This window comes from Muntiacus reevesi, chromosome 2 (assembly GCF_963930625.1).
Source record: "Muntiacus reevesi chromosome 2, mMunRee1.1, whole genome shotgun sequence".
NCBI lineage: Eukaryota > Metazoa > Chordata > Mammalia > Artiodactyla > Cervidae > Muntiacus > Muntiacus reevesi.
Window position 1 is genome coordinate 153284560 of NC_089250.1, and position 288358 is coordinate 153572917.

The following is a 288358-nucleotide window of genomic DNA, read 5'->3' on the forward strand; positions in this document are numbered from 1 at the left end:
CTTTTGATCAGGAAGCTTTGCTTTTACACAGTGACTCATAAAGCTAATTCAGAGCCTGACCAAGCCAGGAGGTGAGGATGAGCACCAAGTGCTGAGAACCTTTGTGAATCTGGATCAAGTTGGATTTATTGCACTGTTACAATAAACGTGCAAGACATTTTTTAAAGCCCTACAACAATAACAGATGAATAACACACAGGTTTTGCTCTCAACGAGGTGAAAGGCTAATGGGGAATAAGAGAGAGAGACTCAGATAAAATGCCAGGTAGAATGTGAGCAGTGTCTTTATAGGTGCAAAAAGCCCAAACTGTGAAGAATCAGGGGACTGGAAGATCATATCAAAACATACAGAACAGAGAGCAGTCCAAGTGGGTTCCAGTCGGTGGTGTGTGTGTATGTGTGAACTGGGAGTGGTGTGGAATGGAAAGTCTTCACGTCACAGCCAACGGGCCATGAACGCTGGGCTGAGGTGATGCTCCAAGCAGGTATCGGGGAGGTGGTGAAAAAGATTTTTGTTTTGTGTGTGTTACAAATGATTCCCCGGCAGGGTGACTGGCAGAAAGAGGTAAGCCAGGAGAAGGAGCTCGCTGGTAGGGGAGGATGCAATTTGGTTCCGAAGAGGCTATGGACACCCTTGAGGTGCTGCACATCAGATAATTGGAAAATCTGCCTGCAGATCCTAGCTGAGTCCTCTCCTAAGAGCACAGAGACAGCAGCAAAGTTCTGGTGGTTGTCTCAGGTAACAGGGAAGCTAGGCAGGATGTGAGGAAAAGATTAGCCAAAGAAAACCTAGATAGGAAGAAAAGATGCAGGAACAGTCACGGGGGGGTGGGGGGTGGGGTGGGGGTGGGGGCTGAAGTTTCAATAACGAAATTGTAGCCATGGTTGAAAACCTCAACCTTGGAGCCGGAAACGTGTGAGGTTGAATCCCAGGAACCCGAGCAGACACATTTAGCAAAGGGACTTCAAAGAGTTTTTGAGTCTGTTTTGTCATCTATGAAATGTGAGTGATTTCCACCTCAAAGGGTTGAGAGCATTCACTAATATTCTTAGCGTGGGGTTTGCACACAGTAGGAGCAAAAGAGTGAGCAGGGGCCAGCGGGAGAAGGAATGAGAGAAGTTAAGAGTATTCCCCTGAGGAGCATCGGGAAATGGAGGCCAGGACCCTCGGGAAGCCCAAAGCCTTTGCTTCAGCTGAGCTTGCTGACTGGCATGGAAGGAGGATGGGTGCCCGCAGCCTGAGGCCTTGCCCTTCCGTCCTCGCTTCCCTCCAGCCGGGCCTCCCAGCAGCACCCCCACCCCCCAACTCCCCGCCCCCCCTCACTCTCCCCGGCCACTCCCCCACCAGCCAGGCCCCAAAGCCTGATGCGCATGCGTCCTCCCGCGCCCTTGCCCAGCTTTCCACGTTTCACTTCCCTCCCTTTCCCTCCGCAGCGCCAGCTCCATCGCTACGATTGGCCAGAAGACCTCCTCGGATTGGCCAATAAACGGCGCCCTGTCGCCCCCGTGTTACTGGGTAGAACAAAACAAAAACAAACAGAGCGAGAGGGGCCAGAGAAGCTCGGAGGTAGCGACAGACGCTGAGGTGCGGGGTCCGGGTCGGCTGACCAGGGACCTGGGCGAGCAACAGCGGCGGCGACGGCGGCGGCCTGAGGGGTCAGTAGCGGCGGCCCGGCTCGCGCGCTCGGGAGGACTGCGCTGTCTCCCACAGCTCCTATCTCCTGAGAGGCAGCCGCTCGTTGGCGGCGGGGGGGCAGGGGGTCGTGGAGGCGGCGGCCGAGTCCTGGCCGGGCCGGCGGGGCCGGCGTCTGCCGCCTCCTCGGAGCTCGGCAGGCCCAGCCGCGTCCGCTCCAACGCCCTGGGCTGCGGAGAACCGGCCCCGGTGCCCTCCTTCTGGCCCTGGCCGGGAGCTTGGCGGCGCGGGCCCGCCCCCTCTTGGACCCCCCTCCAGGCTTAGCCGGGAGCGCTGCGCTCTCGCCGTCGAGGGACTCCTCGCCCCCCAGAAGGCCGACTTTTCATTTTCCTCTGGGGGTGGGCGTCGGGAGGCGGGTTTCTGGCCCGACTGAAATCCTGTGAGGAGGGTTTGCGCCCTCCCCGCCCCGCTGGCCTCCTTGGGGGCCCGCTCTGAAGATGCGGCCAGGCGTTCCCAGACCCGCCCGGCCCACCGGAGCCCGGGCCCAGCCGCCCGCCCGCGTCCAGCACCCTGCGGGGGTCGGCCTGGCCTGGGGGCTGCAGGAGCCCGGGCCTGCGCGGCGGGGAAGCGGGCCGGGCTGCGGCGGGATGGGCTGCTGGGAGGCGGCCACGTGCCCGCCGCCCCGGCCCTGCGAGAACTTCGCGGCGCATCAGGTTGGGTGTAGGGTCGCTTGTTTAGTTTAAATGAAATCTCCCCGAGAAAACAAAGCCAGGGAGGGAGCCCCTTTTCTGTGAAACGTGTGCTCTGTCTGCTGCGTTTGTCTATTTGATGCTGTGGTTTATGAGGGGAGTCTCTTTTGGTTTGTTTGCTTTCCAAGAGCTTCAGAACTGCCTTCGGAAGTCAAAATCGCCTGTCTCCCCTGGCCCTAGTGAGAACTGACTGCGTAGCCAGCAGTTGTGAGATACTGACAGAGGAGTAAAATGACTAAAAATGCACCTTCCTCTGGGGGAAAAAAATGTCACCGCCTGCTTTCCCCTACATTTTCACTGTTAAATTAGACTTTTGGCATTCTTGCTAACGTAAGGCTTTTTAGGAACCCACCACTCACTTTTTAAATTATCACTATAGATATGTTGTACATTTACTTATTGGTATTTATGCCTTTGAGCTTTCCTGGCGGCTCAGTGGTGAAGAATCCGCCTGCCAATGCAGGAGATGCTGGTTCGATTCCTGGCTCCGGAAGGTCCCTTGGAGAAGGAAATGGCAACCCACTCCAGTATTCTTGCCTGGGAAATCCTGTGGACAGAGGAGCCTGGCAGTCTACAGTTCATGGGGTTGTAAGAGTTGGACACAACTTAGCGACTAAACTGCCGCCACCATTTATGCCCTTAACTTTCCTTTTTTATAGGTTTATTAAGCTCCTTAATATCTTAGCATGCGTCTTTGAATTTTATTTTGATTGTTTTTTCTGTTGTAGTAATGAGAAAAGAAAAATAGTTGCTTAAGAGTGTAAAAATAAATGACATTTTGCTATTTTCCCTCATTTTTGCATCATTGTGGTTGAATGCTTTTAGCTGATTTTAAGTGGCTAGTTAGCAGTGGTTGTAGCCCTGGAGTGAATACAAGTACTTTTCTAGTTAACATATGGCCTAAACTTCAAAAAAATGTCGGAAGTGGTTCATGAGGTATATTTCAGGAAGTAGGTTTTTGAGGGGAGGTAGGATGGAAAAGTGAGGCTCTTTTTGGGAATGTCTTGGAAATTGATGCTTCTGCTTGTATGTTTCTGTGAAACACAATGGATAAATGAAAATAGTGTTTAATGCTACCCTTTAATTTTGTCTAACTTACAGTTTTATTGTAAATTTTGTAGTTTTGTGTGAAGAATGTGAAGTTTAGATTTTTTTTTGCTTTATATTTTTCTTAAGTTTGGGGCAAAAATCTTACGGATTGTTAAGTAACTGGAAGCTCATTACTTTGAAGACAGTAAAAACATGGGACTTATCTTTGTCCTTCTGTAAATTCTTCTAAAACATCTGTGTTGTTTTCAAGTGTCCCTGAGTTCTTGAATGTGTTAATCATTGCCAGAAGACCAAGACAGGGCTTTTTGTTGTTGTTGTTATAGTTATTTAATAAAAACAAACTTGATAAACTATGGTCATTACCTGATAATGTTCTTTGTCCAACTGAGTGTCTTTTGTGTAATAATTTAGATATTATTTTTAGTGTTAGAAAAGCAGTATTTAAAAATTTGATATGACAGCAGAAGTCTGTGTTTTAATAAGCTTCTTTCTGGTAACTCTAAAGAAGAATCTTCCTGTGGATTATTAAAATCTTGTATTGAGCTTGTGCACATGGAACTGGATTTAGAAGGTCAGGGGTTCTAATCCTGGTTCTTCCAATGAACACTTTCTCTGATTCTGTTAAGTTGTGTGAACAGTGGAGTTCCTACCTCAAGATTGTTTTCAGTGGTACATGAAATAATGCATGGAAAATTGTTTTTGAATTCTAAGGGGCTTTTAAAACATCAGTTATACTTTATTAGCTAAATTCTGCGGAAAGTGTCCTCTTGAAGATTATACTTGTATCAAGATTGAAGAAGATCTTTAAAATGTAACTCTAGTTTAAAAATCTCACAGGCATATCATGTGACATTTTCTCTTTGCAAAACATGTGATTCATCTACTGAAATGAAATAGATTTGGCATTTTCAGCCATGGAGGACACTAATGTTTAGGTTTACGAACTTTTTGTTCATTTATCTTTATGTGTGTATTTCTAAGGTTCATTTTTTTTCCCCTAAATCTGAAATTGGTAGGAGTTATGATACTGAAAGATATTTATTAGAATCCATATGCCTGTTTCTTCTGAATAGAATGAGAGTGATTTCACCATTTTCTTAACTTCTGAAACATTATGGTAGCATCTCAGTAGCCTAAGGATTATGCCACATTAAGAAACTTAAAATTTTAGCATAAGTATGTGTTCATTTTTGTTTCACAAAATAATACCCTTTTCTGAAGGAAAGGGCTGTAAAACTTACAAGATGTTAAAATGGTGTATGTTAAGAAATGTAAAAGTCAGTTTTTCCTTTGAGTTGCAGGAGGCGTATCATTTTTCTAAAATGACAACTAACAGTAGGTTATGTTACATGAAAACTAAGTGCTTTTTTGTAATTAGTTTATTAGTCATTTTCTTTAATTTGTGCATTTTGTATCTTTAAAAAGTCAGGACTTCCCTGGTGACCCAGATGGTAAAGAGTCTGCCTGCAATGTGGGAGACCTGGTTTGATCCCTGGGTCAGGAAGGAAGGAGAAGGATCCCTGGAGAAGGAAATGGCAACCCACTCCAGTATCCTTGCCTGGAAAATCCCATGGACAGAGGAGCCTGGTGGGCACCAATCTATGGGGTTGTAAACAGCTGGACACAACTGAGTGACTAACACACATATCTTTGAAAAAGGGCACACTGCTGGTGAAATGATTATAAATGACCTGAATGACATATCTAACTTACGTTACTTCTAAACAGATACTTAAGTACTCTAAATCATTATTGTAAAAATATTTCCAGAGAGATTCTAAAATTGTATTTGGTTACACCTTCTGGTGATAATTTTCATGAGAATTTATTTTGATAGTCTTTTTTCAAACAGTGGATTTTTATTGCTAAGTTAATTGTCTAAATAAAAGGTAACTGATTTCATTAACTAGGACCTTCCAGCATTAGTAATATTCAAACCATTTTGAAATAAAGATCTAAAATATTGAGGTGCTAACATCATTGTCGGAGAAGGCAGTGGCACCCCACTCCAGTACTCTTGCCTGGAAAATCCCATGGACGGAGGAGCCTGGTGGGCTGCAGTCCATGGGGTCGCAAAGAGTCAGATATGACTGAGTGACTTCACTTTCACTTTTCACTTTTATACATTGGAGAAGGAAATGGCAACCCACTCCAGTGTTCTTGCCTGGAAGAATCCCAGGGACGGGGTTGCACAGAGTCAGACACGACTGAAGTGACTTAGCAGTAATGTCATTGTACTTACTCTTTTCTTAAATAGGTAAGATTTTTAAAAAAAATGAGTTTTTCAGATTATAAAAATAATGCTCTCATTATAGAAAATACTAATTTAAAAAATTTCTTTGTAACAGTAATTATAGGTGCCTCGGTGATGAAATGGCAGATCTGCTTTCAGATATGTTTTAGTGTGAAAAATAAGATAATCCTGTCTTTTTTTTAAGCCAAAACTGTGTTATTTGCATTTTAAAGTATTAGTTCTTATAGTGAATTGGCAACAAACTTCAATATCTAGATGTAGCAGATTAATTATGAGTCCTGGTATTTTTAAAAAATTTGGAATGTGTATCTACTCTAACTTGAAATAAGCATGTTTAGCAAATATATCTTTTAATTCCGAGGTACAGTGGTGCTTTGCCACATCCAGAAATATGGACTTTTTTTTTCCTTTTTGGACACAGGTAAACTTATCAAGAAGATTGAAACCAAATGTTAATTAGGGGAAGTAAAGTGAACTCTTAAAAAAAAAAAAAGGAATTATGTGGTGCTTTTTTTTTTAAACAGTCTGAATAAGTAAATTAAACGGACCTTAATTATGTGAGTTTGGAAGATATTGAAGTTTTTCTTTTTTTTTTTTTTTCTTTTTAAAGAAATACATCCCAAAGGAAGAGTTCCATTTGGTAATTTAATCAGTGCAAGTGAAATTAAGGAACAATGGATGTAGAAAATGAGCAGATACTGAATGTAAACCCTATGGGTAAGTAATTATCTTGAATCTTGACTGTACTATGAGAAAGTTTTAGGCCATTCCGAATTTTATGAAAACATCTTTACTTTAAAAACCATCTTAACTCGTGCTATAAGAAATCAGGTCATATTATTTTAAAAATCAAGTTGGTGATTCTTATTTTTATGAAATTCATCATATGTATTTTTCTGTGTGTCTTTTCACATTTCATACATTATTCTCCAGTATTTATAATAAACTCTATGGTGTAGATGGAAGAAGAATAGTGAACCTGATCATTACTATTTTCATATGCGCTAGTTAGCAGTTTCTATAATATAAACTATTATTGGTATCATTGATATCTTTCCTAACTAATAATTTATTATAAATTAACTGTATTTTCCCCAATTTTCCGTGATGCTTCAGAAGCACGTTATTGTGTGTAAAAATGATTTTGTAGAATAGATGTCCAAAATAACTTTCGATCACTTAAAATGTGTCTATACCTTTCAGGATAATCTTTGTAGAGAGCTAATTAGGATTATGAAATATTCTCAATAGAGAACTTTTCATGTTGGTACATTTTAGGTAATTCTTTGCTTTATGATTAATACTGAAAAAAACTCCATGTAATTGAATGTTTAGCATATTTCATTTTTTAATATTACAGCTTCATTTTTCAATGATTTTGGTTCACTGTTGTATCCAGTTCTTTGATCTGAATTCACACTTTGAAGTTGAAGCTTCTTTGCTGTTTTAAGTGTACTAGAAAATTATTGTTGAAAAATATTACTACAATAATTAATGATTATTTTGATGCCACTATATACAATAGCTCTATGGATACTTGTTTTTTAGGATTATAAATGAGTCTTATGTCCCTTCTTCGTTCAGGTGGGAATGGTAATGATAAAATTTAAGAATATATTTCACAGGTGGATAATTGTTTCTTCTCTGTACTGTCTAGTATGATAGCCAGTAGCCACATATGATCACTCAACTCTTAAACTGTGTCTTATCAGAATTGAGATGTATTGTAGGTGCAAAACTTTTTCTATTGGTTACATGTTGAAATGATAAAATGGATCTATTACATTAAATAAAATATATTAAAATAAATTTCAATTGTTCCTTTTTTACTTTTTAATAGGAGTATTAGGAAATTTAAAATTACATCTTTGACTTGCATTATTTATTAGATAGCACAGCTCTAAGTTTTATACTGTTTTCTAATTGTAACAAGTTCTGTTTCTAACCTTGTTCTTGGTGTCTCTGCTCAGTTCATCCTTAAATACTTCACTGCTTGGATGAGCCTTAGACAGGCTTTTGCAGTCAATTTAACCTGTAACAGTCCATGTTAGACAGACTAGTGTATTAATTCCAGCTTCTGTTTTCACCAGCTATGTTACTTTGGGGAAGTAGGTTATGTGCTTTGATCTTCAGTTTCTTCATATGTAAAGCTGGAATTGTAAATAACCCACTTTAAAGGTTTATTATTGGGATTAAGTGAGATACTGTGCATTTGTGTCTTGCCCATAGCACGTATTATGTGTGTCACAAGTGAAAATGTGCTTATATTGTTAAATATAATAACATAATTCAGTGGACTAGTAATTGAAAGTGTGATTGTCTGGTACTGTGGTGTAATGTATGTTGGGTTGGTTATTGAGATGTTAGAGAATTCAGAAAGAAGGATTTAGTACACAGTAGAAAATGACTTTGAAGTCACCACATTCTGTACTTTGCTGCTTCTGCTGCTGCTGCTGCTGAGTCGCTTCAGTTGTGTCCAACTCTTTGCGACCCCATAGACAGCAGCCCACCAGGCTTCCCCGTCCCTGGGATTCTCCAGGCAAGAACAGTGGAGTGGGTTACCATTTCCTTCTCCAATTCTGTACTCACGTTTTTTTTTTTAATCTTTTAAACTTCGGTTTTCTTAAAGTCAGATCAGTAGTGGTTCAGTTCAGTCACTCAGTTGTGTCCTACTCTTTGTGACCCCATTTTAAAACCAGCTTGAACATCTGGAAGTTCACGATTCATGTACTGCTGAAGCCTGGCTTGGAGAATTTTGAGCATTACTTTACTAGCGTGTGAGATGAGTGCAATTGTGCAGTATTTTGAGCAGTCTTTGGCATTGCTTTTCTTTGGGATTGGAATGAAAACTGACATTTTCCAGTCCTGTGGCCACTGCTGAATTTTCCAAATTTGCTGGCATATTGAGTGTAGCACTTTTATAGCATCATCTTTTAGGATTTGAAATAGCTCAACTGGAATTCTATCACCTCCACTAGCTTTGTTTGTAGTGATGCTTTCTAAGGCCCATTTGACTTGACATTCCAGGATGTCTGGCTCTAGGTGAGTGATCACACCATTGTGATTATCTGGGTCATGAAGATCTTTTTTGTATAGTTCTTCTGTGTATTCTTGACACCTCTTCTTAATATCTTCTGCTTCTGTTAGGTCCATACCATTTCTGTCCTTTATTGAGCCCATCTTTGCATGAAATGTTCCCCTGGTATCTCTAATTTTCTTGAAGAGATCTCTAGTCTTTCCCATTCTATTGTTTTCCTCTATTTCTTTGCACTGATCGCTCAGGAAGGCTTTCTTATCTCTCCTTGCTTTTCTTTGTAACTCTGCATTCAAATAGGTGTATCTTTCCTTTTCTCTTTTGCTTTTTGCTTCTCTTCTTTTCATAGCTATTTGTAAGGCCTCCTCAGATGATCATTTTGCTTTTTTGCATTTCTTTTTCTTGGTTATGGAATCCCAAAATTTAGGTAAGTATATAGCAAAATATAAAAGAGCAATTGATATAAAAATGGGTTAAAATGATAATACCTAATATATAAAATATACCTAGATGTATCTACTGCTCAAGATACATAAATGTATATTTGAAAGGATATTAAAATAGTTGAAACTCGAGTGTAGGAAATAATGATTAAATTGAATAGTATTCTGAGGGACATTTTATTTTTATTTTTTAATTTTTCCATTTATTTTTATTAGTTGGAGGCTAATTACTTTACAATACTGTAGTGGTTTTTGCCATACATTGACATGAATCAGCCATGGATTTACATGTATTCCCCATCCTGATCCCCCCTCCCACCTCCCTCTCCACGCGATCCCTCTGGGTTTCCCAGTGTACCAGCCCCGAGCACTTGTCTCATGCATCCAACCTGGGCTTTTGATCTGTTTCACCCTTGATAGTATACATATTTCGATTCTTTTCCCTCTAAACATCCCACCCTCGCCTTCTCCCACAGAGTCCAAAAGTCTGTTCTGTATATCTGTGTCTCTTTTTCTGTTCTGCATATAGGGTTATCGTTACCATCTTTCTAAATTCTATATATATGCGTTAGTATACTGTATTGATCTTTGTCTTTCTGGCTTACTTTGTATAATGGGCTCCAGTTTCATTCATCTCATTAGAACTGATTCAAATGATTTCTTTTTAAATGGCCGAGTAATCTTCCATGGTGTATATGTACCACAGCTTCCTTATCCATTCGTCTGCTGATGGACATCTAGGTTGCTTCCATGTCCTGGCTGTTATAAACAGCGCTGCGATGAACATTGGGGTGCACCTGTCTCTTTCAGATCTGGTTTCCTCTGAGGGACATTTTAATGCATTGTTACACTTCTAAGAGACGCCTTTATTTTCTGGTTGAGTTTAGTGGCTTACCTTAATTGTTGAATAATGAAAGCAATACGTTAGAGATAGGTGTTTAATGTTTGCTTCCGTCATCCATTCTTATGTGAAATGCCATCTAGCTTGTCTGATTTCTGATCTTTCCTTCTCCTTCCTCTTACTCTTTTTTCTTCTTTGTATTCCCTCATTCCGTTTCTTTAGCTGTCACCACTTTGTTGCACTCTAGTTTTATATTTTCTATAGTTAACAGTCATCTAAGATTCAAATGTGAGTTTGAATCTTGTCCTCAGTCCTTTTCAGGTATGTAACTTTTCTATGAAACATCTTTCTGGAAAATGAGGATAAAAAGCTTCATTGTAGAACTTTGTTTGAATTATAGACCATGTACGTAACGTACTTGTGACCTGCTATGTAGTAGGTACAATACTGATGGTAATGATAGAAGTATACAACTACTATGGCTATTGCTACTTCTGCTACTAATAGTCTTAGTAGTTTAGGTCTGGTGGTTATGATGATGTCCCAAACTGACCCTCCTAGCACTGACTTCCTTTTCTAGTCTAAACTTTTGAAATACTTTTTTTTTGTTTGAAAGCCCTTTATTTTGTCTTTAAAAGTGTTAACCTTTTTATTTATCTCAGAGTTATTACCCTTGCTCTTTTCAGTTAGTTCGTGACTGAATACAGCAACATTTTCTTAGCTGGTCTCTCATTTGACACTTTCTATTTTTTCTAATATATTCAGTATTCTTCTGCAAACTAATTATGCCATGTCTACCTATGATATCAAATCTAAGCTCTGACCATTTGAATGTGGGAGTGGTCAGCAGCTATTCCAGTGATTGGGACAGGATCAAAAAGGATCTAACATTACAAGGTGTAATGAGTTTACACTTGATTTCGACCCACTAGGAATACCTTCAAAGGGTTATCAGTGGGAGAAGATCAGTCTCTATGCAGTTTGGAGAATGGTTGGAGGATTCAGGGCAGGAGACTATTTATGAGGCTGCTCAAGTAGTTTGGTGCTTCTTGATGTTTTTGTTTTGTGGTTACCACAGGGTTTGTGCCTGTTATACTTTTTTTCAAGAATTGTAAAGATTTTAACACACCTGTGGTTCTCTTTATATGTTGATTTTAAAAATGTTTAGTTTTTACATATTACCTTAGACATTTGAAAGCCCATCCATATAGATTTGATACATCTTAGTTACACTTGCGGAGAAGGCAATGGCACCCCACTCCGGTACTCTTGCCTGGAAAATCCCGTGGATGGAGGAGCCTGGTAGGCTGCGGTCCATGGGGTCGCTAAGAGTTGGACATGGCTGAGCGACTTCACTTTCACTCATTGGAGAAGGAAATGGCAACCCACTCCAGTGTTCTCGCCTGGAGAATCCCAGGGATGGGGGAGCCTTGTGGGCTGCCATCTGTGGGGTTGCACAGAGTTGGACACGACTGAAGTGACTTAGCAGTAGCAGTTATACTTGGGAATTTCCTAAGACATTTGAGCAAGCTTCCAGGAGTTGGTGATGGACAGGGAGGCCTGGCGTGCTGCAATCCATGGGGTCTCAAAAGAGTTGGATGCAACTGAACTGAAGACATTTGAAGGGCTTTCCAGGTGGCACTAGTGGTAAAGAACCTGCCTGTCAATACAGGAGACAGTGCAGGAGACGTAAGAGACACAGGCTCGATCCTTGGTTTGGGAAGATCTCATGGAGAAGGAAATGGCAACCCACTCCAGTATTCTTGCCTGGAGAATCCCATGGACAGAGGAGTCTGTCAGGCTACAGTCCCTAGGGTCACAAAGAGTTGGACATGACTGAGGCAACCTAGCACACACAAGCCCTTTGAAAAGGGATTCGGCTCTGAGTTGAGTTAGCCATAATGAGCAAAACTCAGGCCCAGGGGTAATTCACTAGCTTTCTGACCCTTGAAAAGGTTTCAGAGTGGAGCCAATTGTTTCCGTGTCATTTGATCCCCATTGACATTAGAGTAGATAGCATGAAGGATACTCTGCTAGGTGCTGCAGTTACAAAAACATACAGCATAGACATGGTTCCTCTTTTGAGCCTTATGACTTATTTGGAAAAGCACGACTGGTATATAAAAAGAAATAAAGTGATTTCGTGAGGTGGTATGTGAGCAGAGTGTTACTGTGCCTAAGTTGTTAGAAAAGTTTTCATGGAGGAAGTAAGACTTGTATATCCTAAAAGACTTTGGTAACTGGAAAAAGCAGAGAGGCTGGCATTTTGAACAGAAGACCATTGGGAGCTGCAAATGCATTGCTGTCTTTCAGGGGATAATGTGCAAATCTTATATAGGCTAGAAGATATTCAGAGAGTGGTAAGTAAATGTGAGTCAGGTTTGGAGAAATGAATTAGAACTTTGAGATAATGGCTTTGAAAGCAGTGATGAATCAGCAGTTTGGCTCAATAATCACAAATGGTCACTTATTTGCCTAATGCCTTTCAAGCTCTTCGGATTAGTAGCATTTTCTAAGTGTCCATAATTAATCATGAGATATTTGGCAAGTTATTTAAATACTCTTATCCTTTGTTTTCTTGTCTGTATAAATGATGCAATAAATAGCTCTCAAACTTGTGGTTAAATGACAAAATGTCCAGCCTAGTGCTTGGTAAATAATAGGCATTCTGTAAAAGTTTATCTACCTTCTCTCAAGATCCCTAGTCTTTTCTATCTCCAGCTGCTTGACTGTCTTAGCTCATAAAAGTTTCAAAGGTTTTATGTTTGTGTTTATATTAACACAGGTTTTATGATGTAAACATGCGAGATAATACACTTTCTGTAAACATTGTTCATTAACAGTCAATGCCTTAGTTTACTTTCCATGATCCTGTGAATAAAATCCTGGTTTAGTTCAGTTCAGCTCAGTCAGTCAGTTGTGTCCAGCTCTTTGCAGCCCCATGGACTGCAGCACGCCAGGCTTCCCTGTTCTTTACTATCTCCCAGATCTTTCTCAAACTCATGTCTGTTGAGTCGGTGATGCCATCTAACTATCTCGTCCTCTGTTGTCCCCTTCTCCTCCTGCCTTCAGTCTTTCCCAGCATCAGGGTCTTTTCCAGTGAGAAGGCTCTTCTCAGCAGGTGGTCAGAGTATTGGAGCTTCAGCTTCAGCATCTAGTCCTTCCAATGAATATTCAGGACTGATTTCCTTTAGGATTGACTGGTTTGACTTGCTTGCAGTTCAAGGGCTCTCAAGGGTCTTCTCCAACACCACAGTTTGAAAGCATCAATTCTCGGCACTCAGCCTTCTATATATCCAACTCACGTCTATACGTGACTACTGGAAAAGCCATAGCTTTGACTAGACAGACCTTTGTCAGCAAAGCAATGTCTGTGCTCTTTAATACACTGTCTAGGTTTGTCAAGAAGCTTTTGTTCAAAGGAGCAAACATCTTTTAATTTTTTGGCTATAGTCAGTGTCCACAGTGATTTTGGAGCCCAAGAAAATAAAGTCTGTCACTGTTTCCATTGTTTCCCCATTTGTTTGCCATGAAGTGATGAGACTGGATGCCATGAGATTAGTTTTTTTGAATGTTGAGTTTTAAGCCAGCTCTCTAGTTCCTCGTTGCCTTTTGCCATAAGGGTGGCATCATCTGCATATCTGAGGTTATTGATATTTCTCCTGGCAGTCTTGATTCCAGCTTGTGCCTGGCATTTCGCATGATGTTAAATAAGCAGGGTGATAATATACAACCTTGATGTACTCCTTCTCCAATTTTGAGCCAGTCCATTTTCATGTCCAGTTCTAACTGTTGGTTAGTTGTCATTTATTAGATTGAGCCTATGAAATTGCCAATATGTGATTGTTACATATAAAAATGATAATTTCATGTGATTAAACCTAATCTAACTTATGTCTATAGCTAGTATAGCAGTAGACAGTTAAAATGCATACTTAGATTTTTTTTTTTTTTCCCCTTTATTTTGTTTTTAAGATCCAGATAATTTAAGTGACTCTCTCTTTTCTGGTGATGAAGAAAATGCTGGGACTGAGGAAATAAAGAATGAGATAAATGGAAATTGGATTTCGGCATCTTCCATTAATGAAGCTAGGATTAATGCCAGGGCGAAAAGGCGGCTGCGGAAAAACTCATCCCGGGACTCCGGCAGAGGCGATTCCGTCAGTGATAATGGAAGTGAAGGCCTTAGATGTGGAGTAACTGCACCAACCAGTCCAAAGGGAAGGTTGCTGGATAGGCGATCCAGATCTGGGAAAGGACGGGGATTACCAAAGAAAGGTTGGTATATATCATATGCAAAGAAATAAAAGGAAGAGATGCTTTCTGATTCTTGTACAACAATTTCTTGTTCTAAGAATGAGAGGAATTTAAACAATGATGATGTAAGGCTTTATGGTTTGTATGCGTTTTTACATAGTAATAATCCAGTGATTACCCCAAAAAGTTGAGCCTTTTTGCTTGTTTGTTTAGGTTTAGCTTTCTTAAGCAGAACTTTCTCATATTTCCAGCAAAATACACACCAGTGTTTTTCACAGTTATGAATTATGCATGTATTCTCTAATTCTGCTTGAAAGAAGTAGGGTCAGAAATTCATCATACCTATTATCTAATGAATCTAATTAATTATGTCTGTTGTTAAGAATACATGATAAATACAATTTGAGTGGTAATATCAGGGTCAGAATTCTAATAATTTTATAGATCTGGTTCTAAGTTCTTTTTAAGTTCTATTTATTTTGGGTACTGATATTGTTTTACTGCTGTATCTCTAGGGCCTGGAGTAGTGACTCGCAAGGGTAGGTACTTACATAATTGTTGAATTGAGGGGTCTTGTTAGCCTCTGTGGTAGAATTTTGATGCAGTTTGGAGGTTTCACTAGCTTCTGAATGGTGGAAGCATCAAATTATGGCCTAGGATTATTGTAAAGTTTTTGTGCCTTGTCAAAAATTGTTATTCTTGTTGAATGACTCTGCAACCATTGGCTGGATCAGAATGAAACCTAACTACTAGATTTGTTTTTGCTCTGGTGGTAATAATTATACTCTGTACGTAAATACCCCAACCCCCTCAATGGGTGATAAAGTTCTTTTAAAATATTGCAATATATTGAGCCTTGTAAAAACATTTCAATAAGTTTATTTAGTAAAGCAGCTTTGAAAGTTGGAATTGTTAAACTTCTGCTGATCTGTTTGTTGGTAAAAATAGAAATGATCAGTTCGGTTAATGCTTAAATAGAAATCAGTTATTTGTAATATATTTCTGACTGTAAAGTATTTGTTTCTGGTGGGCTCAGGGTTGCAGTCAGACACGACTGAGCACACACATGCATATCTAAAGAGAATTTGACTTTAAAACATTTGATGGTGGTCACTAATACTTCTTTGTTGAATAATTTCTCCCTTGTTGAGTTTTCTATGCCATCTCTTAACTGAATCAGTGTATTTCTTTTTGTTGCTCCCAAGAAATGTCAGAATTTAGAGCCCAGTTGTTATCAGCTGCCTTGAGGTTACCATTACAGCTATTTTTTTTTTTTTTTTTTTATGGTTTGTTTTTTACTTTTAAAGTGTCTGCCTTTTTAGTTTTAACTTTGTGAGCTATTTCAACTTGGTTTTTGGAACTAGGTTATAAATATATCTAATCGTTACTGAAAAAGCAGTGATCTGAATAAAAAGTTTACTGTATAATTCTCAACTGGCCAAAAAAAATTAGCATAAAAATTAAAATAGTTTTTTAACTGCCACTTAATTAACACGTGAACATCTAGAACTATTTCAGATTTCAATTAAAATTTATGAACTGTGGACATTATGCTGTTTCCTTTCTCAATTCTAAACTTTTTCAGGTGGTGCCGGAGGCAAAGGTGTCTGGGGCACACCTGGACAAGTATATGATGTGGAGGAGGTAGATGTGAAAGATCCTAACTATGATGATGACCAGGTATAAATGTGATACTTTATGTGATACTTTTTGTGATATGTATTTAAAATACTTAAACTTTTTTGACCTCGTGTTTGTAGCATGCTCATATATTGATCAAATCATGTATTCTATATCTGTACTATTCATATATATATAATTTTATTTATAATATGTGATTATCTGCATGATTATATAATATGTATATAGTGTGTATATATGCATGTACACGTCATACCCATTTGTATATATATCTAAATCATATGTATATTCAGTACTTTCAGACTATTAGGTTAATTTTGGATTAGAAAATCAAGTTAACTGAGTAATGTATGTGTAATTTTTACTTAGTTTTTGAATTTAATATTTGGACAGGGAAATATTTCTAAGAGAACATGAAAAAAAATGTGTTAAAACCAGTACTATAAAATCTTTGCTAAATATTCTGATTTTAATGTATAAACTTGAAATTATTTGTTGTTAGATGAAGCCAGTCACATTTTGCAGGCAAACACTTCAGGACTGTTTTTGCAGAGGACAGGGATAGATTATTGGACTTCTTATTTGTTTTGAAATTTCAGTTGAATAGTGCTTTTTCTTAGAGATTTTCTGGAGTCATGAAGGCTTTTATTTTGTAGTACTAATCATAAAGGCTTTGGTTCCTGCTGGTTTTTTTTTTTAATGACATTTTAATGAAAATACTGGATATGATAGGAAGCCATCTTAAAGTTTTTTGGTCACTGAAGTATTATTGGTTTTGTGGGAGAGAAAAAATAAACAGAAACTATGGGGGATCAGGAGCAAGTCATATATTTGCTGTGGTTAGTGGTTCTGATCTATATTTTGATTTATTATATTCAGATTTTATAAAAGAATGGTGACATAGATTTCTATTTTTATATTATGTAAGTGATCAAAGCATGTAGCATGTTTCTTTCTTGTCCCAAATAGGTATTACTAAGCAGTTGTAGTACAGAATTATGAAACAATTTCAGTTTATATGAATATTTTGTTCTTTAATTTATAACACTCTGCCTCATCCCTTTCCAGGAGAACTGTGTTTATGAAACTGTAGTTTTGCCTTTGGATGAAATGGCATTTGAAAAGACTCTGACACCAATTATACAGGAATATTTTGAGCATGGAGATACTAATGAAGTTGCGGTAGGTTTAAAGTTGCAAGTGTAACTTTTTTAATACAGGAGAACAAACACAAAAAGCAAAACATCATATCCAGGATGATTTTGGATCACTGGAAAAGACTAAGCATTTTTTTATACATAAATGAAGTTTTAACTAAGATGGAATAAAATTTTATTTACCATTCTTAATGTATTTGGGATCTGATGAGGACTATGTGCCATTTCCTTCTCTGAAAAATGGTACAGCACAATATTTTAATAATTGTAATTGTAACATTTCCATAATTGATAGTATTTAAAGTATAACTTTAACAATTTCAAGGCATTTATGGACCTTCTAAAACCTCCTCAGGGATATCAGTTAAAATACTTCAGTTTCACTTTCTTTGATATTCATTTCAGTGCTTAGGATTAGAATAAAATTTATCCTTGTACTCTGTCCAAAAATGAACACAAATGTAAATAAAGATAGAAATCAAGGAACAAACGTGTTTTTGAAGCATAATTTGCATGAGGACATTTGCTGTGTTATGAATTGTTCATAAAGTAAATCTCGAAGGGTAACATAAAATTATTGCTCCTGTTTAGTAGTTTAGTATTATTGACTTAAAGTAATAAAATTGTATCTCTGTAGAAGACTTGTAATTTAGATTCTTTTAATTCAGACTGGGCTTTCTTAGTTTGTCTCATAATATGAGGTTTGATAGCTTTGCATTTTTGTAGGATTTAAATATAAAAACAAATATTTGATCAGTGGATACCATGTGGAGGTATTTATAATGGTGATTCCTGCCTTTTTGAAGCTCAGTCAAGTGAAGGAAATGATACATACATGGATTATTAAAATATATTATGAAACATTCTATTATAGAGGAAAAGTTTACCAAAGTCCCATGAGGGTAGGGACTTGAAATATTGTTACCTACCTAGCATGGGACCAGCAGTATACTCAGTTTATTAACTGAGTAGTACTGTGAGGTGAGTGTTGTGTAAGCATAAGATGGAGGCTGATAGATTATCCTGAACCATCTGAGGATGGTTAGTTGTTTGCCAGGCTAAGATGGTTGAAGCAGGTTTTCCAGGAAGGAGTAGTCCTAGAAGGAGTTTTCCAGGAAGGAGTATCATGTTTAAAGTCAATGAGTTGGTCAAGTGCAGACCAGGAAGATGAAATGGAGTGGGGAGAGACTATTAACAAGGACACTGGTTAGGTCACTTAGAGTAAGTATCAGTAACTAACTCTGAGTTACTAAGTATCAGTAACTAACTAACTCTGAGTAACCTAACTGGTGTCTTTCTAATTAGTCATCACTCTATGTAACTGAGTTACAACTTAGCTTCTTTGGTCATACTACCTATATTCTACTTCCTACTTGGTCACTCCTCTGGGAATCTTCAGCAAATACTTCATTTTTCTGTGCTTTGGAAATACCTCCCTCAAAAAAGAGTTGTTTTACATTAAGTAATGAAAACTTATTCCCCAAAATATGACTGCTTCTCTGATTATTTTGAAACAAGGAGAGAGGAAATATGGATAAAGTTTTGATTTTTTTTCCAAAATAAAATTAAACTATAGGCAGTGACATTTTTTTTTTTTTTTGAGTAGGAAATGCTAAGAGATTTAAATCTTGGAGAAATGAAAAGTGGAGTACCAGTGTTGGCAGTGTCCTTAGCGTTGGAGGGAAAAGCCAGTCACAGAGAAATGACATCTAAGCTTCTTTCTGATCTTTGTGGGACAGTAATGAGCACAAATGATGTAGAAAAATCATTTGATAAATTGTTGAAAGACCTACCTGAATTAGCACTGGATACTCCTAGAGCACCGCAGGTTTGTAAAATTCTTCTTTGTGTTCATTCTTCTTTTTGTTCATTCTCTGTCTGCTTTGCTTACAATTATAGAACTAATACCTGCTCCTAGGAAATTTTATTAGACGAAAGAGGGAAAAACTGGCCCATATTCCCTATCACACGATAGTGCTCTAATATTTTAGTGTAATTTTCCCTAGCTCTTTCCACTCCCCCAGTGTAGTTCTCATCACACTATAATTTTATATCCTACTTTCTCCACGATGGTCTCTGTAGTTTTTTGGTCATAGTTTTTAGATTGTTATAATTGAGGATTGAGTTTGCTTCACTAATGTTATGAAAATAATCATAAATAAGATTGTTCCCTTTTAGAGCTTTGTAGGGAGATAATTAGAAAATTCATGACTTATGTATGCTTTTGTTTAGATTCTGTCCTCAAAGCCTTTTACTTTTATTAGATTTAATACATGCTGACACTATAATATGACTTTCTGGTTTGAAATTGAAAATGTGTGAAATCGTTGCTATTTACCTGACCAAAGTTTTAAAGCAAGGTAGGAGCGCTTTACTTAAACATTAATTTAGGACTAGAGTATAGGTAGGTTAACCTAAATGCTGTTTCTGTTGTTTTTCCTGTGACTGACAGTAAGTCTGTGTTAGTATTGAACTGTGATTCAAACATGAACTTTTTTTTTTATACCAGTACCAATACTTAAAAAAAGAAACTGTACACAATAGTCATTATAGAAATTTTGAAAAATAAGGAGAAGCCAGAAGAAAGAAAGGCGAGCAAAAATAGCCACTGTTAACTGTTAGCATTTTGGTATTAAATCTTCCATTCTACTTTTTGTGTATATATGTCAATGTACAATATTTATATATTCTTACCTTTTTTGTTTTAATAAGAGGTGGAATCATGGTGTATATGCTACTTTGTAAACTTAATTTTTCTTAAACTCATAAAAATGTGGTAAACATATTTGTCCATATAGTGTACCCATCTTACATATATACCGTTTAACCACACGATTATTGTTAAACACTCAGTTTCCAGTGTTATTTCATAAATAATGCTGTGAACATACTTTCAGGTAAATATTTACATACTTTTACCCCCTCAGATAAACTCTTTTATTCAAACAGGTTTTTGAGAGACCAAGTGGTTTCTCTTGACTGTTAAGTCATTAACTTAGCAAATATTTTTGATCATGTATGCTATGCCTCAGGCAGTGTGCAAGTTTGGGGATTCAGTAGTGAGGAAAACAGATGTTTTGTGCCTCACAGCACTTAAATTGAAGGTTAAGATGTGGGGAGTGTATGCTAAGCATAATTAGGTGCTAAATGATGTTTTCTGACTATTCCAGCATGTCTTAGGTATTGACTGTGTAGTTCAACCAGTCTTCATCATTTATGTGTTTAGAAACTGTCCTATAAAGGTTTTATATTTTTTACATGACTCTTTTTTTTTTTCTTAATTATAGTTGGTGGGTCAGTTTATTGCTAGAGCTGTTGGAGATGGAATATTATGTAATACCTATATTGATAGTTACAAAGGAACTGTAGATTGTGTACAAGCTAGGTAAGTAAATTAACTTTTCTACTTAGAACTTTCAAAATAGGGGAAAATTCTGCAGGATTCTGTTGAAATGACACTTAAATTAATCAGACATTGTGGATATCTGTCATTTATGTGTAATTAAAATTGAGAGTTTCTTGCTACAGTAGAACAGAAAGAAGACAGTATTATAATGCAGAAGTTCTGCATTATATATTTCTGCAAATATATTATATGCAGAGTTTTAGCTAAACTATTACCTACCTTTATGTCAAGCCACTTTTCTTTCTGCCTCAATTTCCTTATTTATAAAATGAAAGGCTAGGACTTAGAATGTTCTTTAAGGTTCCTTCAGGTTTTAATATTCTGTAATTATTTAATCTTCTAATAAGATGGACAACATTAACAAGAGAGTGTATTTTCAATTTTATATTTACTTGCTATGGAAATCTTAGGAAATAATGTTTCTCACTTTTGTTCTTTAGCATAACTATAAGCTAAATGTGTTATTTGGGAATTATGCTCTATAATTTTTCATAACTTCCTAGAACTTAGATTTGGACTTAGCCATGTCTTAGGTTTTCATAGGTATAGATACTAATTTTCTGGAACTATTTCAGGTCACAGTGTAATAGTTGCCTTGGTGGGAAAGTATGAATATATACAAAAGTTCATTTTAGGTGAAATGTTTCTTCTCAGTGTAGATCAATTATTTTGTAATAACATGAGAGTTCTGTTGACTGGGAAATGGAAATAAGTGTGTGAGAGAATATTAATATGAGAAGCAACCTTTTTTCCCCCCAGCTTTTTATTTTGAAAAATAGTTTTTTAAGAGATTTCTTAACTTTAGGTTGCTTTTATGTTATAATGCAAAAGCTTTTAGTGTATATAGGCCTACCCCCTATTCCCTGGACTTTATCCGTAATTTGGTGAATCTCAAGCATATTCATATGTCAAAATTAACTGTTTTTTATTTGTTTTTGTAGAGCTGCTCTGGACAAGGCTACTGTGCTCCTAAGTATGTCTAAAGGTGGAAAGCGCAAAGACAGTGTTTGGGGCTCTGGAGGTGGGCAGCAGTCTGTTAATCACCTGGTTAAAGAGGTAACTATAGGGTATTGTCTTTAATTTATATGTATTCTTTAGGGAAATAAACATGCCCTCTAGCTAGTGTTTTGTGGACAAAAATTATGTTCAGTCTTGCAAGTGAAAAACTGAATAATCCTTATATATATGGCTTTATGCCCTTTTGCTATAAATTATACCATGATCATATAATCATTATTAAATTTTTACCATTTCCCTGACTTAAAAATAAGACTGCGTTAAGTTAAAATGACTTTCATGAAGAGAGCTATGAAGGAACCTTAGCAGAATACCTGAAGTCTTTTTTCTTGGTATTTAAAAACTTTCAAACTGTTGAAGTAAGAGTTTCTATATTGTAGTTAATCACTAAATGTCCATTTTTATAACTGCAGTTTGAAACTGGATGGTCTCAGATTATGTTATGCATTATGAACACTAGAGTAGATAAGAGTGGTAGAATTTTTGTAAGAAAGTTCACTACCTGTGAGAGTTGAACCATAAAGGTGGCTGAGCGCTGAAGAATTGATGCTTTTGAACTGTGATGTTGAAGAAGACTCTTGAGAGTCCCTTGGACTGCACAGAGATCAAACCAGTCAATCCTAAAGGAAGTCAACCCTGAATATTCATTGGAAGGACTGAAGCTGAGGCTCCAATACTTTGGTCATCTGATGTGAAGAGCTGACTCATTAAAAAAGACCCTGATGCTGGGAAAGATTGAAGGCAGGAGAAGAAAGGCATGAGAGAGGACAAGGTGGTTGGAAGGCATCACTAACTCAACGGACATGAGTTTGAGCAAGCTCTGGGAGATAGTGAAGGACAGGGAAGCCTGGCGTGCTGCAGTCCACGGAGTCGCAAAGAGTCAGACATGACTGAGTGACTGAATGGCAACAAATGCATATTTTAAAAGAAAAAGTAATTGATTTTTGCATTAATACCAGATTACTGTCTATGGATTTTTTTTCTGGCAGCAAAATGATATTCTATATTAAGAAACCAAAGATGTGTTTTACTCTTCTTTGAGGATTTTTAAGAAAATTAGAAGATTTATATAGTACATGTGCTTCTGATTTTTGAGTGTAGTCTTTTCATGTGAAAGAAGTAACCTATCTATATTCCCAGATGACATAATCTGTATACAGAAAATCCAAGTGAATCCTCAAAAAAAACAAAAATACCAAACTGTTATAAAAGAATTCACTGTGGTTGTAGGATATAAGATCTGCATACAGAATTTAACTGTAGATTTTCTGTATGCTAGCAATGAATGAATGATTTGAAATGAAATTAAACAATTGCATTTATAATAGCATAAAAATTAAATATAAAGGAATAAATTTAATAAAAGGAGTGCAAGTCTTCTGCACTAAAAATGATAAAACACTCTTGAAAGAAATAAGGCTTAAATAGAAAAATATACCATATTTATGAACTGAAAGACAACATTGCTAGGATGATAATGCTTGTCAAAGTTAGTATTTTCAGAAACTGCCAAACTATTTAATGGTATGTGAATTGTCTCAACAAAAATTAGTCAACATAAAAACTGAAATAAAACTACCAATATATGAGTTTGAGGTTGACAAAATTTGGATATTCATTTATTTTATATGGAGGGATGAGTTGGACAGAGAGGACTTTTAGAAATATATACATGTATTTATCATTCTCAAAAATGCATGGAACCAAATGGAAAACATTTAAATACTTTATATAATAAAGTTAAAAGTTCCATGCTTTAAATATTTATTTTCCTAGAGCATAATAGGAATTATTCATCAATCTGTATTCTGTTGATCAGATTTTATTTTTTATGGAAATATGTTGTAGAATTTGGAAGTAGAAGATATGTAAATAAGATTATTTTATTCAGTCAGCTAACATTCATTTGAGTGCCTGCTAGGTGCAAAGATGATTTTAACACCCATTGTATAGGGGAGAACATTCCTAGTTGATTTTCTTGTGCTGAAAAACTTTATTTTCTTTCTGTTTTTCTGGAGCTGTAGATATTCTTGTGTGACTTTAAACAGAGTCAGGACTTGTCCTCCTTAGCCGTAACTGGAAGCTGAATTGCTAACGAACGTTTTAAATAATGGGCCTCAAATTTTCAGTTTTAGAGGAAAGAGAACAGTATTTAGAGAATCTTTGCTGTGTCTAGTAAAGCCCTATTATCTCTCATTTTTTGGCTGCCATTGCAATATTAAGATCATCCTGGTGGAAATAAGTTTGTGCCACCTTAAAGTCATTTTGAGACTTCAGTTAGTGCCCTCTAGTGGTATTTAAAGTGACTTCTTTTTTTTACAGGGAGCATTGAAGCGTTATGTTCACAGCTCAGGCCATACACGTCTACTCATCAATCTCAGTGATTATAAAAGCACACCAGAACACTGCATTATTCCCTTTATGATTTGCTTTTCAGCTGTGAAAAAATTCTGTTATGTCAAGACTACTAGACAACTGTTGGTGACCTATTTATTTATCATGTAATATATTGAGAAAAAAATCAAGAACTAACACATCTCAATTCTTAAATCTGATAGATTGATATGCTGCTGAAAGAGTATTTACTCTCTGGAGACATGTCTGAAGCTGAACACTGCCTTAAGGAACTGGAAGTACCGCATTTTCACCATGAGCTTGTATATGAAGTAAGATTACTTTGACATTCCAAGGAGAATTGTTGTGTTCTTTTTTGTACCACAGAGACTTAATGCTTCTTTAATAATGCACATTTAAAAAAAACTACAATATTAAGGGAGAGTTTTATAATTTTTAATGATTATGGTTACATATTAGAGAAAAGAGATCTAACAGATTTTAGGAGCAGTTTCTTACAGAAAATGAGCAATAATTCAATCATTTATTCAATTTTTAGGCCATTGTAATGGTTTTAGAGTCAACTGGAGAAAGTACATTTAAGATGATTTTGGATTTATTAAAATCTCTTTGGAAATCTTCCACCATTACTCTAGACCAAATGAAAAGAGTAAGTATAACATTTTGAACCATGTTTAGGCTGGTATCTTAAATTTTGTATGCTTGAATACAGACTATGAAGTGTCAATGAAACTTTCTTTCTGGTTTCTTTAGTAATGTTATGCCTTTTTCCATATTTTTTAACGGTACTGTTTATGTTTGAACCTCTTACAGCCATTTCCTGGGAAGTAGTAAATATGTCACCCTTTTTTTAAATCTAAATTTTAAAAAATATGTGTGTGTGTATGTTCTTCCTCAAGAGTTCTAAGATATGGTCATTTGTTTATATCTAGAGAGAAACAAACTTTTAACAGAACTACTTGGTTTACTCCTATTTTATTGTATGCATTGTTATTAAAATGTTCGTGAGGTTCTTATTTGCCTTTTATTTTTTTTAAATGTAGTAAATGTATTATAGTAGATAGAGAAATATATCCAACGTCCACTGTCTGCCTGAAGCTCTTTTGAGAGAACAGTTTTAAATATTCTGTAACAAATGTACTTAACTCTTTGTACTTTTCAAGGTTCAGATTTGACTTCAGTCTAATATAAACACTTGGACTTAAATATAGCTTGATAACAGTGATGGGTTATATGCATTATATATTTTATATGAACTAACAATTCTGTATATAATTTCATTGTTCCAGGGTTATGAGAGAATTTACAATGAAATTCCGGACATTAACCTGGATGTCCCACATTCATACTCTGTGCTTGAGCGATTTGTAGAAGATTGTTTTCAGGCTGGAATAATTTCCAAACAACTCCGAGATCTTTGTCCTTCAAGGTACTTTATTACTTTCTCAACATCAAATATTGACTGAGGTGCTTGAGAAGGTTAAGCTAATTTTCTGTCATTCTGTCTGAAAAATAATAGTATCTTCCCTCTAGTCACCCATGAGTGGAAAATCATCTGAGTCTATGGAGAAGCAAGTGTGAAGCTTATTTTGTTCTCTTGTAAATTTGTACAGGATTGTCTTAATGAAGCCCCATTCACTGGAAAGAAGCTAATTTTGTGGAACAAAACGTGTGTCTTAGACTCTGTTCTGAGTAGTTTAAATATTATTTCAGAGTAGATATTACCAGTAAGATGAAAAAATTGAGGCTTATGACAGTGTAATGTACCTTTTCTAAGGTTATACATAGTAGAAGCCATGGATGGATCCAGACTTTTTCTGCCTTTAAAGGTCTATGCTCATTCCTATTCTGTATGTAGGTTCCTTTTGATCCTTCACAGAATGGAGAATTGGGGCTGATTGCATTTTATTTCTCTAGAAAGTGTGTGTGTGTGATTCTTTGGAGGTATATGTGCTACTAGGATCACACTCTTTAGGAGTTGATGGATTTTTTGTTATTGTTAAAGCTTAAGTTTATATTGTAGTAGACATAAGTTTAGTAACAGCTAAACTTCTTGTTTGGTTCCCAAGTGGTTCAGTGGTAAAGAATCTGCCTGCAGTGCAGGAGACGCGGGTTTGATCCTTGGTCGGAAACATCCCCTGGAGAAGGGAATGGCTACCCACTCCAGTATTCTTGCCTGGGATACCCCATAGACAGAGGAATCTGGGAGGGTACAGTCCATGGGGTTGCAAGAGTCGGACATAAAGCGACTAAAACAAAGAAAAAACTTCTTGTGTGTGTCTCCTTTATGTATATTTTAAATTTGTGTAATTTTTTTCTGAAGAAATTTCAAACTTTGCATACTTTTATGTAAGTGCCTTGTGAGAAATCTCAAAAAAATACTTGAGTGTCCTTTGCTTACAAAGTTCAGAAACAAGAGAGAAGGAAAAGATAATGGAGATACATTTTAACGGCTTTGATAAAAATGTCTGAAAATGTATATTTCTACTTGGTGATGACAGTATTTTTTTTTTTTTTTTTTTTTTGGTGATGACAGTATTTATGTATTATGTGCCAAGTGGTGTACCTCAGTATAAACTGTCAACTTTGGCAAGGCTTTTTGCTACTTGCTGCTTCATTTCCACCCTTGATCTCCTAATATTATAGTATGAAGCCTTTATGTTCAGGAAAATATAGCTGTAATACATACCCCTTTCATAAATATCCCTTAATATGAAAAGGAGTCAACACTTTGGCACTGTCCTTTGGTGGCTCAGACGGTAAAGTGTCTGCCTGCAATGCAGGAGACCCAGGTTTGATCCCTGGGTTGGGAAGATCCCCTGGAGAGGGACATGGTAACCCACTCCAGTACTGTTGCCTGGAAAATCCCATGGACAGAGCGTGGTAGGCTACAGTCCATGGGGTCACAAAGAGTTGGACACAACTGAGCGACTTCACTGTCACTTTTTTTAAAAGTTTTTCAGCCTCTATTCAAAAGTCTTAACTAATGATTTCTATTATGGCTTTACTTTCAAGGATCATTTGGAGAGATGTCTAAACTTTCTGTGAATTCCATACAACTTTAACTTTTTATCCTCTGCTTTTTTGCTTATTTGGGCAAAGTGCACATTTGTGTGTGACCTTGAATGCCTGTGCATATTGGTCTAGGGTCGGAAAAGAAATAAGAACCAATTCTGCCCAAGCTATGTTGAGCACTTACTGCTTTCAGCTGCTGTGACTGTTCCTTTTGAGCTTTTGTTACTACATTTAGCTAATTGTGTGATTACATGTTATAGAGGAAGGCGTCTTGAGTTTGAAATGGCAGAAAGTTCAAAATGGGGTATATATAGGAATTAAATGGACTCTGTTTTTCCACATTCAGGTTATGGCTTTTTTGTATCTGAGAAAAAATTAAAAACCATTTAAAAAACATAGATATTTTGATAGGTTCTGTAGCTGTAGTTTTCATAGTTCTCAATCATGTTAGTGTTTCGTTTGGTTCAATGTTTAGCTTTCAAATAATATTAATAACATGGTAGAAATAAATATAGGCATGTCTCATTTTATTGTGCTTTGGAGATACTGTTGTTTTTTTTAAAACGAAAGTTTGTGACAACCCTGCATCGACACGTCTGTTGGTGCCATTTTCCCAAACAGCATTTGCTCACTTTATGTCTGTGTGTCACAGTTCGGTAGTTCTCAAAGTATCTTAACCCTCAGCTTGCAAAAAGATTAGGCTTGTTAAAAGTTTGGTGATGGTTAGCATTTTCCCTCAATAAAGTATTTTTAAATTATTGTATGTACATTGGGTTTTTAGACATAATGATATTATACACTTAATAGGCCACAGTATTATATAAACATTATATGCAGTGGGAAACCAAAAAATTCATGTGATTCACTTTATTGTGGCAGTCTGGAACCAAACCCACAATAATTTTGATGTGTGTTTTTATTAAATTTCCAAACAGCAAAATGTTTGCCATATTTGTATTTTTTTCTTACATGACTTCATTTGGCCAATGAACTTATTTCAATAATTGAGCTTTTGTTTTTAAAGCTCAGATTAAGTAATTCATTTGGTATGTTCTAGGATATGTAACCGGTAAGGTCTTTTCAAAAGACTTGGGCATGCTGACATTTTAAAATTTCAATGACAAACTCCTCAAAAGTTAATGACAAAGATGCAGTTTTTAATTATTTTAATTGACTATAGTCAAAATTTGTATCTGTTTACATGTTTTTTTTCTTTTCATTACAGGGGTAGAAAACGTTTTGTAAGTGAAGGAGATGGAGGTCGTCTTAAACCAGAGAGCTACTGAATATGTGAACTCTTGCAGTCTTAGATGTTATAAAAATATATATATATCTGAATTGTAAGAGTTGTTAGCACAGGTTTTTTTTTTTTTAAGCACTTGTTTTGGGTACAAGGCATGTCTGAAATTTTGTAAACTTAACAACATTTAAGGGAAATTTTTAAAGGACGTGTTTTTTTCTTTTTCTTTCTTTTCTCTCTCTTTTTTTTTAAATTTGAGGGTGTAAAGGAGGGACAGAAAAGTAACCACTTCTTAAGTGGGATATTCTCATAAGCTACCTTTTGTAAGTGCCATGTTTATGACCTAATCATTCCAAGTTTTGCATTGATGTCTGACTGCCACTCCTTTCTTTCAAGGACAGTGTTTTTGTAGTAAAATCACTGGTTTATACAAAGCTTTATTTAGGGGGTCAAGTTAAGCTGCTAAAACCCCATGTTGGCTGCTGCTGTTGAAATACTGTGCTTTGGGAGTTAAAAAGAAAGAAAAGTTATTTCTTTGTTTTGAAGAATTTTTAAAAAATGAGCTAGTTGTGAGACTTATTCATCTTTCCAGGGAACATATTGCTTGGTCTTAAAGACTAGACAGTTAAGTAAATGGTGGCTGGAACATCTTATTTTTCTACAAAACTGGAAAAATGAACCCAGTTCTAGAAGAATGTATGACAAAATAAACATGTGAAGCAGTGTTGATTCTTTATTTGGAGTGCATTTATTTTAGATCTTTTAAAAAACTTATTTCCCACAGCAAATTTTAAATCATATAAAAGAGCATATTTGAACCTAGTTAATTTAAACTTTGCTCTTGGCAAACTTTTAAAACAAGAGTACAGTAGTAAATAAATAATTTTAATATTATACTTGGGAAATACTTGCACACTTCCTTGTTTTTGATCTTATCTAGAACTTAATGAAATTTCTAAACATATATACCTTTCATCATTAAGTTCTATTACCAAGTAATGCTTGTGTCATAAAAATTATTCTTCAAAGACTCAAAGTTTTACACTTAGTCAGTGTATGAGAAAATAGTAATTACTGATAACAGTTATCTAAAGGAAGATCACATTTCTAACCTCTTTTGCAGAGCCTAATTACTCAGCAAGGTCTCAAGGTCCATACTAATTTAAATTGTCTATTACCAACTGCAGCAAACCAACCAAGAATTATATTCAGAACTTACAAAGGTATTCCTAGGAACATACCCATTACAGGTCTAGCTACAGTCTTTTAGAAATAAAACTTCCAAATTTATATTCATTTTATTTCATGGGCTCTTTCAAGTCCTTATTAATTTCCATTTTTAGGGTTTTGATTATGTTTTGATACCTGGAAGACAAAGGTGGCAAGGTAAGTCTTTAAAGTCAGTATAATTAAAAAGCTTAGTTCAGTTTTTTAAACCATGTACAGGATGACTATAAAAGTTGCATTTACTTACTGTGCCTAACTAAGAATGTTATCTAGAAAACTGATAGGAATGGTAACAGCAATCTGTAGTTTGAAAAACTTGGGTTAAAAAATAAAACAAAATCTGGTCTCAGAGTTTTAAAATTGCTTATATTCAATACAAACCAGTGTTTAAATTCACAATCCAAATTTTAGTAATGAGTTTTTTTATAGGGATACTATCTGTTTTATTAATACATACTGTTTTCAGCATATAGATGCAGATTATTTTCAGCTCTTGTTAATAGGTGTAGAGTCTTCTGTAGAAGTGCTAGTTATCATTCAGTGAGTTACTTGCCATTGTTCAGTGAGTTATTTTCTGTTGTTCCTTTTCTGTCATTTCCTGTTGGCGAGTTGTATCCTGTGCTGCTTGCTGTATTTTCTCCAGTTTTGGCACAGTCATAAATCTTAATGGTAAAAGTACGGGTTTACATAGCACCATTGTGGGTATATCTTCTACATACAACTGCCCTAAGTAGAAAAAGAAATAAAAATTAGAGTGAGATAAATACAGCTGTTTGGTAGTTTGGATTTGCAGTTAAAAAATTTAATACATTGTCATTTAAAATCTCTTGTTCTTATAGTTATCCTTGTAACACATCTTTAATATAAAAATATAAAAGTATTATTTAATACTAGAAAGTTCATGAGAAAGGTTTTGAATTTTCTACCTAAAATTGTAAGTTGCCATGGGACATAACTTCTTGTGTCAGATGTTGAATTTCAAAACAAAAGAATTGATGGAAATACAATATACATAAAAATACTTCTAAGAGGGGGACAAGATGGCAGGGTAGAAGCCCACCAGAGTCACAACTGAATGCTGAACCACCATCAATAAAAAAGATGCAAACCTACCAAAAAAGATACTCTGTTCATACATCCAAAGGCATGAAGAAACCCAAGGAGATGGTAGGAAGGGCACACTCACAATATAATCAAATCCCATACCCCCCAGGTGGGTGACCCACAAACTGGAGAATAATTATATTGCAGAAGTTCTCCCATAGGACTGAGTCCCACATCAGGCTCCCCAGCCTGGGGGTCTGGCATCAGGAGGAAGAGTCTCCCCAGAGCACCTGGCCTTGTAGTCCAGCGGGGAGTGCCACAGGACTGGGGCAAACAGCAGCTCCACTCCTGGAGGACACACACACGGACTTGCATGCACTGGGACCCTGGTCAAAAGTGCAGTGACTTCATAGGATCCTGGGTCAGACCTGCTGGTCTTAAGAGGGTCTGCTGGGGAGGCGTGGGGTGACTGTGGCTCACTGTGCGGACAAGGAAACTGGTAGTGGAGACACTAGAGAACAGTCATTGGCATGAGCTCTCCTAGAGGCTGCCATTTGGCACCAAGACCTGATGCCACCCAAGAGCCCGTAGGCTCCAGTGCTGGAACCCCTGAGGCCAAACAACAAAGCAGGAACACCCCCTCCCCGCCATCAGACTTCGAAAGACCCTGAGCCCACAGCCACCTCTAGTCACACCCCTTAGTACGGCATGACCACTGTCCATCAGAGAACCAAGCCTGAGCTCTACCCAACAATGGGCAAGCACAGGCCCCTTCCACCTGCAAGCCTGTACAAGCCTCTGACCAGGCTCAACCACCAGGGGGTAGAATCCAGAAGCAAGAAAACTAGCATTCAGCAGCCTGGGAAGTGAATTCACAAACAGATCAGAACCTTCCCTGGGACTAGTTGGTCCCTGGACCGTTGGGTGAGAGTGTAAGGCTGGGAGACATACAGCATCCCCAACAGAGGGTCACTTCTCCAAGGTCAAGGAACACGTAATCTTCCATATACATAAAAATAGAAATTAAGAGAAAATGAGACAACAGAGGAATACATTTCCTAGAGTAATGGAAGTAACAAAAATACACAAATGGGACCTAGTTAACCTCAAAAGCTTTTGCACAGCAAAGGAAACCATAAAAAGACAACCTACAGAATGGGAAAAATGTTTACAAATGATGTGACGTTTTAACAAGTGATTAATTTTCAAAATATACAAATAGCTAATACAGCTCAATATAAAAACCCAATCAAAAAATGGGCAGAAGATCTAAATAGACATTTCTCTAAAAAAAGACAGATGGCCAAAAGACCCATGAAAAGAAGCTAATCCAAGAAACGCAAATCAAAACTACAATGAGGTATCACCTCACACCAATCAGAATGGCCATCATCAAAAAATCTACAAATAAAAGCTTGAGAGGGTGTGGAGAAAAGAGAACTCTCCTACACTGTTGAAAGTGAAAGTCGCTCAGTAGTGTTTACAATCCATGGAATTCTCCAGGCCAGAAGACGGAGTATGTAGCCTTTCCCTTTTCCAAGGGGATCTTTCCAATCCAGGGATGGAACCCAGGTCTCCCACATTGCAGGTGGATTCTTTACGAGCTGAGCCACCACAGAAGCAACTATACAAGTGTATATAGCATGTTTTATATACAAGTTATACATACCTTCCCACCTACACTGTTGGTGGGAATGCAATTTGTGCAGCCACTACAGAGGACAGTATGGAGGTTCCTTAAGGAACTAAAAATAGTTACCACGTGGTTCTGCAATCCCATTCCTGGGCATGTGTCTGAAGCAAACCACAATTTGAAAAAAGAAAGGCACCCCAGTGTTCACTGCAACAGTATTTACAATAGCTAACACATGGAGGCAACCTAAATGTCCACTTACAAATGGATAAAGAAGATTGTGTGTGTGTGTGGAAATATTAACATGAAGAAGACTGAAATAATGCATTTGCAGCAACATGGATGGACCTAGAGACTTTCATACTAAGAAGAGTAAAGTCAGATAAAGATATCGTTTATATGTGGAATCTAAAAATGAACATTTAAATATAGAACAGAAACAGACCGAAAAGACAGAAAACAAACTTACAGTTACCAAAAGGGAAAGGTGGAGAAGGGATAACTTAGGAGTTTGGGATCAACATACACACTACTATATATAGAACAGAGAGATAAAAAGGACCTATAGGAACCTACTAAATACCACCCAGAACTATACTCAATATTTTGTAATAACCTATAAGAGAAAAGAATCTGAAAAAAACAAGGCAATTAAGTATGTATGTATAACTTGTATATAAAACTTGCTATACACTTATATAGTTGTAAACCACTATATACTTCAATTAAAGAAACGGAAAATCAAGTACCTAGTAAGGTATGGTATTAACATGAATATTCAAATTACTGAATGTTTACCTTAAACCTTCAGCTTTTGTTACATTGTTTGATACAGGTTTCTTTCTCTCACTTTCAGACCTTAGTATTATGTGGTAAATTATGGTGCTATTTTTTTTTACTAAATTTCTTATTGTTATTGCCAATCTTGAGAATAATAGGATTTCTATATTAAAGAAACAAACCATCATCTTACATCCTTTTACTGGGGGCAAAAAAGCAATGGATTACTCTTTACAAACTACTCATGACAGAAGCACAGCAAAAGTGGAGAGTATCTGTGGTATATATAACACAAAATAGCTACAAGATGTCTAGCTATTGAGTCTGCTATATGACACTGTTATGTGTATAATATTGGGAAATGGCAACCCACTCTATTCTTGCTTGGAAAATCCCATGGACAGAGAAGCTTGGCAGGCTACAGGCCATGGGGTCGCAAGAGAGTCAGACAATTGAACGACTGAAGCAGCAAACAATAATATTCTATGACCAAAGTATTTGTGATTTAGATACCTTGTTTTGGAAGAACTTCCCGGAACATCGACTTCATTTCTGCCATATCTGAAGTGTTGGATACAGTCTCGTCCTTCAATGAGAAAACAAATATTATTCAAGAATGAATTCCCAAAGCATATTACTTGAGATATTTCCACTGTAGTTTAACAAGTAAAATCACAATGTGTATAGAAAATGAACCATTCTATCCTTGCATAATTTTTCTTTTAATTACCTGTGAGTCTTTCCATTGAAACAAGGTTGAGATAGTTCATGTAAGCATGCAGACCTTGTCAACTTTCGTTCATCAATAGTGGTGGTAACTAGAAGGCTGCATGTTCTAAATTTTTCCCCTCTTAGTGAAAATTGGTAGGGCTTAAGTTTTTCAGGCAAAGGTAATTGATTATCTAGTAGGTATCTGTGCAGCCAAGGGAAAACAAAAGGACTTATGTGCAGCTGATAGCATCTCCTGAGGGGTAGGTGATGTTAAAAGACAAGACCATTTGGGAGGTGGCCTATGCCAGGCTGTTAGGGAAAGGAGGTAGTACTATGCAAATACTGCCTAACATTCGTACTTCTTTCAATAGCTAACAAACAATTTCTGCTTTAATTCCTTTGCTTTAATGACAAAAAGCAACTTAAGGATCAGTTACTGGCTACACAGCTGCAATTTGTAAGGAAGCAACACAAGTGAAACTGGCTCCTGAATACCAGAAGTGAGGGGTGCTTTCAGTTTACTATTTTCCTCTAATACACATATATTAATACTATATGCTGAAGTGCCAGTGAATACCCTCACGTGAGTATTTTGTTATGCAGATCCCAGTGTATATGTCATCTCTGGCTAGTGACATGTTTCCAGTGTTACATCCCAGTTTATGCCATGCTATGTATTAGTATATTCAAGGTGTTCTGGACTGTAATTTTTAGCATGATCCCCTTCCAAATACAGAAACTTCTCTAGACAGTCCCACCCATTTTGTGATATTCTGCCACACTGATGCAACTTACTGTATATCTTTCACAACACCACCACAGAAGAAAGATTTATTATCTATAATGTGATGATGCTGGCTTGGTGCCTGCCTTTACCACCCACTGCAAATTAGTTATAATCAAGTGAAGCTGCTGCTGGTCTTATTCCCATTACCACTATTTTGACATTCCTTATAAAAGCTTCCTACTCTCCATCCACCAGGCCTTTTCCTCTTGTTCAAATTCCTATTCTGAAAGATCTAAAGTTCCTGAGGAAGCTCTATCTGCTTTCCAGAACTGTCATCAAAACTTACCCCTATTCTGCTCTGTCTGGGAAGGAAGATGAAGTAGGGAATGGACCAGGAATAAAGCGACGCATCACACTACCTAGAATCTGAGATAAATGCAATTTACTTAGAATGCACGGCTGCTTCTTCTGACACATTCTTTCCTTCTTGTTACTTAGGCCTGCCAGTGGTAACCAGTGATCATTTCTTTATCCAGATTATCTTGAAGGGTAATAACACTGCAGCTCTCTGACTAGCCTGAATATAAGAAACACTTTACCTCTCAAAGATAGCACAATGAAAATATTCTTTAAGCCTTTATTTGGTGCAAATGTGACACGATATGCTACCGAAAGGGAGGACAGACATTATAAATGTTGACAAATGTGAAGGAAGTACATAGCATCTAGAGTTTTTATATCACCTGTTTTTAAAATCACCAAAATGCTAAAATGGTGGATGAACAAATACTTAAATCTTAGCTGTTTTAGAATAGCAACTCTAGTTACTCATAATTTAATCACTATCTTTTGCTTTCTCTTCTCTGTACCTCTCACATCCAAAATCTAGCTTGAGGAAAACAATGAAGCTTGGTGCTCTATGAAACCGTAGTTCTCTGACTAAGCTGTCATTGTTACTGGAGAGGGTGTGGAGCCAAAGGCCCAGTAGGGAGTGGGTTGGACCTGGTGTGGGGAAGATCAGTGCCGTCACTTGCCTGGGTGGAGTGTCTACTTTGCTGGGGCTGATTCTTGTTCCGAGGTTCCCTCAGGCATTGGCAGGAGAGAAACAGGAAGGGAAGGGCTAAAATAAGCAAGGTGTTGGTTGGTTGGCTGGCACTGCCAAGCCTACACTGTCTTGATAATCAACTGCCCAGGTAGCCCAGAGTAGAAAAGAACATTTTTATCCTTCTCCAGGTGGCCTGCTAATAGCCAAACATGGGTGTTTTGCCTGGTGTAATGTACCCTATGGAGTGTGGCTACCCCAAGGGTGCTTTCTAACTGGTAAGGTAAGATGTGTGTAATACCAGGGACATATAGGCCCAAGAAGGAAACATACCAGCTATGGACGAAATTCATGTATATTATACAAGTGTCACGTCATTCAATTCAATAAATATGTGAGTGTCCGCCATGTGCCAGGAACCATTCATTAGTGAATAAAAGAGAAAAAAAACCTTTGCTCTTTTGGAGCTTACAGTCTAGTGTATAGAGAGAAAAACGAGTAACAATACTGTTAGAAGGCAGTGTTACAGAAACTAACATAGTTTTAAGGGGATTTAAGAGTGCTGGGGGTTGTAGTGGTTATACTTTAAATAGGAAAATCATTATGGCCTCATAAAGTGAAAATTATTGTGGTCTCATTTTGTGGTGTGTGTGTGTTATGTTTTTCGAGACTGCAAAAAAATCAAAATGCCTGAAGTATCCACAGTTAGGGAACATATAGGGAAATGGGCACTCCCTATTGGTGAGCAGGTTTGTCGGTACAGCATTTTTAGAGGGATAATTTGTAGTATGTTTAAATATTTTGTAATATCTACGAAAACTAAATATGTATATTTTCTTTGACCCAAACATTCTACTACTAGTAGTGATCCCTAAAGAAACAAAGCATGAGTGTGTAAAGATAAAAGAGTTAACTTCAGTTCAGCCGCTCAGTCGTGTCTGAATCTTTGCGACCCGGTGGACTACAGCACATCAGGCTTCCCTATCTATCACCAACTCCCAGAGCTTGCTCAAACTGATGTCCATTGAGTCAGTGATGCCATCCAACCATCTCATATTCTGTCGTCCCCTTCTTCTCCCGCCTTCAATCCTTCCCAGCATCAGGGTCTTTTCAAATGAGTCAGTTCTTCACATCAGGTGGCCAAGGACTGGAGCTTCAGCTTCAGCCTCAGTCCTTCCAATGAATATTCGGCACTGATTTCCTTTAGGATTGACTGGTTGGATCTCCTTGCTATCCAAGGGACTCTCAAGAGTCTTCTCCAACACCACAGTTCAAAAGCATCAATTCTTCGGCACTGCTTTCTTTATAGTCCAACTCTCACGTCCATACATGTCTACTGGACAAACCATAGCTTTGACTAGACGGACTTTATTGGCAAAGTAATGTCTCTGCTTTTTAATATGCTGTCTAGGTTGGTCGTAACTTTTCTTCCAAGGAGCAAGCGTCCTTTAATTTCATGGCGGTAGTCACCATCTGCAGTGATTTTGGAGCCCCCAAAATAAAGTCTGTCACTGTTTCCATTGTTTCCCCATCTATTTGCCATGAACTGATGGGACCAGATGCCATGATCTTAGTTTTCTGAATGTTGAGTTTTAAGCCAACTCTTTCACTCTCCCCTTTCACTTTCATTAAGAGGCTCTTTAGTTCTTTGCTTTCTGCCATAAGTGTCCTGTTATCTGCATATCTGAGGTTATTGATATTTCTCCCGGCAATCTTGATTCCAGCTTGTGCTTCATCCAGCCCAGCATTTCTCATGATGTACTCTGCATATAAGTTAAAGAAGCAGGGTGACAACATACAGCCTTGACATACTCCTTTCCCGATTTGGAACCAGTCTGTTGTTCCATGTCCAGTTCTAACTGTTGTTTCTTGACCTGTGTACACATTTCTCCGGAGGCAGATAAGGTGGTCTAGTATGCCCATCTCTTTCAGAATTTTCTGATCACAGTTTGCTGTGATCCACACAGTCAAAGGCTTTAGAATAGTCAAATAAAGCAGAAGTAAATATTTTTCTGGAACTCTAGGTTTTTCAATGATCCAGTGGATTTTGGCAATTTGATCTCTGGTTCTTCTGCCTTTTCTAAATCTAGCTTGAACATCTGGAAGTTCACGGTTCACGTATTGTTGATGCCTGACTTGGAGAATTTTGAGCATTACTTTGCTAGCGTGTGAGATGAGTGCAATTGTGCAGTAGTTTGAGCATTCTTTGGCACTGCCTTTCTTTGGGATTGGAATGAAAGCTGACCTTTCCAGTCCTATGGTCACTGCTGAGCTTTCCAAATTTGCTGGCATACTGAGTGCACCACTTTCACAGCATCATCTTTTAGGACTTGAAAGAGCTCAGCTGGAATTCCATCACCTACACTAGCTTTGTTCTAGTGATGCTTCCTAAGGCCCACCTGACTTTGAATTACAGGATGTCTGGCTCTAGGTGAGTGATCACACCATCATGATTATCTGGGTCATGAAGACCTTTTTTGTATAGTTCTTCTGTGTATTCTTGACACCTCTTCTTAATATCTTCTGCTTCTGTTAGGTCCATACCATTTCTGTCCTTTATTGTGCCCAACTTCACATGAAATGTTCCCTTGGTATCTCTAATTTTCTTAAAGAGATCTCTAGACTTTCCCATTCTATTGTTTTCCTCTATTTCTTTGTATAAAAGAGTAAGAATGTTCATTAGGACACTGCATTCAGGCATATGTCATAGGTAAAATAAATTATAGAAAAACCATACAATGGAGTACTCTGGCAAATTTTAAAATGATATAGACTGTCAAGGCATATTTTTTTAGACAAAACATTAAATTGCAAAAGTTAAAATTCCTACACTAATAGAACACAAATTTTTAATGCTGAGAGAATATAGTGTCAATCAATTTTTGAAGTTTTTGATCTGGGTAATTAGAAAATAATCTGTTGCTTCCTTCTCCCCCAGTTTCTTTACTTTGTAATTTCCCCCACAAATAGTGATTTTGATGGATAATGCATTTCAAATCATGATAAAAGAAGCAAACCTTTTGTAGCCATTTGAGCTAGATGGCTAAAATTAATGCAGAAGAACTCAGAGGGAAACCAAATTTTTGTCATGAAAAATTTAACTAAGTTGCTTTACTAAGTTGAGTGAAAATTGAAAGGCACTTAGGTCTAGGCAGGATTAGTTAAGTCAATCATACACATATTGATAGCGTAAATTAGTCATAAAACTTAGACAAGTTAAAAATCTTTAGGGTGATTTAGTCTGAGGGTCAACTTAGATTTACTATGACAACCAAACGAAATTATGGGAGGAGGACTGGACAAGAAGAGCACTAGAGTGTCCTTCTGAAACTTACGAATGTATATTAGTGGTCCTCAAATTTTACCCTTGCATAACCCCCAAACAGATTTTGAAAAACTAGGTACTCTTTTACACATTTCCAGATAGACATATAAACTGTTATCATAAGTTTAAACTTATGATAAGTTGCAAAGGACAAAATTTTCAGCATATTCACCCCTATGTCCAGGGCAGCACTATTCACAATAGCCAAGACATGGAAACAATCTAAATGGCCATCAACAGATGAATGGAGAAAGAAGTTGTGGTATGTATATACAATAGACTACTACTCAGTCATAGAAAAGAATGAAATAATGTCATCTGCAGCAACATGAACACAACTAGAAATGATTATACTAAGTGAAGTCAGAAAGAGAAAGACAAGTACCATATGATATCACTTATATGTGGAATTTAAAATACGACACAAATGAACTTATTTATGAAACGAACAGATACACACACAGAGAACATACTTGTGCTTGCCAAGGGGGAAGTGGGATGGGTGAAGGACAGACTGGGAGTTTGGGGTTACCAGATGCAAACTATTACATAAAGAATGAATAAACAACAAGGCCCTACTGTGTAGCACAGGGAACTATATTCAGTGTCCCGTGATAAACCAAAATGGAAAAGAATATGAAAAAGAAGGTATATACATATATAAGTGAGTCACTTTGCTGTACAGCAGAAATTCACACTGTAAATCAACTATACTTCAATAAAATAAATTTTAAAGAAGATTGGAGTAGGAAAGTATGCTCTATTTGGTGACAAGGAAATTATTCCTTCAGAGTGGAAAATAAATGTAAAATTAAGAAGAGAAGTTTGAGACACTATGTACTTAGCCTATCCAGATTTTTTTCTTTCAACAACATATTAATTGTCTATAATGTACCAATCACAGTTAAACATGAGAGATATAGTAGATAAGAACCTGTTCTCCTTGAGGAATCTGGGGGAGGTAAGATGGGGGAAGAGACCTGTAAATAAACAATTGCAATTCAATGCAACATACTTTAATAAAAGCATATCTATTGTGCCTTAAGAAACCAAAACCATGAATAACTTGGCTCTGGACAGGTCAAAGTGGTGATCTCTGAGGAATAATTATTACACATGACATTGGAACTAGTTCCAGGATGAATTTACTATCCAAAGAAGTGGCTGTGTAGCAAAGGGAGGGTATTCCAGATAAAGTGAACAATGTGCTCAAAGAAAGAAGTATTCGAAAAAAAACTTGGAGGAATGGCTAGATTAAAATGTACATACAGTGCACATATCATGGTAGGATCAACCAGGTGGAGGCCAGTTCATGTTCAGCCTTGAATGGCACGCCTTGGAGTCTGAACTTTATAGACAGGAGGGAGCTAACTAGATAGCTTTGAGTAGAAATATGACATATGATTTTTTTTTTTTTTTTGAGACACATATTCTAGACAAAAAGGAAAAACAGAAGAGACACTAGAGGCAAGGCGATGAGTAAGGAAGCTATTAATTGCTTAGGTAGGACGATGAGGATATAAACAAAATCAACAATACTGAACAGTAAGAGAAGATACTTGAGGTATTCAAAGATATAAGAAGTTGAGATATAAGTCTCCACCATTCCCCAATACCACTTTGGGTGATAAGAAAATGATCAAGGATGACTGAGATTTTAAGCTAACATGACTGAGTAGATGGTGCAGGTATGAATTCAAGTTGAGGACAGATGAAGGACAAGCTAGGAGGGAAGACCACGAATTAAGTTCTGACCCAATGAGTGTGGAAGGTAAAAAGGACTGGAGGCCTAGACAGGTGGCTGCACAGTAGTATAAGCTATGTGAGTGGATATAATGACCTAGCAAGGATATGGAAAGATGGTAAATAGTGGTAGGGTGGTGGTAAAAAGAGATGAGGACAGTGTAGCAGTTGAGAGAAGGGTCTGGAGTCAAATTAGTCATTTAAACAAATTATTTAATTTTCTAAACTTCGGTTTTATCTCTAAAATAAAGTTTATAATAGTACTGACTTTAGATGCTTTATTAAATGACAATTCATATAAAGCCATTAACCAGCCCTAGCACACAGGAAGAGCTCAATGTCTGAATGCTTACTGCAGGCTGTTGATGGGGGTGGGAGGAACGGTAGAAACAAAAATGAAAAAATTTGTCTTTTGTCTGATGCAAGACTTGTGTGGTTGACTGACAGATAAATTTTCAAACACATATTAGGTTTCTGAATGTAAACCAGCATGAGAAAAAGGTGAGAGGGAGCCCCCAAATAAGGTGCTTTTCAGCAGATACAAAGTAGTAATGCTCTCTCTCACTCAAGTGACTGACCACGTGCTAGCAGAGTGCTTAATTTGGATTGATAATGTTCAAGTGGAGATGCCAAATAACATTATATGTCATGGAGTTGGAAATTACAGCAGATTCTACTGTTTTGCTATCTGGCATCTGCTAGTAGAAAAATGTTGCAACATGTTCAGTTTGGCTAATTAACCCAGACTCATGTGAATAATACGTGCAGAGTCTAGCTTCTGGAACGTGCCTAGGCCTAAGAACAGGAACTACTCTTCATGAGTGAACTCGGATGATGCCATTGGTTCTGTTACTCTCCAGTAGCAGACACTACTGTTAAGTTAGTAGAAAATGACATGTCCTTCTCATGCAAAATGTCTTTTACTAATAATTTTTGCTTTTTCAAAATCCAGTACTAAAAGTGGTCCTAAAAACATTAGCTATTAACTCTTTAAAAAGGGTTAAGCCTTTTTAAAAAAAAAGTATCTTTTATATTCTCAGCATCAGAGATATGTAGCTACTTCAATAGTATGCAAAGAAAGGGAAATAAAGAATTGTTTGATACTTTACTCAGTGTTTCTGAAAGCCTGACCCTTGTATCACCTTATCAAAATCCCCTGGATGATTATTAACAATACAGATTTTTCTGGAGCCTTCACCAGATTCACTGAATTAGAATCTCTAATTTTTAAGTTGCCCACATTAAAGTTGGAGAACCATTGTCTTAGATACATTCATTCAATAAATAAATATTTAATGCCAACAATATACTCAGAGTGGACTGCTTTAGAAGTTATCAATAATAACAACCATACACTGACTATATACCATGTGCTACACAAAACGCTAATGCATTTTATGTGTGTTTGACTCATTCTGTTCAACAATCCTGAGGTTTTACACTTCTATATAATAGATGATAAACAGAATGAGTAAACTGTTCAAAGTCATCAGCTAATGAATATCCCTGTTCCTGAAACCCAAGTCTGATTCTAAAATCTGTGGTCTTAATTGGTATATTATTTAGCTTTACTTGAATCTAGAATAAACTTAAAACTGTTTCATAGTCCCACATGAGCAAATTTTCTCCTATACAAAAAAAGTGATTGATGGAGTGCATTACTTAACTTCCAATGCAAAGACTAAAAATATTCTGTATCAATCTAAGAGTTTCTGCCCTCTCAGTGAATTTTCTTCCTTCTGTTTATCTTTCATGATCAACTATAAGTCTAGGATAGGAGGAGTACATAAGCTTGGCCATCTTGGGAGTTCCTCTTGTGATCATGAAGTAAATTCTACAAACATCTGTATATCCACTGAACATAGAATGTTCTTCGTGTACTAAGTGCTAAGTATAATCTTGATTTTGCAATTTTTAATAGGCTCTGATGAATGCTACCAACAAGCCATCACAGAAACACCAGGACCAATTAAGACTTGCAGGAGAACTTCAGGGAGAAAAATAACACTGCCGAAATTGGAATGCAGCCACATGGCCAGTACTTGCCTCAGTATCTGCTTTGATAACATCAAGATTCATCTGTATTTGAATTGCACGGCCCAAACACCTTTCATCAACAGTCCTTGGGGTGCCAGGAGATGAAACTCATGAAACTATGCTGACATCAGTACACTCTGCTCTAGATGACATTGCATCAGCTCCAAGTGAAGGCAAAGTAGCAGCAACAATTTATTAAAAGGTAGTCTATGTTGCCAGTGCAGGGTACTAAGACACTCTACATTGGATGGCATCACTGACTCGATGGACATGAGTTTAAGCAAGCTCCAGGAGTTGGTGATGGACAGGGAAGCCTGGTGTGCTGCAGTCCACAGGGTTGCAGAGTTGTACACAACTGAGCGACTGAACTGAACTGAGACAGTCTATGTTGCCAGTGCACGGTACTAATAGTCTACATAGACAGGAGGATTAAATGCTAAACTCTTCTATGTAGGACATGATAGAAAGTGGTATGCTGAGAACTGTGATGGATTTAACGAGCAGTTCATGGTATGGGTAAGAGTAGCTGCATTTGGGAAGATTTATCATGATTGGAAAAGGATGAAAACTTTTAGTTTTCTTACTTTGAAGTAGTCTTGCAAAAAATGTTAAATTGAATGTAAACATACCTCCAGACCAACTTCTGATGTACAGGAAATAAGAAAAAGGGGACAGTCAAAAAGACCCTTGGCCTGAACTTTTCAAAATGACAATGTCACATGGCAAGAAAAAATGGGGGGACTGTTCTAGATTAAGGTTAAATAGTTATAATACCGAAATACAGTACATAAACCATGACTGGATCTTGAGTTTTGCTTTTTTGCGACAAGGAGAAGGTATAGAAGACATTTTTGGGTCAAATGGGAAAACATATGTACATACAGACTGGATTCTTGACTACACAATTATTAACTTCCTTAAATGTGATAATGATATTATGTTTTCAAGGAGAACTTTAGAGTTCTTAGGAAATACATGTTGGGAATTTTAGAGATGTCTGCTTAACAACAGGCATCTGCAACCGATTTCCAAATGTCTCAATGACAAAAAGTGTGCGAGAAGAAATGAAATAAATATGGCACAGTGTTAACAACTGTTGGATCTAGGTGATAGGTATATGAATGTTTGTGGCATTCTTTAAACTTTTAATGTATGAGTATTTCTTTGATAAAATATTGGGGGAAGAAATCATGTTGAGTAGCAGGAACTATCCTGAAATTCTGATAAACTGAAATTTCCTAAAACCGAAGTTGCTGGCAAGCATACTGGGCATCCAGGAAACACCCGATATTCAATCTTTCAGTATTTATCAAAATAATATCATGTGCAGGGTAAAAGAATAGGCTGATAAATCTTATACAAACCATTCTATTTGGGAGTAAATTGGGCTTTCCAGGTGGCACTGGTGGTCAAGAACCCGCCTGCCAATGCAGATATGAGTGTGATCCCTAGGTTGGGAAGATCCCCTGGAGGACGGCAATGGCAACCCACTCCAGTATTTTTGCCTGGACAGAAGAGCCTGGTCAGCTATAGTCCATACAGTTACAAAGAGTTGGACACAACTGAAACAACTTAGCATGCACGCAAGGCAGAGAAGCTAAGAAAACAAGCAGCTGTTATATAAAACAATGGTTGTCATAAAAGAGGTTCAGAAAAATGCTAGGTAAGCTCAGAGGAAATTACTTCCTGCTGGGGAAAATCTGGACACACATTTCCAGATTCTGTATCACATGGATACAGAATCACAAAAGGTTGGTGCTTCAGTGATTAATCTTGTTAGAAACAAGAATAGTCGATTTTGGCTGGAGAATGAGTACTAAGAATATAAAAAGAAATTCAGCAAAGAAGGTAGGTGTGCACCCTTGTTGACTAGCGAATATAAACAATTTTCAGTTTACCTGAAAGTTCTCCTGATCCTTTTCCCCCGCAGCTTTAGGTATCCAACCCGGTATTACGAAGATGACTGACAGGTGTTGACTCAAACCTACAGAAGGAACTACATGAGATAAATGTGAGACACTTCTGGTAAAGAGTCATGTAAAACTAACACGATACGAATATTCACAAACATTAAATTGTTTAATATACCGTAGACTTGCAGGATTAGGACAGTATACCCTCTTTCAGAATGGCAGTCAGTGCTTACAAACTCTCACCAGAGAAACAAAGGGAGAAAATTCAAAATATGAAGACAGGAAGTGGGGAAATAAGACTTAGAGGTGTTGCCGCGGTGGTGGGTAACTATCTTTTTCCTTTGTAGCTGGGAACGTAAAACGATTTCCTCAAGCTCCAGAATTCTCCATCCTCAAAGGTCAGGGGGTGAAAGTACTTAACAGAATTTGCGGGGGCGTGGTCAGGAGCTCCACTTTGTCAGGGTTAGGGGCTCCGCCCGGCGGCCCGCACCCAGGCCCCTCCCGTCTGGATTAGCTGCAGCTAGGCGAGCGGAGCCGGTTGAGCAGCCTCGCCCCAGAGGGAGCCTCAAAGGGGCGGAGGGAGGGCGGGCCGTCGCCTGGTCTGCCCGGAAAGAAAACCTTCTTCCAGCGGAAGCGACTCTGAGTCTTGCTCTCCTCCGGGACTCTCGGTCTCCGAGGGCCCTGGGGCCCGCTCGGATCTGACCCACGGTTCGGAACCGAGGGACACTCACCTCACTTCTCGACTCCTGTCAGCATGGGTACTCCCTGGGGCAAGGGGGACGCAAGCTATTCCTATCTTTCTGCCATGACCCCATTCAGAAGTGTCAAATGCAACTTCCGGGCAAGACAGGGATTTTCGGAGCCCTAAACTCCTGTCCACCTAGGTAAGTGACCAGACGTCCCAGCAAAATAAGGGCCGGGAAACCTACTCTCTCTAATCCCGCAACCGGGAAGGTAGTCCGGAAGAGGAATTAACTAGTTTTACATGGGATGTCTGGTCACCTTTGGTCCTTTTTTGGGCCTACTTACAGATGCTTCTCTTCCCTGAAGGCTCAATTGTTGCCCAGGGCAACTGTGGGTTTGGGCGAAGGGAAAACTACGTCACACAGGAGACGGGAGGCCAGGAAACTCCCGTTGCCATTATCAGTTATGGCTGCCCAAGCGTCGACAGTTAACTTCCGCTTGAGAGTTGTCACTCTACCCTGCTGGAGGCTCTCTCTGTGGCCCAGCTAGCCAGCGGCGCCCAGTGGGCGGGAGAGAGGGCGTCCAGGAGCAGAGGAAAGGAAAAGGGCGCAGAGAGGGAAGCTGGCGCCAATATGTCACTCTGATTGGGTAGCGTCGCTGGCGACAGTGCGTCTCTCTGATTGGGCAGCGTTGGCTGCTCTGGCCCCGCCTGTTTCTCTTCCCTGGCGACTGACGGGCCTGCACTCGAGAGGTGGGGCGGGGCGGTAGGAGCGAGAGTGTGTGGAGGGGCGGGCGGGGTGGGGCGGGGCGAGTGGGGGAGGGGCGGGCGGGGGGCGGCGGTTGGGCAGCGTCGCTTCCAAAGAGGAGGAGGAAGGAGGGCGAGCGAGGAGGATGGCGAAGTCCGGGCTCCTGACGGTAACCAGGGGCCGCCGAGGCGGGAGGGTGCCTGTTGGCTGGTTCTTCTTGCCTTCCTTCCTGTCCGTCGGGCGGTCGGTCGGTAGGGGGAGGCCCCGCGCGTCCTGACAGGCGCGAGCCGGCGGGGCCGGGGCCCTAGGAGGCGCCGCCGCCGCCGCCGTTTTCCTGGGTGCTGTCGCCGGGAGGCCCGGGCCCTGGGAGCTGACTCTCCTGCGGGGCCCGCAGCCGAGCACCGAGAGCGAGCCGGCCGGCTGACAGTGTCCGAGGGCCGGGCCTGCAGTGGCGGCGGGCGGCTGGCCGGCCGGGACAGCGCCCGGGCGAGGACTAACCGGCGCAAGAGCCGGGGCCGGGGGCGCCCGGAGGATAGTCTGGCTCCACTAGGCTCCTGGGGTCACCGGGCCCAGGCTGCGGGGCGCCCCGTGGGCGTGCGAGTCGTTGGCGGGGGCCTTGGCGCAGCGGTAGTGATACGGGGTGGAGTCTTTCCTCGCCCCTTCCCCAAAGCCCACCGCGCTCACCGGCTGCTCTCGGTTCCGTGAAGAGTGGTGAGTCGGCTTTGGGTGTGTTGCTTGGTGAAGCGACTTGTAGGCATCCAAGTAGTGCACTGTTGGACATGCCTAATGGCACCCTTTTTCCGCGGAGGCTTTTAGGGGTAGAGGAAAAGTACTCTTCTCCCCGCGTCCCCCCCTCTACCCCCCAAGTGCTAGAGGCTTCGGGACAAAACGATTTTCCCCCAGCCCCTCAGTATCCATTGTTTTGTACCACCTCCCTCCCCTCCTTTCCTAGGTAGAAGAAGAATGACTCCAAGCTATTAATTGCCTTCTTTTTTTTTCCCTCAAAAATCAGCAGAGGGTTTGTGTAACCGTGTTAGTGTGAATCTACAAACAGGTGGAATGAATACCGTTTTAATAGTTGGAAAGAAGATGCTTTTGTGTGTGTTTCAGCTTTCAGCACTTTCAGTTGGTGATTTGATTTTTCTTGTCTGTTGCTTTGTATCATAATGGGGGTGATGAGAATAAAAGAGGAAGCAATGTTTTGCAATCTACCCAAAAAATGTTTTCTAAGTCTCTAGGGATGCTGAAGCAAAATTGGGTTGCAGATGTGGACTGTATAGTATTTGCCTCCCTCATGATAAGTACCACCAGTCTATATCTAAGCTTACACCTGTGCAGTATTGTACACTTCTTCATACATGTCAGCACTTTCTTGTTACTCAGTACGCAAGAGTAATGGATAGTTGTATCTAAAACTATTTTTTAAGTTTTTCAGAATCTTAGAGTACACTTGTGTCACCGAGTATTTTTTACAGCATCAGTCCTGAAAGATTGTCTTTATGACCTCAGTTTATTAGTTACTAATCTCTACCCTCACCTTTACATGCTGTAGCCCTTGTAACTGTTTGTTACTATGTATTTGAGGAGATTTAGCTATTGTGTACAATTTGTGACATTCAGCAAGCTTACAGTTCATAGTTTGAATTTGTTAAGTGTTTATGTTTTCTGTGTGACAGTGACAAGAATTATTAGGAATAATTATGTAAATGACCGTTCCCTACCTACATAAGGATCTTAGACTGAATATGATAAATCTTTTAAATACTAATTTGGACCTCAGGTACATTGTAAAAGTTTTATTTAATTATGCATATGCATTTAAAATAGACCACAGAAAAATAAAGACTTTGTCTAAGGGTTTAAATATAACATAAAGCTGACACATAAAACTGTATTCTTGAAATGCCAGTTTGGAAATAACGGACATGGCCTATCTCTAGGGTTACTACTTTTTCCCAGCGTTTGTTCAGTTTTTGAAAAACGCGTTGATCACAGGTTGGCATTTGTTTTCTGATTTCTGATTGTTAATACAATTTTTCAGCTCTTTTAAGATTTTCTCTTTTATTATGAATGGTAATGGATTAAAGAGTGATGTTAAGAAATACATTAATAACTTGCAGCTGAGTTTTTTTTTTTTTTTTTTCAAGTTTTTAAGCTACCATATTCAGAAAGTTGATCAGAACTGTTTTGATAACAGTAACAAGTAAGACACAGCAACTTGTGAACTAGAAACCAGTCAGAAATTTGAAACATTTCACTTTTCAAAAGGAACACTAAAATCATAAATTCTTTTGTTATGCTTGCTGGAATTATACTTTTTGAATTTTTTTTGTTTCTCCAGTGACTTGGGAGAGGGCTTCTCTCATATTCAAGAGAGATAATAAACTGAAATTCTAGGTGGAATGCTCCCAAAGATGGCTTCTGATTAACTGCTGGTATATTTTTTTTGCCTTGCTTTACCTGTTATGGATTTTGAGGGCAAGCATGAAAATCGAAATTCCTTGTTATCCAGGCAGTTAAATTGCAGTCATATTTGTTTTAAAAATATGCTGGATTATCAATATTTGTTGTGTAATTTAGTATTTCTGTAAGACTTGTATTCTTTAAACAGTTTAAATAGTTTTTAGAGTTTAAATATCATATGAGAAAAGGATACCAGAATCTGTTGTGGTTTTTTTTTTTAGCTGAAAAATATACACTAACCTGGGCATACAGATATAAGGATGAATTTCTTTAGAGGTTGAAGATTAAATGAAAGACTGTGTCTTCATAGGATTCAGTTCACTATATCATTCGTGTATTTTTCATGAATGAAAAATCTTAGAATATATGCTTATGGTAATTTAAAAAATTCACAAGACCAAAACACTCTCAAAACAATAAAAAAACAACAACAGAAAAACAGCTGACTCCCAAGTCCTTCAGTGAGTTCTGAGGTCTATAACTAGGGCTTAGTGGAGGTGTTCTTGAACTGGATTATAAGATATCAGTTAGAGGAAACTTAGATATAAAACTTTGACATTTCCTAATAAGACCCATGGGGAATTAGTAAATACTATGTTATAGATGAATTAGAAATGGGCTGTAATTTAGCAGCAGAATGATAAAGTACTTCTATGTGATACTTGAAAAAGGAGTACTGCAAATAAATTTGTTGCTATTTTTGCTTATTATTTGACTTATATTTCCTGCATTACGTATTTCACATTAAGCATTAGGCATATTATAATTTAAGGCTAAATCTTTTACCGACTAAAGAGTATATATAGGTCAGGTTTGCTATTCCTGTCTTCTGAATTTTATGTTGTATCAAAGTTGTGTACTATATATCTTTCTGGAAATTTTTAACACAGAAGTTAAATTTTGTGTTTTACTAACTATCTACTCTGACTTTTAAAATATGAAAAATTTCTGTCACAAGTTGACCTATAGTGTGCTTCACGTATTGGAGTGCTCTGAAATGTAATGTCAACCAGCACAGGTAGAAAAGAACATGAGTAAGTCTAAGAAACTAATTTATGTTCTAAAATATGTAGTTGCATTATTTTAACATAATGTTTCTTCTGTCTTTGGCATTTTCTTCTGGTTCCCAGTTCTTTAGCACATCATCTTTAACTCAGCAAATCAAAGTTCTAATGTATGAAAAGCATATTCTAATTGCAGAGGGCTCTTCACCTTTTGAGATGTTGGTAACATATGTGCTTTTTGAGAAAATATGATGTTCCCATTATCAAGATTTAAAGAACTAATTAGATTATTTCACACTATGTATCTCATTCCAACTTTTGTAAAGATCATAACTGGTCACAGAAAGTAGTTCATGCTAGAAAAGGTTAAAGTTTCTTTTACTGGAAATAGTGAACATACTGCTTGAAGCTAAAACATTACAGGTGACCTTGAAAGAGGGTATGATTTGTCCCTATGTGAAATGAACCTGAAAGACTACTATGAAGTATTTTGGAATGTCTATCTTCTAATGTTCATAGCACTATGAACACACAATTTAAGCATCTTATCTGCCCTCAAACAGTTTTTAAATCCTGCAAGTTTAGTTATTTCACCATTGACAGATAAATCTTTTTTCTTTTAGTTTTTCTAATGCCTTGTAGGTAAAGTAGAAATGACGTGTTCTGACATGGGTAATGCCTAGAATTTGGAGCTAATTTCTTTTTTTTTTTTTTTAATTTTTATTTAAATATTGTTTATTTACAATGTTTCATGGAGCTAATTTCATCAGTTAAATTTGGGCTTTCTCTGTTTCCAGTTTTGTGTTGTACAACACTGCCTTCAGGACTTTCACAATTTTGCAGATAGTTTTTAAGTTAACCTTTAAATTTTGTTATGTAAGTGTTTCTTACCAACTCGTTTCGTACTCACTAATGTCATAGACCTTCTACTGAGTGCTGTGTGTGTCCCAGTCTGTGAAGTTACAGAGATAAATAAACTGTTTCCTACGTGCAGTAAGTTCATGGTTTGTTGCATGAAGGGGACAAACAGTAGTTAATTGTTTTGCAGTGTGACAAGTGCTTTGGTGGCAGCATACACTGAAGAACTCAGATGAATTAATTCAGACTGCATGTATAATCAGCCGTGCTTACTGAAGGATATAGCCTGAGCTAACTCTTGAGGAATAAGTTGGATGGAGGGTAGAAAAAGCATAGAAGTTAGAGATGTTAAGGTTCATTTGGAGAATTGCAGGGGATGATAATTTGGAGTACGTCTATGACCTAATGTTAATATTTTAAGTCATACAGTAGGCTTTCATTAAAGTTATTATTTTTGGAGATTGTATGCCTTTTGTGCCTCATTTAATCTGGGGCTTGAACTATGGATCTGCACTGATGTTAGGAGTCTGCTCCAAATTATTATTTAAAATTTTTAACTAAGTTTATTTTCATAGTTAAATAGAAGAACATATCAGCCTGACGTGAAATAATTCTGAAGCATGGAACTTGGATAATGATAAAATGTTTCAAAATCATATTTGAATATATTTTTCTCATATCATACTTAAATATATTTTTCTCAGCCTTTATGTGTCATGTTAAGAGTAACATTTATGAATTTCCTTCCTTAGAACTCATGGTGAGTTATTTTGCAGATATTTAAAATGTACTCTTCTGAGAACATTGAAAGTAGCCTCTTTCCATACTTCAGAGTGCCACTCTTTGCTTAAAAGTCAAACTATATGATCAGTAGTTATATACCGGTAGCCTGCTAGAAGTCTTTGTATGCCTTTGAAAGTTTTTTAAGATATAACTTGACTATTAAAAAGTAATTTTTAATGCAGTGTAATTTAATACTTACTTGAGGATGAAATGAAGGAACTTCAGCCCTCCCAGAGTGCCATAGTTTCCCATTTTAAAACATTCTCATATTTACCTTTTTTTAATCCCCCCTGTTGGGGCTTCCCAGATAGCAGCTGGTAAAGAATCTGCCTGCAATGCAGGAGACCCCGGTTCTATTCCTGGGTCGGGAAGATCCCCTGGAGAAAGGGATAGGCTACACACTCCAGTATTGTTGGGCCCCCTGGGGGCTCAGACAGTAAAGAATCTGCCTGCAATATGGGAGGCCTGTATTTGATCTCTCGGTTGGAAAGATCCTCTGGAGGAGGGCATGGCAACCCCACTCCAGAATTCTTACCTAGAGAATCCCCATGGACAGAAGAGAATGGCGGACTATCGTCGATGGGGTCACAAAGAGTCGGACACGACTGGGCAACTAAGCACAACAGTCCTTCCTGTTATTTTCATTATAGGAATCTGAGAAATTCCTTTTAAAATGTTTCACATTTTAGCAATTCCCATATAAATGTTATAATGTCTCACTTATCTCAAGGTTATTTTTTAGGAAACTAAAACTTTCTAGTGTCATCTCCTTGGTTACAACCCCATGCTCTCTTCATCTGGCTAACCTCCTAATTGCTGGTCAGGCCCCAATATCACATCCTTGGGGAAGCCTTTGATCTCTAGTTAGATTCTCCTGTTTTAAACGTCTCCCACCTGTTATTTCCTTTTTATAATACTAATCATTTTTGTAATGATGTGTTTAATGTCTTGTCTTTTTTGCATTACTGTAAGCTTCATGATGAGCATCGAGTATTTCTGTGCTCTTTACTACCATTTCTCCAGTACACAATGTCTTGACCTTGTAAGGCTTCTGATAGAAAATTTGTTTAGGGCCCCCAGACAAACAGGCCACTGAAAAGGACAAAGATATCATAGTGCTTTTGCTCTTAAATACATTTTCTGCTCTTAGAACCCCCTAGGCCTTAACTGAGGGATCTTTAAAATTTTATAATGTGCAATTATTTTAAAGTTTGGTAGCCAAATGTAGAAAGGACTAGGGTGCTTCTAGAGGCCATATGAAAGTTGAAAATAAGAGCAAGGGTAAAGTACTTAAAAAGCAGACGTAAGGCATTAAAAAATATAGCAGTTTAAGGCAAATTAATGTGATAAATACTTAAAATCTTTTAAGATGCTGTTTTATATGTAGAATAGTATCGCAGAAATGATAATGTAAGATCATGACAAAGATATTAATTGCTGTTGGTAAATTTTGATAATGACACAGGAGCAGGTATTATATTTCAGAAAGGTTTCCATTTAAAATGATAATGTTTTAATGTTAGCCTTTTGTTATTGGAAAGATTTGCTTAATGAGGTGAAATATAGTAGGTATTAATAATATTTATGAAGTAAAATTAAGTTGAAGAATATGATTAAAAGTCCTGATTTAGTGCAGTATATTATTACTGCCTTAAAAACGTTTGGATTTTATACCTACCATGTGTTTCTTTGTGTACTGAGGTACGAAATATGTAAAACTGAGTAACAACATGTTTATCAGTTTTGAATGAAAACATCCCTGTTGCAGTGATATGTCAAAGTGACATAAAACAACTTTTAAACTGTTAAAGAGAGTAGTGATTTAGTTGCTAAGTCGTGTCCGACTTTTGCGATCCGATGGACTGTAGCCCGCCAGGCCCCTCTGTCCATGGGATTCTCCAGGCAAGAAGACTGGAGTGGGTTGCCATTTCCTCCTCCAGAGGGTCTATCTGACCCAGGAATTGAACTTGGGTCTCCTGCATTGCAGGCAGGTTCTTTACCGACTGAGTTATGAGGGAAGTCCTTAAAGACAGTTTTATTGTTTATTTTTGGTAACCTAGACTGGAAAAATTAGATTGGAGGTCATAATTACTTGTTTTAGAAGTCTATAGAATGTAGCAGCTTGGATGACCTGAAATATATTATTTTTAATTCAACTTTGTTTTTTATGTCTTTTGGGATAAAGAATTTGATATTTCACTTAAAGGGCTTTAGTTCTGGTTCCCATAAATTTATTTTGTCTTAGTTTTGTAATCTATTGAGTTCTCTGACTATATAAGGATAGGTAAAAGAGCTAGTTATTTCTTATTTTGTTGCTAAAACAAATATTGGTTTATCTACCATGTGTTAATTACAGTTTTAAAATCATAGAAATGGGATACTTATATACCAGGCAGCTTAAAATAGTAAGGTTTTATGATTTAATCTTGAAAACATTTATTTCTGTACTTTGGAAGTAGGGATTTGAAATTCTTAATACTAGAAGTATGGCCTAGTTTCAGAACACCCACTAAGCAACTGTGGAAACTCAGCATGCTAAATGGCTTATAGTGCTGCAGTATTTTTTAATTTATCCCACCTCCTGTTATATAATAGCTTATAGTAGTACACACAGAACATGAGTATTTAGGACAAGAACAAAGTATATTGAAGGCCCAGAACGTGAGACTGTGTTGGCCTTTGGATTGGTCAGGAAAGACCTCAAGATGATCAAATAGAATGATGGTCAGTGGGTGAGTGAGTGACATAAATCAGTTGATGTTTTAGGTTGCAAATAAGACATGAAAAGCAAAAAATTTTTTGGGGCTTGAGAACAATGATTCTTTAAAATAGAGTCACAGTTTTTGAAACAAGCACTTAAAAATTCTATTAAAATTTATTAATATTTTTATTTAAAAAGTTTGACAACTCTTGTGAAATTTTTCGTCATGATGCTTGTATACAGGACTTAAGTATTTCAATGTAAATAATTTTATTCATTTCCCCCAGAATGTTGTGCAACCCTAATGTTGCAGCATTGTGTCAGACCATGAGAAACAGATAGTGAAACTGATTAGAAACTAACTGTAAAGTATGAGACTAGTTTATATCTGTTGTTCAGGACAGTATACTGTCAAGACATTTGTAAAACATACTTTTTACCAGCTTATTTTGTTAATTTAAAAAGGTACTGAGTTGATCTACACTAATTATTATTATCAGACAAATGGATTTTAGAGTTAAATGTTTCAGTTTAAAGATTTTGTGATATGAAAAAGCAAGGACTTAATAAATTTGCCTTTAAAGTCAGCTATGTAATTTTTATAGAGTTAGCTCTGTGAGTAATGCTTTAGTGCATAACTAGTTATCTACATGCAAAAATAAGCTTATCTGGCCTTTTTTCAACTGGAGCTCACTTATACCTGATATTTACACACACACACACACACACACACACACACACACACACACCCCCCACACACATTATGCTAATTGATACTTTTATAAACACACACACACACCCCCCACATTATGCTAATTGATACTTTTATACACACACACCCTCCCCCCCCTCACATTATGCTAATTGATACTTTTATAATGACCCTGTAGTAAGATCTTGAAGATTTTTGTTTTATTAAAGAAAGTTAAAATTAAGTTTCATATAATTGAAGTTGTAGCCTATCCCTTCTCCAGGGGATCTTCCCGACCCAAGATTTAAACCAGGGTCTCCTGCATTGCAGGCAGATTCTTTACTTGCTGAGCCACCAGGGAAGCCCTTTGCAAATGAATAATCCACAAAGGTAGATGATGTGTAAAAATAAAAATCTTTTTTCTGACCATACCATTATCCAGCTTTTATAACTAACAATTTGATATTTGAGTTGCTTTAAGTATGGCCAAATAATGTTGTTGTTTTTTTCTGGCATAATTTAAATAAATCAGTTGCTACCTGCAATTTACTAAATGATTTACATTTTTATGATGTAAGAATTTTTTACATTAAAGCTTCTGTAAACTAAGTGTGACTCATATTTTGCAGTTATAGTCTCACAGTAGTAGATAGTACATCTAACCAGTTGGGAACTGTTTAGATTTAATGTTAGATTACAAAAAAATTAAAAAATATATATGTATATTCAAATCTATAAGCATGGGCTGCCTTTCCATATTTAGAGTAGGTTCTGATGGGAGAAAGTCTTTGTTAACCTTAAGTTCAATTGGGCTTGACTATTCCATGTTTTTCTTTTGATCTTGTATGAGGAAGAGTTTTGCTTTGTGGTATTTTGTAAAATGTAATACAGAGATAATGAGATTATATTATTAAGGCCCCAAATGCAATGTAAATCCTGTTTTAACAGCTGTTAGGATGAGTAGATAAATAACTAACTGAGCATACTGGTCTTCATCTAAATAGTCTAAAAAGTGAACTATATGAATATGAGAAAAACTTTGTTTTCTAATAAAGGCAACTTATTAAATACTGACTCTAAATGTAATATACCTGCCTTGAGACCATGCTCCTCTAATCTTGATATGTGTAGTAAATTTATTTTTGTTTGTATTTTTTTCCTGACAGTTTCTGATAGTTTATAGAATGAGTAATGGACAGACTTTATGATCAGATAAGATCTAGTGAAGGAATGTGTGGGTTTACACATACAAAAAGCAATTTTTAAAAAATTGCTTTAAAAGTTTTTTTAATTAAAAGATTTATTTTTAGCTTAAAAGTACTGAAAATAAAATTCTAAGTTGAAAATACTTTTTAAATACTGTAGTCATCTTAGTGCATATAACCTAAGCTAGCAATTACATTTTATCTCGTTTGCTTTACGCTGATAATTAGGTAACCAGCTTTTTGACTTATTGCCAATTAGCCCATGTTAAATGAAGAGTAAAGTGTTCTTTGAGAATACTTAGGTTCTGTGTGACATGTTTTGAGTTCCTGGGAAAGAAAGGCTGTTAAAGCAAATATTCATAAATCTTTTTTTTCTTTTTTAGACTGGTGTACGGACTTTTCAGATTAAGTTTGATCGAGATATGACATTAATTATTATATCTTAGTTATATTAAGACATTTAAATTCCCCCTATCCCACCTCTTCCTTTTATTTTGCTGGAGAATCTTACAATAAGGTATATAGTGAAGTGTGTTGTACAAGAAAGCTGTAATCTCATTTATGGCTTGACTTTTAGGTTGAGTAAACAGATTTTCAGTTCTTTGCTCAAAACTTTTGTTTGCTCAGAATCAAAATTACATAATAAATCTTGTGCCTTCCCATAAGAAGGAATACCAAATTTCTTGAAAATCTCTCATGTATTTGTTGCTGTATAAAATTTAGTTTCCCTGTGTGTTAGTCCAAACTATTTCATTTTGCCTCTTTAGCAGAGGGGGGAAAATAAATTTAGAGATGCTGTGAGTTGTGCACTCTTGCCTTGATTCTAATTAACATGGACTAATATAGAACAGTTTATTTACAGCTATTTCTTTAGCCTACATGAAAATTAACTCTTGCATCATGTTCATTCATGCTGCTTAAGGCAGTGTTTTTCCATTTCTCTCTGAACAATAACGTTCCCTTGAACATGTTAATTTTGGGTACTTTCTCAATCTTTGGTCTTCCAGTTTTGAAGATTCCTTTTTTAACTTGAATTACAAAAATACATTGCTTTATGTGATTTGGAGGGGAGAGAAGTTTAGTTCTTTCAACTAGTAAAAGAATATAAGGAGCATTTCAGATCTGTATAAACAAAGAAAATAGTTGAAATCTTGCCATTTTAGTTACTCATTAAAAAATCTGAGTGATTTAATTTTAAGTAGAGTATAAGGAGTACATAGAGTATATGCAATGAGACAAGATTTTTGTCTTTGCTTATTGTTCAACTGGTTTCAGCAAGTGTTTACTACATGCTTATTGTGTGCTTAATAAAAAGTTCACAGTATCTTTGAAGTTGTAAAACACTTTAGAGTAATACTGTAGGAAGGCTGCTATTTACTATGGTAGATAAAGCCCAAGTTAACAAATACTTAATAATTCTTTCAATAAATTAACTGTTAGGTATTATTTTATAACTATTAGAATAAAACTGTGAAAAAGACAATAGGCTCCCTGTTTTCCCGCTGCTTTAAATGAGGGAGTGAAATAGCTAATCTGACAAGTATGATACAGTGTGAAAAATACTCTGATAGGGGAAGTTTTAAGTGGGAACACAGAGAGGTGAGACAGTATTCAGAAATGCTTTTGAGTAGTCAGGAAAGACTTTTCCTGATCTTTAAACTGAGATCTGAAGGGTGCAGGGAGCTAGCTCAGTGAAGAACTGTAAACCTGTTTCTATTGTTGATGTTCAGTTGCCCAGTCATGTCCAACTCTTTGCAGCCCCATGGGCTGTAGCATGCCAGGCTTCCCTGTCCTTTGCTATCTCCCTGAGTTTGCTCAACCTCATGTTCGTTGAGTCGATGATGCCATCCAACCGTCTCATCCTCTGTCACCCCCTTCTCCTGCCCTCAATCTTACCCAGCGTCAGGGTCTTTTCCAATGAGTCAGCTCTTCGAATCAGGTGGCCAAAGTATTGGAGCTTCAGCTTCAACATCAGTCCTTCCAATGAATGTTCAGGGTTGATTTCCTTTAGGATGGACTGATTTGGTCTCCTTGTTGTCCAAGGGACTCTTTAAGAGTCTTCTCCAACACCACAGTTTGAAAGCCTCAATTCTTCATCGCTCAACATTCTTTATGGTCCAACTCTCACATCTGTACATGACTGCTGGAGAAACCATAGCTTTGACTAGAAGGACTTTTGTCAGCAAAGTGATAAATATAAATATACTGATAAATATAAATATATAAAATATAAATATTTTATACTTTATAAATATACTGTCTAGTTTTATCATAGTTTTTCTTCCAAGGAGCAAGTGTCTTTAGTTTCTTGGCTGCTGCCACCATCCACAGTGATTTTGGAAACCAAGAAAATAAAGTCACTGTTTCCATTGTTTTCCCATCTATTTGCCATGAACTGATGGGACCAGATGCCATGCTCTTAGTTTTTTGAATGTTGAGCTGTAGGCCAGCCTTTTCACTCTCCTCTTTCGCTTTCATCAAGAGGCTCTTTAGTTCTTCTTTGTCTCCGGCCATAAGGGTGGTGTCATTTGCATATCCGAGGTTATTGTGATATTTCTTCCGGCAGTCTTGATTCCCAGTTGTGCTTCAGCCAGCCCAGCATTTCCCATGATGTACTCTGCATGTAAGTTAAATTAGCAGGGTGACAATATATAGTCCTGACATACTCCTTTCCCAATTTTGAACTAGTCAATTTTTCCATGTCTAATTCTGACTGTTGCTTTTTGACCTGCATACAGGTTTCACAAGAGGCAGATGAGGTGGTCTGGTATTCCCATCTCTTTCAGAATTTTCCACAATTTGTTGTGATCCACACAGTCAGAGGTTTTAGCATAGGCCATGGAGCAGAAGTAGATGTTTTTCTGGAATTCTTTTGCTTTTTCTATGATCCAGCAGATGTTGGCAGTTTGATCTCTGGTTCCTCTGCCTTTTCTAAACCTAGCTTGAACATCTGCAAAATTCTCTGTTCTTGTACTGTTAAAGCTTAGCTTGAAGGATTTTGAGCATGACCTTGCTAGTATGTGAGATGAGTGCAATTGTGAGGTAGTTTGAACATTCTTTGTCATTGCAGTGACCTTTTCCAGTCCTGTGACCACTGGTGAGTTTTCCAAATTTGCTAGCATGTTGAGTGCAGCACTTTAACAGCATCATTTTGTAGGATTTGAATTAGCTCAGCTGGAATTCCATCATTTCCACTAGCGTTGTTCATGGTAATGCCTCCTAAGGCCCCCTCCAAGATGTCTGGCTCTAGATGAGTGACCATACCATCGTGGTTATCTGGGTCATTAAGACCTTTTTTGTACAGTTCTGCCACCTCTTTGTAATATCTTCTGTTAGGTCCATACCGTTTCTGTCCTTTATTGTGCCCATCTCTGCATGAAATGTTCTCTTGGTATCTCTGATTTTCTTGATGAAATCTCTAGACTTCCCCACTCTGTTGTTTTCCTCTGTTTCTTTGCATACTTCACTTAAGAAGGCTTTCTTATTTCTTCTTGCTATTCTTTGGAACTCTGCATTCAGATGGGTATATCTTTCCTCTTCATTTGCCTTTCGGTTCTCTTCCTTTCTCAGCAATTTGTAAGGCCTCCTAAGTCAGCCATTTTGCCTTTTTGCATTTCTTCTTCTTAGGAATGGTTTTGATCACTGCCTCCTGTAGAGTGTCACAAACCTCCGTCTATAGTTCTTCAGGCATTCTGTCAAATCTAATCCCTTGAATCTATTTGTCACTTCCACTGTATAATCATAAGGGATTTGATTTACGTCATACTTGAATGGCCTAATGGTTTTCCTTACTTTCTTCAGTTTAAGCCTGTTTTTTGCAATAAGGAGTTCATGATCTGATCCACAGTCAACTCCTTGTCTTTTTTTGTGCTGACTATATGGAGCGTCTCCATCTTCAGCAGCAAAGAATATAATTCATCTGATTTTGGTATTGACCATCTGGTGATGTCCATATGTAGAGTTGTCTCTTGTGTTGTTGGAAGAGCGTGTTTGCTATGACCAGTGCATTCTCGTGGCAAAACTCTGTTATTCATTGCCCTGCTTCATTTTGTACTCCAAAGCCAAACTTGCCTGTTACTCCAGGTATCTCTTGACTTCCTACTTTTGCATTCCAGTCCCCATGATGAAAAGGACACTTTTTTTTTTTTTTGGTTTTAGTTCTGGAAGATCTTGTAAGTCTTCATAGAACCGTTCCAATTCATCTTCAGTATAGTGGTTGGGGCATAGACTTGGATTACTATGATATTGAATGGTTTGCCTTGGCAACGAACCGAAATCATTTTATGCTGGTTTCTGATCAAATGAAATAGCTCATGTAAAGTCTTAGGGACAAGAGCTAGCAGGACTTGGGGGATTGCAAAGAAGTGTATGTGACCAGAGGACAAGGTGGGGAATGTTGGAGTTGTGGCTGAAGTCAGGGGCCAGATCATGAAAAACTTGAGAATTATTGCTAAGAATTTTGGATTTTATCCTGAGGGCTATGTTTGTGGGACCACCCCCTCTCCCATCGAGGTGTTTTAATTTGGACAGTTGGTTGATTAGATTTGAGTATTTGAAAAGAAAGAAAGAAAGAAAGTGAAGTCGCTCAGTCGTGTCCAACTCTTTGCGACCCCATGGACTGTTGCCTGCCGGGTTCCTTCATCTATGGGATTTTCCAGGCAAGAATACTGGAGTGGGTTGCCGTTTCCTTCTCCAGTGAATCTTCCTGACCCAGGGATTGAACCTGGGTCTCCCACATTGCAGGCAGACTCTACCATCTGAACCACCAGGGAATCCCTGAGTATTTGAAAGATTACTCTAATTACAATGTAGTGATTAGATTAAGAATAAGGTGGGGAGTGGATGCTTGAGACCAGTTACAAAGCTATTACAGGAGAATGCTCAGTGTACCTGGCTCAGGGTAATGGCATTGAGAATAAAGAGATGTTGAAGAGTCATTTTTATGGGAAGTAATTTTATGGGAAGTACGAGTAGGATTTAGTGATTGTTAGGATATGAAAGATGAAGGAGAGAGAGGAGTCAGTATGACTTTAGGATTCCTGCCCCTCTCCCACTCTAGTTGATCTCTTCTTAGGTTTTGTCTCTTTAACAAGAAGCCTTTCCAAGGCTCATAAGTGCCTTTGTGCTTCAACAGCTCTTACCACGCTCTTTTTGCCTTTACACTTGTTTGTTAGTTTACAGGTAAGGATAATATGCTTTATTATGGTTGCATACTTGGCACCTTGTGCAGTTCATGGCATTTAGTATGTTTTAAATGTTGACTGAATGAAACTGTTATTTATGAAAATTGAAATATTCATAATTGGAGAAAAAGCTGGTTTCTGAACTGCCAGTATTCAAAAATTTGGTTTTGTAACTTCAGTATGAATCAGATCACTCCAGGCACTTTTGAATATCTCTTGTAAAAGCAGTGTACATTACAGTTCAAATCTGAAATATTGGCTATATTTGGTTCCTCATGAGCTATTGTGGACTAATTTAAATGGGTTTGATTATTATGTTGCCCTCCTCTGGTATCATATATTAGAGTTTTCTTTGTCAGTTTAAAGATAACCAAACTATCATTCTCTGTTTCAAAATGAACATAGCTTTTTCTCCCCCCCCCCCCTCACTGATTGTAAAAGGAGGAAATTCTTCTTGTATATATTTAAAAAAATGATACAAAGGTAAATAAAAGTGAAAGCCATTCTTATAACCAAGGATAAACATTGCTGTCATTTGATTAAGACTTCACAATTTATTTATATATGTATATATGAACAGTATCATTAAGTTAAGAAATTGAGACAGGAAATACTTTATATAATTACCTATATGTATGCGCACGCACGCACACACATATATATATCCTTCATAGGAAGAATTTTCATAACTAGTTACAGCCAAGTAACTCAGTAGTAGTGGAATGCTAAACTTAAATTCCTGCAACAGATCAGGCAGGTAACATAAGTGAGTGAACTCAGTAGGGATTATATATGAGATTGTTGGGTTGGAGAGCACTGTGTGGGCACAACTTCTGTTCACTAGTTTTTGTCATTAATAAATGTTGACCCAGTGGTGCCCAGATTTAAAACTTTTTTTTAAATGAGAAGTAGTAGTCTGAATTTGTATGTGAAACTTCCAATGATTGCTACTGCTGCTAGGTTGCTTCAGCTGTGTCCGACTCTGTGCGACCCCATAGACGGCAGCCCACCTGGCTCCTCTGTCCCTGGGATTCTCCAGGCAAGAATACTGGAGTGGGTTGCCATTTCCTTCTCCAATGATAAAATGTTGGCAAATTAAGAAAAATTAAAACCATGATGAGTATTACACATAATGTAGCTAAGGTCCATATTTTGCCTGAAAACCACAAACAGTGGAAGAATGGAAAGATTTCTTCACCGTCACTAATTTAAAAAAATATAGATTAGATAATATGTCATTTTTCATACATCATGTTGATAAAAATGAGAAAGAATAATGATTGTCGAGATTGAAAGAGTGTAGATTTATGCATTCTCTTTGGAAGAAGACGGTTTAGAACTACTTATACATGTTTTAGTGCTTCCCTGGTGGCTCAGCCAGTAGAGAATCTGCAACGCAGGAGACCAGGGTTCAGTTCTTGGATTGGGAAGATCCCCTGGAGAAGGGAATAGCAACAGACTCTAGTATTCTTGCTGAAAAATTCTATGGACAGAAGAGCCTGATGGACTACGGTCCAGAGGGTTGCAAAGAGTTGGACACGACTGAGCAACTGACACTAACATACATATTTCAAATGCACTTTAGTTTTGATCAAACAGTTCTGCTTTCAGGACTCTGCCTTATGGAAATACTGGTTCCTGTATATAAAGATTTATGTTCAATGAAGCATTATTTGTGCTCCCCACCCCCCCCAGAAGGCAAATAGAAATAACCTAAATGTCAGTTGATAAGAGAATGATTAAGTAAATTATGGTATAGTCATACCACAGATTATAACAATGAAAAGGAATGAAGGATGTCTGTATTCTTGTGTGGAAAGAGTCCATAGTTTGTTGTTGGTATTGTTCAGTTGCTAAGTTTTGTCTGACTTTTTCTGACCCCATGTGTCCTTCACTGTCCCCCAGAGTTTGCTCAAATTCATGTCTGTCTGAGTCAGTGATACTGTCTAACCATTTTGTCTCTGCTGCCCCTTTCTCCTTTTGCCTTGAGTCTTTCCCAGCTTCCAGATCTTTTGCAGTTGGCTCATTGCATCAGGTGGCCAAAGTATCGGAGCTCAGCAACAGGCCTTCCAGTGAATATTCAGGGTTGATTTCCTTTAGGATTGACTGGTTTGATCTTGCAGTCCAAGGAACTTTGAAGAGTCCATAATGTACTGTTTATCATTTATGTGCAAAATTGTAATTTTATACTTAAATTTATGTGTGTATGCTATCATTTTAAATGTCTGAATGATGCTGCATTGTGTGGCACCATAATTTATTAACACTGTTGATGTGCCTGTAAGTTATTTCTAATGTTTTGGTATTTATATGCACTTTACTTTGAACACTTTTTTGACATTTGTATTTGTAATGTTGTCTCCAAAGATAAATTCCTTTTGCATATTATACAGTAACATATTAAATATCTGAGCTTTCATAGATACTTTGAAGAAATACATTTGTCTCTAAGAGTTTCCTGTTTGTAACCTTTGATCTGAGTAAATGTACCTTAGGCATAGTGGTCAGAGAACTAGTAGAAAAAAATGGCACTGTGTTCAGTTATCTTAGATTCCTTAAGATTTTTAAGGGTAATTTAAGTACTGATTTCTGTCTGGTCAATATATGCTTATGATACAGAGTCCAAAAGATACAGACACATGCAGCAAATCTTTCTTCTACTCTGAGACTTCTGCCTAGTTTTCTTTTCTACAAAACCACTGTCAGTTTTGTGTGTACCTCTGTATTTTGTACATATAAGCATATATTTATATATATACATTTTCCCATAAATGGTAGTACAATATGCTGTTCTACAGCTGGGTTTTTCTCACTTATTTATAATTAATATTTTTGCAGTGCTTTGTATGTTCTAGGGCCTATTTTAACAAGCATTTTAATACTTATTACTAATCTTCATCACAATCTTCATACCACATCTTGAGAGGTATGTAGTATTATTTTATCCTCCTCTTACAGAGAAATTAGCTGAGGCATAGAAACTTTAAGTAAAATGCTAGGTAGTTGGGGAACTGGAAATTGAACTCCAGCAGTCTGTCTACAGAGTTCTAACTATTACCCAGAAAGCTTTACTGTCTGTTGCCCATTTAGGTTATTTGAATATATTATTGTTTACATATAGTTCTACAGTGAATATCCTTGTGCCAGTGTAATCCCTATGTTGTTTTGAACATACAGAGTCTGCTTGTATTTCATTTTCATCCTTTCACATTTGGGAAGGATGAGGGTGAATCTAGTATACACAGTTATATTTTATTTTGTGATCTAATATCAGACATTTTCCTTTAATGAGTGTGTTTCGTTCATCTATGTTTATTATAGCTCTGTGCTTATTTCCTCACCTTTTATAACTAAGAGATTAAGATACAGATCAAGCTATAACTGTTGAGATGTACTGAAAGGTATAAAGCAGCATAAAGTACTGTGAAAGGGAAAGTATTAGTCACTCAGTCGTGTTTGACTCTTTGTGACCCCATGAGCTGTAGCCCACCAAGCTCCTCTGTCTGTGGAATTCTCCAGGCAAGAATGCTAGAGGAGGTAGCCATTCCCTTCTCCAGGAGATGTTCCCAACCCAGGGATTGAACCTGGGTCTCCTGCAGTGCAGGTGATTCTTTACCATTTGAGCCACCAGGGAAGCTCTGATATTTGGTAATAGACATCTATGAAGCTGTCTGGTTCTGGACTTATGTTGGTTGAGAATGTTTCGATTACTGATTTGATATCATTCCTGATAATTAGTCTGTTCATGTTTTCTGTTTCTCCCTGATTCCGTTGTGAGAGATTGTACATTGCTAGGAATTTGTCCTTTTTTTCTATGTTGTCCATTTTATTACCATACGATTGTTCATATAGTAATCTCTTATGATCATTTGTTTTTGTGATGTTGGTTGTAACACCTTTTCCATTTTTTATTTTATTTATTTGGGCCCTCTCTGATGAGTCTGCCTAAAGGTTTAGCAATTTTGTTTATCTTTTCTAAGAACTCGCTTTTAGTTTCCATTGCTTTTTTTTTTTATTCTTTTGGGTCTCTGTTTCCTGTATTTTTGCTCTGATCTTTATGATTTCTTTGCTTATGCTGATATTAAGTAAATAAGTGTGTATTAGTTGCTCAGTTATGTCTGACTCTTTGCAACCCCATGGACTGTAGCCAGCCAGGCTTGTATGTCCTAGGGATTCTTGAGACAAGAATACTGGACTGGGTTGCCATTCCCTTCTCCAGGGGATCTTCCTGACCCAGGGATTTAACCTGGGTCTCCTGCATTGCAGGCAGATTCTTTGTCATCTGAGCCACCAGACAATGGGTTTTGTTATTTCTTCTTCTTCTAATTCTTTCAAGTGTAAGGTCAGGTTGTTTAAGGTTCTTAATGCTACCGGAGGTACACTTGTATCACTGTTTCCCTCTTAGAACTGCATTTGCTATGTCCCATAGATTTTGGCTCATTGTATTTTCATTTATCTGGGTTTTTTCTTTTTTTTTAAATTTTGCCTTGATTTCTTCAGTGATCCATTGCTTGTTTAGTAGCATATTTAGTGTGTTTAGCCTCCATGTGTTTGTGTTTTTTGCAGTTTTTTTCCCTTGCTGATTTCTTTTCTCACATCTTGTGATTGTAAAAGTTGCTTGATATAATTTTAGTCTTTTTAAATTTACTGACTTTTTTGTGGCCTAGCTATAGTCTATCCTGGAGAATGTTCCATATGTGCTTGAAAAGAACGCTTATTCTACTACTTATGGATGGAATGTTCTCTATATATTGGGTTGGCTAAAAAGTTCTTTTAGTTTTTAAGTAAATGATATATTTTTCATTTTCACCAAGAACTTTATAGAACAACGTATTCACCATTTTGTTCCCCTACCTTCTGCCTTTTTTCAGGCAGCTTCATATCCATCTTCCCGAAGCTTTTTATCTTTTTGAGCAAAGAACTATTCCAGGTGCCTTTTACAGTCTTCCAGGAAATTGAATTTTTTTCCATTAAGATAATTTTGTAAAGGCCGAAATTAATAGAAATCCAAAGGTGTAATGTCTGGTGACTATGGTGGATTAACCAGAACTTCCCAGCCAAACTGTAGCAGATGATATTTACTACTTTTGTCTTTTAATCTTCCTACAAGGTTTATCAGTCTATTATATATTTTCCTTTACCAATGAGACTTTTCCTTTGTAATTTTCATATTTCTAGTTGTGGCCTTTTCTTTAACATTTCTTACAAAACTGGTTGTGTGGTGTTGAACTCTTTTAGGTTTTGATGGTTTGTAAAACTTTTGCTCTTTCCTCCAAATCTGAATGAAAGCCTTGCTCAGGAGAGTATTCTTGATTGTAGATTTTTCTCTTTCATTTTTAAAAATATATCATGCCATTTTTTTCTCTTCTGGTCTGTGGAGTTTCTGCTGAAAAACAGCTGGTAGTTTTATGTATATAACTTGTTGCTTTCCCCTTGCTACTTTTAATATTCTCCCTTTATCTCTTACTTTTGCTGTTTTAATTACCATGTATCTTTGATGTGGTCCTCTTTTGTTTGATCCTGTTTGGAATTCTGTACTTTCTGGACCTGGGTGTCTTGTTTCCTTCCCTAGGTTAGGAAAATTTCCAACTGTTATGTCCTCAGATATGTTCTCTGTGTCCCTCCCATTCCCCCCACCCCATACACATTTCTGGGATCCCTGTATGTGAATGTTAGTATGCTGATGTTGTCCTAGGGGTTTCTTAGACTGTCCGTATTCTTTTTATTCTTTTTTCTTTTCAACTTTAGTGATTTCCGTTATTGATTTTAGCTCACTTGTTTATTCCTTTGCATCTAATCTGATGTTGTTTCCTTCTAATGTATTTATTTCATTTATGGTATTCTTCATCTCTGTTTGGTTGCCCTTCATATTTTCTAAACTCTTTTAAATCTCACTGTGTTTATTCTTTCTTCTCCCAAGTTCTGTGAGCATCTCTAAGATCATTACCTTGTACTCTTTATCGAGTAGATTCCTTATCTCCACTTAGTTCTTCTTTGTGGGTTTTAAATTGCTCCCCCTCATTTTGCCTGCTTTTGTGCTCAGTCGCCTCTGTCCATGGGATTGTCCTGGCAAGAATACTGGAGTGAGTTGCCATTTCCTTCTCCAGGGGATCTTCCTGACCGGGAGATCAAACCTGTTTCTCCCGCGTCTCTGTATTGCAGGCAGACTCTTAACCACTGAGCCACCAGGGAATCCCAGGTTCCTGCTTTTACTTCTGTTTATTCAATAGGTTGGTTACGTTTCCTGACCTTGGAATAGTGGCCTTATATAGAAAATGTCTTATAGGTCCCAGTAGCACACTCCCCGGTAGTCCCCAGAGATTTAAGGTCCAAAAATGTCCTCTGCGTGTGTTCTCTTGGCCTTTGTGGTGTGGTGGGCTGCCTTCTGTGGGTGGCCTGGTTGGTGGCCAGGCCCCGCCTTTTGTGGAGGCTGCTGGCAGCTGGCAGGTAAGGCTGGGTCCTGGCACATTTGGCTCCATGGACAGAGGAGCCCTGTGGTGGTGCTGGCCTGCTGGTGGGTGGGCTGAGTCTTAGATTGGCTGTGGGGCCACAGTAGTTCTGGACCTGATGTTGGCCCACTGGTGAGTGGGGCTTGTGCTGTCCGGTGGTGGGACAGCCTGAGACCTGATGTTGGTGTGCCTAACTGGTAGCTAGAGCTGGATCCTGGAGTCTCTGACTGTGGGGCCTCAGGGTCCCAGACTTGGTGTTAGTCCACTGGTGGGTGGCACTGAGGCCCAGGAGGTCGTAGTTTTTCTGTTTATCTTTTGGGTGTTTGAATTATATTAACTAGTGTTTTCTTCAAGAGCAATCATAGGAACAATATTCCTTCAGTTCTTACGTGTTTAACAGTATTTACCTGTTTTTATACTGAACTATATTGTTAGAACTCAGTATTCTTGGTCATATTTTTTTGTCCTTGAAGACTTTTTACAATTGATCTACTGTTTTTGCCCCTGAGTTCCTCCTCCTGTTTGTTTTTAGGTAGCAGTGAGTTTGTATAGAGTCTCAAAGAAATTCTCTGTGAATCCTTGAAGTACGATAGTTTCCCCCTTTGAAATCTATGTTTTTCAATAATACTTTGAACCAAATTCCTTTAGATCAGAAGTTAGCTAGCAGATACGTACAGTTAACATTAGAATGCAGGATAGAGACTGAGTCAGGTTATAAGGCGAGTCACATTTACTACAGCTAGAACTCCTCAGGTCTCTGGACATCCAGTTCCCCCCACTTATGTGAATAATTCTCTTTATCCTAGGCAAGAGAAAAATAGTTAAAAACTAAGCATGTTCTCTTTTTAAATTTTGTATTGGCGTGTAGTTGCTTTACAATTTCTATAAATTTCTGCTGTACAGCAAAGTGAATCAATTATATGTACACATATATTCACTCTTAAGATTCTATTCCCATATAGATCATTACAGAGTATTGAGTAGAGGTCCCTGTGCTACACAGTAGACTGTTTTTAGTTATCTGTTTTATATATGGTAGTGTGTATATGTCACTCCCAACCTCCCGATTTATCCCTCCCCCACTTCCCTCTTAGTAAAAATAAGTTTGTTATCTATATCTGTGACTCTGTTTGTTTTCTAAATAGGTTCATTTGTACATTTTTGTTTTAAGGTTCCACATATAGACAGTATCATATGCTGTTTGTCTTTGATTTACTTCATTCACTATGACAATCTCTGGTTCCATCCATGTCACTGCCAATGGCATTTTTCATTCTTTTCTATGACTAATATTCCATTGTGTAATATATATTACATCTTCTCTGTTGATGGACATTTAAATTGTTTTCATGACCTTACTAGGGTGAATAGTGCTGCAGTGAACATTGGGGTATGTGTATCTTTTTGAATTATGGTTTTCTCCTGATTCATGCCCAGGAGTGGGATTGCTGGATCTTATGACACTATTACTAGAAGGGACTAGTTAGTACTAGTTTTTAATAATTAGTGCATCGGCTACAGATGTATGCGTCAGGCATGTTTCTAAATTGAGCTGTGTTATCACTTTCTAGTGGTCAGTTATTGAAGCATTTATGTATTCTGTTAATGGAAAAGTGGAACTAATTGGTTGTAGAGTTAAACTGTAAGGTACTGAATTAAAATTAATTTATAAAATATTTTCTTTTTATCCTACTTTTCAGGAAGATACCACTCAGTAGAAACTAATTGAACTTGTTGAATTGAAAGTTATATGAATTATGCATTTAGGCTATAATAATACATTATTGCAAGAAATTTCTCATTTGAACATCAGATTTCTTAGCAAACTACTAGTGTGATCTATATGAAGGGAGAATAATTTTGTGAAGATACTTAGGTTTTCTATATTGGGTTTTTAAATTTAGCATTTCTTCAGACTATAGAAAGCAATCCTACCTTTTAAAATCTTGCTCCGTTAAAAATTTTCCTTGATTCCTGTGTCAATCCTGATTATTTACATGGTTATGTATAACCATTTAATATATTCTGAAATAGTATAGTGGTTAGGACATGGGTTTTGGAGTTGGAACTGTGTTCGCCTTGTGACTTAGTCAATTATGGTCTGTGTGATCTTTGACAAGTTGTTTGATTACTCTTGAGCCTTAGTTTCCTTATCTATAAATGGATGTTAATCTTCCTCTGAATTGTTGCAAGGACTTCATGAGATAAGAGCTAAAAGCATTTAGCACTGTGCCTGACAAGTAGTAAGTACTAAATAAACATTATCTGCTGCTACCTCTAGTGTTATTATTGTCAGACTCCCACCATACTGTTGGGCAGATAATTTAACTTCCATAAACCTTAGTTAACTCATCTGTTAATGAGAGTAACACTCCTGGGGTACCTGCTTAACAGAGGGTTACTTTGGAAATCAAATATAATCGTGTGATAGTAGTTTATAAATTTCTCAACCTATCTGAACGGAGGTAGCAAGTCTTGTACCACTAGGACTGGGCAGGTAAAAGCAGAGGAAATGGAGATCTGCTTTTTGGGAAAGGGTTTAACTGAAGACTTGATAACAGATTTGCTAGACTGAGACAGATGTAGATACCTAAGTTCCTTTCCTGATGAGTCAGGCTTAAAGTGCCTATCTGTTTCATCAGTGTTCTCCATGTGGTATGTGTAAGATCCTAGATGAAGAATTTGTGGCAGAGTCCAAACTCATTTAGCTCAGTATCCATGGCCCTTTATAATTTGGTCTCAACTTCAATCTCTTTACCTCATTCCCTGGCATTTCCTTTTCTTGTTTCTCTCTCTCATCACCCAGTATCTTTTTCTAGAGAGAGAGGTAAGCAGGTAAATGAACAGTTTGAGGGTGTATTCTTTTATTTTTTTTTCTGTCTTACACAGATTTGTAACTCTCACATTTATATTATTATTCAGACAAAAGCCAAATTAATCATATTATGAAGTCATATTTTCAGAAAGTCTTTACTGGATTGTATGCCCATCAGCAGTCTATGAGAGTGTAAGTTTCTCTGTGTCTTCACCAGCACAGTTCTTTTTTTATTTTTTAATCAGTTTGATAGGTATTATTTCTCATTGTTTGATAAAGAAATATTCTTCTAATAACTAGAAGAAGATGGCTTTCTAAATCTTTTCATACAGCCAGGAGAGGACTCAGAGTTCATTTGCCCATTTGCTTCAAAATGAAAACATAACTTTGGACTCTACTGAAATCCACTTGTCAAACATTGGGTTAGCGTTCTACTTACTTGTCTTTACAATTGCAACTTAAAAGCCACCTTGGAACCACAGCTTAGAAACCACTATCCTAAATTTGATGTTTCTCAATCCTTTGTGTGTCTAAATGTATGTATGTATGTGTTCACAAACCATGTATATTAATTTGTATGTGTTGAAACATTATACAGATGGAACCATTCTTTATCATTCTGCAGTTTACATGTTTTCTGTCTTTTTAAACTTTTTACTTTATATTGGAATATAGTGGGTGAAACTGTTTTGTTAGTTTCAGGTGTGCAGCAGATTGATTCAGTTATACGTGTATATATAGCTACTCTTTCCTGTTTAGGTTGTTCCATAATACTGAGCAGAGTAGATTCTTGTTGGTTATCCATTTTAAATATAATTGTGTGTACATGTAATTCCTAAACTCCCTAGCTGTCTCTTTCCACCATGCTTCCCTGGTAAACATAGGTTCTCTATGAGCCTATTTCTGTTTTGTAAAAAAGTTCATTTGTATCATTTTTTTTAAGATTCTGCGCAGAAGTGATATCATATTTCACTTTCTCCTTCTGACTTAATTCACTCAGTTTCTGAATCCATCCATGTTGCTGCTGCAAGTGGCATTATTTCACTCTTTATAATGGCTGAGTAATATTCCATTGTATTGTATATACCACATCTTCTTTATCCAGTCCTCCGTCGTTGAACACTTAGGTTTCTTCCATGTCTTGGCTATTGTAAGCAGTACTGAAATCGGGGTGCGTGTGTTCTTTTGGATTCTAATGCATGCCCAAGAGTGGGGTTGTAGGATCTTATGGTAGCCCTATTTTTAGTTTTTTAAGGAATCTTTATACTATTCTCTACAGTGGCTATACCAGTTTACATTCCCACCAACAGTGTAGGAGAGTTCCCTTCTCTCCTCACCCTCTCCAGCATTTATTGTTTGTGGATTTTTTGATGGTAACAATTCTGACTGATGTGAGGTGATATCTCAATGTAGTTTTGATTTGCAGTTCTCTAATAATTAGTGATGTTGAACATCTTTTCATGTGCCTCATGGCCATTTGCATATCTTCTTTGGAGAAATGTCTATTTAGGTCTTATACCCTTTTTTGATTGAGCTGTTTTGATGATATTGAGCCCCCTGAACTATTTGTAAATTTTGGAAACTAATCCCTTGTTGGTCACGTCATTTGCAAATATTTTCTCCAATTCTGTGGGTTGTCTTTTTGTTTTGTTTATGGTTTCCTTTGTTATGCAAAATATTTTACATTTAATTGGGTCCCATATGTTCATTTTTGTTTTTATTTCCATTACTCTTGGGGGATGGATCGAAGAAGATATTGCTGCGATTTATGTCAGAAAGTGTTCTTCCTGTGTGTTCCTGTAAGAGTTTTATAGTGTCTGGTCTCACATTTAGGTCTTTCATTCATTTTGTGCTGTATGTTAAAGAATGTTCTAATTTCATTTTTTTACATCTGTTGAATAGCTATCCACTTATATTTAAAGTAATCATCAATATGTATGTTCCTATTACCATTTTCTTACTTGTTTTGGGTTTGTTTTTAATAGGCCTTTTTTCTTACTTTCCTCTTTTGTTCTCTTCTCTTTCGTTTGATGACCATTTTTAATTTTTAGTGTGTTTGGACTGCTTTTTCTTTTTGGTCTGTTTATCATAGTTTTGGAATTTGTTGTTCCCATGAGGTTTTGATATAATAGTCTAATATATGTGCAAGGTTGTTTTAAGTTTGCTGGTCTGTTTCCCACCTAGAAAAGTTCCTTTATCGATGCAAAGCAGGTCTGGTGGTGCTGAATTCTGTTAGCTTTTGTTTGTCTGTAAAGCATTTGATGTCTCTGTCACATCTGATTGAGAGCCTTGATGGGTATAGTATTTTTTTTTTTTTTAATTTGTTTGGCTGTATCAGGTCTTAGTTGTAGGGTGCAGGATCTTTAGTTGTGACATGTGGGGTCTAGATCCTTGACCAGGGATCGAACCTGGGTCCCTGCACTGGGATTGCAGAGTCTTAGCCACTGGACCATCAGGGAACTCCTAGCATATTCTTGGTTGTAGGTTTTTCCCTTTCATCACTTTAAATACGTCATGCCATATTCACCTTGGGCCTGTACAGTTTTGCTGAGAAATCAGCTGATAACCTTATGGGAATTCACTTGTATGTTATTTATCATTTTTCACTTGTTGCTTTTATTTATTTTTTTTTTTTCCTTTAATTACTGTGTGTCTTGGTATATTCTTCCTTGGGTTTATTCTGCCTGAGACACTCTGAGCATCCTGGACTTGGGTGACTGCTTCCTTTCCCATGTTAGTGATGTTTTCAACTATTATGTCTTCAGATATTTTCTCAGGTTCATTCTCTCCCTATTCTCCTTCTGGAACCCCTATAATGTGAATGTTGGTGCATTTAATGTTGTCCCAGAGGTCTCTCAGTCTGTCTTCATTTCTTTTTTTTCTTATTTTTTCTTTTCCATGGCAGTGATTTCCACCATTCTGTCTTCCATGTCACTTATTCTGTTCTTCTACTTCAGTTATTCAGCTGTAGATTCCTTCTAGTGTATTTTTCATTTCAATTATTGTATTGTTTATCTCTGTTTGTTCTTTAGTTCTTCTTGTTCAGTCGCCAAGTAATGTCTAACTCTTTGCGACCCCATGGACTGCAGCCCTCCAGGCTTCCCTGTCCTTTACTAACCAGTCTGTCTTCTTTTATCCACTTTTCAGAATATTCTGCTAGTTGCTTCATGTGTTTTGTTAGGGTTTTAAGTTACAATTAATGTGAAAACCAGAGTATTTTTCTAACTTGTATGGAATTATTATTCTAACTTGTATGGAATCAAAAGCCTTTTATTGTAATTTAAGATTCAGTATTGTAAAGCTTTCACATATGCATTTAAGGTAAGACTAAGGAATATATTTCATATATATGGCTTATTGATGTGTTTTTCTGAGTAAATAATTATTAAATGTGGTGATCATCATTCTAGTCTTATACCAAGAATAGATCTTATTAGCCTAGTGTTGTCTTACTTCCATCTCCCCTTGTATTTTCAACCTTTGTGAGTCTTTTTGGTTAGTCATTTTTACCAGTGAACTTTGTCTATTTCTAAGAACCCTTTAATCCTTCTCACTTTTAACTGAAAAAGCTACCTTTTCAGTTCCTAGAATATAGGCTTCATGGAGAGTGCTCTGTTATTGTTTCTCAAAAGGGGTCCTTAGAGCCCCTTTTCTGATTTATTTGCTGTTTTCCATATGTATTTCAATCTTGTTTCTTTACTCCACTGCTCTCCATTCTCTCATTATTGCCTTTCAAGTCTTTCCTTTTGCTGAACCTATTTGTTAATTAGCTGCAGATACAGCAGTTTTACTGTAGTAGTTAGGCATATATAGGCAGTGTACCACCATTTTGGAATCTTAGTTCCATTACTTTACCAAGATCACAAAGCTGGTTATTTAAAGATATTTCTGTGCCTCAGTTGTCCCTGTGTGTAAGATAGGGGTAAGGATTTATCTCATAGGACTGATATAATGTGTGTAAATTCCTTGCAGTGGTGTTTGTTCGTAGAGAGCACTTAGAAAATTAGCTGCTGTGGTGATTTCTCCCATGTTTCATCACTTTAGAATTTTGCACTTTGATTACTTGTTCCTGTCTTACCTCTTCCTGTTAGACTGTAAATTCCTCAAAGTTAGAGCCTGTTTTATGAATTTTTATAGTTTTTTAATGGGTTTTGCAATGTAGAATGTGTTCAATAAATATTTACCGTTTCAAATCATAGGAAAATAGCAAAATTGTCACTAAAATTGTTTGCAGCACCAATTTACTTAATATAAATTATAACCTAAAGTAATTTAATACTCTCTCTGTATTATATTTCAGGAATTTTGATGAATCATTGATTGACCAGCACCATTTTACCAGTTGGAATGAGTTATCAGAAATGGGCATAGTGGATTTAGATCCAGCATGTAACAGATGGAGATTACTTCTTCAAGCCAACGCCTTTTTTGACTGTGTAGGATCTTTGTCTCTTCATCTTTGAATTTCTTTTGTTGGTAAATAAAAGGAGTTCATGTAGTTTTTGCCCTAGCTTGAGTCACCATGAGTAGTAGTTTAGGAAAAGAAAAAGACTCTAAAGAGAAAGATCCCAAAGCACCATCAGCCAAGGAAAGAGAAAAGGAGGCAAAAGCCTCTGGAGGTTTTGGGAAAGAGAGCAAAGAAAAAGAACCTAAGACCAAAGGGAGAGATGCCAAAGACGGAAAGAAGGACTCCAGTGCTGCCCCGCCAGGGGTGGCTTTTTCGGTTGATAATACGATCAAACGGCCAAATCCAGCACCTGGGACTAGAAAAAAATCTAGCAATGCAGAGGTGATTAAAGAGCTCAACAAATGCCGGGAAGAGAACTCAATGCGTTTGGACTTATCCAAGAGGTCTATACACATATTGCCATCATCAATCAAGGAGTTGACTCAATTAACAGAACTTTATTTATATAGCAACAAATTACAGTCCCTCCCAGCGGAAGTGGGTTGTCTAGTAAATCTCATGACACTGGCTCTAAGTGAAAATTCACTTACCAGTTTGCCTGACTCTCTTGATAACTTGAAGAAGCTGCGGATGCTTGATTTACGGCATAATAAACTGAGAGAAATTCCTTCAGTGGTGTATAGGCTAGATTCTCTCACCACTCTTTACCTTCGCTTTAATCGTATAACTACTGTGGAAAAAGACATCAAAAACCTGTCAAAACTCAGCATGCTTAGCATTCGAGAGAACAAAATCAAACAACTACCTGCTGAAATTGGTAAGAGGCCTTGCATTACTTTTATTATTTATAGTATTTATTATGCTAAATAGTTTTGTTGATTCTTTTCCATATCAGAAAGTGTCTGATAACTTGCCTTAAAGAAAAAACTAGTTAGTTTCTAGGTTCTGTCTTTAGCTTGCTTTAATCCGTTTTGTGATATTAATAGTCCACGGTTTGAGATCACTTTAGAGACCTTGAAAATGACTTAGAATGTAAATGCAATTGGGCCTTTTTCACACAAAACTAATCTACTTTCATTTTCATTGGGAAATAGTAAATTTGAAGCAGAAAAAAATTTTTGCCAAAGTTTTTAGTTGTTACCACCTGCTTTTAAAGTAATTACAGATAGCATTATGTAAAATGCTTTAAGGCTATATTTTCCCATTCTCTGACATTCTCTTTTTTCCCTGAAAATGTTTGTTTAAATTCACATCATTTTTCTACCTAATTTACCATAAAAGATTGGCATATAAGAGCCTTGTGAAGAAGCTGGGTGGTAAGCAAGTTGAAAAAATTTTTTCATTTTGAAAGTACTTACATGTTCACTTAAAAACAATCTGAGGATGCCGAAAAGTACAGAGGCAGCTATAGTTAATGTAACACTTAGTATTTTGATAGCTTTCATTCTTATTTTTACACCTAAAGCTATACGTACTAAAAAAAGGGGGAATGCTTTTAAAATAATGGATAGTAGGATAAAAATAGGAAATATACATGTGTAAACAAGTCAGTAAAACTTAGTTGTTTGATATTTTTAATTAAAAAAAAATTTTCAGCAACTTTTGTAATACAGTAAGCCGTTGATTTACCAGATTTGAGAAATTGATAAAGGTGTTGTCTTTGTAGGCCCTTTTTATGAGAGTTCAAAAAATTGACATAAAAATTGATTATGCAACTTTTAAAGATAAGTTTCTTTTTTGTGGATGAAAAATTTATTCTGAATAAAACAGGTTTTATTTATTTATTTTTTATTATTTTTTAATTTATTGTTTTAAATGTTGGTCTTATCATGAGTGATAAAAGAAACTTTGTTTTTAGGCTGTGCAGCTTTGTAGAGATATAATACTCTGTGGGCATTTAAAAAATTTTTGTTTAGCTTTGAAAAAAATGTAATTTATATTTTAGGTATGGTGTTCTATTATATTTAGCTCTAACCAGACACTTAAAATCTTAATTTAATTTTTGTTTAATTAAATATATTTAGAAATTCATGATCAATTTTCTCAAGCAGTGTACTTGTATTTATAAAGTGTGACACACTTATGAGATATTAAAAAACTCCTGAAAATTTGAGTGGAAATGCTTCTTTCCATGTTTTCAGATAGGAATGTGATTGTTGAATGACTTTTGATTCTGTACTCAATTCGATCCAAATTTGACCTGTTTATGTGATTCATTGTAGAATAGAATTATAAGTTTTTGGGGAAGGTAACGCTGAATTTTTAGGTAGAAATATAAAATGTTATTTGCTGTCTTTGTACTTACTGTTGTTTTGTGCATGTTACACTTCATTCTAAAATGTTGACTTTCATTCATATGAGAGATTTTCGTTAAGGACTTTCTGTAGAAATGTTACCAAATTACCTGGGAATTAAGAACATTCATTTCATAAACAGGAAGTTATTTCATAGGACTTTAAATTTACTTCACTTTGGTTTTAAGCATATGGATAAAACATTTTTACTATAAAGTAATGTATTTTTTTAAATTGGCAAATTTTATTTAATTAGAATGTTGATTTTTGTGGCTGCCTGCTCTTTGGACCTTTATTTCTAAATTTGCAATTTAAAAAATAACCACTGAATTTGTTTTTTAATGAGTACCCCCAACCATTAGTGACATTGAATTTTGCGTTTTTAAATTTCTGTGTCTATAAAAATAGTAACTTCATAAATGTCATTTATATTCCAGGAAGGGCATCAGATAGAAAGTAAACTGCTTTAAAAAATAAAATAATATTTTTGAAGGAATTAAAATTAATAAGGTTTAACTTAGATGCATGGATTTGGGACAAACCTTGTAGACGTCTGCATTATGTATTTCCTTATGGGAACAAGAAAATAAAGATCTAATAAAAATAAAATAATTGTAATAATAAGAATAGCTGTTGTTTGAGCACAGTATGTCGTATACACTATTTTTTACATGTAACTTTATATCTGTTATCTCATTAAATTCTAATAGTAATCCAATGAAATAAGTACTTTTCTCTTATTGTACTGAAAAAGGAACTGAAAATTTAGTGAGATTAGATAATTTACTAAAGGTCATATAGGTAAGAAGTTGGCAAAGTCACAGTTTGACTCTAGGTCTCACTATACTGCTTCCAGTGTCTAGAAGAGTGGATACCTGCTGAGTAGCTCAGTCGTGTCTGACTTTGCAACCTCATGGACTGCAGCACACCAGGCTTCCCTGTCCTTCACTCTCTCCTAGAGTTATGTCCATTGAGTTGGTGATGCCATACAACCACCTCATCCTCTGTTGTGCCCTTCTTCTCCTGCCCTCAGTCCCTCCCAGTATCAGGGTCTTTCCCAATTGAGTCAGCTCTTCACGTCAGGTGGCCAAAGCTTCAGCTTCAGCATCAGTCCTTCCAATGAATATTCAGGGTTGATTTCCTTTAGGATTGACTGGTTTGATCCTCTTGCAGTCCAACGGACTCAGGAATCTTCTCCAGCACCCCAGTTGGAAAGCATTAGTTCTTCAGTGCTTAGCCTTCTTTATGGTCCAGTGCTCACATCCATACATGACTACTGGAAAAATCATACCGTTGATTATATGGATCTTTGTCGGCAAAGTGATGTCTCTGCTTTTAATGTGCTGTCTAGCTTTGTCATAGTTTTCCTGCCAAGGAGCAAGCATCTTTTAATTTTGTGGCTGCAGTCACCATCTGCAGTGATTTTGTAGCCCAATAAAATCTGTCACTGCTTTCCACTTTTTCCCCTTCTATTTGCCATGAAGTGTTGGAACCAGATGCCATGATCTTAGTTTTCTGAATGTAGAGTTTTATTGAATGTTGAGTTTGAAGGCAGCCTTTTCACTCCTCTTTCACCCTCAAGAGGCTCTTTGGTAACTCTTTGCTTTCTGCCATTAGAGTGGTATCATCTGCATATTCTGAGGTGGTTGATATTTCTCCTGGCAGTCTTGATTCCAGCTTGGGATACATCCAAGCATTTCCCATGATATACTCATTGCATATAAGTTAAATAAGCAGAGTGACAATATACAGCCTTGACACACTCCTTTCCCAATTTGGACCAGTCCATAGTTCCATCTCTGGTTCTGTTGCTTCTTGACTTTCATATAGGTTTCTCAGGAGACATATATGGTGGTCTGGTATTCGCATGTCTTTAAGAATTTTTTATAGTTGTGATCCACACAGTGAAAGCTTAAGTCTGTGAAGCAGAAGTGGATGCTTTTCTGGAATTCCTTGTTTTTTCTGTGATCCAACGGATGTTGGCAATTTGATCTCTGGTTCCTCTGCCTTTTCTAAATCCTGCTTGTACATCTGGAAGTTCTCAGTTCATGTACTGCAGAAGCTTAGCTTGAAGGATTTTGAGCATAACCTTACTAGCATGTGAAATGAGTGCAATTGTATGGTGGTTTGAACATTCTTTGGCATTGCCCTTCTTTTGGATTGGAATGAAAGCTGACCTTCTCCAATCCTGTGGCCACTGCTGAGTTTTCCAAATTTGCTGACACGTTGACAGATTAATGACTTAATTCAGATATAATTCACATAGCATTAATACATTTGAAGAATACAATTCAGTGGTATTTTAGCATATTCACAAAGTTGTTCACTATCACAGACAATTATAAGACATTTTCATCACTCCAGAGAGAAACTCTGTACTCTTTGGCAATCACCCCACCCCAGCCCTGTTTTCTTCCAACCCCTTAGTCCTGTTCAAGCATTAATCTACTTTCTGTTTCTGTAGATTTGCCTGTTGTGGTGTGTGCATGCTAGTTGCTTCAGTCATGTCCAATTCTTTGTGATCCTGTGGACTGTAGCCTGCCAGGCTCCTCTGTCCATGGAATTCTTCAGTTCTAATAATTGGAATAATAAGATATATAGTCTTTGGTGAGTGGCTTCTTTCACATAGCAAAATATTTTCAAAATTCATCCAGATTGTAGCATCTATCAATATATTGTTCCTTTTTATTGCTGAATAATATTCCATTGTATATTATACCACATTTTATTAATCTACTCATCAGTTGTTGAACCTTTGAGTTGTTTTCACCTTTTGACTGTTAGAAATAAGATTACTATGAAAATTTGTGTACAAGTTTTTGTGTAGACATTTGTTTTCATTTCTCTTGGGTGTATACCTAGAAGAGGAATTACTGAGTCATATGGTAACTCTATGTTTAATCTTTTGAGGAAGTACTAGACTATTTTCTTAAGTTACTGCACCATCTTACATTTCCATCAGCAGTGTATGAGGGTTCCAATTCCTCTATATCCTCAACACTCTTGTGTTAGCTATTTTAATGTAGCCATTCCATGAGTGTGAAGTGTGGTATCTCGTGTTTTTTATTTATAGTTATATGATTATTGATTTGTTTTTAATTTTTGAAAGCTATCTTTTGTTATAAAGGAAAGACAGAAATGGTTGTTTTCTGTGATGCAGATCTTGCTTTACTGCTTTTTAAATTACAGCCCTCCCCAGCTCCCTGCAAATCCTGAGCTCTTTTAAGAATGCTTATAAAAAAGACTCATGCACCAAGATCAAATAAAATGGAATTTGACATTTTGAAGAGTTCTGCATCTTTAATGTAATTTGACTTACTGTTGAAACTCATAACAAGAGAATTTACAGTTCATTATATATACTAATTACCATTTGTTAAACTTCCATTTTTAGATGTTTAGATCTTCATTATTTTATATATATATGTATATGTATATATATGTATATATATATATGGTGCTTATTCTTCTCTGTTGTTTTTATGAGTATAAAAACCTTGAATCATACCATCCAGTTTGTTCAGTATATTTAATAAGTGTGAGAAATTTGAAATTTGTGAAACATAGCCTAGTGGTATTTAGTTTACATAGCATATTTGAAATTTAGCAGCTCTGTTGCATTTATAGGGAAATTATATTAAAAACTGAATACCTGTTTAAATATTAATGGTATCTTTGTTAATGCCATGTGATTTGATACCAATGATGCATATTCACATGGGTGAATACTGGTGTAAAACAGTGAAAGAATACTGAAAGACATATGAAGATCATAATATATTAGAAAGTAGCCAGGAAAACTCATTTGGTGATACTGAATTTACTTTTTTCCTTTTGTATGATAAGGCATGGACAGATAAAGTAAATGTACTAACTTCTTGTGTTAAATAGATAGATGGAAACCTTAGGCATTGCTTTCTCTTTTGGATCAGTATATCATTCTTCTGCCCACATCTCCTTTTCCCATTTTTTAATCTTGAAAAAGACTCCTCACTGAACACCAGGACACTCAAGAAGTCATCTTTTCAGAGGGAAAACAATAAATAACCACTCTCTTTCTCCGTCCTTTTCCTTGCATGGTTCCTTTGAGTTTCATGTTAGAGATGTGCTTTTGTAAATTTTTTTTTTTTTTGCCTCAGTAAATTAGAGTAAAGGTTATCAGGTTTTCATTTTGAATAATCAGTCACTTTAGTTCAGGAAATTCTGAACAATGAAGTTTTAAAGGGTTTTATTCTTCTAGAAAGGAAATGATTACTCTTTGAAACCAGAAATAAACTCCATCTTTGTCTCTTACTAATAATACTGTAGGACTTCCCTGATGGCTCAGTGGGTAAAGAATCTGCCTGCAATGCAGGAGACCTGGGTTGGATCCCTGGGTCGGGAATATCCCTTGGAGAAGGAAATGGCAACCCATTTCAGTATTCTTGTCTGAAAAATCCCATTGATAAGAGGAGCCTGGTGGGCCACAGTCCAAAGGGTCACAGAGAGTTGGATGTGACTAAGCATGCACTAGACATTCATTCAGTATTTCTAGAACTTTTCCTTCAGTGAATTAAAGGCTAGTTTTAAATTTTCTTCTCTTTAACGTTTCCTCCTGTTCATTATTCTTTATAAAATAGCTAAGTTAGAGGGAATCTTTTTTTTAAAAAAAACTATTCATCCTATATTTTCTGTTCAGTGAAGTGCTAGATCATTTATATTGTACACAATTTTGGATGGGTAAATTGTCTTAGAGAATCATCTGCTATGTTATACATGCTTTTTGAGAACCCAGATCATTTTTACCCATTTAAAAAACTCTCACAGCATTCAGATATATGAGAAATTAGGAATAGCAATTTTTTAACCCATATGACTCATTAACACTTAATGAAAACAAAGTCAGTTTTCTACTGTTTTTACTATAGTACTGCAGTTATATTTTATGTCAAGTAATATATAATAAATGTATATATGTGTATAATATATAAAAATTACTAAGAATCTGTTTTTTTTTTTTAATTGAAGAGACCTTAGAGATTTTATTTAATTCCCTCTTATGTAATTTTCTGTAAATTTTTGTAGATAATAAGCAGTAGGCTTTCAATAAATGTTGAAGGGCTTCCCTGGTGGCTCAGATGATAGTCTGCCTGCAATGCGGGAGACTCATTTTTGATCCCTGGGTTGGGAAGATACCCTGCAGAAGGGAATGGTTATCCCTTCCAGTATTCTTGCCTGGAGAATTTCATGGACAGAGGAACCTGGCGGGTTTCAGTCTGCAGGGTTGCAAAGAGTCGGACATGACTGAGCGACCAATACTGGAATAACTGTGGCTTGAGGTGAATTTAATGAAACCCACCACTATTGCCCAATTTTTAATATTAACTCAAATTGTAACCCTTAGTTCCTAAAATTCTTGAAATTCTCTCAGCACTGTCAGGGGTGCTGCAATTGCTTTCATGGTTAAGGTAACATTATTTAATGATCTCATTTGACTGTTTTGTACAAGTGCTAATGAGTAACTTAGTTTGTCAGGCAAGAGAAATCAGGAAAGGGAATTCATAGTTGTTAATAAATAACTTTTTTCATTGGAAATCAGCAAGAAACCTTACAGACCTAGAAATGAACTGTTAACTTAGTTGACTGTTGTCAAATTGTCAGGTGTTTCACTAAACAACAGAAACCTGGAAACGTTGTTATTATTGCTAAAGGAGGAAATAAGAGAACAGAGGGGAAAAAACAGCACTTGAACCATCTTAGAAGGATCTGATTGAGCCAGAGGATACATTTGACTTCCCACTCTGCTGTGGTGTAGGGAAGAGGGCAATCTTTGTGCTCTAATGATAGCATGCTAGCCATTCAAAGAATACAGACCGTGTTGTCTATGTTGCTTAGTTACAGAAGGACTTGCTTAGAAGAATTACTAAAGTTTTCTTTAGAGTGAAAGGGAGAATTAAGCCATAAGACAAATTTATACAAATAAAATAGTGTGTTTTCTGATGTAAGTCCCTAAATCTGTTCAAGCTTGTGTAATAAAAATTTCCAGCTCTTGTTAATTGTGTTGTTTTGCAAATGTATTTTAGTAAGATTTGATTTGATTTTTATTGCTCTGAATGCTTGAAAAATGACCTTGTAAGTTCAGGAACAAGAGTTAATTTAAAAATGTAAATGTCCTTCAGTTCAGTCGTGTCCTTAATATGAGTCAAATGATAATATAGGGTAAGCCACAACTTACGAAATAAACCTAAATTATTTATTTACCAACATTTGAGTGCCTGTTAGATACATTTTAATAGGGTCTTTTTGTATGTTGCTAGATTTAATTTACTAAGATTTTTGCATCTGTACTCCCCATGGATATTGATCTGTAATTTCCTTTTTTCCCTTTCTCTTTTTTGTAATGGTTTGCTATCAGGGCAACTCTGGCTTCATATTGTGGAATGAGTTGGAAGGAGTTACTCTTTTATGTTCTGGAGGAGTTTGTGTAGAATTAGTATTATGTTTTCAAATGATTCAGATGGTAAAGAATCCATCTGCAATGCAGGAGACCCAGGTTTAATCCTTGGGTTGGAAAGATCCCCTGGAGAAGGAAATGGCTACCCACTCCAGTATTCGTGCCTGGAGAATCCCATGGACAGAGGAACCTGGCAGGCTGTAGGCCATGGAGTTGCAAAGGGTCAGACATAACTGAGCGACTAACTTTTACTTCTTTGAAATGTTTAGAAGAATTTAAGAGTCTTACAATTTGGGACGGTTTTCTTTGTAGAAAGGTTTTAGATGGCAAGTTAATGGAAAGTTATTCGGGTTTTGTGTTTCTTCTTAGTTGAGTTTTGGTAGTTTTGAATGTGTCAGAGCATTTGTCTTTTGATTTGTTGAATTTTTTGGCATAAAGTTCATTTAGTTCCTTATTATATTTTTGAAGTTTGAAATATTTTGTCTCTCATTCATGCCTGATATTGCTTTTATTGGTCTTTGTTTTGTTTTCTACACTTAATTATCTTGTTTCCTATTACTGTAGCTTTAATATGTCCTTTGTCTTAAATTGTTAGATTGATTTCATTCCTTTCTTTCTTTCATTATATAAGTGTTGATAGCTGTGACCCTCCCCTCCAAGTACTGTTTTAGCAGCATCATGTAAATTTTGATATGTTGTATTTTCCTTATTATTTAGTTCAAAATATTTTCCAAATATCTCTTATTATTCTCTAACCCATGGATTATTTAGCAGTGCATTGTTCAGTTTTCAAGTATTTCAGAGACATTTCCATTTAAATTTCTGGCTATACCATGCAGCTTGTGGGATCTTAGTTCCCTGAACAGGGATCTAACTTGTGCCCTCAGCAATGAAAATATAGAGTCCTAACCACTAGGACCAGTGGGGACTTCCCTATTTTTTGTTATTGATTTATAAAATATAGTCTGTCTTGGTAAGTGTTCTGTGTGTAGTTGAAAAGAAGATGCATTTTGCTGTTATTTTGGAGCAGGGTTAGATGGATGATGTTATTCATTTCTTCCATAGCCTCATCAATATTCTGTCTACTTTTTTCTTCAATTAGTAAGAAATGAGTATTGAAATACCCAACTATATAATAGTAGAATTTTTTTCTCCCATTAGTGCTATTATTGTTTGCTTCTTGTACTTTGAAACTTTATTAGTTGTTTATATGCTATAGATTCTTTTTTCTAAAGAACAATTTATGCATTTTGAAACATTTTTCTTTATTGCTGGTAATATTTCTAGTAGTATCTCTTTTTCTGAATGCTGTTTTTATTTGATATTGATATAGCCATATCCCTTCCTGCCTTTTAACTTTTTGTCTTTATATATATTTAAAATGGTTTCTTGTAGGCAGCATATGGCTAGGTCTTTGTTCTATCCTGTCTCGCAGTTTTTGCCTTAATTGAAGAGTTTAGACCGTTGTGTTTAATATAATTATCAATCTAGTTGGTTTAAATCTGTCAGCTCGCTGGCTGTATTCTTTTTGTGCCATTCGTTACTTTTCCTTTCCCTCTCATTTCATGCCTTCTTAACTGGTCTAGCATTTACAGTACATATCCATAACTTGATACTGGATACATTTGAAGTATACAGCTGGGATACTTCATATAACTCATTTTTTGTTTGTATATTTTGTCATAACTAGTTTAAAGTTATGAGATTTTGGCAAGAATACCACAGAAGTGATTGTGTACCTTTCCCATTGAATCATATCAAGAAATACATGATGTTGATATGTCTCATTACTGGTAATTTTGACCTAGACCACTTGGTTATGGTGGTTTCTGCTATGCTGCTCCACTTTGAAGTTTAAATAATTTTTTCTTTTAAATTAATAACTACCTTGGGAAGTACCAATTTTAGACTATGCCAATATCTTGTTTCTCTTTCACCTTTTGTTTATAAATTTTAACTTTCACTGGTAGATCTTCCCTGAAGCAATTATTACTATATTCTGTAAACTCTGGGAGTTGGTGATGGACAGGGAGGCCTGGTGTGCTGCGGTTCATGGGGTTGCAAAGAGTCAGACATGAGTGAGTGACTGAATTGAACTGAACTGAATGATGATTTTAAAAAATTTCCCTTGTTTCTTTTGTATTTATTAATTGAAATTCTTCTATAAGGAAAAGCTGTCCTTTCTACCCCATTTATTTATTCAGTTAATTATATCAGTCTGGACTCATTTATTCTGTGGGTTTCAATCCAATATTATTCTTTACTGTTTTGTTGCTCAGATTATTCCAGCTTTGGTTATTGTGAACTCTATGTTAGTTGCTTCCTGTGCCTTTTGATGTGTCATCATCCTTTTTTGTTATCTTTTAAAGAGACTAAAAATGCCAAAAAAATTTGATACTTGGCCATGTATTTATTCCCTCTAGTATTTTTCATTTTTTTGTGTTAGATCTGAATCTCTATTTGGTATTTTTTTTTTTTTTTTCTTTTTGCCCAAAGAACTTCTTTTAATGTATACTGTAGCCCAGGTCTACTCAGATTGAATTTTTTATGCTTCTGTTTGTCTGAAAGCCTTTATTTTGTTTTCATTTTTAATGGTTATTTTTCCTGTTATAAAATTCTAGTTTGGCATCTTTTCTTTTTTATTCATTATTTTTAAGGTAGCTCTCCTTTCCCTATGTTTTTGTTTGTTAGATTTTTTTCTTGGCTTGCCTAGTTTCTGACAAGAGTTTTGCTGTTACAGCTATATTTTTGTGTTTGTAGAGTCTTTTTTTCTCTATAGTTTTAATATTTTTCTTTATTTTTGATTTCCAACAATTTGTATATGGGTTTTACCGTATGTAATTTGAGAATTACTTGTCTTACTGCATTTGTATTGCTTTTTCTGTCTCTTAATAGCTCTCCTAGTGGGAGATGGCCCTCCTGTTCATTCTACTACTATTGATTTGTGTAGGCCCTCATATTATTTCATGTGAGCTAGTTACAGTAGTTTCCTAATAGACTATGCTTCCTAATCTATCCATCCTTTCAAATCTATGAGTAAATAGTCTTTTTAGAATAGTATTCTGATTATCATGCATTATTCAGAAGCTTTAAATTTTGTTTTATTACCTGATCAAAAAGATCCAGATTCCTTAGTTTGGTATTGAAGGTTCCAGGTCTCCTTTCTCATCTTGACTTGTGTCTTCCGTTGGTCTTGAAGATCCAAAAGAAAGACTCTTTAATGTTGAAATTTCATAAACAGGACCATCTGTAGCCTTCCTCAAATCACATGTAGTCTCCTACTAATTTTTAATTTCATGAGAACAAGCATTTAGTGTATTGTAGTGTCTTTCTGCCTTTAGTGTCTAGTATTATGTCTGGTAAAGAGAGTGTGCACACAAGAATCTTATCTAATTGACTGACTTAATGCTCTTGTAGTAATAGTTTATTTTCTGTTGTGTTTTAGGCTTGTAGTGTATTCACGTATTTGTATAGTAATGTTTCTTTGTTGCTAAACTTCACAAATTTTAATTTTCTCAGTAATGCTCAGGAATTTCTCATTTAAGCATTTTGATTATCAATACTTGCAGTCTCGAGAAGGGCGGGAAAACCTTTTTCCTCCAAAAATTGCCTGTTTGATGAATATTTTAACTGTCTAAATTCTGGAAATGAGGGACCATGTGTCCCACTGCTTTCTGCCTCTGGGATACTGCTACTGGAGAAGAGTGGAGAAATAGCTCCAGAAAAAATGAAGAGGCTGAGCCAAAGTGAAAACAAAACCCAGTTGTGGATGTGGCTGGTGATGGAAGTAAAGTCCGATGCTGTAAAGAGCAATATTGCACAGGAACCTGGAATGTTAGGTCCATGAATCACGGTAAATTGGAAGTGGTCAAACAGGAGATGGCAAGAGTGAACACAGACATTTTAGGAATCAGTGAACTAAAATGGACTGGAATGGACGAATATAATTCACATCATTGTATTTACTACTGTGGGCAAGAATCCCTTACAAGAAGTGGAGTAGCTCTTACAGTCAGCAAGAATCCCAAATGCAGTACTTGGGTGCAGTCTCAAAGATGACAGAATGATCTCTGTTTGTTTCCAAGGCAAACCATTCAATATCATAGTAATCCAAGTCTGTGCCCCAACAACTATGCTGAAGAACGTGAATTTGAATGGTTCTGTGAAGACCTATAAGACCTTCTAGAACTGAAACCCAAAAAAAAGATGTCCTTTTCATCATTGGGGACTGGAATGCAAAAGTAGGAAGTCAGGAAGTCAAGAGATACCTGGAGTCACAGGCAAGTTTGGCTTTGGAGTACAAAATGAAGCAGGGCAAAGGCCAATAGAGTTTTGCAAAGAGAACACACTGGTCATAGCAAACATCCTTTACCAACAACACAAGAGATGACTCTACACATGGATATCACCAGATGGTCAATACCAAAATCAAATGGATTATATTCTTTGCTGCTGAAGATGGAGAAGCTCCATATAGTCAGCACGAAAAAGACCGGGAGCTGACTGTGGCTCAGACCATGAACTCCTTGCAAAAAACAGACTTAAACTGAAGAAAGTAGGGAGAACCACCAGGCCATTCAGGTATGACGTAAATCAAATCCCTTATGATTATACAGTGGAAGTGACAAATAGATTCAAGGGATTAGATTTGACAGAATGCTTGAAGAACTATGGACGGAGGTTTGTGACATAGTATAGGACGCAGTGATCAAAACCATACACGAGAAGAGGAAATGCAAAAAGGCAAAATGGTTGTCTGAGGAGGCCTTACAAATAGCTGAGAAAGGAAGAGAAGCAAAAGGCAAGTGAAGAGGAAGATATATATATATATATATATATATATATATATATATATATATATATATCCAAAGATATACCCATCTGAATGCAGAGTTCCGAAGAATAGCAAGGAAAGATAAGAAAGCCTTCTTAAGTGAACGGTGCAAAGAAATAGAGGAAAACAATAGAATGGGAAAGTCTAGAGATCTCATCAGGAAAAATCAGAGATACCAAGGGAACATTTCATGCAAAGATGGCACAATAAAGGAAAGAAACAGTATGGACCTAACAGAAGCAGAAGATATTAAGAGGTGGCAAGAATACACAGAAGAACTATACATAAAAGATCTTCATGACCCCAGTAACTGTAATTGTGTGATCACTCACCTAAAGCCTGGAGTGTGAAGTCAAGAGAGCCTTAGGAAGCATCACTATGAACAAAACTAGTGGAGGTGATTGACAGTTGAGCTATTTCAGATCCTGAAAGATGATGCTGTTAAAATGCTGCACTCAATATGCCAGCAAATGTGGAAAACTCAGCAGTGGCCACAGAACTGGAAAAGGAGTGTTTTCATTCCAATCCCAAAGAAAGGCAGTACCAAAGAATGCTCAAACTACCACACAGTTGCACTCCTCTCACACACTATAATGCTCAAAATTCTCCATGCTAGGCTTTAGCAGTAGGTAAACTGAGAACTTCCAGATATTCAAGCTGGGTTTAGAAAAGGAAGAGGAATCAGAGATCAAATTACCAACATCTCCTGGATCATAGAAAAAGCAAAAGAATTACAGAAAAACATCTACTTCTGCTTCATTGACTACACTAAAGTCTTTAACTATGTGGATCACAACAAACTGTGGAAAATTCTCAAAGAGATGGGAATACCAGACCACCTACCTGCCTTCTGAATAATGTGTATGCAGATCAAGAAGCAACAGTTAGAACTGGACATGGAACAATGGACTGGTTCCAAATTGGGAAAGGAGTACATCAAGGCTGTATATTGTCACCCTGCTTATTTAACTTATATGCAGAGTACATCATGTGAAATGCCAGGCTAGCTGGAATCAGGATTGCTGGGAGAAATATCAATAACCTCAGATATGCAGATGACACCACCCTTATGCCAGTAAGTGAAGAGAAACTAAAGAGCCTCTTGATGAAAGTGAAAGAGGAGAGTGTAGAAGCTGCCTTAAAACTCACCATTCAAAAAATTAAGATCATGGCAGCCGGTCCCATCACTTCATGGCAAATAGATAGGGAAACAATGGAAACAGTGAGACTTTATATTTTGGGGCTTCAAAATCACTGCAGATGGTGACTGCAGCCATGAAATTAAAAAAGACGCTTGCTTCTTGGAAGAAAAGCTATGACCAACCTAGACAGCGTGTTAAAAAGCAGAGACACTACCCAACAAAGGTCTGTATTTTCAACGCTATGGTTTTTCTAGTAGTCATGTACGGATGTGAGAGTTGGACCATATAGAAAGCTGAGTGCTGGAGAATTGATGGTTTTGAACTGTGGTGTTGGAGAAGACTCTTGAGAGTCCCTTGGACTGCACGGAGATCAAGCCAGTCAATCCTAAAGGAAATCAATCCTGAATATTCATTGGAAGGACTGATACTGAAGCTGAAGCTCCAATACTCTGGCCATCTGATGGAAGAACTGACTTACTGGAAAAGACCCTGATCCTGGGAAAGACTGAGGGCAGCAGCAGAAGGGGACAGCAGAGGATGAGATGGTTGGATGGCATCACTGACTCAATGGATATGAGTTTGAGCAAGCTCCGGGAGTTGGTGATGGACAGGGAAGCCTGGCGTGCTTCAGTCCATGGGGTCGCAAAGAGTCGGACACGACTGAACTGAGTCAAAACTATGGTTTTGCCAGTAGTCATGTATGAATGTGAGAGCTGGACCATAAAGAAGGCTGAGTACCGAAGAATCAATGCTTTCAAATTGTGATGCTGGAGAAGATTTTTGAGAGTCTCTTGGACTGCAAGATCAGCCTGTCAGTCTTAAAGGAAATCAACCCTGAATATTCATTGGAAGGACTGATGCTGAACTGAAGCTCCAATATTTTGACCATCTGATGTGATGAGCCAACTCATTGGTAAAAGCCCTGATGCTGGGAAAGATCGAGGACAGGAGCAGAAGCAGTGAGAGAGGATGAGATGGTTGAACGGCATCATGTACTCAATGGACAGTGTGAACAAACTCTGGGAGATAGTGAAGGACAGGGAAGCCTGCGTGCTCTAGTCCATGGGGTCACGAAGAGTCGGACACAACTGAGCGACTGAACAACAACAACAGAAACAGGTTTACAGTTCTTCACTGAGCTATCATATTGGTATATGTAGTTAGAGGTTATTAATTTTCACGACTGTATAATATTCCATAGGGTGGATATACCACAGTTTTATTTATTCTGTTGTTTTTGGCTGGACAATACCAAATACTTGTGCAAACTTCATTTATTACTGTTGAATACAGATTGGTACAGACACTTTGGACGACAGTGGCAGTTTCTTGCGAAGCTGAACACAGTCTTATCATACAGTCTGTCAGTCATGCTTCTCTTTACCCAAATGAGTTAACTTTTGTCCATGGAAAAAACTGTACACAAAATACTTTTAGCAGGTCTATTCATAATTGCTAAAAATTGGAAGTAACAAAGATATCCTTCAATAAATGAGTGAATAATAAAGTAGTATACCCATACAATGGAATATTGTTCAGTGGTAAAAAAAAGAAATGCATATTTCTAAATTAAAGAAATTAATCTGGAAAAGCTGTGTATTGTGTGATTCTAACTATACAACATTCTGGAAAAAGCAAAAATACAAGATCAGTGCTTGCTAGGGGCCCTAGTAGGAGAGTCAGATCAATGAGTAGTGAAGCACTGAAGATTTTTAGATCAGTAAAACTTATATATGATACTGTAATCATGGGTACATGCTATTATGCTATTATGCATTTACCAAAATCTACAGAACTGGACAACACAAAGAGTGGATGGATGTCAGTGTAAAACATGGACTTTTAGTTAATAATGATAATCTATAAATGTTCATCAACTGTAATGCACAATGTTGGATGTGGAAACTGTGGGGAGGGTGGTATATAAGACCTTTGTACTTAATTTGCAGTTTTTCTGTAAACCTGAAACTGCTCTAACAAACAAAACCCTATGTAGTACCCTCACCACTATTTCCTTAGTCAAAGTTGAAGCCCACAAGACTAAATAAATCTGACTCCGGGCTATTTCATCTGTCACTTTCTTCATTACTTATCATTCCAGCCACATTGGCTTCCTGTTGTGTTTTGAACTACTTTCTTGCCTCAGGGTCTTTGTATTTGCTGTTCACTCAGCTTCTCCCAGATATTTCCATTGTTTCTTTCCTCTTCCATCATTCAGGTGTGTATATTCAAATGCTACTCCATTGGGGTTATTTTCCTCTTCTGCTGCTGCTGCTGCTGCTAAGTCGCTTCAGTCGTGTCCGAATCTGCGACCCCATAGACGGCAGCCCACCAGGCTCCGCCGTCCCTGGGATTCCGCAGGCAAGAACACTGGAGTGGGTTGCCATTTCCTTCTCCAGTGCATGAAAGTGAAAAGTGAAAGTTAAGTCGCTCAGTCGTGTCCGACTTGTAGCGACCCCGTGGACTGCAGCCCACCAGGCTGCTCCGTCCATGGGATTCTCCAGGCAAGGCTACTGGAGTGGCTTGCCATTGCCTTCTCTGTTACCTTTTCTACTTATTATCAATATCTCTAATCTCTCCTTCCCACCATCACACTCTTTTACCTTGCTTTCTTTTCTTTTATAGCTTTTATACATCTCATTTCAGTTCAGTCACTCAGTCATGTCCGACTCTTTGCAACCCCATGAATTGTAGCACGCCAGGCCTCCCTGACCATTACCAGCTCCCGGAGTTTACTCAAACCCATGTCCATTGAGTTGGTGATGCCATCCAACCATCTCAACTTGTCGTCACCTTCTCCTCCTGCCCTCAACCTTTCCCAGCATCAGGGTCTTTTCAAATGAATCAGCTCTTCGCATCAGGTGGCCAAAGTGTTGGTGTTTCAGCTTCAACATCAGTCCTTCCAGTGAACACCCAGGACTAATCTTTAGGAAGGACTGGTTGGATCTCCTTGCAATCCAAGAGACTCTCAAGAGTCTTCTCCAACACCACAGTTCAAAAGATCAGTTCTTCGGTGCTCAGCTTTTTTATAATCCAACTCTCACATCCATACATGACCACTGGAAAAATCATAGCCTTGACTAGATGGACCTTTGTTGGCAAAGTAATGTCTCTGCTTTTTAATATGCTGTCTAGATTGGTCATAACTTCCAAAGAGTAAGTGTCTTTTCATTTCATGGCTGCAATCACCATCTGCAGTGATTTTAGAGCCCAGAAAAATAAAGTCAGCCACTGTTTCTACTGTTTCCCCATCTATTTGCCATGAAGTGATGGGACCAGATGCCATGATCTTAGTTTTCTGAATCTTGAGCTTTAAACCAACTTTTTCACTCTCCTCTTTCACTTTCATCAAGAGACTCTTTAGTTCTTCACTTTCTGCCATAAGGGTGGTGTCATCTGCATATCTGAGGTTATTGATATTTCTCCCAGCAATCTTGATTCCAGCTTGTGCTTCATCCAGTCCAGCATTTCTCATGATGTACTCTGCATATAAGTTAAATAAGCAGGGTGACAGTACACAGCCTTGATGTACTCGTTTTCCTATTTGGAACCAGTCTGTTGTTCCATGTCCAGTTCTAACTTGCTTCCTGACCTGCATACAGGTTTCTCAAGAGGCAGGTCAGGTGGTCTGGTATTCCCATCTCTTTCAGACTTTTCCACACTTTATTGTGATCCACATAGTCAAAGGCTTTGGCATAGTCAATAAAGCAGAAATAGATGTTTTTCTGGAACTCTCTTGCTTTTTCGATGATCCAGTGGATGTTGGCAATTTGATCTCTGATTCCTCTGCCTCTTCTAAAACCAGCTTGAACATCTGGAAGTTCACGGTTCACGTATTGCTGAAGCCTGGCTTGGAGAATTTTGAGCATTACTTTACTAGCATGTGAGATGAGTGCAATTGTGTGGTAGTTTGAGCATTCTTTGGGATTGCCTTTCTTTGGGACTGGAATGAAAACTGACCTTTTCCAGCCCTGTGGCCACTGCTGAGTTTTCCACATTTGCTGGCATTTTGAGTGCAGCACTTTCACAGCATCATCTTTCAGGATTTGAAATAGCCCTACTGGAATTCCATCACCTCCACTAGCTTTGTTCATAGTGGTGCCTTCTAAGGCCCACTTGACATCTCATTCCAGGATGTCTGGCTCTAGCTGAGTGTGAGTGATCCCACCATCCTGATTATCTGGGTTGTGAAGATCTTTTTTGTACCATTCTTTTGTGTATTCCTGCCACCTCTTCTTAATATCTTCTGCTTCTGTTAGGTCCATACTATTTCTGTTCTTTATTGAACCCATTTTTGCATGAAATGTCCCCTTGGTATCTCTAATTTTCTTGAAGAGATATCTAGTCTTTCCCATTCTATTGTTTTCCTCTATTTCTTTGCATTGATTGCTGAGGAATACTTTCTTATCTCTCCTTGCTATTCTTTGAAACTCTGCATTCATATGGGTATATCTTTCCTTTTCTCCTTAAAGTCTCACCTTGGTTATATATTGTTTATTTTTCCTTATTAAAGTACAAGTTCCCTGAGGGCAGCAAACTTTTTTCCTTCCTTGTCCCTCTTTTTCCTTATTGTATTTTCAATCCCTAGAATAGTGTCTAGCACACAGTAGGTGCTTAATAAACCTTTGTAGGATGGATCAATGAATTCTGTGTTCTCTCTGTAGGAAGTCAAACTTTAAAAAATTGCTTAGTAAGTATGGAATGTGAGTCATAAAATGCTTCCTATTAATGGCTGTGTCATCAATATGATAACATGGTGCATTCATTTTCACTAAAAGGTACGTCTGCTCCACATCCAGGAAACTTCTTTTTATTGGTTGAAAACTGCTCTTCATGTACAGTGTAGGAGAGACTGCTCATGTTTATTTATGTCTTGAATCTGTCCCCCCCCCCCCCCCGTTTTCCTCTTTAGATTAAAAAATGTACAAAAACATGGAAAAATCACAAAATACAAATATATAAAGTAGAAAAGAGAAACCACTCTTAAACCTAGCCAGAGACAAGTCACTGTTAAGACATTGATTATTGTTCTTTAGAACCGTATGAGATGAACTTATATTTTTAAAGTAATATTTGGATCATATATAGTGAGATAAATGTTTAAAAGTACTAGATAACTGGTCCAAGTATAGAAATAATAAAAAGTGTGAAAGTATTTTATGAACTCCTTCAATATTTAATATCCTGTCTTTTTTGAATTGTAACGCAGGCTCTTATCCTAGCACAAAATTTATCATATATTCAGAATTGTCAGATGTTTCTGACTATTTTGATTATGAAGAAAAAAACTTGAGCAGTTATGAGTGTTGCTAAAGAAGAGAGATCTTAAACTTCTTTTCTCTCCACATTAAAAAGGTTTTGTACATTTAATAGGACATTTTGGATTTGTTTTGAAAATATTTTAGATTTTCCTGGAAGCTATCTTTTATTAATTATAAATGTCCCTGAAGTTTTTTATATCTTTTTCATTGGACTGAAGAAAATTCAAAGTTCCTAAGAGAAAATGTTTGTCGTGTCTTTTAAAATGTATACATGGGTTTTGTGGAAAATCTAAAAATAAGTTTCAAATTTAACTCAGCAATATATATAATATACTCATGAGTTTATTGTAGTTCATGGACTAACAGATCAAACTTAAAAATCAGGTTATTTTTGTGTGCTGATGCTGTTAAGAAATTAAATCACATTTCCTGAGTTTTAAGCATTTTCAAAACCCTAATTACTAGATTGTGAGAAAGAAGCATTAGTCGATGACACTCTTCTTAATGTATCAGTGTTAACATGATTTCCTGATGTTGCAGAGTGTTGTATTGTTAGAGGATGATTTTCTGGAGAGAATACATGCTCAAAATAATTCAGTTATCATATGGATGGTGATTTACATAAAAGATTTAATTTGAATCAAAGTAATTTTGCATTTTAAAAACACTTATTTTTTAGTTTAATGTTAGGTAGTCATATGTAAGTTCCTGTCCTAAGATACTGTAATTCATCTGTTTCTGTGTTCATGGGTATCAAACTGGCATCCTGAACACTGAAAAAAATAAATAAGCCCACAGTTATGTTTGATAACACTTTAACCTAAAAATTAGTTGTTAGTATTTGAACACTAGATTTTATATCAAAATATAAATATCCAGGTTTTTTCCCCAAAAGTGTAAGGATTGGACAGTATTTGAGCTTTCTCATCCCAGCATTGCAGTGATAATCAGGGACAGTTTTGGCAATGTTAAACAACAAAGGACATTTGTTAATGTCTGGATGATTGTCATGACTTGGTGGGGAGTTGCTCTTGGCATCTTTTGGCTAAAAAGACCAGGGATGCTGCTTATGCATGGGACACCTTTCTACAGCAAAGAATTATCTGGTCTAAAATATTTCAGTATTGAGTTTTAGGAGTCCTGTAATATAGCAGTAATTGAGCTGAGTTGAATCATATCTGTTTCATATAGGCTATAGTTAGCCATAGTCTCCTCTCAACTTGCTTTATTTACATGCTGGGACTCTTATATACTTGAATTTATGCATCTTCCTTTAAAGTAGTGAGAGTTACTTTCATAGGAGTTGGAACAACTTTGAGTATTATTAGAAAAGTTGTGGCAAATACAGAAAACATTTGTTACTTCTGGCATGACGAGTATTAGCATCCAAATTTTATTTTCCCCAGTTATCATTTATTCTTTCAGTTAACATGGTGCTGTGTACTAGGTACTACACAATATGTGGAGGAGATAAACAGCTGCTTACACTTGAAGGCTTTTATTAGAGAATTGTTTGGTTTATCATTATGTAATGCTTTTTATATCTGTGATAATCTTCCTTGCTTTGAAGTTGGCTTTGTCTGAAATCTGTGTAAATATTTCAGCTTTCTTTTAATTAACATTAGCATTGTATTTCTCCATCCCTTTATTCTTAATCCACCTGTGTCTGTAAAATAGGTTTTTAAAAGACTGTACTCTTTGGGGCGGGGGGGCAGGGTCTTGTTTCTTAAGTCCACTCTGATAGTCTCTATCTTTTATTTGTTTCATTCACTTTCATATTTAAAGTGTTTATTGATTTAGTTGGATTGATATCAACCACATTTGGAACTGTTTTCTGTATCTTGTTCTCTATTTTTTTTTGTCTTTCATCATTTTTCTGCATTATCTGGGTTTATTTGAGCATTTTGTATTAGTTCATTGTCTCTCTCCTTAGCGTATCATTTATACTTGTATTACTTTTTTTTGTTTGTATGTATGTTTGTGATTGCCCTGGAGTTTGTGGCATAAATTTACAGCTAATATAAGTCCACCTTCAGATAACACTATAGCACTCAGTGTGGTGGCTTACAACAGAACATTCCCAGCTCTTCCCTCCTGTCCCTCACAACACTGCTGTCATTCATTTCATCCACCCTTAATCTATAGTTACCCAGTATATTGTTGCTCTTCATACTTTGAACAAACTGTTATCTGTTAGATCAATTAAGAGTAAGAAAATAAAAGATTTTATTTTATCTTATTCCTTCTCTATTGTTCCTTTCTTTTTGTAGAGCTAGGTTTCTGACTTACATCATTTTCCTTCTTTCTGAAGAACTTATTTTAATATTTCTTGAAAGACAGGTCTATTGGTGACAAATTCCCTCATTTCTGTTTATCTGAGAAGGTCTTTATTTCTCCTTTACTTTGAAGGATAATTTCATTGGATACAAACTTTCAGGTGGGTGATTTTTTTTCTTTCTCTCAACACTTGATAAGTATTCCATTCCATTCTCTTCTTGCCTGCGTTATTACTGAAGAGAAGTCCAATGTGTTTACCTTGTTCCTATATAGGTAAAGTTCTTCCCCCGCCTCAGTCTCCCTTCAGAATTTTATCTTTGATTTTCTGTATATGATTTTGAATATGATATGCCTAGGTGAGAATAGGAGGGGGCTTTTATCTTCACTCTGAGAACCTGCAGTGGGACTCCTGGAGGTAAAGCACAGGGATTCCAGTTTGTCCATATCCTTGCCAACATTTGTTTTGTTTTGTTGTTTGCTTTTGTTCACAGCCATCTTCAAGGGTATAAAGTAGTATCTTATCGAATTGATTTGCATTTTTTAATGATTAGTGATGTTGAGCATCTTTCATGTGTTTATTGTCCATTTGCATATCTTTGGAAAAATATTCAGGTTCTTTACCCACTTAAAAAATTTTTTTTTGGTTGCTGTTGAATTATGGAAGCTCTTTATACATTTGGGCTGTTAATCCCTTCCCAGATAGGTGGTTTGTCAATATTTCCCCTTATTCTGTGGGTTGCCTTTTCATTCTCTTGATAGGGTCTTTTATACACATAAGTTTTCAATTTTGAAATCCAGTTAATCTGTTTTCTCTTTGTTGCTTAGAATGTGACAGTAATATGCCCTACACCCATTTTTCAGTTTTATATGCACGTTATTTACTTCTCTTTCTTGCTTCCAACTTCTCCCTGCACCCTCCCCAAAAAAGGAAAAATCATGAGAGAGCCAATCTCGCTTTTATAAATAAGTTTTTGAAGACAGAAAAACACTTAAGAATAATCTAAATTGCCAATACAGTCCTTTCAAACAGAATGAGGAGAAATATACCTTATTTTGTATCCTTTTGGAGTAATATTAAATTGAGAAGCAGTTTTTGATTTATAACTCTCACTTTACATATTTGTATAACACCAGAACACATGCTTATTTGAAAGCATATATATTTTGAGGTCAGGTGACCCTCAAATTAAGATCTATCTGACATTATTGTGTTGAATTTGATTTAAAAATTAGTAAGCTCTTTTTGAAGTATAGAATGTACAAATGTAAATGTGGTTAAATTAGTTAATTAAAAATATATAATAATGGTTGATAATGATTTACAGTCAACATGTTAATATTATCAGATGTCCTTTTCTTTTTTTCTTTAGGTATAATTGACATAAAACCATATATTAGCTTCAGTTGTACAACATAGTTCAGTATTTGTAAGATGTCATTTTCAAATAAGAGTTTCAGATTTTGTTTAACTTTTACTTTGTGAGAAAAAGTATAGTTATGATATAAAATGTTTTATTTCTCAGAAATTCTTACATTTTTATGTTGATCAATTTACAGGTGAATTATGTAACCTCATTACGCTGGATGTAGCTCACAATCAACTTGAACACCTTCCAAAGGAGATTGGAAACTGCACTCAGATAACCAACCTTGACTTGCAGCACAATGAATTGTTAGACCTCCCAGATACTATTGGTATGAAAAGAGAAAGAAGATGCTGTTAATCATTTATAGCTACTTGGACATTAAAACCTATTTCAGTAATAAAGTTAAAAGATTAAAATTCAGCATTGTTGAAGTGGTAAAACTTCTGAAAGATAGTATTTTATTTTATTTTTATTTTTTTTTCATTTTTTTTATTAGTTGGAGACTTGAAAGATAGTATTTTAAAATCATTTTTTATTTCCATTTCTAGGAAAGGAAAATAAGTTTTAGGAAATGAGCTCAGTTAAATTGTAAAGAAGACAGAATACTGAGTAATGTGTATATGTTCTATAACTCTGTGCTTAAATTGCAGAATGGGTACATTTTTAGGTTTTGCTTATTTCAGAAATGTTGCATGCTCTTGTGTGGTCCCTTCTATGATAAAATAGACCACACTGAAAAATAAAATCATTGCTGTTTAGTTTTTAAAACATGGCAAGTACATTTTAAAGTTTGCTCATCTGTAATATCGAGGGATTAAAAGAAAAGATGTCTTAAAATGCATAATGTGTTTTGAAGACATAGTCAAACTACAGAAAGTTGATGTGTTCCATATTTATAAATTCTTGTTTATATTTCTGAATGCCCCCAAACTTATACAAACAGTAAAGGGAGTTTTAAAAATTTTGGATGCTTTTAGTTATTGCTGTGGTATGAGGAAACTCTTAGGTTTATTTAAAAAAAATTACCCTGTACTTAGTTTGTTATTTTAGTAATGAATATTTATAAGGTTCCATTACTAAATTGCATGAGGCCTATGATAATGTTTATCTTTCTCCAGAAGAATTTTTATTTGCTTCTCTAGGTACCTAGAGAGACCACTTTAATCCATCCGTGTTCTAAGGGTTGTGATTTTTCTGGTCCTCTCAAGTGATTCAGAGGCAAACTGCAGAGTAATTGGAGGACCGTTTTAATTCTGATTTCACCCCTCATACTAGGGTGCAGCCCTGTAGGGTCCTAGTTGATGCTGATTACTAGACTCCTCACCCTTGGCAGGCTGTAGATTTTGACTCTTGGCAAATCATGCCTTCGCCTTTCAGTTACATCTTCTATTTAAGAGAGCACTCTTAGGACAAAAATCTCCTGTGCTTTGCTTGTTTCTGGGTTCCCAGCTGGCTTCCAGCCTGGTTACTGCTAGTCATTATCATACTCGTTTTCTGATTTTTGTTTTAGAAGTGTTCTTAGTTTTCTGCAGTGGGGGGGGGGGTGGGGTGGGGTTTGCTTGAATTACCTTCTGCTTCATTACTTGAAGCAGAAGCAATTGTAACGGAATTTTTTTTAATGTTACAGTAGACTGTCTCTGGTTACATAACAACTATTCACAGAAAAGTTAAGCTGAGACTTTTTCAGGTTGTAATAGCTAGCCATTAGAACCTGTATCTTTCTGATTCTTGTCCCCTAGAGTCTAGAACAAAAAGACAGAAAAACACAAAATAAATGAAAAAAGTCATGGGAGACAGGACTAGAAGTTCTAGAAAGAGAATAGAGGTAAGACAATGAAGCTATAAAATATAATTTAATAATATTTCCCTAAACTTGACAAAAAACCCAGATAATAAGATTGAAATTTCTTACCAAGATGAAATAATGAAAAAAGATACATTCTGGTAGGAGTTTTAAAAGTTGTTTACTAATTTTTAATAAACAATATGGACTTCCCTGGTGGCTCAGCAGTAAAGAATCCACCTGCCAGTGCAGGAGACGCAAGTTTGATCCTTGGGTCGGGAAGATTCCCCTGGAGAAGAAAATGGCAACCCACTCCAGTATTCTTAAGTGGGAAGTCCAGTGGACAGGGAAGCCTGGAGAACTACAGTCCATGGGGTTGCAAAGAGTTGATCATGACTTAGCAACTAAACAACAATAATAATAAACAGTATATTCATATGTAATGTTATAAAACCTTTGTTTAGTTTCAGTTTCAAAGTAATGGACTATATATAGTAAGTTGGAAAGTTTTCCCTACTCTTCAATTTTTGGAAAAGTTTGTATAAAATTGTCATATTTCTTCCTTTAATATTTGATAAAGTTCATTGATGCAGCCACCTAGTCAGGATTTTTCTTTGTTGGAATGTTTTTTTAAAATAATTTCAATTCTTTTGATAGACATGGGGCAGTTTAGATTATTAGTTTCTTCTTGAGAAAACTTGATCATTTGTGTCTTTCATAGAATGTGTTCATTTCATTTAAGTTGTCACATTTAATGGGGATAAAATTGTTCATAACATTTGCTTATTAATAATTTCACTATCTATAGAATCTGTGGTAATGCCATTTCTCTCTTTTCTGATATTGGCAATTTATATCTTCTGTCTTTTCCCAATCAGTCTGGCTAAAGGTTTATTAATTTTATCAGTTTTATTGGTTGTCTCAAAGTATTGATTTTACTGTATTTTTCCCTTGATTTTTATTTCATTGATTTCCACTTTGACCTTTCTCATTCCTGTTTGTCTGCTTACTTTGATTTTATTTGTCCTTTTTCTAGTTTCTTATAGTGGAAGATTGAGGTTATTGATTTAAGACCTTTCTTCTCTTCTCATAGAGCCAGTTCAGTTCAGTTCAGTTGCTCAGTCATGTCCGACTCTTTGCGACACCATGGACTGCACCACGGCAGGCCTCCCTGTGCATCACCAACTCCCAGTTAACTCAAATTCATGTCCTTTGAGTCAGTGATGCCATCCGATCATCTCATCCTCTGTCATCCCCTTCTCCCGCCCTCAATCTTTCCCAGCCATTTAGTGCTATAAAATTCTCCCTTACATACCACTAACAACATCCCACAAATTGACATGTTCTGTTTTATGTTTTGTTTTGTCCAAAATGCTTTCTAGTTTGCCCTTTTGTTTTCTGTGATCTATGTGTTACTGAACAGTTTGTTATTTAGTTCCCAACATCTAACAGTTTTCCAGGGGTCTTTCTGTTACTGATTTCTAATTTCATTGTGGTTGAGAACATACTTTGTGTGACTTGAGTCATTTAAATATATCAAGACTTATTTTATGACTCAGTGTATGGTCTATCTTGGTAAGTATTCCATGTGCAATTGAATATGCATTTTATTTTTGTTGAGTAGAGTAATGTGTATAAGGCAATCAGTGAATTTATTCTACTACTAGCCCTTTTTGGCCATTTTTTTCTTCCCAGTTTTTATTAGTTATATTGTTAGGACATGCAACATTTATGGTATATCTTGTTAAGCCAGTCTCTAGTTTAGTCTTAATTGTTCACCAACAGTGCTGTTGCCATAGTTGTTCAAGTTATTTCTTGGTTGGCTAAAGTCAGTCTTAGAGTAGTTTTCTCAGAAATCGTTCATGAACAATGAAAGTGAAGTTGCTCAATCCTGTCCGACTCTTTGCAACCCCATGGACTGTAGCCTACCAGGCTCCTTCATCCATGGGATTTTCCAGGCAAGAGTACTGGAGTGGGTTGCCATTGCCTCCTCCAGGGAATCTTCCCGACCCAGTGATCAAACCAGGGTCTCCTGCATTGTAGGCCGATGCTTTACCATCTGAATCACCAGGAAAGACTTGTTAACTATAGTTTTCTAGTTTTTGTATGTTTGTAACCTTTATATTTAAAGAACTCTTTGATGAATATAAAAATCATTGGGTTCAACTTCTTTTCCTTGAGCATCTCAGGAGACCTAAAAGGTAGCTCTTTTAGTCTTCTACAATTGAATATGCAACAGTATGAGGCTGGTCTAATTGTTTTTTCTCATTATAATGACTTAATCTTTGTCCCTGGCCACCCAGAGGGTTATTTATTTCTAAAGTTCAAGAACTCTATTATATTTCTAAGTGTTAATCTTTCAGGTTCCCATTTCCTTGGAATACTCTGAACCAGTTCAGTAATAAAGGTTTAATTTTTACTTCAGTATAAATCACCTATTGACGTGTTTACTTTGTTGTATGTTCTTATGTTGAAATATGTAAGTTTGCTTATTTTAAACAAGAAACTGATTTTGATAGTAAAGGAGAAAAGAGAGAACAGTGCATTTTAACATGATCATTTTTCAGTGAATGACACATAAATGCACCTTAAAAAGAGGCTTCTTTTATAAAATTAAAGGCTTCTCAGTCTTAGAAAAGTAAAGGTTGTTTTACTCTGGCAAATCAGGGCAACTGAAATTAAAGATGCTTGAAATGTTATAAAGTTATGGCCTTATCCCTCTCATTGACACTAAATTGTGTATTTCCTAAGATACTCTAGATGCAGATATTTTACTGTTCCTTGAGCATATCAGGCAAGTTCTAGCCTCAAGGTCTTTGTACTTCTCAGTTTCTCTGCTTATAGCTTTTTTTCCTAAATATGCACATAAATTTCCTCTACTCTTTGAACTAATCAAATGGATATATCGAGTTCTACAAAGGGCATGGTTATCAATCAGTCCTGTTCTTCAGTTCAGTTCAGTCGCTCAGTCATGTCTGACTCTTTGCGACCCCATGGACTGCAGCATGCCAGACTTCCTTTTCCATCATCAACTCCCAAAACTTGCTCAAACTCATGTCCATTGAGTCGGTGATGCCATCGAACCATCTCATCCTCTGTCATCCCCTTCTCCTGCCTTCAGTCTTTCCCAGCATCAGGGTCTTTTCCACAGAGTCAGTTCTTCACATCAGATGGCCAGAGTATTGGGGTTTCAGCCTTCCAATGAATATTCAGGACTCATTTCCTTTAGGATGGACTGCTTTGATCTCCTTGCTGTCCAAGGGACTCTCAAGAGTCTTCTCCAACTTAGCATTTGTGAAACGACTCAGGAAATGTGCATCAGATACTATTATCTGGGTACTTCGGCAGAGGATTTGGGGGAGGGTCTGTTCCACAAAGGCCCTATAGGGTCCTGTTATTACCCTCAAATATTCTAACAGTATTTTGTTATTTAATATTTTATGCACGTGTTGGTTTCCCTATCTTGCTCAATAACAATCAAAGGGGAGGGGGGTGCAGTTAGAAAGTACTAAAATAAATAGTGTTGGCAAATAGAGAAAGCATAGGTTGTAGAGGATGATAAAATCATCCAATTAGTAAGACTCGGGTCCTTTGGATTCACTTCCTCTGACAGAGGATAGCTTCTCCATGTATTCTTTCTCCTGGCTTTCTTAATTTTGCATTTCTATTTTCTATCAGAAGTAATTCTTCTATATTTCAAGTGTGCTTGTTAATATGAAAACATTTGACTTCATTGTTAATCTTGAGTAATTGACATGTTAGAATAACACAAGTGCCTCACTTCTAACACACTCTACATGGGCAGGTTACAAATGTGTATTGGAAATCAATAAGAACCGAAACATTAATGATAATAAAAATTTATATGTCTCATTTATAAAATTTTATAATAAATATAAATTGGCTTTGATAGTTGTCAGCGAACTAAATACAGGTGTTATCCCAAGTAATAGCAAAGCGAGTTAAGTATTGCTTGTTGAAAATTTTTATAGTATTATAGTCATTTATCATATACCATGTTTATTAAGATAGTTCTTTGCCTTCCTCCATCCCTCTCACCCCCCATATTTTGATTGTATTGCAGAAAGTTGAGATTTGATGAGAAATCTGAATATGCAGGTCTTGATCTGTTACAAATCTCAACAGTCATAATTGACCTTTGAGATTCTCTCTCTCATCTATTGGAGAAGAGCAATTCACCCCAAACCATCAGTGACAAACTTAGCTGAAGTATAATTCTGACACTTTCCTTTCTCCTCCCCCCCCCCCCAGTTTACTACTTGAGAAGTATAACTTAAAATGAAAAACAAACAAAAAACCCAACACCTCTCTTGGAGAGTTGATGCTAGTCCCACAGGAGTTGCCCTGTTCTCTTTTCCCTGGACCAAAAAGAAACTTGCACTGAATTCCCAATTGAAAATCAAATCTTTTATCACCTTGCAGTCATGTTTCCAAAAATCACTTTAATTATTTGCCTCTTTTTTTTTTTCCCCTCGCAAGTAGATATTTTTAACTCTCTTTTTTGCTTAACATATAAATACTCCTTGAGTAGTTATCACTCTTTGGCAATAAGCAATGCCATTTACTTGCAAGCAGAGCAGTACCAAGATCACTGACAACTCAGGCTGTGGAGAAGAGGCAGAAGGAACTGGGGAGAGGGGCACAGCTGATTGTGGTTAAGTAGAGTGCTCAAAAACGTATTTAGAGTCTTAAAGCCTTCTGAGGTCTCTAGTGGTTTTATGAAATCAGGGAGAGGAGGGTCTGAAATAGGAAAAATTTTTTATTTTCTGTTTGTTTTCAGAGTGAGAGAAATATACAAGAAGACCTTGTCTTCAAGGCTAGAACACAGAATAATTCACAGAGGCCTTTTGTTACACTGGGCTCTGAAGAAATGTTACAGTAATTATGATTATATCAACAAATAGAGTTTTAGTGATTGATTTTAGGTAATTACAGTTCTACTTACATGTAGCAGCTTTACTAGTTTTCTTTTTAATGGTGGCATTCTTTTGAGTTTTTGACTTTTAAGAATGTTTTTTAATGTTTATTTTTAATTGGAGGATAATTGCTTTGCACTATTGTGTTGGCTTTTACCACATAACAACATGACTTAGCCGTAAATACGCATATATCCCTTCCCTCTTGAACTTCCACCCCATCCCACCCCTCTAGGTTGTCACAGAGTACAATGTTGTAACTCCCTGTTTGTTATACAACAACTTCCCATTAGTTATCTGTTTTACATATGGTAAGGTATATGTTTCAGTGCTACTCTCTCAGTTTGGCCCACCTTCTCCTTACACCGTTGTGTCCAAAGTCCGTTCTCTATGTCTGCGTCTCTATTCCCGCCCTACAAATATGTTTGTTGGTACTATTTTTCTAGATTCCATATATGTATATGTTAATATACAATAATTTGTTTTTCTCTTTCTGACTTACTTCACTCTGCATACTCTAGGTTCATCCACCTCACTAGAACTGACTTAAGTACTTGTCTTTTTATGTCTAAGTAGTAGTCCTTTTCATTTGTCATTTATCCATTCATTTGTCAGTGATATCTAGGTTGCTTCCACGTCCTAGTTATAAAATAGTGCTGCAGCGAACATTGAGATATATGTGTCTTTTTCAGTTATGATTTTCTCAGTGTATATGCCCAGTTGGAGTTTCTGGGTCATATGGTAGTTTTATTGCTAGTATTTTAAGAAATATCCACACTGTTCTCCATAGTGACTATATCAGTTTACATTCCCACCAACAGTGCAAGAGGGTTCCCTTTTCTCCACACCTTCTCCAGCATTTATTGTTTTTTTTTTAAATAGTTGGAGGCTAATTACTTTACAATATTGTAGTGGTTTTTGCCATACATTGACATGAATCAGCCATGGATTTACATGTGTTCCCCATCCCGATCTCCCTTCCCGCCTCCCTCTCCACTGTTTGTAGATTTTTTTGATGACCATTCTGACGAGTGTAAGGTAATACCTCATTTTAGTTTTGATTTGAATTTCTCTAATAATGAGCAGTGTAGAGCATCTTTTCTTGTGTTGGTTGGCCATCTGTATATCTTTGTTGGAGAAATGTGTGCTTAGGTCTTCTGCCTACTTTTTGATTGGGTTCTTTGCTTTTCTGGCATAGGGCTGCACAAACTGCTTGTATATTTTGGAGATTAATCCTTTGTTAGTTGTTTCATTTATTATTATTTTCTCCCATTCTGAGGGTTGTCTTTTCATCTTGGTTATACTTTCCTTTGTTATGCAAAAGCTTTTAAGGTTAACTAGGTCCCACTTGTTTTTGTTTTATTTCCATTTCTCTAAGAGGTGGTCAAAGAGGATATTACAGATATGTATATCAGAGTGTCTTGTCTATGTTTTCCTCTAAGGGTTTTAGAGATTCTGGCCTTACATTTTATGTAACTTTTAAGTTTATTTTCAATTTCTCAGTTTAATGATTCTGGAAAAAAATTGTACTTTTAACATCATTTCTTTGTTAGAACTTGTGTGCCTTTTCTACTGATTTTTTGCTACTTTGTTAAAATAAGGTAAAGACTGTTTGAGTTAAAGTCTTACTCAAAAGTTACACTAAATAACCTAAAAATGCTGATTTCCTTTGCTGAAATTGAAAGCATTAATTTTAATTCGTAGCCATTTAATGTTTCCATACTTTAAGAATCTGACAGCATAAGAAAGCAAGCTGTCAGATTCAGAACACAGAGCAACTTACTGTCAAAGTTAAGCACTTAGAAAGCTAAATGCCAGTGATTGACAGTGATCAGCCTCCATTTATCTGCAGAAGCTCAGCAACGTTGATTTTATTTCTTAGTCACAGTGGCTCAATATTAAGGCAAGCTATGACTTGATTTCTGGGTTGCAGTTTACTTTGTGGTTAAAACCACTTACTGAAAGAGGCTAGAGTTGAAACCACTGCAGGGGAAGAATCACAGTAAATGCCAGACTTCTGGTGTCAAGTTTTGTTTTGTTTTTTTCTGGCATAAGAGAGTGTTGATATTTCATCATTAATTTTTTTTTACCTTTTTTATTTTGCTGGGAGAAGTGGATTTTGGCAAAATGTGGATGACTCTGAGTATACCACCCTCTCAAGAAAGTGACAAGTTCTTTGCAGATGATAATTGCTTCATCAGAATAGCATATTCTCATAGAGTACAATTTTAAAGTTCATCCTCTTCAGTCCCACTGGACAAAAAATGTTTCGACATTTCATAGACCTTTTGGTGAATGCTTCAGCCATTTTATTACTGTGGAACAGCTTTACTGCATAGGGAAAGCAGTGGTTTGAAGGAGAGACAGGGGATGAGCTGCTTCTGCTTCTTTTTTAAGATTGAGTGCCTTTTTTATCTTCAACTTGGCATAGCAAATTAAAATTTTATCAGAAGATTCTTGAAATTCTTTGTATTCAGACATTATCACTGCTTATGGGGAAATTTCTTTCTCTTTACCAGTCTTGTTGTGGCCATGGGCATGGGATAGGGAAGGAATAAAATACTGATACCCTCCCTCCTTCCCCATTTTGAATGGATGTGAGTTAATGGGGACTCTCCTTCAGATTTGGTGGGAATGAAATTGATACTGCCTAATGGCACTGCCTGTTAAGATTTAAGATATCACTATCTTTCGATACATCTGAAATATTTTCACATGTACACACATATCTATTAGGATGTTCATTATAGAATTCCTTTTTAAATATTAGAAACAAATGCTCTCCACTGGGGGATGATTCAGTTCAGTTCAGTTCAGTCGCTCAGTCGTGTCTGACTCTTTGCCACCCTGTGAACTGCAGCATACCAGGCCTCCTTTGTCCATCACCAACTCCCAGAGTTCACCCAATGGTATGATTACACGTATCATAGAATACAATAGTTAAATAAAATGAAGTATATCTGTATTTACTCAACAGGAAAATATTTCTATGACCTGTTATTTAGGAGGAAAAGTGTGCAAAATGATCCCATTTATATAAAGACAAACACAGAAGCATTTTTAAAAATCCTGTATTTGTATATGTATAAGTAAAAACTTAGAGAAGGATCTCAATAGGTACATATTGGATTACACACCATGAGTTTTCTGGGGAATGAAGTAAGTTACACATTTTGTAATTAAAAATTTATTTGGTGGGCTAAGAGGAGTGCAATGGTTAGTTCATTCTCTGATATCTAAAAATGGGCTGCTTAGTCATTGGGTATCCCAGGAAAAATTAAAGTAAATATTTTTAGAAGAACTAATTTTTAGTCAGGTAGACCAGGCAAATCTGTTATGTGTTTTACAATCATGTCCAGTTAACATCTGTGTTTTGCAGACATGCTATTTTATAAGTTGAGAATGGATCAAAGAAAAAAGCTTTTAATGAGTGTCTCATATAATTTTGAGTTTCTGCATCTTGTTCCTAATGGAAAGGAGGACAAATCGTGAAATATTTTAGTGTCTTTAATTAATAAGAAAGCATGAATGAAAGCCTGGTGTGTGCTTTGCACTGAAATTCTGTGCAAATTTCAGTAGAAATGCATAGCAAGCTCCCTTACTTGAAGGATGGTCAGTCTGTTGGGGGAAGTAACTAATCCATGAAACAGTCGACAGCGTAGACGATAAGTAAAATGCCAGTGTATGATGAAAACAGCATGTGGTCATGTCCAGTTTATAAGGAGAGCAGTGAGACCTTGATAGAATGGCCAGAGAAAACTTCATGAACAAATATGCTGAACTTAGTGTGGAATAAAAATGCACTCCATGAGCCAAACAGCAAGGACAGTCAGACAGCATGGAGGCAAGAATGAACATGTCATGCTTCTGTGTCAGGAGGAAACAAGTTCACTGGATCAGGGTCGATAAAATTCACAAAAAACGATTACTTGATAAGGAGCCAATTGAGTTTGATTCTAGCTCTGCCATTAAGTCACTTCACATGTCTTATGCTAAAGTCAATGCTGAATACTCTCAGATGACTCTTATTGGTGTGCTTGGGTATCTTTTTTATCTCTTGTCTTTTTTGGGGGGGGATTGGCTATCTGAAACTTCAAACCACCATGCTCTGTTTTCCACAGCTTAGCTCATATCCTCACTGTATGGAGAAAATGAGCCTCACAGTGTAAAGTGTCCAAACATCTTACCTCTGTGTTAATATAAAGCTTCTCCATAATGTAAACTATTCATTCAATAATGATGGTACAAAGATATCAACAGTTTTTAAAATTAAAATGACTTCAGAATTATAGAGTTTTTCTTTATCAAAAGGACGTTTTAAAATTAAAAAATTATAGGAAATTAGGGAAATTCTAGACAAGTTCAAAGAAAAAAATTTAATCTGTATTTCTGTCATGTAGAGGTAACTTAAACTCTTGGCATGTGTATGTAATCATACAGATCATACAAAACACATGATTTTGTTATCTGACTTTTTTCATTTAATGTCATAACAGTCTTTCATATCTTAAAAGATTTTTTGTATAATAATTTTGATAGGTACAGGATATAGCAGACTCTAGTTGTACCATAGAATAAAATTATCTTTTGAATATCTATTTCGTATCAGTCATTGTACTAAGTATCTTACACACATTGTATTTAATTCTTAGAGTAACCCTGTCAGATATTTGACATTATCCCCACTTTATGGGTGAGGAGATAGACTTAGTTAAGTAACTTACCCAGGGACACGTAGATATAGAATATCTTTTGTTTTTGCCATTACACTGTGATGCCTTCAATCTAAATAATTATGCATCAATTCTTGAACATACAGGTTGTCTCCATTTTTTGCTATTAGAAACGACTATAATTTCATCATAAAGCAGATTATTTTTTGCCAACCCAACTTCTAAGTAACATTTGTATCATGTTTAATGTCATAGTGGAGAAAGGAATGGCAGCCCACTCCAGTATTCTTGCCTGGACAGATGAGCCTGGTGGGCTACAATCCATGGGGTCGCAGAGAGTCGGACATGACTGAGCAACTAGCACTACAGTGTCATAGTTCACTGATAGAAATAATAATGTTCTTGCACTTATTTTTAATCTCTGAATTCTCTGAAACTTTGGAAAGTGATCCAGTTCTCTGCTTGTTTCCCCCCCACCTCCGAAATTGACACATATCCCTGGAATGTCATTAGAAAGACACTAGTGAAGCATCCTTATTTAATTTGGGAAGCACTTTAAAGACACAGTTAACTTGTCTTTTCTAAGTGGTCGTTTTTACTGTTGCTTTTTAATTCAGTTTTCTGCCTGTTGGAATCTTAGTTAATCATAACTAGCGAACTCTTGACCCAGTTTCCAAACACTGTTATAAGAAAGTAATGAAAATGAGGATACCATGCCTCTGTAATAGTTCTAATTGCAGGAATTGAAATGATTGCTAAAGGTTTTTTGCACTGTAGTTGGCTAGACTTACGGTATATAGACTTATCAGAGTGTTTTTGACATCAGTAACTAACTCTTAAAAATGTAAAGGGTAAAAATTAGCTCCATTTAGGCATTTCTTAGAACTTTGATCACTGTTTTCTTCAGCAAGAGAGAAGGATGCAAATGAATATAACTAGATGAGGAATATGAGACAAGGTGACTGCTCTGCTAGGTTTTAAGGTTTAACTTATTCTGTAGGCTAATACATGTTTTCTGTAAGTATTGGAGTAATGTTGTATCTAAGAAAGTTATTCATACAATGACTTTCTGAAAAATAGTCAAAGCAGAAATTTGAAAGAAATTGACAGACATCAGACAGTTGCCGAAAGTTGAAAGGCGCCAAAATATTTATCTCCAAAATGTGTGACACAGGCGTCCACTTCTGTACAGGCCTACTTTGGAGATATTGTTGATTGATCTCAGACCACTTCAACAAAGCAACTATCACAATAAAGTGTCACACAAATTTTTTGTTTCCAAGTGTATATAAAAGTTATGTTACAAAGTACTGTAGTCTATGAAGAGTGCAGTACCATTTTGTCTAAAAACTATACATGCCTTAATTAAAAATACTTTATTGATAAAGTATCATTCAGGTTATAGACTAGCTCTTTTGATTTCCTTCAGTTATTTCTGGCTCTTGATTTAAAGTGAAAGACGTAATTCTAACTTTGACGTGGTTAGAAGTCACCATGGGGTCATTATTGGCTTAATTTCAATATTGTTGTATTTCAGGGGAGAGGGAGAGAGACAAGGAAGCAACTGTTTGGTGGAGCATAAAGCATATACATAGCATTTATCAGTTAAGTTCACCATCTTATATAAGTGCAGTTCATGGCACCCCAAAATAATTACACTAGTAACACCCAAGATCACTGATCATAGATCTCCAAAACAAGTATAATAACAACATAAAAGTTTGAAATATAGTGAGAATTACTAAAATGTGACACAGAGACATTAAGTGAGCAAATGCTTTTATGAAAAATGGCACAAGTAGATTTGTTCAAAGCAGGGTTGCCACAAACCTTTGATGTGTAAACACGCAGTATCAGTGAAGCACAGTAAAGAAACATATAATAAAATGAGGTATCCTTTTAATTTCTGATACTGGTAATACTGTTTAAAACTAGAGGCTAATATTTAACCTAGCCCAACTAAAAAGGTTGTAGCAACAATTGCATTGTTGAATCAGAAATTAACCAGCCATGACAAAAAAATACATTGAACTAAATTCTCATTACTCTTACCTTTTTTGGTATCAAAATGAATTTATATTGTTTTTAAAATTAAATTTGATTTAAACCTGTGATAGCAGATATCATCATATTCATCCATGTAGCTTACCATGGGTCTTGGCTATAGAAGTATAAAATGTCTGTTTTTCTGCTCTGCTTATTTTAGGTATTCAATAGTGACTAATATGCTCAAGCTGGATATGCTTAGATAATGAGAGCCTATAGCTTTCACTTTTGTTTATAAGAATTTATTTTGAGAAATTTTTAACCATCGTCAACTTTTTAGAGAAATTTTGGATTGTTTATATTTAACTCGTGAAAAATATTGAACCTTTCTGATCTCACAAAATAATTGTGCATCTTGTATTTTAAGTAATTATCATTTATTACTTTGATGTTATTCAACTGGGCCTTGTCTAAAGGTTAATATTTTATTTAAGTGTGCCAGTACTTTCCAATAATTGATTTTAAAAATTGACTTACAGCTGTATATTTCATTATTTCTCTAAGATGGTGGGCACAAAAGTGACTTCAGTTTCATCCTAATTGGTAGAGTGTAGTGTGTAGTTTCTTGGTACAAAAAGTTAAGGATCTTGCTGAAATAGTACTTGAAAGTAATTCATAAATATTGCTTGATAGCCTGGAAGAGTGACAGGCTTTGAGATTAAAAAAAAAATTCCTTTTTTTTTCATGTTCACAGGAAATCTGTCCAGTTTAAGTCGTCTTGGTCTGAGATATAACAGACTGTCAGCAATACCCAGATCATTGGCAAAATGCAGTGCACTTGAAGAATTAAATTTAGAGAACAATAACATTTCTACTTTACCAGAGGTAAGAAGTGAATTATGGTAAACTCTTGAAACGAGTCTGTAAGATAATGAAGGGAAGATTAATCAGTCTTTACAGCTTGGTAAATAATTTGATTATTGAGATTGCTTAAATAACGGGTATGCTGTGGATACATATCGCATCGCTGAGATAAAAAATTCCAAAAAAGAAAGAGTAGGTATGATTATAGGAACAGAAATCAAGGTGAAAAGTCGACGTGCTACTTTCTACTTAGTGAAAGTGAAGTCGCTCAGTCTTGTCCCACTGTTTGTGACCCCATGGACTGTAGTCTACCAGACTCTTCCGTCCATGAGATTTTCCAGGGAAGAATACTGGAGTGGGTTGCCATTTCCTTCTCCAGGAGATCTTCCCAACCCGGGGATTGAACCCGGGTCTCCCGCATTGTAGTCAGATGCTTTACCATCTGACCCACCAGGGAAGTCCATGTAAATCTTTCTCATGTCATTTGGGACTTGATAATAAAAGCTATTAAGAAGTTGTAGGGCTGATGTAAAACTCAACTACCCTAGTACCCCAGTTCAGTTACTTTAAAAAAAAAAAAAAAATTACTGTGGAAAGATACTAAAAGAATGGCTACTTAGATCTACTTATTACTTAGTACTACTTATTATTGAGATTAGTATGAGTTGCAACATTGCTATGACCCAAATTATTGCTCTGCTTATACAATAATATTAAGCCCATTTAGCATATACCAGTCACCAGAATCTGTTACTTTTTACCACACTCTTTTTCATTTGGGTTTCGTTGGTTCTATTAGAAAAATATTTCACTTATTTTGCTTAGAGATTAATTGGACAAGATGCAATATTTTTTTCTAAATTGTCTTTCTTAACTTTATTATTTTTTACTCTTGCCATTCCTTCTTTTGCTACCTACTGTTTTAGCATACCCAGCAACTAGTAAGTTTACTTGTAGTTATACAAGCATATTTTACTGTAGTATTCTAACATGAGTGGAATTTTGGACTGACTGAACTTTGCAAAGTCTTTTTTTTTTCTAATAATTAAAAATATCTTGTATAGTTTCTAGTCTGGACCAGTTCACTAAAACTACTGTGACAGTATCTCACCTGTGGCAAAAGAGCACTGTTGTTGGTAGTAAGTAGTAATTTGGGATTAGGAATAGAATCCACAAATTGTAGATATAGCCCTGACAGCTAGACTGTTTGGGTTTTTTAATTTCTGTGATAATGGTAATTCTTCACTTCAAAGTGGGTGAAGTTCTACCGTTTATCATCTGCTTTTCTAACAGTGATTCCTATCCCATAATAAGGCAAAATAATTAACACATTAATTAACACATTAATTAGATCTTGTTGGCATTCTTTTAGGGTGTGATTTATGAGTTTAAGACTGACCACTTTTACAATGTCATTATGTCTAAATGTAAAGACCAGGTATATACCAAGTTTCACCTAGTGAGAAATTTTAATATTTATTTATATATCCAGTCATGTTGTCACTGAAGGGAAACATAATTATTGGGTATCTTAGGATAAAGACATGTGCTGAGTACTTTCATATAACTTTGTGACTGAAATAAGTCAGGATTTATTTTTGATAAGAGAATTATAAAGAAAACAGTTCTCTTCAGTCTGTCTGTGGAAGAAGGGGTATGTGTGTGTATTTAAACATGCCCATTTTCAGATAGAGAAGTATGGATGAAATCCTTGATAGGCCTTGTACAAACTTTGGAAAGCATTAAGTTTTATTTAAAAGTAGTCTATGTGCTTTGGAAGTAGCATGTTCTTAATGCAAATGTGTAATTATCTGCATTTATAATAACAAGAAAAACAATAAAAACCATTAAACAGCACTTAGATGTTCAAGCTGGCAAGAAAAATTGGGAAAGTGGTTTTCAAAGGGGGCTCATTATATTGCTGAAATCAGAGCTGGCAAAATCACTATATACTTTTCCATTTGAAGACTGTCTGAAAATGGACTCGTTTTAATGGATGCCTAAAGACGAAAGGAGAAGGAACTTAATAAGTTTAAGCACATATACTCAAGGCATCAGGCTGGAAGCTTTACATGTATTGTTTCATTTATATCTTCACTATAATCCTACTGGTTATTGGAGTGGTCTCATCAAATAGCGAAATAAGACTTGAGAAGTCATGTTTTTGGCCAAATGTGTCACCCTGAAATATTTTTTCTGGGAATATAGTGAGAGATATATTGATTAATTAATTCACTGAAGCTCACCTGGCTGATAAGTAGAAGATCTGAGATGGGAACCCAGATGTGTTTGACTCTGCAGCAATGAGCAGCAACCCTAAAGCTTCACAGTATGACCTTAGAATGGAAAGGTTGGAGAGCTGCCTTACAGCAATCCAGAATGTTTTCTTCTGCTTCTCTGAGTATTTAAAATGGTTTTTCATCCTTTAAGATTTGACTCACTTTCAACTGTCTTCTGCTTTTCCAGTTATTCCGGTATTTCTCCTTTACTTTGAATTTAAATAAAGAAGTGACTTATAAAGTTACTTATATATATATATATTTATTTATTTAAAAAATCTTTACTACAACCTATAAAACAAGACATCATCCTCTTACAAATGAATAGAACAAAAGTTCAGAGAGATAACTTGCTCAAAGTCACGAACTACTAAAAGATGGGGCCAGGATTTAAAACTATTTTATAGCCTGAACCAGTGTTTCTCAAACATTAATGAGCATACAAGTCACCTGGAAATCTTAAGATTCAAAATATGATTCTGTGGGGGTGGGGCCTAAGAGTCCACATTTCTAGCAAGCTCTCTGGGGATACAGATGCTGCTCTTCCTTGAGCCAGACTTTGAATAGCAAGAGCCTATTCTGTATAATTTATTATTGATTATATAGAGTTGTGTGTTATTTTCTTTCTCCTATCTGTGTGCTTTATTTCTTTTTTTTTTTTTTGGCTTTATTTCTCTAAATGGAATTTAGTCTTCTTGATGTTAGAGATCCTTTTATAATACTAAACACCTAGCACTGTGGTTACATGGTGGGAGACTGAAGTAAGAGGGCATATGGGGTTATGTGCTAAGTGAATACTTGTTTGATAGATGTATATTCTCTCAGAAATTTACAATATGGAAAAGCAATGTATTATATCAAAAAGTATTGTTATCCTCTGAATTTAATATTCCTAAAAGGAACATTTAAATTACTGAATGATACCTTATTCTGTGTCAGGTATTATATTAATCTTAATAATAATTTAGAGATAGATACTTAACTAAGACTTGGATAGCACTGATTACACAGCAGGTAACGGAGTCAGGACTGTCTGATACCAGTCCTCTCTACGATCTTGTATGAGAGGTCTCAAACTGGCCACTCATGAAACACCTCTTACCCACAGATATATTATCTTTACCCTGTAGAGTATTTTAAATAAAGCCAAAGAATAAAAGGAGATTTAATATAAGTAAATGGATTTCCTGTTTCTTCCTAAATTCTGAAAATCTGACTACACTGGCTGCACAGCCCTGCAAGGTAACAGTTAGCTAGAGCTGAGGAGTGAGTGACTTTGCTTCTGGGTGAGGCATACACAACCGGCCCAGCCGGTCTCCGCCGTTTGTTGCCTGCCAGCCTCTCCCAGGCATTTGTTTGGTGCTGCTGCACTGTGTTCTACAGAATGGGTCTTGTTATAGTTCTGATTCTTACGCTTATTTCATTTTTTCTTTTTAACAGAGTCTTTTATCAAGTCTTGTGAAACTGAATAGTTTGACCTTAGCTAGAAATTGCTTCCAGTTATATCCAGTAGGTGGTCCATCTCAGTTTTCCACTATCTATTCCCTCAACATGGAACACAATCGAATCAACAAAATCCCATTTGGAATTTTCTCCAGAGCAAAAGTATTAAGTAAGCTGAATATGAAGGTAAGCCTCTATTTGTATTAGCGGAAAATCACTACTTTAACTGGTACTTTTAGTGTATTTATGATTTATCAGAATGGGCAATTGTTTCTTCCTGATGCTGTGCTCATTTTTTAATTGGATTGTTTGGGTTTTTCTGTTGTACTGTTGAGTTGCAGGAGTTCTTTATATATTTTGGATGTTAATGCTTTGTCAGTTACATGATTTGCAAATATTTTCTCCCAGTGGGTGATTTTTAGTTTCTTATTGCTTGTCTGTATTCTCTACAATGAATGAATCTCATTTGTAGTAAGGAAAATAAATATTATTGCAGAAGGAAGAAAGAAATGAAAAATGATTTGTCCACTGATTTAATTTGTAGTGAACAAACTTTTTTTTCTTGACTTCCTGCTTTTGCATTCCAGTCCCCTCTAATGAAAAGGACATCTTTTTTTGAGTGTTAGTTCTAAAAGGTCTTGTAGGTCTCCATAAAACTGTTCAACTTCAGCTTCTTCAGTGTTACTGGTTGGGGCATAGACTTGGAATGCAAAAGTAGGAAGTTAAAAACACCTGGAGTGACAGGCAGATTTGGCCTTGGTACAGAATGAAGCAGGGCGAAGGCTAATAGAATTTTGCCAAGAGAACCCACTGGTCATAGCAAACACCCTTTTCCAACATCACAAGAGAAGACTGTACACGTGGACATCACCAGATGGTCAACACCGAAATCAGATTGATTATATTCTTTGCAGTCAAAGATGAAGAAGCTGTATACAGTCAGCAAAAACAAGAACGGGAGCTGACTGTAGCTCAGATCATGAACTCCTTATTGCCAAATTCAGACTTAAATTGAAGAAAGTAGAGAAAACCACTGGACCATTCAGGTATGACCTAAACCAAATCCCTTATGACTATACAGTAGAAGTGAGAAATAGATTTAAGGGACTAGATCTGATAGACAGAGTGCCTGATGAATTATGGACGGAGGTTCGTGACATTATACAGGAGACAGAGATCAAGACCATCCCCAAGAAAAAGAAATGCAAAAAGGCAAAATGGCTGTCTGAGGATGCCTTTAGAAATAGCTGTAAAAAGAGAAACGAAAAGCAAAGGAGAAAAGGAAAGATATTCGCATTTGAATGCAGAGTTCCAAAGAATAGCAAGGAGAGATAAGAAAGCCTTCTTCAGCAATCATTGCACAGAAATAGAGGAAAACAATGGAATGGGAAAGACTAGAGATCTCTTCAAGAAAATTAGAGATACCAAGGGAACATTTCATGCAAAGATGGGCTCAATAAAGGACAGAAATGATATGGACCTAACAGAAGCAGAAGATATTAAGAAGAGGTGGCAAGAATACACCAAAGAACGGTACAAAAAAGATCTTCACAACCAATATAATCATGATGGTGTGATTACTCACACTTAGCTAGAGCCAGACATCCTGGAATGTTACGTCAAGTGGGCCTTAGGAAGCATCACTATGAACAAAGCTAGTGGAGGTGATAGAATTCCATTTGAGCTATTTCAAATCCTGAAAGATGATACTGTGAAAGTGCTGCAGTCAATATGCCAGCAAATTTGGAAAACTCAGCAGTGACCACAGGACTGGAAAGGTCAGTTTTCATTCCAATCCCAAAGAAAGGCAATGCCAAAGAATATTCAAACTACTGCACAGTTGCACTCATCTCACTTGCTAACAAAGTAATGCTCAAAATTCTCCAAGCCAGGTTTCAACAGTAAGTGAACCGTGGGCTTCCAGATGTTCAAGCTGGATTTAGAAAAGGCAGAGGAATCAGAGATCAAACTGCCAACATCTATTGAATCATCGAAAAAGCAAGAGAATACCAGAAAAACATCTACTTCTGCTTGATTAGTTACACTAAAGCCTTTGACATAAGCCTTTGTGTGGGTCACAACAAACTGTGGAAAATTCTTCTAGAGATGGGAATACTAGACCACCTAACCTGCCCTCTGAGAAATCTGTATGCAGGTCAAGAAGCAACAGTTAGAACTGGACATGGAACAACAGACTGGATACAAATTGGGAAAGCAGTATGTCAAAGCTGTATATTGTCACCCTGCTTATATAACTTATATGCAGAGTACATCATGAGAAATGCCAGGCTGGATGAAGCACAAGCTGAATCAAGATTGCCAGGAGAAATATCAGTAGCCTCAGATATGCAGATGACACCGCCCTTATGTCAGAAAGGGAAGAAGAACTAAAGAGCCTCTTGATGAAAGTGAAAGAGGAGAGAGAAGAAGCTGCCTTAAAACTCAACATTCAGAAAATGAAGATCTTGGCATCTGGTTGCATTACTGCATGACAAGTAGATGAGGAATCAATGGAAATAGTGAGAGAGTTTATTACTTTGGGCTCCAGAATTACCCCAGATGGTGACTGCAGCCATGAAATTAGGAGGCGCTCCTTGGAAGAAAAGCTATAACCAACCTAGACAGCATATTAAAAAGCAGAGACATTACTTTGCTCACAAAGGTCTGTTTAGTCAAATCTATGGTTTTTCCAGTAGTCATGTATGGTTGTGAGAGTTGGACTGTAAAGAAAGCTGAGCCCTGAAGAATTGATGCTTTTGAGCTGTGGTGTTGGAGAAGACTCTTGAGAGTCCCTTGGACTGCAAGGATATCCAACCAGTCCATCCTAAAGGAAATCAGTGCTGAATATTCATTGGAAGGATTGATGCTGAAGCTGAAACTCCAATACTTTGGCCACCTGATGTGAAAAACTGACTTCGTGGAAAAGACCCTGATGCTGGGAACGATTGAAGGCAGGAGGAGAAGGAGGCAACAGATAATGAAATGGTTGGATGGCATCACCTGCTCAATGGACATTATTTTGAGCAAGCTCCAGGGTTGATGATGGACAGGGAAGCCTGACGTGCTGTAGTCCATGGCGTCACAGAGTCGGACATGACTTAGCGACTGAACTTTACTGTATGGAAAACTTTGGAGGCTGCGCGTTTTTGTTCCTTATTTTTTCTTTCTATATTTAGATATTTTAAAAAGGGAATGTCTTTTTCTGTTTAAGAATTCTCTTTCTATAGGGAGTTACATATGGAGCTTTATTTTTGTGGTTTTACCTTGAATGCTTCGTTTTGTCTCTGTCAGGACAATCAGTTGACGTCACTTCCCTTGGATTTTGGAACTTGGACCAGTATGGTAGAATTGAATTTAGCTACTAATCAGCTCACAAAGATCCCTGAGGATGTGTCTGGTCTTGTTTCTCTTGAGGTGAGTATAAAAGAGCATTTAGAACTCATTAGACTTTTCCACAGTTACCTCACTCATAAAGTTTCCAATTAAATAGCTTCATAATTGAAGATCATAATTAGAAATGTTAGTGCTCTCAGGACTTCCCTAGCAGTCTGGTGGTTCAGACTCCTCGCTCCCAATGCAGAGGGTCTGGATTTGATCCCTTGTTGGAGAACTAAGGTCCTGTATGCCACGTGAAGTGGTCATAAATAAATAAATAGTCCAGATTCAGTCAATTGAAAAAAAAGAAATGTAGTGCTCTCTTAAACATGCAGCTGTATTAGGATGATGAGGTGTTAACTTAATCTGGGCTCAATGCTTTTGAATTACTCTTGCCCACTAAAAGTTGGTCGGTTTTTGAATACTATAAAGTATCTTTGAAAGGGTCTCTGAAGCGCATCTTTTAGAATGTATTTTTTTTCTTAACTCTGTTTCTAAGAATGCTATACCATTGTCCTCTAAAATAATTCTGGGTTCTTCATATTGGCATTCAGCACCCTTCATATAATTCTGACCTACTTTTCCATCCTAATTACCTACCTCCTCTTTTATTTACTAACTGAATTGATTAGTTTCTTTGTTGGCAACATGTGCATATTTCTAGCTCTGTACCTTTATTGTTCCCAATATCTAGAATGCTCTTTTCTCATCCCCTTAAATTTTTCTTTTAAGATTATTTCTCACAATTAAAGATCCGTGTAGTCCATGGAGTCGCAAAGACTCGGACACAATTTAGCACCTGAACAACAACAAAGATCCATTTTCCTGTTACCTCCTCAAAGATTTCTCCTGCCTCTGAATCCCTAGCACTTTCGCTCTTTTGATGAGAAAACTTACTAATAGTAAATACTTCTAAAATTGTCCTCATTTTTTTTTTTAATTCTAATTTTTCTATTCTTTTATTGTTGTATTTAATAAAGTAAAAAAGTATGATGTAATGGCTAAAATAGCAGGAACTTTGAAGCCAAATAGGTCTGAGTACAATTCCACTTTTAACTCTACTTATGAATTTAATGTACCCAAGCTTCAGTTTCCTCAGCTGTGAAATGGGGATAGTAATATACTCCTCATAGAATTGTGCTAGTGCTAATGAAGTCACTCAGTTGTGTCTGATTCTTTGTGACCCCATGGTCTGTAGCCTGGCAGGTTCCTCCATCCATGGGATTTTCCAGGCAAGAATATTGGAGTGGGTTGCCATTTCCTTCTCCACATAGAATTGTAATTAGGACTAAATGCAATAATGCACATTTTTCATTTAGTATGTGGTGTTAGTGGTAAAGAATCCACCTGCCAGTGCAAGAGACATAGGATATACGGGTTGGATCCCTGGATTGGGAAGATCCCCTGGAGGAGGGCATGGCAACCCATTCCAGTATTCTTGCCTGGAGACTCCCATGGACAAAGGAGCTTGGGGGGTTGCAGTCCAGTGGGTCACAAAGAGTTGGATACAACTGAAGCAACTTAGCATGCAGGCATGCATGCAAATAGTAGTAAACTCAATGATAGCTACTATTGTCATTTTCTTGGTCTTATTGAATATGTTTACTTCATTGTGTGTAGTATAACTTTGGAAGAAATAAATGGGCATAAAAATATAGCTAGAACCTTACATAGATCTTTCCATTTAGTGCTCTTCTCACTATCCCCATACTCAGTATTATTTCCCTACCTAACCCCCCTCCACTGTAACTTCTCTGAGAATGAAGACTTGTATCTTCTTCAACCTTTTTTCCCCCTCTTACTCAAGATACTGCAGGATGGCCTGCAATGTAGTAAATTTACTACAAGTAGTAACTAGTGGATTGATACAGGCAGTTTAGAAGTCAGTTGTTATCTACCTTAAATGATGGCTTGCTTGTAAGGAGTTTTGAATAAATAATTGGTTTCCTATTAGATATTTGTAACTATTCAGTATCAAAATACCATTACCTGTATGAATCTTAGTGCAAGTAGTTAATAATTTTCATATTTTTTGTAATTTAGTTTAAATTATTTCCTTTTGCTTTCATTAGTTTTGACTTAAACTATTTTGTTTCCAATAACTATGGTAGTTTTTTTAGAATAGTAAGTTTAATGTCTTGTTATATAATTAGACATTACCCTTAATATTCACTGTTTAGAAAATTAACATTGCTTAATTTTAAGGCACACGATGATAATATATTTCTGTTTTGTGAGTTGTCAAACATTATCAATGATTTCTCTTTAGGTTCTAATATTATCAAACAATCTTCTAAAGAAGCTTCCTCATGGCCTTGGAAACCTTAGGAAGTTAAGAGAATTGGATCTAGAGGAGAACAAATTGGAATCCTTGCCAAATGAAATTGCTTATCTTAAGGATTTGCAGGTAAAACATTCTGATGATTTTATAGGTATATAATTAAAGTTTTTGGGATGCATTCCAAATTGTACATTTTTTAATTCTTGGACCAAATAGATTTTCCTGTTAGAACTGAATTTTATGTAACATAGCTGCTTTTGTCTTCCTAACAAATGATAGTGTTTGAAAGAAAAACTTATTTAGTGATTTTTATATAATAAAAATTTCATGTAGCTCAGATGGTAAAGAATCTGCCTGCTATGCAGGAGACCCAGGTTCAATATCTGGGTTGGGAAGATCCTTTGGAGAAAGGAATACAACCCACTCCAGTATTCTTGCCTGGAGAATCCCATGGATATAGAATCCTGGAGGGCTACAGTCTGTGGGGTCGCAGAGAGTCAGACATGACTGAGTGACTAATACTACACTACTACTATATAATATTATTCAATCTAATTTCCCTGTTAATTTATCTTGCTGGTTTAGTAGATGTAGTTTTTAAAAAATTTACATCAGTTATAAGAAACATACATGTAACTGTCTTTTATCTTGTTAACCTTTTAGAAATTAGTCTTGACAAACAACCAACTGACCACTCTTCCCAGAGGCATTGGTCACCTTACCAATCTTACACATCTAGGCCTTGGAGAGAACCTACTTACTCATCTTCCTGAGGAAATTGGTATGAAACCTTTGGATATTTGACTCTGTACTAATAACATGCTTTTATTAGTTATTAGAACATGTGTTCAAGCAGTGTTTCAGATAAATATAACAAATCTACTATTTTTGTCAACTTACTCAAATTACATCAAGCTAAATTACATCTCTTTTATAGAGAACTAGTATGGGGCTGCAAAGAGTAAGGCACGACTGAGCAACTATCACTCACTCCGTAGTAGTAGTAGTTGGTTAGTTTTTTGGGGGGAATTATAATTTGAATTTTATATATTTTTTTCATGCATATGTGATATTTTATTTCTTTTTTTTCATTTATTTATATTAGTTGGAGGCTAATTACTTTACAATTTTGTAGTGATTTTTGCCATACATTGTTATTTTTATTAGGTTTCCTCATGGGGAATTGAGTTTAACATAACATTTGAGAATGTTTTAGCATGCTTGTATTTCAGTAGATTTAACATTAATTTGGAGGAGTTATCTTTCTTCCAAATTTAAAAATTACACAAGCTTGAATTAAATTAGTCAGTGTTTTATGCCAAAAGAACTTTCTCTTGTTAGGTTTTAGGATTGATATAATATTTGATTAATGTTAGTATTTGAGAGTTACTTTAGAATTTTCCAGGTGTTTTCATATCCATTATCTCATACTATTAATATGAACACCTTGAATTTTACACAGTGCAAGTTGCTTCATGTTACAGAGAGTTTCAATCAATTACAGCCACATAGTACTAAAATTAGTAATCCCATTTGTTATTCTCTCATCTATACCATGCTGTTTCAGAGGTACTATAGATTAGTGGTTAAGAATGGTTTTGGAGTACAATAGACAATTCAAAATCTGGCTCTACTGCTTCTAGCTTTGTGGCATTGAATAAGGTACAGAAGCTCCCTAAGCTTCAAGTTCCTATTTATAAAATACGGATTCTAGTAACTTTCCATAAAGTTGCTCTGAATAATACATAAAATCTTAAATGTAAACAAATCCAATATCTAATAACTGTTTTTTAGTTTTATTACATACCACTATCAAATATTACAGATTTTGAAATATAAAGTTGGAAACACATAAAGCAACTTTATATACTTATTTCTAGTGTGTTTATCCAGCTGGCCATTTGCAATTGCTTGAGACTATTTGCCTAGAAAGTATGAGTATCCTAAGATCGTCTAAGGAAAAATTTTAAAAGATTACATAAATTGACTTTTGCCTTACTGGCAAATATATAATAACTCTCTTAGCAAAAGATTTATACAAAGTAACAAAACCTTTCACTTGAGAAATTTTTTACTAAGAGAGATTATCACATTTTCTTCAACATGAAAGTAATTATAGGCACTTACTATGTAAGTTGATTATATAAATTTTGGAATTAAAAAAAAAAATACACATGAATGCCAAGCTGTCCCGAACAGAGTCTCTGGAGATGCAGTATATATATTTTCAAGGAAACTGAGCTTGAAAACCAAACATAAAGGAAGAGGTTTTTATTGGTGTAGCACGTGACCTAGACATCACTTTTTTTAACCTCTCCCTTGTTCATTTGAATAAGCAGGAAAGTTTGAGATGCATGGTTGTAGAGAGTTTTAAAACTAAGAGAAGAGAATAAAAGGCACTGTGTGTTCAGTATGCATGATACCCAGGATAAGGATCATGCTCAGTTGAGCTTTTTAAATAGTAACTAATTTTTTTAAAATTATTTTTTATAACAGGTACACTGGAGAATCTAGAAGAACTGTATTTGAATGACAACCCCAACCTGCATAGCCTTCCCTTTGAGCTGGCTCTCTGCAGCAAGCTTTCAATCATGAGTATTGAGAACTGTCCACTCAGCCATCTTCCACCTCAGATTGTTGCTGGGGGTCCTTCTTTCATCATTCAGTTCCTAAAGATGCAGGGTCCGTATCGTGCCATGGTCTGATACAAATCTGCTGGTCCCACACACTGTTCAAAAATAGACTGCCATTAATGTTTCATATCTATATCCGTATCTATTTATGTAGATATTGATATATTTGGCAGATTTATAAAGACTATGTTTATGTGTTTCTGCTAATAGAGGAATCATAGCCATTTAGATTTTTTTAAATTCTGTACAAAAAGCTTATATAAGTTTTCTTTGCTGAACTTGATGGATGTTTTTCTGTTGTGTAATATGATATGCCAGTTTGCTTAAAACATTTGCCAACAAATTATGAAATTATTAAATTTAAGGGCCAGAGGTAGTATAGTTAGATATACTTTTTCTTAGCAAAAATTCTGGGCAAGCAATTTTGTTGCAACTTTTCGTATATATTTTCCCCTTACCAATTGTCAGATCTTTATAGTATTATAGGCCCTGAAGGTAGAATTTTTCTTTTAACTTATTTTGAAATTTGAGATTTGAATTTTATATATTGTTTACAGTCAGAGTAAATCACTGGATTTTATTTTATTTTTTTTTTGGTTTTGATTTGCTCTGTTTTGATCAGCAAAATCTCATTTATATCCTCTGCTAAAGAATTTGCATCAGTTGATTTAAATATTAAAAGATATCTGCTTGTTGAAACAACTGACAAAGTGAAAAGATACAGTCAAAAATTTTTGAATTCCTTTAATTGTGTTTCTCTGATCAATTGTGAAGCAAAATATCTGAAGTAAGTCTTTGGTTTGGGGGAAAGTATTGATACCTTTTCTAGTATAAATATCTTTTCTGAAGTTTGGGGGAACAGAAACTTGTAGTGCAAAGGAGTTTTCATTCCTGAAAGTTGCAGATCCACAGAAACTAACAGAATAATTTGGCAAAAAAAGAAAAAAGATACACATAAACACACACAAACACATTCTATATATGTATATACAATGCTATATAGATATGTATTTATTATATCATAAACTACGATAGGTAACTTTAAGGATTTCTCCCTAGCCTTGTACAATGAAATGAATGTTTTTCTTTGAACACTGCAATATATGTATGTTTCAAGGTTATTTAACAGTGTACTATGGTTTTATATCTTGACTTGCCTCGTACATCTTTCAGTTCTGGAATATCTGCGTCTAAGCACAATATCTTCACACTGTGCTATATTGCTGCTGAATTAAATGCACTTTTCCCCACAGATGGGGCACTGGCTTCAAACAATTCAGTTCAGTACCATTGATTTCAATCTCATCTTTCCTTTCTTAGTAGTTGTTAATACAGTTACAGAAAAGAGCACATTGCATAAAAGTCATTGATAGTTAAGTGGAAGTTCTGTGAGATATGCATGTGCTATTTGGTATATTTTCTTTTGCTTCACTGCTTTTAAGGCTAGCAGTATTGTAAATGTGTGCCCCTTATTACAGTACCCTTACTTTTGATAGTGTTGGTCTAAGTCAATTTAATTACTGAAGAGACTCACAGAGCAAGTGCATTCTAGATATATCATCCTAAAAAACACTTCCCATATAATGAATATTATGTATAATTACATGTTGCTGCTTGGTTTTCTTTTTTTTTTTCTATTTAGATGGGCATTGTAATTTAAATAAAACCATTTTTGAAGTGAGGTTATAACATTAAGATAGAAATTTGGAATGTTGGTTTGCTTTTCCTGGCACTCAAAACCAGGACTAAGTTTGAAGTTGAACCTGTAGTCGTAATTGGCAGTTTTTTTAAGGAGCAACTAAGAAATGGAAGGCAGGTAAAGATATAAAACCGTAGAATGCTTAAATGTGCTGTAAAACTATTGTAGATGTCACTGGATTTTACCAGGTAATATCCTTTCTTCTTTTTTTTTCCATCTACTGTGGCTTTTCAGTTAAAATTGTGTTTATAAAAGGAATTTGTTTATTACAGCTCTACCTGAAGCTTGTGTGTATGTGTGGTTTTTAAAAATCTCATATCAAGGTGTGTTTATATCTTACGATAATGGAACTTGAAATTTAAAGGCAGTAACCTGTCTTTTTTTTAATGGGTATTATTTCTTAAAAAGGAAAATAGATACAGTTTTTGAAATATTTTTGTTCCCCTACATTCATTTATGTTAGTTTATAACAGAAATGCAAGGTGATCACAACCCATGTAGAAGTTACAAACCATCTATAGCTGAGGAATTATAATTTTTTTAAGGTGCATAAAATATGTCACATGTATGGCTGCCACCTTGGAGAGCTTGTGGATTTCGTTACTTCTAACATGAAGCTAAAATGGACTCTTAATTTCCCAATTATCCTTGTGCAGTCAGGATATTTAATATTTAAATAGTTTGAATATAATAAGGGATATTATTGAATGACTACATATGAGCTGATAATTTCCTGAACTGCAGTGGGACTAATTGCCATGTCCAACAATGGTCCTTTCTTTTAAAGAAATTAGGTTTGATCTCTCTGTGAGGCTCAGTAAATAATGTCATAGAATGTTACATTTTAAAAATATTGCTCTAAACTTTGCTTTTTGTTAATATATATAGTAGCAAATTGACAGTGACAATGTCAAAAAATCCTTTGTGGTAGTTTAGTACTTTTAAAATCCCAAATGATTATTTCATACAGAAAGAAGGGAGAGATGCTAAGTAATTTATGGATTTGATGGATACAAATGAAAACAGTAGACAATAGAAATTCTTTCAGGAGGAAAAACACATAAAATATTTATTTGTACTTTTACTGAAAGGTGGGTGATACAATTGGATGCAATTGGAATGAGCTCTATAAATATATTTGCACATTTCTAATTTATCTCATTGTAAAGCCTGAATTTAAAACTTTTAATTTTGTATTGAGATACAGCCAGTTAACAATGTTGTGAGTTTCAGGTGAATGAATCATTTAAAATAGATAAACTGTTACACATCATAATTTATCTAGTCTTTCTCTGCTAACTTTTGTGGTAACTTTTGTTTTTCATCTCAGTTATTGCTAAGCCATTCATACATACTGAGTTTAGATTTCAGCTTGCAGAATTTGTCATTTTGCATGAGTAAGAAGGGGTCATGGTTAAAGGGTATAAAGTGGGACACTTTGAAATGGAAAGGGGGCACTGTGAATAACCATACATCAGAAATGTCTCTGGAAAACTAGGGTATATGGTTATTCTTGCATGATTAACAATTAGATGAAAGCAAAGACATAACCCATAAAAGCAGAAGAATACATTCCTACAGTTTTCAAATTTAACTAAATAACTTGTGAAGAAAGATTTCCTTTTGCTTATACCTGATGATGGTATAAGATGATATACCACATCCAGTTCATGTATTATCACTCAGTTATGTCCAACTCTTTGCGACCCTTTGGATATAGCCCAAAGGCTCTCTGCCCATGAGGTTTTCCAGGCAAGAATATTGGAGTGGGTTGCCATTTTCTCCTCCAGAGAATCTTTACAACCCAGGGCTTTGAGCCCACATCTCTTGTGTCTCTTGCATTGACAGGCGAGTTCTTTACCTGCTGAGCCATCAGGGAAGATATACCACATAGCTTTAGCTAAAACTTTTGCCTATTTTTTGATTAGTTTAGCCTTTAAGAGCCAACTTGGGTAACTGGAATACACTTGACAATCTTTGGTTAATTATCAAATCTCTGAGAATTTAAATATGTAAGAGTTGTGATACTGATTTGGTATATAAGAGAGTTTCTTGAATGCTGTTTATTAAAGTATTACTATTATGAGAATTTCATAAAACATATCAGTACTTGTTATTGAATAGAATGCCTTCTTAAACCTGCCAACAGTAATTCTAAGGAAACATTTGTGAGTTTAATCTTTAACTTTGAAATATAAGTTAAAATATAAAAAAGGTTTAAACTATAGTTGTAGTTTAAACTTTTAAAACACTTTTTCTTTACACACTTGGTATTAGCCTGTTGATAGCATACATTCTAAATATAAACTATTTTGAATATAAATACCTGTTTGTGGTCAAGACTTCAACTGGCTAGTTGTTTCTAGTGTTTCAGACTGGGGGCTTTTTAAAGTTTGGTAGGAGTAATAGTGTCCACTACTGAAAGTAGTATGAATTTTGCATGTTGTGCAGCATAAAACACTGCTGCATGTTAGGGGGAATTTAGTCACCTCACAAATTTGTATATTTATTAAGCCAGTTTTTCAGCAGATGGCAGTAAAGTGTCTTGTTCTAAGAATCACGATACTATGTCAAATTTCTGACAGACGGAAGTAGAGAGTCTTGAGGAAGGGGCATTCTGCCCCCTCCCCCCATTTGTACAAGGCACTGGGTGGGAGAGTGGAGAGATTTGATCTCTTCATGCAAATTATTAGAGCTCCATCCTAACGATCCTAACAAATGATGTTTTAATGACAATAAAATCAGTTTGTTATAGGTACTACTAAAAAGGATCTTACTCTAAAAATCTAATCAGCATCTGTAGGTGCTTCATCAGTTACCATTATTATTTAGAGTCCATGTATTATTTACCTTTTATCATTCTGGCAGCATATATATGGTGAATTTAACCTTCCATTAGTCTGATCAGGCTTAATATACAAATAACATTTGCACTAGACATCTATATCATTTTTTCCACGATTTTGTAGGAGTTATTTTTCAATAAGTCTAGCTAGCTAGCTAGCTAGCACATAAAACCTCATTCCAATACCAAAGGGAATGTTTCATATATGACTCAAAACATTTAATATTTGTCTTTATAGTTTTCCTCATATCTCACCTCAAAACTCATTTTTAACAGTTCAGAAAAAGTTATGAAACAAAGTATTTTATATGATGATGGTCTCTTTTGATTCTATTTTAATCTGTACATCAGAACTTGTTTTTAATTAGATACATGATAATTTGCATGATAGTTTACAAGGAATAGACAAACACCACAAAAATGATACCTGAAAACAATATTTAACCATTTTGACTTTTCTCCTAGTAAAGGTCAGGCTTTAACTGATATTTAACATGGCGTGTACTGTGATAAATATGTAGCTATTCTGAGTTATGATTCTAGGCTAAAAGGCATAAACAGTCTTCAGAAAATGTACTTTTCAACCTGAATTATATTGTTTGACTACATAAAAATTCTTTTTTAGTTAGTCATTATGTAGTAAGGTATTCAATATAAATAATGTACTTTTAAATGTTTTGCCATTGAATCTTTTAAGTTCCAATCCTATGTTTAACTGAAGTTGGACATGAAATCAGCCTTTGCAATGTCATTGAACTACAAAAGTGTGCAACTAAGAGAAATGATTCTTCACCACCATTGAATCTTCTGGAAAACTTTAGTAAAGCATTTGTCATGCATAAGGTATACAAAAATAGCTGCACAAAAATGCAACAAATTATTTTGTATGGTAGTGGTGACCTTCAATATAGTTATTTAATTGTTCATATTTACTATTTATAAAATCCCAAACTATAGGATTTGGGGAATTGTTTTAAAAAGCAAAACAATTAGAGTATATAGTGAATATATCTTGTAAAGAAGACTGGCTTGTGGTGAAGACATTGACCGACTGGAGGTAATTCCCCCTTCCCTGAGCCTTTGTGAAGAAAATGCTTTTTGTTCTGTTTTGTAACCTTTCATAAAAAACTGCTGTTTAAGATATCTTGGTAATGAAAAGGTAGAAACTGAGTATAGGATTCCTAGAAGAAGTTTTAACATTGGCTATTAAAGAACGTTAAATTATGTTTTCAAATGTTCATGAACATGAAAATGCTAAGGGTAAAAGAGACCTTACCCGGTGGGAACTATGTAATTGGCTGAAGAAAACTTATCAGGGAAGGCAACAGACATTAGTCCCGTGTACCATGTGATTAACTGTCATCTCTTAACATTCTCTGATACATGTTTTTAAAACATGACTGACTACCTTGAAAAGAACGGTTTTGGAGGGAATCAAAATTAGGAGCCAAATGGCCATATGAGAGGCTGGCGGAGTAATCCGGGTGAGACAACAGTAGCTTTGATTGGGACTGTAGCATTGGGGATGGAAAGAAAGAAACATTTAAGGGAATCTTAAGGAAGAAAGGTTAGTAAGACTTGATGATTGGTTGGAAAAAGTGGGTTAGAGAATCACAGATTACTTCCAGGATTTTGACTTAAGCACCTGCATGTATTCACTAAACTATGGAACTTTGCAGGAGGGCTAGTTTCTTTTAGTTTGTTTGGATGTAAGGGGAAGATGTGTCTTAGTACCTGTGGGATGTTAAGTGGAGATGTCAAGTAAGCAATTAGATACATCTAGTGCTTAGAATTTAGGCCTAGAAACAGATGATCCAGCACAAAATTGGTAATTACTTTTGCACAGATAGGAAGGAACTTGCAGAAGTTGAGAAGCAGCTGTAGTAAAAAGTGTTCAGGAAACAAAGAATATGGTATTACAGTCATCAGTTTCCCTCAGTTTAGTTTTTCTAACCCCTCAGTGTATTCTGTTTCAGTGTCATTTTACTTACTATGCTTGTTTTTCTAGGACCCTGCACTGTCCAAAATAGGTGCCACTAACTAACCACATGTGGTTATTTAGATTAAAATACAAATTTAGCTCCTCAATCACACCTGTCACATATCATATGTGTATGTGAGCACATATTTATGAATATGAGAAAGAGCACAATGGTGAAAACATAAATGAAGTGAACTTTATGTTCACTTTTAACTCAGGCAGGTGACTGATTTGTAAAGAAGTTCTCTGGTTTTTCTTAATTTGGAAGGTTGTTATGTTTTACTCAACCCTGTTATGTTTTTATTTATTATAGGTTCCATGTCTTTCAACTAGTACTGTCTTGACACAAAGCAGTGTTTATCATATATCTTGTCAAACACATACTACAGACAAATTTTTGCATTTGTGGTTGCAGTATAATGAATTTCACACCTATTTGAGTAATCTACTTTAAAAAAAAAAAGTTAATAGCTGATTTCATTGAGACTTCAATTTTCCCAACCTCCAGAGCACCTCCTGTTACTGCTTAAATAAAGGCTATCCTGAGGCAGTTGAGAACACAAATTACATTTTTACAAAGTACTGATAGGCTCCTTTAGAGAGAATAAGATATTAACATAAGGAGTTATGAATGAACCTAGGTTTGGGATGATTACCATTTCCCCCCAAAATGTTCAATGATTTCTTTCTCCTTCCATGAACATCAGTGTAGATGTAAGTAATTTATACATTTTGATACTTGATGTCAACTTGAACCCTGTACAGTCAAGAACTCTAAGTAACTCCTAATTTGGATTGCAGATGAAAACAAAAAGCAAAACTTCTCTACTTTTGTGGTTTTTCTACAGTAAGAGCCTATGTTACTTTTCCCAATTATGTCTTATGAAAGACATAATTCACCTTATGATTACTACATTCATTAGATGCTATCATAGGTGAGATACAGGAGTATTAAGGTTTACTTTTAAAATTTTATATGCATACACACGTGCACTTAAACACACACACACACAGCCCACTCACTCTTCATCAAGATTACATTTCTCCAGCTTGAATACCAGGTAGCAAACACCAACTTTTAAAAATATTTTAAAACATACAAATAATTCTTTCAAGGAAAATCTTTAAAACAAGTTTTAATGTCAGAAAGATTTTGCTTACACCAAACTGCCATGGTCGTTATTTTATAACTTTTCTCTGCTATTACTTATCCAGCAGTGAATCTTAAAATAATTTGAATTACTACAATTCCATGAGCTATGAATTTTATTGAGGATTCAATTTTATTGAGGATTCAGCTTCTGTATCTTAATAACATTGGTAATCATGTTTCCCACTTTCTTGGTTCTGGTTATACTTGGGTGTAAGGATAAGTTTGTTGTCACTTTTAAGTAAGCTAATTTCATTATTCCCTTGCTGTTCTTTGGCTTTTATGTAAATCTGACTCCGTTATCTTTATTTTCAAGATGAAGGAATATCCAAGGTAATTAATTAAATGAGTTATACATTGTGAGTGTCAGGTCAACATTGAAATTAGGGCCCGGGTTTTCTAATTTCTTGGTTTTTTTCCTACTCAGCTCCCCATTAACCACATCATCCGCGCCGCCCCAGTTGAAATTGGTTACTCAAGTGAAAGCTGGTAAAGTGAGGCCTTGATTTACACAGGTTAAGCAGGTGAAAGCCAAATCAAACATTTTTTTTTCCTCTACTAAGAATTTGCTAATTTGAAAAATCATACACTATAACAATTTTGAATGGTTTAGATTGAGTTCCTTTTCTTATCTTTTTAAACCAAATGTAGGATACAAGCCACAAACAGTGCCAAACTTTGTCTATAATGTGTAAGAAAGCCAAATCAAACATTTTTTTTTCTCCAATAGAATCTACTAATGTGAAAAATCATACATTGTAAGTCAGAATTTTGACCAATTTAGATTGAGTCCCACACACTCATCCTTTTAACCAAATGTAGGATACAAGCCACAAGCAAAGTGCCAGACTTAAGTGTGTAATGTGTAACTTATATACTTAACTGATACTGTTTTTGTGTAGGTAATCTTTCATATTGATCTTAGGTGAATATTACAAAATATTTGTTTTGGACAAAGTAAAGGATTAATGGCTTTAGAGTTGGGGGTTCAAAGAAATTACACGGACCGTCCCTTTCAGGTAGGTAAGACATTACCTATTTTAAATATAAACCAAACCCAAAGAGGTTGTTAAGGCAACTAATATGTAGCGCAGTGGAACTAGGGACTACCTCTACTATTACAGTGTTGTTTTGACTCTTAATCATGTTGACTCTGATGTTGTATGCTTATCTGTGAACACATTATCCTTTCTAGATTTAGCTTTCTGAGAGCTAAATGTTTGGAGCTCTGTGAGTAATAACTAAAAAATGTGGCTTCCTGACTAGCCATCTTGATAAGTTTAAATGAATCCAAGGGAACAATGGAGTGACAGGTGTTACAACCACATTTCATTTGCTTCCAAGACCACTAAATCCAGGTAGCCTGCAAAGTATAAATCCAAATTAAAGTTCTTACAGTTATCTTTTGTGGTGTGGCTGATGGAGGATTCTGTGTTCAAGTTCCTTTGTTTTTCTATACCCTAGACTTGGATTTGAAGAAATGGTGGACATTCAGTCAGCAAATGTTTGAGTACTCACTAACATGCCAATCACTGATGTAGGTGCAGGATATATTAGTGAAAAAAACACCACAGTAAATGAAACTTACGTTCTACTGGCGTAAGGCAAGTGGTGAGCATGGTAAAACTTCTATTATATTAGAGGTTGATATATGCCATAAAACATACACACACAAACACACACAAAACAACCAAAATTCTGTTTTCTGGTCCTGCATGTAAGGAACTTGGAAGTTTTCACAATGTCCTAACAACAAATGCAAAGCGAAACAAACCAAAAACAACTCTTACTAGATTTGTCTCAGAGTGTTGAGATCACAGGGAAATTTGCTGCCCCCCAAATTGGAGAGCTGAGTGGATACAGTTAATCACAATTACCAGAGCAGAAACCCATGAGTGTAAATTTCCATGGAAACCAGTGCAAACTGTAATTGATGAATTGCTGATGACTCAGCATGGGCAAGCCTTGAGAATTAAAAACCTTGATGTGGCCCAGTCTAAAGGGGTTCCTACACTTGAATTTCTTCCTCGAGAAGCTCTAACAGATTCTCACAGTGAAGACTGGGGAAGAATCTCTTCATACTTCTAGCATGGGGGAGATTAAAAACTAGCCATTTTGAAATGTACTAAGCATTTCTGTTCCTAACAAGCCCAGCCCTCAAGAGAACTGTTTACCAGAGGCTAATCTCGGGTTTTATAAGGGCCTGACTGTTCTTGGGGAAGAGAAATAGCCAACTGTAGGTCCCTCTTAGCTCTTCTCATGTGGGAATGGAAATACCTAACTCTCGCCTTCCTGTCCCACTGGAGTTGGTGGAGGGGGTAGTGGGGCAGAGTAGAACTAAGTATTTCTTGGTCATGCCCTAGGATCACAAGCTCACTCAAAGGCAGGCCTATGCACAGGGCTGTGGAGCCCTTCCCTTCCCACGTCTTAGCACCACATTACTGAAGGCACGTTTACATCCGTTCCTTTTACCCAATACATCATGTCTAGTAGCTTTCAACACAATGTCAAGGCATACTAAAAGAGATTCTTGAGCAAGAACAATCATCAGAACCAGATTCAGATATCACAGGGATGCTGGAATCATCAGACCAGGAATTTAATGATTAATATGCAAAAGACTGATGGAAAAAATAGATAATGTGCAAGAAATAGGGGTAAAGTAAGCAGAGATAGAAATTTTAAGAATTTTTAAAATGCTACAAATGAAAAACAATAAATGAAGAATGCTTTTGATAGCTCAGCAGATGACACCATTTAGGAAATAATCAGTGAGCTTGAAAATATGCCATTAAAAATATTTCAAATGAAAAGTCAGAGAAAGACGATCAGACTACAAAAAGTATAATGTACATGTAGTAGGAATACCAGAAGGAGAAGAAAAGAAACACGTTTAAGCAACAATGACTGAGATTTCCCCAAATTTAATGTCAGACACTGAAGTACAGATCCAGGAAGCCGAGAGAACATCCCAGCAAAAAGACGAGTGGGTTGCCATTTGTCAGGAAGAGCCCCTGGAGGGGCTCCTATAATTCCTGCATTACCACTGAGTCACTTAGGAAGCCACCCCCCCCCCCAAACAGGATAAATATCCTCAAATTTTTACCTATGCATAGCATATTCAAATTACAGGAAAATCAAAAGTAAAGCGGAGAAGGCAATGGCAACCCACTCCAGTACTCTTGCCTGGAAAATCCCATGGACGGAGGAGCCTGGTAGGCTGCTGTCCATGGGGTCGCTAAGAGTTGGACACGACTGAGTGACTTCACTTTCACTTCTCACTTTCACACATTGGAGAAGGAAATGGCAACCCGGTCCAGTGTTCTTGCCTGGAGAATCTCAGGGACGGGGGAGCCTGGTGGGCTTCTGTCTATGGGGTCACACAGAGTCAGACACGACTGAAATGACCTAGCAGCAGTAGCAGCAGCAGCAAAAGTGAAAAAAGATTTGAAAGAAGCCAGAGGGAAAAAACGCTTTGGCCCTGGAAGAGCAAGGAGAAGGAATTGCATCAGACTGGTTTTCAAAACCATGCAAAAGGGAGTAGAGGAAAATACTTTCTGTGTTGAGGGGAAGAAAAAAAAAAAAAAAAACCCGAGAATTCTGTAGTATCTGAAATTATCCTTCAAAAGAAGAAATACTTTTATACAAACTAAAATTTAGGGAATTTGTCACCAATGAACTTCCCTTGCAAGAATTACTAAAAGAAATTCTTAAGGGAGAAGGAAAGTAATATAGGTCAGAAACAATCTACACAAAGGAAGAGCATTAAGGAATAAATGAAGGTAAAATCTTTCATTTTTCTTCACTGATTTAACATAATGGTTCCAATAATATATTTGGAGACTATAGATTATGGATAAGAGAAATGGTAGCAATATTATGTATAAGGGGTGAGAGAGAGGAATTGGAAATACTCTAGTATAAAGCACTTGCCTTACCCATTAAGTGATATGTGTTATTTGAAATGGAACTTGGATTAGTTTTAAATAAATATTGCAAACATTAGGTCAACAGCTAAAAAAAAGTTAAATATATGCTTAATATGTTAAGAGAATATGGAATCATAAAATGCTCCATTCAAAGCATAAAAGGCAGAAAAGGCATGGAAGGCAGAAAAATGGTAATGAAGTTAGATATTAATTCAACTATATCAATGATCACTTCAACTGCCAGTGAAAAGTGATTGTCACAGTAGATTTTTAAGACCAAATATATGTTACCTACAAGAAACACTCTGAATATCAAAATACATAAAGATTAAAGGCAAAAGATGGAGAAAGATATACCACGCTAATACTAGTCAAAGTTGGAGTAACTGTATTAATTTCAGACAAAACAAACAAGAGCAAGGAAAATTATCAGAGGTAAAGAGGCATTGTTGAGTTGCCAAGTCATGTGTGATCTTTTGCTATCCCATGGACTTCAGCATGCCAGGCTTCACTGTCCTTCACTATCTCCCAGAGTTTGCTCAAACTCATGTCCATTGAGTTGATGATGCCATCCAAATATCTCATCCTCTGTAGCCCCCCTTCTCCTCCTGACCTCAATGTTTCCCAACATCAGGGTCTTTTCCAATGAGTCAGCTCTTCTCATCAGGTGGCCAAAGTATTGGAGGGAGCTTCAGCTTCAGCATCAGTCCTTCCAGTGAATATTCAGGACTGTTTTCCTTTAGGATTGACTGGTTTGATCTCCTTGCTGTCCAAGAGACTCTCAAGAGTCTTCTTCAGCATCACAGTTTGAAAGCATCAATTCTTCGGTACTCAGCCTTCTTTATGGTCCAGCTCTCACATCCACTGGAGAAGGAAATGGCAACCCACTCCAGTATTCTTGCCTGGAGAATGCCAAGGACAGAGGAACCTGGTGGACTGCAGTCTATAGGGCCGCGCTGAGTTGGACACAACTGAAGCGACTTAGCAGCAGCAGCAGCAGCAGCAGGAGCTCACATCTATCCATAACCACTAAAAAATTCATAGCTTTGACTGTATGGACTTTTGTTGTTAAAGCGATGTCTCTGTTTTTTAATACATTGTCTAGATTTGTCATAGGTTTTCTTCCAAGGAGCAAGCATCTTTTAATTTCATGGCTGCAGTCATTGTCTACAGTGATCTTGGAGCCTAAGATAATAAAATCTGCCACTGTTTCCATTTTTATTTGCCATGAAGTGATGGGACCAGATGCCATGATCTTAGTTTTTTGAATGTTTGAGTTTTAAGCCAACTCTTTCACTCTCCTCTTTGACCTTCATCAGGAAACTCTTTAGTTCCTCTTCACTTTCTGCCATTAGGGTGGTGTCATCTGCATATCTGAAGTTATTGATATTTCTCCTGGCAGTCTTGATTCTAGCTTGTGCTTCCTCCAGCCCAATGTTTCTCATGATGTACTCTGCATATAAGTGAAATAAGCAGGGTGACAATATACAGCCTTGACGTACTCCTTTACCAATTTTCAACCAGTCCATTGTTCCTTGTCTGGTTTTGACAGTTGTTTTTTGACCTGCATACAGGTCTCTCAGAAGGCAGGTAAGATGGTCTGGTATTCCCATCTCTAAGAATTTTTCAGTTTGTTGGAAAAGTCAAAAGGCTTTAGCGTAGTCAATGAAACAGAGTAGATGCTTTTCTGGAATTCCCTTGCTTTTTCTATGATCCAACAGATATTGGCAATTTGATCTCTGGTTCCTCTGCCTTTTCTAAATCCAGCTTGACCATCTGGAAGTTCTCAGATCACCACATATTGCTGAAACCTGGGTTGAAGGATTTTGAGCATTACCTTGCTTGCTTGTGAAATGAGCTAAGCATCTTGAGCTGTTTGTAAATTTTGGAGACTAATCTCTCGTATGTCACATCATTTTCTCCCAACCTGTGAGTTGTCTTTTCATTTTGTTTATTATTTCTTTGCTGTGCAAAAGCTTTTGAGTTTAAGTAGGCCCGGTTTGTTTATTTTTATTTCCATTTTTCTGGGAGACAGATTGAAAAAAAATATTGCTCTGATTTATATCAGAAAGTGTTCTGCTTATGTTTTCCTTTAGGAATTTTATAGTGTCCAGTGTCACATTTAGGTCTTTAATCCATTTTGAGCTTGTTTTTGTGTATGGTGTTAGAGAATGATCTAATTTCTTCTTCTTTTTTCACATGTAGCTGTCCAGTTTTTCCAGCATCGTTTGTTGAAAAGACTGTCTTTTCAACATTGTGTAGTCTTGCCTCCTCTGTCACAGATTAACTGACCAGAGGTGCCTGGGTTTTTTTCTGGGTTTTCTATCCTGCTCCATTGATCTACATTTCTTTTTGTGCCAGTTCCATATCATGACTGACTTACTTTATAACTGAAAGTTTGTACCCTTTGCCATTCACCCGTTTTGTTCACCCCTTATTCCTCATATCTGGCAACCACCAATCTGTTCTCTGTAGCTATGCACTTGGTTTTTTGTTTGTTTGCTTGAATTTTCTTTAGATTCCACATGAATATGTGAGATCATATGGTATTTGTCTTTCTCTCTCTGACATATTTTACTTAGTACTGTAATGCTGTAAGGGTCCATCCATGTTGTCACAAATGGCAAGATTTCTTTCATTTTTTATGACTGAGTAGTATTCCATTGTATATACGTACCACTTTTTTTCTTTTTTTTTAATCCATTGATCTATTGAGGGACACAGATTGTTTCCATATTTTGCTTTTGTAAATAATGCTGCAGTGGATGTGAGGGTGCATCTATCTTTTTGAGTTAGTGTTTTACTCAGAAGCAGCATTGTTGAATCATATGCAGTTTGATTTTTCATATTTTGAGGAACCTTCATACTTTTTTCCATAGTGGCTGCACTAATTTACATTCCTATCAGCAGTGCACAAGCATTCCCTTTCTTTTCTTTTTGATAACAGTCATTATAACAGGTGTGAGGTGATACCTCATTATAGTTTTAAATTGCATTTCCCTGATGACTAGTGATTTTGAGCACCTTTTCTCATACTTGTTGGTCATCTGTATGTCTTCTTTGGAAAGTTGTCTATTTATCCCCTCTGTGCATTTAAACAAATTGGATTGTTTATTTAAATTTTTGTTGCATGGATTCTTTATATATTTTGCATATTAGCCCCTTATCAGATATATGATTTGTAAATATATTCTCCCATTCTGCAGGTTGCTTTTTCATTTTGTTGATGGTTTTCTTTGCTGTGCAGAAGATTTTCAGTTTGGTATAGTCTTAAGGCAAGGGACTTTCTTCCCATTCCTGGCTGTTCACATACACAAAAAGGGATAAATACCTGTTAAAATGTGAAGTCACATTTCCCTACTTTTATTTAGTTTTTAATTCTTATTTTTCACACCAATTTATTAACTATCAAACTTTAAGTGGCAGATCTTCAAATATCTTTGCATCTGTCTGAGGAAGAATCAGATTAATAAAGGAGAAAGTTTTGCAAATAAACAAATATATTTAATGTGTGTCAAGCATCTAGGGAAGCTTGGTGTGCTGCAGTCCATGGGGTCATAGACAGTCAGACACGACTTAGTGACTGAACACCAACAAAGCATCTATTAAATACTGAACATTGTGTTATATATTTTCCAGGTATTCATTTAATAAACACTCACTTAAGAGCATGCCTGAGATGCTTATTACTGTTTCCCCCATTTCTGTATGAGAAAACCAAGGTCCAGAAAGTTAATAAGTTAATACAGTTATTAAGTGACAGAAGCAGGACCAGAGCCCAGGTTTATCTTGCTCCAAAGCCTGAATTCCTAATGACTTCACTCCCCGGAGCTGGCTGGCAGGGGCCCCTTTAGGAGGGAAAAACTTGTGCTTTGCTGGTATCATTAACTAGAGAGAATGGAAAAAAGAAATCATTTCCAGGGAGCAGAACGACAAGATTACCTTTTAAACAGTGTATGTGTGTGGTGTATGTGTACGTTCATGGGGTTTCCATGGTTTCTTTGTGAAAATGTGAAAGGTGATTCACTTTACTTAATTAGGTTAATGAATGTTAGTTTAAAAGTTATTAAGGTTGGTCACAAATATCTCCATTATCCCCAAGGGCCAGAGGCTCTAGCTCACCTGTTGTGCCATAAATAGACATCACATGCCATAAATAGCCATCACTCGCCATAACTGATTCAAGTGTGCTTTTTCTTATGCTTCTGGACAAAGCAGGCAAGATAACTCACCTGAATGTGGTGGGAAAGAGCGTTATTTGCGAGGACTGAGCTGGAAAACTCAGGAGGTAATGGTAAGTTTCATGTGTATGCACAACCCTCAGCAATCAATTTTTAGTGGAAACGCACATATATCTTGCAAGGTCGGCAGCAGCAAAGATCCAGATGAGAGCCCAACCTTTCTGGGCATTCTTAAGATAGAGGTGATCCTGGCACAGACTATTATCTTGGGTCCTGGCCAGAGGGCCCAGTAGGGGCAGAAATCACTTGGCTTCATCTTCTAGGTGGAGGCAGGATGGGCTAGCACCTTAGGGGAAAAAAAAGATGAAGGTGATGCTCACTCTTTGCACTTGTTTCCATGGGAATAGCAGGATGCATCTAACAGTCAGTGATGAGAAACACGGAAGGTGGTAAATAAGGCCACTCCTTCCAACAACACTCTTGGAGGTGATGCTTTTCTTTTGGCTTCCATTCACCTTCAGGAACAATGTGCTTGCAAAGAGCTCCAGCACTGGCAGCAAGAAATTGGAAGAATAATAGCTCAGAGGAAGCAATAGATTTTTTTCTAGTGACTGCCAGCCCCTCCTCCCCGCCACCATGTCAGCAATGCAGTGACTTGACAGATGTTAGTAATTGATCGAAGCATTTGGTTCCAGTTGTGTGTGGGGCATGGGCGGCAATGGGAACACTGTGTTCCCCACCTGCTCATCATTTTCAGATGGGTGAGTGTGTGTGCCCATATGGTCCATATGCATGGGTATGTGGCCTGTGTTTGTGTGTGTGAACTTTGATTTGTGAGAACCTAGGAGTCTAAGCTAATGAGGATGTAGTTTTTTCCTAGTCTTCAAAAAATAGTCATAAGCTATTAATATCATCTCCAATCCAGTTTTCTGGCTCTTTTTAGATGAAATCCCCCGTGGCTCAGTGGTAAAGAATCTGTCTGCAATACAGGAGACATGGGAGATGCAGGTTCGATCCCTGGGCTGGAAAGATCCCCTGGAAAAGGAAATGGCAACCCACTCCAGTATTCATGCCTGGAGAATCCCATGGACAGAGGAGCCTGGCAGGCTACAGTCCACGGGGTCAGAAAGAATCAGACGCGACTGAGCGACTGAACACACATGCACACACACAAGAAGAATTCTAATGTTACCTGGCACTTTAATTATAGATGTAATTCCAGGACAAACAGATAATTTAGTATAAGCTAAATTACATGTATTGGTAATTTGCCTGGCTGGTAGTCATAAATAGATAATCTTCCACTACTTATGTGTTCCTTTTCAGAAAAAAAATATAGATAGAAAGGGAGATAGAGCTAGAGATAGAAAATGAGAGCATCTATGTTTTTTATCTCGAACTAGTTAAGATAACTAAATCCTAATTTTGGAATCTAGCCACTGTCTTCTGGACCTCTTATATTTTGGGTAACTTAGTTTTAAATTGTATCCATTCATTCACAACTTCTTTTCTTCATTCATCATACAAATACTTATCAAATATCTATGCCAGTGCGTCTTACATTTTGGTATTTACTGTATTACTTGGGTATTTGTTAAAACTACAAGTAAATGCCTAAGTCCTTCTTGAGTCCTGTTGGATCCCCAAGGGGTGGGTGGCATAAATTTGATGGTTAAAAAGCCTGTTTTAGGTATGCTAGGGGAATGCCAAGATGAACAGCTTCCCCTTACTAGGTAGATAGGTTTAGTCAGTTGTGTCCAACTCTTGCAGCCCATGGACTGTAGCCCACCAGGCTCCTCTGTTCTTGGGATTTTCCAGGCAAGAATAGTGGAGTGGGTTGCCATTTACTAGAACAGGTGCACTTGGGCAATGAAGGCTCACCCGAACTCTGGAGAAAATATGTCTGGGCCCCATGAGAAGGAGCAGTTGATTCTACCAAGGGGAGGCCAGTTGTTCCTGGGCTTCACGGCCAGAGAGCTCTCCCTCAGGTTGGGGAATGCTCAGCCTTGTGCAGTGTGCCTGACACTTCCTCCAGTACCGCAGGCGTCAGAGGTGGGACAAGGGAACATGTCTTGCCCTGTACTGTTCTGCTCCAGTAGCCACAGATGAACTGGGAGGACAGGGAGACAGGGAGGATGGGCCAGGCCGATGGTGCTCTCACTTCTGATAAACCTCTACAGGTTCTGCTTTGTCAGGGTGGTGGAGGGAGAGGTTCCCAGAATGGGACACAGGAAGGTCACTGGGCTTATAATCAGGAAACGCAAGGTCCACATCTGATCCTGTTCTCTATTAGCTAGGCTGTCTGCTTAGCCTCTCCGAGCCTTATTTTCCCCATCTGTCAAGGCAGATAATAACCCCTACAGTAAAGAGTGGTCTTGGGAATTACATAAAATAATATAGAGTATATAAACTGCTCAGCATTGTGCCTGATATGGGGTCAGTGCTAATGAACAGTATTTATTGATACAGTTTTATTGAGCTATAATTGACATATAGCACTGTTTATATTTAAGATGTACAGATTAATAATTTGACTTACATACATCATGAAAAGATTACCACAATAAGTTTGATGAACATCCATCACCTCATACAGGTATAAAATTAAAGAAATAGAAAAAAATTTTCCTTATGATGAGAACTCTTAGGATTTACTCTCAGCAACTTTCATACATAACATGCAGCAGTTCAATATTTCTCATGTTGCACATCCCTAGTACTTATTTATCTTATAACTGGAAGTTTGTACTTTCTAAATGTCTTCATCCAATCTCTCTCTACCCCATCTCTGGTAACCACAACTCTAATCACTTTTCCTATGAGTTTGTTTTAGTTCCTGTTTTACAACATGGTGATTTAATATTTCTATACTTTTCAAAATGATCATCATAATAAATCTAGCTACCATGTACTATACAAAGATATTACATTATTATTCACTAAATTCCCCACACTGTACATTTCATACCAGTGAATCATTTTGTAGCTGGAAAGTCTGAACCTCTAAATCTCCCTCACCTATTTTTCTCCTCCTCCAGCCCTTTCCCTCTGACAACCACCTGTTTGTTCTCCGTATTTTTAATTGTTTCTGTTATGTTTATACATTTGTTTTTTAGATTCAACTTATAAGTGAAATCATGCAAAATTTATTTTTCACTGATTTCACCTAGCATAATATCTTCATGATCCCTCAGTGTTGTCACAAATGGCAAGATTTCTTTATGGATAAGTAATATTCCATTATATACATATATCTATTATATATATAATATCTTCTTTATCCATTCATCTATTGATGGGTACTTAGGTTGCTTCCGTATCTTGACTATTGTAAATAACGCTGCCATGAATCCTTATGCTATATGAAAAAGTGAAAGTGTTAGTTGCTCAGCTGTGTGCAACTCTTTGCGACCTCATGGACTGTAGCCCACCAGGCTCCTCTGTCCATGGCATTCTCCAGGCAAGAATACTGGAGTGGGTAACCATTCCCTTCTCCAGGGGATCTTCCTGACCCAGGGGTCAGACCCGGGTCTCCTGCACTGCAGGTGGATTCTTTACTGTCTAAGCCACCAGGGAAGCCCATTATGCTATATGCCTGAAACCAATACAACCTGATAAATCATGGTAAATTACATATTAAATATATAATATATACATATATGATATATAAATATATATATATATAAATTTTATTGGAGTATAGTTGATTTGCCATGTTGTGTTGTTTAAGGTATATAGCATAGTGATTCGGTTATACATATACATATGTTCATTCTTTTTCAAATTATTTTCCCATACAGGTTATTACAGAATACTGAATAGAGTTCCCTATGCTATAACAGTAAGTCCTTGTTGGTTATCTATGTTATATTATATATGGTAATATATATATATTAATACACATAATTTATACCCCCCCACCCACATTTCCCCTTTGGTAACCACAAGCTTTTTTTTTTTCTGTTTCTGTTTTGTAAATAAGTTCATTTATATAATTTAAAAAATTAGATTCCACATGTAAGTGATATGTGATAGCAAATGATATTTGTTTCCTTTGCCTGACTTACTTCGCTTAGTATGATCATCTCTAGGTCCATCCGTGCTTCTGCAAATGGCATTATTTCATTCTTTTCTACGTCTGAGTAATAGTCCGCTGTGTATATGTACCATGTCTTTGTCCATCCCTCTGTTGATGGATATTTAGATTGTGCCCATGTCCTGGCTATTGCAGATAGCACTGCAATGAACATTGGGGTACATTATCTTTTCAAATTAGGGTTTTTTCCCAGATATATGCTCAGGAGTGGGATTGCAAGGTCATATGGTAGTCCTATTTTAACTTTTTAAGGAGCCTCCTTACTGTTCTCTAGTGGTTGTACCAATTTCCATTCCTGCCAAAAGTGTAGGATTTTGTAGGATTCCCTTTTTTTAGATACTCTCTCGAGCATTTATTATTTGTAGACTTTGAGAATGGCATTCTGACCAGTGTGAGGTGATAGTCAATGTAGTTTTGATTTGCATTTCTCTGATGATTAGTGATGTTGAGCATCTTTTCACGTGCCTGCTGCCCATTTTGTATGCCGTCTTTCGAAAATTGTCTACTCAGATCCTCTGTAGTATGTATTTTTATTAATAGTAGAAATAATAGAGGACCCCCATTTGTGTGCCCTAGACTGACTTCTCCTCAGGCCAGGAATGTCAACTTCCATCTTTACAGTGGTTCTCAACTGTTTGTGATGCCTCTGGTCCCTGGAAGAATATGACACCCTCCTGGTTGACCCAGAAGAACCAGGACAGTTATTCTCAATCTGGAGCCCATCCTTGGCAGCTCCGCCTTCCTTGGACACAACTTTTATGCCCCCACCAAGGCAACTGCTCATCACTTCTGCCCCCAATGAGATTTATTATTTATTACTTAGAGCAGGGAATCTTCACTGAGTGTGCATTTAAGCATCTCCTAAGGAGGTTTGTTAAAATACACAGTCTGCATTCCATCACAGCCCTGATGAATCAAAATTACCTTGGTGGAGCACTAGTAAGTCTATTTCACCTTCCCAAGCAATGCAGATATACAGGCCTGGATAGAAATTATTGTCTTTGTGGACATCTCTCTGCTAAGTGCTGTCTCAATCAGCAAGCACGGCACTAAATCTTCCATCAAAAAACTAATAGTATCTACATAGCCTTTTAAAGCTCAGAGATACTGACACTGAGTGTCAAATTAAGGAGCCAGAGCTTTTGGTGATAGATACATGTGTTACCCTGGTGGCTCAGACGGTTAAGAATCTGCCCGCAATGCGGGAGACCCAGGATTGATCCCTGGGTTAGGAAGATTCCCTGGAGAAGGGAATGGCAACCCATTCCAGTATTCTTGCCTGGAGAATTCCGTGGACAGAGGAGCCTGGCGAGCTACAGCTCATGGGGTCGCAAAGAGTCGGACACAACTGAGAGACAAACACATATGTTAAGAGGAAGAACTCTGCATATAAAGAGGCTCTGTAGCTAGCCCTGGACATATTGTGTACTAGGAACTCAACAAGAGGCAGCTATCATTATTATTAATAATTGTCCTGAATTGGCCTCCAAGACCCTAGCTCCTTGAAAAGTCTGTTTCCATTTTAGGAGAAAAGACTCCAAACCCAGGAATTAAGAAGCTGACTGGCTGCTGACTGGCTGTTTGGGAAGCATTTAGAAAATGTGACATGAGATGTTATACACAGGCTAGCAGCAGAGATTCCAAGAAAAGAAAGCCCTGTGGCCTCTATTTTCATTTCCCTTTTTGCTTCTGAAATGAGATGGGAAGGAGAGATATGTGTCAGCAGCTGGTGTGGAAATAGGCAGTGATGGTCTATGAAAACTCGGGCCCTAAAGTCTGTGAACAACACAGTGGAGCCCAGATTGCCATAGGCTTTGATGTTTGTCTCTCTTAGCATTCATACTTGAGGTCCTTACTGTTCTCTGTACAAAGGTGAGTGTGACCACATTTCCAAGAGCCTCAGGCAATGTCTCCATATCTCTTCTCTCAGGAGATACAGAGCTGAGACTTGGTTAGAAGATGGAAAATAGACTTAACAGAGGGAGAAAAGATTGCCTTAACTTTCTTCAGATGCTCCAGAAAAGCAGATTAGAAAGGCTCTTCAGAATTAAATCTGGAAAGGGAGGTCATCCAGTTGGAGGAATGATTGCAGGAAACACCTGTGAACTACTTTGAAAAACACAGACTTCAGGACTATCTGCATCAAGAGCGACCACATCAATTACTGTATCCCTAGCCTGTATCACTGGTGGAGGCTGTAGACATCAGCTGGTGTTGAAGGTGATGCTCAGCCTTGATGCTCAAGGTCCTTAATTTAGTCCTCAGTCCTGAGCCTGAACCCTACTGGGCAGAGAAGCAATCTGTTCTATCCTTAGAACTTCCAGCTTGATTGACTACACAAGGTATTTTGGTTTAGTAGGCCCTTAAATAAGATAACTTTTCTTTAGGTCTAATCTCTCTCCTGCTGACAGTTCCTATCCTCCTGGGCCTTGCCCTTAAACTGTCTACTGTTTATTTGAAAAGTGCAGATAACACAATACAAGCCGGTACTCTAGCAACCGTTAAAATCTATCTCAGGACACCGAGCATGCAGAGGAACGCTGCACTCACCCCCTCTCCATTCTATTCCTATCAGAGGGAACGTGGAAAACATTCTCTCTTCTCTTGGTCAGCATCCTCCTCTTACTGAAAGGCTGGTGTGCCTGCATCTGAAATGCGGATGTGGTGGGGGATGAAGTCTAGCTTTCGGCCTCAACAAAGACACAATGGTTCAGAGAAGACCAGAGCAGAGCATCCAGCCAGGCAGGATCCAGGCCTCCGGGATCTGCGGGAAGCGTGGGTTTCCCTGTACCGGCAGGGTGGGCTGCCAGCTCTGGGCTCTGATGCCTGCAGAGCCCTCTTCGTGATGTGTCTTCATCAGACCAAGCCTCACTCTCGCCGGGGAGAGGGTAGCCACACAAGAATGTATACGTTAGGAAGATTTCTGCAACATGACAGAGTGCAATAAAAAAAATCGGTTCTCTGTCCCCGAGCCTGGACCCAAACTTGTCCTGAGATGAGAGAAGGCAGGGAGTAGGCTCCGGGCGCCGGCGGGTGGACTCGCAGCGGTGCCCGCCTGCGGCCGGCAGGTGTCAGTGCGCCCTCGCGCTGCCGCCGCGCGCCGCCTCCGCTCCAGGACCCCTCCTCACCGTGGTCTAGGGGGCGCCGGTTCAGACCCAGGCTGCTCGGGTCTCGCAGCGGCTCTTCAGCTGGGACCACAAATGGCCGCTTCTCCCCACAGTGGAGCTCTTAACTCTGGCGGAGCCCACTCCGCGTGGGGCGGAGTGGGGTGGGGGGGGTGCCTCCCTTTCCGCCCCAGGGGTTGGATCCGAACGTGCGCCTTCCTCTCACCAGCCCCACTCGCCCGGCCGTCAGGAGCACTTGCAGGAAAAGTGTGGCCCGGCCCAGGGCGGGGTTGCTCCGGATGCGACCTGTATCGGTGATTGCTTCTCCCGATTCATCCGGGGGACCTCAACACCCTTTCCTCCCAAGTCCCACTCATCTCGATGTGGCCACTCCCGGGTGCCCAATGTGTTTTGCTCGGCGCGCCCAGAGATGCTTGGCCAATTCCCAGCAGGCACTCCCCGGGCACGCCCTTTAAATCCCTCGCTCAGGGTACCCGCCTCCCCAAAGGGCCCATCTCGCCAGGGGGGCAGGGTTCCAGTGGGTCCCGCGCTGGGTGAGGGCGCTAGACCCGCTGAGGGGAGGTGCAAGGGGCGGGGGAGGGTCGGCTTCCCACGTGGGGGCTGACGCCGGCTGCTCAGCAACGCCGGCTTGATCCTGGGGCTATAAAACCAGTCCACGGCTAGTGCGGCGGAGAAGCAGCGGCCCGGGCTTCAGTGCAGACGCCCAGCAGCCGGCGCGCCGCCGCCCGGCCAGCCCCAGCACCTTCTCTCCCCAGCCCTGCTCTCCTGCCCAAACTCACGCTGCCCGCGGACCCCAGCCTGTCCCGTCGCGCTCAGCGCCCGAAGCTCGCCGGGCCGACGCCCAGGAGACCTCCTGCCTCGGTCCCGGCTCCTGGAGGGCCGATCGCCCACCAACCCGGGTTCGCCTGAGGACGGGGGCGCCTTCATGCGGCCCCCACACCCCTCATCCCGCCGCCGTCGCCGCTTCCGAGTTCCGCGCGCTGCGCCCCAGCCCCAGCAAGGCACTCAACTTTGGAAGTCCCGCGACGCTCCGAGAGGCGGCAGAGCCCGCACCGTGGCCCCAACCCGGGCCCCGCCGGCCCCGCCGCGTCTGGGGGAAGCGAGAGAGTCGGTGTTCGCTTCGGAGATGTAAGGAGAGAGACAGGAGACCCCAAGCCAGCATCAGCACCCCTCGCCTGCCTCCCGGGTTGGGGGCGGGCCCCGCACACGGTAAGACCTCTTGCTTTCGCTCAGGCTCAAGAGTCAAAGATATAGAAACATATATTTAATTTCCTGTTATCTTTCCAAGTCATCAGGCCACCGATGATTTTTGTTCTCCCTTCTTAAAGAATAAATCTCTCTTTCCCCATCGGTTCGACCTACTCTCTCCCGCCGCTTAGAAATAAAACTTGGCTGTATCTAGGAGCTGGGAGCGAGAAGGCGCCGACCCCGAGCGCCCGAAGCGCGCGAACCTGGTGCAGTTCGCCGGAGCCGGGCCCATGGGCCTCTAGCGGTCCGTCAGCTCGGGGCCCGGCCTCCCTGAGGCCCCTTCTCCATGTGAGGCGCGGCGGGGCGAGCGAGGCGCGAGAGGAAGAGGAGGACCCAGGGGCACCGGGCCGGAAGGCAGCTGGCAGCAGGCCCAAGCGAGCGGGCACCCGCGTTCATGTTCCGCCAGGAGCAGCCGCTGGCCGAGGGCAGCTTCGCGCCCATGGGCTCCCTGCAGCCGGACGCGGGCAACGCGAGCTGGAACGGGACCGAGGCCCCGGGGGGCGGCGCCCGGGCCACCCCCTACTCCCTGCAGGTGACGCTGACGCTGGTGTGCCTGGCTGGCCTGCTCATGCTGTTCACGGTGTTCGGTAACGTGCTTGTCATCATTGCTGTGTTCACAAGTCGCGCGCTCAAGGCGCCCCAGAATCTCTTCCTGGTGTCCCTGGCTTCGGCTGACATCCTGGTGGCCACGCTTGTCATCCCTTTCTCGCTGGCCAACGAGGTCATGGGCTATTGGTACTTCGGCAAGGCGTGGTGTGAGATTTACCTGGCGCTCGACGTGCTCTTCTGCACGTCTTCCATCGTGCACCTGTGCGCCATCAGCCTGGATCGTTACTGGTCCATCACCCAGGCCATAGAGTACAACCTGAAGCGCACGCCACGCCGCATCAAGGCCATCATCGTCACGGTGTGGGTCATCTCGGCCGTCATCTCCTTCCCCCCGCTCATCTCCATCGAGAAGAAGAGAGGCAGGAGTGGCCAGCCGTCCGCCGAACCGCGCTGTGAGATCAACAACCAGAAGTGGTACGTCATCTCGTCGAGCATCGGCTCCTTCTTCGCGCCCTGCCTGATCATGATCCTGGTCTATGTGCGCATCTACCAAATCGCCAAGCGCCGCACCCGCGTGCCGCCCAGTCGCCGGGGTCCCGATGCCACCGCCGCCGCGCTGCCGGGGGGCGCCGAGCGCAGGCCCAACGGCCTGGGCCCGGAGCGCGGCGGCGTGGGCCCCGTGGGCGCCGAGGTCGCGTCGCTGCAGGTCCAGCTCAATGGTGCCCCGGGAGAGCCCGCGCCCGCAGGGCCGCCTGACGCCGACGCGCTGGACCTAGAGGAGAGCTCCTCGTCTGAGCACGCCGATCGGCCCCCGGGGTCCCGCAGGTCGGAGCGCGGGCCCCGGGCCAAGGGCAAGGCCCGGGCGAGCCAGGTGAAGCCCGGGGACAGCCTGCCGCGGCGCGGGCCGGGGGCGACGGGGCCGGGGGCACCCGCGGCCGGGCCGGCGGAGGAGCGCTCTGGCGCGGGCGCCAAGGCGTCGCGCTGGCGCGGGCGGCAGAACCGCGAAAAGCGCTTCACCTTCGTGCTGGCGGTGGTCATCGGCGTGTTCGTGGTGTGCTGGTTCCCCTTCTTCTTCACCTACACGCTCACGGCCATCGGCTGCCCCGTGCCCCTCACGCTCTTCAAGTTCTTCTTCTGGTTCGGCTACTGCAACAGCTCGCTGAACCCGGTCATCTACACCATCTTCAATCACGACTTCCGCCGCGCCTTCAAGAAGATCCTCTGCCGGGGGGACAGGAAGCGGATCGTGTGAGTGCGGAGTCCGCGCGCCCGGAGAACAGACTTGCGCTGACTGCAGGCAGCTGGGATCCAGGGGGCGCGTCTACGTGGTCCTGCCGAAACCCGGGTCCTGCCTGGTCCGAGTTTCTTGGCCCCAGGATGGCTCTGCCGCTTCTTGCGGGCATCGGCGCTCTCCTACCTGAGAAAGTACTGGCTTGGGAGGGCCACACTCCCCATTCCAACCCCCTCATTATTGTTAGGGCAGCTCCTCACTCAGAGCCATCTTCCTGGGTTCTTGGGCAGCCCCAACTCAGTATTGTTCCTAAAAGTATTTTCACCTCCCCTGGGCCCACTGTCACAGTCGTTCAGAGCAAGCACGAGAGCCCAGAGGGGTTGGATGACTCCCAAAGGGTTAACAGATGGTGTGGGGGTGGGGGTTGCCCAGTGCTGGCTAATTGCTCTCCCGCTTCCCCAACTCTATTTTTAAACAAATGCTCAGGGCAGCCCTGCCGGCCCTCCCATCCCCCCCTTGTAAATATACACTATTTTTGATAGTACTTGGGGGTGGGGGGGGGTCCCAAATGTCTCTTGGCTTTTGATGTCTGAATCCTGGCTACTGGAGATGCCCTCCAGGCAGACACATTGTGTCTAGTTCAGGGCAAGCCTTTTTGCAAAGTGAGCCCTTTTCTGGTGTCATCACCCTCTCTGTGTCCTTTTCACCAGCAACTGGTGACTGTCCCTTGGGACTGGACTTGCGTTGAGATTTCCTGAGGGGGAAAAGATTTCTGTCCATTTCCCCACCCCTGTGCCTAACAGCATAATTGCCTTGTCCTATGTAAATATTACAAGGATGGACCAAGACAGAAGTAGATGAACCTTTCTGCCTTGCAGCAGCCCTGTGTATAAAGCCATCATTCTCGATGCACCCGTTTTCACTCCAGTACCGCACTTTAAAACCTCTTTCCAGTGTCCCCTTCCTCCCGTCCCCTGGGGCCACTGCTTGAAAAGTACCTATGTTTCCATCTTGGATGTATGTGTTACCACTCCCTCCCTCAGAGTGCTGACTGTGGGAAATCGTTTACCTGCTGTTTTTAGACACTGAGAAGTGGAAATTATGTGGAAGAAGCAAACCTGATACAATTTGCCCAAAGTAAACAGTTTGAAGAGACAAATGGGCCTGCCCAACTGTACAGTTCCTGCCCCAAGAGCTCTTAAGTATCAAAGTGGTGTCCATTTTTCCTCCCTGTTTTTCTGGTTGAGATCAAGTCATTGATAAACTCCCAAAGTCAAGGGAGAAGGGCGGAGACCTTGTTTACATCTAAGTTGCCCTATGTTTTAGACAGAGACTCTTTAAGGCCTGAGCTCATATTTCACTAAAGAAAAATTAATGTCAGCACATGTTGCTAATGACAGTGGATTTTTTTTAATAAAAAGTTTACAGATCAAATGTGAAATAAATATGAATTAAATGGTCTGTCTGTTATCTGAGTTTTCAAAAGCATTAAGACTCTGGAAACATCTGAATTTATGTATATTTGAAATTAAAAAATACTTATGCATTATAAAACACTTTTAAAAGGCCAAGCAGTAACAAAGCTGCCATTTATCATGTGTTTCTTCTTTGCCAGATGTGATGGTAAGTCTGTTATAAGCTCTGTTTCATTTAATTGTCCCCCAAAGCCTATGAGGTAGGTACTGTTAAGATCCCCATTTAACAGGTGAAAAAAACTGAGTCTCAGAGGGCAAGAGATTTGTTCCAGGTTAACCACAGTGGAGGGAGTGTACTGCATGCAGGGTGATCAGGTCTTAGGGTCTGTACTCTTCACCCAGGGTCTTGCTGGAGTTATATCACTAAGACTGCAGAATGCTCCCAGCAGTGGGGTCCCTACACAAGGTGTGCTATATCTACAGAACACTGGATATATTCCGAGTGTATAGATACACACAAAGCATGTGCGTGCTGCAGTGTCTTTATGCCCTTACGTGTGTTATCCCTCAAAATGTATACATCCCCCAAATGTGGTAGATGCACAAATTATGCCATATACTCCAAAATGTGTACCAGACCTAACAGTGTTATGATATACAACATGTGGTACATAGCCCATAGTATGGTATAGGCTTCCCAGGTGATGCTAGTGGTAAATAACCCGCCTGCCAATGCAGGAGATGCCTGAGACAAGGGTTCGATCCCTGGGTTGGGAAGATCCCCTGGAAGAGAGCATGGCAATCCACTCCAGGATTCTAGCCTGGAGAACCCCATGGACAGAGGAGCCTGGTGGGCTACAATCCATAGAGTCGCAGGGTCAGACATGACTGAAGCAGCTTAGCATGCATGCATGGTATATGAAGCAATTGTGATATAAACCTAAACAAAACTACATATTATTTGATCAGTTGAGTTGTCTCTGGCCAAAGGTCAGATTCCTGTTGCATTCCTATAATACTGAGTTCTGTCCCGATGTCTAGGAGGGTTTAAGACCCTTGCCCTGTGGTTATGGTGATGGCACGTTGAAGCTGGAAGGGTCTAGAAATCAGGAATTCAACCCCTCATCTTCTTAGAGGAAGTGACCTGCTCAGGGTCCCACAACTCTGGGTGACCTTCTGTTGGAAGCAGCTGACCAAGAGTGGAATATCAAGAGTTCTCGTGTGTTTATCATAAAAGGCTGTGCTGGTGAGGGAGAGCCACCGTCCCAGGAGCTGGGTTTGAGAGGCAATCCCACGCCACAGGTCCAAGTTCGGGGGGAGATGGGTTTGTAAGACCAGTCACCTACAACACGCGTGCAGCCCAGCTCTGGATGCCCCAGGAGCAGATCGTCAGTTCACCTCCAGGTATCCCCTTGGGCAGCACTGCACTATCTCCTTATTAATTTTTTGGGGTGGGGGTGGGGTGAGGGTGTGCTGCCTTCATAGCTCAGCTGGTAAAGAGCCTGCCTGCAATGCAGGAGGCCCCAGTTCGATTCCTGAGTCAGGAAGATCCCCTGGAGAAGGGATAGGCTACCCACTCCAGTGTTCTTGGGCTTCCCTGGTGGTTCAGGTGGTAAAGAATCTGCCTGCAATGCGGGAGACCTGGGTTCGATCCCTGAGTTTCGAAGATCTCCTGGAGGAGGGCATGGCAACCCACTCCAGTATTCTTGCCTGGAGAATCCCCATGGACAGGGGATCCTGGTGGGCTACAGTCCACAAGGTCGCAAAGAGTTGGACGTGACTGAACGACTCAGCTCAGCGCAGGGGTCAGGGTAGGTATTCAGGGGCGGGAGGGTGCAGAGCCTTTAGAAGGGATCTGGGCTTTGAGGGGCCTGGAAGAAGGAAGACCATGTTTCCGAGGGATTTTATTAGAGGTGGGAGGAAGTATCCTCCAGCATCAGATGCTCTGACTCTGAAGACAGGACAGTGGACAAGCATTTGGCTCCAGTGACCCTTGCCTGGAGCTTCAGAAGCCACGGCCTTTGGCACCAAGGCTGCCCAGTCTGGGGCTGTGCCCCGCTGTCTACCCCACAGCAGCCTCCTTCTCTCTCCCGGCTTGCTCAAGGCACCCATTGCCCCAAAGGCAAACAACAGGCCAGCCCAGCAGGCCCCCAGACTGGGCTGTGTGTCCCAGACACAGGGGCAGATAACAAAAACTGTTTGCAGTTAACCGCTCTGTCTTCAGGGAAGTGCGCTGCTCCCTGAGAAAGGGGAAGTGTGGGCACTAGAGCCACAGAGGGCAGGCCCTCCCTGCCCCACCCCAGCAGCAGAGAAGCCCCAGAGATGGATGGGGTCTGGGGAAGGGAGGGGAGAGGGGGCTGGAGCCGAGGCTGGGATGCTGGGGGGACCGCTGTTCACTGCAGAGGTCTCAAGCCCTCAGTCCAAAAGGTCTGGGGTGGGGGAGGGCATTCGAGGATCTCAGTCTAAAGACGAGGAGATAAGCCTGTCTGTGTAGGGCTTCCGGTCTAAATCTGATCCTGATTACCTGGATTTGTTTTTGTCTTCTATTTTATGTGACTTTGGCTGGGGCACCAAAAGCCACTGGCTTTGGGCTCTGAAGCATGTCTCGCCAGATTCACTCCCACTAAGGGCCTGGAGTTGGGCGAGGGCAGCCTCCTTTGAGCCTAAGCCTCAGGGGTCTGTCTTTCCTGGAAGTCTCAGTTCAATTTCTTCTCTGCTAAAGGACTGGAGGAGGGTTTTTCCTGGTGTGTGTGTATTTAGTCACCAAGTTATGTCTGACTCTTTGTGACCTCATGGACTGTAGCCTACCAGGCTCCTCTGTCCATGGAATTCTCCGCGGCAAGGATACTGGAGTGGGCTGCCATTCCCTTCTGCAGGGGATCTTCCCAGACCAGGGTTTGAACCCGGGTCTCCTGCATTGGCAGCCCCTTCTTTGGTGACTCAGTGGTAAAGAATCCACCTACCAATGCAAGAGATGTGGGTTCGAGGAGGAAATGGCTACCCACGCCAATATTCTCGCCGGAAAAATCCCATAGACAGAGAAGCCTGGCAGGCTATAGTCCATAGGATTGCAAAGAACCTGACAACTGAGTGAGCGCGTGCACACACACACACACACACACACACACACACACACACACACACACACCTCTGTGCTGTGAGTGTGCGGTGTGGGAGAGATGGCTGTGGGTTGGGGGCTCAGGGAGTAAGATGCAGGAGCTCAGAGACGCCCAAGACTTAGGCTGAAGGAGGGCGGGTGGGAAGGCAGCTCTGATTCTAGCAGCTGAGTCCCGTGGAAGAGTCCCAGGCCTATATGATACCCCGAGGCCTAAGTCAGGCCCCAGATTTTGTGTCTCCAACTTCATCCCTGGGGATGTCCTGTCAAATGTCTGTTCCCATTTGGGGACACCTGTCAGGAAGCCCACTTCCCAAACTCAAGCTGAGTGTGTGAATTGGAGAATCACAGTCCACCCTGGCCTAGCCAAGACTCTGAGAAGACCTAAAGAAAAAGTACCTGTTAAAGATTGTTTTTTGTTTTTGTTTTTTGTTTAGTCGCTTAGTTGTGTCTGACTCTTTGCGACCCCATGGACTGTAGCCCACCAGGCTCCTCTGTCCATGGGGATTCTCCAGGCAAGAACACTGGAGTGGGTTGCCACGCCCTCTTCCAGGGGATCTTCTCAACCCAGGGATCAAATCCAGGTCTCCCGCACTGCAGGCGGACTCTTCACTGTGTGAGCTGCCAGGATCCGGTATCCAGAGTCAGGGCTCAACGTCATCCTCACCTGCAGGCCTCTGCCCTGGGCCCTGCCACCCCCCACGGTTGACCCTGAGTCTGGGATGCAGGAAAGGGCGCCTTCCTCAGCAGAGGGCATGCCTGCAAGGGAAGCCCTGTGAAGTCACTGAGCTTAATCACAAACACCAGGGTCTGTCTTGAAAATAGCATCAATCTCTTTGATTACCAGAAGTCCTGGGGTTTAGAGTCAAGCAAAAAAAGGAAACAGGACCTGTTGGAAAAAGCCTGGACTAGGCATCAGGAGGCCTGGGTTCTAGTGCTGTCTTCACCTTTTACCAGTGGTGTGACCTTGGGTAAAAGCTTTTCTGAACCCCCATGACTTCATTTATAAAATGAAAATGGTTGGTCTGGATCCCTGCTATTTAAAACTGTTTTTCATTGTACTTATATAACTATAAAAATTAATCTCAGTCTCTATCTCCCATCTATTGTCAGCCTCTCTATCCATCCACATCATCTATTAATAGCTGATGAAATGCTGGTTCAGTGACCTTTAACAACAGGTACCTTTTCAAGGCTTCTTTGGGGGTTCAGTGGTTAAGGCTCCACGCTTCCAATGCGAGGGGCGAGGTTTCAATTCCTGATCAGGGAACTAAGATCCCACGTGCAGTGTGGCCAGAAAGAAAGCAAAAACAAAAACCAATCTTTAACAGGTACTTTTTCTTTTGGTCTTCTGTCTTGACTATGCCAGTGTGGGTTGTGATTCTCCGAGAGGAGATGATATGGTGTGTTAGGTTTCCCAAACTCCCTGGACTGCAGAATTTCAATTTTTTTACGGAGCATCTCAGTGAATGGTGTGTGCAGAAACACTTGTTAGATCTTGCTGGGCTGAGGGGTCTCAGCAGACTTTTCTGTTGATGGGTTTTCAGTGTTTGTGAATTGCCGTCTCTGCTCTCTGCTGTCCTCGCCTTAGATGAGGCCCCCCACCTCACCCTCGCCCCCCACACTGCAGTCCCGCTCCCCTACCAAGCAGTGGAGCTGAGCCAGAGGAGCAGGCTGGGAGGAGGGGTGGGCCATCCTGGAGAGGCCAGCACTGGGTCTTTGCAGTTTCCTTAGCAGTGGGCTGTCCTGTCCTCCGTGGAAGGGGAGTCTGACCCCAGCGAGCTCAGGAGGGTGTGGAAGGCCACTGGGAGAGGCCTGTCAGGCTCTTTCGGTTCTGCTCAAGGGCAGGAACTTGGCCCTCTTTGAAATTTGCATCTGAGAAAAACAAGATGGTTCACTGAGAAGGTAAGTGGTGAGGGGTTAAGAGGGCACTCTTAGTACAAGGTGCATCAGAGTGAAACCACCCAGAAGCGGAGACACACCCTGGAGCTGTCAGGAGCCGGGGGCTGAGGGGAGAGGGCTGTAACTCAAATATTAGAGTTGCAGTTTGCAGGGAGGATGTCTGGAAGGTGCCATTGGTCAGGGTCACTGTAGCCGGTGGGCAGGGAGAGAGCCTGGGGGATAGCACCTCCTCTGCCCTCAACCCCAGCACTCACACCGGCCGCCGCCCAGGGCTCAGAGCAGGAGGGCAACGGCAGAGGCGGTAGTCACGGGGTAGGTGGCACCGTCCAGCACAGAACCCGCTGTCTGAGAAAGTCTGAGCGATGCCACTCTGGGGGAAACGGGCTGGAGGGAGGCCAGCACCCAGCTGCTTCACTGTGTCCGCGGCCAGCTCTGTGGGCCGCTGGGCAGGTGTCGAAGGCAAACTTAGAGGCCCTCCTTCCAACCCCTATATGGTTGTTATGAGCAGATCAGACCAGGCACACACACAGACACACAGACCCACACGCCTGCCAGCTGGCCCATCAGGTGAGAGAGAGCCGCAGGCACCCTTGGACCTAAGTTCTCTATAGACGGCCCTCATGCCTGTGAGGCCCAGCTTAGGAGGCCAAGAAGCAGACACCGGGCTGCCTGGCAGTGATGACCAGCAGACTGGGGCCTTGGTGAGGAGGGGTGGACACTGGCCCAGGTCAGTGACCCCATCTGTGCCCTGGGGACACTGGGGATCTGGCTGTTCCTTACCCAGCTCCTGAGGGTACCCCTTAGCCTTCCTGCTCACAGATACACACCTTCAGGATTCTTTTTCATGCCATTAGCCCCAGAGGTGGCTTCCCCAGTGACTCAGAGGTAAAGAATCTGTCTGCCCATGTAGAAGACACAGGTTCATTCCCTGGGTCGGGAAGATCCCCTGGAGGAGAAAGCAGCAACCCACTCTAGTATTGTTGCCTGGAGAATTCCATGGACAGAGGAGCCTGGCGGGCTACAGTCCATGGGATCGCAGAGAGTTGGACACGACTTCGTGACTAAACAACAACAAATGACAAACCTCAGAGGAGGCACTGAGAGTTTTAATGCATGATAGATTCCTTTCTCCATTCATTCATTCACTCAACAATGATGTTTTGGAGCTGTTCCCAAGCGAAGACCACTGATAGCGCTCCATTCATGCTTGCTGCTGGGGATAGAGTGGTAAGATAATTAGGGTCTTGACCTCGCAGAGCTTCTTCTTTTGAGGGAGAGACAGATATTAAGTGGGTATAGGGGAGTGGTAAGCAGATTGACAAGGGTGGGGCAGTGGGAGACAGGGACCCACTGAGGGGAACCTGGCCTGGGCTAGGTGTCAGGGGAGGGGCCTAGAGAAGTGAACCCTGGATGAGAGCAGAGCGATGGGCAGGTATGTCTGGCAAAGGGGCTGGGGCTGAGAGAGGAGCGCCATTTGTTCAGGTCACTAAAAGAAGTCCACCCTGCTTGGACCGCATGTCCTGAGAGACAGGAGGGCCAAGAGGCTGAAGAGGGTTGGGACCAGACCACACAGCCACCTGGAAAGACTCATCCCGAGGGCAATGCGGAGCCACTGGAGGGATTTGGAGCAGAGGATGAAAGTGATCAGGGTTTTTGTTTGGAACGATATTCTGGCTGCTGGGTGGGGACTGATGGGGTGAGGCGTCTCAGGAGCAGTAGCAAAGAGACGATAGTTGCTTGGAAAGTCCAGGGCCCCTGCCTGCCCTGAGGTCACCCGAAGGCAGTGCCAGACTCGGTGCAGATCCAGATACTGGGATTTCAGAGAAGTCTTTGCTGGCAAAATACTGTACCCCACCGGCCCCACCCTCTGTGGATTTCCATCTGTAGAGGGTGATTCCCAGGCTCAGAGCTTCCTGTTTCTGGTTACATGAAACCATCTTGAAGGGTTAATTCAGTCCACCTTGGTGGGCTGTAGATCTGGTCATGTGACCTGGTCTGACTCCCTGCGTGGTTTGAACCTCAGCAGCCTTATCTCTGGGGCTTCCCAAGTGCCGCTAGTGGTAAAGAACCTGCCTGCCAATGCAAGATACTTGAGAGAGGCAGGTTTGATCCCTGGGTCAGGAAGATTCGCTGGAGGAGGAGGGCATGGCAACCCATTCCAGTATTCTTGCCTGGAGAATCCCGTGGACAGAGGATCTTAGTTGGCTACAGTCGATAGGCTCGCAGAGTCAGGACTGAGCGATTGAATGCACACACATGCCTTATCTTTACCACGTCAGGGAAGATTAGAGGAGGCCATGAGAATAGCAGTCTCTGTGTCCCCTGAGGGGCCCCCGCCCCCCCTCAAAGGCTCATTGGCAATGCGAGAGCATGAGAGTTGGAGGCCCTCAGTGCCCTATGGATTCTGCTTGGGACCAGAATATCTGGTCCCAGAAATCTGGGACTCGCCCCCCTCCCCTTATTCCTGCACTAGGCTTAACTAGTCCCCTCCAGGAGAAAAATCCTGTTTGCAAGTTCTGAAAATCTGTAACTGGGCACACCTGTCTTCTCTGCCTGCTTTGAGGCACTTTCAGCTGCAGACCCATGGCGCCTGTGCACCCCTCCCTCTAACACTCCATACCTGATCGTTTGCTTGAAATCTAGTCCCTACACTTTTTTAATTTTTTTATTTATTTTTATTAGTTGGAGGCTAATTACTTTACAATATTGTAGTGGTTTTTGCCCTGCATTGACATGAATCAACCATGGATTTACATGTGTTCCCCATCCCGATCCCCCCTCCCTCCTCATCCCACCCCTCTGGGTCTTCCCAGTGCACCAGCCCTGATCGCTTGTCTCGTGCATCCACCTGGGCTGGTGATCTGTTTCACCCTTGATAGTATACTTGTTTCAATGCTATTCTCTCAGAATATCCCACCCTCGCCTTCTCCCACAGAGTCCAAAAGTCTGTTCTGTATATCTGTGTCTCTTTTTCTGTTTTGCATATAGGGTTATCATTACCATCTTTCTAAATTCCATATATATGTGCTAGTATACTGTATTGGTCTTATCTTTCTGGCTTACTTCACTCTGTATAATGGGCTCCAGTTTCATCCATCTCATTAGAACTGATTCAAATGAATTCTTTTTAATGGCTGAATAATATTCCATTGTGTATATATACCATAGCTTCCTTATCCATTTGTCTGCTGATGGGCATCTAGGTTGCTTCCATGTCCTGGCTATTATAAACAGCGCTGCGATGAACATTGGGGTGCACGTGTCTCTTTCAGATCTGGTTTCCTTGGTGTGAATGCCCAGCAGTGGGATTGCTGGGTCATATGGCAGTTCTTTTTCCAGTTTTTTAAGGAATCTCCACACTGTTCTCCATAGTGGCTGTACTAGTTTGCATTCCCACCAACAGTTTAAGAGTGTTCCCTTTTCTCCACACCCTCTCCAGCATTTATTGCTTGTAGACTTTTTAGTCCCTACACTTTCAACGTGTGCTTATTAGTTGCCAGTGACCTGTCTCTCCCAGAAGTTCCTAGAGAACGAGTCTGGGTCTTGGAGGGAACGGCTGGAATTTCTGAGAAGCACACTTTAAAGTTAAGACTTGGGAGTTGGAAGACCTGATTGTAATCCTGGTTCCAGCACATCCCCTTGATTTTAACCTTCAACAGATGACCAGCCTCATTTTCCCCACCTGTAACTTGGAGATGATGGTTGCTAGTATTTTAGTCAATTGCCCAGGCCAGTGCTCACGTAGGGCTGAGACAAATGTGTGTGTGCTAAATTGCTTCAGTCATGTCTGACTCTTTGCGACCCTATGGACTGTAACCCACCAGGCTCCTCTGCCCATGGGATTCTCTAGGCAAGAATACTAGAGTGGGTTGCCATGCCTTCTTCCAGGGGATCTTCCTGGCCCAGAGACTGAGCCCTTGTCTCTTATGTCTTCTGCATTAACAAGTGGGTTCTTTACCACTAGCGCCACGTGGGAAGCCCATAGAAACCAATACTGCCAGTCTTTTCTGCTCCAGCGTGGAAGCTGGAGGCTTGTTTTTGCTCGTGAAGCTGTTCTAAGCTGAGCCGGGCTGGGCTGGCCAGCTTGGGTGGTGCCAGAATCATGCCCTCTGAACTGCAGTTTTAGGGAGATTTGTGATGGTGATTTGACATATTAGGCTCTTAGCTTTCTCTCTTTCCAGCCGGATGAAAGGAAGACCTTCTGTTCTTTATTAGAGCAAGAGGATAGGACTGGATGAACTTCAAGACCCAGATCAGATCCATAGTGACCACATGGTTTCTTCTGAAGCAGCCCTGAAACTGACATCTTCTGATGGCCAGGTTAGTGCTCCTTCCTGCCTTGCTGCACCCCAGGCTCATTTACTGTATTCTGATGATAGCAGTCTTGTCCTTGCCTCCATGACTTTGCTTCTCCTACAAGTGGAAAACCACACCATTCTTCCCTGGCTTCCTAGCAAAATCACACCTAAACATTAAAGCCAAGCTACACTGCGGCACTCTTTAACGTTAGCAATGGGAGGAACCTGGGATTTGACATCAGTTATTTCAGGGCTTAAACCTCGGATCTGACTCCTTTTTGACATCCGTCCCTGTTCATAAATGTGGCCAGTAGGGCTGTGTGGGGAGGGTACTATGCTGATGCTCAGAGGGGCTGCTCCTGGGCTTGCCTTCAGCTCAGCCCATCCTCCAAGGCTCTGAGGGAGCATCTTTCCACCACTCTTTCTTCTTGCTCAAATGGCTTGGGGCCAAAGACTGGTGTCTTCACCAACTCTACTGTACCCACTTCATGGGGGAACTTTTGTCAGAAGAATTTCAGACTCTTCTGAAACCAAGAGGAAAGCATGAGAAATGTGGATATTTTGCTTTGGAATGATCTCTCCCCTTTCAGCCCCACCTCGCCTAAAGTTCTCCCCACTTCTCCAGCACCTGGATAAGAGGGGCTTGGATTGGTGTTAGATGTGGAGTTTCACAGTGGCTCCATCTCTGGCTGTCTATATAAATTTGGACACATTTCATTTTCCAGAACCTCACAGTCCTCTGAAAAATGGGTAAAATATTACCTTTTCCCACAATGTCACGGCCTGATTATCATTTCATTTCTACATGTTTTATATGTTTGAGAGTTTAAGTTCTGAAGGGGAAGGAGCTATGTTATCTGCTGAATCTTCGGCACCGGAAACCCATGGTAGGTACCCAGTAAACATTTGTCAAATACAGTGAGTGAATAATGTGTGATGTGATGGAGGGCACAAAGGGCAGTACTGTATCTCTCTCTCTGTTAATATTATCTATCTTCTATCTATTATCTACCCACCTACCTACCTACCAATTGGCCAAAAAGTTCATTGGGGTTTTTCCATAACATCTTACAAAAAACCCCAAATGAACTTTTTGGCCAACCCAATATCTATCTATCAATCTACCCATTTGTCTTTATATATCTATATACCTCTCATTTGGGAGTGGGATGAGTGCTTGGGAATATGGAAAAGGGTGTCAGCCTTTAAACCCAGAGAGATGGTGTATTAGTCAGGGTTCTCCAGACACAGAACTGGTACGATGTTTGTATGTGTGTGTCTCTGTATCTGTGAATTTATCTATATATCTGCCAATCTATGGGCTTCCCTGGTAGCTCAACTGGTACAGAATCCGCCTGTAATGCAGGAGACCCCGGTCCAATCTGTGGGTCAGGAAGATCCCCTGGAGAAGGGATGGGCTAGCCACTCCAGTATTCTTAGTTTTCCCTGGTGGCTCAGACAGTAAAGAATCCCCCTGCATTGTGGGAGACCTGGGTTCGATCCCTGGATTGGGACGATCCCCTGGAGGAGGGCATGACACCCCACTCCAACCTATGGAGAATCCTGTGGACAGAGGAGCCTGGTGGGCTATGGACCATAGGGTGGCAAAGAGTCAGACATGACTGAAGAGAATAAGCACAGGACAGCTGCCTATCTATAGAGATTAATTTTAGAGAACTGACACACAATTGTGGAAGCTGGCAAGGTCAGTATCTATAGGGCAGGCTGGCAGGCTGGAGGTCCAGCAAAGAGCTAGTTTGAGTTCACAGGTGGTCTGCTGACCAAGTCCCCTCTTGCTCCGGGGAGGTCAGTCTTTTTCCCTTGAGGCTCTAGCAGACGGGTGAGACCCACCACATTATGGATGGCAGTCTGCTTTACTCAGTCTACTGATTTAAATGTTAATCTTATCTTTAAAAAAAATATCAAACATCTTTTCAGAGACATCTTGGATAATGTTGAATCAGATATCTGGGGACTGTGGCCTCGCCATTTCATTCTGCAAATGTGTGTGTGTGTGTGTGTGTGTGTGTAACCATTATGCACATAGTTGCTCAGTCGTGTCCGACTATTTGCAACCCATGGACTGTAGCCCAGCCCATCAGGCTCCTCTGTCCATGGGGATTCTCCAGGCAAGAATACTGGAGTGGGCTGCCATGCTCTCCTCCAGGGGATCTTCTCAACTCAGGGATCAAACCCAGGTCTCCCTCATTGCAGGCGGATTCTTTACCTCCTGAGCCACCAGGGAAGCCCAAGAATACTGGAGTGGGTAGCCTATCCCTTCTTCGGGGGTCTTCTCGACCAAGGAATCGAACTGGGGTCTCCTGCATTGCAGGCAGATTCTTTACCAGCTGAGCTACCAGGGAAGCCTAACTACCCATTTTAGACAGATTTAAAACAGAATGGTGATCTAGGAGTTTGTCTGTACTCAGGACAGTGGAGTTAGTGGGGGTAGGTTTTCCTGCCCCAGCTTTTAGCTCAAACACGAAAGGTGGTCTCAGCTCATTGAGACTGGCCCTGACTTGGCAAGTAAGGACCAGAAAATGCTCAGAACTGATCAGTTCACGTGGTTCAGTGCTTCCCAATCACATCCCAATGGTTTTTTGTGTGTGCAGCAGACACCAGCCTTTCCTTTGCTCTCTGGGTGACTCAGCTGCTCCCTGCCACTCTCCATGGAGACTGCGAGAGGAGAGCCTCAAAGTCAGGGTCACGCTGGGCCTGCATTAGTAGCTGCTCTGGGTTCTCTGTCATGCGGTCTGCACCTGGCAGGATCTGGGCCCCCCTATCATCACCCTGCCTCACCTGCAAGCAGCTGTTCACAGTCTTGGTCCTGAACCACTCACTGCAGCTCACTTGCCTACACCCTCGTGTCTGACGGCTGGCTGTCCTGGCAGCCAACATGGTCACTGACTCTCAATTTATTTTGTTTCGGTTTGGGCACATGCTGTTGTGCTCTGGGCCTTGGGTCCTCTTGATGGTACTTGCTCAGTGACAGTGATGCCTGCTCTCTGTCCCAGAAACACGTGCAGAATGTCTTGGGCATGCCTCACTGACCCAGTCCCTGGGGCCTCACTGGGATGGAGACAGGGGTGACTCATACGCTGCTGGTCTCATGTGCAGAGCTGAACCTGGGCAGTTCCCATGGTGGGGGAGTGGAGGCGTGTAGGACCATGGGAGCAAGGTGGAGGGAGGCAGTAGATGTAGGGTGCCTTTTGTGAGGCTCCAGGTCCAAGCTCTTCCTGGGCTCAGACAGCTTGTTTGACCTTCTGCACATCACCATCATTGCCCTAGTCCCTTCACGCTGCTGTGACATGGACTATGACACCACAGACTGAATGGTTTGTAAACAACAAAAATTTATTTCTCACAGACCTGGAGGCTAGAGGGCCCAAGATCCAGGGGCCAACGTGGTTGGGTGAGGACCCTCTTCTGGGCTGAAGGGTTGTATCCTCCTGGGGCAGAAGGGGCAAGAGAACTTTCCAGGATCCTTTTTAGAGGAACACGAATGCCGTTCATCAGGGCTCTGCCCTCATGCCCTGCGCACCTCCCAATACCATCATATTGTGTATGTTAGAGTTTCAACATACACATTTTGAGTGGATGCAAGCATTCAGAACACCGTAGTCATGGTCCCACCTCTGAACCCATCAGAGCCAGAAGACTTTTGCTGGTGTTGTTGGGACTGACTGAGTTCACTTATCACCTGGGTTCAGTATGGTAGATGGCAGAGTCTGAGAGGGATGGAATCTTGGTGACATCAGTTTAGCCCTCAACCCAGATGAATGTGAAATAAGACCTGCTTCCAGACTTAAAAAAATTGTTTCATAAGCCATTAAATTCCCTTGCTTTTATTTAAGCCAATCTCAACTGGGTTTTCTGTCACTTGCCACCGAGAAAATTCTAATGGAGCCAGCCCTGTGACCTTTGGGTCAAAGTCACTTCATCAATATTCTCAAAGGCTACATGATTTAAAAGAAAAAAACTTTATTGGAGGATAATTGCTTTACAACATCATGCTGGTTTCTGCCATACATCAACATGAATCAGCCACAGGAATACACGTGGTCCCTCCCTCTTGAACCTCCCTCCCACCCCACCCCGCTAGGGTGTCACAGAGCACGGGGCTGAGCGCCCTGTGTCACACCGCAAATTCCCACTGACTGTCTATTTTACCCATGGTAATATAGATGTTTCCTGCTACTCTCTCAGCTCATCCTGCCCTCTCCTTCCCACACTGTGTCCACAAGTCTGTTCTTTATGTCTGCATCTTCGAAGGCTGCCTGATTTTGAAGTACGTTTAGTAGTTTTGCTTCTTTAATTGGGGGTCACTTGGTCCTTGTGTTAGGATCTAATCCAAACTGTATTGATAACATTGTTTTTGGTTTTCAGTAGCCTTAATCAGTTCTTTGAACTTGTCTGAAAGTTGGAAACCCATAGCCCACTTGTTGTTTGTTGTTTTATGGGAGCCAACAGGTTGAATGTATAAGATGAGTTGGTACAGTTCCTTGGATGAGTGGAGAGGAACTTTCAATCATCCATTGATTCCTGGAATTCTATGCTGTGGGTAGGAAGTGGAAGATTTCTGGTCCCCTGGGCTCCCAGGATCCAGCTTATTCTTCATGTGTTGCTAAAAGAGGACAGAGCAGTTGTTCTCATAACAGTTCCTTGGCTGAGCAAATGCTGCAACCCAGTCATGAGCACTGAAGGCAACCGAGTTCATGACCTACATCCTGACCGTTTCTGAATATGAGCTGTGGCCATCCAGTGATTTATTTCATGGGTAAGTCTTCCAGGAAAAGGATTTAGGAGTTGTTGGAATGCGTGTGTATTTTTGTGTGTTGAGTTTTGGGGATATTCTTTGATCTAGTTGGCAAAATGAAATGATATGAGCTGAGAGCATGGGCCGTTTGGGTTTCCAACTTTCTGCATTTACGTTCTGCCTCTTTTGACATTTTTATAGATGATCAGCCTTCAAAATTGTGCATCAGTGATTGGGCATGAACCCTGTAAGTGCCAATAATGTGTGAAGGTGAGTCCAGTGAAAAATGAAGAAGTCTTGTGGTCAAAAGCATGTACACAGGGGTTTGCAGAACTGTGTTAGCTACAAGCTGATTCCAGAGGGAGTGGAGTGTCTGGGAACCACAGTTCTCTCATTTTTCCTAGATAACCTGGGATCTCACCAGCTCTTAAAATTCCTCCATGTTTTTTTTCTCACTTAGGATCTTTTTCTGTGTTGCTTCCACCAGGTACAGGGATGAGTTCTGGATATTTGTTTTGCCCTGTTAATTGGTTTCACAGGTAGTGGGTCTCTGAGCCTTTTCTTTCTCTCAAATTAGCCAGAAACCACTGGGTAGGCTTCAGACTGTGCTTCACTTCTCTGCAAATCCACCTCTCCTTCTCCCCCAACCCCTAGCATCTATCGCAGCACCCGGCATGTAGAGGGTGCTTAGTATTGCCTTTTGGTCCTGGGCCTTTGCTCTCCGGGGGGTGGGGGTGGCCACTGAATGTGAAGGAAAAGTCTGAGGGCAGAAGTTGGGTGTGGGAGGAGAGGTGGAGGTGGAGGAGCCAGAAGAGGGAGGAAGTGGCTGGTGAAAGCTGGAGACTAAATGCCTGCTCTATAGTCCAGTCTGTGTTCAGGTGCCCCAGGGCTGCACTGAGCCTCCAAAGAGTCAGCCTGGACTCATGGCTTGAGGTGGAAGCAAAAGTGACTGCAGCCACTTACACGAGGTGGACTGATCTGCTGGTCTGGTGGCCTTCCCTGGGGCCAGCCCCGCTTGGTGGTCTCTGTCCTGACCCAGGACCTGTGATTGACATGAAGGGGGTGGAAGCCAAAGAGCTGTGGGCAGATGGTTTGCCTTGGCCCCGCTTGCTCAGAGAGCATGAAACACGTCTGGAGGTGGCCCTGCGCCTCTGTCTGCAGTCTTGTCCTGAGGATCTCATGGACGAAGGAATCTTGAAGGTACCAGCCCTGTTCTCAAAGCTGTGTGTGCTGTGCTTGGCCGTTCAGTCGTGTCTGACTCTTTGCAACCCCAAGGACTGCAGCCCGCCAGGATCCTCTGTCCATGGGATTCTCCAGGCAAGAGTACTAGAGTGGTTGCCATGTCCTCCTCCAGGGGATCTTCCCAACCCAGGGATGGAACCTGGGTCTCCTGCATTGCAGGTGGATTCTTTACCATCTGAGCCACCAGGGAAGCCTGTTCTCAAAACGGCTGCATTGCAATGGGCCTTCATTTCCTGTTATCTCAGTCCCATGACGACCACTGTGCCCTCCCCGGGAGCCATCCCTCACCCCCTGTCCTTGCACATTGGCTCCATGCAAAGTTCCCTGGAGGAACAGACTTACCCCTCCCCCTCCAACCTGAGATGGCATAGGGTCTCTCGGATGCTGGATCCCAACTCATCTGTGTACACGTGTGTGTGTGTGTGTGTCTGTGTGTAAGGAGGGAGAGAGACAGACTGATCTAAGACTGGACAGGAACAGAAGACAGAGACAAGTGGAAATTCACAGGTGGGACTTGCTCTCTCTCTGCTTCCCTGGTCCTCAGCCCCCTGGAAGGTGACTGTCCTGGCTAGAGGAAGGTGGGCTGGGAGTGAGGTGTAGGGAGTGCTGGCACTTGTGGGGCCCCCTCACGCTCTGCAGGTGGACAGTGAGCTTCATGGAGAGGAAAAAGAGGAACAACGGCCCCTCCCTGGTTTCCAGTGTGTGGACACAAATGGGCATCTGGGTCCGGCTCTGAGCTGAGCCGAGCCCCTGGGGCCACGTGGAGGCCAATCCTCCTCCTTACTCCTCTGTGGCTTGGACACATCATCTCCCTTTTGCCTCAATTTCCCCATCTGTAAAATAGGTATCTTACCACCACCCTCACAGGTAAGTCAGATGAGACCACGGAGGAGGCAACGATTTGCAAGATTTAATGTTCCTGCTGTAGTGGTGAGGGACAGGGCAGACCCCAGAGTACGGGAACCTCATATTGCAGCGCTCTGGATCTGCAAAAAGATGGGAGGAACAGGAGAGGCTGCTCTAGGGAAGGTGCTCTGGTCCCCACAAGAGTTTTGGATCTCTGTCCTTTTGTCCCAGGGCATGAGAAACCAGGAACTCCATGTGGCTTTGGGGTGGTAATTGTAGGTGGTTGAAGTGGATGAAAAGACAGGCAGAAGGGCCACTTCCCTCATTGCCTCTGGTCCATCCAGTCACTTGCCCCTCTTCTCAGAGCCTATCTTCAGCAGCAGCTACGGGGGCCCTTGGACCTCCCAGCATAATCTTTTTATGGAGGTGGTGTTTGGGGACTCAGGAAGAAAAGCAGCCCTCTGGCATTGTCTTGGTCTTGGCTGCCCCTAAAAATACGATGTGATGCGGCTAATGAGAAAGCACAACAGGGCCGGCTCAGCATGACCTAATATAGCCTGGCATTCGAGCCTGAACCAGGAAAGAAACGGGGACTGTAATTGAAAACACAGCATGTCTCTCCGATAGGGCGGCAGGGTGCCTGCGGTGATCTCCATGGCAGGGTAGCCTGTGCAGGTCTGAGCAGAGGCCCGGGGGGCTCTCCTAGAGCTCCCGGTGTGGTGGAGTGGGGGCCCAGTTGAGACCACCCTGCAGCCTCTCGCCCCTGCATTGACTAACCCGCTCAGCATCAGGTTGATGAGCCCAATAAGCTCTTGCGGGAAGGAGTAGAGGGCTCAGTGCCAACTGGGGTTGTCATGAATCCCATTGCCCCAAGACTCTGGAGAGTGGCATGGACCAGCCTTCCCTGCTGTCAGGGCTGTGGGGTGGGGGTGGGGGTGGGAGGGGGCACGGAGTTGGGGGGGGCGGGGGAGGAGCCGCAACCAAGAGGGAGGACCAAGGCTGTGAGCAGCCATCTCATCCCTGTGTGTCTGAGACTTTCCTGACCTTGGCATGCAAGTCCTGAATCCCAGGGAATCCCTCGGTCCCGGGAAAGCCAGAATGGTTGGTTTTCCTATGGCATTACCCCTACGCCCCTAAACCAGTTTGTTGTGGGACCCCAGCGTGTTCTCTGGGCTGGAGTCCCAGGTGACCGACCCCAGGTCAGAGGGCTATTAGCTGACAGAGCGGGGACTTGACTCCAGCCTTCTGACCAACAGTTCAAGGCTCTTTGCCCCCTGCCTGTATTTCTCAGGTCATCCATGTGCTCTCTCTAGTGGTCTTGGCCAAGGCCTTTCCCCAGGCTGGAAGTGGTGGTGATGGAGCAGAAAGAGGTGGCAGAGGAGGGACTTCCCAGGATTTAAGTTCAGGTCGCCTACTGAACCTTCAAGCTTCATCTGTTTTTGCAGGAGGGCAGGTGGTGATCAGTCAAACACGTTATTTGTATCCATACACCGCTCCCTGCAATAACAGACCTCTGGCCTCTAAACAGTCACTAGGAAAATGGTGGGGGCCCCAACAGGGTTAGAGGGGGACATTGAGAAGCCACGGGAGTTAAAGGCTCTGGGCCATGAGACTTCAAGAGGAGAAGACTCAATCTCTGCCCTAAGAATCTGACGACCTGGTTAGAAAAATGCAGCGGGCTGGCCTGTGGCTGCCTGGCTGTGGTGCCACCCAGCTACACACACACACACACACACAAACACACACACACAAACATACATTCCAGGGAACAATAGATAAAGGATGTGGCTTATGGAGATTGTATTATTCTCACTTCACTTAAAGAATTTATGAGTTCAAATATTTATTGAATAATTGTTCTTAAACATGTTGTTCCCTCTGTCTGGAACACACTCTTTTTCTCCCTGCTCCTTTATCTCAGCCCCATCCCTGCAGCCCAATTCCATCCATTCTTCTGGCCTCAGCTTAATATACCATATTTATTGAACACTTAGGAGGAAGCGCTTTGCACTGAATAGCTCATTTAGTCCCAGTGAAAACCTTGCGAAGCTATTATACTGAGTTCCCAGGTGAGGAAACTGAGTGGATCACTGACTTGCCCAAGGACACATGGATCTCAACTGTTAGGCTGGGGTGCAGACTGGCTTGTGTTTTCCCTGTAAGGAAGGCTTTTCCAATCCCCACCCCCCTGTTCCCCAAACTTCTGGTTTTTCCCTGGTGGGACACTTGTCACAGATCTGTGAAATGCCTTGTCTCATGTTTCTTCCATGAGACAGTTCCTGGAGGCCTGCAACCCTCCTGGCTTCATCACTAGTTCTAGGCATTTAAAAAGAGCTTAGTAAAGGCCTGTTGAATGAATGGATGGATGGATGGATGGAAGAATGGACAGGTGGATGAATGGACAGATGGAGGGATGGATGAATGGACAGATGGATGGATGGGTGATTTACTTCAGTGGCTGAAGGAACGCTGAAGCTGAGGTCCTCTGTGAAGGCCCTTGTTCTGTCTCTGGGGCACCACGCACTGGCCACACTGAGCTCTTGATGTCACAGGTAAACACAGCTCTCCTTTCTGGGGTGATGCTATAACTGTGAGATCAGAGAACAAACTGATTTTTAAACACTTGGTGAAAGTTGGACTATTTTTTTTTTTTTGAAGAATGAGTTCTTTTGTAAATTCTTAGGATAAAACAGATTTGGAGGGAATTTCATGCTTGTGGAGGCCTTGACAGGCAATTCTCAGCTTTCCCTCCCCTCCCCACTCCAACTTTCCATTACAATTTCTTCTCTGCTCTGGGGGGTGCTTTGGTGGAAAATGTTGGAGAAGTGCTGCTGCTCAGAGAAGTGGTTGGAACTCAGGGCTTGGGGTGATGAGATCCAGTGTAGGAGAGAAGGGAGGGAATTTCAGGGGGATCACCGCATGAGAGGATGGGGAGATGGAGCAGTTGTAGCTCTTGCTGGTCCCTGGAGCTGGGTGAACAGTCTGTCACCAGCACTATGACTGTCACGGGGAATGGCCTTGGCTTTGAGTTCACCAATTGCTATTGAAAGAAAAGCTTCGTAGCCACATCCTGAAGTACCACAGCAGCCTCTTGGAAAACCTCACACTATTTTTAGTCCCTTTAGCTCAAGAAAATGCCATCTCTTTTCCTCCCCACAAGCCAATTCATTGTTGTTCTTGCCTGGGTCATAAAATCCCTTTCTCCTTTTTAGCTCAGTGAGGCCAATCAGCCGTGGGGTGGAGTCCTCTGTCCATTTCTATTTTCCTATCTTGTGTCACTCGTTCACATGGGAAAAATCCAGCCATCTCCCATGTTGGGGCCCTGTGTAACCTTCTTTCTCAAGCAGACACGTGATTGTTCTGAATCACTGGGGGCAGCCGTGAATGAAAGAACATCAGGAGTTAGGGTTCAAGGTGCCTGAAGTTGGTTCGACTGGGGCTCGACACAGAGCTTGTCTATTTCAGAAAGCATTTCTAAGGAGGAGAGGAGGAACCAGTGCCTTCTAGACCGAGAGGAGCAAAGAGGATGATTTTCTCCACTGGAGGATTTCACTAATTCACCAGGAACCAGGAGCTACCCAGTAGTCTGTCCTCTGCAGTTTACAAAATGCTTTTCCTGAGTTGTCTGTTTACATGTGTGCTTCTGCAACAAGGAACTATACCCAAAGCTGTGGGCCCACAGATGATGGAGGGGCTGAGTCAGTCTGGAGGGATCAGGGAAGACTTCACAGAGGAGGTGACATATTGCTGTGTGTTAAAGCCTAAGAAGAAAGGAAGACATGATCCAGGCAGAGGGAACAGCATGTACAGACGCAAGGAGGTATGAAAGGTCATGTGAGGAGACTAGGGGGGAAGTGGGGTCCAGAATTTGAACGGTCATGTGTGTTGCTGGAGGGAGTGGGGAGCTGTTGGCGTATATTTTGCAGGAAGTTCACTCAAATCTGAATGGAGATTGAACCAATCTGGAGTGTATAGGGGGCTGTGTTGGGCACAGCTTGTTGGGCACCCCTGTGTGAGACAACTGACCTTTTATTTTAAAGGTTTAATGGCTACAGTCTGGACAGGTGGGAGTGGGGAATTTAAGTTAATCCCCCGAATAGGGGTTAGCACAAGTACCATCACCGGCATTGCTAATCAATCACAGCATCATCCTCATGCTACAACTGAAAAAACAGAAAGGGATGGAAAGGTGGGCCCAGGACCCCTCCAAGTTAGGAAGCAATAGAGGCAGGACTGGTGTCCGCAACCAGACGGATGTGGTGAGCTTGAGGTTCAGACAAACATGGGTGTGTATCCAAGTTTTTCCATTTATTGGTTGAATGTCTGGACTGTCACTAATCTTCTCTGAGCCTCAGTTTCCTCATCTGTAAAATGGGGATCATACTATCCCTTCACAGGTTGGGTGGGATGGGATAATGAATGCTGTATGTGAGTTCAGAGCCAGGTATGTATTGAGTGCACAGTAAATGGTAACTATCAGTAATATTAATAATATTATTATTTCTCATAGCTAATATACCATCATCTCTCTATATATTTCACAATTTTCCACTCTCCTCTTTACCTTACCATGCCCATCTTTTCTGTCTTTCAATATGCTGTCAAGGAGGCTGGCTGGGAACTACTAATTCAACAAATAGTCATGACATGGACAGACATAGCCCTGCTGTAGACATCTCTGGTTTGTTCTAGATGAGCCAAGAGACATCGTTTGTCCTTTCAGCAGTGAAGGGCAATGAAGAAAAGTGGCTGCAATGGACCAGGGTCTGACCTGGTGTCGTCAAGATAATTACTGTCATTTGTGGATCTGTGGTGCCAAGGGAATTCTCCTGGGACCTTACCAGTATTGATATGTGACCAGCCAGGGAGCTGCCTGGAGCCCCATCTGTAGGGAATACAAGAATCCCACTGGAAATATAATGTGATGGAGAATATTTAATGGAGTTGCTTTCAGTACAAGTCCTGTGATTTTTGGGAGATTTGGGGTAAGTTGTTTGGGATGGTGGATGGCCTCTCACTGGTGTGTGCCGAGAACATAGATGGTCCCTAGACAGGGTGGAGACACCTCTCTGATAACTTTCAGTTTGCTGGGTAGGTTTGGGGCCAGAACTGAATGGTTTGGGGCATTGGAGGAAAGGCTGAGGACCACCATCCCAAGTGCTTTCTGATCGCCTCTGAATTCAGGAAGAACTAGTTTTTAAGGGCTACCTAGTGATTTGCCAATCTGGGGTCAGCTGTCTTTGGTACTGCCAGGGCAGCGCAGGCCTTGGGCTTCAAGGTACAGCTGCTGTGGGCATCATAGAGGGCCCTCCATAGAAACCTGGGGACCCCCTCTCCATGGGGTACAGTGGCCTCTCTGTCATGGGTCTGGACAGGAGGTGGAAGGCTGGAAAGAGAGAGAAGTGGGAGGCATTGGGCATGTGACTCTCTTGCTTTTGTGCTGTTCATGAGCGTGGCCAGTCCCAGCCTGTATCGGGCAGATGGTACCGGAATTTCCCAACTGGATACCCAGCTGCAGGGTCTGACCCAGTCACACTGAGAGGAAGAGGGACCCCAGCAGGCATTCAGGGGACCCAGGAAGGGGAGTGCTGGGCAGTGAGCATGTGCAATGAAGCCCACTGACCCACAGGCCAAGGCTGGAGGGAGACTGCCCCAGCTCCCCCCAGTCGCAGTCCTACATGACCTGCTCGTCACTTCATGGACTTGCGGGGTGACCACGGATGGGAGGGTTGACCCAGCATGGCTCCAAGTCACCTCCTCTGTGAAGTTTTCCCTGATACCTCCAGACAGACTCAGCTTCTGCATCATCTGTTCCCCACAGCCTGGTGTTCAGTTCCCTGTTACAGACAGCTCAGGATACAGCAGCTGTTCCCTTTTAAGCCCATCAGGCTCCACAGAGCAGGCAGAGCTATGTGACTCTGCAGTGTGGCCGGGCTCCCTGGCTCACGGGAAGGTCTGGGTGAAGGTTTATGGGGGTGAATTCTGACATGATGATGAAGGAACTCCAAGCTGTGTTGTAAAGTGACTTGAGTGTCTAGTCCCATTGAGTCCAACCTCTCAAGGACAGGGCTTAAATCACCTTTGTTGTAATGAGAGAAAAGGGGAACAGCAGTGATTAAAAGTGCTTGATAAGACGCCCTCTAGTTCGGGTTTGGAAGAAAAGAGGGATGGCTGAGAAAACAGGGCTTGTTTCCTGTGTTCACATCACAGCTGAGCTAGCCTGCTGGGCAGGGCTGTGTCTCTAGTCCTCCCTTGGTGAGCCTGGGGCTGTCAAGATGGCCTGAGTGGAGGTGGGCGTGGGGTGTGGCTGTGTGACTGAGGCTGAGGGGCCACGGCCACTGGGGGACGGGGAAGGTGGCATCCTAGGGGAGGGGGAGCCCGAACCCAGCTGAGGCTTGAGGGAAGAAGGGGAGGCTTGTCAGGTGGGGCTGCAGTTCCAGGTGAGGAAGAGCACGTGTGGGGGCCAGGAGACCTGGAGCTCCGCACAGGGTTGGGGGGCTCCACCGCGTCCCTCCTCAGCCAGACCCCAGCTCTGCGAGGCTGAGCCCCATCCAGTGCTCAGCGCAGGGCTTGGCCACCATCGGGGACGCAACGTGCAAAGTGCGCCGATGCACCGTTTCTGCTTTCTTGGGGAGCTTGTACACTTAACATGTGTCTGTGCGGCATGTGGTGTCTTTTGGAGCTGAGTGGGCTCTGGGCCCGTTTCATTCTCATACCCGACCTCTCCAACTTACTGGCAGGACGGGGAGAGAGAGCAACACCCCCAAAGCTACAGTCCCATCCCATTTTGAGCACAGCAGGCAGACGTGGAGGGCTACAGCCAGCAAGAGAGGGGGTCCACAGGCCCCTTGGAGCTGAGCAGCAGTAGAGAAACAGCTCAGACACCGTGAGTGTTCTGGAGCCCTCCTTCACCTGCCTCCATATGACTGGGCTGGCTGACACCTCATGGGGCCTGGTCTGGCTTCCACGGCTTCTCCCCCAAAGAGACGCAGTAAGAATTTCACTTAAGTCATGGTCACCATCATCCTCTACTGATTTCAATGGAAGCCCTGCTGGGCACCCGGCACCATGCCCTGGTGTTTACCCTGAAGGCCTCCCCTCCAAGTTCTCAGGGCTCAGGAAAGAGATGGGACCAACAGAGAGGGTCAACCAATGCACAGTTTGAATACCACCATCCAAAGGTCTGGGAGGCAGATACAACCTCAGAAAGTCATACAAAATGAGTTTCATCGTAACAGTGTTGTTTAGTCTCTTAGTTGCATCTGACTCTTTGTGACTATAGCCCACCAGGCTCCTCTGTCCCTGGGATTTCCCAGGCAAGAGCACTGGAATAGATTGCCATTTTCTTCTCCAGAGGATCTTCTTGACCCAGGGATCGAACCCACGTCTCCTGCATTGGCAGGCAGATTCTTTACAGCTGAGCCACCAGAGAGGCCTATAAATAGTGTTGGGCCTGACTCAAATGTTTACATGTCCTGTTCCCCCAATTTATGCCTCAAAGCAGTGCTGTCCAGTAAAATATTCTAGTAGCCACATTAAAAAAGTAAACAGAAACAAGTGAAATTAATTTTAATAATGTTTCATCTAATCCAATATACCAAAAATATTATCATTTTAACATATAATCAGTACAAAATTGTTAATGAGTTATTTTACATTCTTTTGTTTATACTTTGCACCGCAGTACATTTTGCACTCATAGTGTATCCTGATTCAAAATGGCATATTCTAGTGCTCAATAGCTGTGCATCATTAGTAGCTATTGAATTGAATGGCAGTCTCTGTCTCAAAGGCTTCAGCAAGTCATTTAGCCTCTGTGTCTCAGTTTCCTCATCTGACAAATGGGGATGGTAATGGTACCTGGAGTTAATACATACAAAGGGCTTAGAATAGCCCTGGACTCAGAAAGTTTCAGTACTTGTTCATTCACTGGATTATCATTGGTCCATCTGAGGTGTGCTCAGGGTGCTGAGCCTGAAAGAGACCCAGACACTGGACAGGAAGGAGGGAAGTGACATGGTAGACACCAGGCTTCCATGGTGGCTCAAACAGCGAAGAATCCACCTACAATGCAGGAGATGGGGGTTCGATCCCTGGGTCTAGAAGATCCCCTGGAGAAGGGAATGGCTACCCACTCCAGTATTCTTGCCTGGGAAATCCCATGGAAGAAACTGGTGGGCTATAGTCCTTGGGGTCACAAAGAGTTGGACACAATTTGGCAACTGAACAACAACAATTCATACCTAAGCATTTTAAAGTAAGTAATAGATGGTTGGCTGAGATGGTTGGATGAGATGGTTCTGAGATGGTTGGATGGCATCACCAACTCAATGGACATGAGTGTGAGCAAACTCCGGGAGAGAGTGAAGGGCAGGGAAGCCTGGGGTGCTGTAGTTCATGGGGTTGCAGAGTTGGACACAACTTAGTGACTGAACAACAACAAAACAGGTGATATAATGGGGTCGTATTTCAACCCTGACTTCCCTCATGGGGAAACTGAGTCTCAGGAGGTAGAAGCACCTTGCCCAAGGTCACACAGCCACTAATTAGGATGCCAGAGTTGGAAGTCAGGGCTCCACCAGCCCAGAGTCTAGACCTCTGCCCTATCCAACTTTTCCTGAAAAAGACAAAGTCCTCAAGATCCTCTCTCTGGAACAGCCTCAACAGTGTCCAGTGAAGGTGCTGGCTTGTCCCAGGGCCTAAAGGAACTGGCAGGAAGACGCCAGGAGCCAGACCCTGGAGCTAGCTCTGCCACTTCCAGCTGTGTGACCTTGGGCTGATGACTGCACTTCCCTGAGCCTCAGGTTTCCCTTCTGTGCAGTGTGAGTGATAATTCCAACATTGCACAGTGTGTAAAGAGAGCTTAATTCAGGGCCCAGCACTTAACCATACGTGTAACAACTTTTGCCATCATTGTAAGGAATGAAACACCCACCCAGCTTGAAAGGTTTAATTGTGAAAGGTGATATTTGACTCATGTAACCAGAAAGTCTGGAGGTGGGCTGGTTGCAGGACTGGTTGATCCAGGGCCTCCATGATGTCACCAGGGACCCAGGTTCTTTCCATGTATGTCTGATGCACAGTGACTGGGGCTGCCTCAATAGCCTGAGGGGCTCATAGCCACAAGTGAGAGTCTCAGGGATTCCTCTGATTGGATGGGCTTTGGTCATATGGGCTTTGGTCACATGGGACCGATGACTTTGGCCAGGGGATGGAATGTACTGAATAGCTTAGCCCAGCTCAGACCTACTCTTGGGGCTACAGGTTTCAATTCTTCCAAAGCACACGGTATTTATATATATAGGGTGGTTATCCCAGTGTCAGTCTGGGTCTGGTTGGAAAGGAGGGCTGGGAGATGAGTGGGCAGCAAGTAAACACTTAATGTTTCCTTTCTTTCCTTTCCCTCCACCCCAGCAAGGGTAAGGAGACCTCCCTCCGTGACATCCCTTTGGTGGACCCGGGCATCAAGGTTTCTTCTCTGCCCCACAGATGGCCAGGGCTCACTCCTACCCTCTGTTGTTTTCATTTTTGGATACCCCCAGCCTTCTGTGAGGTTTCTCCAGGAAGCCTCTCTACACTGTGACCTCACAGGTGGGCACCCAGGAATGCTCTGTCTGCTGTGCTTTCTAACTGCCTTGTGGTGAACTGTGGTCATGAACTAAGGGCTTTTCTTCTCCCCGTTTCTCAGAAGAGGAAGCTGAATCACAGGGAGGTTGGCAGTGAGCTCTGTTAGTCAAGGCTCATTTGATTAGTATCACCATGACCCAGGCCCTGTCGTTAAGGGGCGCTTGTGTGAGCAGCCTGCTGCTGGTGGGGGCAATGGGGCTCCCTAGAGCTGCCCAAGTGGGTAGGCTCCAGTCACGCAGTTGATCCTTCCAGTGGAGGCCCACCTGTCGGTCCAATACCCCAAATCTCTCTTCTCCCAAGGAGGCAGGTGAAAAGAGAGTGGGGGGAAAGTAGACTGGATTGAGCTGATGAGTGAGTTTGAGAAATGACCTCCATCATTTCCTCTTGCTTGAATCTTCATTCTTCTTGGTCCTGCTAAGAGTTAGGGAAATGGCAGCATCCCTCCCCCACCCTGTCCCAACCTCAGTAGGATGGGAGGGTCCCAGGCTGCCTGGGGCTGGGGAGGTGATTTGTCTAATTCTGGAGTTCCATATTAGGAGCCCCAGATGCTTGAAGTTCTCAGACAATATTCCCCCAAATCACTTTCTCAGCCATCCAGAAGCCCCCTAGGACAGTGGGACCATTTTGGAGCATAGTCCACATCTAGGTAAGAGAAGATGATGGATTTGGCATAGAGTTGCAGGTAAAATATAAGATGCCAAGTTAAATTTGAATTTCAGATAAAAAATGAATAATTTTTTAGGATAACTATGTGCCCACTATAGTATAGGACACACTGATACTAGAAAAATTATTCATTGTTTACTTGAAGTTTAAATTTAACTGGGTGTCATGTATTTTTACTTGCTAACCTTCGTTTTATTTGGCAACTGTAATTTGGGTAGACTTTGGATGTTCCTCAAACAGGATGTGGGGATAGGAGAGGACAATTCAGTTCATTTCAGTTCAGTCACTCAGTCATGTCTGACTCTTTGCGACCCCATGAATCACAGCACACCAGGCCTCCCTGTCCATCACCAACTCCTGGAGTTTACTCAAACTCATGTCCATTGAGTCGGTGATGCTATCCAGCCATCTCATCTTCTGTAATCCCCTTTTCTTCCTTCCCCCAATCCCTCCCAGCATCAGGATCTTTTCCAATGAGTCAACTCTTCGCATGAGGTGGCCAAAGTACTGGAGTTTCAGCTTCAGCATCAGTCCTTCCAATGAACACCCAGGACTGATCTCCTTTAGGATGGACTGGTTGGATCTCCTTGCAGTTCAAGGGACTCTCAAGAGTCTTCTCCAACACCACAATTCAAAAGCATCAGTTTTTCGGCATTCAGCTTTCTTCACAGGAGAGGACAAGGGGTCCTTAAATCTCTTAGGAGGTCCACAGCTGCCAGTAACAAAACTCTGAGTGGATGGACTTGGGCATAAGTATATTTATTACTGTCCATAATGAGGAGTCCAGAGGCAGGGAGGAGTGCCCTCTGGCCCCTGAACTCCAGCTCCACTTGCTCTGAGTTTCTGTAGCTCTGCCTCCAGAATGGTACTCCTCAGGATCACTGGATAAATACAGTATCTCCAAGTGCTACATCCATGTGGTTGCCAGCAGGTGGCTATTACAGACATGGAAACCTTACCCAGGGGCCCTCCAGCAGGCTTGCATCTCATTGGTCAGAATCACCCATCTAAGCCCAAAGGACCACCATGATTGGCTGAAAGCAATTAGACCTGCCTCTTGGGGCGTGGCCTCTTCAGAAGCCTCTCACAGAGAGGAGGGTGGGTACCTGCACTAGTACTTGGGGTTCTCCAGGGTCTGAGGTCATCCCCCAGCTCCATGGAAGTGGGACAGCATGTGAGGGTTTCCAGAGCTGTCTCCTCCAGCTCTTGACCTCTGCAGGTGGGTGTCCTTCTCTCCATGTCAGTGTTCCCCTGAGCACTCCGGGATCCTGGGGGCAAACCTCAGTGTCCCTGTGTTTTAGGGGCTCATGCCTGCTTTTCCTATGACCCCCACTTCACCAGGAACGACCCATGTTCTCCCGCAGTCTTTGTCCTCTCCCCTGGGAGCGCCTCACTGGTCTGTGAGCACTTCTCTGATGGATGCGCTAGTCCTGGGTCCCCCTGAATCATCCCAGGAGCCCTGCAAATCTGTGAGGGGTCCCGTGGCCCTGTCCACCGTGGCCTCAGATGATGGGCACTAGAGCACCCATCCCGCTGCCTCCCTCCCTCCGCAGACCGAGTGCCCATTCCCCCCTTACAAGGGAGAGAGCCTGGTGCACAACAGATGCCTGACTCTTAACTGAGATGTTTGAGCTGGCCCAGCACTATAAGCCCCGGCTGGCTGGGGGTTAGTGTTCAAGACCACGGAGGCCTGTGGGCCTGTCTCTGTGGGTTGGGTCAAATGGTCAGTGGACCCTGCATGGGCCTGATGTGACAGGCATGTCCAACTCCCTTCTGGATTCACTGTGACAAGCCCCTGCTGAGGAGACCCTTTGCCAGAGGACAGGGAGGGCATCAGAGAGATGCCAGAACATTCAGGCGAAAGCTGCTTGGGCCTGATAGAGATGGGAGCAAGTCCTCCTGGGAGGTCTCCACTCGCTGGCCCTGCGCCCCTTCCTGCACCCCCCAACCCCTGGGCCAAAGGAGCTGTGAATCTGAAGCAGCTTCAGCTACATGAGCCATAAAGTGCAGAGGGCTTGTCTTCCCTGGGAAGGGGGGGATGGGGACGCCCCCACATCCCTGGCCTTGGTTCCTGCTGACTTAGGAGAGGGGGTACCAGGAGACAGTTGCATCTATCCCTGGAATCCACTGTAGGACAGATCTGGGAGCTGCTGAGTATTCCTGACAGAACCTAACTTGATTCAGTTTGATGGGCATTTAGTCAGAGCCTGCTCTTTTCCAGGCTTCGGGGCCAGGGTATCTCCAGGGAGGTGTAACTCCCACATTTATTCAGTACAGAATGTCAAGGATCAGGCTAAGTGTTTTATGTGCTTTAATGTCTTTTTAACCTCATAGCATCCCTGTGAGGCAGGTATTATCCTTATTCCCATTTTGCTTGGTCTCTTTGTCAGTCGTGTTGGACTCTCTGCAGCCCATGGACTCCCCTGTCCATGGAATTTTCCAGGCAAGAATACTGGAGCAGATTGCCATTTCCTACTCCAGGAGACCTTCTTCACCCTGGGATCAAACCTGTTTCTCTCACATCACCTGCATCAGCAGGTAGATTCTTTACCCCTAATGCCACCTGGGAAGCCCCATTCCCATTTTACAGATGAGAAAAACAAGATCCCAAGAGCTTTAGTTAACCTCACAAGTACACAGGTAGTGAGAAGCAGGGTCAGGACTTGAGGTTAGGCCTATCTACTTGACCCCTAAATCTGTCCTTGGCCTTGAGGGGTTCACTATCCCCACAAGGAGAACTTATGAGCGCCCATCTCCAAGGGGAAGGAGGACATGGAGTGTTGTTCCTTCCTGTGTTAGGGCAAAGAGTCTCCCTAGATGGTCCAACACCCAACCCAGCAGCTGGGCCCAGGTATCCCCACCCCATCCTGGTTCTGTCGTCTTCATTCTGTTTCTCTTCTAGGCTGTCTTCTCTTGTATGGGGAGGGTGGTGGGGGGCAGGAGATGAAAATATAAGACTGAATGGAGCCGCCTGTCTTTGGGGAAGCATTGGTTTCTCTCTCAGGAGGCTGTGCTCAGCATGCAGAGAATTCTTAGGCCCTGTGCAAGAGGCAAGCGGCACTGTGACCCGTGAGTCCTGGGGGTATACCCAGAAGGTACAGAATGATGGGCAAACCATTCCACAGCTGGTGATTGCCTGTTGGTCAGACCAGACCCCTGATGTGCCCGCCTTTAACCCTTTGGTTGGTAGACATCTGGCCCTCCAGGGAAGCCTAAGGTAGGGGCCTGGGGCAGAGGGTACTGAGGAAACTGTCTCAACTGGTATACAGGGTGTTCCAACATCCAGCCAAGCAGCATAGCTACCCAAGCATCCTGTCAGCATGGCAGCCTTGGTCTGGGAGGCTCAGGAGGACAGCTTGTGGTTTCATGGGTTGGGGAGGGCTCTTTGAGCGTGGCAGCTTCTCTGGCCAGCACTTGGACTGGTTCTTTTTCCTGTTTGGTTCCCAAAGGGACTGATAATGGAATTGAAAAAATCTGAATGAATTGTCTGATGTGTCATGACTAAGCCTGCCATGTGCCAAGTGTCCCCCAGGAGAGGCCCTTGAATAGCAGACTGGAGCACCATGATTGCGCGTCGGAGACCTTTCCCAGAGAGAGCCACCGACGTCAGTGGCTCCGAGTTCTAGAAGCTCTTGGAAGGTCTGAGGAATTGTCCCGTGGATTTGTGGCACGAGGCTCTCAGTGGGAGACTGAGGAGTTGTAGAGCTCGCTAGTCCAGCTCTGGGGGCAGATGGATCTCAATGCACATAGCCTGCTTCACTTTTGAGCAGTTTCAGTTACTCTCTAGTTCTGTTACTGATCCCATCTTGACTTCCCAGGAAGCTCCATGTCTTGGTCTTTGTTTAAGCTCCTGGAACCTTGTAGGCTCATTCTCATTTCATTTCCACTGACACTCAAGTGTATTCAGGGAGCCCTTAATCATTTCTTTTTCTGCCTCCACTCCCCCTCTGGCTCCTTACCACATCTATTCTTCTCCAGGGAGAATATTCTCAATTTTATTGACTGGTCTTCTGGTGGTTTTATGGCTAGGTGCCTTTACCATGTGGGTCAATGGATATGAGATTTATTAATGTTTATATCTTACTTGACATGGACTCCTTAGAAATCTGGTGCTCATATAGATGATGGTAGCCAAGAGCTTTTAATGGGCTTGAGCCCTGTGCCACTATACTGCGTGCTCATTTTCTCTTTAATTATGTGTGTGTGTGTGCATGCTAAGTTGCTTCAGTCCTATCTGACTCTTTGCGACCCTATGGACTGTAGCCTGCCAGGCTCCTCTGTCCATGGTGCAATGACCTTTTAAAATTGATACTATTGGGTTGGCCAAAAAGTTTGTTTGGGTTTTTCATAACATCTTACAGAAAAACCCAAATGAACTTTTTGGCCAACCTGATAATATTACCCCCCCACTTTATAGATGAGGATACTGAGATCTGGGCTTCCCAGGTGGTTCTAGTGATAAAGAACTCACGTGCCAATTGCAGGACGAGGCTAAGAGACACAGATCCGATCCTTGGGTCAGGAAGATTCCCTAGAGAAGGGCATGGCAACGCACTCCACTATTCTTGTCTGGAGAATCCCATGGGCAGAGGAGCCTGGCAGGCTACAGTCCATGGGGTCGCAAAGAGTTAGACGTGACTGATACAGCCTAGCACACAAGCATACTGAGACTCAGGCTGGGTAAGTACCTCCCTTACTCAAGTAATGTAGTCAGTAAGGGGATAGAGCTGGGACTGGACCTGACAAGTCTAACCCCAGGGGCTGAGCTCTTAACCCCTCCACCCTGTTCCTCAAAGTGTGACCCTCCAACTGCTGTGGGAAGTCCCTGGGGCCTTGAGAGAAATGCTGAGTCTCAGGCCCCTAACGGGGATCCCAGGTAATTCCCATGCACATTTGAATTGGGACAGTCTGGTCTGAAAGCTCATTGATCCCTTGGCTTCTACTGATGCTGCCTGAGACCACACTGGAGGTGATGGGCACAGATCCCTTCTACTCCAGTTGGCATTATCCTCAGGCTCATCTTTGTCCTGTCTAGGTCCTTTTCTCAGGAGGCCTGATTTGTCAGAATGAAGATATGATGGTTAATATTATGTGTCAACGTGGCTAGGCCTTGGGACGCAGATATTTGAGCAAACATTATTCTAGCTGTTTCTCTGACGGTTTTCATAGGATGAAGTTATAATTTAAATCAATAGGCTTTGAGTAAAGCAGATTGGCCTCAATAATATGGGTGAGCCTCATCCTTTCAGTGGAAGGCCTCAGTAAAATAGAGCAATGACCTCCTTAATAGAAAAAGCCTGAAGAAGAGGGATTTCTGCCAGCAGACTGCCTTCAGACTCAAACTGCAGCTTCAGCCCTTCCTTGGATCTCCAGACTGCTGGCCTGGCCTTTAGATTTTGGACTTGCCAACCTCCATGGTTAGCGAGCCAATTTCATGCAATCTCTATTTCTCTGGCTTAATCTCTCTCCCCCCCACCCAATACCCCATTGGTTCTGTTTCTTGGTAAAATCTGGCTGATACAGATAGCTAAGGACTCATCAGGTAATTTTATTCTTTCACTATCTAGTCCCTAAGTTGAACCAATAATTAAGGATCCCAACACCCTCCCTCCAAATCTTTGGGCTCCCCAGGCACTCTCTCCTTTTTCAACCCCAGCAGCCTTTGACTAAGGAGTTTCCATCACCATCTCTCTGTACAGTACTGTCCTAGGGATCCTGGGAGATGTGTGAGAACAATGTTGTGGCATAAGAGGGGACTTAGAGACCCTTAGTCAAGTCATCCACTGTACATAGGAAAAGACTGAAGCCCAGAGGGGAGGGTGCTTCCCAAAAGCACATAGCTGTCACACTGCCAGGATGAGAACCTGGCTCTTTAGATTTCCAGGTCTGTCTGTTGAATTTCAGGAAGCAGATGTCACAATCAAGCTAGCTATTAAGGAAAATTCATGGAGTGGACCTATTTACAAATGTATGGGCAGGGTTCAAGCACCTGAACAGGGTGACGAAGGACCCCAGGATTAGTATCAGCAGAAAACTGTCACCACACCTGTGTCTGAAGGGTTCCGGGGAGAGCGCAGTGATGGAAGCTGTATGTAGCAAGCTACACAGAGGAGAGGGCTGCCAACCAGCAGCTGTGGCCTTGGGTGGAGGGACACAGCCACTGCCAAGATAAGACCATCAGGGAAGTTGCTGGGGAGATAAATCCCCCAGCTTCTCTCTCTCCTCAACTTCTGATCTCCTGTGGGCTCAGACCAACTGGAAACCAGACATCAAGGAAAGCTTGTTGATGCAGTTCATGGAGTTTGGCCTCCCGAGGTGAGAAGGCACTCATCCTTCAAAGCATGGACACTCTCCTCTGAAACAAGATCCTGTTGTTCTTTGCTTTGGTCTGGCCTGCTCTGGCTGGCAGCAGGATGTGCTTCAGTCAACTCTGGTTCACATCCTTCTCCACTGGGTGTGGTGTCCACTGGGAAATGACAAGCGATCCATTCAACCACTCATAATATATGAGAACTCACAGTTGCCAAAACGTTTCATGTTTCATATGGTCTTCAAAACAACCTCACGTGGAAGGAACTTGTTATTCATGGTTTAGAGATAAGGAAGCCAGGTTCAGGGATGTTAAGTCACTTATCCAAAATCAGCAGCCTACAATGACTCCGGAAGTTTATTTCACAATCATTTATTGAGTGCTGGCCAACTCCAGGCCCTGGGTGAGGGGGGTAGGGGTGCAGAGATGAGCCCAACCCTGTCATTCAGGGGGTCTGGGCACAGATGGCAAATGTTGACATGTTTCCCAATTTTCTGCCTTTGTCTTACCAAGTCAAAGCATTTTCTGAGTACCACTCTGGTGGGTCCCCAAGGCAGACTTGCTTGTCATTATCATTCCTGCCCTCCTGGAGCTTACAGTTTTCTTAAAGAAATGAGAAGTGTGTGTGGAAACAGTAACTAATGCCATTAGCCAAGTCAATTGTGCTGGAGAGGATGTAAAAATTCAAGAAGAGGTCTGCTGGCTCCAGCTGTGTGTGTGTGTGGGGTGATCCATAGAGGTGTCAGAAAGGAGGTGGGATTTAAGCTGTTTTCTGTGGGAAGCATGGTCCATGTTCAGCGAGGGAGATAGGGAAACAGAATTTTAAGGAGGAACATCATAACTGTGGTGGTAGGAAAGCAGGGAACTTGTTCTGGAGACACAGAGGCCAGTCTGGTGCAGCTCTGGTGAGGAGAGGAGAGTACCATGGACCTTTCTACAAGAGAAAAGAGAGATATGTTGAGTTATAGAAGAAAGCACTCACGTGGCTGTTGTAGCAGGGAGGGATGAGATCGGGAAAACGGGTGTTTGTGGAGGATCTTATTCTCGAGACTGTTGGGTTTATCCGTAGTGTCATCTGCTCTCAGAGTCTTGACTTCAGCATCAGGCTGTGCTGTCTTAAGACTCCAGTTGGCTCCATGGTCTTCAGGATATCTCTGACGCCCCTGGCAGTGGGGAAGGACACCCAGGAGCTGGGTCAGGTGGCATAAACACACAACCGGAGTCTGCGCAGTCGAGCCCCTGCTGACCCCTCTGACTCCACCTCCCACCACAGCTCCTGCCACTGCCCACTTGACTCACTTTGCCCTTGGCATACTGGCCTTCTGTCTATCCGTCCAGCACACGGATCTCTTAGTGCCACGCGCTTGCTGTTCCCTCTGCCTGGAATGCTCTTCTTTTAGCTTGGCTCCTTCTGGTCCTTCGCTTCTGATTTCAGGCATCTCCTCTCAAAGTGGCCTTCCCTGAGCACTCCATCTAAAGGAGGTCTCTCTCGACTTCCCGGTTACTCTGTGACATCACATTGTTGTTCATGACCTTCACAGTACTTCCTACCCTCTGCAACTTCCTCATTTATTATCTGTTTACCCCCTCTGTAAGATCTGTGAGGGCATGGACCTCCCAGAATATGCCTGACATGGTAGATACTCAGTTGACATTTATGGAATTGATGAATGAGCACGACTTCTTTCCAATCTGCTTTGACCTGATAAGAAAGTGTAAAGGGTGGACCTGCCTTGGTGGGGGGTGGGGTGGGGTGACCTGTGGCCCTCTTGGAATTATGGGCAAGCTTATGTTGCTTTCTTTTCCCTGGGAAGTAGGTCGATGGTAATCCTTAGGGTTCTTCACCAAATACTTCTTTGGCCCCTTTGACGGGGAGGCATTGCCTTGGAACTTGTTTTGACCTTTGGAATGTGAATGGAGATGCTATAGGTCACTTCTGGGAAGGTACTGGAAGCACTAGGTGTGAGTTAGCCCATGCCTTTCCTTCACCAGGACGGTCATGGATTTGTACACTGAGATGGCGTCTCCATCAGGCTGCGTCTCTGAATGACTACAACAAGAAGAGCCCTGCTGACCCACACTGGACATATAGCAGGAGCAGGAAGTATACTTTGTTCGTGTTAAACCACAGAGATTTTGTTAGCACAGCACAGCCTTGCCTCTCCTAACTGCTGAAGAGCTTTTAGTTTTCATCAGGTTCTCAGAGGGGTCTGTTAGCCAAACAAGGTCCAGAATCACTGACTCAGGGGTCAGCTGGAAAGATATGGCATGAAGGGGAGGTTAAACTCACATTTACTACATACCCCATTATGTGCCAGACACTTTGCTGAGTCCTTCACATATATCGTAGTGTTTAATCTACAACAACCTTGTGAGGTAGCTAGTGTGAGCCCCATTCTGTAGACAAAACTGGGACTCAGAGAGTTTAGGGCATTGGTACTCAAAGTGTGGTCTGTAGACCAGTAGCGTCTGCATTTTTAACAAGTAGTAGAGCTTGTTAGAAACGCAGAATTTCAGGTCCCTCTCCAGTCCCACTATATCAAAAACTGTGTTTTAACAATAGCTTATCAGGTGACTTAAGTGCATTTTAGAATTTGAGACAAATTGATCACATCAGTTTGGGGGACTTGCTTGATATCCTCTAGCTAATGGCAGATATAGATAAGGGAGCCATCATTCAAGAGATGGGGGTGGCTCTACCCTTCACCCCCATGTTAGGACTACGGGAATCAGGATATGCAGAGCTTGGGTCAGGCATCTGAATCCCAGGTGGTATTCACTGGCTCCCCTGGCAGGCACATCTTCAAATAGTTTGAGTGGTTGATGGTAAACAAAGCTATTTATTGATTTACAAAACCACCCAGACGGTGTCTAGGGTGTATGTTTCTTCTAGCTGTGAATTACTGACTGGTGGTAGACTGGGGCAGACATTGTCAGACACATTGTCCATGGTGGGGAAGTCTCACTCCCAGTACATAGACCGTGACTGGGGACCCAAGATAATTCCTTGATGATGGCAGGCACATGTCTTGAATCTCTGTATGTGACAGAGTTGGGATCCCTTGGCTTTGAGCTTGGTGTCTGTCTGGACCATGAAGTGTCCTGATTCCCTGGGACTGAATCCTCCAGAAGATCTCACATGGTGCCTGGGCTTGGGCTCTGCCTGCAGGAACTGCTCTGTTATCACATTATAGATGAGGAAGTGACCAGGAAACCATGCCAGGAGAGAGATTGCCGCTCCCTGGGTCCACGGCCAGGACTGGGCATCTGTGGAAGGCTGATTTCTGTGGCCCGTGGCCTCTGGCGCCCTTGTCAGTTGGTGGCATTCATCTCTTTGGAGCCTCCATGGAGTTGCTGAGGAAATTGGAGCTCTTGGGTAGAGGAGTATAATTTGGCGTCTCTTTACTGAAATTATGAGATCATCAGCTCTTCTCCAGATATTTAGAGTTTCTGTGAAAAAGGCAGAGCTCTCTCTCTTTTCGTTATGACCTGGTTATCTGCTCAGCTAAGTGAGAAATTTCATATTACAGAGCGATCAATTAATGCAACAAATATATATTGGGTACCTGCTGAGTGTTAAGGACTGAGAATACAAAAAAGTACTTTTGCCTTTGGATAGGCTCTGGACTAGTTCAGATGCAAAGGAGGAAGTAATAGACAGGGACAGGACTTCACTTTGCAGGGGTGTGGGTGATTAAGGAGCTTGTGGAGTGGTCCCTGGGCCCACACAGGAGGAGATGACAGGGTCGGGCAGGGGCTTTGAGCACTGGCTGAGGACTCAGACCTGGGTCCCAGTTCTGGTCACCATGGCTCCCTCAGGACCACATCTGTTAGACCCAGATAGCAGTGTACCTGCCAATGGGGAGGGAAGAAGACCACTGCTATTGATTGAACTCTTATGAGCCAAATGTTGGATTTAGGCACACGCTTTATTGAAAGTTTGGATCAGACTTAGGGGACATTGGTGGGGAGGGCAGAGCCATCTGAACTCATCTGTGAGTTGGGGAGTGAGTTGCCGTAGGCCCCAGAGCCAGTTGGTGGCAGAGTTGGCTCCAGCTCCCAGGCCTCTGGTCTCTTTCCGCGTTGACTGGGCACTTGCCCCATTTTCCCAAGCTGGGCTCGTTTTTGTTCTGATATGGAAATGTGGCTGTAGAGGGGCTGAATGTAGCAGAGAGGCCACCCAGGACTGTGGCCAACTCCCTTCCCATAGATAAATGGAGCCCGAACCTCCATTTGGCAATCAGCAGAAAAACAAATTAAAGCAGAGCGGCTCTCATCTCCCTTTCCCCCCCTCTCCCCACTCTGACGGATTTATTTTGGAAAGCGACAGGAGGCTAACGGCATCACTTAATTTCCCTGATAATAAATTACCCCCAAGTGCAACAATTAAATGTTTCACAACAAACACTTTCCTTCTGCAATAAGCTTCCTCACAGGCTCCTCCCGCTCTGACCGACCTCCTTCCCGCCCCGCCCCTCCTGGCCCCGCCCCTCCTGGCCCCGCCTCTGTCCCTCCTGGCCCCGCCTCTGCCCCTCCTGGCCCCGCCTCTGTCCCTCCTGGCCCCGCCTCCGCCCCTCCTGGCCCCGCCTCCACTCCCTCCTGGCCCCGCCTCCACCCCCTCCTGGCCCTGCCTCTGCCCCTTCTGGCCTGGCTTCTCTGGTGAGTCATTTTCATTTCCGGGCTTCAGGATCCTGACCAGGTAACAGTAATGGCTGGAGGACCTGATGGAATTGTGGGAATGAAAAGAAAGTGTGATGAGGGAGTCAACCAGATCAGGGTTTGAATCCCAGCTCTGCCACTTCCCAGCTCTGTGACTTGGGAAGGTCCTTTCCTTCCCAGTTGGTTTTGTTTCTTCCTTGGTAGAGAAGCACAGCTTACAGGGTGTTTCTGAGGCTCAGAGCAGGGCCAAGCACATGGTAGACCTTCTTCAGATAGAAACCGCTGTGTTGTTCTTAAATGAATATTGTGAGTCTAATACTTTTTAACATGTCCTGCCCTGAACTGTTGGAAGGAGAGAGTCATAGACAAGAGACTGACCATGAGAGAGGCAGACTGAAAGACAATAGAGGGAGAAAGGAAAGGGATGAGGTGGGTGCCCTGGACCGTCTCATGTCTGGGGAGGGTGAGCCGGGTTTTGTCAGAGGCGCCCAGCCCTTATGACACACATCACAGCCAAGGGACTGCATCCTTGCCAATCTTTCTAACCAGATGTCTGAGGCTTTACAGCGTACAGAAAGGGGCCAGCTGGAGCTGGGAGGCCTGTCTTTACTCCCTAGCAGCTCAGAAGCTGGGTGCCCGTCTGTGTGTTAGCAGATTTGGAAGCAGCGATGGCACTTTCCCCTGTGATGCATGATTAATGTACAATCGACTGCGAATGCACAGCTGTTGGGTATTTTCAAGGCAACTGACTCCATAAGAGCAAGGAAATACACGGGGCTTATACACTGCAAGGTCTGGCCCCAGTGTTAGTCACAGACAATAGGCAAGCGTCAGCCCTGCTCTCCCCCAGGCCTGGAGGATGGAGATAGGGTATCTGGTGGTCCTTTCAATGTCAGCATCCCTGGGAAGGAACCTCTTGCAAAACATCCCATGTTCTGATTGTTTTCTCTTGCGTCATCCACGTGGCCTTGTGGGCTCACTCAGCTCACTTGGTATCCAGGATGGACAAGACACAGGAGCCTCACATCCAAGTCCAGTCTGGAGAGGCCTCTGTTGTGTTCCCATCTGTTCTAAGGACAGAGGCAGGCGAAAATGCTATCCTAGGTTTGGGGATTATGCAGAGGTCCCCACCTCTAATAAGGAAAATGAGGAAGGCTTCATCGAAAGTGAGTGAAATGCATGGCATGAATTGAGTCTTTAAAAAATGTCACTTTTCAGGGGAGCTGAAAGGAGCTACACATTTGCTTTCTTGCATGGTCAGCCTATATCTTCGTATCTCAGTCCTATCACAAAGAAGAAATAAGAGTTTCAGTTTCAGCTTGAAAATTAAATGAGATAATGTCTGCTCAGCCTATAGCACAGGCTGGACCTGCTCTAAGTGCTTCGGTCTGGCAGCTTCTCTGATGTTCTTGGGTGGGCTTATTCAGTCCATGGAGTGGGTGCTGGGCACCTTGCCCTGAGCCCAAGGCTCTCCTTCAGTCCTTCCTTCCATGCTTCTGCCTGATTGCTTGTCAGAGAGGGCTGTGGCCTGAGCTCCCCGGGAGGGCTGGGAGAGGAGGAACGCCTTGCCATGGCGCCTTCTCTTCATAGAACCATCCACCCCCTCTCCCAGTTCTTTTCTGCCTCCTTCAAGCATCGACCCCTTACCCTCTTGGACCAAAGCCATTTTGGGGCGCTCATCCTTTTTGCTTTTGACCAGTAAAAACAAGGCTCCTCTAGGGCTCTGCCCCGGCTCATCTAGGAATGAGTTTCAGTCTGTTTTAAAAGACCAGCTTTGAGTTAATGGAATTTGGCTGGAACCTGGTAGGGGCGGGGGGATGGTGATCCAATAACCACAGCACTGGCCTTGCCCTTGTTCAGGAAACCTATGGGATTAGCTGGGTGGGAAGGCAGTGTTATTTACTCACCAAGGCCTCTGTTTGAAATGTGGTTCAGGTGAGAAACTTGAGAGGCTTGTGTGGCTGGAGCTGAGCTGTTGACTATCATAGCAGAATGTAATCAGTGCAATTTAGATATGAAAAGGCCCCAGAGAGAACGCCACCCAAGAGTCTCCGTTACAGGCTGGGGAACCTGTGCTTAGAGGCTTAGAGAGTGTAGCACTAAGCCTTCACAGTTGGTTTTTCGTTTTGTAAGGTGAATGCCTGCTTTAAGCTTGGATTGTTCAGGCATCCACTTGAAAGACCTGAAGTAAACATGTTGAGTAAACACACTGCCAGCCACACGACTGGATATAGACCCAGGCCACCTTCCCCCACCCCAGGCGAGTTTCTTTGTTTCAGAGATCTTCAGTTGGTTTTGATGACTGCCTGGTGGTGCAGTTCTTGTTTTCTTTTCTCTTTGAGCTTTAATTCCCACTCTTATGTTTTGAATTCACCGATAAAGAGTAAACCTATGAAACCCTAGGCCTCACCCTCAGCCCTAATAAAAGCAAAACCCCAGGCTGTTTCTCGCCCACCCCTGCCCAGGAAACCTTGCCGTGTGGCCTCAGGTGTGCTGTGTACCTTCTAGGACTAGTGAGTAAGAAACGCTGTCTTTCAAAATTTCCTGACAGTTATTGCTGAGGGTGTCTTGCAGCCACAATTTGTGCCACAAGGGATGATCCAGTCACAACATAGGTTCTGAAGGGAACCTGGGTCCAGGTGAGTGCCTCCTGGCATTTCTAGCCTCACTACCTTATAGGCTGTTTAGTTGCTCAGTCCTGTCTGATTCTTTGTGACCCCATGGACTGCAGCATGCCAGGCTTCCCTGTCCTTCACTATCTCCTGGAGTTTGCTCAAACTCATGTCCATTGAGTTGGTAATGCCATCCAATCATCTCATCATCTGTTGTCCCCCTTGCCTCCTGCCCTCAATCTTTCCCAGCATCAGAGTCTTTTCCAATGGGTCGGCTCTTCGAATCATGTGGCCAAAAATCATGTGGCTTCAGCTTCAGCATCAGTCCTTCCAATGAATATTGTGGGTCAGTTTCTTTTAGGACTGACTGGTTTGATCTATAGGCTGAGACTGACATGAAACGGAGGTGCCCTTGGTTCCCTGCCATGTTCCGCGTTCTGTTCTTTCTTTTGTGGTCGATGAACTCAGGCCTGACCTGCAGCTACCTGCGGCATGTGACCCAGACATCCTTGAAAGGAAAAGTTTTCTATTGCTATGTTGCTGTGTGTCCCATGGCAACAAATATTTGTTGAGAGAGCAGATTTGTATTTGCCATTTCGATTTAAACTGTTGTCTCCAGAAAACCCAATGAGATTGCAAATATGATTTCTGGGAGAGGTAGCCTGTTAAGCTATTAGGTCTATCACCAATCTGTTGAATTAGTTCTGGCTACGTAACTGGATTCTGAGGAGCCCCGGCTGGTCATTTGGTGACTGGATACAGAAGCTCAGAACAGGATAATGGTGGGGTTGTTTTCCATTAAGGATCTGCCAGGGAGTCCCAGGCTCCAGAAGGAATGGCCTCCTTTGACCTTTTGCCAACCTTGTTGACAGGATTTGGGGCATTCATGAGGAGGAATTGAGAAGAGTGTCCCTTCTGGATCCCACCAAATGCAGGTCTCCAGAAATGCGCTGACACTGGGACGTTTCGCTTGTTGCTAGTTTGCCAGCTATTATATTGAAATAAGGAGAAAGTGAGAACCATCCCAATCACTGCATCATAGAAATGTATTCCATCTGTATTTTAAATTTTAAAAAATTGTGGTAAAATAGACAAAGCATACAGTTTACTGTTTTAACCATGTTTGGTAGAATTCAGTGATGTCAAGTACATTCACAAGGTTGTATAGTCATCATCATTGTCTAGCTCCAGAGTTTTGCATCACCCCAAACAGAAATTCTGTACCCATTCACAATAATCCTCCACTGCCTCTTTCTCCTTACCCTTTGTAGTCACCATTCTACTTTCTGTCTGTATGAATTTGGCTGTTCTACTTGCCTCGTACAAGTAGAATCTTACAATAATTGTCCTTTTATGTCTGACTTATTTCACTTAGCATGATGTCTTCAAGATTCATCCATGTTGTAGCATTGTATCAGAATTTCCTTCCTTTTTAAGGCTGAGTAATATTCCACTTTATGTATATACTACATATTGTTTATCAGTTCATCTTTTGTTGGACATTTGGGTTGTTGTATCCACATTTTGGCTACTGTGAATGATGCTACTATGAACACTGGTGTATAAGTACCTGTTTTACTTTCTGCCTTTAATCCTTAGGATATATATCCAGAAGTGGAATGTCTGGATTATATAGTATTTTTAAAAACATATTTATTTATTTATTTGGCTGTGCCAGGTCTTAGTTTGACCATGTGGGATCTGGTTCCCTGACTAGGCATTGGACCCAGGCCCACTGCATTGGAAATGTGGAGTCTTAGCCACTGGACCACCAGGGAAGTCCCTATGTACTATTTTTATGTTTAACTTTTGGAGGAATTGTTATGATGTTTTCCATAGTGGCCATGCCAGTCTAAAGTCCCACTAGCAAAGCGCAAGGATTCCAGTTTCTCCATATTTTCACCAACATTTGTTATTTTACATTTTTTGTTGATTAATTGTCATAGGAATGGGTACATCCAAATATTTTTTAAGTTGCCCTTTCTTTGATCACGAATATGAACAAAAGCCAGAGCCAGCATATGCCTCTTTCATTTTAAAAAATAGTAACTGTTTGACTGCAACAAATAGGCAATATATGAGATGCAGCATGCATACTGACCTATAACCAACAGAAGCCAACATTTTGTTTAATAATGTGAATGGCATAAAATTGGGCACACATGGTAAGTGGTTCACGTAAGGGGAGTACTTTGTCAAATTTTATAGAGCCAAAATAAACTGGATATCTCTCTGAATTTATCCCCAGTGTCATACTGAGTGTCTGAGGCATGTGTGTATGTGATGGTTTTCCCTGGCATTTTCTCTTAGTTCCACCTCTAGTCCAATTGGATAAAGCATCTTTCTTCCAAGGAATCAGTCTTTCCTTTCTGTTCTCGACTCTTCCTTCTTCCTCTTGTTTTGGATGCTTATATATGGTTATGGGGGCTTCCCAGGTGGTTCACTGGTAAAGAACCCACCTGCCAAGGCAAGAGATGCAGGTTTGATCTTTGGGTTGGGAAGATCTCCTGAGAAGGAAATGGCAACCCACTCCAGTATTCTTGCCTTGGAAATCCCACAGACAGAGAACCTGGCAGGCTACAGTCCATGGGGTTGTGAAAGAGTTGGACATGACTCAGAGACTAAACAGCAACACATGGATATGAATACAATTCTTGGTCCTGAAGGTGAGCATCATGAAAGAAGTTGAGCAAAGCCACAGAACCAAGTTCATACCCTACAGATGTTCACGGACCACCCCGTCAGGCCTATGCTAGATACCTTCTGATGTACTGATTTTGTGGCATCCCCACAAGACAAGGGAATTTAACCCCACTTTACAGATGAGGACACTTTCCCAGAGAGGCAAGTGATCTGCCTGAAGTCACCCAGCTGCTAAATAGCAGGGTTAGGACTTAAACCTGAGTCTCCTGACATTGCTTTTTTCCTTGCAATGCCACTCGCTCCTTCATAACTGAAGTGGTTGGACCAGAGGTGTGTGGATAGTTGACTTCCAAACTGGCAGTATGGGAGAGCTGCCTTACACTGTAAATATTCATCATGGGAGAGCTGCCTTACACTGTAAATATTCACCATGCTGCAAATATTTACCAGGGTGCCCACCATGTGCTGTCCCTGTGAACACAGGTGTCCATGTTCCTGCAAGAGCAATAAATCAACCTTTGAATGTCCTTGTGCTTTTGCCATCTCATAGCAGATTGACTGTATGAGGAAGATAGTTATATTTGAGACCTCTAAGAAAGACTGTTGATTGACACTGATTATGTAGGAGAATAATGCAAGAAAATCTTCCATCAAGGGTCTTAAGTTTTCTCAGATATACAGGCTCTATTGGTGGAATCTTCATGATCTTGAGGATGATGAGGTTGAGGGAGCTACTGTTTATTAAGATCAAACAAAATTTTGGTTTGCTGGAGTGATTTTTTTCACTAACATTGAAAGTTATTTACTGATTTATTTACTCAGTACTTGACACGTACAGGTTGGAAAATGACTAGAATGTGACCCCAACCCGTAAGCAGCTCACTATCCCTGACTGAGAGAGGAGACAGACACGTAAGCCTTTAATTAGCACACAATGTTAAGAAGCACTGCAGTAGAGAGGTGTTCATAAGGACCTTGGTAACAAGGATGGAGTAACAGTGACCTCCTTTCACAGAAATCAGTGAAGGCTCTACTAGGCAGGGGACGTTAGAATGGGTGTAAGTAGAAGCTTGCAGTATGCAGGAATGGAAGGTTAGTGTTTGAGAAGATGACTGGTAATTTGGCCTGAGGCTAGCTTGATAGGATTCCTGTAGGGTAAGTTCAGGCATTTGAACTTTGACCTACTGGTATTAAGGACCTGTTGAAGGAAGGATTTTAAATGAGCTACTAAAATCACAGGGCTCCTTTCTGCCTGTCATGCCCTGACAAATATTTCTCAGGTTGCTAGGACAACTGGTAAACCCAATGTCTCTGAACTTGTGCTCATCATAAACATTCGATAAGCCATAAAACAGTTTACAAACAACCTACAAACTACTTTTGAATTAAAAAAAAAAAAATTCGAAGGGATCTTCCAAGTTGTGGTGGTTTCAAAACTCTTTCCAACCCTTCACCTCAAAAGACTCCCTGCCAAGTTGATTATGCCTTTCTTGTCGGGCTGTTCTTAGGGATTAATGAGCTCATTGCCTTAACATGCATAGCACACAGGACTGCAATAGCTGGGATGTCACTGAGCTAAGTTGCCTTTTCGCAGATGAGGAAACTCAGCCATGAAGAGGATGAGTGCCCTGAACAAGGGCTCACAGCTAGTCATCCTTGAGGTAGGATTTAAGCCCAGTGTGCCTAACTACAAGATCCTGTTCCTACCCATGACACTGCTCTCCCCCAATAAAAACACTTAAGTAGAGCTCAGAAATTCACAGTCTGCAGGAAATATCTTAAAACACTGAATAATGAAGAGAATGGGAATACAGAGTTAGATCTCAGGTTTAAATCCTAACTTTACAATCTGGAGTAATTAGACCTTAGGTAAATCACTGTATCTCTCTTTGTCTTAATTTTCCCATTTCTCACAGAGTTAGGGCTTACCTTGAGGTATTATTGTAATATTAGAAACAGTATACATAGAATGCATAGAATGGACCTGGTTCATAGCAGATGTATAGTAAATGAAGGTGATCACTAAACTACTACTGATGATAATAATATAATGAGTTTCTTTGGTAGAGATCTTTTCCTAATCTCAGGCTTCAAAATATTAGGCAGCTAAGTGTTTAATAGTGGTTATTAGAATTAATATTAAAATTATTCATTTCATAAGAAATCAGAGTACAGGAAACCCAAGCCAATGCACACTTGGGCCATGTACTTGGTTTTACACTGTATGCAAAGCATGAAGGAGCAGGAGGTCTTTGCTCTCTGTAGGAGCTGATAATCTCCCTCATGACAGCTCTCCACCCACCACCACCCTGCCTCTCCCACCTGACTACCCTTATATGCTTGTTTGAAAAGTGCTGGAGAAAAAATAAAAAGAAAAAAGAAAATGCCCTGTGGTGAGAATGTAAATTGGTGAAGCCCTATGGAAACAGTATGGAGATTTCTCAAAAAACTAAAAATAGAACTGTCATATGACCCAGCAATTCCACTCCTGGGTATATATCCAAAAAACCCTAAAACACTAATTGAAAAGATGCAAGCACCCCAATAGTCCTAGCAGCACCATTTATAATAACCAAGGTGTGGAAGCAACCTAAGTGTCTATCAACAGATGAAAAAGATGTGGTGTACACATACATGATGGAATATTACTCGGTCATAAAAAAGAATGAGATCTTGTCATTTGAAACAACATGAATGGACTTGGAAGGTGTTATATTAAGTGAAAGAAGTCAGACAAAGAAAGACAAATACTGTATGATAACACTTAAATGTGGAATATAAAAGATACAACAAACTAGTGAATATAACAAAAATTGCAGACTCATGGATATAGAGAACAAACTAGTGGTTGTCAGTGGGGAAAGGGGAGGGGAGAGGGGCAATATGGAGGAGGGGAGTGGGAGGTACAAACTTAGGTATGAAATAAGCTACAAGGATACACTCTACAACAGAGGGAATATAGCTAGTATTTCAATAAATTTAACAATAAAAGGAGTATGTGTGTATGTGTGCTTGCTTAGTTGCTCAGTTGTGTCCGACTCTTTGCAACCCCATGGACTGAAGCCCTCCTGGCTTCTCTGTCCATGGGGATTCTCCAGGCAAGAATACTGGAGTGGGTTGCCATGTTCTCCTCCAGGGGATCTTCCCAACCCAGGGATGGAACCTAGGTTTCCTGCATTGCAGGCGGATTCTTTACCAGCTGAGCTACCAGGGAAGCCTATAAATGGAGTGTAACCTTTAACAATTGTGAATCACAATATTGTAACGTATATTGTACGTCAACTATAACTCAATACAAAAAAGTTCTGGGAGGGCCCTTAAGAGTGGCCCATTGTCCACTGATGAGAACTGGGGGGCAGAGAGAACTGGGCAGACATCAAGAGAAAGGTTAGGGTTAAGGTAGCCAAGCCCAGAAGGACAGGAAGGACAGGTGGTGATGCTGGGGAACACGGACCTATTGGGCAGGCAGGGGGCGTGGAAGGATGTGTGTGGGAGGATGTGGGTGAGGACAGTAAGTAGGGGCCCTTTGCATCTTCACTGGAGACTGTGGCACCCAGGAAGAGGGTGGCAAGTGGCCCCCAAAAGTCCTGGAGGGCATGAAGAGAGAAAAGGGGCTGTGATGAGGCCACGTGACCGTGAGTCATGGAGATGAGTAACGGAGCGTCAGTGTGGAGCTAGCGCAGGAGTTTTCAGGACAGTCACGTAGAGGTGCTTCACGGAGGCCGACAGAACCTGCCCCTAATGCATCCAGGGGACACTAAGCGCTTTAGTATATCCTCTGATGAATAATTTCTCTGACTCTAACCACATTAGGGACACACGGGGCCACGGCTTGGTGCTCTGTCTGTCAGATGTTGTTGCCATTTAAGTGAGTGATGCAGAGTGGGTCCCCTCGGTGCCTGGCTCTGTGGATGGGGCAGGCAGCCAGAGGAGCTGGCCCCAGAGGTTTGACTTCTCCCTCTCTGTAATCAGATTGGCGGCAGAATGTTTTTCTGTGGCTCCTCCACATAATCTCTCTGTTTTGATTCAGTTTCCCTTCCCCTGCCATCCTGCTCCCAGTCGATCTTGAGGGTTGACTTGGTAAATTGCTCTGTCTCTCATCCTTCCAGACCCACTGCCCAGACAGGATTAGAGAAGGGAAATGACCCTACAGTGGCCCGTCCTCAATTCTGTGCCCTTGGGGAGGGGAGAAGGGAAGAGAAAGCGTGCTTATCAAATTTCCCGAACATACAGAATCAGAAAGTTAAGGTGTCCACAGCAGCGTGGGGTTGAAAAGACCCCAGGAGGCTCTAAGTCAGAAATGAATGACATTCTATAGGGATAATGCAAAAGATGGCATTTAGGTCCCAAAAGTCAGCTATAGAAGACCAGGGGGTAATTCCTTGGGCTTTATTTTTTGTGAAAGTCTTAACATAGACTAATTATGTGGTGGAGTTTCTTAAAAAGCACTGAATGTAATCTTAGCTTAGATATAAAAACATTATGATTAGGAAAAAACTTGTATTCATTGCAAAAATAAATTAGAAAATTACAGAGGAGAGAGAGAAAGAGAAATGGTGGTAGTGGTGAGTAATTATTGCTAATTCTATCTCTTACAATTATCTATTAATCCATTGAGTTATAACCTATTTTTTTCCCTAGCAAATACACACACGTGTACATATAAATATAAAATTTTTGAGAGAACATAGCCTGAAAACTGGCTTAATGGCTCACTATTATAAACAACTTTCACAGTCCTATTTTTCCACAACACCATTTCCTTTTACTTTTTAAAACATTTTATTTTACTAAGTATAGTTGACTTACAGTGTTGTGTTAATTTCTGCTGTACAGAAAAGTGATTCAGTTATATACATTCTTTTCCATTAGGGTTTATCAGAGGATATTGAATATAGTTTTCTGTGCTGTATTGTCAGACCTTGTTGTTTATCCATCCTATATATGATAGTTTCAACATCATTTTCAATATTCTAAACTTGAATTCAGAATTCTAAAGATTAACCATAATTTATGAAATTTTATTTTGTACGTTTTTCCTCTCAGTTTTTGTCTAGTACAGTGAATGCTGGAAAAAGCAGCCTTGGACATAAATTTTTGTGCACACTCTTGAGGATTTCTTTAATATAGAGTCCTAGAAGTGGAAGTTCTAGGGTTTAAAGGATTGTGAACATTTTAAAGGGCTTTATTTTGTTGTTTTTGATGTGTGTGACCAAATGGTTCCCTAGCCTGTGCCACCAATGTACCTAGTACCACATTCTCCCTAGTAGTGGGTATTATGACTTTAAAATAGCTTGTCAGATTGGTAAGTGAAATGTGGTATCTTGTTTTAATTTGTTTGTTTTGGATTATTAGTGAAGTTAAATATATTTTCTTCCATATTTGGCTTTTTAAATCTCTTTTTGTGAATTGCCTATTTGTGTCTTTTGCCCATTTTTCTCCATCAGTATTATTCTTTGTTTATTGACTGTAAACATTTTTAATGTTGACTGCTAACAGCTCTTTATCTGTTATCCAGGTTGCAAATATTTCTTTTCATTTTGCTTCTTGCCTTTGAGTTAGTATATGCATATTTCAAATTTTTATGTTGCCAAATCCATAAAATTTTTATTTAATTTTTAATCCATCAACATTCTCATTCAATTTTTCCTTTTATGTCAAATTTAGAAAAATCTCTCCTGACCTAAGATTATATGTTCACCTACATATTTTCCCTAATTTTTTACACTAAATTCTTATGGCTTAGTTAAATGCAGTTTAAGCTAATATTCAAATCAAAGGATATAAGTTATCAGGGGGAAGATTTTGATTCATTGCATGAATGAAATTTCTAATGATTTAAGAGTGGACAATAAAAGAAGAAATTGACCACTGTGGAAGTAAACTAATCTCATTGCTTCACCTTCCACTGGGTTTTAAGAATTACCTGGCATTCTCTAAGTGCTCAGTTAACATTTGCTGAATGAACCATGGTACAAGAGACCTTCATAGTACCTTTCAACACTGCTTCTCTGACTTGGTTTGGTTTCCAGCTCACACAGATCCTTCCAGAATTGGAGACTGTGACTCTCAAGGGTGAAGCAGGCAAGAGGACAGGATGACACGAAGACAGCTGATATCAGGGGTTTGCTTCTCAAATCTCAACCTTCATGTGTTGAGTTAAGATTTGGGGGTTCATCTCTGTTTTCTGGGCACTAGGATGGGAGTGAAATAAGTAAATAAGCCAGTCTTAGCCAAAGGGATTTACAAGTAGCTTGGGGCTTCCCCGGTGGCTCAGTTGGTAAAGAACTGGCCTGCAATGCAGGAGACCTGGGTTCAATCCCGGGGTTGGGAAGATCCCCTGGAGAAGGAAATGGAAACCTACTCCAGAATTCTTGCCTGGAGAATTCCAAGGACACTTTCCTGGGGAGGTGAAGCAGGTACCCTGAGGGCTGAAGGAGCAGCACGTGTGGTGGTGAGGAAGAGGGTGGTAGGAATGGGGGCAGGGGTAGATGCTGCAGGATCTTGAAAACAGGCAAGATGCATTTTATGAGTCTGTCCCAGAGGTTTGCTCCAAGTGTTTCTCTTTTGAATGACTCTTCTAAGGAGTTCTCTGTTCAGAAATCTGAAGAAATCCCAAGAGTTGAGTTTCTTCTCCATTTTTTCAAACAACTCAGTGATTCAGGGAGGAAGAAAATGTAGTTGTTTGTTGAAATGATAAATGAAACATGAGTACATGTATGTCTATTCATATACCCACATACCAACCCTGTGTGCATGTGCGCCTGTCTGATTCTGATTTGTTGTTAATTTTTTTCTGGGTAAAGATGTCTGTTCTTTCTAGATTATACCAATTTAGGGTAAAGTAGGGTCTTGATGATAGCCACAAAGAAGAACTTCTGTGTCTCTATCTCATTTGTTCTATAGAGATGCCAGCCACCCTCCCCCTCTCCCCACCAAAAAGACTCCTGAACACGTCTGCTTGCCTCTTGGTAACCCAAGGCATCTTTCCATCTCTGCCACTCTGGTTTTTCCATCTTAGGGGATGCCAAGAGTGGCGGCTCTGCCACCCATTTTCTGGCTGCCCCTGCTGTCTGCCGTCTGTGTTCAGCTGAACAATACCCAGGAGGTGGAGGACAATGCTTGCATCCAGGTGCTGCCTTTGGTAGTGTCTGAGTCTGTCCAGAGTTCCAGCAGTTTTCATTTTGATGGCTCTTTAATTTTTCGTTCCATTGCCAAAATCCACATGAAACTCTGGGGACTGGGCAAAGGGGATGTTTTAAAGGACGGGTGTAGGGGAAGCCCCTTCTCCATCCTGACACTGGTTTATTGTGTTTGGAGGGGTTGTGGGCAACTCCGTATCTCTTCTCCTTTCCTGGACTCCTTGTTTCTTCAGACAACGTCCTCTTGTCCAGATGCCCCTGAAGTCTAGGATGAACATAGTTTATGGGACACACTTACCCACTGAGGACTCAAGTGGTGGATTTCCACATGAGCTCCAGAGCCAGCTGCTTTGGTTTGGACCAGTTATCAACTGGACAGTCCCGGTCACGTGGCTTCACCTCTTTGGGCCTTGTTACTCATCTGTAAAGTGGAGGTGTTAACAGTACTTACCTCATAGCATTGCTATGGAGGTTCTCTGAGTTAATGTAAATCAAATGGTTAAAAAAGAAGCTAGGCAGATGGTAAGCATTTAGGTCAAAAAAACATTAGCAATTATTATGGTAACTTCAAGCTCATTCTTCTGTTTTTTAGATTTTGCTTGACTGGAAAGTTCTAATCAGCATAGACTCCTTGTGAACTTCAAAGGGTTGAAAGACAAAAACAGAGGAAGTTCATTCAAATAGCGCTGATCTACCCAGGTTTGGGGCTCCTTTTGTGGATCAATGGCTTGGTAGACCAACTTTCCTTCTTTTTTTATATTTATTTATTTTTGTTTATTTGGCTGTGCCAGGATCTTCAATCTTTGTTGAGGCATGCAGGATCTTTAGTTGTGGCATGTGGGATCTAGTTCCTGACTGAGGATTGAACCCAGGTCTCCTGCATTGGGAGCGCAGAGTCTTAGCTATTAGACTACCAGGGAAGTCCCTCAACTATCTTTCCTGCTTTTCTGTGTCCTTCCTCAGATATTTTTTTTGGACAGAATAGACTGGCTTCATATTCTCACTAAGCTCCAGTTCTTATTGAAAAGGAATAAAAGGAGAGAGAAAGTAATTGGGAGAAAGGGAAAGAAAAGGGGTCCAAGGTTAGGCATACAAATTTTGGAATCTGACAAAGACTGTCCTTGTTATTTCTAATTGCTTAGCTTTAGACATTGTGACCTGAATTGCTTAGCTATTTAGAACTCAAGATCTTTATAGTGGGGCTACTATCTATGTATCTTATGAGATGGGGGTAAAGATTAGAGGAGAGAACTTATACGGTAGCTACTCAATAGTACTAATTTCTTACCTCTCTCCTGCCTTTATCCCCACGAGATGAAGTCAAGGTCACAAATTGCCTGCTGATAACATAGACCTTGGAAGAATTCAGAAGCCTTCAAAAAATTATTTGAAAAGATTTTATCCAGCAACATTCATTTCATAATGTTTTCTCTTATCAGATTTTCTTGTCTTTTAAAACATGGGACTTATCTGCAGCAGGTACTGGTGAAACCTGCCAATGGTGGTTGGATCTAAAGATGGCAGTCCTACCACTGGGAGACTGGCTGCTTCTTTTTACTGCTGTTGTTGTGAAATGATGTGGGCCAGTTGACACATTTTTGTCACTTTCCATCTGCTCCTCCCTCTCCCTGTTTGACTGGTATTTTTGGAAGAATGGTTAAGTACATCAGCCTTTAAAAAAAAAGAGTAATTATTAAATCTTTCTTGTCATCAAGATGTCATCAAGATGTAGTGGGGTTGTGTGTCATGCATAACTCTTGGTAGTGTCTAAATCTAGATTTTAGAAAAAAGATGAATTTTTCCTTGACCCCCCGCTTTTTTTCCTTTTGAAAAAGTTTAGCTTCTTCAGGAGTCCCATGGTTACTTTTCAGAGCTTGCCTTGATTTAATCAGTAGCAAAATGACTTTCCCGTTTAGAGTAGCTCTGCCGAGGTCCACCAAGTCACACAGAGCTGAGTGGTGACTACAGTGAGCTTTGCCACCTACAAGAATAGTGTTTTGGTTTACTGACTTTTTATCTCTGGAGCCTAAAATAGGGGGCTTCAGTGGTATGCTCATGTGAGCCTGCTGGCTGGTAGGGCTGCTCGATGAATGAACTGGTGCTTAAGGAGGTTACTATGGAGAAATAACAATCATCATTACTGAATAAATGCTCACCCTGTGTGAGCAATTAGAGAAGTACTTTAGGTGCTTTATTTCCACTGAGACCCTCCAAAACCACAGCTAGTGTTTATCGCATGTTTATTGTGCATCAAGTTGTGTTCAGTGATTTTATAGCATCTGATGTGATCTTCATATCCTCTTAGGAGGTGTAGTTGCCCAGTGAGGAGGCGAGTGAGAGTAACTCAACTCAGCTCTCTTCAACCTAGTTTTATTGCCTAATGATGCTGAAAAAGAAAGTTTTTGTGATAAATCTGGATACATTTAGGTCTGGCTGGATCCAGGTGCTCAAATAATATAATTGGACCTCCTCCTCCTCCTCATGCTGCTTTGCCTTCCTTTATATTGACTTTGTTCTCAGCAGAAATTCTCCATGAGGTGAAGGCCACCAGTGGCTCTGCCTTATATCCTCCCAGCCTGGAGACCCAAGTAGCAGAAAGAAGGTGCTTTGGCTCAGTGGCTGCAGCAGCCACTCTGAGTGGACTACCTTTGGTTGCATGCTCATTTGTAAACCTGAACCAGGGAGATAGACTAGATTGAGTGGCCAGAGCTGGATCGTGTGTGTATACCAGGTACTTTAGAGGGAGGAGTAAAGCTTACCCCATCCATAGCGTATGGACTGAGACTGAGAAGGGACGGTATTCCCAAAGAAAATCCAGGCCCTTTAATCCAAAGAAGACAAAATATCAGGTATCAACCACAGTTCTATTATCTAGTCCATTCTGTAGATGAAGAGACTAAGGGTCAGAGAATTTATGTAATTTGATTCAAGATCTCTCCACTGGGAGGGGCAGAACTGTAACTTGAACCTAACTCCAGTTTCTTTCCATTATTTGGCCTATTTCGGGCCTGATCAAATATATTACTGTCCCTGACTCAGGAGCATCTCTTGTGTCTTTTCATTGGCTTGGCTTCCTATGGGTTACTGGTGAGCAACTAGAATCAGCTGTCAAATAGGAAGGAATCCAGTGACACAGGTGGGGGGTTGGAAAAGAGCTCTGATGTGTGCTGTGAATCCGATTACTGTACACAATGAATCTGCCCCAAAGAACCTTGGAAAAGCAGACAGGTGCAGAGAGAGTTCCTTAGGAAGTGGGGAAGGTACATGAACTTGCCACCCTAATAGGTCCCTAGGGAGCCTCCTGTGGTTCTCTATTCCTCGGGTGCATAGGAAAGATGAAGCAGGTGGATTGAGTCCACTGTCCCCCCCGTGGTTGGGGTTGGCAACTCCCTGCAGTTAAACCAAGACCAGTTGCTGTGGACACTCTGTAATCACCAGGAAGGAGATCTGTGTGCTCCCAGGTTGCCCTTCCACAACCCGCAGTGTCTATCTGCAGTGCTGGATGGAGACTTCTGGCTGCACAGGAGAGATGGGATGTACACGGATGAAGGATTAAATGACAGGGAGCACGTGGTGAAGAGTGTATTCCCTTTTGCGTCTGTCTGATCAGCATCTTTCTGAGACTTTGTCCTTGATGTAGGCACATCCCAGCACCAAATCACCACTCTCTCATCTTCTTTCTGACACTAGCAGGATGGACCTCGTGCTCAGAGCCTTTGGCAGGCGATAGCATCCAGCTGGGATTCCATGGCATTGCTTTTGTTTTTATTGTATTTATCTTTATGGTTTCTTTCCACTTTGGCAGGTGGCCCTGGTTTTTTACTTATGGTAGGCATATACATGTTGTGTACAAAATAAATTTCTTTTAGCAAAAGAAAGTGAGTGGTTTAAAAGAAAACATTCTTAATTAGATGTATCATATATGTCAGTCAGGGTTCAACCAAATAAACAGAGGCAGTAGGAGATCTGTATTGAGATTCGCTGCAAGGGGGTCACATAAGTGTGGGTCTGGCTAGGTGAGTTTGGAATCCACAGGTGGGTGGTCAGGGAGGTCGGGCTGGTCTGAATCTGCTTCTGCAGAGGCAATTCCTTCTGCTTCTGGGAAACCTCAGCTCTGCTCTTAAGTATTTCAACTGATTGAATTGATCTACCCAGATCATCTGGAATAATCTCCCTTACTTAAAGTCAACTGATTACAGATTTTAATCATATCTGCAGAAGTTTTTGGGCTTCTCTGGTGGCTCAGTGGTAAAGAATCCTCCTGCCAAGCAGAAGTGGGTTTGATTCCTGGGTCGGGAAAGATCCCCTGGAGAAGGAGATGGCAACCTACTCCAGTATTGCCTGGAAAATCCCAAGGGCAAAGGAGCCTGGTGGCTACAGTCCATGGGGTCACAGAGTTGGACACGACTTAGTGACTAAACGACAAGCATAGATTTCACCTAGATTAGAGTTTGTGTAACTGGGGGCCGTTGCTTTGCCAAGTTAACACACAAGATTCCACACTGGATAATAGCACAGGTGAAATAGCCTCGTTTAAGTTGTGGAAGAGGTAATTAAGTCAATGATGGGCAGTTAGTGCTGGAACTAAGCAGGTGAGGCAAATGGCTAGGGTATTAAGTCCTGAGGAGGGAGGCGGGAGTTCCAGTTGGAATTGAGGCTTTCTGTGCTTGGTGATGGGTCTCTTAGCCATCTGGGCATTGATAGGAGGGGTGGAAGATGGCGAGGAGAGAGCAGAACACGGCAGCCTGCCTTTTGTGCTGCCTGCTTTTAAGCCCCTTTTCTATGGAACCAGCTTCTGTTTGCCTCTCTCTTCCTAATTTCATCTGTTCAACTTAATAGAGGTAAGTTTGTTTTTAGGCAAAGTCTGTAGGCCCTGCTTGGGGCTGCTGCAGGCCTGATGGTGACCTGAGAGGCTGTGGCCAGAACCTCCACATCTCTCCGGGAGCCAGGCTATGTCCCGAGGCCAGGCAGCCCCGAGGGAGTCTCTGGACAGCAGTTCCCAGGGGGATGAGCGCCGGGCACCCAGCAGAGGCAGTGGGACAGTGCTCCGAGGTAGCTGTTCCTCTCTGGGCAGCCAGCAGTGTCCAGTGGCCAGTCAGGCGGAGTTCTAGTGTCTCTGGGGGCCACGGGCAGAAGCATGGATGCCACCAGGCCTCTGTCCAGCTCCTGGGAGTCAGGGGTGAGCATCAAGTGTGTGGGCAGGTACCTTGAGGCCATGTTGAAGAGATGCTAAGTGAGCTGGAGCTCTTCCTGAAGCCTCAGCATCTGCACCCCGAGGGCTCGCTGGTCCTTGTGCAGCCTACAGGTGCAGCCTACACCAAGAGCTCTAGTCAGACGCGGTGATGGGCAAGCCTTGGCACGGAGGACACAACTATGGGCTACATGACCGGCTATTTCTGTGCTTGGACCTGACCTCCAGCAATGTGCAGGGCGAGTGCAAGACCTGCCCGGACCCTGGCCACGAGCTTCACGGCCTCCTGCCCCATCAGTGCCTTCATACCTAAAGAGAAGATCCCTGACCCTCACAGCCTGAAGCTCTGGCTCAAGGCCAACGTGAACTCAAACAAGAGGGTGAAACATCTTCCATGATTTTTTCCATCCCTCTTCTTCATCTGGGCTTCTCTTGTGGCTCAGCTGGTAAAGAATCTGCCTGCAATGTGGGAGACCTGGGTTCGATCCCTGGGTTGGGAAGATCCCCTGGAGAAGGGAAAGGCTACCCACTGCAGCATTCTGGCCTGGAGAATTCCACGGACTGTATAGTCCACGAGGTTGCAAAGAGTCACACACGACTGAGCGACTTTCACTTCTTTATCTACTACGTTTCTAAGATAATGACCTTGGACAAAGGAGATATTATCTTGACCAGGAGGTCAAAGGGAGTGGGACCCTTTAAAGAAAACGATGAGATCTGGGCTGATCTTCGTGGAGTCATCAGTAGGAGATGTAAGGTGGAAAAGCCTGAATATTGAATCTATGCAAAGCACCCTAACTTCTTAACACAAGTTTCAGGGGAAAAGGGAACAAGACAAAAGCAAGCAAAGGTTATTTAATTAAATGTGACAATCTTATTAAATCAATTTTAAAAAATGATTGGATTGCTATGCATCAAGGAAGATGAACCCTCCAAAAAAAAAAAAAAAAAAAAAAAAAAAAACCTGATCTAGAAAAAGTGGGCCAGAAATGGAAATGAGAAACAGTGTCTTCTAGGAAACACCAAACCAAATGTTTGGAAGACTTTCCTTTCCTTTCCTAGAACTGGACTGGGTCGTTCTGAGACCTGGTGTTCAAGTCTTAAAATCTGCAAAGGAAGCAGAAAAGCACATTTCTTCAGTGTTCCCCAAATTTCTTTGATCATTAAAATCATCTAGAGGAATTTGTAAAATTTAAAATTACTGGCCCATCTCAGGCCCAATATGTTAATTAATGGAATTAATCTCTAGCACTCCAAGTGATTCTTATCGTGAAAGCATATGGGGGATGCACTACTCCACTTAGTTAGTTAAAAGTTTTGTTTAATAAGTGAGCAATTAGTGAAGACCTCACCTGTTTGCTTGGGCTTCCCAGGTGGCTCAGCGGTAAAGAACCTGCCTGTCAGTGCAGGAGACAAGGGTTTGATCCTTGGCTGGAAGATCCCCTAGACAAGGAAATGGCAACCCAGTAGTCTTGCCTGGGAAATTCCATGGACAGAGGAGCCTGGCAGGCTATAGTCCATGGGGTCGCAAAGAGTTGGACCCAACTGAGTGATTAAAACAACACGTGTTTGCTTAGGGTTTATATACTGGCCTGTAGATTCTGAATTCAGGAGATAATATTGAAGCTATTGTTTCCAAAATAAATATTCTGTCTTTTATCTACCCTGCCCTTCCCCCACCCCCCCCATAAAAAGGAAAAAAAAAAAAAAGTCTGCCAAAGGATAGAACTCCATCATATGACCAGATGGTGACTGTGATACTCATAAAGCCTCCCTCTATCACCAGTGACATGCCTTTTACCAAACTCTTCACTGTCATTTGGACTTCACCTTTGAAGCTCTAAGGTCACCCCATCCAGTGATAATGGTCATTGAATTGGAAATGTAATTACATGATTGCTAATCAAATCTATTTTCTCCAGACTGAAGAAACAACTGGAAAGGTCCATGGGGAGCTTTTTCCTGTTGTGGCAACTGGAAAAGGATGTGGAACTTGTACTTTGATAAGAAGGTTGACTCCATGTAAGCCTCCTGGGGATGTGAGGAGAGTGGAGGGCAGTTGGTTTCATTTTTGGAAGATCAGAATTTTCTTTATCCTCTGGAGGCCTTAATTAATTTTCTGAACCATGAGTCGCGCCTTCAAAAAACACGGAGGACTGATCAGATTTTTAGCACTTGACCCGCAGAGCAGTGATGGTAAGTGAATGTTTCTGCTGACATTCTGAAATTGACATGCTGACAAGTCAATTGTGGCCTGGAAATCTCTCTCCCATCCCCGCAAATGTGCAGTGTTTGTCAGGGTGGAGGTTTTGGGTAGTCCTCCTCCCAGAGTTTCAGAAGTAGGAGTTCCTGCTGTGACCAGGTGAAGGACTGAGTCGCATGGACCACTTTCTAATGTTGGACAGAGTCAGTGGGTGGCTTTGGGCGCCTGTTTCATGTTCACTGGTATCTGAAAGGCTATTCTAGAGATCCCTAGGGGAAATTTGTCCTAAGTCTGAGATATGATATCTTTCAACTTTCTGTTTTGTGGCCTAAAGTCTTCAAATTTGCAGATGACATTCAGCCAGGTAAAGACATCTCACTTCAAGGGCCAACCTCAACAGAGTGTCAGGGGCTGCCTGAGGGCAGGGAGGATGCCAAACCTTCCCTGGGCCCAAAGGGGAAAGAGTCCTGAGATTGTTACTAATGTCCATCCTCATGGGTGATGGGCATGGGCATAAGAGTGGCCTGGGGACGAAATCATACAATGTTAAGATTAACATGTAGGTTATGGTAGAGTGTCTGTGATTTTTTTTCTGCACTTAGGTTGCAAACTACAGGCAATCTTTGTAGGCTTTGTAGGGCAGGCTTTGGGAGTTGTTCATTTACAGAGCAGTTTGCTGGTTCTTTGGGACAACCTCTTCTCTTGCCCTTTAAAAACAATTTTTTTTTTAAAGTGTGTGCTTTAAAAACAGAGCAGTTTTAAAATGAATAACCAACAAGGACCTACTTTATAGAGCATGAAACTCTATTCAATGTTATATGGCAGCTGGGATGGGAGGGGAGTTTGGAGGAGAATGATACATGTATATGTATGGCTGAATCCCTTCCCTCTTCACCTGAAACCATCACAACATTGTTTGTTAATCGGCTATTGTTATTGTTTAGACACCAAGTCATGCCTGACTCTTTGTGACTCCATGGACTATAGCCTGCCACGCTCCTCTGTCTATGAGATTTCCCGGGCAAGAATACTGGAGTGTATTGCCACTTCCTTCTCCAGGGGATCTTCCTGACTCAGGGATTGAACCTGCATCTTCTACATGTCAGGTGGATTCTTTACCACTGAGACCTGGGAAGCTCCCAATTGGCTATATTCCAATACCAAATAAAAAGTTAAAAAAAAAAAAAGCAGCTTTGTCACACCCACTTCCCTTCAGAAACCCCCATCACCCAAGACTATCCAACCACACTGTGGAAAGAATTTTACTGAATATCTTGTCTAAACACAAGGAGGTCCATTGCTTACCTTCCATCTGAATCTTCTCTGGATTATTCAGGACTCTGGCTTGGCTACATGGAGTGCTAGCTTGACTCTTATGCCTAAACTGCGTGGGAGTTTGTTTTTCTCTCTTAACAAGAATTCTGGAGGTGAGCTTCTCACATGCAGCAGCTCCATCCTGGTGTCAGTTTTCCAGACTTTCTCCGTCTTTGTGGTCTGCCATTTCAGGCATGTGGTTTTCATCCTCCTCAGGCTTATCACCTTGTGGTAATAAGAGGACTGTCCCCTGCAGGCCTCAGGTCTTCTGTTCCAGGAGGAGAAGGGAGGAGACCATCCGTCACAGACATGCCAGTTGCGCTGGTCGCTTTTTGTCAACCTTCAGTAGATTTCTGCCTCCATCTCACCAGCCACAATTGGGTCACATGGCCACTTCTAGCTGCAATGGAGTCTGGAGTGTTTCTGGGTTTAAGCAGGAAGGGCAGAGCAGACACTGGGTAGGCAACCAGACTGGAGAGGCACAGCCTCCCAGTCACCTCCTCATCTTGCCTTTGTGGCATGAAGACTTTCCCCACACCTCCAGACATACTTGTTCCAGACTCCTTACCCATCTCAAATATCCCCCCAACCTGGTGGTCATGGAGGCTCAGATCTCCTTGCAGGGGGCAGACAGCTGTCTCACTTTGGATTCCACACCATATTTATGGTGAGACCACATTTCCCCTGGGTGTATCCAGCTCATGACTGCTTGCTGTGGGGTCACTGGAGCTGGCTACTCCTCCTCAGCGTGGGACCCTTCTAATAGCCTTTTCTTGGAGCCTCTCCATCAGTCTGGCCAAGGCTTTGCCAGAGCTGCCTTAAACCTCATTTCCTCTCCACTGTCTCATCTCGTGGTTGTTAGGTCTGCATCGTGCTCTGAAAGCTCTCCTCTCCCTCTCCTGCTTCCTCTCCTCTTATCCTTTACAGGTATTTCCCTCCCCCCACCACCTCCCCCCCAAAAAGCCTCTTGTGCATCTAACACTATCCTAATGTCTGCCACTTGGAGGGCTGACACTGACTTGCTTCCCTGCCCGCATGTTCAGAGCCTTCCTCTTATCTGGAGAAACTTCACTCTCTTTGATCTCCAGTTTGCAGTGAGAGGCACACAGTTTCCCTTGGAACCTCCTCATTACCCCCTTGGCTTCTGTAGAAGGTACCGCCCAAGGTGGGTTCTTTGTTTGAATGCTTTTGCAAATTTTTTTCTGTGTCACAAAATGAATCCATCACATTGATTGAGCTTGGTATGTGCCAGGTCTGTTTTACATGCTGGAGGAGACCACAATTTAGCAGCCTGGGTCCCTGCCCTCCTGGCCGCTCACAGGCTAGTGGACTTAGGGAAGGGTCTACTTCTTCAGTGATGAGGGGTGTGCTCTACCCATATCCTGGGGTCCCATCTAGCATTTCTACCTTAAGCCTCTCCGCCACTTCCCTGGCAAATTATAGGAGAAGCAGAGCAGCTATTGCCCCTGTATCCAGCACATCAAAAGTCCAGGTACCATGGGCCTGGTGTAACCATGGCAACCTTAATGGGGCGCACTGATCCAGCATCAATCCAGCCCCAAGCTCACTGTAAAATGAGAGGGAGCTCTGTCTCTGCTCCACATCTTTTGGAGGGAAGGGTGCCATGCTCCCTGTGGGTGTCCAAGACATTTCCTTCATAAAACAGGTGATGCTACCTTCAGAATGAAGAAGCGCAGGAAAGCTTGATGTCAGTGCAGGAGGTTTTCTGTGGCCTGTGACCTGGGTTGATATGTTCATCTGGCCTTGGATCTGCCTTGGAATTATTTGCGTGCCCTGGATCTGCCTTGGAATTATTTGCGTGCCCTGGATCTGCCTTGGAATTGCTAAACATAGCCAGATGGGCACTCCAGTCATGGAAGGAACATGGGACATCTTATTTGCAAATACACATGTACCTGATGCACACTGCCAGACGCGTGGATGAGGCCGACTACCTTGTGATAATTCCTTACGTCTGTCAATTGTCTCCCTTCACCTTGCACGCCTGGGAATGGCTCCTTGCAGTGTCCACTGGGTGCCAGTGATATGTTTTCTGCTTCCTTTGCTGAGAGCTGCCTTCTCCATGGCCTCCAGGTTTTGCCCCAGCTTTCCTGTCCTCTGAGCAGTCCTCCCTGACTTCAAGCAAACACAGCCTCCAGCAACCCTCTCTTCCATCTCTGTCTCCCCTGGAGTCCTAACTTTTTCTCCATGTAACTTGCTCATGTGTGTGCTGGTTTGCTTTCATTCTCTCTTCTCACTTGCATGTCATTTGTGTGTCTATCATGTTTTGTCTCCTTAGCATCTAGCCAAGGGCCTGGCCCAGAGCATGTGCTCAATAAATGCCCATTGAATGACCAACTGGATGCTTTTTTCAGGCCCTTGGTATCCACCAGTGGCAGCAATACTGGGGATCTGCAACTAGGGGCAGTACAGGGAAGACCCCCGTCTTGAAGGACACTTTTTTCTTTTTCTGAAAGCTGCCCCTCTTTCCCCTCCAGTTGTTCAGCCACTCAGTCATGTCTGACTCTCTGCGACCCCATGAACTGCAGCACACCAGGCTTCCCTGCCCTTCACTGTCTTCTGAAGTTTGCTCAAACTCATGTCCGTTGAGTTGGTGATGCCCCTCTGGGTGCCATGACATTTAGTGAGAGTTCTCGCCTGTTGGAGACAGCAGGGTATCTGTTCTTGGGAGGTGGGGAATCTGTGGTTGAGGGGAGGGTGATAGAAAGGGAGCAGCTCTGCTCTCCATCTTTTGGTGTTTATGTACATTTCTCAATCTTGATCCTACTGTGTTATTAAAAGGCACTCTGGGCTAAGCACAGCAAGCTGGGAGGTCTCAGGTAGAACCAGAGAGATGTCTCTGTTTAACTCGTAAGCTGATTACATCCTGCTGTGTCTCCAAAATTAAAACGAAAAGCTCCTCCACCCCTGCCTGTTAGACTTCACTGGACCAGACACAAGTCATCCTTCTCGGCTAGCAGCTGCACAATGGAAAGGCGTGTTTCTACTGTTACTCTTCTGGGTGTTGCTTTCCTCCCTCAGGGGATACTCAAGGTTATTGAATGTTTGAATGACTTGGGGCTGGAAGATAATTTATAAATGGGTCAACACCTTTCTGTTTAGCATGATGCTGGTGATGCAAAGCTGTCACCAGGACCTAGGTTAAATGTTCTGTGGCAGAAGCTTTGGTGAGGACAATGAGATGGTCTCACACTCCTTTGACCAGTGACTACAGCTGTGTAATGACATCTGTTCCAGTCCCAGTGATTCTGAGTTTGAGCAAACTTCAGGAGATAGTGAAGGACAAGGAAGTCTGGCATGGTTCAGTCCATGCGGTTGAAAAGAGTTGGGTGAACAGCAAGTGCTGCTGAACATTTTTTGAGTCTCTGGAGTTTGCATTCTCCCTGATTAGAGAGACTGGCATGCAGGCAGTCCACCTGGAGATCTGGGAAGTCCACACTGTTAGGATAGATGAGGAGGGGCTGGTAGCCACTTCAGCACCCTCTCAGCCAGCCTGCTCTTGCCCTTGGTCACCTCTCTGTCTGTTTCTGGCTGTTATGGCAGGAGGGTAAATGGCTTGGTCCCTTGTTGAGTACTGGTCCCTCCTCTGTATTGAACTCTCCAACTCCTAAGAGTTCCAGAGGCTTTACTTCCCTCTGCTTGTGGTCCTTGGAGAAGGAAATGGCAACCCACTCCAGTACTCTTGCTTGGAAAATCCCAAGGACGGAGGAGCCTGGTAGGCTACAGTTCATGGGGTCGCCAAGAGTCTGACAGGACTTAGCGACTTCACTTTCACTTTTCACTTTCATGCATTGGAGAAGGAAATAGCAACCCACTCCAGTGTTCTTGCCTGGAGAATCCCAGGGACGGGCGAGCCTGGTGGGCTGCCGTCTATGGGGTTGCACAGAGTCTGACACGACTGAAGCGACTTAGCAGCAGCAGCAGCTTGTGGTCCTGGGACAGACAGGCTTGACTATTCCTTTGCTAAGGCTGATGTGATGAACTCCCAGTCTCTGTTCCCAATCATGTCATTTTCTAGGTGCTTTGGAGTGATTGAATGGTTTTATTTTTCTGGCCTTACTCGTCCCTGTAGTCACAATCATCACTTTCCTCCTCTTCTGGCAGCCAGAGGATTTTGATGTCAAGCCTACCTTCCTGAAACCTGATGAAAGGCACACAGACTGAGCTGTCACCTGATGTCAGGGAACAGTTTACTCAGGGTGACATTTTGCTTGCTCCCCCGTGACTTTTCTTGTTCCTCCAGCAAACATTTTCAGAATCACTTAATTCCTTAGGGCCCATGCAGATTCTCCTGGTGTGAATGGGGCTGTGTTCTTCCTCGTCACATTAAGGTATTTAAAATGGACTTCAGGGATTTCCCAGAGAGTACTCACTTCCTCCCATCACCAGGGGTGGGGGTTCTCCTCTGCTCCCCTTTGAAGTGTGAGGTTAATTTTCTTTGCAGCACCTTTAAGTCTCAGGAGAGGTGAAATTGTGGTTGTTGGCTCTGAACTGGGAAACCTGGAGACGACTCGTGGGCTTGAGAAATGTAGAGGTGAGACCGGAGAGTTGGAAAAGCCATTGGCATGTGAGATTGACAGCTGACAAGCTGCCTCCACACACATGACTTCGGAACAGAATTCTTATGGCTCTGAATGTTTCCTTCCAACGAAGTGGGGCAAAGTGAACCAAGTGTGTGATGTCAGATATTGGGCACTGGAGTTAGGTGAAGGCAGAGATAACCTCTATGCAAAATCTCTGAGGTTGGACTTGAGTGGTGGGTATCATTCAGTTTAGCTTCAAGATATGGTGTTTTTAGAAAGAAAAAAGGAAAAATATCAGCCTAAATGTGTCCAGTGTACCACCAAATATTCTGATGCTTGATAAAAAATAATAAAATATTTTTATTGATTGAGTTCCTATTATTAAAGTACCTTGTGTATATTATCTCCAATCATTACAAAAGCCATTTATGCTGGTGGAGACCTTCCAGGTAAAACACAGCTCGTTGAACAGGTTCATGGGGACATTTTGATGCCCACATCTTTTCCCAGCCTTGCCCATCTGAGCTGAACTTACCACCCTCCCGCTGTGGAAGCTGCAAAGCTTCTGGCTGTGGGCCCAGATTCCCTCCCTCTTACCCTGACCCTACCCACTGGGCTGTGTCAATTCTGCCTCATACCTGGGACTTGTTCATCTCTTTCTTTCCACTTTTACCAACCTCATACAAATCTGCATGGTCCCTGAGTTCTTCTCTTGCCCTCCAGAGGTCCTCTCCACTCAGCATCAGAGCAGTCTTGACAAAACAGAAACTACCCATGAAACGCGATCTTGGCCAGCCCGTGCCTTCCCTCCCCATCCTCTCTGGTCTCCTTTTCACCCACCTCCCCTTACGCAAGCCCCCTTCTAGTCTCTGAAGCATGTCTGCATGTAGACTCTTCCGTGTTCCTTTCCCTTGCCTTGAGCACTCTGCCTCTCCCCTCTCCCACATCCATGCCTCTTACACTCTTGGTCCCTTGTTACTCTCCATTGGTGGATTTATTTTAATTTCCTCAGAGGTTCAGAATGGGGCTGGGAAATCTACATTTTCACAAGCTCTCTCCACCCCGTGATTCTAATGCTTGTGGTCTATACTTCGATGGATAACATAAGGGCAGTTTTCTTCCATGCAGTTACACGGCTCAAGACAATTCTTTAAGAAATGCCTGCAGAAAAGGAGTCCTCTGTGGGCAATGGCTACAGAGAACCCACATGAAGTACAAGACTTTCTGTGTCCTTGATAATATGCAGGAAACCAAACAATGATGTTACTCAACATGACTTTCCTGGTGGGCACCAGGCTTGCCCCCAGCTGTCTTTTACACACTTCTTTGAATCTCAGCAGTTAGAAGTAGCCACCACTGTGGGTACATGAAGGTAGTTATAAAGGTACCTTGGGTAGCAGCTTTGTATTAGGAGTTAAGTGTTTGATCTGTCCAGGCGACAGCTGAGGCGTGGATGCTGGTTGTGGAATGGATGTCTGGATGTTTGTCATGTGGTCTTATTACCTTCAGCAGCCCTGAGCACAGGAAACATTGGACTGGTGTGAACCCTGCTGCGCTGACTTTCTGACTTGGCAGCTGGGTTTGGACATTTCTCATTTTCAGTTGACAGCAGTGAAATGTAGAACTGCGCTGATGCTGCCAAAGAGTTGGAAAAATTGTAATATCCCCAAAAGACCTGTGCAATTTTTGGAAAGAGGGAAGAAAAGGTTCTTAAAAGAAGATTATCACACGAAAAGTGAAATAGACACCAGGAATTTCTTCAGTTCTTTCCTTATTCCAGTTGTTTTGGAATGCAGGAAAGTGGTAGTTTTGCCATAGTGAGGTGAGTTTTCTGTACATGGCCTTTTATTAATTGATGATTTTCCTTCAAATGGTCCCATTTTAATCAAGTTTTAGGTGTAAGCCTAAGCTTGGATATTTTGTATTTCCTTATTAATGAGGAAGAAAGAAAATATATTTACATATATGCCAATGCATATACTTCTTCAAAAACAACTTTCCTTAAAGTCATTTAGGAAACTCTTATTTCCTGTATTCCAAAGATAAAGGAGAAATTGGTTCAGAAAAGAACCAAATTGTCCTTCCCTCCTGTCCTTCCTGTTTCATTTCCCATCTGTCCTCCCAAAGACCTTTACTGAGCATTTACTCTGCATCTGTCTTGTTCATGGTTGCATATGTAGAATTTAGGGGAGCACCTGTCTAGTCCCTGCCCTCACTGAGCTTACAGTTTGGAATTATTAAAGTGAGGGAGGAGGAGGTAGGCACTTAATAAATAATTACAAGAATAATTAATTACATTTTCATAAATACAATGAAAAGATGCAAGATGCTGTGATAGCTTGTTATAGAGTGTCAGGAAGGTTTCCTGGAGTAAGTGCCATTTAAGCTGAGACCTGACAGATACAGAGTTGACTGAATGAAGTGGAGCAGGAGCCGAGCGTTCCAGGCAGATATGGTCAAGCAACATGTGCAAAGGCTCTGGGGCAGGAAATGCACAGAGCATTTGAACAAACAAATGAAGGCAGAGATGGTATTGGAGAGATTTGCAGGGGTCAGACCTATGCAGGCCTTTGTAAGGCAAAGCCAAATCTGTGCACTTAATGCTAAAGGCAGTAGGAAGCCATTGGAGTGTTTATGCAACAGTTTGTGTTTTTAAAAGCTCACTGTATAATTGAAGCTAATTGAGGAGAGTCAAGAGTGAGGAGGAGGAAGACCAGCCAGGAGGCCACAAGAGTGAGTCATGAGACTGTGGTGGTGTGAAAGAGATGGCAGCAATGAGGTGGGAGAGTAGTGAATAAGTTGGAGAAATATCCAGCAGGTAAAATTCATGACTGAGGGAGAAGGAGGTGTCAGAATGACTCCAGCATTTTTTTGAATGCACAGAAATGCCATTTCCTGAGATGGGGATTGACGATGGTGGGAGATGAAGAAGAAGGCTGGTTCACTTTTGTCCCTGTGAAGCTGAAGCTGTTCTGAGTCATCCAGGTGGAGCTGTCGAGAAGGCAGGTGATGTGTGAGACTGGTGCTCAGAGCACAGGTCTGTCCCAGAGAGATACAGTTTGGAAATTTCATCAACTATTAGCTCAAGTTGTTCTCGACTCTGAGCATCCCTTGCCTAAAGAACGTTACCACTTCAGCTGCAATGGAGGATTCACAGAAGTTCAAGCACTTGTTCCGTCAGCTGGGACTCTGAATAACAGGTGGCCTGAAACCACTTCAAAGTGGATGAGAGAGAAGCTGACACATAAAATTCACCACCACCATTGGTACCAGTGTCTACAGAGCTGGGGCAGTGGGCAGTGGTCACAGGGCACCGTGGTACCAGGGATTATCATCAGCTGGGGAGCGGATGAACACAGCACACCTGAAGGTCTAGTCTAGAGAATGATCCGTGGTTCCAAAAGTCATTGGAGAGTCAGGTAAGCAAGCTCCAAGGAAACAGATGAACGATACCAGGGGTGAGCAGGGAAAAGCCCTGAGTCAAGTATTCAGAGAGGCTGGTAGGGAAAATCAATAGAAACCAGCCTGTGAAATGCCCAGGATCTGGGTCATAAATACACGATGCAGGGAGGGTGACAGGTGTATGCCTCCTAAACTCTCCTGGGAGGAAAAAATTTTAACTGTTGCCTCTCTAATAGATTTTCAAAATGACAGGAAATCGCTACATAAATTGTGAAATGTTAGCTCACAGTTCTATTTGTTTTGCCGCAGCATAAAAACTATCCTCCTCCTACTCCATCAAAATAGCAAAGCAAAGAAGAAAAGGAAGGGCTTTAGTGTGGACACTGGGACATCAGTTACATTTTCTTTTACTTCCTCTCATCACCCTCACCCCCAGTCCCATCCTTCCTACATAACCCCTCCCTCAGCCTCCTTCTTCACTCCTTCTGTCATGTGATTTAACATTTCTGGAAGATTCTGGAATAATTAGAAGGAGCCATAAGAGATAGAGAAATAGCTGTGTTATGGTGCAAAGTGAGAAATCACAGTTGAAGACAGTGTGATGTGTGGTGGTGGTGGGCGGGGAGGGCAGAGTTTATCTCGTTAGAAACTAAGGCAACTTTCTGCTCCCTCTGCCTCTCCCCTAAGAGCTTCTTGATTATTTAGAGGATGTGGATGCCCAGGTGAGAGAAGGTGAGTGTACTTACCTATAAAGGGGAAAGAAGGATTCAGGTGTTCATATGACTCAATGTATAAATTCATTTTTGTTTTTCAGTTACAAAATTATGAGACCCTAGTTAGGTTCTCAAAGCTGTGTTTTCCTGCCTGCAGTGTCTTGGGTGAGTTGCTTAATCTTCCTGATCCTTAGTTTACTGAAAATCTGAGATGACAGTGATCATCTCTGTCTGACCTTCATAGCAACTTTTAAAAATTACGGTTTAAATTAAATGACACATGTAAATTCTTTATAAAGCAGTTAGTTATCATTATGACCCTTGATATGAATTTGAATTCAGTTTCTATAGAATGATAGAAATATGGGTTAAAAAATGCAGCAAAGCAATGCAATGAAAACTAAAAAGGGCAACTAACTCCATGTAGCAGAAATCTGAAGCCAGAGTTCTTATCAGCACTTAGGGTTGAACTTCCTGGCAAACGAGGCATAAAGGGAAATTAGCTAGTAAACGATGCTCGGTATTTCTGCTGGAGTCATCAACTTTTTATAGAAATTACTGCTGGCTATTCCATCCCCTGCTTCTGGCTTAGGGTAGGCTTGGAATATTTGCTGAATGAACAAATTAAATTAAGACCTCATCTTTGTCTTTAGCCTAATGGGGAGGAATTTGTCACGTGTATGCTTATATTAAAGGACCATATCCAACACAAGGGGCCAATTTCCTAAAGCCGCATTAGCAATGGAACAGAAATTATATTTTTAGGACCATTTCTTTTATTGACTTCCGTTGTTTGGTCAGTCAGCAATCATTTCTGGGGCACTGTTGGTTGCGAACACCACACCAGTTCTCTGAAGAAATAAATGAAAACTGTAAGGACCCAGTACTTCAACTTCTAGAATGTAGCCCAGAAAAATACTCCCTTATGAACACAAAGAGAGATGCACAAAACAGCTTATAGTCTTATTGTTTGTATTACAAGGAAAATGGGATATAATGTAAAAGTCCTTCCAAAGAGGAATGTAAGTAAACTATAGGACCTCTCTATGATGGAATACTATGAAGCTGTTAAAATCAGTGAGGTGGATTCATGTGCCTCATCAAGGAAGTGTCTCATAGAATCCTGTCTCATACTACTTAGTGGTAAAAGCAATTTGCAAAACAGCATGTAGGCAATGATTTCATCTTCAGGAAAAACTATAATTATTAATAACTTGTTTTGATACACTGTTGACAAAATATGCAGTGGTTATCTTGTGACAGAAAGATTCTGGGGGAAGTTTCATTGTCTACATTCTGTGTTTCTCTAAGATGTGAATTTTATATTACCTTGTATTACATGTGTTATCAGAGTGATAAAGATGCTAAGTACTGTGCAGGGAGCTGTGGATAACATGATGTATAAGTTACTGCCCCCACCCTTGTAAAGGTCAAAGTCTAGGAGGGGAGAAAGCCACTAAAGGAATGATGCCATCCTGTGAGCAGTGATAGAACTGTGTCCAAGGGGCACAGGTGTTGTGGGGAGGAACAGGGTGGGGGAAGGGATGCTTGGAAGGGTATTGTAGGGAAGTCGACCCTGAGCATGGTCTGGCAAAATACCCAGAGTGGCCATGACCAGGAAGTTACATCAACAAATGCCAAATGAGGATTCAAAATGGTCAGCAGCATAGTGGTAACTCAAGAAGTAGTTCCATTCCTGGAATATTCTGACTCACGAAGTGCCACAGGAGGTCAGACAATGGAGGGGACACTTTAAAGACAGATGGCTGAAGGAAGTCACAGAGGGTCAACTCAGTTGACGCAGTTGACTAAGGCCGGTTTCTACAGGCCAGTCATGTGGTTCTGCGCATTCCCTCATTAGAAAGAACTTGGCATTAAATCAGAGCTTAGTTGGTGCTCTAAGGACACATTCAGATGATCCTAATGAATCCCCAAGCTTCCTGCACCACATTGTTCTTAAATCTTGACTTTATGGTTCAGAGGCAAGACACGAGTGTCATCAGAGCGATATTTATGTGGAGATGAAATCACTGAGATACTTTGATTGATAGCAGGGTGAAGGACAGGGCCTTAAGTTTCTTACTGACAAAAAGAACATGTTTTCCCAATGTCTTCACATTTATTTATCTCACAAAGGGTTTTGGTGGACACATGGGTCATCTGCCTCTGTTTTCCTCTGGTCTTTAGAGGTGGTCTTCCTGGCACTGCTTTCCCCGAAAGCTTCTTGTTAGATTTGGCATCCTGACTTGGTGAGGTGGTTAGGAAACACCGTTCAGGATGGGGTGAGTCCGATGTATGCTGTCTCTCTCCAACCCTGTACACGTGCAAAAGAGCTAGAGATGGAAAAAGAGAGGAATGGAAAAGGTGGGACAACTGAGGCTGCTCACCAAAAGGAGTTGCACTAATCAGAGATTTTCATCCCAGCTGATTGGGGATCTTTATTTCCTCCCAGTTTGTTTCCTCTGCCTGGCTCCACATTCAATCTCTTGGATACCATTTGGTCAATAAAATGTGTGTTGGACAGGGCTCATATCTCTCTGTTAACCTATTTATAATAACATGCCTTCTAGGGCCATGTATATAACGTTTTGTCTCTCAGTAAACCTTATTAACGAGCATAACATGCATTTTGAAAGATGCACAAATCATAAGTGTATCACGTGATACGTATTCACAAACTGAACACACTTGTCAAATCAGCTCCAGATCAAAACACAGAACATTATCATCATGCCACCCTCATGCTCTCTTCCAGTTAATATGTCTCCCCCCAATCACCCTCCTGACACAGAATATCCCCTATCCTGACTTATGCCTTAGATCAGTTTTACCTCATTTTGAACTTCAAATTATATATTTGTGTGTCTCTGATTTATTTGATTCCATATCATGCAATGGTATTTTTATGAAGACTCATCTTACTATTGATGGACATCCAGGTTATTTGAATTTTGGGGTATGACTAGTAATGATGCTGTGAATATGTTTGTACGTGTGTTTAGGTGAACATATGTGTACATATCTGCTGAGTATGTTCTTAGTAAAATTACTGGATTGTAGGAATGCATATGTTCCATTTTAGCAGCTACTGCTAAATGGTTTTTCAACATAGTTATACTCATTTATACCCTTACCAGCAGCAGTGTATAAAAGTCTCAGTTGATTTACATCTTCTACATTTTGCATGACTTGCCTTTTTCATTATAACTATTCTAGCGGGGACATGGTGGTATCTGATCGTAACTTTTTAACTTTGCTTTTCCATGATGACTAAACGAACCCAATCATCTTTTCATCTACTTTAGCTAATTTGGATATTCTCTTTTGTGAAACACCTGTTCAAGTCTTTGGTCAATTTATTGGGCTCTTTTCTGCTTAATGATTATAGGATTTCTTTATATGTTTTGGATGAGTCTTTTGTTAGATAAATGTATTGCAAATACATATATCCGTGGCTTTAAAAAATCTAATGATGTCTTTGATGAGTGGATGTTCTCAATTTTAATGTAGCATGATTTATTAATTTTTTCCTTTCTGGCTAGTGCTTTTTGTGATCTATTTAAGACATGTTTGTCTAGCCCAATGTAATAAAAATATTCTCTGTATTTTCTTATAAAAGTGTTATGTTTTTAGCTTCAGCATTTACGTCAACAGTTCATCTGAAACTGATGTTTGCGGGTAGTATGTGATAGGAATCAAGACTTATGTTTCCCCATACGGATATTCAATTGAATCAGCACCCATAGTTTAGAATAGTGGCCTTTCCTTTCTGCACTGCACATTCACTTTTATTATGGCCAGAGGACTGTGTCTTTGTGTGTTTATGTCCCTGGACTATCTTCTGTGTCATTTGTCAGTTTGTCTCTATGCCAGTAGCACACTGTTTTAATTACTGAAGCTTTAACTTTGGGTAATATAAGTCCTTTGTTGTTATTCTTCAAGATTTTTCCCTTTCTCTGCACATTTCTGTATAGATTTTAGAATCACTTTTCCATTTCCAAAGGAAAACCTGCTGAAATTTTGAGTGAGATTCCTCGCAACTGGTAGATCAATTTGGAATTTGATATCCTTTTGACATCAACTTTTTCAGCTCACAAACATGATATATCCGTCCATTTATTTGACTGTTCTTTACCTATTTCACAATGTGCTGTTGTGTTCTATGTAGAGATCTTCTTTTGATTTGTTTCATTATTCATTGCATTTCTCTTTTATTGACCAGTTGTCCTAGGAGTTCATCCGCTTTATTAATCTTTCAAAGCTGAACTTTTGGCTTTGCTGAGTGAGGCCATATTTCCCCCCTTTTCCCTTTTGCAGTAATTCTAGACTTATAAGAAAAATTGTGAAGATAGTACAGAGAGATCTTATGTATTTTTCTCTCTGCTTCCTCTAATGGTAACATCTTATGTAACCATGGTACATTTTTTACAACTAAAAAATTAATGTTGGTGCAGTACTATTTACTATATGTAGCCTTTTTTTCATATCCCAAGTTTTTCCATGAGTATCCTTTTCTCTTGTTTCTGAATTCAGTCCAAGATACCGCCTTACATTTTGTCTTCTCTCTCTAGTCTCCTCTAGCCTGTGACAGTTTTTTTGGGTGTGGGGGTGGATTTCCTTGTCTTCTCTGACTTTGCCACCCTTGATGCATGCTGTTGGGATATTTTGTAGAGTGTTCCTCAATGTGGTTTAGTCTATTTTCTCATAAGGTTATGGATATTGGGGAAGAACACCTCAGATGATAATTCATTACCTCATACCATGGGTTACATGATGTCAGTATGACCAAATACTGGTGTTATTGACTTTGTTCACTTAGGAAAAGCAGTGTCTGCCAGGCTTCTACAACTGTAAAATTGCCTTTTTTCCCCTGTCTGTACTCTGTCCATTAGAGGTGAGTCGCTAAGTCCAGCCATCACTCAAGGTGAGGGAAAGTAAACTCCACCTTCTAGAGGGATGCATATCAAAGAATTTGTGGACATATTCAAAGTTCCACAGTAGTTAATAATTATTTCAGGAGTCACACTTTGAGGCTAAGCAAATATCCTGTTTCTCCTTAAAATTTTATGGATCAATTTGAAATCCCATGGGCAGAGGAGCCTGGTGGGCTACAATCCATGGGGTTGCAAAAGAGTTGAACCCTACTCAGTAACTAAACAACAATGAAAGGCTATTGCCTACAGCAACTATTACTGTAATGCTCTAATAGTGTTTTTTCTATTACTCTCATTCCTTACTTTTTTAAACTGGAGTTTTTCTGTAATAGATTATTGTTGACTATAGGTACAATATTGTCTAGGAGATCTCTAGAGCTAATTCACCTTGTTTGACTGAGAGTTTTTGCCCAATGACTAGTAGCTCCTGTTTCTTCTGCCCCAAGCCCCTAGCAACTGCCATTTCACTCTTTGATTCTATAAATTTGACTGTTTTTCTTGCCTTGTATAAGTGGAATTGTGCACTATTTGTCCTTCTGTTACTGGCTTATATCTTTTTCTTTTTTAAGCATTCTCTTACCTCCTAGAACTGTGAGATGCTTCAGTCCCCAGACTTAGAATCAATCAATTCCTTTTCTTGGAAAACGGTATTTAAAAACCCAAGATCTGGGTGTTAGCTGTGCTCATTGCGACTGGGATGTCATTGATTCTGGGTTTTCTGAGTGTATAGAGCTAGAAAAATGATGTATATAGTATATACATATACTCATATGTAATATTCCATATAGACATTTGTTTCTGTACTTGTTTGTATATATGTTTGAATAAATCATGAGTTTCTACTGATTTCTGTGACTTGAATCCAGCAGGGTTCACTTTAGACTTCCCCTCCCTTGTTTGTATCTTCTTTCTTTTATAGTGAAAAACATGGTTCTCATTATATGTATTTCTCTATTGTTCAATCTTAGCATATAAGTAATTTTAGACTTGTTAACCTGTGCCCCTGTGAAAAATAGATTTACCAACTGTAATACTCAGGCCTTATGTCTTTAGCATCACAGTATCTAGATAAACCCAGTTTTTCTAGAGATTGTGTCAGAAATTAGCTTCATTTGTCACACATGTACAGTTTAATCAGGAAAAAAGCGTGTGTCATCTTGGTGGAGCAGATTATGAATCCAATAATGTATTGGACAGGAAGTTAGGCCAGGCCTCCCCTTTTCTCAGGATTCTGACCAATTGGACATAGATACAAGCTGGCAAATGGGAATTGGGTCTAGTATCACATCTGATGCTGAGAAGATGAGCTGCAGAATACAGTGGGGCATATCACATGTTACTTCCTCCTATCACAGGCAAGTAGCAGCTGTTATGGGGCAGAGATAGAGGACAGTCGGTCTGACCTGTAGCAAGGAGGATGAGAGGAAGAGGGGAGGGCCTGTCTAGGTGAGGAAGACAAGGGGTCAGACTTTATTTGGAGAGTAAGAGCGCAGGAGAGGGAAATGCAGAGAAGGGGGTCAGTTCTACTTTGAAGTGCTGGTGGGTTACAAGGATTCATGGTGTATCAGGCTCTCTGGGACATGACAGGGTGTAGTGGGCAGAAACAGGAGTGTTTATTCCAGGACTGGAGCTATCAGGAGTGGAGTGGGAACCTCTTTCCTTAAGTGGTAAACTTGGGTAGGAGGTGTTCCCTCTCTGAGTTACTTTACCTGGTCAACAGGTTTTAGGAAAGACAATTCTGTCTTTAGGAAAGACAATTATGAAAGACAATTCAGAGCCAGGCTTTGAAATTCTTCTGAAATAAACACAGAAGTGGTCATTTAAAAAATAGAGTCGATGTTCTGATTATGACTGTATCTGGTGTTCATTAAAAAATTTAGACAATATAAAATATAAAAAATAAAATCAAGTGACTATAATCTAAATGTCCAAGAAAAAGAAATGTTAACATTTTGTGGTATTCTTTTTTTTTTTAATTCATTTGTTTTTCATAAAACTGACTTTTGATTTTGTTGATATTCTCCATTTTTTTTTTTTTTTGGGGGGTCAGCTCTGTTTCATTAATTTTTGTTTGTTATCTCATTACCTCTACTTATTTTAGACTTACCTTTTCTTTTTTCTAGCTTTTAACATGTAAATTTAGGCCCTTTATTTTAGATTGTTTTTCTTGTATACATCTTTAAACTTATACATTTCCCTCCAAGGACTGCTTTGCTGTATTACACAGATTTTGATACACTGGTTTTCCCTTTCATCCTGTTCCAAATATTTTCTAGTTTCCTTGGTAATGTCCTCTATGGCCCATCGCTTATTTACAAGTCTGTTTGCTTATTTTCTAAATATTTGAAGATTTTCCGTATTTTCTCTTGTTTATGACCAACTGAACTTCAATATGGTCAGAAAACATACTCAACATGTTTCAGTCCTTTCAAACTTATTGAAATTTATTTTATGGCCCAGATTGCTTATCACAGTGAAATTTCCATGAGTGCTTGAGAGCAATATGTATTTTATTGTTGTTAAGTGTAGTGTCTATAAATGTCTATCAGGTTAAGTTGTTCAAATCTTACATATACTTAATTGATTTTTTATTTTGCTACTTGAATTAATAAGATTTTATTATCTCTAACTTTAGATTTGTCTGTTTTTCCTTTTGGTTTGTTAAGTTATTTGAAGTTTTGTATAATCTGAAGCTTTCTTATTTAGTACAAAGGCATTTAGGATTATGTCTTCTTGATTAAAGACATAATTCTTGAATTTGGGTAACACAGGTTGCCCTTTATGATATGGGTGAGCCTCATCCCATCAGTTGGAAGTCTTAATAAAAGAAAGACTGACCTCCCCTGAGCAAGAAGGAAGCCTCATAGGAGATGGCTTTAAACTTGAACTGTGACCCTGACTCTTCCTTGGGTCTCTAGGATGCCAGCCCACCTTGCAGATCTTGGATTTTCCAGCCTCCATAATTATGCAAATTAGTTGAAAGTTGCTCTTGTGTCCAACTCTTTGTGACCCCACGGACTATACAGTCCATAGATTTCTCCAGGCCAGAATATTGGAGTGAGTAGCCTTTCCCTTCTCCAGGAGATCTTCCCAATCCAAGGATCAAACCTAGGTCTCCTGCACTGTAGGCAGATTCTTTATCAGCTGAACCACAAGGGAAGCCCAAGAATACTGGGGTGGGTAGCCTATCCCTTCTCCAGCAGATTTTCCTGACCCAGGAATTGAACTGGGGTCTCCTGCATTGCTGGTGGATTCTTTACCAACTGAGCTATCAGGGAAGCCCATAATTATGCAAGGCAGTTCCTTAAAGTTAATTCCTATCTCAGATTGGTTCTGTTTCTTTGGAGAACCCTGGCTAATACAACTACATTAAGTAAAAATTTCACTTTGATATATATTTCTTGTCTAGAAATTTCATTCAGTTCTTTTTTCATGTTTTTTGTATCTGCACTTATAGTCATGTTATTCTTTACGTAACTCACTTGCTTTAGTAGTTTCCGACTTTTTGTGACGCTATGGACTGTAGCCCACCAGGTTCCTCTGTCCATGGGATTCTCCAGGCAAGGATACTGGAGTGGGTTATTTCCTTCTCCAGGGGACCTTCCCGACCCAAGGATCGAACCCACGTCTCCTATGATTCCTTCATTTCAGGTGGATTCTTTACCCACTGAACTGCCTGGGAAGCCCTTCTTTATTCTTTAGCATGTTTATAATAGATGTTTAAAAAAATCTTACCCACTATTTCTGGATCTGTTTGACGTGATTAATTTTTTTCCAGTGCAGTCACAATGGCCTTCCTTTTGTGTGCCTGCTTCCCTGAGATCTCTTCCTTTTCTTATGAAGACACTAGTCATATTGGATTAGGGCTTATGACCTCATTTACAGCTTAATTACCTCTTGAAAGGCTTTATCTCCAAATACAGTCACATGGAGAGGGGTTAGTGCTTCAGCCTATGAATTTGGGGGTATACAGTTCAGTCCATAACACTATTGTTGTTTTGTTTTGTTTCCCTTAATGAGTGTCATTTAATGAGGCTGTGTTCTGGCAGGGAGTAAAGTTGCTTGGGAAACAGCCTCTCTCTTTCAGGGCTTGTTTTCAGCTTTCTTAGGACAATACCATAGAAGCCTTTATTCTAGATCTGGTGTAGCCCCACTGTGAGGACATGATCCTCTGGACTCTCCACTGAGTGCTGATCAGTGATGAGTCACTGCCCTGGCTGGTCAGGACTTAGGTTTCTTTCAGTTTTTTCAGCTGTCCAAGTGTTCAGCCTACAGATCCCTGGTCATTTTCCTGGTTCTGTGGAGTTTCATCCTGTTAATGCACACCTTAATGCTTGTGCATTAAAGATTTTCCTGAAGCTCTTTCTCTGCCCAGTTTTCTTTTCTCTGGAATTTTGCCTCCATGAAGTCCATCTGTCCCAGCACACTCAGACCCAAGTGTCCATATCCAAAGTGCAGCAAGACTGTCCACCTGCTTGGGATTCTCCTCTGTCTCCAGTCTGTACAGTTCCTCTGGTCAAGAATTAGGGCAAAAACAAGGTTGTTCTTATTTTCCTTTTTTCCCCTGAGATTATAGCTCTGCAGTGACTGTTGTTCCCTATTTGGAAACCATTGTTTGTATATTTTTCCAACTACCTAGTTGTTCATAGGAAAAGGAGATATGTAGCCAGTTACTCTATCAAGACATAGTTCTTTATTCTTATATATTTAAGGCCTATGGAAAAGGCAGAAAATGTTAAAAAAGAAAGTGCAACCCTATGGTATCTAGATTTTGTGTCTGCTTTGTTTCACTTCTTTTGCCTTAAAACCTTTTATTAAAACCTCATTAAATACTCCTTAGGATGCTGCATTAATTGGATGCTGCATTATGTTTGGACTGGAAAACAAAGCCGGGGACAGAGTCAGATCCTGGGACTTGGCCCTGGCCCTGATGAGGCGCTGGCAAAGGGGACACTGGGCTGTGGGAAGTAGAACACCGGGGTCCTGTGGCTCCGCGAGGACAAGTGCAGTGTCCTTCCTCACCACTGCACTTCCATCCGTTCTCTCAAATCGTGTCCTGACTTTGCATCTTGCCAAATAAATACCTCTGGCTTTATGAGTACCTCTCTGACCCGGCAGCTGGATGTAAGTGGGTAAAGCATGGCCATTAGATTTAGATGTCAGACATATTTATCCTTGAGGCTCTCAGCTTCTTTACTCAGTAGTTCATGGCTCTTGGGAAAGCCATGATACCTCTTCAAATCCTCCGTTTGCTCATCTGTAAGGGAATGAGTGTCGTGATCTCACTGGGCTGTTACCAGGTCTAATTGAGATCATAACCTAAGAGCACTGGGTATCATGTCTGATACAAGCTAGGTTTTCTCTAGGTGCGTATAGTGTTTCTTCATAAAATCAGGTGTAAAACTATGAACTGGATGTATCTGGGGCTGAGGTGAGCTGCAGGGAACTTGAGGACCTGAACAACTCTGTGTATCATTTCTGGCCTCTTTTTGTTCACGGACCAGAAAATGAAACCAGGCAGATGATCTCTACCAAGGTTATCATCAAATTCCTGGTTGTGAAAGTCTAGCCAGGTGAGGCTTGGCCTTATCTGACAGTTTGCAGAACTGGCTGCTCAGGCAACAGTTTCTGTCCCACACATAGCCTGGGACACCAGCTGTCCCGCCTTTCATGGGGTCTGCCCGCAGCTGTGATCAGGACAGACTGTGGTGGCTGCCACACAGGAGACCAATAAGGATCATTACAGAACAGTCTGTGTTTGGGTTCTAGGCATTTAGAAGCTGGACCCTTACAAAAGGCTTTTCATTCTTCCAAAGCAAGAACTCAAATTTCATCTGTTCTTCTCTCACTTTTAGCTAGCTCCTTTCCTTTCATCATTTCTGCTGTTCTGATGCTTGTGTCTTTTGTTTCCTCCTTCTAGGATGCCTGTTTCTCCATGCTTGTCTGGCTACCCCGATTTGTCCTTCAGAACATGTCCCCTGATTGGCTCACATTTCCCTCTTTTGACACTCACGCTTATCCTGTCTCTCACTATACTATTCAGTCATTCCCTGTTTGTTCATATATATTGTCTGGTACCTAGCAGGTTCTTTTTTTTTGAGTAGCTGAGGTATGGAGAAAAGATAGTTAATCATCTAATCATCATACAGCAGAAACTAATGCATCATTGAAAAATGATAATACTCCAAAAAAGGAAAAAAGAATAGAGGTCAGAGGCCAGAGGAATTACAAAATGTGTTTCATACCTACTGCCATTTAGGAAAGAACTGTCAAAGGAGGGAGCTCCTTCATGGGGGAGGAACATCACATTTGCAATAGTGCCAGACACCTGGCAGCATGAGAAATGCTTGAGGCATTTCCAAGGACTTGCTTGTTCCTTTATTCACTCAGTCAATATTTATTAATGTATATGTGTGCCAAGCACAGTTCTAGATGCTGCTGGAAATATCACTAGTGAACAAAACTGAAAAAAAAAAAAAACCACAAAAAACCAACAACAACCCTATCATCATGGAGCTTATGCTTTAGTCAGGGACAGCTGATTATGAAGGGATCTAATAAGCCAGGTTATTGATATTTCTGCCAGCAATCTTGATTCCAGCTTGTGCTTCTTCCAGCCCAGCATTTCTCATGATGTACTCTGCATAGAAGTTAAATAAGCAGGATTACAATATACAGCCTTGATGTACTCCTTTTCCTATTTGGAACCAGTCTGTTGTTCCATGTCCAGTTCTAACTGTTGCTTCCTGACCTGCAGGTGGCCTGGTATTCCCATCTCTTTCAGAAATTCCCCCAGTTTATTGTGATCCACACAGTCAAAAGCTTTGGCATAGTCAATAAAGCAGAAATAGATGTCTTTCTGAAACTCTCTCGCTTTTTTGATGATCCAGTGGATGCTGGCAATTTGATCTCTGGTTCCTCTGCCTTTTCTAAAACCAGCTTCAACATCTGGAAGTTCACAGTTCACGTATTGCTGAAGCCTGGCTTGGAGAATTTTGAGCATTACTTTACTAGCATGTGAGATGAGTGCAATTGTGTGGTAGTTTGAGCATTCTTTGGTTTTGCCTTTCTTTGGGATTGGAATAAAAACTGTCCTTTTCCAGTCCTGTGGCCACTGCTGAGTTTTTCAAATTTGCTGGCATATTGAGTGCAGCACTTTCACAGCATCATTTTTCAGGATTTGAAATAGCTCAACTGGAATTCTGTCACCTCCACTAGCTTTGCTTGTAGTGATGCTTTCTAAGGCCCACTTGACTTCACATTCTAGGATGTCTGGCTCTAGGTGAGTGATCACACCATCGTGATTATCTGGGTCATGAAGATATTTTTTGCACAGTCCTTCTGTGTATTCTTGCCACCTCTTCTTAATATCTTCTGCTTCTGTTAGGTCCATACCATTTCTGTCTTTATCGAGCCCATCTTTGCATGAAATGTTCCCTTGGTATCTCTAATCTTCTTGAAGAGATATCTCATCTTTCCCATTCTGTGTTTTCCTCTATTTCTTTGCACTGATTGCTGAGGAAGGCTTTCTTATCTCTCCTTGCTATTCTTTGGAACTCTGCATTCAAATGCGAATATCTTTCCTTTTCTCCTTTGCTTTTTGCTTCTCTTCTTTTCACAGCTATTTGTAAGGCCTCCTCAGACAGCCATTTTGCTTTTTTGCATTTCTTTTCCATGGGGATGGTCTTGATCCCTGTCTCCTGTACAATGTCACGAATCTCTGTCCATAGTTCATCAGGCACTCTGTCTATCAGATCTAGTTCCTTAAATCTATTTCTCACTTCCACTGTATAATCATAAGGGATTTGATTTAGGTCATACCTGAATGGTCTAGTGGTTTTCCCTGTTTGCTGGAATCAAGATTGCCAGGAGAAATATCAATAACCTCAGATGTGCAGATGATACCACCCTTATGGCAGAAAGTGAAGAGGAACTAAAAAGCCTCTTGATGAACGTGAAAGAGGAGAGTGAAAAAGTTGGCTTAAAGCTCAACATTCAGAAAACTAAGATCATGGCATCTGGTCCCATCACTTCATGGGAAATAGATGGGGAAACAGTGGAAACATGTCAGAATTTATTTTTTGGGCTCCAAAATCATTGCAGATGGTGATTGCAGCCATGAAATTAAAGGATAGTTACTCCTTGGAAGGAAAGTTATGACCAAGCTAGATAGCATATTTAAAAGTAGAGACATTACTTTGCCAACAAAGATCCATCTAGTCAAGGCTATGGTTTTTCCAGTGGTCACGTATAGATTTGCGAGTTGGACTGTGAAGAAAGCTGAGCACTAAAAAATTGCTGCTTTTGAACTATGGTGTTGGAGAAGACTCTTGAGAGCCCCTTGGACTGCAAGGAGATCCAACCAGCCCATCCTAAAGGAGATCAGTCCTGGGTGTTCACTGGAAGGACTGATGCTGAAGTTGAAACTCCAGTACTTTGGCCACCTCATGCGAAGAGTTGACTTGTTGGAAAAGACCCTGATGCAGGGAGGGATTGGGGGCAGGAGGAGACAGGGATAATAGATGATGAGATGGCTGGATGGCATCACCAACTCAATGAACATGAGTTTGGGTAGACTCCGGGAGTTGGTGATGGACAGGGAGGCCTGGTGTGCTGTGGTTCATGGGGTTGCAAAGAGTCAGACAGGACTGAGCGACTGAACTGAACTGGGTAAGCCGGGTGGTGATCGGCCTGATGAAGAGAATTAAGCAGCATTAGGGAGGGGAGGGTGGGGGGCGCTACTTTAGCTGGAATAACCAAGGGAAAACTTTCTCTAAGAACATTTGAATAGAGACCTGGATGAAGCAAGGATTCAGGCATCCTTATTCTGTGAAAAGCTGTGTTCTAAGTAGAAGGAGGAACAATGAGAAGCCCCTGGGGTGGGAGCAGGCTTGATAGCAGTAACCACCATTTTTTTCTCAGTGGTAAGATGACCACAGAAACTTCGTTTTGCATTTTACCCTTTTGTATTATAGCTGTCACCAGATACACCAAATAATGTGACAGGTCCACTTTACTTCGTGGTTCAGACAGTAAAGAATCCACCTGCAATGCAGGAGACCTGGGCTCGATTCCTAGGTTGGGAAGATCACCTGGAGAAAGGAATGGCTACCCACTCTAGTATTCTTGCCTGGAGAATTCCATAGCCCTCCTGGAGCCTGGAGAGCTATAATCCACGGGGTCGCAAAGAGTTGGACACGACTGAGTGAATAACATTAACACTTTACTATGTACAGTGGACATATTCCTGGAATATGGAAGCGAGCGTATCTATGTGAATTTATTTTTTGTAATTAAATTCCATTTTAAAGGCACACAAGGAGCTTGTCCTTTTAAGGGACTCCACAGTTAATTATTTTAGTAGACTGAACAGTCAGTCTTAGAGGACCCCTTAGTTTTTTATCATTTCAAAATCCTATGCTTTTATGTCTCTACAGAGGCTCAGCTTCTGTATATGTTCACGAAGGTGGAGAAAACACAACACTAAGTACATATAAATGGCAGCCAGCAGTTAGTCAAGCAGGTAAAATTTCACTGGAAGAGATTGAAATTGTTTTTTTTCCCCATGCAATATAAGGTTTATCAATCTCTACCCTACTTCCCCTGTTATCCATAAAAACGGCAACTCTGGGCAGAAAGGAAGTAGACATTAGAGGTCAGATGACTAGGAAAAGACTTTAAAGTAGCTGTTTCCTAAACTCTATTTAAAATTGCAAGCCCACGTTTCTTTTCTTAAGGGAAGGATCTCCTTTTGAATTTCAGTTCGAGTGGCCTGTGTTATGATAGGAGCAAGTAAGGATGGTGCAGTTCCAAATTTTTTTCAGTTTCCCAAAATCATCTTGGTTATTGTAAATAAACAAATGAAATGAGGCATAAAATGAATCATGTAGCGTGTATGTGTGTATGTGCATGCATGTGGAGGAAGGGTTGATATGTGAATATTTTTACATGTCTCTCAGATGGCACTAGTGGTAAAGAATCCGCCTGCCAATGTAGGAGATGCAAGAGACATGGGTTTGATTCCTGCAACCCACTCTGGTATTCTTGCCTGGGAAATCCCATGGACAGTGGCGCCCAGCAGGCTACAGTCCAGATATAAGTGAGCACATGGGAAGGTCCAGTTTGATGTGGTGAGTGCATTTAATATGGCAAGGATAACGTTGGCAGTATGGCTCCTACTGGAGATATTTTTAGTGAACTGATTGTTTGCTTGAGTACCCTGCTAGTATATAACATGACAGCCTCCTATGATTTTTAAACTATTCAAGAGTTACTAAAGCAAAAAGAGAAAAATAAAAGAGAACAAACATATAATTCACGGACAGAGTAATTTTCTGGCTTGAACAAGGAGCCAGTCCTCAACAAAGTCAGTGCAGAAGGTTCATCCTCCAGCCATTCAAGGGTCTTACTGAACCACCATCACCAACCCAGCTCTTGGTGCTGCTTGGACTTCATGTGCAGCCTACTTTGCTCATCTGGGGATGGGAGGGAAAACTCTTTTCTTTTGTCCTCTTTTTATCATCAATGAGTCAGCAGGAATGCTGGTTCTGAAGACAGTTTCCTATGCAGTGTACATTTCCCAGCATTTTACAGTGGAGGCAGTTTCACAGTGATTTTGTTGTGGTTTCTAAACCTTGGGAGGTATAGGCAGTTACCCACTTAGGCGCCGGAAGTGAATAGGGAGTTACAATGCTCAGGGTAACTCCACCAGCAGAGCCATTTGTTTGGTATCTATCAAGTCCTGCCACTTTGAAATCATCTTCACCGCAATCTTATAGGTGTCCCCTTCATCCCTTCTCTCAGTGTGACGAGGGAACAGATGAAAGTCTTGGAATTACCTCTGCGTGAAGTTGTTAGCCTCTCCCTCCTCCTAAAGCATCTTCTGAGCTCTCTCTTTCCTTGGAGTTGGCATAGCTCTTGTCTGACCCACTCATCTGCTGCTTTTCCAGTCCAAATTTTGGGTGGAATTCGTCCATTTTTGTGATACCTTTCACTAATAAAGGCCACTTACTCATTCAGCCCATGAGTAAATATGGCTGTTCTGGGCCAAGCACCGTGCTGGTGTCTAGCTGTGTGAATTTGCATGGTCATGGCAGTGTTTGTTATTAATCTAGAGCCCACTTACCTCTGGCAGTTTCACAGATAGACATTGTACCTCCACCCATGCCTGATTCTTTGCTAACGTGCTGGTGCTGGCAGGAACACAAAGCTTTTTGGTCCAGTGTGCTTGCAATGAAGGTTGATATTGATGATGCCGATGGAGATGGGATGGGTGTCAAGCATCAGAGGAAGGCACATGGTCACTTAATCTGCTTTTATTCATTCCTTCTCATATCCTCAAGGTTGAGATCTCTCTCTCTCTCTCTAATATTGGATGGTTTGGCAGAGAGTGCCCTCACATTTTGAACTCTGACAAGGAACTTTTATATCAGGCCTTTTTAAAAAGCAAATTTAACAGAATCCAACAAAGTTTTTAAGAAGTGTTCTCTCAACATTTTATTGTGAAACAAAAAATTTTGTGAGAGATTAAAAGCAAAAGAATCATGTGTGGATCTCATTGCATGTTACTTGACCTAGTCTTGGAAGGTTGCATGTAAACCCCAAATTTGTAACTCAAAATCTATTTTAAGTCTACCCTGAAGAGTTGTTATTTAAAGAAATCCTGTAAAAAAGAATAACCAGAACCCCCTGCAAGTTAGAGTTGGCGGAGGCAGCAGATTCTTTTTTTTTTTTTTTTTTTAAAGAAGAGTGGGAACATGACTCTTACAGCCATCTTCGTTTAGTCCCAGACTGGTATGGCCTGAGAATCATAATTTTAAGAAGCTGTGGGAATAAGGAAAGAAGAGAGAATGGATCAAAAGATATATGGAGTATGGACAATGGCTTCATTTTTCTCCACTGGGAAAATTTTATTCCCTGTCCCTCCCTTCCCAGAAAAGATTCAGGGGTATGGCCTCAGTTTGTTCTGAACTGTCTGGAAGGAGATGGGGGGAATGCCCTGCTTTCACAATATCAATCGCTGGACAGAGCAACATTTCTCAGGAGCCCCAGGACACAATATTATAGAGAAAGGAGTAACTTCTGGTTCTGCAGGGACATGTTCCTACGGAAGTAACTGTAATATTTTGCTTAGAAAAGAGGCAAGATCATTTGCTTGAACATCTGAATTGGCTACAGGAAACCCATAATTTGCATTTGTTGGGGGTATTTTTTGTGGATTGTTATCTTGCGAAGAAACAAAGAAAAACTTGGTTTCAAACCCAACATTCCACAAGGAAATGGAAATTTCACTGTTCCTTTCTGACATAAAAGGTCATCTTGTTGTTTATCTATGAAGCCAGGGGAAATTGGCTGTTGAGTACTTTGCATTTGGAAACACTGGCCCAAATTCAAAGAAGTCTGATGCTTTATCCCCTCTCAGCCCTGTTTTTATTTAAAGATGCTCGACTCATGAATCATTGGGTGAAAACTTGAAACAGAGATCCTTCTGTTTCAGAAGATGGGAGCCTTAGTGCAAAAAGAGAACCCAACGTCAAGGATGCCCTAGAATGCCTAGGGAAGTAGACTCTGAGAACGTAGCTGCTATAACATTCCTGATTTTTAGGTTACAGGATGCACTATACTCTCTTGTACGTGATGAAATCACTGTAAAAACCTTTGGCAACATGGGGATCTCGGGCGCATCTTGTAATTTTCAGCAAAGTCTCAGAATAGTTACCCTTCAAGGAGGGTGGTGACATAATTGGCTAAATGCAAAATGAAAATGTGGGGCCCTTTGTTTTCTTTCTTTTTTTTTTTTTTTTAAGTATAGTTAAAGGGGTTAAAGCATAAACCTTTTCCTTTAAAAATATTTTATTGTAAAGCATAATGGTGTAAGTTGTGATACATGAGTAACAAAATTTATAAATAGTTAAAAAAAGGTTTGTTGCCATAATTTTATATACTACAGTTAAAAAAAATAATACTTTAGCAAACTGTGATATCCTGATTGACCATAACATTTTTCTGGCTCTCTTTTCTGGGAATCTATTTATCAGCTTTATGAAAATTTATACTTTTAGTAATTTCATTTTCAATTGATATAATTCATAGCAGCATGAGTTGCTGTTTGCATGTGCAAGATCACAAATAATTTTGGATAATTTTAAATTTTGAGAAGGATCTTTCTACTGATGTAACTGTCACTGGCAGCTAAGAGTATCTTATTGGCTATAATAGCATTATGATAAATTTCTAAAGAATCATTTTGATATATAGACAGTATATCTAGAGCCAATGTTTCTGGCCTAACAGGTTCTCTAAAAAGATCTAATTCTCCATACAAATTCATTTTGTATAAAGTTGAATTTAATTTTAAATGTAAATTTTCAGAATGGCATTTTAATGTTTTCTCTGACATTTCCTGTAACTTGTAAAGATTCTGGGAGCAACTGAAAGTGGCTTCACAATTTATATATGTGTATTTCAAAATGCTCCCCTGGTACCTCAGAGGGTGAAGAATCTGCCAGCAATGCAGGAGACTGGGGTTCAATTCCTGGCTTGGGAAGATCCCCTGGAGAAGGGAATGGATACCCATTCCAGTATCCTTGTCTGGAGAATTCCATGGACAGAGGAACCTGGTGGGCTACAGTTCACGGGGTCTCAAAGAGTCGGACACGACAGAGCGACTAACAATTTCATTTTTCAAAATGCTTGTTTATGTCATCTGTTGTCTTTCTTAACACAGGGTGCATCAATTTTAAAACTACCCTTCTTTTAAAATTGGTTATTTTAAAGTTTCATATGAAAATATTCTTTTCCATGGAATGTGACAACCTTAACATTCAATTTCTATTTTTAATCCTGTGGCTATTTGCTTTGCAATGTTGTAAATGTTGCAACAGTTTTTAGAACTGGATTCTTTCAAGTCTCCCAATAACTCATGGATAGGCTTTATTGCAATGTCCATGTGCACATTTTTATTTTGTGATAATTTAGTGACAGAGTTTATTGCCTGAGCACCAGCAGTTCTTGTCCTGGCGTTCAGGACAGAGAGTTCCTATTGATGCAGATGTCACGGGGCTGAGCTCTGAGGAACGACGGGCGATGGGCCTCCTATTTCTGGGGCTTGTACAACTGCTGTTAACTGCCTTTGCCGCCACCTCCCTCGGCTCCCAGCCCTGGCTTCCCCCACAGGGTCCCGTGGCATCCTGGACTGCCGTCAGCCTGTGCTGCTCACTGGTATACACCTTCCCTGCTCATGTGCATCCTTCATTGTCACATAAGACTTCACTTAAAAAAACCCGTATTCAGTGATAAAATTACTAATAATTTTAAGAAAGCAACTGTAGAGCGTACACTAAGTATGAGTGTCTTCTGGGATTGAGTCCCTCTGTGAGGCAACAGGTCCTATACACGTGAAGCCAGTGCCTCCTGGACTAGAGAATGTGGCCAATGGGTGGAACGCATTACTGACCGCACGCAGGCTAGCTGTTTCTGGCAGACTTATCTTCACAGTCCAGGAGATAGAGAACTCCAGGAAGCTCTCCTTCATTCTAACCTGGACTTCAACACGGCCATTAAAAAAAAAAAGGTTTCTCCAAATGTTTTGTCAATCACATTTATCAAAGCCTCTCAGTAGTTCACCTAATGGACAAAGGGCTTCCCTGGTAGCTCAGCTGGTAAAGAATCTGCCTTCAATGCCGGAGACCCTGGTTCGATTCCTGGGTGGGGAAGACCTGCTGAAGAAGGGATAGGCTACCCACTCCAGTATTCTTGGGCTTCCCTGGTGGCTCAGATGGTAAAGAATCTGCCTGCAATGCAGGAGACCTGGGTTCGATCCCTGGGTTGGGAAGATGAACATGGACAAGGATTCACCTGAGCACAAACTAGCACCTGTTTTCACATCTGGAGACCCTGACTTCTTATATTCCTGGCTCTACTTAGAGAGAGACCAAGGGATTTCACAAGTAGAAAGGGCTGTATAGCTCCCCTGAGGCTTCCCAGGTAGCACTAGTGGTAAAAGAACATGACTGTCAATGCAGAAGATGTAAGAGATACAGGTTTGATCCCTGGGTCAAGAAGATCCTCTGGAAATGCCTACCCACTGCAGTATTCTTGCCTGAAAAATCTCGTGGACAGAGGAGCCTGGTGGGCTACAGTCCATAGAATCACAAAGAATCAGACATGACTGAAGTGATTTATTACACACACACACACACACACAAATACACCTTACAACGCCCTTAACCCCAGTGGGTCACCAACCTGGTTCATCATCAGAATGCCCCTCAGGATTGTAAAACTGTGATATTCCCTGTTTCTATCGCTAGAGACCCAGATTCAGAACGATCAGGATGAGGCTCGGGCAACTGCTTTTTCCCAAGTGTTAGCTGGGGATTCTGAGGGGCTGCCTGTTTGGGAGTATCGAGTGATTTTCCTGATTAGGGTTTTGTTCAAGCCTCCACAGTAATATTCCCTTCTCTGTCCCTGACCCCAGGGCTCATTTCATTCTTCCTGTAATTTGTCTTTATCTGACTCAGCGGTCTGAGCTCCATCTGCTGTGTTTTCCCATCTTCAGTCACACGGCGGTGAAATGGAAGAAGCCACTCTCTCCGGACACTCCTTTCATGTCGAATCCTTTCTGTAGCTCTGTAAAGTCACTTCCAACTAATGTAACAAGGAAGTTCCAGATTGCTGGGTCCATGACAAGCTGGCACCATTAAATGGAGAAAGATGCGTGCACGTGGGAATGTGTGTGAGTGAGTATGAGTCCTCCTGTGTACGTGGTGGGGAGTGTATGCCTGAGCAGACTAGGTGGTGACGGTGGTGGAGGAAATTAATCAGGGTGGACTTTAAGGGCTAGGGTATTTCAAACTAGCAATACCAAACCTGATGAGAGATGTAAATCAAGCCCTACAATTCATGAATGGTACAGAAGGGTCAGCAAGGACTAGTTCATCTCATCTGAATATACCTTTTAAGGCCCCAAGGGCTTCCTTTGTGGCTCAGCTGGTAAAGAATCCACCTGCAATGTGGGAGACCAGTATTCTGGGCTGGAGAATTCCATGAACTGTATAGTCTAGGGGGTTGCAAAGAGTCGGACATGACTGAGTGACTTTCACTTTCACTTTAAGGCCCCAAAGAGGTAATTTTAACAACTTGTTCCATTTAAGATAGTCTCTGTTTCGCTGCAATAATAAACAACCCCCAAATGTTAGTGGCTGTAACAACTCACAGCACAGGTCCATTGCACATCTTTGGGGAACTTGGCTTCTTGTCTCTTCTTTTTGAGACTCAGGCTGATGGAACAGCCCATCCTCAACACTGTAACTTTCCAGCAGAGGGAACATCCTACACAGCAAAAAGTGGTCTGGCCTGGAAATGGTACATCATTTCTGTTTACAGGTCTTTGGCCAGAGCTAGTCACATGGCTGGACCACAGAACAGAGACAATGAGATCATACGAAAATGAGAACAGTTAGGCGCTCTGCAAATTCAATCACTATTATGAGGTATTTTAAAGAAGGTATCACATTATCTAGTAGAGCATAAGCATCTAACTTATGGAGTGGGAGAGACCAGAGATAGGCCATCTTAGAAGATTAGATGGAGAAGGCAATGGCAACCCACTCCAGTACTCTTGCCTGGAAAATCCCATGGGCAGAGGAACCTGGTGGGCTGCAGTCCATGGGGTCACGAAGAGTCGGACACGACTGAGCGACTTCACTTTCACTTTCATGCATTGGAGAAGGAAAAGGCAGCCCACTCCCAGTATTTTTGCCTGGAGAATCCCAGGGACAGCGGAGCCTGGTGGGCTGCGTTTATGGGGTCGCACAGAGTCCGATACTACTGAAGCAACTTAGCAGCAGCAGCAGCAGATTAGATATACTCATGGATAATAGTTCTCCACCATTGAAGGCTGGAGGAGCCATTCTGGGAGGATCTGGCTGAGATGAAAGTGTTTCATCTCAGTGTTTCATCAGAGATCCAGGTGGTAAAATGGACTTTCTTCTTGGTTCATTTCCTGAGCATTTTTCTTTCTTTCTTTCTTTTTTTAAAAACATGATTCATTTAAAACAATTATTTAATTTTTGGTTGTGCTGGGTCTTCATTGCTGCACATCGACTTTCTCTAGTTACGGTGCACAAGCTTCTCATTGCAGTGGCTCCTCTTGTTGCAGAGTATGATCTCTAGGGTGCCTGGGCTCAATAGTTGTGGCTTACAGGCCTAGTTGACCCACGGCATGTGGACTTTTCCCAGACCCAAGGATTGAACCCGTCTTCCCTGCATTAGCAGGTGGACTCTTAACCACTAGACCACAGGGAAGACCCTGGGCATTTCCCCTATTCTGCTCATGCCTCCATGTAAATCTTGATGGTAAAGATGGAGATTGTAGGCATAATTATACATCACAGAGCTTAGAGGTGGCTGAATAGAAGTTGTTTTTCTAGCTCCCCCTTAATTCTACATTGCCCTAGATCTTAATCTTACCCCTTAGCCACCTTGTCTCCTGCCTCTGTGTTTGATTCCCTATTATGTGATTGCTTTGGACAAAAAGTTCAAATTAAACTGGAGGCCCTCATTTTATCAGGAGTCGGTACTTAGGGAGAACTTGGAAATTATTATGAGTGAGTGAGAAACGGAGGGTGAACATGAGATTTAGGACAGCCATATATGGTCAAAATGTTTTCTGTTTTAGAATTTTAGAAGCTGTGGAAAGTAAAAGATGGATGTAAAAAATTCTAGACATCCTAGAACTTGGAGAAGATAATCAACTTTCAGGGAAACAAACTGATTTTTCATTGACATAAGGTATCTAAAGAATTGCAGCGCCGTAAGAGTTCTTGCTTTGCAGTCAGAGATACATACATGGATTGAAGGCCCAGCTGTAAATCAGAATTCTCCAGAGAAACATCTAATGGGTTATCTCTGTCGCCCTCCTTCCTTTCCCCTGCTGTCCTGCTTTCCTTTCATCTCTTTTGATCTTGGGACATATCATGTATCAACTCCTTTCAGTGGATCTCCATATTAGAAGGAGTTGACTCCCATAATTTTGGAGGCAAAGACTCTCGAGATCTGTAGTCAGCGAGCTAGAGATCTAGGAGAGCCAATGGTGTAAGTTCCAGTGAAGGCCAATAGGATTGAGACCCAAGAAGAGCCAGGATTTCAGTCTGAGTCCAAAGGCTGGAAAAGACCAAGTGTCCCAGGTGAGTCAGGAAGGAGGAGTTTTCTCTTATCTGCCTTTCTTCTATCCAGGTCTTCAGTGATAGGCTGAGGTCACCCACATTAAGAGGGCGATCTGTTTCACTCAGTCTATGACTCAGGTGTTACCCTCACTCAGGAACTCCTCACAGATGCATCCAGCTGATGTTTGGCGAAATCTCAGGGCTTGACTGTGGTCCAGTCAGTTTGTTACATAAAATGAACAATCATAACAACTCTATTTAAGAGCTGTGTGATCTTGAGCAAGTTTCCCAACACCTTTGTGTTTTATTTTCCTTCTCTGTAAAGTGGGATAACTAATGTGCTTACTCATAGGCTAAGACAAGCCTATGAGGGGTGGTCTGGATGAGAATATGTAACAAATTCAGAGTGAAAATTTACTGAGTGCTTGGAGTATACCTGGCACTGTGATACTGCTGCTACTGTCATCATCATTATCAACGTCATCATCCCTCAACAAAAAGCTGTTGATGGTGGCTCACCGCTCATCCCAGGTGAGCGGAGAGGGCCTGAGTGAGGAGGGCTCTGTGGGACAATCTGATTGTTCTCTGGTATCGTAATTTCATGGTTGGTTATCACATGGGCTTTAAAGTGTTTATTTCCTTTTCTTCCTTTTAAATGTTGGTCTCTGTTTCAAGAACCATTCAGTGTACATGACTGTGATTTATTTACTGTTAATGCACTGCTTAGTAGATTAGTAAGTGCCATTCAACAACAACAAAACAGCAAAAAAGTATTCTGAGCCCCTTTAAGTAAGGTAGAGCAGAGAGGTTTCTGCAGACAACAAACTGCTTTGCCCAGTGGTCAGTGTTTGGCCCAGAGGCTAATAATTCAGGAGGTTCTAGGGAGTTCCAAGCCAGGCAAAAAAGAGAAAGACTTCTCATCTTTATTTTATTTGCTCTTAAGTAAAGTGGTATTTATATTTAATATGCCTGACAAACCCCATCACTTCTTTTATATGTAGGTTTAGTGAGGCATAATTTACATATAGCAAAATTCACCCTTGTGAATTTGAGTTTTGACAAATGTGTACAATCGTGTAGCCAGTGAAACAATAAAGATATTGAACATTTTTTATTATTTTCCCAGAGTTCCCTGTGTCCCTTGGCAGTCAGTTCCTGTCCACATTCTGAGCCCAATAACCATGGATTTTTTTTCCCTGTTCTTACGGTTTTATCTTTTGTGGAATGTGATGTACATGGGATCATATGGAATGGAACTTTTCATGTTTGGCTTCTGTTATTTAACATAGTGCTTTGGAGATGCATCCCTGTTGTTATCAGTACTTCTCTTTTTAAATTCCTGACTTATAGTCCACTGTCATGATATTCTAAAACTTGTTAGTCCATTTTTCTGGAGGAAAGACAGTGGTTTGGGTTTTCAGCTATTATTAATAAACTGCTGTGAGCATTCAGAAACCGATGGTTTCTGAATGGACACAGATTTTTATTCGTCTTGGGTAGATAATTAGTCCTGTGATTTCTGGGTAGTATGGTAAAGTATATGTTAAACATTATAGGAAATTGCCATATTATTTTCTAAAGTGGTTGCATCACTTTGCACCCCCACTAGCAGTGTATGAGGATTCCAGTTGCTCCATACTCTTGTTAACACTCGGTATGGTCAGTCCTTCCAATTTCGACTACAAGTGAGTGATATGAACATCTCTTCATGTGCTTATTGACTATTTATAAACAATTTTTACAAACTGTTTACATTGTATGGCCATTTTTACTGCTTTTCTTCTTTTGAATTTTCTATATATATTCTGTATTCATTTTTGGGGGGGTCAGATATGTGGTTTTCAAGCATTTTCACCCAGTATGTTGCTATTCTTTTAATTTTCATAAGTCTTTTGGAAATAGAGGTTTTTAATTTTGGTGAAGTCCAGTTTATCATATTTTTGCTTTCATGGTTCATGCCTTTTTGTTCTATCTACAGTCTTGAGTAATCCAAAGTCATAAAATTTTGTCTCGCTTTCTTCAAGAAATGTTGTTGTTTTAGCTCTTGTATTATCTATATATATGGTATGAGATAAGAGTTGGGAATGTCTCATTTTCTGTCTCTCTGCTTATTGATATCCAACTGTTCAAACAGCATTTGTTGAAAAGACTCTTCTTTCTCTACTGAATTCCTTTCTTGTGGAATCTTTGTTAAGAATCAGTTGGATTCTCCTTCCTTTATTCATCTATACACTTATTCATTTACCAATTTCTGATTTCTGTGACTCCACATTAAGTCTTGAAATCTGCTAATGTGTGTCCCCGAAATTTATTCTTTTTCAAAATTGTTTTGGCTATTCTAAGTCCTTGCATTTCCATATGGAATCAGCTTGTCAATTTCTAAACAAAATCCCATTGGGTTTTGACTGCCATAACTTTTCACCTACAGGTTAACTTGTTGAGAAATGACATCTAACTGTATTGATCTTCTAATCTGTGTATTTCAGGCTTTTTATCTTAGTAAATTTTATAGTTCTCAGCACACAGATATTTAAAATATTTTGTTAAGTTTATTCCAGAATTCTTTTTTCTTTAATGCTGTTGTAATGCTATTTAAAAATTTCAATTTCTCACTGTTTGTTGTTAATATGTAGAAATAAACCTTTTTTGGGGGGCCATCCTTACTTTTAGATTATGCAGACCTTTGCTTTTAAAATGAGTTCCTCAAAAAAATAAAATGAATTTCTCAGTGTATAGTTAGGTCTGACTTTTTTTTATCCAGTTTGACAATCAATCTTATAATTGGACTGTTTAGACTATTTATGTTTAATTTATATGTAATAGTACATTACTATTTACACTTGCTGCTATTATTGATATGACTGGATTTAAATCTACTACATTGCTATTTGTTTTCTATTTGTTCCATCTGTTATTTCTCATATTTTCATAAATATAGAAATATAAGTATATATTTTAGGCCTACATTATTTCATGTATATTAATATGCAAAATAACCTTCGCTTATTATCCTTGAGGTCTAGGGCTTTTATGGCATATTGAATGAGGAGACACGGCTTCAGTGTCAGTCACCCTATGTTTGAATCCTGGCATTACTGTGAACTTGGGAAAATTACTAAGCAACTTTGTCTCAATTTTCTCATCACTACAATGAGGACAGTAATAGACCTCTCCCCACCTCATAGGTTCTTCGAGGATGAAAAGAGATAATGCATGCAAATTGTGTAAGAGAGTGAAGCTTGTAGTAAGCACTCAAATATATAGAAACCAATTTTGACCTTAAATTACATCAGAAACATGATTTCATGTTTTATGCAATCTTTATAACTGTCATTTTGATGCCTGGATGATAGCCTGTAATGCAAATACAAACCACTATGACTAACTCACTTCTCTCTGGTTTGACAGGTTATTTCCAGTTTGGGGCCATTCTAGATAATACTATAGTTAATGTCTTTTCATTTTTGTTTTTCCCATATGATATCCTTTTTTGCTTTAGTTTCCTGATCTCCTTTAGAGAAATCCTTGGAACGGTATTTCTGGGTAAAGGATATGAACTTTGGCATGGCTCTTACTGTATGTCCAAGCATATCTTTGGGAGTCTAGTAGGGACTAGAAAAAGATGTCACCCTCCACCTCTTATTCTCATGGGAACTAGGAGCTATTTCTTGCTCATGTCTCTTTGAAAGAGGCACCTTCATTTTATCTCTTTCTCTGTTGAGTGAACTGTCCCGGCCTTTCCTACTCATCCTAATGGTTCATTATTCACACCTGTCATCCATTTCGGTGGTTCTAGAAAATTGCAAGGCTCATTTTCATGTCGGTTGTCTCTCCTTGGAGCCCCTCAAGAAGAAAAGCAATGTGTTGTTGACGGTGGGGGCTGTCTGCTCTGCAGTCCTCTCTTTATTTGGCTCAGTTGGACATGTACCTTCTCTGAGAGGCATCCTTCCTGAGCTGCTTAGAAGTTTTCAGGCTGGAGAGAGAAGCAGGCTCTGGTGTGCCCTAACAGACCTGATTTCTCATGCAGACGCCATTGCTTGAGGATAAAAAGTAGGGAGAACAGCTCTCCCACCGTGGCCCCTCCCTCTGAAAGATCGGTCTGTTCCTTTTTCCTGCCTTATTCTTTCAGGAATTCACTCTCCTAGCAGTCTCACTGTTTTGACAGAGTCTAGGTTAGAGGAAACACATATACACATACAACCTGTGGTTTCCATTTAGGCTGAGGAGTCCAGTTTTGAGGGAGAATCCTGCAGCCATGTCCTGGTAGGACAAGAAAGTTGCCAAGTCTTAGGAAGTCTCTTGTTTGGCAGGAGATCAAGGTGGGCAAGGCTGCTCCCCAGAGGGCATCTTGGACATCTCAGAGGGCATCATACAGTGGCAATACCAAGGCCGTCCATTTGCGGTACAGTTCGGTTTGAAGTTGAGAATGTTTCAGATGGGCAATATTTAAATCTGGAGACACTGTGAGTTCACTCCCACGCTATCTAGTGTCCATCCATTCATTTGGTCTCCCAGGTCAGCTCTTTGCTGCCTCCTGGGCTCACCTAGAGAGTGGCAGAGGCTTAAGAACAAAGTCTTGACTTGCACCCTCTTATATCCAGCCAGCCTTAGATCAACCTGTCCTTTAATTCTCCTCTTTTCACCTCAGCTCTTGTTGAACTTTTCCAGTCTTTTATCCCCACTCATCACCAGCCTGGGGTGAGGGTCATCTTCCTACCTCTGTCACTTCTCAGATTCCTCTTTATCAGAGTGGTGTAAAGCAGGGGTCCCCAAACTCTGGGATCTAATACCTGACAATCTGAGGTGGAACTGATGTAATAATAATAGAAATAAAGTAGAAAAGACCCTGATGCTGGGAGAGATTGAGGGCAGGAGGAGAAGTGGGTGACAGAGGATGAGATGGTTGGATGGCATCACTGACTCAGTGGACATGAGTCTGAGCAAACTCAGGGAGATAGTGAAGGACAGGGAAGCCTGGCATGCTGGGGTCGCAAAGTGTCAGACACAACTAAACAACTGAACAACAATAACAACAACAACAACACAATAAGTGTGATGTGCTTGAATCATCCCAAAACTGTCCCTCAGCTTGTGGAAAAATTGTCTTCCACGAAACCAGTCCCTGGTCCCCAAAAAGTTGGGGATTGCTGATAAACCATTCCATCCCTTATGTATTAGATACACCTGTCACACACCTGCTTTTCCATATTGGCTCTTTCCAGTCATCCTTCCACATGTGTATTTCTTTAAGTTACCAGGTGGTTGTGAATGTGGAAGGGGATGTAGAGATGAGCAGAGGGGAACCTCCAAGGAGGTGAATTGGTTGGCTTTGAATCCACACTAGAAAAGTGAGTGATGGGGAGGGAGGTTTTTATCACCGAGAGAGTGACATACTCAAGCAATACAGAGCACTGTATTCAAATACTCTGAATTAAAAATGAACATCCCAGGAGAGAAGTTCCAAGATCATCAGAGGTCTATAAAGTCACATTGCTCTACCTGTCTTCATGATGGCTCTTCAGTTCGTGCCAAAGTCATAACGTAGGAGTCTTCCTGTAGGGACGTCTCGTTTGTATGTGTGCGCCTCTCAGGGGCCTGGAACATCACAGATGAATTGTTTTTCAATTATGAAAACAAGTGGGAGTCACAATCAGAGGCACTGTGCCTGAGTTCATGAGTTCCAGGTCCCCCACGGGCGGCACAGAGATGCCAACCGAGACCCCACATCACTTGGGGTCCGTGCCTTTTCCCGCCCAGGCTCTGGGTGTTTTGTGCTCAGAAAGTGAGCCAGGATGAAAGGGTTTCTGAGAGAAAACCCAGGAGTACCTTGCCTTGATTTAAACATCGATAGAAGTTCCTGAGCACACCCAGAAGGGAAAGGAGGGATAAAGAATGCATGTTCTATGTGATGATGAAGCAGCTTTCTTCCTTCCATCTTCCAGCCCCTCTTGTTATGTTATTTTCCTTGGAAGAAAGCTTTATGTAGCATGGTGTTGACTTAGTCCAGTTGCAGATAAAAACACTCTTAAGGTGTCAGTCAGACAGAGACATCCCAATGAGAACTTCATGTGTATTTTGTTTTAAATGTATATCAACACCCACAGATATATGTATAATACAGATAGATGTTAAAACAAAATGTGCATGTATATGATATAGATAAAATGAAACAAAATGCATGTGGATATTTATCCATATCTACACACATTTATATAATAGAGTAACATGGGGTAGCAGTTACTGTCCCAGAGTTTATTCTTTTTTTTATTGACATAGACTTGATGTATAGTGTTGTGTTGGTTTCTGCTACAGAAAAGTAATTCAGTTATATTTGTATATATATTATTATATTTTCCATTATGATTTATCATAGGATATTGAATATAGTTCTGTGTGCTATATAGTAGAATCTTGTTGTTTATCCATTCCATATGCAATGGTTTATATCTGCAACATTGGAAAAGACCCTGATGCTGGGAGGGATTGGGGGCAGGAGGAGAAGGGGACGACAGAGGATGAGATGGCTGGATGGCATCACCGACTCGATGGACATGAGTCTGAGTAAACTCCGGGAGTTGGTGATGGACAGGGAGGCCTGACGTGCTGCGATTCGTGGGGTCGCAAAGAGTTGGACACGACTGAGCGACTGAACTGAACTGAATCCCAAACTCCCTATCCACTCCTCCCGCATCCTCCTTTCTCTTGGCACCCACAAGTCTGTTTCTATGTCTGCATTTGTTTCTGTTTTGTAGATAGGTTCTTTGTGTCATGTTTTAGATTCTACATGTAAGTGATATCATATGGTATTGTCTTTCTCTTTATGACTTTACTTAGTATGATAATCTCTAGGTCCATCCATGTTGTTGCAAATGGCATTATTTTACTCTTTTTAATGACTGAGTAGTATCCTATTGTATAATGTACCATACTTTATCCATTCATCTGTTGATGGACACTTAGATTTTTTCCATGTCTTGGCTATGGTGAACAGTTCTGCTATGAACATGTATATTTTAGAATTAGAGTTTTGTCTGGATATATGTAGGGCTGCAGAGGTTTAATTAGACCTTGAAGAGGTTGGGACTTTGACTACTTTTATGAAATCCAAACCCTGGGGTATGTATCAAAACTACGTGTGGCCTCCTTTTTCTTGGAATTACTGAATGAGGAGCGGAAAATGAATTTTTCTGGGAAGTTTTGGTCTTTTTCAGATGTACTGGAAGGTTCAGGGTGAAGTAACAAGCAGTTTGGAACTTGCTTGTCACTCATAGTTGTTGCGACATTGGTCCTCAGTTTCAGTCCAGCTGGGTGTAAGTGTGACAGTTAGCATGGTGAGTTTGGAATCACTCTGCATGGTTTGATGATTTTAATATTCTCAGGAAATTTACTAATTTTTAATGGTTTCATTGCATTCATAAGTGAAATGAATTCATTTATGACACTTCAGGAAAACATAGAGGATGGGACTTTGGAGCCAGGAAGTCATGAATAAAACTCTTAGCTCTTGCACTGATCAGCTGTGTGATCTTGAAAGTTACTTAAACTCTCTGGGCTTTAACTTCCTGGTCTATAAAACAGGGCATAAAGTGGACTGCTTCATGGAGCAGTTTGGAGGATGCTCAAGAAATGTTCTGCTCCTTCCTCTTTCTTCCCTTCCCTCCTTTCTCTTCTTCCATCCTTCCTTCGGATTCTACTTCTTTCCCACACTGCACCTTAGTATGTTTTTGGGGAAGGATTCAGAAACTTGACTGGAGGAGAAGTACAGAACCGAGCTTGTGGATGGGCTGGGCTGGGGGGTGTTACTCTGAGCCTGGGAAGGGCTGACAGACAGGGGTGTCCCGATAGAAAGGATTAGTGCCAGGTTTGAAGGTCTGCAGCCTACCAAAGGCAGAAGGCCTGACCGTGTACCCAACTTCTTGTTAACAGAGAAACAGGCGCCTCCTAGAAGACATTACATACCTGATGTGGGTCACAATTAGGTACTTCAGATGACTTTTATTGTTGGTGGTTGCAATAGATGCTTAGAGTAGGGGGTGCTTTACAAGTGGATTGGGGACGTGTAGATCCATAGTAAGACCCAGCAGGCTCACATTTAAGATGATCCCTTGGGGGCACTTGAGTGAGTTAGCACAAGGCCCTTTTTGATTTGGTGGGACTTCTCCTGTCTTTTTCCCCTAAGCTTTTAGTTCTGACATCTCACCTCTGTTCAGCCTTACTTCAAATCTGGAAAATGCCCTGGAAATGTGGATCGCATTAGAATTACTTGAGCCTTGTCCTGATCATTCTTTTCCAGGGCTAATATGGATATTTTTCTAATGTAGGCTTGAAAGAGAATGAAAGCGTGTGCTGCCTAAATTAATTTGTTGTGAAAACAAAATCTCTTCATTCTCTAGATTCCTTCAAACACTTGATCTTTCCTCTGGTTTTCTGGCTCTCATCCTTCATGACCCATCTCTTTTCTGGGAACTTTTTCTTGGCTTAGAATCCTAGTGTTGCTCTGAATGAGGCAAAGGGGTCCGTGCCCAGATCTCTTTGGAGGAGCCAAGGGGAAGACCCCCCCAATCCACTGAGCCCCAGGGGTGCATGCTAAGGTCCTGAGTAGAGACTCGGTTTCTTAACATATTGGTCTGAAAATAGCTTTCCTGTCATAAAGCAGGTCCCAAGGGATTTGTCAGACTGTCCAAGAAACTAAATAAATATATACATATGCATGTTAAACTTTCATACTATCATGTGATCCCACTATATGGTTCCAGTTTAGCTTTGTGGCTTTTTGAAAAAATGAGTCATTTAATGTTAGCTGTGTTCCCAGATCCTTCGCAAACCTTCTCCCACCATCTCTCCAGCCTTGCTGGAGCCAGAGTTGGGCCTGGAATACAGTATGTCTGTCTTGGAAGCAATTAGCGCTCTGGGTGAAGGGTGCATTGGTGCCTCCCTCTCACCAGGCTTCTTAGCTGGTTGGACTTTGCTTGGATCAAGGTATTGTGGATTTTGTGGATCACTCTCTTCTCCTCTTCTCATTCATTTTAAATTATTTTACTTATTCTCCCAACATTTATCAGTTGCTTGATATGTCCCAGACATTGCGCTCAGCTCTCAAGGGAAGAGGAATCTGAAATGGAATATGGATTTTGGCCCCTTTGCAGGGCTTTGCAGCCTACTCAGACAGATAAACCATGTTCCCCAATAAGGTAAATGTTGTTATTGTTTAGTTGCTAAGTCGTGTCTGACTCTTTACGACCTCGTGGACTGTAAGGTGCCAGGTTCCTCTGTCCATGGGGTTTTCCAGGCAAGAATTTTGGAGTGGGTTGCCATTTCCTCCTCCAGGGGATCTTCCTGACCCAGGGATCAAACCTGCATCTCCTGCATTAGCAGTGAATTCTTTACCACTGAGCCACCAGGGAAACCCAATAAGGTAAATAATATAGGGTAAATAATAACAGCTGACACTTCCTGAGCTCTCAGAATTTGCTAGATTGTGTTAACTGATTTTTGTATATTATTGCCTTCAATGTCTATAATACTGGAGCATGTATTTTCCCCATCTCACAGATGAGGGAGCTGAGGCTAGAAGAAGTGAATAGCTGCCCCAGGTCCTCATACCAGAGGCAGGATTTGAACTCAGATTCATCCAGCTCCAAACCTTAACAGACAGAAAGTGATAAACGCTGTAATAGTGAGAGTTTTCTCATTTCTCGGTTTCTCATCCATAAACTAGGGGTCATTTGCCTGCTATTGTCTCATCCATAAACTGGGGATCATTTCCCTGCTATTGTCAACTCTTCCCCTCAGGCCTGTTGATAAAAGTGCACATAAGAAAATGCGCTCAAGTATTGAGAGCCTTATGGGAGCCAGGTGGTTTCTATGTGTTTTCTTTCAGCAGCTGCCTTGGAGAACAGGCATTAGCATCTCTGGATCCCTCATGACCAGCCCTATGTGACTGTGGGTGATGTCATGGGCCTCTGCCTGTGGCTTCCAATTTGGGGCATCAAAAAGCCTGAGCTCAACAATGGTGTCACCAAGGCCACAGTCAGGGCTGGCAGTAGCAATGTGGCTTTGGGGCCCTTGGAACGTGCTCTTTCCCAAGTAGGATGGTCCCCCCCACCACATTTTATTGAGATATAATTGACATGTAACATTGTATAAGTTTAAAGTGTACCATGCATTTATTTGATACAGGTGTACGAGGGTCAGGAAGATCCTTTGGAGGAGGAAATGACAACCCACTCCAGTATTCTTGCCTGGCTAATTCCATGGACAGAGGAGCCTGGCGGGCTACAGTCCCTAGAGTCACAAAGAGTCAGATATGACTGAGCCACTGAGCACACATGCATACTGTAATAATGTTAGCATCTTAGCTTAGCTAACACCTCCATCGTATCACATAATCACTATTTCTTTTTTTAAGTGAGAACTTTAAAGATCTACTGTCTCAGCAACTTTCAAGGGTATAACATAATATTGTCAGCTCTGTGCACTTGACCCCTGTCTTTGTATTTAGGCTACTGGGACCCCTTCCCTGGGCCCTGACTTTGGAGGACCCTGGCCTCTCTGGCCCCCTGCTGAGCCTTCCTCAGGAGGTGAGGTGTCTGTGGACCAGTGCAACATGCCCATCAGAGGCCTTTATCCCCTCAAGTACCAGGAGGCCTAGAATTTCTGCCCACTTGAGTAGTCATCTTCCCTGAATCCACATTCCCTGGGTCAGACCATGCTTCTAGTTTGTACAACCCTAGGTCCAAAGGGTGTAGGGGGTGGGGAGCGCTGTTTTCAGTGGGTGTGGACAAAGCTTTGATTATGTCCTGAGTTGTCTGCACTTGATAGGACAAGATCCTAAGGGTGCAGAATAGAACTGGGTGAGAAGTGAAGGGCAGTGAGTTGCAGGCTGGGGTACCCCTGCTTGTGCTGTTGCCTGAGGCCCCTGAAATGTTAGAGGTGAGCTCATGCCAGGCACTTTCCTGCATTATTCCCTGTAAATCTCACCGCAAGCCCACGTGGTGTGCATACCATCACCTGCAGATGGAGATGCTGGGGCTTAGATAGCTTAAGTGACTTGTTCAAGGTCACAGAGCTGGGTTTCTAACTCAAGTGCCTTTCAAAAGCTCATGTTATAAACCACCACCTGACATCCGAAGCACTGAAGTCACTTAGAGGTGCTGGTTAAAGATGCAGATTCCTGGACTTTGCTCCCCACACTGATGCATCAGGGTCTCTAATAGGGGGCTGGGAGATCTGTTTTTAAACAGTCTCCTCAGAGGACCCTCTGCTCAGTAGCAGGGATCAAGTCCAGACCTGCCCTAGCCTAGCCATGTGACCTTGACCAAGTACGTCGGCTTTGTTGTGCTGCTGGTACCTCATCTGTCAGCGCGGATAACAGCACCTGCTCTTGTGAAGACCGCGGTGAGAATAGACATGTGCGTTATGTGTTTGGCACAGGACAAGACTTAGACATGGGGAGTTGAATATCTCCCCCTTCTTCTGATCTTTCTACGCAATTGGAGTCTCACCCTTCCTGCAGGGCTTATTGTTGGTTCTGCTTTCCCAGGGCCAGATTATCAGGAGTATCTGCTAAATTAATTTATTTCTGAGATCTCAGTTACTAAGAGTTTATGGCTTAATAAGCCCTTTCTTGGCTATTGGTAGAAAACAGGAGACTCTTGGGGATGAAAAAGCATTCAGGATCCGTGGATCTGGCTCCCTGACATGGAATTGGGCTCTGTCAGGGGTAGGGGAGAAAGCCACAGCTTTTTAATCAACAGAGAGTCACCACGTAGGGAGCTGTAACTGTGGCCCCTTCCTGGGCCAGCTTCTGTGACCCTCTGGAAACACCTGTCACTTGGAACCCTGCGCCAGTGTTCTTGGGTCTCTGCTGCAGCCTAACCTCTCTTCTTTCTGGTTTCCCTTGTCTTGTTTCTGCTCTGAAAAGTGGAGTTAAGAAAGGCACCTCCCTTCAGATGGGCTGTGCTGAGATTCCACGAACAGAACCTGCCCTCGCAGGGCTGCAGCGGAGGTGTGGGAGTCTGACAAATGCTAGGAGAAATTGATCACGGGGAAGGTAAGATGCCAGGGAGTCAATTGCTGTCCCTCCTGGGGAGACACACAGACAGACAAGCTGTCAGGAAGGGCACGCACCGCCTGTACCGCCCTGCTGTACTGAGGGAGGAGGGAGCTGCCTTTATCCACTTTCATTTATCTGACATCCTTCACACGTGTGCTATGGCCGTAGGATTTGTGAAGGTGCAGCTGTGGTCTCTGGCCCTGGAAGCCTCAGGCTTGCTGAGAAGGCCAGACTCAGGACTCAGGAAACATTCAATAGTACCAGACATGAGTGGGGGTGGGTGCCCGCCAGGGTGCAGGACACCCAGAGGGGTGGGTTTGCCCCCGGGGCTCAGAGCAGCTTCTTTCAGGAGCTTTGCCTGGCTGGACCTGAGGGTGGGCCGCTTCTGTTTTTTTGTTAAGTATTTTTTTTTTTTTAAAAGCATGTTTGCATCTCATCTCAGAGTGAGATGCATCCACCAGATGCTGTAATAAAATGCTGACTGTATTCTCTGAACACCAGCAGGGCTCCTTCTGGTGCCAGGTGAGCTAGGCAGCTGCAGTAGTGAGTACTGTTATTGTTGTTGGTGCTTTTTATGCTTCCTGGAGAGAGGCTCTTGAAAGTCATCAGACACCACACTCCCAGGTTCTGTAACCATCACACAGGTCTTGCCAAGAATCAGCTGCCGTTCCCTTTGAAACTCTTGGATGACTCCGAAATGTCAGGGTGGTCCTCTCCCCTGGAAATCGCTGTCTCCATACGGACTCAGGGACACCCTCCTGTTGACCTGTCCCAGTCAGCCTGTCACATCCTTGCTCCTGAGGCTCCTGCCTCGCTGAGCACCCTGGCTGGACCCGCTTACCCCTTGGCCCACATAGCTCCTCTGGGCCCAGCACGCTGCTTCCTCCAGCAGTGCCCTGCTTGCTGGATCCCAGGTCATCTTCGGCTCCTTCAAGCCTCAGTTCTTCCCCTACTCCTCTGTGCAGGGTCTCCAAGGAAGACAGAGGGGCTCCTCCTTCTGTGCCCCTAGCACACGGGGTGCACACCTTCCTCACGGCCATCCCCTGGACCTCTCTTGTCCTTCTTGTCCTCCATTTTCCCACCAGACTCTCGTTTGCCGCTGTTCGGGTGCAGGCCTGGCCCTTGCACGTTTGTTGGCTAAACTGAAGGATTGTGAGGCGGCAAAGACAGTGCCAGACTTAGAATCAAGAGACAAGGGGGCTCCAGCGCTGACTTGAGGAGGTGAGTAGTTGTGTGACCTTGGCCCAAATGGCCCCACCTGTGTGACACGGCAACGTTCCCCGAAGCACGTGGGAAAGTACAGATAAGAAGCCAAAGTTCACAGAGAGCTGTCTTTATTTCCCGGTAAGCCTGCTACATTATAGAGATCAGCCAGGGGACATGCTTCTAATCCTGAATTAAAAACATGCCAAAGTTGGCCTCATTCCAAACGCAAAGTCCTTCAAGCCAGTAATTTAGTTTAATCATCTACATAAATCGAATATCGGGTTCTGCAAAAGACACTAAGGCCCGGATTTTGGTCGTGAGCTCTGCAACTTTGGGAAATGCCTCTGGGACTCGTTTTCCTTGAATGCACTTGTCTATTACTTGTGAAATGTAAATGTCAAAAGCTCTTGCCCTGCTGGCATCAGGAGGAGGCTGCAGGGACCAAGTGAGGTGATGATCTTCCCAGGGGCGGCACCTGGGATGCGGTGAGGGGCTGTAGAGGCAGGAGGTCAGGGTGGGGGAGGCTGCTGGCACCCCATAGAGGTCCCCCCAGGAACTCGTCATGGCTGTGAGTGTTGGCCACGAGGGGGCACTACCGTGCCCTTTATGAGGCTCGCCCTTGGAGGAATGGGAGCCTACCTGCAAAGAGCCAAGCCTTGCCCGCGGCTCCTGCAGCCCACACACCTGGCAGACTACAAGGCTACAGAAGAAAGTCAGCCTCTTCGTGTCAGGAAGGGCCAGTGTCTGGTACAATCGGTACCTGACTTCCCTTCCTGAGTGCCTTGAGAACTCCAATGTTATTGTTGTTCAGTCACTCCATCATGTCTGACTTTCCACGAACCCATGGACTGCAGCCCACTATTTCCTGCCTGGAGTTTACTTAAATTCACGTCCACTGAGTCAGTGATGCTATCTAACCATCTCATGCTCTGCTACCCCCTTCTCCTGCCCTCAATCTTTCCCAGCATCAGGGTCTTTTCCAATGAGTTGGCTCTTCCCATCAGGTGGCCAAAGTATTGGAGCTTCAGTTTCAGCATCAGTCCTTCCAATGAATACTTAGGGTTGACTTCCTTTAGGATTGATTTGTCTGGTCTCCTTGAAGTCCAAGTGACTCTCAAGAGTCTTCTCCAACACCACAGTTTGAAAGCATCAATTCTTTGGTGGGCAGCCTTCTTTATATTTCAACTTTCATGTCTAAACCGTTGTTATTGTTCAGTCTCTCAGTCATGTCCGACTCTTTGTGACCCCATGGACTACAGAACACCAGGCTTCCCTGTCCTTCACCATCTCCCGGAGCTTGCTCAAACTCATCTCCTTTGACTCAGTAATACCATGCAACCATCTTGTCCTCTGTTATCCCCTTCTCCTCCTGCCTTCAGTCTTTCTCAGCATCAGGGTCTTTTCCAGTGAGTCAGTTCTTCGTATCAGGTGGCCAATGTATTGGAGCTTCAGCTTCTGCATCGGTACTTTCAATAAAAATTCAGGACTGATTTCCTTTAGGATTGACTGGTTTGATCTCATAGTCCAGGGGACTCTCAAGAGTATTCTCCAACACCACAGTTCAAAAGCATCAATTCTTTAGTGCTCATCTCTATGGTCCAACCCTCACATCCATACGTGACTAGTGGAAAAACCATAGCTTTGACTCTATGGACCTTTGTTGACAAAGTGATGTCTCTGGTTTTTAATATGCTCTCTAGGTTTGTCACAGCTTTCCTTCCAAGGAGCAAGCATCTTTTAATTTCATGGCTGCAGCCACTGTCCACAGTGATTTTGGAGATGAAGAAAATAAAATCTGTCACTGCTTCCATTTTTTCCCCTTCTATTTGCTATGAGATGCTGGGACCAGATGCCAGGATCTTAGTTGTTTTTTAATGTTGAGTTTCAAGCCAGCTTTTTTACTCTCCTCTTTCACCCTCATTAAGAGGCTCTTTAGTTCCTTTTCATTTTCTGCCATTAGGGTGGTATCATCTGCATATCTGAGGTTGTTGATATTTCTCCTGACAATCTTGATTCCAGAGAAGCCCAGACAACCTCTTTCAAGCAAATTGCTGTCCTAATCATTGTGTTCATTCTCCAGAGAAGACCATGTAATCTGTATATATCAAGTATCAAAGTCACTACAGGAAATAGTGACTGGTATGTCTGGCTTGCTCTTCAGAGCCTCAGGATCCTGGAGGGAAGCCCCAGGGAATGCTGGTGCTGGTGTGAAGAAAAGGGAGGTGTTCCCTGCACAGACACAGCTTCTTACTCTGATGATATGGTTGGGAGCTGCAGTTGAGAGATGAAGCATTTGGTCAAGGTCACACGGCTAGTCAGAAGCAGAGCAGCATCTCGAACCCAGGTTCCTTAATCCAAGATCAACACCCTTGCCATTGCATGTCTTTACCTGCCAGAGCCCTGCTAGGAAACAGAATTCCTCTTGGATGGTTTGATGAGGGGAGACTTATAGAGCAAAGGGTGGGATTCTGAAAATCAACAAGGGATGCTGAAGTACCCAGAGTCAGGCAGGAGCAGGAAGCTGCCACCATCACTGGGCTTGAAGTATCAGGGGGAGAGGATGGTCTTCTTGAAACCAGAAGAGAGCTGTGGGTGGAGGAGTGGCTTCCTGGCAGTGGCTGGAGTGTGGAGGGAGGCATTCCTGCCCACAGTGTGGCCCGAAGCAGGGAGTGGGAGGGGACGGGTAATCTGGCAGTGCCTCCATCGGGGGAGCCCATCAGAAGGCCCCAGCAAGTCCTGGTGATGCAGTTCCTGGTGGAGAATGACACTGAACAGAGAGAAAGAGGGACCCACACATCCTAACTACACTGTCATGCCATCTGCCCAGAGGAGCGGATGAACAGTGACAGGACAAGACCTCAGCCTATTTCAAGGCAGCCTTCCTGGCCCTTTGCATGTGTGGCAGTGGGTTTAGTACTTGTGAACATGCTCAGGCTTCCTTGAACCCCAAAGCTGTCTACTGTTCTCAGAGGCACTTGTCTTTTTTTTTTTCCCCATTTATTTTTATTAGTTGGAGGCTAATTACTTTACAATATTGTAGTGGTTTTTGTCATACATTGACATGAATCAGTCATGGATTTACATGTATGCCCCATCCCGATCCCCCCTCCCACCTCCCTCTCTACCCGATCCCTCTGGGTCTTCCCAGTGCACCAGGCCCGAGCACTTGTCTCATGCATCCCACCTGGGCTGGTGATCTGTTTCACCCTAGATAATATACATGTTTCGATGCTGTTCTCTCGAAACAGGCACTTGTCTTTTTGAGGGACCAGGGATGCAGCGTTTCCTCTGGTGGCAGACTGGAGAACTGAGTGACAGGAGGGAGATTTCTCCGGACAACTCCAGGTTCTGGAGTGAACAGTCTCCACAGAGTTGGCATCAATGATTTGTGGGTGTGCACCTGAAGGGTTTGGATAAAGCTTGACACTGGGTTTTGCTAACAAAGCCCTACCCCACCATGATAGGCAGAGTGCCTCAAATCTTAATTTTCAGATTTTGAGACTCAGCATTTACACACTATCTCTGTGAATAACTAGACTCAAAGCTGGGCTCTTTGTTGTGTTCTTGTGTGTCCTAGAGAGAGAAGCTCGCTTCTGCAGCGATAATTTTATGATGTATAAAACACAGTCTTTTCTTATAAATTCTTAGCCCCGAGGAGCAGAGCCTGTCCTTGGCATGATCTCTTCAGGGAATGCCCAGGGGACCAAGCAACACTCCCGTTATTATTAAGTCCAGCGTATTCACACTGATTTCAAGGACAGTGTGATGCTCTTGTTGACTCAATAAGCGTGGTCCTGAATAGGCAATGATTGACTAGAAAGCTGGGCTGCAAGGTGGAACGAGGAACATGCCCTTCACCTGTCCCCAGAACCCAACGTGACAAAGGAAAGTGATGCACATTAAATATGTGATTCTGTGTTTCCCATGGTTGTTCCAGAACATCTGCCACCACAGACTGTTGGCTGCTTGCCTCTCCACACTCTCTCAGACCAACTTCCTTTGTTGAGGGTCTCCCTGGATGTCATTAGCAACATTTTATTTCCTGATTGTGGGGTAAGGAGTGCTGTGCCTCTGAACGTCCTTGCCTTCAGATTCTGCGGGCAGAGTGAAGACAGTTAATGGTCTTCAGGCAAATTATCTTAGGGACCCTTGCAAGAGTCCTGTCCTCTCTGTTTGGAGCTCTCCTACTAGGTCTTTAGAAAGCCTGTTTAACTTCCAGGCATTCCCAACTTATGTGGGCTGTGTGAACAAAAATCAGCCTAGAAGGAGCTGGTCTTCTAATTTTCCTCATTATTAGTAAAAGCTGGCAGAGAAGCTGTGACACAGGAGTCACACTTAGGGTGAGTCGTTCAGTCATGTCTGACTCTTTGCAGTCCCATGGACTGTAGCCCACCAGGCGCCTCTGTCCATGGGATTCCCCAGGCAAGAATACTGGAGTGGGTAGCCATTCCCTTCTCCAGGGGATCTTCCTGAGCCAGGGATCGAACCCAGGTCTCCTGCATTGCAGGCAGATTCTTTACTATCTGAGCCACCAGGGAAGCCCCACACTTAGGTAAGTATCTGAATAAACTCTGAATGCCTATGCTTTTTAGCATTTGGCACAGGGAGGCTGCTTGTCAGATACTTCCTTTTGTTCCTCTTTTATTCAACAGGTATTTCTTGAGAAACTATTGTGTACGAGGCAACACATTAGGCCCTGGGGATATGGCTATATGGGAGGACAATAACTTCGGTCTTCAAGGACTATGTAAGTGTAGCTTTGAACTTAAATTTAGTGCAGTCTTTTGGTCCATCTGTCCATCCATCCATCTTGTACCCATTCCATCCATGGCTTTGCTTCGTATTGCCTTGTGTCACCTCACAGTTCCACGTGACTTCCAGGGCTACAGAGAGACACGAACCTGTATGTCATTACTCATAATTTAGCGGACAGCTCTGGCATATCTATGGCCTCTGCTGCACTGCAGGTGTGGGGATGTTGTTAGTAAGATTGGGAGAGTAAGGCTTCTCTTTTGATGGAAGGGATACAGAATGTCAATTGAAAGAGGGAACATGTCCTGTGGCTCCTGAGTCTTCTCTGGTACCTCTTGACATTTAAATTTATGATCTTTTATTCACTCATACACACATTCATCTGACAAATGTTGATTAAACACCTGCCATGTGCTAAATACCACGAATGTAGAGATGGATAAGTGATGGGTGCCATCAAAGGGTCACAGGCTGGAGGATTAAATAACCCTCAGTCAGTCTTGAGCTTGAAGTTTAAATCTTCCCTCTTCTTTCTACCCAATCCCAACCGATTTCAGAGTTTGGAAAGGGGTGTTATTTTTGTCCTCCTGACTCTTTTTTTTTTCCCCCCAGAAAGTTAGGCCAGGCTTTTTACATACCCCAGTCAGGACAGTGACTGAGGATTCAAGCAGATTCACATCTGGGTGACTGAGTAGATGGTAATCAGAGGTTTATGTAGACTTGGGCTGGGTGTGAACATCTAAGATGGGGGTGGCGTGGGGGTTTTTGGCTGGTGTTCTGGAGCCAAGTGAAAAGCACAGCCCTTTGTGAAATGATTGGATGACCTCAGGCAAGGTTACTTTTCCTTTTGAGCCTCCTCTTCCTCCTGTGTAAAGTGGGGACCATTTTTAGAATCCCTAAATCACAGGTTGATGTTTTCTGTATGGAACTGTGTTGATGGGTACACGACAGTGATCACAATCACAGAGCTACAGTCTACAAAGAATGTATTTTATTGTACATAAATTAAAAGAAATCAACCTCTGTGTGTGTGTGTTGAGGCGCGAGTAGGAATATGTCCTAGAACAAATGAATCTAACTGTATTTAGAATGATTCACACAATCACACTGGAGGGTCTGAGCTGACAGGAAAAATTGTGTCTACTTCAGTTTTTAAAAAAGGCAAAAAAGAATTGCACATGAACATGATAGTCTAATTGGGAAATTTGTTTCTCACAGGGGTATTGGGTTAGCGATTCTGAACCTACTTAAATTTATCCTGCTCATGACTCATGATTTTTCAATCTGAGGAATCTCTTTAATCCTGGAAAATTTCCTACTGTCATGTCTTTTGGATATAGCATCGCTCTCATCTCTTTTCCTTACTTCTCGCTCTTTCTTCCATACCCTCTAACTTCTCATCCCTGTCTTATGTCTCTCTCTATGGCATCCTAAGTTTTCCAGATAAAATGTCCACTCACTAATTCCCTCGTCGGTTGATCTGTCTGCAGTTTAACTAGTCACTCCCATCTCAGTCTCTGTCTGCCTCTCCATGTTCTCTCCACCAGCCTCTTACTTGCCTTTTCTCCTCAGCTCCTTCAGAGAAGCTGGGCTTTCTGCCCTGAGGCTTCTGTGTGTGCTATTAGCTCTGTCTGGCAGGTGCCTGTCCTCCAACCTCCTTCTGGCTGCTTCCTGTTCATTCTTCGTTCTCAGCGACCTTACCCTGAGACTCTGGGAAGCTAGCTGGATGAGATGCTTCCTACTTCACTTGGTCAAGTCCCCTCTGATTTCACTTAGGTGACACTCCTCTGCCATTCATGGACATTTTTTTCTCAAAATTTTCTTTTCCTCTTGGTGGGCAATTCTTGAGGGGCTGCACCTACCCTGTCTTCCCAGCACCTGGCTCAGAGATGTGCACCTCGCAGGTGCTCAGTCCGTATATGCTGAGTGAAGGGATTCATGTTGCTAGGACTGCTCCAGATGGATTCTGTCCTTTGGGAGACTTTAGGTCTCCTGTTTCCTCAGCTGCCTCTCCTCCCCCCACCCCCATTTTTCTTCCTTCTCAACTTCCTTTTAAGCGTGGCAGGGCTGGAGAGCCTGGCATGAATGAATGTATCCTTACTGCCCACCTTGAGCCCTCCTAGTTTCAACCTTCTGCACAGACTCCAATGCAACATGAGGAAAGAAACAGATCCAGTTTCTCAGGTTGAGTTGCTGGGTCTCTTGTGAACACTGCACCCCTAGATTGACAATGTGCTCCTCTTTTCTTATCCTGGGAGCTAGAATACATCTGTTCAATGATCCTGCCACTGAACACTGCTAAGTGATCAAGCCCTCAATATATCTGGGAGGCAGGAGGGGCAGCTTATTTTTGATCTCCACATGGCTCCTTCTGTGTCTATCTCATTCTAGTCTTCAAAGGAGGATGGCATTTATGGAAGCAGGACTGAAATCAACCAACAGAGAGTCTGGCTGAGGGAGTCACGTGCAGCCCCATGATGTTGTCACCTGTGTCATCTCCCTTGAGCCAATATCCTGATCTTTTCCATCCAGGTAGCCTGAGTTGAGGGGGGTCCATTCATTAGGGAGCTGGGCTGTTGCAGCAACCAGGCTAAAGCTGTGCTCCTGTCTGCCAACACCCAGCTGACATGCTAGGCATGGGAGTTGTCTGGTTTATTTATGTGCAAGGAGATTTAATCCACTTAAATGTCTAACTTGGGCCCCATTTTCACCCCAATGAATCACTGAGTGGGGCTAGTATGAGGGGCCCATCCAGGGCTTCGGCTACCTTCTCTGTGTCTGATAGCTCTTTTGGTTCAAACGTAGCTGCTGAGCACCATAAACACCCCCCTAAAGATGCTTATTAGGAAAACATCCAAGCGATATTGCTAATTCACTTGCAGGAGCAGAGACCTATTGAGCAGCACCAAATGGTGTTGGTTAGTAGAGGCAGGAACAAACATGATGAGAAACCACCCAGGAGGGAGGCAGGAGCAAGCGTTCCAGACTGTGCCAGGGGGAGCAGGCTGAGGGCGGGCTGGGAGACGGCTTCTCAGTGACCCTCGCCCATCCCGCTCGTGAGAGTCTGCCCCACTCTGGGCTCAGGTCGGGTTCCTCTTAAAGCAGACCCTGAGATGAGGATTTGGTGCCAGCAGTTCATCTGGGAGGTGATCTCAGAAGCCACCATGAAGGAGCTGGGGAAGTGAACTAGGGAGATGGAAGAGACCCAACAAGGGGTGAGCCATTGAGCAGGAGCTGCCGTGGGCTGCTGGGGCTCAGTCCTCCTGGAGACACTGAGGAACTGTGTGGAACACGCCTTAGACTTGGTCTTGCTCTTTACACTGTGGGGAGGGAGAAGGGGGATATTTGTCACAAACTCCTGTCCTTCACTGGTTGACAGCTGCCCTTGGGATGTTGATTCCCTGGCTCTTGCAGCTTCCCTGAGCTTGGCTGAGCAAGGTCTCAAGGCAGACTCATGTCCCTCGGTAGAGACACAGGAAGCCAGCAGCTATGGGAATGTCTTCAGGTCGCCAGGGACTTCCCTGGTAGCTTGGACAGTGAAGCATCTGCCTACAATGTAGGAGACTCGGATTCGATCCCTGGGTCAGGAAGATCCCCCGGAGAAGGAAATGGCAACCCACTCCAGTATTCATGCCTGGGAAATCCAATGGACCGAGGAGCCTGGTCTACAGTCCATGAGGTCGCAGAGTCAGACACAACAGAGCGACTTCTCTTCTCTCTTCAGGTGGCCCGGGGGCTGGTGCCTGGGTGTGGCCGGGTCTGCTCCAACTCTAGCTGCAAAAAGAACTGTGGTTTCTGGTTAACAGCAAACCCAAACCTCCTCATCTAAAAATAATATCTGATGAGCCTCAGGGGGAATGGGATCATTAGAAACCTGAAGGAAATGGCAACCCATTCCAGTATCCTTGCCTGGGAAATCCCATGGACAGAGGAGCCTGGCAGGCTACAGTCCATGGGGTCACAAAGAGTCAGACAGACTTAGCAACTAAAACAAGTCATGCCCGGCTCTTTGCAACCTCGTGGACTGCAGCATGCCAGGTCTGCAGTCACCGCCCACAATGACTGGAGCCCAAGAAAATAAAGTCTGTCACTGTTTCCGTTGTTTCCCCATCTATTTGCCATGAAGTGATGGGACCAGATGCCATGATCTTAGTTTTTTGAATGTTGAGTTTTAAGCCAGTTTTTTCACTCTCCTCTTTCATAGAAAATGCCTTTCAGGGGCGCTTATGGTTTTTCCCAGGAGGCGTGGTGTGGAGTGTGGTGGAGGGCACCGTGGCTACCTTGCCAGGCCTGGCATCACGTGGTGATGCACATCACAGCTCCTCTGTGAGGCCTCCCCAACCAGTCTGTCTGATCAGTGACTGTTGTCTAACCAACCCCTGTGTCACCACTAACCACCTACAGTGTCACTGGGAACTTGTTTTTTCTTTTCTTTTCTTGTGCGTACCTGATTTTCCCAACTAGGAGGCAAGGCTCCTGAGCGCCGGAGTCATGACCTACACAACCCCACCCTCCATGCTGAGACCTCTGAGCTGCTGGCAGTGTGAGCGCCGCAGTCACCCACCATAAAACACCGCCGTGTGCTCCTGGGGAGGCCAGCGTGGTCACCCACTGGGTCACTGGGCAGCATGTTTTCCTTCCTGGGACTGGAAGGAAAGAGCATTTGATTCTAGAGAGAAGCAAAGTATGACTTTTATGGGAATGTGTTTAAGGGCTAACATGTGGAGACTGTGATCTGTATTAACTCCTTTAATGTTTATCACATTCCCATTTTGTAGAGGTGAAAACTGAGGCATAGGCAAGTTAAGCAATGTGCCCAAGCCTCTCATGGGAAAGCTCTTATCTGGACCCTGGGGCCAGATTCTTTCTTTCCACTGTGGGCATGGCTCCATGGTGAGGAAGGCAGGGAAGTGGAGGGTGTATGTTCAGTCAGGAGAGTTACCTTGCTCCCCACTGGGGGGGTTGTTTCTTGGAGCCCAAGGCAGGAGTGGCTGCTGGGCTTCTACACAGCCTAGAGCAAGAGGCTGAAAGGCACAAGAGCTGGAGCCACTTGCCTCACCCTGCCTTATTCCTGCTTCTCACCATGTCTGCTCCCCTCTTCTCTCTCAGCAGCTTCATTCTCTCTACACATGCATGAACATATTTTTTCCATTTAAACAACAGCTGAGACTGGCCTTGGGAGCTGTGTTCCAGCCCCAGGGGAGAGAGTCTGACTGGTGCACCCCCATCCAGTCTACCAGAGGTGGGGTAACTGAGCCCTAAGCCCACTCTCCTGTCCATCAGTGTTTCTGCCCATCCCTGCTCCTAAGATCGCCATTCAACGGTCACTGTCCTGAAGCAGGATCTGGAGGTCAACAAGCTGCCCTCTGCTCAGTTTTCTTTCTCCTGCTGCTTTTGCTTCCAGTTTCTGGGGTCCTCAGCTCTGGGTGAAGTCCTGCTTAACACCAAATGGGAGCCTGTGTGTCTCCAGGAAGCGGAGAGAGGACGGAGGAAGGGGGACCCTCATGTCATCTTTGGTTCCTCTGGACCACTTGTGCTGAGGATGCCCTGGAAGTGACAAGAAGTGGGTGGGAAATGGTGCTGTCTCGGCTCAGTGCTTCTCAATCGTGCCTGGGGTGATTCCTCTGAAAATTCTGGCTGGCTTTGGTGGAGCTGGGGTTCAGGCATCACAGAATTTTAATACCACTCTTGTGATTCTAGTGTGTATCCAGAATTGGGAACATCTATCTTGGGCTTCCTTGGTGGCTCAGTGGTAAGGAATCTGCCTGTTAATGCAGGAGACACAGGTTGACATGGGTTCGATCCTTGGGTGGGAAAGATCCCCTGGAGAAGGAAATGGCAACCCACGCCAGGATTCTTGCCTGAAAAACCTCATGGACAGAAAAGCCCAGTGGGCTACAGTCCATGGGGTCACAGAGTCAGACAGGACTTAGTGGCTGAACAACAACATCTTGGCTCTGGTTTGTGGTTGTGAAAGAGAGTTTGAAATGCCAAGGTGAGCTCCAAGGGTCAGCTCCCAGAGAAAATGGCTTCTCTTTTTGTCTGTCTCTTGCTCCTTTATCGTCTGACTTCACATGAACTCCCATGTGGAATCTGCTTTCTACTACCACTGTGTGTTTTGGTGGCGTCAACGTATGAATCTTCTCTACGTCCAGGATCTTCTAATGCAGGGTGTGTAAGGCAGTTTAGGGGGCTGGAGCAGTTCTGCATTGATGCCAGGTCTGCCCAGAAATCCTCTGCTAGGATGAGGGTCTGTGTGAATGCCTACCACTGGGGGGTTAGGTCTCTGCATAAATCACTTTGAAGGTTTAGATCTTTCCTTTAATTAAGAAGTTGCTTCTCGTCCTCCAGGGAGCTGTGGTTGCCTCACTGGCATCCTGCCCAGGGAACTGAGAGCCGAGTGATACATCGGGAGGCCATCAAGAGAGTGACTTGATGACATCTCTGGCTCTGTACCCCACTCCTCGTTTTTGGAAGGCAGTCATGGGCATTCTCATGTGGCAGTCTGTGTCTGGGAAGGATACTGAAAAAGCTGAATTGGGGGTTAAGTGGGGGTCTTTCAGAAGCTGTTCAGGTTCAGGGCTAGAGTGCATAGGAGCTGCTGATTAGCCTTTGGTCAAATGAGGACTGTGCTTCCTGCCCCCTGAAGCATAGATTAGATGAGATTTTAGGGAAAGACTGAGATGACTCCCACCAGCATTCTTCTCTGTGCCTTACAATTAAGGGTTCTCTGTTGTTGGTTTAAGTACAGTGTGATAGGTTGCTTCTACAGTGCAGGAGGCTGAAAGTTCTGCCTAACTGCTTCAGTAAAATGTGGAGGTGATGTTGTTTTATAGATCTCTCTCTGGCTATTGGCAGCTTTTCTCCATGGAACACGGGCTCTAGTCTCAGTGGCTATATTGGTTGGGTGTCTGTTTCACTCAAACAACAGAACAAAACATCTAGAAACCCATATCTAACTGGGGAGAAGGGGAGATTTCTGTCCAGGTGCTAAGGCATGGTCAGATCTAGGGCTCAAATGAGGTATCAGAGCTCCACATTTTCTCCACCTCTTAATACTGCCCTCCTTCCTTTGCGGATTGACTTTATTTTTAGGCAAGCTTCTCCATCTGGAAGGAGAGGTGGCTACTGGCAGTCCCAAGCCAGCACCTTCCACGTTGACAATCTGATAGTTCTTTCAGTGTCGATATTTCCATTCTCAGGCCTGATTCTAATCAGCTCTGCTAACCACTGAGGCTGGGAGAAGGCACACTCCACTGACTCAGGTACAGCATCCTCCTCACCTAGAGGTGAGCCCAAGCCCAGATGCAGAGGAGAGGTTTCCTGAGGGGAAAGGAGTTTTATGACCAGATGTAAAAGGAGAAAGTGAAGTTGCAGCCATGAAGGCAGTGACTTTCCACCACGGCAGCCAGGTTTGGTTTTCTTCTGGCCCACAGGACGGTGTTGTGGGCTCTGTTTACACTTCCTCCTATCACTGTGATATTATTTAATTGCTTCAGCTGCATAATTGGCAAAATTGGTTAATGTGCCTCATTCTGTGGCTCCATAAGCAGCCTGCATGCTCTCTTTTCTTTCTCCCATTCCTCTCTGCTCCCACCCCGCACCCCGGCATGAGTCACCATTAATGTTTTTCCAGAACTATACTGCTTTGGAAGGGATAATTCCTTACTTGTATCGGAAGAGGATGAGAGCAATTAGTTGAAGACCTGGGGCCAGCATCCATCTGGGCCTCCTTGGAGGATTCTGTGTTCTGTGGGAGAAGGATAATCTGGTTAGAGATAATTGAGGAAAGCCGATGGGATGGGGATGACTCTTGGGTTTGATGGGAAGGGCACTTCCCAGGCCCGCCAGGGTGGTCCATGCTGTATATCGCAGCGTGAGAAATTGGCTAGGAGATATCCTGTCTTTAACCTGGTCACTGGCAGGGGGCAGGGAATAGGATGCATCATTCTTACTTGCAACGGATATTCAGTCCACTTGTTGGGACTTGGAGCATCAGCAGGAAGCATCAGTGACGGATAAGAGGCTACACATAGCTATGTCTAAGCTGCCCTTTGCATTAGAAACGAAGAGACAAAGGTAGAGAGGGTTGGAACAGTCAGGAAGGGATTTCTGTTTGTGACCTTTGCAGCATGAAAAGAAATTGACAAAGTGGTGGGAAGAGGCATGCCAGGGAAGCCAGTGCTGTAAGTCACACCACAGAGGAAGAAATGGATGTGTGTAGGGGCCAGGTTGGAAAGCTTCCTGGTGGGAGGTGTAGAGGCAAGGTGCAGAGAAGACTGGGTGATAAAGAGCATAGAATATGCTGGTCTCAGCCAAAAGCGTAAGATACTTTCCTGACTCAGCCATGCTAGAGCCTTGGTCTTTGTTCTGCGTGCCTTCAGTCTTGGTTTTCCTTGATTCCATTTGGGTTGAATATTAAGACAATTTCCGGTGCTGGTTACTACAGAGCATGGGAAGTGTAGCTCCTCTGTGAGGTTAAAGACCAGGCCGTAGAATGACTTCCTATGGGCTCTGGGCTGTCCAGGGTCTATTTCTAAGGGAAATCCCCTAAGGGAACCCCAAGGGTCTCTCATGGGCAAAACAAGTGAAGAGGCTTTGGGACTCAAGTTTATTAGTAGGTTGTTGTTTGTTGGAAGTTAGGTAAGGTACAAGACATAGCAACAGTGACTAGCAATCTGGAAATTACCAAGTAATTAGGTTTTAATTGAATAATCATTTCCTAAGCCCTTCCTATGTGACAGGGCCAGGTAATGCAGGGGAAACACAGGCATCACCCTGAGGGCCTGCAAGAAGCTTACCATCTACTAGAGTCTTTAAGGGAGAAGAAATGGGGCATAATAGCAAACATGGGCTTGGTGGTCAGACAGACCTGACTTTGAATCCTTATTCTGCTAATTACTACCTGTGTGACCTTGGAAAAGCTACTAAAACTTCCCTATACCAAGGTTTTTTTTTTTTTTTTTTTTTTAAATCTGTAAAGTGGGACTAACATCTGTCCTGCAGGATTTTGTGAGGATTACAGCCAACATATGCAATTAAGCTTCCTGGCTCATGGTAAGTACCAAATAACTGTCAGTCACCAGTATGATTTGGGTGGAAATCAGTAGAGCATCCTTAGATGGGCTGAAATGATCCCTCTAGACCATAATGAAGAGGAACCTGAACCTACTTTCTCAGTGAAGCTTTACAGCTCAGAGCACTTTTTCATTGGAAAGACAAACACATTTGTGCTTCCTGGTCAGCTGATAATTATACCATTGAAAGAATATCTTCTAAAAGGCTGATATTTGGGCAAATCTCAAATGATAAAATTTGATGGAAGATAATGAAATAAGTACTATTTCTTTAGCATCCTCTCACCAACCATGACTGTACTCTGTCCCAGGCTTCTGGCATTATTGCCTCATTCATACATTTAATAAATGTTTATTGAGTAATTACTATGTGCTGGGCACTTTTCTAAGTATTAGATTTTTGATCCTCCACAACAGGGTAGAGACAGGTTAAGTAACTCATGAACAGTCAACTAGTTGACACTGATGGAACTGGATGCAAACCTGGAAGTAAGATGCTAGACTCCAGCTCTCAGCCATGACAGTGGACTATCCATTCTCATGGAGGTCTGCTTCCGGATGTTGGCTGATGTCACTGTCAAATGGAAACACTCCTAAGAATCCACATATTTGCACAGGGAGTTCTTGAGGGTAAGCAAAGCTCCACAGAATAAATTTCCAACAGTGAAATGGCATGATATGAAGTTGTTTATTAGTGGACAAATTTGTCTCCTGAATACCCACTATGGGCCTCTATGCAAATGACATCTCTAGCACTGATGAGTGTTTGCCATGACCCCTCATAGGCAAAAACAGTAGCCAATTCAAGGATTCCTGGGAAGGAGTCAGGGGCTGCCTTGAAAGCAGGAGCAGTTTATAGCTGAAGGGGTCATTAGACACTATCTAGCTCAAGCTTCTTTCCAGTACAGGATTCACTGAGATTGGCCAGGACGGCTATGGCATTTGGTTCTCTATTTGAACACTGCCTCCAATAGACAGAGCACTGCGGATTCCATTCTGTCACTGGACAGCTCCAATTGTTAGCAAATTTCTTCTTCTCTTAAATCAAAATCTGCCTCCTCCTAACACTCACCAATATGTTCCAGTTTTCTTGATAGAACAAATTTATTTCTCCTTTTGGATGATGAAGTGGTGGGGAGAAAGTGTGCTACTATTGGCATGTGATGCAGGTTTGGCAGGAACTCCTGAACTGTCAGCCACTCATTCGATTCACTTCCTCACAGATCTGTGGGTTCTGACCTCTTGTAGCTCTCCCCCCCATCCAGGAGAGAAATGCTGGCACCTTGGATCCCATATTCCCTCCCCCTACTTCCACAGGAATCTTTATCTACCAGTTATCTCCTTTTTCATCTTTAACTTCTCCTTTTCAATTGGGTCAATGCAGCCAACATTTAAATATTTAAGTTTTTTCACCTTAACGACAAAAGTCTTCATGGTGTCCTCAGCCCACCCCTCTGGTGTTTCCTTCCCTGCACAGCCAAACTGGAAAGAGTTATAGCTCTTTACTCTTCCAACCTCTCACTTTCCAGTTTCTCTTCAACCCACTTTAAATTGGCCTCAGTCTCACCCTCTCTGCAGTGAGAGGCTAGCCAGTTGGAGGTTGCCTAGGATCTTTGTCATTAAATTCTGTAGACACTTTGCAAGTCTAATTTTATGTGATCTCTGTCTTCTCCAACACTGTGGGCCATTCTTTAAGGAAACATTCCCTTCTTCTTGTTACCCTGACTCACATTCCTCTGTGCGCCCCCTTATATCTGGCTCCTCACTACTTATTCACGAATTTGAAAATCCATATTCTAAAGAAGAGAGTATTGAGTTCACTGGAGTCATTTCCTTGGATCTCTTTTGACTTGGATCATTCATACTTAGTCACATGCCTTTGATCACCACCTGTATCTGACAATTCCAACGTCTTTATATTAAGTTCAGATATGTCTCTTGAGTTCCAGATCTGCAGTCAACTGTTCACTTAGCATTTCCAGATGTATATGCCACAAATTCCCTAAACTCTGCATATATAAAATTGAATTTAACATTTTTCCCCTTCAAATTTGTGTCTTCTTTTGTGCTTTCAACTCCGTATTTGGTAATACCATCCTACCTATTGACCAGTCAGAAACTTTGGGGTTATCTTTGACATTGGCTTCTTTTTTCTCCACATAGACTGCATCTTCTTCAGCCACGTCTTGCTTATCTTAATGCTTAAATATTTCTTGAAACCACAATCTTCTCTCTAGCTCCTGTGTCACTTCCCTTATCTCATCTATTATATTTTGCCTAGGTTAATGCACCAGCCTATAACTTAGTTTCCATTCCTTGCCCTGAGGTCAGCATGACCTTCCCAAGCATCAAATGTGTTGGCATTATTCCTCTACTTAAAATTCATCAATCACCCCACGTTCCTTTTGGGATGAAGTTCAAACACGTTTGTGTTCTGTGATCTGAGGTGGTGGTGGACTGGGTTTTTGGCTGAAGATCTCAATCAATAGGTGGTGGAGGTCAGTCCAGTGAGGTTGGGGAGTGTTGCAGAACATGCAGAGGTTCAGAATGGGTGCGGTTGTAAAGGTATAAATTGGGACTGTATAGCCAGAAGGACAGTGATAAGGAGTTGGATATGGGCAGATGCCATGGGCAGATCAAAAGGCAAGATTGGGTGCCCCAGGCTATGGTAGCCATTGAAGGCAGCACCAGGGACAGCTCCAATGCCTTGGTCCAGTTGTGGTGACTTGCCGCCCTTTTTATTTTTTATTTATTTAATTAATTTATTTATTTTAATTTAATTTAATTTTTTTTCTTTTTTTCTTCTTTTTCAGTGGGTTTTGTCATACATTGATATGAATCAGCCATAGAGTTACACGTATTCCCCATCCCGATCCCCCCTCCCACCTCCCTCTCCACCCGATTCCTCTGGGTCTTCCCAGTCCACCAGGCCCGAGCACTTGACTCATGCATCCAACCTGGGCTGGTGATCTGTTTCACCATAGATAATATACATGCTGTTCTTTCCAAACATCCCACCCTCACCTTCTCCCACAGAGTTCAAAAGTTTGTTCTGTACTTCTGTGTCTCTTTTTCTGTTTTGCATATAGGGTTATCGTTACCATCTTTCTAAATTCCATATATATGTGTTAGTATGCTGTAATGTTCTTTATCTTTCTGGCTTACTTCACTCTGTATAGTGGGCTCCAGTTTCATCCATCTCATTAGAACTGATTCAAATGAATTCTTTTTAACGGCTGAGCAATATTCCATGGTGTATATGTACCACAGCTTCCTTATCCATTCATCTGCTGATGGGCATCTAGGTTGCTTCCATGTCCTGGCTGTTATAAACAGTGCTGCGATGAACATTGGGGTGCACGTGTCTCTTTCAGATCTGGTTTCCTCGGTGTGTATGCCCAGAAGTGGGATTGCTGGGTCATATGGCAGTTCTATTTCCAGTTTTTTAAGAAATCTCCACACTGTTTTCCATAGTGGCTGTACTAGTTTGCATTCCCACCAACAGTGTAAGAGGGTTCCCTTTTCTCCACACCCTCTCCAGCATTTATTGCTTGTAGACTTTTGGATAGCAGCCATCCTGACTGGCGTGTAATGGTACCTCATTGTGGTTTTGATTTGTTGAGAGCATTCATACTTCATCGAAGAAGGCAATGGCACCCCCTCTGGTACTCTTGCCTGGAAAATCCCCTGGATGGAGGAGCCTGGTGGGCTGCAGTCCATGGGGTCACAAACAGTCGGACACGACTGAGCGACTTCACTTTCACTTTTCACTTTCCTTCATTGGAGAAGGAAATGGCAACCCTTTCCAGTGTTCTTGCCTGGAGAATCCCAGGGACGGCAGAGCCTAGTTGGCTGCCATCTGTGGGGTCGCAGAGAGTCGGACACGACTGAAGTGACTTAGCAGCAGCAGCAGCATACTCTATTATCCTGTTGGGCTCTTTGATGCTAGGAGGACAGACTGACTAGTAGGTTGAATTCTGATCTTCAAATAGGCTGCATCCTTGTCCTTTTAGAAAACTCCAGAATTTGAGAGAAGGCAAACCCATAGTTCTGGGTGTGTGGTTTAGGACTTAGGTCAGGAAATATGACGAATGATTGGGCTCATCCTTGAGAATCTTTTTTGATTCAGGACACTGATAATTTCAGAGCTTTGATTAGGGCCTTGGTATGGCTCCCCTTTTTCTCCTCATTCGCAGATCCCCCTGCTGCTGACTGTAGAAAGCATGTCCGTTTCATATGCACCCACTGGGTTTTCTTCCTCATACAGGTGGGAAATGGTGTGGTGAAACATTACAGCAGAGGCTCAGAGCTCTCTCCCCAAAGTCCTCTCAGGGACATTCTCTATCTGGAGAACTTCAGGAGAGGAAATGGAGGAAAATCACTGAGGTGTGCTTTCCAATGCGGCCTTCCTTTGGAAACCACTGTGGTCTCCGTTCAGTGGCCAGCCCTTCCATACTTCTCTTCCAAGCTGCTCTTTTCCTAGATATCAAGGTCCTTTCTCTGGAAGTTTCCAGGGGCAGACAGAAATGTGACTGAGGAAAATCAAACTCTATTTCTAGTCAGTATGAAAAATAAATGAGCTTATTGGAGAAATTGCTGACTGCATGGAACTCAGGGGCAGGTCCCAGATATTTTAAAGATATTATAAAGAAAGTGAATTCAGATTTTAACATTTTGGTCTCCTAGGCTCAGTCAGAAAATGTGTTTCTGCCTCCTGGGGAAAGAAACATTTTTCTTGCTGGCATAGTAGTGGTGAAGATATTATTATCCTTTTAGGTGGGCACGGGAAACAGAACTATTTTGAGGGGGTGGGAGTGGCAAATACATTTTCTCGAAGACCAGACTAATTCCCTGAAGTTGGCAGGCTCTTGGGGTTTGATTTCTTCAAGACTCTTTATGTTCAAGGGAAGTAAAAGGCATTCATTAGTTCCACTTGAATATTTGATAGTGGCAAGTGCCCAAGATGGAAAGTGGGCTAGATTCAACTTCATCATGAAGCTGTGCTCTGAGATGACAGCTCGAGGCTGTGCTGAGAACTGCTGATACCTCTCCAGCAGGCAGATGAAGCCCGTCTGGGAGAGGAGGAGAAGAAATTCTTAGAAAACTCGCCAAAGTCTTTGCAGGGTATCCACTTGGGACTCAAATTTGGGTCCTGAGAATATCCTGTGCTAGTAAGGGTGGGAACCAGAGAGAAGGGTTTAAAACCCATCGTGCTTTGGGTGGTAGAGGGAAGTGGGGAGGGCACACATCCGTTAGTTGCTAAGACAACTGGCCCATGATATCACAGGTCCCTGCAGAGCTCCACTAACCCTGTTCTAAAAGCTAACAATTCATAAGTGAAGGAATCCAAGCAGAAACCCTAGGAAGTGCTGGAGAGAGGCCCAGACTCACATAAAAGCTTCCATGATCTGTGATGCAACTAGCGGGAATTGTTTTTTTTTTTTTTTGGTAACTTGAGAAACATTTGTCACCAGTATTCCCTTACAAAATTTCAGCTTGATGGACTGTGTTGAGTGTTGGGGCTGGTTGCTTGGTTTTCAAAATTTGGGGATATCAAGAGATCACTCTGGAAATTTATGAGGGAAGTTAGTCATGATTCTCCATGGACTCTAATAATTCCACGCATCTTGTTTTTTCCAAATTTGTAAATGGAAACTCTTGATGTGGAGGTATAGGTCTGGAGGTGAAAATTACAGACTTTGGAATGAAACATGGCTTGGCCTTTCTTCTTCCTAACAGGGTGACATGGGACACTTAACCTCTCTAAGCCCCAGTAATCTGTATGTAAAATGGAGGTATGGCCCACATCAAAGCGCCACTGTAAGGATTCAGTGATGATGGGTGTAGAGCACCCAAGGCAGTGTTTGGAACATGGCAGGCACATGATACTCACTGTTAAAAGGAGGTTGGCATTTTGACTGGATCCCTCCTAAATGCCACAGCCCCAGGAGGGTGTGACAGCCTGTGTCTTGTTGAGTATATTAGTTGGGAGCTTTGACTCTGGATTCAAATGTATTTGTGTTTGAACATTACTTAATAGCTGGGTAAGATCCCTTGGAGAAGGAAATAGCTACCCACTCCAGTATTCTTGCTTGGAGAATTCCGTGGACAGAGAAGCCTGGTGGGCTACAGTCTGTGGGGCTGCAAAGAGTCAGACACAACTGACTAACACTAACCTCCCTAACTCTCAGCTTTTCACGTGTTGAAGAGGATAAACCTGTGCATCACTGAATCCTTGTTAGAATTAAATCAAGCAGTCCATAAAGAAAGCATTGCAGACTGTTTTGCCCAAACAAAGTGCTCTCAAATTTAACTTTTTCATATTGTGGTTTTGTAATTACTATCTCAGTGGTTTGGTTCTGCCATGGGTTAGCTCAGTCTCCCAGAAAGAGGAAAAATATGTTGAAGCTGTACACATCACTCCACTCCCAGGTTGATATTTTTCCTTTTATTTTAAATCTCATTACATTATTTAGACTTCAAATTTGGCAAAGTTTTCTTTTGCTAGGTACCTTTGTTAACCCAGCTAGTTTTTTTTTTTTTTTTTTTTTTTTTTTAATATTATTTTATTAGTTGGAGGCCAATCACTTCACAACATTTCAGTGGGTTTTGTCATACATTGACACGAATCAGCCATATAGTTACATGTATTCCCCATCCCGATCCCCCCTCCCACCTCCCTCCCCACCCGACTCCTCAGGGTCCTCCCAGTGCACCAGGCCCGAGCACCTGACTCATGTATCCCACCTGGGCTGGTGGTCCGTTTCACCATAGATAATATACATGCTGTTCTTTCAAAACATCCCACCCTCACGTTCTCCCCCAGAGTTCAAAAGTCTGTTCTGTATTTCTGTGTCTCTTTTTCTGTTTTGCATATAGGGTTATCGCCACCATCTATCTAAATTCCGTATATATGTGTTAGTATACTGTAATGTTCTTTATCTTTCTGACTTACTTCACTCTGTATAATGGGCTCCAGTTTCATCCATCTCATTAGAACTGATTCAAATGAATTCTTTTTAACGGCTGAGTAATAACCCAGCTAGTTTTATCTGGATGAATCAACTGACTTTACCAATTAGTATAGCTTCTAATTGAATGGTAATTCTCTAATCTTTACATTTAGCACTGAGCTAAATGTAAAGGTAAATGTAAAGGTGGCTGACGGGTTTCCTCTCATATAAATGAATTCTCTCCTATCAAGGAATCCAGTACATGCTTAGACATCCATGACTGTATAGTTGTAACCCATAGTTGTATCCCTTCTCCAGCGGATCTTCCCGACCCAGAAATTGAACCAGGGTCTCCTGCATTGCAGGTGGATTCTTTCCCAACTGAGCTATGAGGGAAGCCCCATAGTTGTAACCAGGAAGGGTTAATTTTGAGTTCATACTGGACCTGCCTATGTGACTTTAATCCTTATCTTGCTGCCTTTGTTATTGTAGACATATTTAATGACCTACCTCAGGGAGCTAGCCTGACCCTGCCTGCCTGTGAAGAGCTGTTAAGGAAGTGAAACTAATACACCCCCCTGCCTGAGGCTTGCCGCTCTAGGAGACATTTGCAAGAATTAAATGGTCTTTTTACTCTGTTTCCTCACCTTCCCCCATTTCTGATCCTTAGAAGAACCTGGCACCCAGGCCTTGACAAGATGGTTATTTTGAGGCGCTCGTCTGTCATCTTCTCAGTCAGTCGGCTCCCTGAATAAAGTCTCTTCCTTGTCTCAACACCTCATCTCAGATTTACTGGCCTATCGTGTGGCAAGCAGAGTGAGCTTGGACTTGGTAACACAGAGGTGTGTCCTAGCTATGGGGACCACAGACGAGGGAGCATCCCAGCCTCTATCTCGGGGAGGCCATTTGGTCTTGCAGTTAGTTTCTAGAGAATTTGAATTCCCTAGGAGAGTTTGCTGAAGCCCATCAAAATCTCTATGCCTCTGCCCTCAGTGAAACACCAGCAGCCAGTCAAGCTTGCCAAATGATGAGAGGTAAGAATTTGTTGGGGTGACTCTGGGGGCGATATTGAGTGGCCTTTGCTATTTTGCTGTGTCTTCCTTGTGCCTAAAATGGCTAGATTCATAGGATGGTAGGAGAAGGGTTTTCTGAGTCTTCTCGGGAAGGCAGTTTCCTTCCAGAAACTTATTGATGTTTATGAAATAAGTGCCATGTTCCCATCCTTTTGCTTAGGAGCCATCACCTGGTGGCTTATTTTGTTTCCAAGCAGAGAAAAGTAGAGGTTTAAAATGGAACGATGTGGGTGGCACATGCACATATAGACAAACTTATTCACAGATGTATATGCATCGTGTCTTTGGAATACAAGACACTGAAACAATCTATAAGCTTCTTATTTGGGACTGGGGAAGAGGCTGAACTAGATTGTATCTGCTGTTTAAAAACCTAAGTAAGTTTGAACTGTTCTTCCATCGAAATCACATGTATACTTATCAGATGTGTACTTTTTAACAAGATTGGAGTGTATTTAGTTACTTCCCCTGAAAAGCAATTATTACCATACCTTTGTAAGAGGCTGTCTCCAGTAACCCCGCTTTGTCACATTAACTCAGCCCACAGCCACGATCAAGTAAAAGGCAAATTCTAGTTATAGAGTTTTTTATTTTTTTCCCAAAGTAATGTACAGCATACATAAATGACAGGTTTGCAGATGTAGTAATGCTGATAAATTCTTGAGCTTGGAAAAATGTACCTTTTCATCTAAACCAAACCTCTGCAGAGGCTCTAAGTCATATACAGACCCACTCATTTCTCCTAATAGACAAGGTACAGGTTATTGCCAGAAATTTTGGATTCTATGAAATAAGCATTTTGATTTCTTAATTTTAGCATGAGACAGCTGCAGCTGCCAAGATACACTTCCATAAAAATTTTAAGCTCCATGGGACTCCAAAAAACAAGGTGAAAATAATAACAGCCAGTCCTGGTTTTGTTTCCTTCTGAGCAAGTGGTTGTTTCTGATTGACAGTTGCATAGAAAGATGGAGAGTACTATAATTAAGACCATCCAGCATGGGGCTGGGGGCATGTAATAAGCAGCTGTGATGTAACACATGTTAGAATGATATAGGTGGGAAAAGGACCAGTTTGAGCTAAGGTGAGAGAAGATAAAATATTTATTCAGTCTTCTATAAGGGTCTGGCAGGAATTCAGACACTTGGCACATATTAAGCCTTTTAATCCTCAAGGTAGTCCCATGGGACTGGTATTATCATCACTATAGGATGCCTGGAAGTCCAGGTGAATATACATAATGTCAATATACATTATGTCATATGTCATTCAATCTGCAAAATGATAAAATATTTTTTCTCAGTTTTTTAACTTTATGGATCTCTGTATTTTGCTGATGCAGAAAGTGGAGCTCAGCTAGTAATGGGGTGGCTGCGAGTGGAACCCACACTTGCCAGCTCTCGAAGTCCATGTTCCCTCAGGTACAACCCAAGGCCTTGATCAGGAGTCTGACCTGCCTGGCACAGCAGTGGATAAACAGGAATGGATGAAGTGAGGTCCCAAACAGTTGGCTCAGGCAGAGGAAGCCGTAGGTATTCCAGATGTACAAAAACAGTTCTGGAGTCCAGGGCTCAGAAGAGTCAACAGCGGCAGCACTAGGAAGCTGGTGATGCTGAAGCTGAGTGTTCACTTCGGGCCTTGTGCTTCCTGGGAGGGGAAGTCTGCAAAGAAATGTGAGGCGGGAGAAAAAGCCTGACCCCAGCAGGAATCACTGCAGGTGGACAGGCTGTATGGCAGGTGATCCCTCCCTGGCATGAGCAGGGTTGGCGTGGTAAGGCGGGGTCGGCTGTGGCCTCCACACACACAGTAATTGCAGACCCTTGAAAGGCACCCAGAATGAACAAGTGAACCTCTCAGGTTACACTTAAGACTTAAGGTGAGAGAAAGTTGGCTGCCTCCTATTCCAGGGAAGAAAGGGGAGAATTGCCAGGCTTAGCCAAAAATCCCTTTAGCGAGTGTTCTGATAGAAAAATAAAACTCCATGATCCCCTGAAAGCATCTGGGAAAAACTCCATTCAGATTTACAACTAACAATTGGCTGGAAGTTGAGGTTTGATGGGTCAGACCCCAGGCATGGGTTTTGCTATCATTTCCTGCTTGCAGCTTCTTAGTTTTCACATTCTCTTAGTTTGGTGGCTTTTAAACCTAATCACTGTCTATGCTTGGGGAAAAAAAAAAATCAGTAGAAGGGAATCTGAATGCTGTTCTTTCCTGGAGGCCATGTCAGAATTCCAGATACACTGCCCCTGCCCTGAGAGCCCAGTGCCAACCCCAGAGGCCTCAGAGCCTGGGCCCGGAACTTGTGGGCCACGGAGCAAGCCATCCCTTGCCAAGGTGTGGGAAAATGGGGAAGACCCATTGGGTTTCCTCCTACCTTGATGATTTGGGGATTTTGTGTTTAGAGATAGTATCATTTGTCAAGCAAAGTGATTGTTAGAAAGGGACGAGGTTGTGAAAGTTCCTCAGTTTTAAGTTGATGCTCAGCAGTAGGATACTTGTCAGTCCCCAGATAGTTCATTCACTCTTATTCTTCTTCATTTTTTGGATCACAGTTCAGAATTGTATAGTTATTTCTCTAATCATTTCTGTGTTAGCATCTTCCATGAGGACAGGTTCTGTCTCCGCTTTGCTCATTGCAGTGGCCCTGTGTTCCAGCATAAAACACATGTTAGGTGTTTAGGGATGGCAGGAATGAATGCATCCGGACTGGGCACGGCTTCGCTGAGCGCTGAGCACAGGCCCTGGGATGGTGCATGATCTGTCTCCATCCACTGAAGGACAGGCAAGGTCGGGGGCCCTTCAGATGTGTCATGTGATGGGGAAACGAGGTCACGTATGTTGTCTGGGGTGCAGAGGCAGGGAGGTCACCAAAGACTGGGGTTGTCAGGGAAGACTTGATAGAGGTGACAACCTCAAGTGTCCTCTTGAAGGCCTGATGAGCAGGGAACACCAGGGGGACTTGAGAGCATGAGGAAAGGCAAGCCCATGCTGTGAAGAAAAGCACATGGTGGGTGGGTGTGAGTGATGACAGCCCAAATTACCAGGCGTGTGAAACAGTATCTTGGAGATGGCAGGATGTTATTGTGAAAAGCACTTTATATGGTAATCAGCAACAACAATAATAATAATTTAACTCTGAATGAGCTCTTACCATTTTACAAGAATTCTTCTAAATCATCCTTCAAGTCCATGAGTTGGGAACTACTCCCTATTTTCTAAAAGTGGAAACTGAGGCATGGGCAAGTCAGGCCAGTCGGTGTAGGGTGTGCTTGACAGCAGCCCCAGTGTCATTGCTGTTCCCAATCCGCCTGCCGGCCCTCGTCCCGGCTTAAACCTACTTCAGGTGGGGAGGGTTTAATGGCAGCTTCCTCGTCCTTCCAGTTAAGCCTTCATGCAGGTGATGGTGTTCATTAAGTTCCTCATCCTCACCGCCACCATTCTGAACATTTGTTCCTTGCTTTGCCCCTTGTCCGCAATCCCCAACCTTTTTGGCGCCAGGGACCTGTTTCATGGAAGACAATTTTCCCCATGAACTGGGTTGAGGGGATGGTTTGGGGATGATTCAAGTGCATTACATTTATTTCTATTGTTATTACATCAGCTTCACTTCAGATCATCAGGCATTAGATCCTGGAGGTAGGGGACCCCTGCCTGAGGTGATCCTTGGGGTTCTCAGAGCCAGGGGTCAGTGAGGTGGGCAGATTTTGGAATCCGAAGGGCTGGCTCCCTGGCCTTCCCTCTCTAGCCTTTACTGGCTCTGTGACCTCAGAGAGAAGCTCCTAATCCTTCCAGGGCTAGGCGGTGGCTGTCATCACCTCCTTTCACCGGGCAGGGAACTGCAGCTTGGGAAGGGGGCAGATACACGCAAGGCGCCCAGCCTAGGGCTTGGATGCTGGGCTAGAGATGCTGAAGAAAGGGGCGGCTGTTTCAGTTCTTCCGTCTAAGACAGTGAAGGATGCTCAGTTTACAGTACTGCGCTTTCGTGTACCAGTGTCCCAACTTTAGGGAGCTGTCAGGAAAAGGCAAATCAACAGCACGAAACGCTGCCATGCTGCTTTTGTGCCAGCGGACAGCTGAATGGAGGGTGAAGCGCCACCGCCAGCTCCCCGTGGCTCCAAAGGCAGGAGGTGAGGTGTGCTGTGCGTGGCAGGAGTGAAGGACAGATGATCGAGCAAAAATGTTGCTGTGGTTACAGCCTCGAAAGTAAGGGCTCGGTGTGCCAAACAGAAGCCTCTTAAAATTCAGTGGGAATTTATAACCTGATGAAACAGGTGTTCTTGAAATTTAATTAAACACTGAAACACTGTTCAAATCATCCTCTGCCGGTTATGAGCTGCCAACACACGCATTTGTGCTGCTCGGGGAGGGCAGGGCCGGAATGTTCTGGGCATGGGCTCTGTGGCTGTGGACCGAGAACCCAGCGCTTGCCCTCACAAGATTGCGGTGTCCCGAGTGTGGCTTTGGCTTCAAGTGTGAAGAAGGCTCAGCGTTGGGACTAGGGAGTGAGGCACCTGCCTCCAAAGCAAAATGTAAGGAGCAGCCAAAAGACTCGGAAATCAAGAAAAGTAATATCTTAAAGCAATACCAAAATCAAAATTAGAGGGAAAAAAATTCTGTTGAACAAAATACCGAAGTTTTAAATAAAGACAGGATCTGAATAACACCAAGCTACCCCCTAAACACCACCTTTGACTTCCTATATTTAGGTGGAAGAAGACTGTGACCCTTTAGCCCTTGGAGTTCTGAGAAGGGTGATGGCTTCTAGAATGTTCCATGGTCTCCTGTCAAAAAATCCTTTCTTCCCTCCGTCCCTTTCCCTGACTCTACAAACACTTGTGAAGCACCTGCTCTGAAATGCTTACTCTGTGCTCTGGTCCTCTGGAGGAGGACTCTGAGATAAGTAAGACAGTGTCCTGTTCGGTGAGGAAGACAGCAGGAGAACCTATGATCACTGAGGGCAATGGGGGTTTTTCTTCTGTCCATTCAAGACTCATTTCCTCAGCAAGGCTCCAAGCTCCATGTGGCTGGGGATGTATCAGGATACAGAGGAGTTTTTATGGGGTCACAGGCAAGAGGGGGGATGTGGAGTCTGAAAGATTCATTCTGAATCCAGGTTTGCCAGTTACTGGCTATGCTTGGGCAAGATGCTTATGGTTTTTCTTTTTTTTTTTAAAGGACTTGATTTTTTAGAGCAGGCTTTAGGTTTACAGTTAGGGCTTCCCTGATACCTCAGTTGGTAACGTATCGGTCTGCAATGCAGGAGACCCTGGTTCGATCCCTGGGTCGGGAATATCCTCTGGAGAAGGGAAAGGCTACCCATTCCAGTACCCTGGCCTGCAGAATTTCATGGCGTCGCAGAGTCAGACACAACTGAGCCACTTTCACTTTCACTGGGTTTAGAGCAAAGTTGAGAGCAAGGAACCGAGATCTGGTATATACCTTCACACTTGCCCAGACTCCCTCCCGGGTTGACACTTTAAAAACGTTTATTTATTTTTTGGCTGTGCTGGGTCCTCGTTGCTTTTGCATGGGCCTTCTCTAGTTGCAGTGAGCGGCGACTACTGCTCCTGGCGGTACACAGCTTCTCATTGTGGTGGCTTCCCTTTTTGCGGAGCACAGGCTCTAGGGTGTGTGGACGTCAGTAATCACAGCATGTGGGCTCAGGAGTTGAGGCTTGAAGCTCTAGGGGGCACAGGCTTCAATAGCTGGGGCACACGGACTCAGTTGCTCCGTGGCATGTGGAATCCTCCCAGACCAGGGATCTAACCCCTGTCCCCTACATTGGCAGGCAGACTCCTATCTACTGCGCCACCAGGGAAGTCCTCCCTGGGTTGACACTTTTTAAGCCTCCATCTTCTTCCCTTTGAATGAAGGTAGCATAGACCCCACCTCCAGGGTTGTTTTTCCAATGCAGAGATGATAACAGGGAGTGTTCAGCTTAGAGTTTGGCACGTGATGAGTGCTCACAAGCCTCAGAGGGTATCACTTGAAAGGTGTGAAGGGAGCAAAGGAACATAGCCTTGCTTGAAGCAGTACAAAGGAGGCAAAGCAGGTTGCAAAGCATCTTTCCTGAGGCTCCTGTGGCCAGTGGTACTTCAGAGTGACTCACAGGACTCCTGGTGACAGCCAGAGACGAGGCACCTTTCATTCTTCCAGAGCCTCCCGGGATTAGCTTACTGCATATCCTGATTTAATTGTCTGCCTTTGTCATGCTGTCTCCAGCCATAGCCGTATTAGCAACAGGTATAATTTTATTGTTTTATTATTAGGCACTGATCATGGATAATGCACGTTGTTTACCTCAGCTTCATGAACTCAGAAGATGAACTGTAGTGACTGATGCTGGGAACTTGATAAGCTGTTTTCAGCTGACCACCACTCCGCCTGTGTGACTGGGACAGGCTGGGCATTGCTGATTTCTGATTGAGCTTTCTGATAGGTCAGCTGATAGACCAAAGGCTATGATCATGGTTCTTGCAGTGAAGTAATATTTGCTGGGTTTTGTGCCTACTTGAACACTTATTTTAAACATTTTGTTGCAACATGACATTCAGAAAAATGCACAAAGGATAGATGCACAGTTTCATGAATTTTACTAATGCAACATGCTCAGGAAACTAGCACTCAGATTAAGGAATGAAACATCACCACCAGCTCAGAAGCCATCCCTGTCCCTGCCACACCCGCTGCTTGTCAACACTGCTTCCCTGTTCTAGGAGTAATGACTATCCTGCCTCTGAGGAGCGTTCATTAACATTCATTATACTTGCCTGCCTTTGTATTTTATGAAAATGAAATCATAAAATAAGTATTCCTTTGTGTCTGGCTTGGTTTTTTTCCCCTTTGTTCAATGTATGTTTGTGAGATTCTTCCACAATGTTTTTACTAGTTATAAATCTTCTACTGTCATTTCTGTATACTATTCCACAGTATAATACCTCATGATTTATGTATTTATTCTGCTATCGATGTATGTTTGAGTAGTTGCTACTTTAAGGCTATTAAAAATGGTGTTGTTGACAGACATATAGAACAATGGAATAGAACAAAAAGCCCAGAAATAGACCCTTACATATATGGTCAAGTGTTCTTTGAGAAGAGCATTCAATGAGGAAAGGTTCATCTTTAAAAGAAATACTGGGAAAACTGGATATACACACTGAAGTTGGACACTTACCTAACACCATATGGATTTAATCATATCCATTTAATCAAATGGATCAAAGAGCTAAATGTAAGAGCTAAAATCATACAACTCTTCAAAGAAAATATTGGGGAGAACTTTATAACATTGGATTTAGCAATGATTTCTTGGATATGACACTAAAAGCACAGACAACAAAAGAAAAAAATAAGCTGGACTAAGTTAAAAACTTTTGTGTATCTAAGGACCCTATCAACAGGGAAAAGGCAACACATGGAATTGGAAAAATATTTTCAAATTATATATCTGCTAAGGGGTTAATATCCAAATATTCAGAATATATAAAAGAACTCCTACAACTCAACAACAAAACTCCAAACATCTCAATTTAAAAAATGGGCAAAGGGCTTGAACAGACATTTCTGAATAGTTGAATGGTCAACTTTTGTTGCGTATTTTCTGTCCTGTCAATCTTTTTTGAGGCAAACCTAGTAATTTTAATATTAACTCTATTGCCCTAAGACAGTTTTCTGGAAGGTTTTGAGCCCTGTATTCCCCTCACTGTGGATATGCCATGGTAGGCTGAATAATGACCCACAGAAGTGAATCCCTAGAACCTGCGCCTGTTACTTTATATGGTGAAAGGGACTTTGCAGATGAGGTTAAGTTCGGAATCTTGAGATGGGGACACACCTGGACCTAAAAGGGAATCACAAGAGTCCTTATACGAGGGAAGTAGATGGATATCTCACTATAGAAGAAAAAAGTAATGTGATGATAGGGATAAGGTGCTATGTTGCTGGTTTTGAAGATGGAGGAAGGAGCCATCAGCCAAGAGATGGAGGCTGCCTTTAATTTTTTTTTGAAGTATCACTGATTTACAGCATTGTGTTAATTTCTGCTACATAGCCAAGTGATTCAGTTATACATGTGTATGCATTCTTTTAAAAATATATTGTTTTCCATTATGGCTTATCATAGGGTATTGAAAATAGTTCCCTGTGCTAGACAGTAGGACCCTGTTGTTTGTCCATTCCATATATACTAGCTTATATCTGCTAACCCCAACCTCCCAGCTCATCTCTCCCCTCTGTCACCCATAAGTCTGTTCTCTATGAGTCTATTTCTGCTTTGTAGATAGATTCATTTGTGTCATATTTTAGATTCTGCATGTAAGTGACATCATATGGTATTTGTCTTTTTCTAACTTACTCTAACTTACTTTACTTAGTATAATAATGTCTAAGTCCACCCAAGTTGCTGCAAATAGCATTTCATTCTTTTTTATGGCTGAGTAGTGCTCCATTGAATAGATGTGTTTATCCATGTCTTGGTTGTTGTGAATGGGGCTGTTATGAACTCAGGGGTACATATATCTTTTTGGATTAGAGTTTTGTCTGGATATATTAGGCTGCCTTTAGAAGTGGAGAAAAGGAGACATTATCCCCTAGAGCCTCCGGAAGCAGTCAGTCATTCTAGCACCTTGATTTTAGCCCAGTGAAATGGATTCCAGACTACAAATTAAGAGGATAGACTGATATTTACATTGTTTTAGGCCATTTAGTTTATGGTAAATCTAGGGAACTAATACAGAGGCTTATTAAATTATCCACCCCCTGGGGTTAATCCACAAGGACTGCTGATGAAAAGGCTGTTTAAGACCAGTTTTGAATAGAGTGTGAAATACATCACTAGACTATGGGTTGTGTTTTATGAGGCTGCCTGAAGCCCTGAGAGGCCCTGGGTGGTGATGCTGTCCCTTGGCTTCCCCAGGAGGAGGTCTGCTGTGGAGGAGAGGGGCTGCTGGTTTGGATGCAGGTTTGGAGACCGGGGTACCTTCTGTTCTGACTGGGCAGTCTTGGGTAGTTCAGATCGCCTATCAGGTTGACAGTTCCTCCTTCATGAATCCAAGAAACCCCCTCTTGGGTTGGAATGACCAGGACAGGTATCACACGAGGTCTGTTTTCCTGGCTTTTTGCCTCATAACCTTCCAAGAGACGGGAGGTCAGCCTTGTGTCCCAGGCACGGGGGTACATTTCTTGCCCCAGAATTCCAGACTCCCCTCAACCGAGTCCTCCATTCCTGGAGCTGGTGGCCTCTGGGTAATTGCCATTCTTATCTGGGGTTTGGTTCCTAAGAGTTAGTAACAGCATACCACGGGGGTTAAGAGCGGGGACTCAAGATTCAAACTTGTTTTAGGTTCAAATCTCACTTTCCCACTTACTGTTCTGTGACCTCTGGAAGTCAGTAGATCTTCAGTTTCAGGTTTGTGTTGTGGAGGTAATAAATGTATCTAAATATTTTTAAAATATATAACAAAATGGAAATACTAAACATGATCCATTTTTAAGGGAAATTAAATGAATAAAACCTGTCAAACACTTAGCCCTAGGTGGATGATAGATGACCACCATTACTTTTATTATGGATGCAGCTCTTCAGTCTCTGTTTTTTGGGGAAGGGGTACTCCTTTTGCCTTCAGCGCCACCCAGCTCCCTCCCTACTCCATGAGGCCTCAGCGTGGCCAGTAGTCGTCTGAACAGTAAGCAGCGACAGGGTGAACAGCAGTAAGACATCTAGTTACCCAGGGGCCAGGGAAACACTTTTTGTTTGCTTTGCAGCTGTATAGCCTAGAGCTTCCCTGAGAATGGCGCATTCAGGACTGTGCTCCCCAAGGTCGTCTGTTCCTTGTCCCAATGCCAGCTGAAAAGCCCTCTCCTGCAAGCCGGGCCATGTTTCTGGAGCTGTTGCTCATGGAATTTCACCTTAATTGGACATCTCATTATCCCATTTTTCCAAAGAGAAAGGCTTGCGTGCTGCCAGGGTGAGCTCAGCCAGGGACAGAGGCATTAATAGGCAGAGGAGGCAGAGCAGGCTGATCAACCTGTAGAGGGAGTGAGCAGAGAGTTAGAGGGCCGGCTCTGAGGTCCCCGGCTTTGCAAATGACTATCAGGAAAGTCATTATTTCATTTAGAAATTAATTTCTTCCTGAGAGAGAAGAATCACTCTTGATAGATTTATTTCCTCCATGATGAAGGCAGGCTTACTGCAGCTCCCTCTCATTTGCTTCCCACCCCCACCTTTGCTGCTGCCAAAAGCAGCAAAAGTTGTTGCTATTTGGAAAAGCAAAAGTTGAATGTGTGTGCCATGCAGCCCTCCCACGGCAGGGACTCTTGACAGCCAGTGGCTCAGGTGACCAGCGGGGTGAGCTGGAAGGCAGGCAGGGGGCAGCCACGTGACACAGGCGCTGCCCTCGCACACGTGGCCACCACCTGGGAGACTTGGCAAATCCTTTTCCACCCTCGGAAGAGCCCTTTCAGTGAGACAGACAGGTAGCTTCAAGCCTCACTTTGCAGGTCACCAGGCAGAGGTGACCAGATGGACATCACCTTGCCCAGGCTCCCGGTGAGGCCACCACACAGTGAACACTGGGACCCAAGGTTCCATCTCCTTTACTTGGAGAGTTCTTTCCTTTCAGATCTGGCAAACTTGTTTGTTAATGGAAAATGTCAATTATATGCAACAAGAAAGAGAAGAGTAGTTCCCAATGCCCAGCACTCAGATTTATCAGGATTCAACCATTCTTCTTATCTATGCCCTCACCTTTCATTTTTACTGGAATATTTTAAAGCAAATTGACATCGTTTCATATCACCTACAAATAATTCAGTATATATTTCTAGCTAGCAAAGACTTAAAAACAAACATAATCACCATGTCATTATCACACCACTCAGAATTACCAGGAATTGCTTAAAGGTCAACTGATCCTGTCCATATTCACTTCTCTGATTTACAAAAGAATTATTTGGGGGTTTGTTACTTTATATATATACACAGACATATATATATAATAAATATATTTGTATATATATATATATATACATATATATATATATAAAATTTAAAACTGACAAAGAAATTGCAAGAATAACACAAGTAACTCATTACACCCTTTGCCTGAATTTACCAAATGCTTACATTTTGCTCTGATTTGCTCATTTGCACTTACATATATTTTTCTGAATTATGTGAGGGTATATTGGAGGTCATATCCCTTTACAAGTAAACACTTCAGTGTGCATATCCTGAAAGCAAAGACATTTTTCTTATAAAACCACAGTATAACTATCAAGAGCCAGAAAGTTACTACTGATATAATATTATTATCTACCCTCAGTCCACATTCAAAATTTGGCAAGTTTCTCAAAAATTCTTTTTATAGCTAAGCATTTTC

At 41.4% G+C, this 288358-nt stretch overlaps 4 protein-coding genes and 1 pseudogene across 16 annotated transcripts; 4 read left to right on the forward strand and 1 right to left on the reverse strand.

The window, feature by feature from the left end:
• Nucleotides 1-1500: 1500 nt before the first annotated feature.
• PDCD4 (programmed cell death 4) lies at nt 1501-28828 on the forward strand. The gene is made up of 12 exons (XM_065923309.1): nt 1501-1656; nt 6297-6403; nt 13980-14282; nt 15847-15941; nt 16971-17084; nt 18666-18887; nt 20347-20444; nt 21407-21521; nt 24041-24148; nt 24376-24486; nt 25127-25266; nt 28078-28828. Exons 2-12 carry the CDS (start codon nt 6361-6363, stop codon nt 28136-28138), a joined length of 1410 nt encoding a protein of 469 aa, XP_065779381.1. The 5' UTR covers nt 1501-1656; nt 6297-6360; the 3' UTR covers nt 28139-28828.
• BBIP1 (BBSome interacting protein 1) lies at nt 14118-45477 on the reverse strand. Of its 11 annotated transcripts, none has more exons than XM_065923319.1 (5): nt 44450-44832; nt 44260-44357; nt 33290-33362; nt 29873-30045; nt 14118-14252 (listed from the first exon to the last, which is right to left on the reverse strand). In XM_065923319.1, the coding sequence occupies exons 3-4, from the start codon at nt 33333-33335 to the stop codon at nt 29879-29881; spliced, it is 213 nt and encodes a 70-aa protein (XP_065779391.1). In that variant the 5' UTR covers nt 33336-33362; nt 44260-44357; nt 44450-44832; the 3' UTR covers nt 14118-14252; nt 29873-29878. The 11 variants fall into 11 exon arrangements, with proteins under 11 accessions (XP_065779391.1, XP_065779390.1, XP_065779392.1 ...); XM_065923318.1 differs by lacking the exon at nt 14118-14252 and adding an exon at nt 28963-29457; XM_065923320.1 differs by lacking the exons at nt 14118-14252; nt 44450-44832 and adding exons at nt 34561-34640; nt 45304-45477 and having other exon boundaries at nt 29664-30045.
• On the forward strand, nt 44921-126108 carry SHOC2 (SHOC2 leucine rich repeat scaffold protein). 3 transcript variants are annotated; one of them, XM_065923307.1, is made up of 9 exons: nt 44921-45158; nt 74157-75081; nt 98063-98200; nt 112006-112136; nt 115835-116023; nt 119129-119251; nt 121482-121619; nt 122157-122274; nt 123990-126108. In XM_065923307.1, the coding sequence occupies exons 2-9, from the start codon at nt 74379-74381 to the stop codon at nt 124196-124198; spliced, it is 1749 nt and encodes a 582-aa protein (XP_065779379.1). In that variant the 5' UTR covers nt 44921-45158; nt 74157-74378; the 3' UTR covers nt 124199-126108. The 3 variants fall into 3 exon arrangements, with proteins under 3 accessions (XP_065779379.1, XP_065779378.1, XP_065779380.1); XM_065923306.1 differs by lacking the exon at nt 44921-45158 and adding an exon at nt 45788-45873; XM_065923308.1 differs by lacking the exon at nt 44921-45158 and adding an exon at nt 46287-46415.
• Nucleotides 126109-148634: 22526 nt separating this feature from the next.
• ADRA2A (adrenoceptor alpha 2A) lies at nt 148635-151723 on the forward strand. Its single transcript, XM_065920118.1, has one exon. The coding sequence runs from the start codon at nt 148775-148777 to the stop codon at nt 150179-150181; it is 1407 nt and encodes a 468-aa protein (XP_065776190.1). The 5' UTR covers nt 148635-148774; the 3' UTR covers nt 150182-151723.
• A 54807-nt stretch (nt 151724-206530) lies between these two features.
• Nucleotides 206531-207362, forward strand: LOC136158321 (oxaloacetate decarboxylase, mitochondrial-like; annotated as a pseudogene).
• The last annotated feature ends 80996 nt before the right edge of the window (nt 207363-288358 follow it).

Excerpts from the sequence above, each read along its gene's own strand:
- PDCD4 (XM_065923309.1), top strand. The coding sequence starts at position 6,361 with ATGGATGTAGAAAATGAGCAGATACTGAATGTAAACCCTATGG. Across the intron at positions 21,522-24,040 it reads TTAATCACCTGGTTAAAGAG|ATTGATATGCTGCTGAAAGA; the intron begins GTAACTATAGGG and ends TAAATCTGATAG. Across the intron at positions 24,149-24,375 it reads ACCATGAGCTTGTATATGAA|GCCATTGTAATGGTTTTAGA; the intron begins GTAAGATTACTT and ends TTCAATTTTTAG.
- BBIP1 (XM_065923319.1), bottom strand. The coding sequence starts at position 33,335 with ATGGCAGAAATGAAGTCGATGTTCCGGGAAGTTCTTCCAAAACAAG. Across the intron at positions 30,046-33,289 it reads GGAAGTTCTTCCAAAACAAG|GGCAGTTGTATGTAGAAGAT; the intron begins GTATCTAAATCA and ends TTTTCTACTTAG.
- ADRA2A (XM_065920118.1), top strand. The coding sequence starts at position 148,775 with ATGTTCCGCCAGGAGCAGCCGCTGGCCGAGGGCAGCTTCGCGCCCATG.
- SHOC2 (XM_065923307.1), top strand. The coding sequence starts at position 74,379 with ATGAGTAGTAGTTTAGGAAAAGAAAAAGACTCTAAAGAGAAAGATCCC. Across the intron at positions 119,252-121,481 it reads CTGGTCTTGTTTCTCTTGAG|GTTCTAATATTATCAAACAA; the intron begins GTGAGTATAAAA and ends ATTTCTCTTTAG. Across the intron at positions 121,620-122,156 it reads CTTATCTTAAGGATTTGCAG|AAATTAGTCTTGACAAACAA; the intron begins GTAAAACATTCT and ends TTAACCTTTTAG.